Source organism: Macaca thibetana, chromosome 18, assembly GCF_024542745.1.
Source record: "Macaca thibetana thibetana isolate TM-01 chromosome 18, ASM2454274v1, whole genome shotgun sequence".
Lineage (NCBI taxonomy): Eukaryota > Metazoa > Chordata > Mammalia > Primates > Cercopithecidae > Macaca > Macaca thibetana.
Window position 1 is genome coordinate 7,011,143 of NC_065595.1, and position 274,487 is coordinate 7,285,629.

The window sequence follows — 274,487 nt, forward strand, 5'->3', positions numbered from 1 at the left end:
TTCTGCTTGTAATTGTCACAGGATAAAACTTGCCATACTAGTTTAAAACTAATTTTTACATACTTTTAAATATTATCTAAATTGAGTTTAATTCAATTTCTACTTTTTGGAATCAAATTTTCTATCCAAAAAGCATTTTAAAACCAAATCCCAATTCAGAATTTAAATTTTGTGATCTGTGACAATTATGTTAATTTGTCATATGAATAGTCTCTTAAATGACACGAGGTTGTCATTCGTGATACAATGTGGTTAAGTGACACATTTCAGCACAGTATAAATGATTACACCACAAAACTTGTAACAGTTTAGAATATTTGAACAGGTTCAATGAGTTTTACTGATAGCTTTCTTTGGGAGGCTAATGGGTAAAATAGACAAGTGAAGTCAATTTCTGATTTTACAGTTGAAGTACGTCAAGAATTTTTCCCGTTTTATTATTGTGTGACTAAAGAAATGTACCATATGATCCCTCCTCTTCAGAGTTAAAGTCAGGAGGAAAATTATCTTCCCTAAATAACTTATTATGATTCTCCTTCTCATAACTAAAAGTATCTCTCTTTTTTGCCCTGGTTGCCAGGAAACTTAAATCCGTGATATATTTACATATATATAATTTTACCAAACTAGCCTGTATATTATATAACATTTTATAACATGTGTCTATTTACATAGCTATGATAGGAATTGTTTGTGTTTATATTTAATTGATGTGTTTTTATTTGCTATTTCTTGCCACATTTGTGCATAAATTAGTTAAAATATATTTATTTCCTAGGACAAAATAATCTTCATTAACAATAAACCCTATAATCTGAAGTTTCTGTCTTCCTGTTCTCAAAAAAAAAAATGTAAATAAATTACTTGTCTTAGTATTATAGCCTATTCAGTTACAGGCAAACAAACAGACTAACTCTGTAGATGAGAAAACATAATGTGTATACAATATATTGAAATATATTTTGATCATGATTTTTAACAGCACTAGAGAAACTTTTTTGTAAAAAATAAGAATATGAGAGTATTGCCCAAAACCAAGGAGCGAAAATGGGAAAACTATGGTCCCACTCTCAGTGTGATCCTCCAGAGGTCTTCCCAATTCTGCAGTCTAAGTACTATTGATAGCCTTGTTTTTACCAACCTGAATTATAATTTCTGATCTAAAGGATAAGTGGCTAATAAGTAATTAATTCTGAGTTATTATTACATTTCTGGTTTTCATAAACTGCTATTTGATTTCTCACTGGGAAAATAAAATAATTTTAGCCTTAAAGAATGTTAAATGAGATGCATATGAAATAATAAACTGGACAGGAAACATAAGCATGAATCTACTATTTTACTCTGCCAAGGAGTTAGTGCTAAAGGCTCTGAGAGAAGACACTGGGTCTGAACATAGAAATATCAGTTTTACTAGGAAGATCTAGCAGCCAGTGGAGATCTAAATATGCCACCCAGTATAATAAAGTGGTGGCTTCTTGGGTTTTTATTGTCATGGAGTTCACAGGCTGTGCTGACCCTTTTTGTAGTCTGGAATTGCCCCTTTCCCAAGAATGTTTGAGAAACAAATTTGAATAGAGAATTGTCCCAGATGTGGGAAGTCATGGAAATGCTTAGTTATTTTTTATTGCTCAGCCTCAGGGAAAAAGTTTGTTGCTTTCTAGCTACCATCTGGAGGAATCCTTTTGTAAGCCTTTCTGTTTGGCCCATTTAATTTTCTCAGGTGTGTAGTATGGCACCGCTGCCATGGACGGAGTATCAGGTATGATTGCAGCCGTCAGTAGTACCAATTTCCTGTTAGTGGTAGCCTCGGCTGCTCTATCTGCCAGGGCAGTTCCTCTAATAATAGAGATGTCTCCCTTTTGTGTTCCCCTGCAATGACTAACTGCTGTTTCTTTTGGGATTTGGACAATACCTAAAAATGTGGTGATCTCAGAGTGGTGATTTATGGGGGACCCCTTGGCTGTTAGTAGTCCTCTTTCTTACTATATGGCAGCATGAGCATAGAGTACTACGAACCCATATTTAGAATCAGTAAATATATTGACTCTTAAGCCTTTTCTCAGTTGGAGGACCCTAATTGGAGCCATTAATTCCACTTTTTGAGCAGAAGTCTGGGGAGGTAAAGCTTTGGCATCAATAACATCTTGTTAGCCTTGTGTCTTTTGTCTGTAAACCACTTAACAATAGGATTAGGCAGGGGTTCATCTTTAATGTCATGCATGCAAGAGCTCTTCCGTTCCATAGTTTCCACACAGGAGTGGATGAGTTAGGGATGTTTCTTGGGTTGTGGGGTCCAGCAACAGGGTAGTGAGGTTTAAAACTTGACATACTTTAAGGTTAATGTCTGCGAAGCCAACAAAAAGGGTGTGATATTTATGTAACTGGCCCCCTCTTAGCCACTGATGTTCTTTTGCCTCCAGAACCCAACCCCTCATACTTGGCCGGGAGGTCATAACATCTAATTGTTGTCCCAAGGTAAACTTACGAGATTCTTCTACCTATAGAGCAGTGGCAGCCAAAGCTTGCAAGCATGCTGGCCATCTGGCTGCCACCTCATCTGTTTAGAGAAATAAGCCACTGGTCTAGGAATATTCCTGAGTCTTTTTGTTAAAACACCTGTAGCTGTCCCTTGTTTTTAGCCGCGTAGAAGGTGAAAGGTTTTTCTACGTTTGGGAGTCCCAAAGCGGAAGTCATTCTCAGATTTTCTTTTAAGGTCAGCAATACCTATTGGCAGATGTTATCACGATTCAAAGGCTTGTGATCATTCCCTCTTAGAGCTTAATAGGGTGGTTATGCTAGGATTCCAAACCTAGGAATCCAAATTCAACAGAATTCTGCCACTCCCAAGAGGTTCTTCGCTGTTTCTTAGTCTTAGGGGGTCTGGAGTGCCAAGATGGTCTCTTCACTCCTGGGCCAGGATTCTTGTCCCAGAGTGAACATGTATCCCAATTACTTAACATTTTGAACAGAAATTTAGGCCTGTGGGTGGATACACAATACCCTCCTTCTTCCAAAATATGAAGAATCTGAATTGTATTCTTATCAGTGTTTTCCCTAGTGGGACTGGAAATTAATAGGCTATCCACATATTATAGGGGGAATCCATTTGTTAATAGCAGTTCCCTTAATTATTTTGCCAATGCATTCCCAAAGAGATGCATTCCCTAAAACCTTGGGGGAGGACGTTCCAGGTAAAGTGAGATGTAGCATGAGTATCTGGATCAGTCCATTCAAAAGCCAAGATATACTGGGCATCCAGGTGTAAAGATATGCAAAATAAGCATTCTTTAAGTCTAATACGGTGACACAATTAGCATCTTCAGGGACTTGGGTCAGTATTGTCCAAGGTTTAGGAACTATTGGGTAGACTGGGGCTACTCACTCATTAACTGCCCTCAGATCTTGAAACATCTGTATTCCCCATTTGGTTTCTTTACATGCAGGATGGGGGTATTACATGGGGACTGACAAAGTTGTAATAGTCCATACTTTCGAAGCTTCTCTATCTGGGGCTGTATGCTCTGTTGTGCTTCAGGTCTCAAAGGATGTTTTTCCTATGGGTAACCAACACTGGGTTTCAAAGTGACCTGGACTGGGGTAAATTAGCAGCTGTACCAGGAACTTCTGTGTCCCAAACAAAAGGTTCTACTTGAGAAGTAATATGCAATGGAAGAGAGGTCGTGCTTTTTCTGTATCAAATCAATCATTTAGAGCTAGAAGTGTGTCCCTTCTGGTGAGTCTCTCCAAATTGAACTGTGACCTGTAACTGAGAAAGGGGGTCCTTTCCCAGTAAAGGAATAAAGCACTCAGGAATAGCAAGAACCTGTGGGAAAACTTATGGTCCCTAATGGTGCAGCCAATGGGGGTGGGTGAACTTCCTAATTTTTGGCTAGCCATCAATCCCCATTATGGTGCAAGAGTGAGAAGGCATTGGCCCTGAGAAATGGGTCAGAACTGAAAGGGTGGCTCTGTATCCAATAAAAACTCAGTATTTATTTTTTATTTTTTTGACAGAGTCTCGCTCCGTCGCCCTGGCTGGAGTGCAGTGGTACGATCTCAGCTCACTGCAACCTCCACCTCCCAGGTTCAAGTGATTCTCCTGCCTCAGTCTCCCGAGTAGCTGGGACTACAGGCACCTGCCACCAAGCCAGGCTAATTTTTTGGATTTTTAGTAGACACAGAGTTTCACCATGTTAGGCAGGATGGTCTCGATATCCTGACCTTGTGATCTACCTGCCTGGGCAAAAGTGCTGGGATTTCAGGCATGAGCCACTGTGCCCAGCACAACTCAGCATTCTTACCTGCCACATCAAAAGTCACCTGAGGTTCCTTTGTGGAGGTGATAAGGTGTGCTGTGGGAGCCATGGAGGATCTCAGGGCCCATCAGTCCTCTGTTCTCTTGGCCATTATGGGTTTGGGTGGCTCAAGCTCCCTTTGGAGCCTGGGGCAATCCTTTTTCCAATGGCCCTCTGGCTTACAGTAGGCACATTGATTTTAACCCAGGGGCCACAGAGTCAGGGATTCTCATCTGGGCATCCCAGACACTGATCTCTTGACACTCTCTCAATAGTTAACCCTGAGGCAGGAGGGGACTGTCAATTGCAATTTCTGCCTATTTCTTTTGGTTTTCTCTGCCTCCTCTGTGCTGTCCCTATTGTTGTAAACGTCAAAGGTCATGTTTAAGAGCTGAGTCATGGGAAGAGTTTGAGCCAACTCAGCCTTCTGTAGCATTTCTGCCTTCTGTAGCTTCCTCCTAATGTCAGTGGCAGATTGAGTAATAAAATGCATACCCAGGAGAGCTGACCCTTCAGGAGGTCTGGGTCTGCATTAGCATATTTCCTGAGTGCCCCATCAAAATGGCCCTGAAACAGAGTGGCATTTTCGCCCTTCCCCTGAGTTACTTCTCTAAACTTGTCGCAATATACTGGTTTAACTACACACTTTTTCATACCTTCTGTTTAGCAGCTTACAATGTGATTTCTGGATTTGAGATCTTAGGAACCCCTAGGTGTTTCTAGATGTGCTTTGTACTCCCCAGGACTCATCGGCAAACACTTCCCAGGTGATTCCCCACACTCTGCCTTTCCCTCTCTGTTGGAAGGATGTCAACGTGAAGGTGGCCTGGGAAGCTATCTGCTGAGGCTGGCAAAGTTGCCATTAGCAAGATGACCTGTATGAGTGCCTGCGGAAGAAACGATCCCACTCCCTGAATGTCAGTTGTACTTGACACGGTCAAGTAATAAACATCAATGTTCTTAATCTACTGATACTTCAGTTCTCTATTAAAGAAGTTACCATACGCTTTCAGGCAGTACCTCAGTATTAGCAGTGATAGGTAGAAATCAAACTACTCAAATCCTATTTTGTTTGCTTTTTCACACAGGAAAATATTGTTCAAAATGGAAACAGCAGGACCAACATAAAATGGAAGTACATGAGGGTTAAAAGTACAGCCAGATAATACTAAGGCATTATGAACCTTATTAGTACCTAAATCAAGTAAAGACCCTCCCTCCAAAGAAAAGATAGAAAAGCAAAAATTAACAAATATTTGTTAAAAATTACAACAAAAGAGGTTAAGCATAGTTCACTGTTACTTCAAGTTCTAGTAAAATTCTTGAGTCAATTAAAAGAAAATCAATTAAAATGAAGAGGAACCATAAAATATTGCCTGTGAAACGTATTGAAATTATTTTTATTTACTTTTTATTTGGGACAGAGTCTCACTCTGTTGCTTAGGCTAGAGTACAGTGGTGTGATCTTGGCTCACTGCAATCTCTGCCTCCCTGGGTCAAGTGATTTTCCTGCCTCAGCCTCCTGAGTAGTTTGGATTACAGGTGCCCGCCACCATGCCTGGCTAATTTTTGTATTTTTAGTAGAGATAGGGTTTCACCATGTTGGTCAGACTGGTCTTGAACTTCTGACCTCGGGTGATCCACCTGCCTTGGCCTCCCAAAGTGCTGGGATTGCAGGCACGAGCCAACATGCCCAGCTAATTTTATTTACTTTTTAATGACTGATGCTAAACCAGAAGACAAGTAAACACCCTGGTCAAAGTTTACATTACACAAATTAAATGCCTCTGTATAACAATGGAAAATTCCAGCCTGTGGTTCATAATTGTCTTTTGTTCTCCCTACTCCCAGAGATTAACTTCAAGGGCAATCATTTGGTGGGACTTAGAACAACCTATCTCCTAATTCACAAGTCAGATAAAATTGTTGTCTTTCCAGTTTTCCTGAAGTCAACCTGATTACTTGGCACCTGTGTTGTCTTTTGGTAGAGTTCTGCCTTTCATTTCTCTCAGATGGCTATTGGCTCTAAGACGGTAGCATGTTGCCTATTGTCTTAAGCATTCTTTCAGTCAGGGACACTGCCTCAGACTTGTCCCCAGTCACCACTGCATAGTAATATGCTTTGAATCTGTGTCCCCACCCAAATCTCATCTCGAATTGTAATCCACTCATATTGGAGAAGGGTCTGGTGGGAGGTGATTGAATAATGGAGATGGACTTCCCCCTTGCTCTTCTCATAATAGTGAGTGAGTTCTCACAAGATCTGGTGGTCTAAAAGTGTGTGGCACTTCCCCTTTCTCTCTCTCTCTCTCTCTGTCTGCTGCTGCTGCCATGATAAGAAGTGCTTGCTTCCTCTTTGCCTTCCAACATGATTGTAAGTTTCCTGAGTTTTCCCAGTTATGCTTCCTATTAAGCCTGTGTAACTATGAGCCAATAAAATCTCTTCTCTTCATAAATTATCCAGTCTCAGGTAGTTCTTTATAGCAATATAGAAATGGACTAATACAGAAAATTTGTGGCAGGAGTTGGGCACTGCTATAAAGATAGCAGGAAATGTGGAAATGACTTTGGAACTGGGTAATGGGTAGAGGTTGGAACAGTTTGAAGCACTCAAAAGAAGACAGGAAGTTGTGAAAAGTTGGGAACTTCCTAGAGACTTGTACCAAAGTGCTGATAGTGATATGGACAATGGAGTCCAGACTGAGATGATCTCAGATGGAGATGAGAAACTTATTGGGAATTGGAGTAAAGATCACTCTTGCTATGCAAAGAGACTGGCAGCATTTTCCCCCTGCCTTAGAAGTCTGTGGAACTTTGATGATTTATGACATCTGGTGAAATACATTTCTCAGGAACAAAGTGTTCAAGATTTGGCCTGGCTGCTCCTAAGTGCATATAGTTATATGTGTTAACAAAGAGATGGTCTGAAACTGGAAGTTATGTTTAACAGGGAAGCAGAGCATAAAAGCTTGGAAAATTTGAAGCCTGACCATATGGTAGAAGAGAAAAACCCATTTTCTGGGGAGCAATTCAAGCCCACTGCAGAAATTTGCACAAGTAAAGAAAAGCTGAATGTTAATCCCAAAGACGACAGTGAAAATATCTCCAGGGAATGTCAGAGATTATCACAGCAGACCCTCCCATCACAGGTCCAGAGGCCTAGGAGGGGAAAATGGTCTGTGGGCAGGGCCTAAGACCCTGCTGCTCTGTGCAGCCTCAGGACACGGCACCCTGAATCCCAGCCATTCTAGCTCCAGCCGTGGCTAAAAAGGGCCAAGGTACGGCTCAAGCTGTGGCTTCAAAGGGTGCAAGCCCCAAGTCTTGGTGGCTTCCACATGGTGTCGGGCCTGCAGGTATGCAGAAGGCAAGAGTTTTTGAGCCTCCATCTAAATTTCAGAGGATGTATTTGCATCCTCTGAAACTTGAATTTGCAGGCAAAGTCGGCTGCAGCGGTGGAGCCCTCATGGAGCACTTCTGCTTGGGCAGTGCAGAGGGGAAACGTGGGGTTCAATTCCCCACACAGAGTCCTCACTGGGGCACTGCCTAGTGAAGCTAAGAGAAGAGGATCACCATCCTCTAGACCCCAGAATGGTAGATCTACCAACAACTTGCACCGTGTGCCTGGAAAAGCCACAGACACTCAATGCCAGCCCATGAAAGTAGCCATGGGGCAGAGCCACAGGGCTGGAGATGCTCAACACCATGGGAGCCTATCCCATGCATCATGATGCCCTGAATGTGAGACATGGAATCAAAGGAGAATATTTTTGAATTTAAAGATTTACTGTGTACCCTGCTGGATTTGAGACTTGCTTGGGGCCTATGGCTCCTTTGTTTTGGTCAATGTCTCACATGTGGAATGGGAATATTTACCCAATCCCTGTACCCCCATTGTATCTTGGAAGTAACTAACTTGCTTTTGATTTTACAGGCTTATAGGTGGAAGGTACTTCCCTTGTCTCAGATGAGACTTTGGACTTGGACTTTTGGGTTAACCCTGGAGTGAATTAAGACTTGGGGAGACTGTTTGGAAGGCATGGAGAAGGACATGATATTTGGGAGGTGCCAGTGGTGGAATGATATAGTTTGGCCCTGTGTCCCCACCCAAATCTTATCTTGAATTGTAATCCCCACATGTCAGGGAAGAGACCTGGTGGGAGGTGATTGAATAATAGGGGCAGACTTTCTCCATGCTATTCTCATGATAGTGAGTAAGTTCTCATGAGAACTGGTTGTTTGAAAGTGTGTGACACTTCTCCCTTTGCTCACTCTCTCTGCTCTGCTGTCGCCACGGTAAGAAGTGCTTGCTTCCCCTTCACCTTTCTCCATGATTGTAAGTTCCCTGAGGCCATCCAGTTGTGAGTCCTGTTAACCCTGCAGAAAAGTGAGTCAATTAAACCTCTTTTCTTCATAAATTACCCAGTCTCAGGTATTTCCTTAGAGTAGTGTGAAAACGGACTAATTCACATACCTTATTTTTTATTACTGGAGTTTTGCCCTATAATATACACTTTTCTTCCTGGGTTTTTTTCTTTGATGATAGTCTACGAGATCTCATAATTTCTCTATTTCCTTATCAAAGAGGACACTTATCAAAAATTGAAAAGCGTCCCTTTTCTGCATGAGGCAGAGTTTGCCACAGCTTTGGGGTATTTCTCTTGCTCCTATGGATTATTTCTGTACGTCTACCTCAGACCCTCTATCAATTCCTACAAACCTCACTTCCCAGTACCCTCTCAGCTCTTCTGCAAAAAGCTGCTAAACTCAAATTCTTTCCATTTTTTCTGAGTCTTCTCTGTAGCAGATCCCTGAGCCTTTATATTTCTATGCTTTAATCTTGAAATATCATCGATATATGGCTGAGTAATACCAGATAGTGGATATTTCAAGAAAAATATATATTCCCTAAGATTGCTGTTTGATGTGCAAGAGCATCATCCAGATGGGCTCTGTCCTCGGATGTTTATTTTAATATGTTATCATTTACTTCTAGGATGTAAAATGTCAGTTAAACAAATACTTCGATAGTAGAAAACTAGTCGGCTGTCACGTAGAATTGTAGCAAAAGTATTTGTAATGCTTTTTGAAAATGAAAACGAAAGACCAAATAAGAAATAGAAAATGTACTAGGAAAGAAGTGTCTAATCGTATATAGATAGTGTATGTATTTAAGGAAGAAATATGTGCAGGGTTTAAGAAAGTAGACTCTGAAGTAAAATAGACCTGGGATACAGTCAATGAAAAACCGCTATTACCTGTGTGACCTTGGTCAACTATTTATTTTCTAAGACTCAGTTTTCTCTTTTTAAATGACAATGTGAGCAAGATAGGATGCAGAAAGTGTTTAGCATGATACATAACACCAAGTAAACACTCAAGAAATATTAGTTATTATTATAATTATCATCATCGTTATCATTGTGTAGAAGAGGCTGAAATTAAAAGTAGTTCATTTGATAAAAGGAAATAAAACTGGGATTAATACTTAATCACAGCCACAGTACAAACTATGTGACTCAGCAGCTAAAAAGGAAACCAAAGTTAATACTACATTATTGGAAACAAATATAGCTACCTCAAGGTTAGTAAACAACCTGGTTAGGTCATGGTCCAGTGTTTCTCACATTTGAAAATATGTATGACTCACCAGAAGTCTTAGTAGTTCAGATGATTTGATAGGTCTGGGTGAAGTCTGAGATTGTGCATTTCAAAATTTTCGGGATGATACTGCTGCTGGATGTCTTCATTAGCAAGGGCCTAGAAAACATCTTGAGTGTAAGTTTCATGCTAGGCAACACATTTGAAGAATATTTACAAATTAAATATTATTTTATTTTATTTTATTTTTTGACATAATTTTAAAGAAAATGATCAAGAGTAGAAAATTGTTCAAATGACAGGATACATAGTAGAAGGAACAGGACATCACAGCATAGAAGTTAATTTAGCCCCACTAAGTTACATTAAAAGCATTAAAAATAATTTATTAAAGGTTAATTTATTATTATTATTTAAGAAGAGTAGTGTATTTTTCCTTGTCTCCCACATATTAGAGAAATAAGCAACTTACAGGTACCTAAAGATATGATTCTTTTTTTCACGTTAAGTTCCTGGATACAAGTGCAAAATGTTAGGTTTGTTACATAGATATACATATGCCATGGTGGTTTGCTGCACCTATCAACCCATCATCTAGGTTTTTAGCCCCACATGCGTTAGCTAATTGTCCTAATGCTCTCCCTCCCCTCGCCTCTGCCCCTAGCCCTCAACCAACTGGCCTGAGCGTGTATTCCCTGTATCCATGTGTTCTCCTTTCTCAGCTCCCACTTATGAGTGAGAACATGTGGTGTTTGGTTTTCTGTTCCCATGTTAGTTTGCTGAGGAGGATGGCTTTCATCTTCATCCATGCCCTGCAAAGGACATGCTCTCATTCATTTTACAGCTGCATAGTATTCCATGGTGTATATGTACCACATTTTATTTATCCAGTCTATTACTGATGGGCATTTGTGTTGGTTCCATGTCTTTGCTATTGTAAATAGTGCTGCAGTAAACATACATGTGCATGTGTCTTTATAGTGGAATGATTTATATTCTTTGGGTATATACTCAATAATAAGATTGCTGGGTCATATGATATTTCTAGTTCTAGATCCTGGAGGAATCACCACAGTGTCGTCCACAATGGTTGAACTAACTTACATTCCCACCAACAGTGTAAAAGTATTCCTATTTTGCCACATCCACCAGTATCTATTGTTTGTTGACTTTTTAATAATTGCCATTCTGACTGGTGTGAGATGGTATCTCATTGTGGTTTTGATTCACATTTTTCTAGTAATCAGTGGTGTTGAGCTTTATTTCATATGTTTCTTGGCCACATAAATGTCTTATTTAGAAAAGTATCTGTTCATATCCTTGCCCCTTTTTTTGATGAGGCAGTTTTTTTTCTTTTTTAATGAAGTCTTGCTCTGTGGCCAAGGTGGGAGTGCAGTGGCGCAATCTCAGCACACTGCAACCTTCATCTCTCTGATTCAAGCAATTCTCCTGCCTCAGCCTCCCGAGTATCTGAGACTACAGGTGCGTGCCACCATGCCCAGCTAATTTTTGTATTTTTAGTAGAGATGGGCCATGTTGGCCAGTCTGCTCTCAAACTCCTGACCTTGTGATTTGTCACCTTGGCCTCCCAAAGTGCTGGGATTACAGGTGTGAGCCACTGTACCTGACTTTGTTTTATTCTTGTGAATTTGTTTAAGTTCCTTGTAGACTGTGGATATTAGACCTTTGTCAGATGGGTAGATTGCAAAAATTTCTCCCATTCTGTAGTTTGCTGGTTCACTCTGATGATTGTTTCCTTTGCTGTGCAGAAACTCTTTAGTTTAATTACATTCCATTTGTCAATTTTGGTTTCTGTTGCAATTGCTTTTGGCATTTTCATCATGAAGACTTTGCCTCTGTCTATGTCTTGAATGATATTGCCTAGGTTTTCTTCTAGGGTTCTTATGGTTTTGGGTTTTGCATTTAAGTCTCTAATCCATCTTGAGTTAATTTCGGTATAAGGATGGGGTCCAGTTTCAGTTTTCTTCATATGGCTAGCCAGTTTTCCCAGCACCATTTATTAAATAGGGAATCCTTTCCCCATTGCTTGTTTTTGTTAGGGTTGTCAAAGATTAGATGATTGTGGATGTGTGGTGTTATTTCTGATGTCTCTGTTCCGTTCCATTGGTCTATATGTCTGTTTTGGTAGCAGTACCATGTTGTTTTGGTTACTGTCGCATTTTAGTATAATTTTAACTCAGGTAACATGATGCCTTCAGCTTTGTTCTTTTTGCTTATGATTGTCTTGGTTATATGGGCTCTTTTTTTGGATCTATATAAAATTTAAAGTAGTTTTTTTTTTTCTAATTCTGTGAAGAATGTCAATGGTAGTTTTATAGGAATGGCATTGAATCTATAAATTACTTTCACAAAAGTTTCTCACAATATTGATTCTTTCTACCCATAAGGATGGAAAGTTTTTCCATTTGCTTGTGTCCTCTCTTATTTCCTTGAGCAATGATTTGTAGTTCTCCTCGAAGAGGTCCTTCACCTCCTTTGTTGAGTCTATTAAGTATTTTTTTCTCTTTTTAACAATTGTAAATGGGAGTTTATTCATGATTTGGCTCTCTTTTTTACTATTGTTGATGTGTAGGAATGCTGGATAAATTCCTGGACATCTACACCCTGCCAAGACTAAACCAGGAAGAAGTCAAATGCTAGAATAGATCAATAACAAGTTCTGAAATTAGGGAAGTAGTTAATAACCTACCAAACAAACAACAAACAAACAAAAAACCAGGACCAGACACATTCACAGCTGAATTCTACCAGAGATACAAAGAGGAGCTGGTGCCATTACTTCTGAAGAACTATTCCAAACAATTGAAAAGGAGGGACTCCTCCCTAATTCATTTTATGAGGCAAGCATCATCCTGATACCAAAAGTCTATCTCTCTATATATTTATAATATATACTGGAGACTTAGACACTCCACTTTAATACCACTGGACAGATTTTCCATGCAGAAAACCAACAAAGAAACATTGGACGCAATGTGCACTGTAGAAAATATGGACCTAATAGATATTTACAGAATGTAACATCCAATGGCTGCAGGACACACATTCTGCTCCTTAGTATGTGGATCATTCTCAAGGATAACCAAATGTTAGGTCACAAAACAAGTCTTAAAATTCTTTGTAGATACTGAAATTATGAAAAGTATGTTTTCTGATCACAATAGAATAAAGATATCTATAATGAGGAATTTTGGAAACTACAAAAACAATGGAAAGTAAACAATATGTTCCTAAATGACCGGTGGACCAATGAAGAAATTAAGAAGGCAATTTTGAAATTTCTTCAAACAAAAGAAAATGGAAACCTCATATAATAAAACCTATGGGGTAGAGTGAAAGAAGAGTTTATAACAATAAATTCCTGCATCGTAAAAGTAGAAAACCTTCAAATAAACATCTTGATGTATCTTAAATAACTACAAAAGCAAGAGCAAATCAAATTCAAAAACAGTAGAGAAAAAAATAATAATGATCAGAGCAGAAATAAAATTAAAACAAAACAACAAAAAAGATGAGCAAAATGAGAAATTGCTTTCTTAAAAAGATAAAATTGACAAAGATTTAGCCAAACTAAGAAAAAGTAGAAGAAAAAAATAAATAAAATCAGAGTTGATAAAGAAAGCATTACAACTGATGCCACAAAAATTCAAAGGATCATTAGAGGCTACTTTGAGCAACTATATGCCCGTAAATTGAAGAACCTAGTAAAAAACAGATAAATTCCCAGACACACAAAACCCATGAAGTTTGAACCAGGAAGAAATCCAAAACCTAACCATCTTGACCCCTCCAGTACAGCAGGTGTTTGACCTTAAGGGGCCAGAAAACAAATTAATGAGCCTGGCCCTAGGGCCCCAGGGTTCCAGCATGCAGACCAGGAGTGCTGAACTGAGCCTTGGCCCCCAGAGAGCATCCAGAAGCAAAATCAATGGACTGAACCCAACTTCTACTGCAGTTAAACTCTCAATGGCATCAAAGAACACAAAAGTAAAAAGCCTCATTTAAAGGACGATAACTTCAAGGATTAAAGGAATATCAGCCCACAAAGATGAGAAAAAACCAGTGCAAGAATTCTGGCAACTCTAAAAGGCAGTTTCTTTTTAACTATAAATGATCACATCATCTCCCCAGCAATGGTTCTAAACCAGATTGAAATAGCCGAAACAACAAACAGAATTCAGAATCTGGATGGCAAGGAATTTCAAGGAGATACCAGAGAAGGTTGAAACCCAATCCAAGGAAGCCAGTAAAATGATCTTACGTGGAAATACAGCATAGCCATTTTAAGAAACAACAGGAGATCGAAACCATCCTGACCAACATGGTGAAACCCCATCTCTACTAAAAACAAAAAAATTAGCTGAGCATGGTGGCACGTGCATGTAGTCCCAGCTCCTCGGGAGGTTGAGACAGGAGAATAGCTTGAACTGGGGAGGCAGAGGTGACAGTGAGCCAAGATCATGCCACTGCACTCCAGCCTGGTGACAGAGACAAAGACTCGATCAGAAAAAAAAAAAAAGGAAAAGGAAAGAAAGGAAAAGAAAAGAAAAAGAAAGGAAAGAAAAGAAAAGAAAAGAAAAAAGAAAAGACAAGACAAGACCAAGCAGAACTGCAGAACTCCTGGAAATGAAAAGTTCACTCCAGGAATTTTATCATGAAATTGGAAACATTAATAACAGAAAAAACAAGTTGAGGAATGAAGCTCAGAGCTCAAAGACTGCTCCTCAGAATCAACACAGACAAGCAAAAATTTAGAAAAAAAAAAAAATTTAAGAAATGAACAAAGTCTCCAATCGTATCATTGCTGAATTTTTCCAAACATTTAAAGAAAAGCTAATATCAATCCTACTCAAACTATTCAAAAAATAATAATAGAGGGGAAGGGAATATTTCCAGTCTTATTCTGTGAGGCCACTATTACTCAGATACCAAAACTCGACAAAGACACATGAAAAAGAGAGAACTACAGGCTAATATTTCTGATGACCATTGATGAAAAAATCTTCAACAAAATAGTAGCAAACTGAAATCAACAACACATTAGAAAGGTCATTCATCATGACAAAGTGGGATTTATACCAGGGATGCAAAAATGGTTTAATATATACAAATCAATCAATGTGATACATCATATAAACAGAAAGAAAGACAAAAACCATATGGTCCTATGACTTGATGCTGAGAAAGCATTTGATAAAATTCAACATCCCTTCATGATAAGAACCCTCAAAAAATGAGATATAAGGATCACAAGTCTACACAATAAAAGCCATATATAACAGACCCACAGCTAGTATTAATGAATGGAGAAAAACTGATAGCCTTTCCAGTAAAATCTGAAACAAGACAAGTATGCCTGCTTTCACCACTGTTATCCAACATAGTACTGAAAGTCCTACCTAGAGCAATCAGGCAAGAAAGAGAAACAAAGGTCATCTAAATAGGAAGGGAATAAGTCAAATTATCTTCATTTTCAGATGATAGGATCTTACGTGTAGAACAGCCTAAAGACTCCATCCAAAACAGTATTATTACTGATAAATTTAGTAAAGTCGTAGGATACAAAATTAACATACAAAAATTAGTAGTATTTCAATATGTCAACCGTGAACAATATGAAAAAGAAATCAAGAAAGTAATCTCATTTATAATAGTTAAAAATAAAATAAAATGCCTAGGAATAAATTTAATCAATGAATTGAAAGATCCTGACAATGAAAACTATAAAATATTGATGCAAGAAATTGAGGAAAACAGAAAGTAATGGAAAGATATTGCATGTTCATGGATTGGAAGGAGCAATATAGTTAAAATGCCCATATTATCTAAAGAAATCTATAGATTTAATACAACCAGTATCAAAATACCAACGGCGTTCTTCACAGTAATAGAAGAAAATATTTCTAAAATTTATATGAAATCACAAAAGACCCAGAAGAGCAAAAGCTATCCTGAACAAAAATAACAAAACTGGAGTAAACACATTACCTAACTTCAAATTATATGGCAGAGCTATAGTAAACAAAAGCACAGGGTACTTGTGTAAAAGCAGATACATAGACTAATGGGAAAAATAGAAAACCCAGAAGTAAATCTATACATTATAGTTGACTCATTTTCTACACAGGTGCCAAGAACATGCAAGGGAGAAATTACAGTGTCTTCAATAAATGGTACTAGGAAAACTGGACATCCTATCCATATGCAAAAGAATGAAATAAGACCCCTATTTCTCACAATATACAAAAATCAAATCAAATGGGTTAAAGACTTAAATCTGTGGCCTCAAACTACTAAAAAAAACATTGAAGAAACTCTCCAGAACATTGGATTGAGCACAGACATCTTGAATAATATTCTACAAGCACAAGCAACCAAAGCAAAAACGGACAAATGGGATTACATCAAGTTAAAAATTTTCTGCACAGCCAGGGAAACAATCCACAAAATGAAGATACGACCTGTAGAATGGGAGAAAATATTGCAGACTATCTATCTGACAAGGGATTGATAACCAGAATACATAAGGAGCCCAAACTACTCAAAAGGAAAAAAAAAATCTTATAATATGATCAGAAAATGGGCAAAAGATTTGAATAGACATTTTTCAAAAGAAGACATACAAATGGCAAACCAGTATATGAAAAGCTCCTCGACATTGTTGATCATCACAGAAATGCAAATCAAAACTACAATGAGATATCATCTCACCCCAGTTAAAATGGCTTTTATCCAAAATACAGGCAATAACAAATGCTGGCAAGGATACGGAGAACAGGGAACCCTTATACACTGTTGGCGGGAATGTAAATTAATACAATCACTATGGAAAACAGTTTGGAGTTTCCTCAAAACTAAAAACAGAACTAGCATATGATCCAGGATCCCACTGCTAGGTATACACCCAAAAGAAAGGAAATCCATATACTGGAAGAGGTATCTTCACTCTCATGTTTATTGCAGCACTATTCACAGTACCCAGATCTGGAAGTAACCTGTGTGTCCATCAGCAGATGAATGGATAAGGAAAACATGGTACATATACACAATAGAGGTCTATTCAGCAATAAAAAAGAATGAAATAAGTCATTTGAAACAATACAGATGGAACTGGAGGTCATCATGCTAACTGAAATAAGCCAGGGGCAGAAAGAAAAACTTCACATGTCTTCACTTACTGATGGGAACTAAAAATTAAAATGATTGAATTCATTGAGATAGAGAGGAGAGTGATGGTTACCAGAAGCTGGGAAAGGTAATGGTTGGGAAGGTGAAGTGGGATAGTTAAACGGTACAAAAATATAGTTAGAACAAATAAGATTTACTGTGTGCTAGTACAGCCGAGTGACTACAGTCAACAATAATTTATTGTACATTTTAATATAACTAGTATAGTATAATTGGATTATTCATATCACAAAGAAAGGATAAATGCTTGAGGAGATGGATACCGCATATTAGGGATACCCCCCAATAATCACCTTGATGTGATTTTTATGCATTGTATTCCTGTATCAAAATATCTCATGCACCCCATATTTGTTCACCTAGTATGTACCCATAAAAACTTTAAGTCATTTAAGAAATTAGATGAGTTATGTTAAAATGTAAATATTAAATAAGCTGTCAAATTAAGTAGTTCTGCTATAGTTATCTAAAAATAATTGTAAGGTAGCTCTCAAAGGCCTGAGATTAAGAACTGAGGATAAGCAGCATTGACTGGAAGCGAAGTCTAGGTGGTGTAATCCACACGCTAGACTGTATGCTAGCTAGTGTCACTGACTGCTATCGGGTGGTAGTACCCAAAGTGGTGAGAATTAGAAAATTAAGAACTGTAAATGTTCTTTTCGAAATTGAATCTTTCAATTCTGGATTGTATGGAGGCCATAGTAAAAGCCGTCATTTAAGAAAGGTTAGCTATACACCAAAATATGGCCATAATAACTTCCTCCTTATCCAAGTAGGTTGATATTCTGAATTGTTTTGTTTTGCTTTCTGTTTTGATACACAGTTGTGGACAGATTCATATTCTTTTTTTGGCCTTCATCCCTCATTATTCTCAAGTCAGGTGAATCACTGCAGTTTATCTCATCTTTATTTAGTGTCATGAGGTCTGAAATGATAGTTGTGTCAAAAAAAGACGTGTGACTGCACAGGAGGAACTGTGGCTGAAGAACTTAACTGTGAACCCAGATTTATTACAGAGTATATTCTAGGATTCCATGAAAATAGGAATGCACTCTTTAAAAATACGTCAGTGCTCCTTGAATCCGTATGATGGCGGGATTAATGCAGATGGCTCGTGCTGCAGACTGCAAATAGCTTTTTTAAAAGAAACACACACACGTGAACTAATAGAGCCCTCCAGGGTCAGGAAAAGGTGAAAACAGGAAGTTCCCTGAATTCCTCCTTCCAGAGCATCTTTTGAAGTATAAAGACAACGTAGGTAAGTCTTCCTTTCAAATAATGCCCATTTTAGACAAATCTGGAGAGCTCAGGAAAATGAGGTGTAGAACAGCGGAAATAATGTTAACTCTTTCAACTTTTCCTTTTTTGAAAAGAACACAAAACATAGCAGCAATTGTTTGATTGAAATGTACTGTATGTTCTTGAAAGAAAGTAAGTATAAGACCTTTAAGATCAGCATAACTTACCCTTAAATAAGCTGCTGTATGCAGAGTGAAGTCACTAAATATATATTTTCAAAGTATCTATTTATACAACTGCCCTTTCTATTTATTACAGTTTGAAACTGTCACATTCTAAAATGGTATTTATTCTGTTCTAAGAAATTAACATGTACATATCGACTTGAAGCGTGAAAAACAAACACGATGGCTACAAATGCGGAAATGCTTGGTCACTGGTCCTGAGAAGGCTCTGAGAATGGTTTTGCACCTAGAAATAGATCTTATGCTTCTGTCTCAGCATTTCAAAGTTACACTTTCTATCATATAAAGTTGATAAACTTTGAACTGCTATTTCAATGAGCAATTGATCCTTCCCATGTAAGACAAACATAAGAAATCTCTCAGTTTTAAATTTAGATGCAACTCTGTAGTAAGAATGATGAAGACAAAATTTCTCCTTGTATAGAATAATTTAAAGCTGAATTTGTGGAACTAGTCTTCACACCACGTTTTTAAAAGTAAAGTTAGAGTTTTCATTATAGTTTTAGCAAAAAGTCTAAAGGTTTTGCTTCAAATACAAAAATTTTGAAAATTGTAACACAAATAGGTGGATTTTCAGTTGACTCTCTTTGAATGTGATAGATGTGACTATTTTTTTCTGCAATAGGAAGTGTGATGTAGTAAAATCACTTGATTTTTATAACAGTTATTCTCGTGAAGGTTAACAACTGAATTATCCCCTTTCATTTCACAGATTTTTTCAATGTCACTTCTAAGATTTTGTATCTAAATATAATTGAAAAGAAAAAATTATTCAAAGGGAAATGTCAAACACATAATAGGGGAGATAAAAATAAAACCGATTGAAGAAAGAAAATTTTTACATTATTACAAATTTTCTGCAGAATCCTATTCTTTAATCTAAGGTCTTTTATTTAAATTGCTGTGTAATGTGGTCCTGCTTGTAGCCAATTATATGAAGACACATTTTAAACTTCCCCATGAGAACCTATTTACCCAAATTCATCACGATGTAAATGCAATGTATCTAATATTTAACCCTGGAAGAAAAAAATAAAATGCCTTAATAGGAGCAATAAATCAGTGAAATGTAAATAAAGTGTAGACTGACGTAGTAGTAGTGTGCCAATGTTGACTTCTTAGTCATGATGTCGTTTCATGGCATTGTAGGATGTTGTCATTTGAGGAGACTGAATGAGGACTATATTGGAACTCTGTACTATCTTTACAACTTTTCAGTAAGTCTAAAATTATTCCAATATACAATGTTTATTAAAAATCCCAATACTTCAATAATATATTTCTATACCACTGTTGTGGAAATTGCAGTTATTCATGTTGATACACTTTCCTTGATTTTTATAATTTGTAGTATATATAACACTAATTCCAATTAAAATCAATTTGTCATGTTTTATCCAAAAAATTGTTTAAAAATAACGGTTTATATTCTTGTCCTGCTAAATTGTGCCATTTTGGTGATAGAAATGTAGATGAGCTTGCTAGTTATAAGGAGCCATTTTTATACTTTCATTTGTTTAGCAGATAGTATTTTCTATTTAATGTATTTTAGAATATTTTGAATCCACAATACAGCAATCCATTACAAGGTAATAAAGGGGAAAACGTTCTACTGAAAACAGGCTATTCCATATCTCAGATTCTAGAATGAGGATAATCACTTTCGATACATCACAGCTACATAAAGTATCACAAAGATCATTTGACTCACATAATGAAAATAATTTATGGTAGTTTTTCATTTTAGATCAAATATTGCTACCACAGAATGGTATATGTACCACTTCCACCCACCAAACAAATAAAAAATTAGCAATATTTGTCATAGATAATATGCTCTCTTTACCAGATGTTAAATAATTAAATTCATCATATGGATTCTGAATTGATTATAGCCATCATGCTTTAAACCCATTGACTGGCAGGAAATAGATAAAGAGTTAAATGTTCAGTGAATCTGCAGCCAGAACTCTTAAGGGACACATTAACTTTTACTGACTGTATTTCCAAATGTAAAGGATAGCTGCCTGATACTTACTTAAGATCAGGACCGGAAGACATGAGATATGAGCTGAAAGTTTAAGGAACTGGGACATTATTATGAGTATTTAAACTGCCATGCCAAAGAATGGTGATAGCATAGTGAGGTCACCAACAAAAGCAGAAAGAACTTTGGGATGGGAGGGCAAAGACAAAGCTGAGCACAGCTTGAGATCAGTCAGGGCCAGTTCAAAGCAGAGGAGATAAGAAAAACATACCTCTGTCCCCACTGTATAATAAAAACTGGGCCTATTAAATTATTATAATACAGGTCAAATATTCCTTATCTGAAGTGCTTGGACCCAGAAGTGTTTTTGATTTCAATGCTTTTCTTTTTATTTGATTTTGGAATATTTTCCTCTAAATAATGAGATACCTTGGAGGTAGAACACAAATCCAAACATGAAATTCATTTACATTTTAGATATACTTCATACACATAGTATGAAGGTAATTTTGTATAATATATTAGCAATGTAGTGTGTGAAATAAAGTTTGTGTACACTGAGCCACCAGAAAGGAACGTATCACTATCTCAGCCACCTGTGTAGACGTCTGTGGTTGTTCGGCATCACTGTTATTCCTAACTCTGAATTTAGATACTACCGATAAGCAGTCATCTTCTCATACTTATTTACACATAAGTAGTTAACAGTAAAGAATATGTCGTACCTGCCAGGTGTGGGGGCTCATTCCTGTAATCCCAGCACTTTGGGAGGCCAAGGTGGGCAGATCACCTGAGGTAAGGAGTTTAAGACCAGCCTGGCCAATGTGGTGAAACCCTGTCTCTATTAAAAATACAAATTTAGCTGAGCGTGGTGGTGGGCCCCTGCAATCCCAGCTATTCAGGAGGCTGAGGAAGGAGAATCACTTGAACCCGGGAGGTGTAGGTTGCAGTGAGCCGAGATGACACCATTGCACTCCAGCCTAGGTGACAAAGCAAGGCCCCATCTCAAAAAAAAAAAAATACATAAATAAATAAAAAGAAAAAAGTCGTAACATTAAAACAGCGAGAATAATGAGTTCAGGGTAACTTGGCAGCATAGTAGCATCACCGGAACACCAGGATCAGGTGCTAGACAAGAGCAACAACAAACAATGCAGGCTTCCGGTCTCCACCTACAATGCTGTTATAATTAAAAGGCTGCTGTGCATGGTGTTTTTAATTTATTAATTAATTATTGATTGATTTAGGGGAGAAGAAAACTGGGAAGCAGTTGAGGGACCGAGAAGTGGGTCCTCTAGGGATGAGGAGGCGTTCTGCTGGATGGATTTTTGAAATGTTTCTTCCAGTCATCTGCCTCATTGGCAGTGTATTTTGTCTTAGGAGTCTCTCTTCAATTTTATAATCAGACATGATTCCTTGTTCTGTTCCAAATACATTCTTCTGTAGTCCTTCAATACACCTATCGCATATCACGGTGTTGTCTACAGGCACTTTTTCTGCAGCGTTAATGCCATCATCATCATCACTATTATCATACTCTCCTTGATTCAGAACTGTTTGTTAAAGAATTAACAACCTGAGCCTCATTATTGATGTTAACAACTTCTTCAATAGCTGCTTCTTTCAGCTTATAGATGAACTCTGAAGGTATGTTTCTTGCATATGTAAGAAGATAAAGCATTTTTTTTTCCTCACTTGACATCCAGAATTCTTCAGAGTCACCACCTAGTTCACCATCTGCACTGAACACAGTTGCAGGCCAGAGGTTGTGCCAGGCATCCACAACTGTGTCTTCAGTCACTGTGTTCCAAGCATTGACAACAGCATATATAGCATCCTTCATGCTAAACTCCTTTGGGAACCTTCCACACTCACACCTATGCTTACTGCTGCTAGCATGCTGTTCAAGAAAGTGTTTTAATATTTATGGATCTAAGGATACTCTGGTCACATGGCTGAATAATGAAGCCACATTTGGGGAACAGCACCTGGCATAAACATTATTTTTGATGAGCTATTCCGCTGAAGGATGAGCAGAACAGTTGTCAAGGAATAACAAAATCTGGAAATCTGGCAGTCTTCCAGTCCTGCTTCCCTGCAGTAAGCATGAGCCACTGGTATAAAGTGTTTGTAAAACCAATCCTAAAATATTTCTCTGGTGATCCATGCCTTTTTGTTAGCATAACACAGTAATGGACTGGTAAGAAATTCACTTCTTACAGTCAGCAAGGAGGCAAACTTTTGCCTGTCACAGCAAATTTATACACTTATGTGTGCCTGCTGCATTAGCACATTCCCACAGAGTTATTCTGTTTTTGACGTCCTTAATGCTTGTAGCATTTTCTCATCCGCAGTAGCCAGTGTTTGGGACACTAACACCAAAACAAGGATGTTTGATCTACATTATAGACTTGTTCTGGTGTCAGATTTTTTATCAGTGATGACATTGGCAAAGCTGTTAATGATTTTCTCCACTGCTTTGTGAAGAACAGATGCTTTATCACCACAAATCATTAAACATTTAATGCTATGTCATTTCTTAAATTTCAGCAACCATCCTGTTGAATATTCAGTTTCCTTTCATTTTCAGTTCATCGTGATAGATCTTTGCTTGTTTCATGATCAGCAAAGCACTAAGTGGTCTGTGTTCACTTCAATGCTAATGGATCAATTTTTTTTCAATAAATTATCAAGGTCTTCATTTTAACTTTTATGTAGTGTTTTTTTTTTTCTGTTTTTCTTTCACTTCTGTTCATCGGTTTGAACATAGAACTTCAACAGTTTATCCTTCTGTTTCTTCAGGTCCTGTACGGTGGCTGTTCTAACACCATACTCTTCTGTAACTTGTTTCACACACCCTGTTGTCCAGTTTCGCCAACAGTTTGACTCTCCGTGGTATAGATCAACATAAATGCTTCTCCCTTGTTATATCACTGCTCCCCACAGGGATATCTTCAGGCCTCTTTGATATTTTCCACAATATCATTACACTGCAGGGCAGAAAATAGGCAGAAATCCACAGTGAGTATTGTGGCAGGTCTTGGCTTCATGGGGCATCATGGGGAAGCTGCCATCAACCATCCTGCTTGCATATGTGCCAGTATGTGTTGATTGATTGGATGAGGGGCATGAGGGACATAAACTGAGGGTTACAGCCAAGTGTTTATTTGACCAACCGAAAAGGGAATTTCCATTTGCTCTGACGGCAAAGACAAGTGGAGGGGGAGAGCAGGTTTGGGGCTGTCAAATAGGCAATTTGGAAATCAGAGGAGAGGTGTGGGCTGTAAGTTAAATGAGAGAGTAATAGTATGTAAAGCCATGAGTGTTAATCTGGGTACTCTAGCAACAGAGAAGAGTTAAAGATGATGCACTAATACTTTTTATTTCGAAGGTGAGACCCCAGGGCGGCAAAAGGAAGAAAAAAAGTGAGGAGTGAGACAGGGAAAGGTGGGGAGCATTGCCATGAGAAAGCACACAGACAGTGTGTGCCCCATCCTGGGACTCCTGACAGAGAAGAGAGCTTGAGGAAGTACAGACTCTTCTTTGTAAAGCTCATATGGTGGAGAAAGAACATGCAAAGAAAACTCCACAAGAACAGCCAGCCAGAGAAGAGCCAGGAGGAAGTGTTGTCCCATAAGAACGAAGGATACTGTGGCTAGGTCAAGTGCAATGGAGATAAAGAGAATGGGAGGAAAATAAGAAACAATGACAAAGAGCAGAAAGGAACAAAGAGCTTTTCAAAGAAACATTATCACTCTAAGGTAACCCACTGTTTTCCTTCTTAAACAACAACTTTATTTATCAGAAGCATAAATCTTGCTAATTTGCAGTTTATTCAAAGCAGTTTTTTAAAATTATAAGTTGTTTTCTAAATATGTGAATGCTAATTTATGACAAATATGCAAGGACCATTCAAACAGTTGAAGTGCAGTCTATATAACAGTTATAGTCAAGTTTACCTGGGAATCTAAGAAGAAATTGGTTGTTCACAATTGGAATCACCTAACTTCCTAAACTCATGGAAATATTCAATTGTTAAAAGCATACACTGACACAGGAAAATGTATGAAAGACTTTACATGGTAACCATAAAACAATAGTACACAATTAAACTTGGCTTTGAAATATCAGTATATAAGATATCCAGATGTAAAAATAAGTATATAAGAAATTAAATCTTCATCTTCTAATAATCTCAGTTAAAATACAACTGGATTTCTTTTGTGTTTTTGAGCATATTCTGCATTTTAGAATTTAAAATTGATCAGAAATGGACAGTTCTTTTAGACCTGAACCTTCAAAAATCTTTTAGACATGGACCTTCAAAAATCACAGAAAGTTGTGAATTAGTGTGGAGGTGGGAAAGATTCCTAATTAATACATTCATGTCAGCTTGTGTATCTTTTTTCTTTTTGAAATCAACTGAAAGTAGATGCTAAATATAAATACTAATTGATATGCCTCTCTATTAGTTTCTTGAAGCTGCCATAGCAAAGTGCCACAAACTTTTCGGGTTAAAACAATAGAAATTTTTTCTTTCACAGTTCAAGAGCCCAAAAGAGCAAAATCAAGGTATTGGCAGAGCTGATTCCTTCTGGAAGTGCTGAGGGAAAATCTATTCCCTGCCCCGCTCCTAGCTTCAGTGGCTGCTGACGTACCTGGTGTTCCTTAGCTTGGGTCTGCCCTCCTGTCTCTGCCTCATTTTCCTATGGCCTTCCTCTCTGTGTCTCCTTTACTGGCTTCTCTAGGGACATTCGTCGCTGGGTTGAGGGTCCACTCTGCTCCAGGATGATCTCATCTCAAACCTTTAATTACCTCTGCAAAGACCCTTACTTTAAATGAGGTCACATTGTGTGGTTCCCGGTGGATTGGAATCTTGCAGGGGACACTATTCGACCCACTACAGCTCCCATCAATATACATTTCTTAGTTTGTGGTAAATGTTGGTAGCTTCTTTTGCTCCCTTAATAATTGCCTACACTTCTTTCCTAACCCTCCTTGACTAGTGTTATTTATACTTGGGGCTTATTAGGTGGATGGATTTAAAACAATAATATGCCTTTGTGACTCTTATGACCAGGAGAACCCTTAGCAAGTGTATAGTTAGTGAATAGCAATCCATTAGTATGTATAATGTTTTAATTAACACAGCATTTTATTATGAATTTCAGAAGCAATTATTTATTGTACTACTTCTCAATTTTATTAACATAATATTTGATTTGTAGTAAAATAATAGATAAAACAGTGTGCTGTTTATTTTGAGTAATGTATGCAGAATGTGCTGAGTAAATTGAATTGCGATTAGTATGTCCAAGAGCACATTGTACACTTAAACATGAAAGTCTGAAATGGAAAAAGTGTGCACTTGAGTCTAGAATGAAAATCACTTAAAATCAAAATGTAACCTCATTTTAACATTAACAGTAAAATAATGCTAAATTTCATTCTGACCATTGATTATAAGTTTGCTTCTCTGGAATTAGGAACATTCCATCTTACTAAAAGTGTCTTCCACGTTGGAAAAAATTTACAGAATTTGCAGTTTCATAAGTTCACATCAGAAGCAAATGAATGTTTTCTATGTTAAGAAAAATGTCAATTCCTCTTTTTCAGATCAATGTCATAAAAGCTATTAAATACTAATATACTTATATCAGCACAATTCACAATAGCAAAGCTATGGAATCAACCTAAGTGTTCATAAATGGATGATTGGATAAAGAAAATGTATGACATACACACACTGGAATAGTATTCAGCTATAAAGAAGAATGAAATCATGTCTTTTGTAAAAGCAACATGGATGGAAATGGAGACAATTATCTTAATTGAAACAACTCAGAAACAGAAAGTCGAACGTCACATGATCTCACTTATAAGTGGGAGCTAAATAATGTGTACACTTGGACTAGAATGTGGAATGATCAACATTGGCGAATCAGAAGGTGGGAGGGTGGGGGAAGGTAAGGGATGATAAGTGGTGTAATAGATGCAATGTACATTATTAGGGTGATGGTAATGGTTATGCTAAAAGCCCTGACTTCAGCACTACACAATATATCACTGTAACAAAACTGTAATTATATCCATTAAGTTTACACAAATAAGAAAAATACTTGATGTTTCATGTTATTTACTTGGGGGAAATATAGTCTATGATACGTAAATATTCTGAAAGTTTCCATTGATACCCCTTGAAATGTTCAATTCATTCAAAACAATGTAAGCTCAGGTAATTTAATTGGAAGATTGCCCTGTAGGCTACTGAAAGTCCTCCTCTTAAGGGAAGTAGCTATAAGATATGCTTGATACATTTTAAAATATTTAAAATACATTAATTTCACTAATTCTTAGTTTCAGTCAAAATTTGCATTATAATCTTAATAATTAATGTCAATGTCCCATGTACCATATGGTATATTACTATAAACCTAAGGAGATTACTGAATGTAATTATCAATATTTATATAGTGGCATTTTGACAAAAGCTCAGAGAGTTGTAAAGTGGCTATCATGTTTAAAGATAAATAACATAACATAGATTTGACGCATATTATGATAAGACTTATTATTGTTTTTATAAGCCTATACTGTTTCCTTAGATACAGCATGAAGCTCGCAATTACCTCTTTAGCTATAATATGCTAAAGGATAACTATAATACTTCTGACAAAGTAAAACTTTTTATGAATAAACTCTCATATAAGTACAATTTTTTTTTTTTTTAGATCGAGTCTTGGGTTTTTTTTTTTAGATTGACTCTGTCGTGTCACCCAGACTAAAGTGCAGTGACGTGATTTCAGCTCACCGCAACCTCAGCCTCCCGGATTCAAGCCATTCTCCTTCATCAGCCTCCCAGGTAGCTGGGACTACAGACGTATGCCACTACGCCTGGCTAATATTTGTGTATTTTTAGCAGAGTTGGGGTTTCACGATGCTGGTCAGGCTGCTCTCCCTAATAATGCTTCGTGTTTTGGCACTAAATATTGATAATAAATCTTCATGTTCACAGGAGTTCTTATTAAAGCAAACTAAAGGAAAGAAAAAGAAATAAAATAATTTTAGCTTAATTATATCTTATGACAATTATGCAATTTCATTTTTATTTATGTTACTATAAGGCCACCCATTTATTTATTCAAATCAATGCTTGAATATTAGCGTACAATTTGTAGTCTCTTACGTCAACTGAGACCTATTGTGTCTTTAAAAGAGTGAACATTTGACAGAAGTTCTTTGAATGGCGGTCCTTTCTTTCCCTCCTCTCCCACAGCTCAAATCTCTGGGTAGAGTTGAAACGTCCTCCACTCTAGCTTCATCATTTAATTCTACGTTTGTCATGATTAAGTCACTTCACTTTTCCAGTCTTAACTTTCCTCATTGAAAATGCAGGGGAGACAGAGAAAAGTGCTTGACCTCTCCCTAGCAAAGACATGAAAACGAAAAAAAAAAATAGGATGTGGTGAGAAAGAATGAAAATGCATCTACAAAGAATATCTTATGCTTTTCAAAATAATGATCATAGCATATATCAGGTTATTTTAATTAATTCTTCCATTCGAGAGGCATGTATAAAATAGCAAACAAAGGTAAAGAAACATTTTGGTCTAAAAACCAATTGCTGAGAATTTTTATGTTGAACTTTTTCATTCCCATTTTGCAAGTGCAGGTTCAGAATAAGATGAATACATTTGCAGCAATTAAAGGCTTTGTTGAATAACTGAATCAGCCAACTCTTCACAAACCATCTTCTACCTATGCCTGCCAGAAATTTTCTCACTGCTTTAGAGGCTAACGACTAATATACAGCAGTCATGTGTTGCACCGCAAAGCCCTATAAACAGATTCAATGTGATTGTTCTTTAATGAAAAAGAAATATGGTCTCTATATGCTGCTTTCATTCTCTTGGGGTAAAAAGATTTGTTCTCAATTTAAAACCAAATGCTATCATCAATATCCCTTGGAAATTCCACTTAATTAAAATGCTCTAGTCATAAAACCTGCCAAATAAAAACTTGGTTAAGTTTTCCAATTAACAGCATTTAATTAGAATTCTATAATATGGAGGGGATCTGCTTGTGTAACTTATCCTCATCAAAGAGGCTGTAGTTTGGTCAAAATAAAGAGAACACTTAAAACACAATGGATATCAGTAGGATAAAATGTTCTTCTTCCAAACTAATTCCTCATCTGGTTGACATGACAAGAGAGAAAATCTCACACTCATTTAATCTGTATGTCCTGGATGCATTCTCATGGCTCCAGCCTGCTGCAGTCAAATGCCTGCATGGCTGCAGCCACACGGTTATGGCTCAGAACACAGGGCAGCTTGGTTTCTGCATCCTTTTCAAACCCATTACTAGCTCATTCCTGTGGCACCTACCTGAAAAAGGAAAAGTTAAAAGAAATCAAAAATAAAATATTTTCCATGTAAGTCACATAGTGTATGAATTGTACTTCCTTCAGTTCAAAGAGGCAAAAAAAAGACTCTACGAGCAATTAAATAACAAAGTAACAGCACACTGTCTCGTGTTTAAAAAGACATAAAAAGCTTATGCTATTTGGAAAATTATATGATCAAGGTCTGTCATTGCTCTTCTCTTGAATGTCAGGGTAATCATTTTCATGTACGTTGGCAATTCTGATGCCGGAACATTGTCCCCAGGTGAAAGCACACTGCTTTCTGTGCAAATAACACCTGTGAGAAAACATGGAAATGGAATGGCCAAGACATTTCACATTTTTAACCATAAACTAGAATTTATATATTTGCAAACTTTTTATGTTCATAAAAATCTTGATTTTTCTTTAGTGTGAGAGCATTGCTATTTCTTGTTCAAACGAAAGATAATGGGAAGAATAGGATTATATAATGTAGATGTGAAGGCTTCAAGGTTGTGTTTGATCTCACCATGGACAATCAGGTTAATTGGGGAATTTGACAGGAAAAGGAAGCAACCTCACGTCTGGACCTAGGTCAAAGGGAGGACAAGTACAAACTCCTACAGCATAAAAGGTTCACTCCTGTGACTTAATACAAGTTGCTACTTTGACTTTTGAAAATGACAAACATTCTTAGCTCACTGGTCATCCAATAACAAGCCAGGGTCCCTTGGCTGTAGTCACTTTACCCCAATTTAGATCCTTAAAGTTGGTGCTAACTTCTGTCATCCCTACTGCCCCAATGCAGGATAGTTTTGATCCACTATCTTGACTTAACTTAAATATTTACCTATTTGCCTACTTTTAATTTCCTTATATTATTTCTTCAATTGAATTCAATATATTTTAGATTTTTCTATTAAAGTAATACTAATTGCTATATTATAAAATCAGAGCAGAAGTTTATGAATTACTCCAGTCCAACTGGTGACCGTTATAAGTTGGCTTTTTTGGAAGCAGAAACTGAGCTCCAGTGTGATGTGGGAGATATTTATTGCGGATCAACGACTACCAGTGCCAGAGAGAAGATGGTAAACCAGATTGCTCAGAGACAAAAGGCAAAGCACAATGCAAGTTCAACAAGCCTTGGGGCCAGCTGGAGCATAGCCAGCCAGCCAGAGTTGTCCTGTGCAGGCTTGAAATGGCCAAGCCTTTATAACCTGGCTTGATTATTTATTGGATGTGGGCTACACCAGGAGAGGCAGCTCCCTGCTGCTGAGGCAAAATCCTGAATGAGGTATTAGCTGGATATTGTCTGCTGACAGTATCCTCTTTTCTGATGGAACAGGAACTAATATATTTGACAGATCAATGGTAGAATGGCATGTAACTGCGCTGTTTTTACTTGCTCTAGCCATTGGGGTTAATATTTAGCAGGGTCCACAGCAGTGCACTGTCACCCTCCAGGATCCACCATTTCTCTACAGGGAGCAGATGGTCAATTAAACAGAAATATATTGGGGTCCTGAATCATTTAAATCAGGTCAGTAGAGTTATTTTTCTGTAAAGATAAATAAAAGAGTACATATTTTAGGTTCTGGGAACCATATATGGTCTCCGTTATATATTCTTTGTTTGTTGGTTTTTACAGTTCTTTAAAAGTGTAAACATCATTCTTCGCTTATCAGCCACACAATGACAGACCACAGACTCATAGCCATAGTTAGTTTTCCCAGGATTTAGATCCTGAAAGTCAGTGCTGACTTCGGCATCCCTGTGTCCACAATGCAGTATTATTTTATTTGCTCTCTTGGGTGAGAGTGGAGGGGAGTTTCTCAGACTTCTGCTTGGATCATCCTCAATAAAAGCCATTTGTTATCTGGCTCCCACATGCTTCCATTCTAACTGGGGCCATGATTAAGCTTGGGGTCTTCAGATGGCAATGTTGACATGGGCCCCAGATCCAGCACGCCTCACAATACTTGTTATCAGTTTTTTTCCAGTATTAGGGGTTGAATTTTGGTCCTCCACGAAATTAATATGTCAAAGTCCTAACCCCAGCACCGTAGATTTTGACCTTATTTAGAAACAGGGTCATTGCCGATGTAAAAAGTTTAGGTGAGTTCATACTGGCGTAGGGTGGACTGTTAAGCCAATATGACTGTGTATTTATAAAAAGTGGAAACTTGGACACAGTTACACACACCAAGATAACACAATGCGAAGATGAAGGCAGAGATGAGGGTGATGCTTCTGTTACACAAACCAAGGAGTACTAAAGATTGCAATGGCCACCATAAGCAGAAAAGGGCCCTACCATGGATTCTCCTTTGCCGTCCTCAAGAGGAACTGACCCAGACACCTTGATTTCGGGACTTCTGGCCACCAGAACTGTGAGACAATACACTTCTGTGGCTTATTTTTTTTTCTCACCCATGGATTGGGGTGACTTACATTTCTGTGGTTTAAATCATCTAGTTTGTGGTTCTTTGTTACAGCAAACCTTCGCAAATTAATATGCTGAGTACACATTCACCCAAGGAAATGGCTATGACCCCTGGGCAAGGCCTGGGGACTCCTTACCAAGCACACTGACTGTGAGGTGTGGCTCTTTCCCTCTGGGAACATGGCCTCCCCTGCGGTCAGTGGGTTCCAGGTCAGAAAACTGACTCAGATCCAGAAATCAAGCAAAGGGTGTTAACACTTTTGGGCGACTGCCTTCAGAATTTTGATCATATCTCCTTGATTTCTCCTGACTGTACGAGATCAGCGGCCCCCCGCTGGCTGGCTTTCTACCCATGCTGTTTTCAGGGTTGCTGTACTCTATTATCTCCACAACTTTCAGTGGATCAGATTTTTTGGCTACTGCCCTCCCAACCCATTATGGTCATTGTGACGTTCTAATCACCTGGCCTCTATTGTTTTAGCATCCCCTTGTTCCCACTACTATCAGTTTGCCTAATTCTGTAAAGACATTTCTTACCATCTGCCTTGGTGTGAAGAACAGAGCCACAACCAAACATTCAGAGATGCTGGTGCTCTTGCCAGCAGTTCATTCCATGTAATATAGTTATCCTGCAGGCTTTCTGGTGGATCATAACCATCTGCAGCTCTTCCGTATTCACACAGTGTCTGCCCCAGCATTTTAGCTTTTCCATCCCTTCTTCCAATATCCGCTAGGCAATTCTGATGCTTCAACTTTACTTAGTGTCACAGATGCAAGGTACAAAGAGGAGTGGAACTTCATCAGAACTGAAAAGAGGAGAATTAATTAAGTCTACACATATGACTGTATGCTGTCATTCCCAATCTTCATGCACAGAATTTTGCATGCCTTGTGTCTATCTCCTTCCCATTGCCCAGACATGATGAAATTTAAGGTTTCATCCCTGGAGAAATTAAACTCTCTTCTGCAAAAGCAATCCACAGTCTGAAATTTGGTTATTTCTCAGAATATTTGCATTTATCTTGCTTCCAATAATTCTAGAACAAATTTGACAACAGACACGCCTTATAAACGTACCCAGATGTCCTACTCTCTTTTTCTCACCTTAATATTAGAAATATAAAACAAACTATGGGTAAACAAATATATGAGGAAGTTTTCAACTTGGAAGTACACATGGAGATACTTTAGCTAGATGAAGAAAAACTAAAATGTAACAGAGCATTCTCATCACCTTTCATGTAATCTGGAATATTGAGAGCATTTTGAACACTTCTAGAAATTTAAAAATATGCAATTACACAGAATAAAGTCTAATAATATTTTAACCTTAACTCTAAAGTACCTTAACTCTAAATTCTTTAAAAATGTTGTGAGAAAATATTTTTAATTTAAAATTTTATACCTCACCAGATGATCAATGAAATTAATATCCACTAAAGGATTTTCCAGACATGGAAGAACTCAGAAAATTTCTCCCCTTGCAAGCTTTTCCCAGGAAATTATATGATATTGTTCCAGATAAAGAGCAAATTAAACCAAAAAATATTAAATCACATGTATCAATTAGGTCACTTTTAACTCTAAATTACTCTAAACCAAATACAAACTAGCATATGCAGTTCATTATAATCATCAATATCATCATCAAAATGGCATGGAAATTCTTCATGCACTTGTATAGTTTTGTTTTTGTTTTTCGAGATGGACTTTTGTTCTGTTGTCCAGGCTGGAGTACAGAGGCATGATCTTGACTCCCCGCAACCTCCACCTCCCAAGTTCAAGTGACTCTCCTGCCTCAACCTCCCAAGTAGCTGGCATTACAGGTGTCTGCCACCATGCCTGGCTAATTTTTGTATTTTTAGTAGAGATGGGGTTTCACTATGTTGGTCAGGCTGGTCTCAAACTCCTGACCTCAAATGATATGCCGGCCTCGGCCTCCCAAAGTGCTGAGATTATAGATGTGAGCCAGTGTGCCCGGCCTATTTGCACAGTGTTGGTGTTTAGGGGAAATTTGGTCTGAATTTGAAGCAATTCCATCTACAATTGATTCTTTCCATCTTTTGGCTCACTCTCTTCTCATTCACTTCTTGATTCGATTCTGTCTCTTTTAATCTTTCGACTACAAGTGAACGCAACAGACACAACAAAACATCTTCTTAGCCCCGTGTTCATGAAAGGCAAGAGCTTCTTTCCCAAATCAAAACCAAATCAAACAGTAGTCTAAAGTCTGACTTTTTATTTTCCTGTCCAAACCTAGTAACTTAGACAAAAAAAAGAAGGTGAATTAGCTAGAATAAATAATTTTAACTATCCAGATTCCCCTTCTTGTTAGGAGGTTTGGCACAGTTCCATAGAAATTACATTATGTTAAAGTGAGATAAAAGAGTTTGTTGGGGGAAAAAAAAACCCAGCATGGATAGAGCTAGGGAGGAGAAAGCAGCTGGGAGAGCAGCTAATGCCAAATGTGCAGTACACACAAGAAACAGCGAAGACGGGGTCCTTTTCAAAAACAAATAGGTGAATGAAAAGCTCAGGGCGTACAGCCCAGAGGGCAGGTCGATCAGTCCAGAGCTGGGAAATAAAACATTCAGGAGAGAGATTATCAAAAGTAAAAGGTGTCCTTTAGAACACCTGCTACATCAAGCTACTTAAAAAACAATTTTATGAAAAGAGAATATTACAATGAGAAACACAATGTCAGTGTATTAGTCTGTTCTCATGCTGAAAATAAAGGCATAGCCGAGACTGGGTAATTTATAAAGGAAAGAGGTTTAATGGACTTATAGCTCCACATGGCTGGGGAGGTCTTACAATCATGGCAGAAGGCGAAGGGGAAGAAAGACATGTCTTATATGGCAGCAGTCAAGATAATGTGTGCAGGGGAACTCCCCTTTATAAAATCATCAGATCTCATGAGACTTACTATCACCAGAACAGCTGGGGAAAGTCCCTCTGCCGTGATTCAATTACCTCCCACCAGGTGCCAACCAGGACCTGTTGGAATTATGGGAGCTACAATTCGAGATGAGATTTGGGTGGGGACACAGCCAAACCATACCAGTTAGAAACTCTAGTGAAAAGCAAAACTTTTAAGTGAAAGAAATGTAATCATGAGGTAGTATTTGACTTTTCAGTGAACACTATTTACACGATCATATTGTTTTAAATACTAAATATTCATTGCTTGTTTAACTGAATATACTCTCTATCTCACTGAAGGATGAAGCAGGGGAGGCGGTGTGTGGTGAGCAGTAGCTAAATTCTTGTCCTTCATAACAAGAAGCAAATAGGTAGTGTCAAAACTTGAGAAATCAATATACAGTAATCTGTTTAACTTTAAAGGTATGTAACTACCAAAAGAAAACCTAAAGGATGACAAATTCATTGACTCAAAGGGAAAGAAACATAGGGAAAAAGTAGACGGGGATATTTTAAAAGTCTTTCGAGATTAATTTATTTTTTTTTTTTTTTTATTTTTGAGACATGATCTTGTTCTGTCCACTAGACTACAGTGTAGTGATATGGTCATGGTTCACTGTGGTCTTGACCTCCTGGGCTCAGGTGATCCTCCCACCTCAGTCTCCCAAGTAGTTGGGAATACAGTCACATGCCACAACACCAGGCTTTTTTTGTTTTGTAGAGACTGAGGTTTCACCATGTTCTCCAGGCTTGTCTTGAACTCCTGGGCTCAAGTGATCCTCCTGCCTGGGCCTCCCATAGTCCTGTGTTTCTCCTGAACACCCGTATGTGAAGGCCTCAGCCTGTTTGAGTCCTGACTGGCGGGTTCCACCTCCTTCACCTCCTTCTCCTCCACCTGCTGTGCTTCTTCAGACACCTGGTCCCTCTTCCAGCAAGTCTTTGCAACATGCAACCTTCAGCAGTGACTGTATTTATAACAATATTTTTACCATTGAAAATTCTTGAAATGGATGTTTTTTAAAAAGGGAAGGGGATAAGGCTGATGTGACCTCTGGTATTACTAGCTGCAATGAATGTATCTGATGTTTTATTTCTCTAATGCATAACTCACTTTTTTATGGGTTTCATGGGTTAGTTCCTTAAGGCACCTGTGAGTCTGAAGTGTTTTTTTCATTACCAAAGGTTCTATTAATTGAATATTTGAAGAGATAAATATCACTTCTGAGTCTTGTATTTTATCATAATCTCAGTACTCTTCATTCATTTAACCATTAATTCATGCGTGCATCAATACAGTCATTTATTTATTTAATTAAACAAGTGATAAGATTGTGGAAAGGCAACGTGATCTAATATTTAAATATATTAATTCTGCAGCAAGATCACTTTTGTTTGAATCTGCTTCTTGGTATATCAGTCAAACCTCACTGTGCCCAAGTGTTTTCATCTGGAAAATTTGAATAAAATACACATGCCTCACAGGGTTATCACTTTTATATGTTAAGATACGTGAGTTGCTTAGAAGAGTTCATGGTTTCTAATAATTACTAAATGATTTTAATACAAACAAATAAATATATGTTATTCAAAAGAAAGGTACTGTTTTCATTAATGCTGTATGTAGTTATTCCTGTATCATTTACAAGCACAGGAAATAAAAGAAAAATAGAAAAGTGTGACTGCACAAACTGAAAAGCTTCTGTGCAACAAAGGAAACAATCGACAGAGTGGAAAGGCAACCTGTGGATTGGGAGAAAATATTTGCAAACCAAAAATATCTGATAAGGGGCTAATATCTAAAATATATAATTTAGATATTAAATTTGTACAATGCAACAGCAGAAAAAACCTACAAATAACCCAATTAAAAATGGACAGCATGGGAAACACCTGCCCCCATGATTCAATTACCTCCCACAGGGTCCCTCCCACAATAAGTGGGAGTTCAAGATGAAAAGAAAACCATAACATTATTGTTGGAACACAGTTGAAATAGTATAAGATTCACATAATAACAGTTATGAAAGAGAAAGTAAAATCTCTTTCTAGTTTCTGTTTAAGATCAAGGCAGACTTTTCCTAGAAAAATTACAATCATGTCCAGAGCAAACATTGGCAGCAGTTAAAGCATTATCATCATCAATTTTAATATTGTTTGTGCTGAAATTCTAAGCAAAGAAATAAATACCTTAAAAAACTTGGGGTTGAATTAGCACCTACAAAGTGAGCAATTAATGACTACATAGTAACTATCAATGCCTATTTCCACCTCTCTTTAGATATTGATACGGTTTGGGTGTGTCACCACCCATATCTCATCTTGAACTCCCACTTATTGTGGGAGGGACCCTGTGGGAGGTAATTGAATCATGGGGGCAGGTCTTTCCCATGCTGTTCTCATGATAGTGAGTAAGTCTCACGAGATCTGATGGTTTTATAAGGGGGAGTTTCCCTGTACAATCTCTCTTCTCTTTGCCTGCTGCCATCCATGTAAGACATGACTTGCTCCTCCTTGCCTTCCATTATGATTGTGAGACTTCCCCAGCCATGTGGAACTGTAAGTCCATTAAATCTGTTTCTTTTGTAAAGTGCCCAGTCTTGGGTATGTCTTTATCAGCAGCGTGAAAACAGAGTAATACAGATATACAACATCCACTCATACCTTTCATCCTATACATAGATTAAAATACATGTTTACAATAAATGCACTCATCCCACACAAAATACCCATGTTTTCACCCTTTTACTGCTCCAGTTTCAAGTTCGAGATCTCATGGCTGTGTATAGTTTGCTCCATCAAATTCCAAATTATTGGTTATACTTTGCTTTCCTTAAGGGAAACAAGACAAATTATCCATTCTCAACACACCCAGGATGCAACGGCAGGGAAGAATAGGGTAACTAAGTAGAAACTAACATTCATTAAGTGGGAAATGTGCAACACACATGGTAATGACTGGACGCTCACCTACATCAGCTCCTGTCCTAAACAAAGAGAGAAAAACTCCTGGCCAGAGAGGAAATGGATCTGATTTCTCAGCCACTCATCTTGATTCTTCTCCTCTGACTAGGGACTAATTTAGGTAGGAGCATGTGACTCAGTGATTGCCAAGGAAAGGTGAGGAGGAGCTCACCTCTGTGCTGAGAAGCTTATGTCAATACTTTTCCTCACTGACTCAAAACAGACTATGGGGAGAAAGAGAAACGTCTGACACTTTTTGGGGGTTGAAATGCCATGCCTACAACTGCTAAAGACATACATGAACAGATTTCTTTTTATATAAATTACATTTCACTTTCTATCATCACAATTAATATGCTAATTGTAGAACACTTTGAAAGTACACATAGGCAAAAACAAGATTCATAACATAAATTAATCTGAGGATATATCTTCCCAAAAGTCAGGAGTTTTCAGATTAAAAGATGTTGAGGAATTGCATTCTGAAAAAAATTGAGAAAGGCTTTAAAGTCACCACAGGGAAAAGAAATAGGTACTAAGCTTCAGGAATCAGCATGAAATATTAGTAATAATTGAGATCTGGACTACAATGAAAAAGTCAAATTTCTACACAATTATAGTGTAGAATTATATATTTAGTCCAAATATTACTTGAAAGTTGAGTAGATACGTTATTTTTAAAAAGTTATTGAAAATATACCCATCCCTTGCATGTTTAATCAGAAATCTGTTAGACACTTAATTCTGCAATTTAGAATAAAACCAACATATGAATTTATCTATAATTTAATGAAAACAAAAGTTTTTTTTTTTAAGGGCATAGACCAGCACCTTTTGGGACAATTTATCAAGAATTGTATTCACCCACTTAGGATAGATTATTAAGCTATTCTCATCACTTAAAACATCTTCCTGTTTTACTTTGTTATCTTTAACTAACTGTACCCATATGTTTAAAGTGGGGTAGGTATATCTACCAGTTATGGAATTTATAAATTTTTGAAAGTTACAGAAACATGTAATAAAATATCGTGATCCTTGAAAACTGGCATCCCCATAGACTCCCTTCTAAGAAAAGCATTTCCCTGTGCTCTCTACCCTAAGTCTCTCTTGGGATGTGTCATGATCCATTTGTTTTATGTCAAGATGAGTCTAAATGAGAAAAATAATTTGATGAGTTTGACTTCTATTGATTTCATGTTTTATTCTATTGATAAATTTAGTAAGCTTTGTTGTGTGTCAATGGATATGTCTTAGCTTTCTGTATCAAGTGGAGTTTTCTACAACAAAGAACAGCTAAACCGGATTTCATGCTATCTATTTCTCTCTGATGTACTCTTAAGACTTATTTAAAAAGATGACCTGAGAGAGTTGCTAACAAATTCTTACCTCACAGAGTAATCAGGCAACTGGAAATTCTCTCTCCACCTAAGCATGGATGACAATAAATAAACTAACTGACTTCAGAAGCACAGTCAGACTTATGCTGAGTTATACTGAGGATCATAATTGTAAGAAGAATTGATAAATTTCATAAATTCAGATATCCCTAGAACGTATAGCATAGAAAGGCTAATTAAATAACTACTACAGAGGACAAGAGTTGAATGAGTTTTGGTGTTTCTATTAAGGAGATCCCCTTAGGGAAGCACAGTTTTGTATATAATTTGCATTACATAAATGGGAGTTTCACTATAATAAAACCAAAATGATGCAGAAGACATTTTCAAGATGATTCACATTAGTTTATCCAAATAAAACAAAATTCAGTATAAATCAAAGACGTTTTTATTGTTTAAGCAAAGTACAGGCTCATTATATTTTAACAATGATTTTAAAAACTATATTGCATCTTTTATTTGTTTTCTCCAAATTCTGCTTGTAGTGACTTTAATTTTGCATTTGGTATTCCAGAAGAGCAGATTTTCTGTTCATGCACTTCTATCCATGTATATGTAGTTATGAATCCTGAGTCGTATGCCTAAAAGAATATGAGTCAAAAGTATATATTAAGAATACATAATAAAAAATTCTTATTGCAGAGGGTAACAAGAACAATGCATTTTATCTTTAAAGTAATGTAAGCTGGGCATAGTGGTACACACCTGTAGTCTCAGCTATTAGGAAGGCAGAAGCGGTGAGCTATGATCACATCACTACACTCCAGCCTAGGTGAAAGAGTAAGAACATGTTTCTTTTTTTTTAAAGTAATACATAAGTTTTCTAAGTAAAGTTAAAACCTTTATTTCATAAACATGGATAGGACGGTACTTAGTAAATGCTAGACAAATAAGGTATTAAATTCCAACATATGATTATTTACTAGCTCTTTGTCTATCCACATCTATCATCTATCAGTTATTTATCTTTACATCTATATTTTCATTTATTTGATCCTTTTTCCTGTTTTACAGACCTAAATTATCAGAAAACTATACTTTTTTTAAAAAAAGTAATGTTTACTATTAGTATTCCTATTTAAGTTGGCCTTGGTTGTGCAAAACATATTCAGTGACTGTATAAGAAGTGTATTTTTGTACAGCACACGGACTCTACATGAGTTAACCCAACTGTGTAAGTTCATTTTCACACTGCTATAAAGAATACCAGAGACTGGTTAATTTATAAAGAAAAGAGGTTTAATTGACTCAGTTCTGCATGGCTTGGGAGGCCTCAGGAAATGCATAATCATGGCGGAATGTGAAGGGGAAGCAAGGCACGCCTAATATACTAGCAGGAAGGAGACCTCAGGGTAAACTGCCATGCTTAAACCATCAGAACTTGTGAGAACTCCCTCACTATCACGAGAACAGCATCAAGGAAATGGATTCCATGAGCCAATCACCTCCCACCAGGATTCTTCCTCGACATGTGCATGGCGTTTACAATTTGAGCTGAGATTTGAGTGGGGACACAGAGCCAAACCATATCACCAACATTCTCTCATTTCCTTACAAATTTACTCTCTGTTTATTCAATACAGAATTGTATTGAAAAGACATTAAAAAAAATCCTTGATATATGAGCTTTGTTCTTCCCTGGATGACTCTGTCACTTGAAAAATAATTTAGGAGAAATAATAGCAAATAGATATAATAACAAAAGGTAAATATCTACTCACCAAGGTGAGTGTTAGGACCACAGATTTCTATAAATAATGTGTTGGGCATTAGTTTGACCATCACCCAGAATTCTTGAGTCTTCTCTAACATGTACTATAAACTTCTATAGCTGTAATATGTTACAAATATTTTCCCATTTTTAAAGTGGAGACAATTTTCAGATTGTATATAAGGTTTCAAGTGGAATTGCCATGCTGGCTATCTAAATTTTATGAGGAATGCCTCATTGAACTTTGAACATTGTTTTCTGGGGCAAAGGGAGAAAACTGTGTGTGAATGTAATAAACTATGTGTTCAGTGTGAGAAAGTATGACTAGTTATATTTTCTTATTTCTGAACTCAACTTGATAGTAACAGAATTACTATTAATAGCAAAACCTAGATGTAAAGGCAGTTACCAGACTGGGATACAGGGGTGGTGGGGACAAAATATAGGTATCAGTAAGATATTTTTGATGTTGGAGAACTTGCTTGTGACTCAGGATTGAATGTGGCAATGACAAAGTACATAAGCACTAACAATAAACTACTATTAAACTACTGGAAGGTTTCTTTGAAACTTCAAGAAAATAATGGCTCTCAGTGAATCTCCTGGAGATGCTGGTTTTGAAGGCATATAGCACCCACAAGATCCATTCTCAGTTCTGCTAATAATCTTTATTTTTTCCCTAGACAGAAACAGAATTTCCCCAGTGAGGACATGCTGAGACTTGAACCTCGTAATTGGTTTACAATCAATGAAGAGAGGTAAGGTCAGATCTTGAGGACAGCAAGTATATATTATCCTGTATGGCTTTTGCCTTGGGGAGGGGAATTACCGAGTTTGAGAGGAGAGGAGGCTGCTATTCTCTAGCAGGTGTAGATGAGACACTTGTGCTGATCCAAAGGGCTTAGGGGAACCTGAATGTTCAACATTCTCAAGCACAGCCACCCTGGAGTCTCCACCCCAGGTCTTAACGTCCTACTTCTTCCCTATCAGAGTCTGACTTTAATATAGAAACACCAGAGATAAGACATAAACCAGGGCACACTGTTCTATGTTCTATCCCAGTTTTCCACAGGCAAAAGCCTTAGCAATTGTGATGGGATGACATGCCAGGGGCCAGGGCACTGCTGTTCCAATAATCCCCGTTCATAGAATGCCTGCTGTTTACAGGCGGGGATATGTCCACATCCAGCATCCAGGCAGGGAATCTCCATCCTGGGAACACTTTGGGTACCAATTACCTTTTCCAAGAAAAATAAAACAGAAAAACAATGACAAAAACCCCGGGATAAGAATGTAAGTATAGTTATTTCAGAGGTTCTTCCAGAGTATACTAGTAGAGTATCGGGAACTGAGACCAGGACAGGAAGACAGCCATGTAACTCTTTGTTATCAAGCACATCACTACTGCGCAAAACTAGTCCGTCACCCTGCTGGGAACTCTGGAGGCCTGCACTTCATGATGGCACTACGTGATGGGTAAGGGAGACAAAACCCCAGCAGTCATTGTTTGAAGGTTGTTGGCACTTCTCCCTGCGGTGAGGCTGAGCAAAGCGGGCGCCAGCAGCCAGAAGAAGCCCTTAGAAAATGTCTGCAGTTGCAAGTCATTGGAGATCGGGTCAATGGGCCTTGACATAGGCCCAGGAGGGTAATAATGCTGGACACAACACCAGAGTTCAGTGCATTTCATTTTGATTCCAAGGCTATACGAGCTTCTTGAAACTAATGTTATAGTTTTTTCTCTTTTTACAAAATTTTCTGGAACACCTTGCAGGCAAAGTGGATTATCACCTCCTTAGAGGTACAACGTGTCATAAACTTTAGATGTAATATCTTTTTAGATGTAATATTTTTTTTTTTGCCCAGAGACTAATTCATTTGTGTATTCATCCATTCAGTCAGCCTACAATCACTCATTTAGGTATTTATTTTGGTGGAGTGAGAGGTAGTGAGCAGAATCAGCAATTCCATTTATTTATGGTTATGGATATATCAATAAACTCTTTTTTCTTCAGAAATGTTTGCACTCTATAGTTTTTCTAAAAATAATTTTATCCATTTCATCCTGGTTTTCACATTGGTTTACATGCAGGTGCTCATATTCTCTACTCTGTTTTTATCTCTATTTTCTCTGCATTTCATTCTTTGTGTTGTTGGTAAGACTTCTATTTTTTTATTGCTCCTGATCATCTGGATAGAAGTTTATCTGGCTAATTTTTTTTTTCAAATAACTGGAATTTACTTTTAATAAATATTCTGTTAGTCTGATTAATTGATTTCTACTAATTTATGCATTTTTCCTTTTTCTTGAGTTGACTATGTTGTTTTATACCAAGTATTAGGCTGTTCTATTAAAAACTGAAAGTTTTCTTCTAAACATTACTTTATAACACGCCACAGATTTAGACATCTGTTGATCATAGATTTAGATATTTGTTATATGTCATTAAACTACACATAGTAAACTTTCATAATTTCTTATTTGATCTAAGAACCATGTATTAAATAACTATTATTGTTGTAAGCATTGTTTAATTTTCAGACATGTGACATTAAGCTGTACTTCGGATATCAGTTTTTAATATTATATCTCATGGGACATATCTGTATGTTAACTCTTTGAACTTATATTTTTTGCCAATAATATATTTATTTTAAATAAATGTTTTATAGGAGTTTAAAATGTGTTTATTTTTGTTGACTTTAAATTCATACTTGTCTAAAATAAACTTTTATTCATAAGTTCTTAATATCTAATTTTAAAATGTTTTAGTCAGTCAGTTTCTGAGAAGATTGTGTTAAAAATTTCCAACTACAATTATTACTTAACATAATGTTTGTTATTTTTCACTCTAAAAATAATTTGAGGCTAAACTTTAGCCGTGTATGTATTTGGGACAATTATATCAATTTGACTATTTTTTTTCCCTAATAGTGTACAACGAAATTTTTTTCTTATAGTTGTCTTGCTTTGATGCTATTTGCCTAGTATATAACTGTCATCCCAGTATACTTATTTGACTTGGAAATCTTTTCCCAGTCATATATTTTCAATAAACCTATAAATTGTGTTAAATATATCCTTTACACACATGTTCATGAATTTTATTTTAGTTAATATCTAATCAGAAATATTCTCTTCTCACTGAAACCTTTAACCCATACAGTTTTATGATTATTTCTATCATTTTTTCATGTTTTCTGCCACCATACTTTTATTATTTTTAATTTTATTTTGCTTTTGTGCTTCATTTATTATTATTATCATTATTATTACTGGCATATTCCATTGGACAGGTTGTTTTCTTTAGCCAACATGAACATGTAATATTGTTTTATTCTTATAGCAGTTACCTAACTTACATACAGCTATACTAACACTCTTTTCCAATATCTAGTGATATTGAATATCTACCATTTTTATCCAAGCAAGAAAAGAAATTTACAACACATGTCCCTATTTTCTTCCCATCTTACCCCTCATAATATATATCAGTTATTTAGACAATGAATTTTCACAAGACTTTACTCATCTTTACTTCGATATTGCAATATCCTCCTGAAGTCATCATTCTTCTTGCTATAATACATCATCTAAGTATTTTTAAAAATTGAGTATGTTAAAATATCTTTATTTTAAACTTTAAGCAATAGTTTACAGGCATATAAATAAATATTAGGTTAAAAAGTTTTTCTTTAACACTTTGACAGTACAGTTCCATTCACTCCGTGCCCAATGTCATTTTTCCAAGACTGCTGTCAGTCTAATTCTTGCTCTTTCCTGAAATAATCTGTTTTTTGCTATTACCATCTTCTTTCTCTCCATAATCTTTAAGAATTTTTCTCTGTCTTCAATTTTATTAAATGTTATTATCGTGATTCTAGTTGTGTATTTTTTGTTCAAAATAGTCTATTTAGTCCTCTATACCTGTTTTTGTTTTGAGGTCTTATGATATTGTATAATTATATTATGAAATATCATTAAGTTGAAATATTCCTTTTCCTTTTTCGTTATTGCTTTACCCTTCTCACTCTGAGATGGCATTATTACAGAACTATCTCACAGAACGTCCCCACTTATAGCCCTTAGCCTTCTCCAGTTTCCTCCACCAACAACATGAATCTTCTGTATCCTACAGAGATTTTCACATTTTTTTGTATTGGTTATTGAGCTTGGCTTTGACACATATGAATCTTTCTTGACTTAGGTTTCTATCAGCATTGCTATATTAAACTATAAAAGACATACGCTTGGTGATGCAGATAGAGACATAAATATAAATATAGGTGTAGACATAGATATCGAAGTAGGTATAGGTACCTGCATAGCTCTAGGTACACTTAATAGATATGGGTATTAGCCATCTCTAGGCTTGCATGGAACAGCTTCCATATGCTGCTGTTCACAATAACGAGCAGTACTGACAGTGTTAACAAAACATTGAAATATTTATTTATATATGCTGCCACTGTGCTCAGTGCTTTTGATGTCTTCCCATTTAAACTCTTAAATAGTCCTATGTGTTATTAGGACTGTCTTACAGAGGAGAGCGCATAGGCTGAGAAAGTTTAAGTAATTATTATACACCTTGTAATTGATAGACCTGGTATTCAAACAAAATGTTCTTGACTTCAATGCTCTTAACTTCTACACATCATGGTTTAACATTGTAAAAATCATATTAAGGAACTGTCGCTTTTCTAGGAGGTTATTATTATTCAGCTAGGATATTATATTCCCTTTCTACCCACCTGCTCTCTCCTTATACTGCATGTGTGTCTATAAATGTGTGTGATTCCAGTAAGTCTTTGCAATAACTTGATAATCTCTGCTCTCTCTCATTTTCACCTTCTGCATGCCATGGGATTTCTGATCCCTGTGCAGTTCCCTACAATGAATTTGCTTTATTTTTCCCTGATAATTGCCTTTTTTATATATTATTTTCTTTTTGTTTTGGGATCAACCCTCATAGGGCTTATGACATTTGGCAGTGGCCTCGAGGCACTCACGCTCTGGCTAGAAGTGAGTGACTGGTAACATGCAGAAAGAATGAGGGCTTTCCCTTGAACTCAGGTGAAACAATCTAAGCAGTTCCCCCTCCCCCCCATACACACCCCCAATAAGGTAGAAAGTCCTGGATGCTGTCAGTTATGCAGTTATCAAAAAAAGTGGCATTACAGAAATCGCTGCACTTCTTTTGGCCTCATTTTCTTCATTTAAAGAATGATAAGATACAGTAAGATCAAGGATTGCAACTGAAATACATACAGAGGCGGGGCAAGTAAGACCTAACAAATCACAACTATATCCTGTGTCCTATTTAGTAAAAACTGGTGTCTTAAGAATGCTGATAGAGATGCAAAACTTCATATTCATGCAAATGAAATGGAAAGTAGTGTGGATAGTTCCTTTTTTTTTTTTTTTTTTTCCTGAGACGGAGTCTCACTCTGTTGCCCACGCTGCATTATCTCACTGCAACCTCTACCTCCCAGGTTTAAGCGATTTGCCCGCCACAGCCTTCCAAGTAGCTGGGACTACAGGCATGCACCACCACACCCAGCTAATTTTTGTATTTTTAGTAGAGACAGGGTTTTACCATGTTAGCCAGGCTGGTCTTGAACTCCTGACCTCAGGTGATCCACCCACCTCGGCCTCCCAAAGTGCTGGGATTACAGACATGAGCCATTGTGCCTAGCCGGATATTTTCTACATAGTGTCAGGGAGTAGGTGAAGGTGTTGGAAATTGTGGTGAATTAGCGATTGCCTGGGGCTCACACCTGTAATCCCAGCACTTTGGGAAGCCGAGGCAGGTGGATCACCTGAGATCAGGAGTTCAAGACCAGCCTGACCAATATGGTGAAACCCCATTTTTTCTAAAAATACAAAAAGTAGTCAGGTGTGGTGGTGCGTGCCAGCTACTTGGGAGGCTGAGGCAGGAGAATCACTGGAACCCGGGAGGTGGAGGTTGCAGTGAGCCGAGATCATGCTGCTGCACTCCAGCCTGGGTGACAGAGCAAGACTCTGTCTCGAAAAAAAAAAAAAAGAAAAAAGAAAAGATATATATATAGATATATATATATATATATATATATATAGATATATATATATAGATATATATATATATAGATATATATATATATATAGATATATAGATATATATATACCAAAAATTGACTGCACATATCAATTATAAAACTATTTTAGAGAATATTTTAAATAATAATTTACTAAAAAGTAAAAATATATTTTGCCTTAATTTTTGAAAATTATTGTAACTATAACTATTTGGCAAAAATTCTGCTGCTATATATATTACTACTTTCTGAAAATATATTATTTGTAAATTTATCTAATCTAAAACTGAGAACAAAATTATTTTATGTTTCATTTCTTGTCTTGCAAATGTAAATGGAAACATGGTAGGACATTTCCTTGTACCATATTAATTATAACAGAGAATGGACACTCAAAGGAAGAATAGGTAAATCAGGTAGTTAGTATTTTAAAAAAGGAAGATTTTCATTTAACATTTCCCTTTATGCACAAAAGCTTGGTACTCTCCTCAAAATGTATTTAAGTCAGATAAATCCTGGATGTTAAGTCCTACCTTAACATCCAGGTTACTTTCACCAAGCAAATCATGGCTTTTGTTAGTTTCCAAATCCACATAATAAAAAATCATAATAAGATTAAAGTATGTGCTAAACAGTCAAAGCTATTAAGATCATGTGATGCTATTAACTTATATAATTATGAAAAAAGGCTGGGCGCTGTGGTTCACATCTGTAATCTCAGCACTTTGGGAGGCCAAGGGGGGCTGATCACCTGATGGCAGGAGTTTGAGACCAGCATGGCCAACATAGTAAAACCCTGTTTCTACTAAAAACATTAAAAAAATTAGGCAGGCGTGGAGGCACACACCTATAATCCCAGCTACTCTGGAGGCTGAGGCAGGCTTGAACCCAGGGGGCTGAGGCTGCAGTGAGCTGAGATCGTGCCACCTCATTCCAGCCTGAGCAACAGGGCGAGACTTCAAAACACACACACACACAGTATGTCTAACTCATAAGAGACTTTCACATATCTGATTTAGCACACTGAAATAACATTTTGTTTGTACTTATTAATGGTTATTTTGACATGGAATATGTAGATTTACCCTTTAGTTTAGCTTTCTGTTTTCCAAATATGCCGTCCTCCAGGAATGGAAACTTGTTTTTTTCCCTGAAATAGCAGTGAGTGGACTTTGTGGTACAATACTTATAGTACAAAGGTGGCTTCTGTACGGAGCCTTTACACTTTTAATCTTGGGGTATATCTTCATAAATGTTCCTGAAGTTTATATTGATTTATAGAGGATGATCTTATAATCAGTCAAGTGATTATAAAAATTATTTATATACACTGCAAAGTAAACATCACTTCGAAGTAAATATCATACACTGCGAAGTAAATATCAATCAAAATAAAAATAATTTTTTTCTGAAATTTTGATACGGACTGATGGATCATGTATGTGAAAGTGCTATTAAATAACTGGTTAAGGAAGTGCTATGAAAGTTCTTTCCCACAAGAGGCTAATATTCTTGTGCTGTCTAAGAATACAACATATTTGTACTTCTAACAAAACCATATTTTATTTGTCCCTAGTGGTGATCATAAAATGTCCTACTTGGTTTAAATGTAAGATTTCAGAGATTTTGACATGCCTTCTATTTCATGGAGACTTTCTTTTCTTCTTCTTTTTTTTTTTTTTTTTTTTTTTTTTTTGAGACGGAGTCTTGCTCTGTGGCCCAGGCTGGAGTGCAGTGGCGCGATCTTGGTTTACTGTAAGCTCCGCCTCCCGGGTTCACGCCATTCTCCTGCCTCAGCCTCCCGAGTAACTGGGACTACAGGCGCCGCCACCATGCCCGGCAGATTTTTCGTATTTTTTTAGTAGAGACGGGGTTTCACCGTGTTAGCCAGGATGGTCTCGATCTCCTGACTTTGTGATCCACCTGCCTCGGCCTCCCCAAGTGCTGGGATTACAGGCGTGAGCCACTGCGCCCGGCCGGAGACTTTCTATGTGTTAGGATACACCTATGGATTGCTGAAGAGCTTCTTCAATATTGCTTAAAACCAGCTTCATGTAAGAGTATTTCAGATAATTTTCAAAAAACATTCCTATAATTACCAGCAAATTACTTGTTTTTGAGAAACTATATTATAACATATATTTTTAAATACAAAAACCTTTACACTTCATAATCATGTACATAGTTATGTAAAAATCAAAAAATATTATTATAATATGGATGTGTCAGTAGCACTACTATATTTGAGTTATTTTTTGTAGCATCACCTCTTTCACTGATAGACAACTTTTAAGATATGCTAGTACTGGAGCTTAATTAACAAAGGAGCCCTGGTAGACCTGTAGTTTTATTTTTTTCTATAGAGAAGTACACATATGTAGACAAATACTATGTGCATTTGAATTGGAATGGCATGTATCCTACACTAATTCTTTTTAGGATTTTGGAAGTCCTTCTAATCTTTCATTGTTAGGAAGGTGCAAGCTAAAAAATAAAACCAACTTACTAATGACACCTTCTTTGGGTTCAAGTGGCTTTAATTCTGCACCATCTTCTACAGTAGTCACTATTTCAATGTTAACCTTGGGGAACTGCGACAAAGCACCGTCTTCCAGGACGGCGCACTCAACTCACAAAAGCTATCAGTTTATATGCTCTCCCTTTCAAAATAATGACATCTTGTAATTTGACCATATGTGTGCACAACCTTTTCTTGGAGAAACTGAACTTTTCCCATATGTTGGTTTTTCTCAGAAAGAAAAATCTTATGGGTCCCTATTAGGGAGGTAGCATTACTCAGCAAGTGCGGATTCTGGAACTTAAAAATGAGAAGGCAGCTTGCCAAGTAAACAGGATGTCGTGGATGGCGAAGAGTGTGTATGAAGAAAAATGAATGGAATCATCAATAACAGTGCTGCACCTGCAGCCTGGGAGGAGTAGGGTAGTGCAGCAAGGGCCGCAGCATCTGTTTTGGCCCAGTCTCTTGGTTGATTATCAGAGCACCTGAGCCGACCAGGCCTCTTGCCTGTCCTAGGTCCAGAATGTGCACACTCACTCCCTCAGCACTGAGGTTTCAGCAAAATTTCATGCCTCAGCCCCACGCATTGCCCAAGAAAGCACTGGACATTAAAAAGATCAGCGGGAAGCCAGAGGATCCCTTTTGGCCAGGAGAACAGCCTGGGTAACATGGCTAGACCCCCTCTCTAAAAAATATATAAAATAAAATAATTAGCCAGGCATGATGGCCTGTGCATGTAGTCCCAGTTACTTCAGAGGCTGAGGTGGGAAGCTCAGTTGAGCCCAGGAAGTTGAGGCTGCAGCAAGCTGTGATCCAGCCACTGCGCTCCAGCCTTTAATTCAAAAGAAAAAAAAGAAAGAAAATAGAGGCCACTTCAAATACACGCGTGGAGAAAAGGTTAGGACACTTTCAGCTTCCCTATGATTTCCTTCTAATTTCCTGTCTCCTGATAAAAGGACTACCTGTCTAGCAAGGTAGCCACTTCCTTGGCAGGTTACAAAATCTGTGTCCTGGGAAACTGATATGGGCAAAGAGAACAGAAGAGGGTAGGTGAATGAGTGCATTTATCGTAAAACCAAGTTTTTTTTTTTTTTTTGTCTGCCTTCAAACTGTGATTGAGAAATGCAGTAACTCTCTCTAAATAATTTTAAATGTTGCCACTTCGTAGAACTGCGTCATTTTCACGAATAACGCATATTTTGGATGTAAAGAAAGTACTATCCAACCATAAGGAAGATTCCAATATTCAACTGTCAACTCTTGGGACTGGTCCTTTTGCAAGACCCCCACCCTCTCCTCTACAGAGGTGCATTTTCCAGGCATTCTGTCATCTGCATATCCCTCTGTGAAGCGGCCTCACTGATCTTTGAACGCTTTTGCTTCCTTAAGGCTGGAGAATTTCTTCCTCAAGTCCAGGACAAACATTGCCCACCACCTCACCCCGCGCTGGCACAAGCACCTCACGTGGGTCACAGGACTGCCGCGGGACCTTCTGCGTGTTCCCCCTAGATCCTTTTACAAGTAGGTGTGTGAGCGGATACTCCCCAATCTCCCTTTATCCGCTCACCTCTCGCCCTTTGCTCAAGCTTGCAGCTTCCCTCACAGGCCTCCAACTCTGCTGGACTTGGCGTATTCAGAGGCGCGCAGCCTCTGTCCTCTTCCCTCTCTCCCCCATTTCTTCTGTCCCCCCCACCTTCTCTCTTTTCTCCTCTCCCCACTCTCTTCTGTCCCCTCCTTCTCTCTCCTGTCTCTCTTTTCTCTCCCTGCTCTTTTCCCTTTCCTCTCTCTCCTTTCTTTCTCTCTCCCTTCTCCCTCTGTCCTCTCTTCCCCTTTCTCTATCTCTTACTCGGTCCATGTCTTCCCCCTTCTCTCACCTCTCTCTCTTCATGTCTCCATCTCGCTCCACTCCCGGGTTGACCCATGACCCACCTTTCATTAAACGGATGCACAACACACGCGCGCGCGTATATGCGCGCGCACACACAAACACACCAACCCCTCTGCTCACTTTACCCCACCCTGGAAATCGAGGAACCAGCAGCTCGGCGTGGTGGTAGGAGGCCTGGGGGCGCGTATGAGTCTCTGAATCCCTTCCAGACTTGGGGGTCACCTCACCGTCCCTCATCCCAACTTACTGGCAAGAGACCTGCACCCGCTCACAGCCGCTGCGCTAGGCGTGGGCAGGACCGCGACGAGCACCCCACGCCCCGCGCGCACGTGGGCGCCCCAGCAGCAGGTGCCGGGAAGCCGAGGCCGGGCCAGAGCAGGGAGGCAGCGCCCCAGCCTCGAGCGCTCACCGGACTCTTCTCGTGGCCCTTTCTCCTTTTCTCGGCCTTTCGGGGCCACCCTAGTCTTCACAGCTCAGCGTCTGCTACTGACCCCCCGCCCCCCGGCGACCCCGCCATTGCCATTAGCTCTTCCTACCACGGCTTCTTCCCGCCACAGTCCTCAACCCGAGCCCCAGCCGCGGCGCGGGTGTGCGTGACCGGACGGGATGGCCTCCGTAGTCCCGGGGTCCGGCGAGCTCGGCTGTGGTCTGCGTGGGCCGCGTCCGCAGAGGCCGAGGAAGGAGGGCGGGACGGAGCCGGGAAAGGGAGGAGGTGCCGTTGCGGCGCCCAGGGAGGGACACCCCGCACCCCCGCACGCTCCAGCCCTTCCCGGAGCTGCCTGGCGGTTGCAGTTATTTCGTATTCATTGATTCGCATTGTACAAGCCCGGGCTCTTCCGGTGCTGTTTCCTCGCAACTCTTGTCTCTCAGACTTCAACGCGCCGCGCGCGCCTGCAGGGGGAAGTGGCGCGAGGGAACGGGGGTCCGTGTGTGCCTTGGGGTGGTTTTAAACACCTCGAGGTGGGGGGGTTAATTGCAAGAAACACGCGTCTTTGCAGGAGCAATTTGGTGGGGGGCACTCGGCATCAGGCCCGGTACTCAGCCGCGAAACTTTTACCGCCGCCTTTCCCTGGGGCGCGCCCCTGCCGTGTCTCCCAAGCTGAGCGCGGAGTCCGCGGCGAAACCTGCGTCCGGGGGAGAGAAGGAGGGGGGGCGCCCAGTTCCTTTACGCGGAGGGAAAACATGGGGTGGGAGGCACAGAGCCCGCAAGGTCTAACCTTTAAAAAGTGAAACACCAAACCCCACAAGGGATTTTCACACGAAGGCCTCTCCAGCTTCCACGCCTTCCGTCCGGCACGAGGATCCGGCTCGGGATTTGCGGCTGCATCCTCTCTCTGCGCCCTGGCGGGCCGAGCCGCGGATCCCAGCCGGGTCCTCACCCCCTCCCCGCCCCTCCCCCAGATCCGCGCGGTTGGGATGTCCTTGCTGCCGCCGCCGCGGCCCCATTCCGCCGCGCACCAGCCCCGGGGCGCCGGCTGCGCGCAGCGTCGCTATCCCACCCAGACTCCGGGCTTCCAGGAGGGTCTCGGAGCCCCAAGCCATGACTAAGGCGCCCATTTGGTAACTCTGCCCTCTTCCGGCTCCTTCCTCCTCCCTCCCTTCCCCGCCCCCCCTCCCCGCCACCCCGCTCCCCTGCACCGCCCTCCAGCCCGCCTCCCAGACGCCCACCCGCCCGCTCCTCTTTCCGCAAGATCGCAGAGGTGGCGCGCAGCCCGGCGAGCAGATGACGGACCCCTTCCTCCTGCCTTCAATGCCTCAGCGGAAGATCCCCAAGGGCTGGAGCGAGGAGCGCTGCCGCTGGACATCCTCCCGGGGAGGCTGCTCCGACCTGCTGCGCGGCGCGTCTGAGACTGGGGACTGAGCCATCCCTGCCGCCGCCGCCGCCCGCTCCGTCGCTGCCGTCGGTCTGGACTGGCCCCCACCTCACTGCGCCCGCTCCCCGGCACCGGCTCGGGGGCGTCCCGGGGCTCGCCCCGCGCTCGCCGCCTGCCTCGCGCCGCGTCCTCCCGACCCTGCGGCGGCGACGATGCCCGGGAGGAGGGTCCTGACGGCGGCGGCGCGGATGGTGGCGGCCGGCGCCCGGGTGTGATGCGAGCGTCACGGTGGGGATGCTGCTGGCTGCGCGGCGCTGAGGGCCAGCGAGAGCGAGAGCCCGCCCGGGGCGGAGGACGGACTCATCCGGATCTGGCTGCAGCGTGGGCTCCGAGCTCCCCCTTCCTTTTGGTCTCCCTCTCGGGCCCCCTTTATTTCGTTCTTGCTTTGCGTCTTTAACACCTCTCGACCCTGTCCTCCCCCCGCCACTGGAAGTCTTCCCGTCTCTAAATGGAATTAGTGGAGCCCGGAGCCTCTGGTGTAACGCACAGACATGATCCATGGGCGCAGCGTGCTTCACAGTGAGTACCCTGCCCGCCGCGCCCGTGCGCTCCCGGAGCCAGCCCTCCCGCCCCTTTCCAGCGGCCGAACGCGCAGGAAAAGCCTCTGCGCTGCGCTCCGGCGGACCCTGCAGTCCCGCGCGGGTTGGGGCCGACGTAAACTTTCTGTATTGCAGCATCGTGGAACCGGGCGTGGGGGCGGCGCGCGGTCAGCCGTCGCGCGATCCCACAACCTGCCGGGGAGAACGGGCTTTCGGTGCGCAGGAACCCCCCGGGGGTGGAGAATAGCGTGCAGTTCAGGGATGGACACGTGCGGCAGAGATTGGCCCAAGCGAGGGCGCAGGTGGAAAGCGGGAGAGCGCGGACGATACCTAGTGGGGTGAAAGGAGTCTTCCTCTTCCAGGGGCTCCCGGAGCTCGGAGGGCCCCTGTTCGCAGTCCGGGAGGTAGCAGAAGGCACACCTGAAGCCGGCGCTGGAGGGAAGGGCCAGGGTCAGCCTCCACCCCTTTCCGCCCGGAGACCGCTGATGTCGCTTTATGGGTGTGTGGTAACGCGGGCAGTGTAGGGGTGGGAAGGAATGAGAGGAAAATAGTACCACCAGTCATCGAGTAAAAGGCAGTATAAGAAAATGTGTGGTGGAAATTTATCATTACTAAGCAAAGATGAGAGTGTTGATCGCGAGCCACGCAGTTAAGAGAGGGCTTTGCTGATGAGTTAAACACAGTACATGGTCTGTAATGTGATTTCACCGAAACAGGAAGAGCGGAGTAAACAAATACACATCCTGATGCCGAAGTATGTGTCCCTGTGTGTTCTGGGTGTGAGCAGAAGCACGACAAATTAAATTGATTTTTTTCCCCTGTGGAAACACACAGTAACAGCAGCAGCCAGTGCCTTAATTTCAAATGCAAATGAACTGACTAGAGCATAAAGTAACACACAGTTTCTAATATTTTAAATATTAATATCAAGACCTAGATACCTTTCTTATAATAATGTTTAAGTATAAATGTATAAGCCTGTGATGAGCTTTAATTCAGGAAATATTTGTGAATTGTGCTCTCCCCCCAATTCATTTTAAGTGAATATATGAAAACATATACCTTTTATGTCATTGGACAACAAAATGAATAAGAAAAATAAAATAGAAAAATCAAATTATGAAGACTAGCTTACTTACTATTTTGCTAGTGTTTCATCTTGTAAAAATGTTGATTAGATCAAGAATATGGAAGTAAAACAAGTTTAGATTATAACGGCATTGCAGATTCACTGTTAAGTTACAGATCAGAGTCTCTTTGACACTGGAAACCTGACTCAATATAATGCTTTTGAAAATCACCTTTCTCAAATTAATAATCAATTTGTATAGATTGATTTGGTATTAAATCAAGTTAAAGTTAGAAGAGATTAATTTCACAGCTTAGAAAGTGCTGAGGGATGGGGTTACTTGGAGGTTCAGAACATTTTTGTAGGCAACATTCTAGTAATGCTGCTTAATGCCCACAATCCACATTAATCTGTTTCTTGCTTGTTCCCCTCCCCCACAGCCTGTAGGATTTGTCTAAGTATTTATTTTCTAAAATACAGCCACACTGCAGTGTGTCAGGAACAGTCATGGAGCTGTTCTCATCGTTTGCCTCTCCTTTTCCTCCTTTTTACCTTCTGGCCCCTCTCTTCCTTCAGAGATGCTAGCAGAGCCATTCCCTAAGGGCAGTTTAGATACAGTCTGACTCCTGAAGTCCCACTGTACTGTGTGTGACATGAATAAATTGTCATGTTGCCTTTAGAGTGAATGATGTATTTGCCTTAGGAGTTTGGGTCTCATCCATTCTTAACTTGCATTACTTCCTTAAGGGAGTCCCAAGGTTTCCTGATTTGTACATTTCAAATTGGTTTTTGCAAGTTCTGAATCAACTTCTAACAGTTAACAATGATACAGTTAATCAGCTTTGATATTTTGTCGTGAAATTATGTTAAGTTTTTATGGGATTTGATCATTTCAGTGTATTTTAACTCCAATTTTTCTTTTCTGTTTCAGTTGTAGCAAGTTTAATCATCCTCCATTTGTCTGGGGCAACCAAGAAAGGAACAGGTGTGTTTACTTAGAAAAATCTAGTGGAAGACCTCGAATTATTTTGTATTTTCCTATTATCCTTCTACTCTTAATATTCCAGAATATCTGAACCTGCTATAATGTGTATAATTGATTGGTTTGGCTAAGACAACATGTAAAAATTAATTTACTAATGGATATTATAAGAATGTCCTCTCTATTTTTAGTATAATAGAAAAATTGGATGATGGCTCTTTTAAAAACATTTTTTTTTTAAACAGAAAAGCAAACCACCTCAGAAACACAGAAGTCAGTGCAGTGTGGAACTTGGACAAAACATGCAGAGGGAGGTATCTTTACCTCTCCCAACTATCCCAGCAAGTATCCCCCTGACCGGGAATGCATCTACATCATAGAAGGTAAGGGGAGGCAGTGCCAGAGTTAAGAGAGCACTAAGCCAAAACCTGGCCATCTCTCTGCTTTGGATGAAGAATATGCGTATAGGCATTACAAAATTGATTTGGAGATCATGCGCAAAAATATCTCTGAGTGAATCAAATAACTGTAAAATCTGGAATCAGGCTAATTATTGAAATTCTTAGTAATGGGTTATGAACAAGCAAATTCGGTGCAATAAAAACAAATGAACAACTTAAGAGTTTATTTTGCAGTTGGCTTAATTGATTTAGAGTTCTAATGCCATAGAATAGATGCATAGTTGGCACAATATTAACTAATGTGTAAGTTTGAGAAACTAGTATTTTTTTTAGCTCAACAATTAGTAGAATAACCTGCATGTTACATTTTCTTTAATATTATAAAGTACAAAAATCATATTAATGTCAAAGATCAATCTATAATCACATTTTCTAAACACCGGTCTGAAAGATAGTTACCTTATTTATGTTAACAAGTAACATCTCATTTTAAAGTCAAGGTCGGGATTGTAAATTATGACACTTTCTTTCGTGACTTTTTTCCAACATGAAAGATAAAAGGTGTTGGAAAGAGACTCCTCTGTGAACATTTCCCATTTACACTAACCTTGTAAACATCTTTTTTTTTTTTTTTTTTTTGAGACGGAGCGAGAGTCTCCTGATTTCCAGCGATTCTCCTGCCTCAGCCTCCTGAGTAGCTGGGATTACAGGCATACGCCACCATGCCTGGCTAATTTTTGCATTTTTGGCAGAAAGGGTGTTTTACCATGTTGGCCAGGCTGATCTTGAACTCTTGACCTCAAGTGACCTACCCACCTTGGCCTCCCAAAGTGCTGGGATTACAGGTGTGAACCATGGCTCCCTGCCAACACCTCTCTCTGAAGTACAGCTTTTAAAATGTAGAAGCATTTCATCTGGTGATGGACGTTTTCAGTATTCCAACTGTTAGTACCTAATAGCCTAAAACTTGGAAGCACCCCCCTCCACACACACACACACACACACACACACACACACACACACACGCGCACAGGCAAAACTGTCTTAATGTAAAGATATATGCTCTATTATAAATGGGGACACATTCATTTGATAGAGTTTTCAAAGGAGCAGACTTTCTGTTTACCTAATTTTAAGAATCTCTATTTAGAAATGATTATTTTTGTTGGTAATTATTGGGCCAAAGACCTTCCCCCACCCTTAGTACTTGAAGTTGAACTTTCAGGAAATAGAAACCACACTGTAAGAAGGTAAAACAATAAGCTCTGCTATTAAAAGGATAACACTAAAAACCTAAGGTCTGGCAGTGCAAATTCCTTTTACGACTGATAGAAAAGGTACTTGCTACTTGTCTCATAGGACCTAACAATATTCTCTTGGGACTATGTCCGTTTCCCTAAACAATCTGTAGGGGCCCCAGGATTAGCACAAAATAGTTGCAACAGGGAAGCCAAAGAGAAGAAAACCGGGAAGAAGAGATGCTCGCCTTGGTTTCTGAAGAAATTCCAGGGAAGGCATCATTCTCTATATAGAGTAGCGTGTGCGGAAATTCAGAGCTGTGATATGGTTGGGGACCTGCGTGGTGTATCCTAGGGCTTCAGTAGAATCTGAGGAAAATACAGCGGGAGGGTGAAGAGGGAGACAGTCTCAGACAAAGGGGTACCTGGTATTCCTTCTGTCCCCACTGGATAAAATCTTGGACATTGTGTTGGAGACAGTGAGGTAATTTAATACAGTGAAGTAATTTAAGTTGAGGAATAATGTGAGATTTTGATGAAGAAGTAACTGAAGGAAAAGAACATAAACTAAGAAACAATTGGAAAGTCCAAGTAAATCATAGTAAATGCTTATACTAAAGAAGTGGCATCAGTGATGGAGTACATGAAAGAACTGAGAGGTACTTAAGAAACTGGATCGGCCAGATGCGGTGGCTCAGGCCTGTAATCCCAGCACTTTCGGAGAACGACGAGGGCGGGTCACGAGGTCAGGTGACAGGAGACCATCCTGGCCAATATGGTGAAACCCCATCTCTACTTAAAATACCAAAAAAATTAGCCAGGCGTGGTGGCGGCGCCTGTAGTCCCAGCTACTCGGGAGGCTGAGGCAGGAGAATGGCGTGAGCCCGGGAGGCGGAGCTTGCAGTGAGCTGAGATCTGGCCACTGCACTCCAGCCTGGGCGACAGAGCGAGACTCCGTCTCAAAAACAAAAAAAGAAAGAAAAAAAACTGGATCATGAGTGGCTGGATCAAGGGATTACAGAATATGGTATCCTGGGACTGTTCTAATGTTTGTTGCTCGATGACTTGTTAGATAGACGGAATTGCCATCCCAGAAAAAAAATGTAGACGGAAAAAATTGGTTTAAAGGAAAAATAATATGTTTAGTTTGTGCTTGTGGAGATATTCCACAAAAAAATTGGGTACATGTAGCTCTAGCTCAGTGGAGAGATAGATGTGTGCTGAAAATGTATTTGTATATGTCAGAAATATAGATATTGTTGTTGAGGTTGTTAATATGAATAAAATTATCCAAGAGAGTATTTGGAGCACTATTTTTCAACTGCTTTTAAAAATGCAGCTTCCTGGGCCTTTCCCCAGGAATTCTGATTTAATTGACCTTAGATAGAGCCCCAGGCATCATTATATTGTAGTAACATTCCATTGGAATGCCCGTGGCAACCTGATGTCTTCATCTAAAATGAGAGAAAATAAGATGATGTAGAATACATTCTCCAGAAAATAACATGTAAGAGATGGACAGAGTATGGGAAAATAATAGAATGAGTAGGAGAAGCCAGAGAGTTAAGCAGGAGAGTCAGGTGCCCAATGCCACAGCAGCCAGAGCGGACAAGGTCTTGAGAAGCAGGGAGTAGTCAAAGTGCCAGTTGTCACTGCAAAGAAAAATAGGTGAAAAACAGAAATGCATGTGCTACGTGAAGCAGTTAAGAGTCTGTTAGTAACAGTGATGAGCACTCCCATTGGCATAGTGGAGACGGGTGTTTTTTTCTCTTTTAAAGGGGGCCAATTGCACATATTTAATTCTAAAATGAATATTCTGTAGAGAAAGGTAAATTTAAAACAGAAGAGAAAGAGGGATACATAATTAGTCAGATTTCTAGAGGTATGACCGATTGGGATGAAGAATACAGGTGAGGTCTCAGTCACGAACAAGAGGATTCCTTTATGAATGTCAGGTGGCCAAAAATTCCCTCAAAATGGAGGAAATATTCTGTAGATACGTGCACTCTCCAGGTGAAAGTACTCATAGTTCTCAGTGCGTCTGAAGATTCTCAAAGTGGTTGAGACCTCTCTTGAACTAACCTCAGTGTTAGATCAAACATAACTTACAGAAACGTTAAAAGGAAAGGCAGCTGTGAAAAAAATTCTTGAAGGTGAAGCAAATAGAAGTTGAGAGAGTTAGACTTAGATAGCTTCAAATCGTTTCTGTGTGCCATAATCAACTCATTTTTAAATCTATCACAGTAAGTACGTGGCAAACTTAGTTTTAAAAAGTGATTCCACTGCCTTCTAAAATTCAGCTATGTAGGTTTCATTTCCGGGTGTGTGTCATTAACTTCAACATGCTGGACCAAAAGAAAATAAATTGTCCACATATAATGTTGCCTACCAAAAGCCATAATGGCAGAATGTTTCCTGAGGAACATTGAGAGGTTGACTCAGCCACAGAACTTACAAAATAACAAGAATGAAGGTATGGATAAGTGAATTCGTGTTAGATGGCCGTTATTTCTTAGTAGGGGAAATTGGTGAGTGCGTGTTGACAGATGACAGAGTTCTAAGTAAATTAGCTCAGGACTGTCTTCATTGCTCTATCTTTCCCTAGCCATACATTATTTAAATTAACCTACAATCTGAAGTAGTTGTTTCATCATAAAACTTGTTATACTGATTTATTGTGAAATAAACTGGTAGATACATACTACAGGATGATAATGGATGCAAGTGCTATACTTAGTACTGATACGTAGATGGGTCTAACTTTCAGTATTTGCCTTTTTGTTTTAAGGCTAACACTTTAAGCATAAAACTCGGTTAGTCATTTCTTTGGGTACTTTCAAATTTAAAAAAAAAAACAAACACGTCATTGAAACTCCCTCAAATCTGTCATTATCATGGTTACTCATTTGTTGACTTTTTTGATACATTTTAGTGATGGATAAAATATTTTTCTTGCATGAGTTATACATGTCTCTTTTCAATGTGGGAGTCTGAAACTTTTTTAGAAATTAAAGATTATTCATAAAATAATTCATTTTAAAAATGAATTGTCCTTAAACTGTTGATCGTTAATTTTATACCTGGGGAGCATCAGAGTTACATTTTATTCTGTAGGTCTCCAATTTCCAACTTATATCATTGTCTCAATATTAGATAAATTTTTGAAAACCGTACATACCAGAGTTTACTTTTTAGGTCATCATGGATGATGTTCAGTGTATATTTAAGAAGCAGTGGGGTGTGGACAGCCACTATTTGGCATGGTTGCTGACTGTAGAGGGAGCAGGCCCCACTGTGCTAAGTCTTAACTTTCAAGTATCTAGAGGGGCTTAGTGCCTGAAAAGGGCCAAGTAGCAGGGAAGCACTCAGAGGGCTTCAGGCAACAGCTGTGTACTAACCAGGATACATACATGCTGATGTTTCAGCAAACTTTATGGCCATTCTGGAGTATCCTGGCTGAATGTAAGTCTGAGATGCCAGAATTTTGGACTGTTTTGGACATATCAGGGGAAGAATGAAAGAACATTAGCAAAAACATTCATGTGGTGCTGTGTAGAGTTGCCAACCCTGTAAAGCTTTCCCCGACTCTTTAGAGAGCTGTAAAAACATTTATGAATCTACGCTTATTTATAATTCACTCAAAGATGTTTTGTTGGGAAATTTTCGATGACAAGTACTATGCTAAGCGCTGAGAAAGAAGGTGAGTGAGATATGGTTCTTGTCTTTCAAGATCAGATTTAGAGAGGAGGCTTCTTTAAAGTAAGTCTTTCCTGTGTAAAGAGAAGATAATAGTGGGTATGTAGATATTCAAGAATGTAAGAAAATCCATGAAAGTGTGAAGGAGCATACTTTCCTGGAAGACAAGACGTGTTTGAAGTGGTCTGAGCTCAGGCTCTCTGTGAGGGGATAGGGTCCTGGAAGCAGGATATTCTTAACAGATTATGCTTGTCGAATGCATTGATCATGGTCCAGCTGCTGAGGTTTAAACCTGAGAGGGATGTGATCAGGTTTGTGTTGTAGAAAAATTACTCTTAATATCTTTGTACATGCACTTGGATCTGATCTGGACACATGACTGGGATTATTTGAATGATTATATTTAATGTAAGTCTATGCCAAACAATTTCTCAAGTGATTTGTGACCTTAAACCTGAGTATTCCCGGAAATACGAGAAAAGAGACAGAAAAGTGTCCCCTGACCTTCTAGCTCCAAGTTAACAGCCTTTCATAAAAATAGTGTGCTTTGGGAGTCCTGCACAAAACATCAAAATGGTCATCTTGTATCGGAATATTTTATGCAACAACATCGGTTTTAAGGTTCACTCCTTAGACAATTTTTTGAAAATTGTATCCCGTAGAATAGTATCCTATGCTTTCTTTATATTTCCATGCATATCATCCATAAGGTTTGAGAGAAGATGTATAGATAACATCTGAAATAGAATCAGAAAATAGCAACCTGAAGATATAAGAAATGGCCTCCCAGAAACAATCTTTCTTCTTTACAGCTGCTCCAAGACAGTGCATTGAACTTTACTTTGATGAAAAGTACTCTATTGAACCATCTTGGGAGTGCAAATTTGATCATATTGAAGTTCGTGATGGACCTTTTGGCTTTTCTCCAATAATTGGACGTTTCTGTGGACAACAAAATCCACCTGTAATAAAATCCAGTGGAAGATTTCTATGGATTAAATTTTTTGCTGATGGAGAGCTGGAATCTATGGGATTTTCAGCTCGATACAATTTCACACCTGGTAAGTAAGTACTTTAAAAAAAACTGTTTCTTTTTCTTCCTCATTTTTCTGTCTTCATAGTACAAAATCTTTTGTAAGACAACATTATACTTTTTCAAAGAATGTTCCAGTTCTATTTAAAACCAAACCTACAGTGCTTTTTCTTTTCACTACATAAATTCTGAAAGAAAAAGATGTTTTCCTTAAAACAGCCTATACTAGAGGTAAAGAGTAGTGACTCAAGACTCTAAATGGGCATCAGCAACCCCAGCAAATGGATGGGCTTTGTTATGATGGAATGTGTAATTGGAGAGACAGTCTGTGATAAGGAAACTCATTATACATAGGAGCTCAATAAGCTTGAAAAGGCAATTGTCGTATTAGAAAATATATCCACCAAAATGATCTTTGGGGAACCTGAATCAGAAGTTCATTTGTTCTGAAGATTACCATGTTTCAGTTAAATCGATCATACTTTACCAAGTAGTCTACTCTCTTTTCAGAAAAGCAAATTCTTAAGAGTTTTGATGAAAGGAAAACTCAGACCTGTAGCAGCCGAATACTCATTTACAAGGTCTTGCAGAAATTGTGTGCAATTATCAAATTATGCAGTCTATCTCAGTTTTCCTTTTAACTTGCTGGAATTAAAAAGGGGGCTGTGATATTGACTGGCTCACTTAAGAGTTATCATTCATTACAATAAAAATTGGTTATCACATTTTTTCACTGCAAGAGCACTACATGCATTAATTTAAATGGAAAAATGATTCAAACTACATAAAGCCCATTTTTTATTTAATGTTTTTTCATTTTGTATGTATTGTTTTATTTAAGTTAAGCAATAGGATAATTTGAAATATATGTAAAGTTTGTTGAAGTTTGTATTCCATGTTAAAGAAGTAACACCTAAATAGGGCTTTGATACTCAGTTAAAAAACTAAAATTTTAAAAATTATTAATATAAGTTTAATGATGACTTTCATTATGACATTATGGTGTATGTTAAATCAAGTATTAACTGTGGCGTATATATCAGCTTTAAGCATTAGGAATGTTTTTAATAGTGTCACTAAAGGATTGTGGTTTTAATTATGCTTTGCTGATAATGGATTACTCACAGAAATCATGGGTATTTCATGTGTAAAATCGAACTAATCTGAAGTATTCCCAAAAGGTACAAATGTTAGCTTAATTTGTTTGTCAGATTATTAATGCTAGAGTTGTAAATGGAAAGGTAGGTATTTTTTTCTTAACTGATCATTTTGAATATAACCTGTACCTAGAGACAGTGACATATGGCGTGGTATAGGTTTCGTAAGTTGTATTTTCATTTTGGATTTGGTGATCATGAAAATAATGTCTTGGATTTAAAACTGTGGTTTCATGAAGAATGTAGTGTCAACTGTCATGCTTTATCAACATAAGCGATGCTATCCATGTTTCTGGCTCTATTTGAGATGACATAAATGGTGGCACTCAATCTGTTCTTCTAGGTTTTAAAGCCTTTTTGTTCCCTGTGCTTTGTTCTTTGCTTTTTGTTTCTTTAGAGCCACCATACTGCATTTACAGAATGAGATTTCATTGCTGGGAACAACTGAATCAGAATGGAGCTCTTGGAGATTTTTCCATGAAGTAGGACAGGTTAAGGATGGGCTGAGGCTTCTGTTTTTACTCAGATCAACTAGAGCAAAACTTCTGGGGAAACCTACATTTGGAATATGAAGGAAAGCTGGGACCATAAAAAGCAGACTTGGAAAGCTTACATGACAGCAAAAATTGACATTGTGTGACCCAAGGCCATTGCCTGAGTGACGTAACTAACCCTCTTCTAGAAAGAGGCAGTATTAAGGAAGCCAATTACTTATTGAAATAGGAAGCGGGAAGGGATTAGTAATAATTTAGATAGCATTTAGTGAATCTGAAGCCAGGCAGGCTGTAGTTGTCATTTTGGCTGAATTTTTATTGAGTGGTGTCATTCAACTGGTGACCTGGGGAAATTGAAGGCGGAAGAATTTCTCAAGTCAGCTTAATGATTTATGTTATAAAGCATTGCGAGAATTGCCAGGGCTCTGCAGTGGACTGACACTGGAGATGAAATTCCGCCTACCAAGTCATCTTAGATAGAGAGATGATGGTCTCCAGGACAGCTGTGAGGAGCACTGACTTTGAAATCAGATCTGACTTCAGTTCTGGCTTTTCTTTTCTTTGCATCATGTCAACTTTGAACATAGTCCTTTATATTCTCGCTCTCAATATTTTTAACTATAAAATAAAAATAATACCAAGTAACTCATACAATTGTTTGAAAGACAATTACCAAATGCATATTTATGAATTTTTTGAGTGCTTATAAGATCTCAACTATCGAAAGCTGTTGTTTTTATTAGTTTGATCATGTGCTCTTTAAAAACAAAGCATGCTTGGTATACGTTATTGGGAAAACAAGTGTCTCAGACTTAAAAACAATTCCCTGAAGTTTTTAGGTGGGTGCACAAAATTCCTACCTATACTATGTCACTTTTTCCAGTTGATGAAATTTAGTGACTTTAGATGAGCCCAGACTTCCAAGTGGGGGTTGTAGTTATTTCTAATGTCAGTCATAGAAAATGTCAAGGCAGTAACAGCAGCAGAAAGGCCTGGTGGTCTCTATCACTTTAATGAATTTATCACAACCTGCAATCTAGATATAATCTCACAGTCTCAGAAACTTTATATAAACACATTGAGAGTGTACCCATCTCTTAGAAATGAATCACATTTGCCAAGCTAACAGGAATGAATATACATATATACATAATATTTATACATACATATGCATACTAAATACACATATACATTTTCATTAAGAATTCTGAGAATTACACAACCCATTTCTTCCTGCCAGCAAACACACCTGGGTGGGCAGGTTATAATCAAAACATTGCATAGTAGTATGGAATCCAGATATTGAAGTTTAGATGTATAGCATGCATATTTAATAAATATTGAACCAAATGTTTGATAATTCATCTTCCTAAACACAGATTGTTTCTTCCAGTGGTGGTTTAGCCTCCACACTGCCATGGGTTCCAGTGTCCAGTCTCCTGGTTCCATCTTGCCTGACTGGCAAACTAATTTGTGTAGGCTTTTATCTCCAATTCTTTTTCCATTTCCTTTTATCTGAGTCTATGACTTTCTTTTCTACTGAACTTAAAATAATAGCCTTTCAATCCGAAGCTCTTGCTGTTCATAGTAGCTGTGCTTCTAAATTCCCATTTGTACATGGGAACAGCCCAACTGGAGGTCTTGTATGGATATGGAGGATAGGGAGGCAGAGCAAGAAAGAATACCATAGAAATGGGCTTAAAGGAGGCCCTTCTCTTTCTCCTGGCACATTTTGATGAATCCTCACTTTTTGGTTTACTGACTGTTATTTTTAGAGACTGTGTCATTACCCAGGTCCACAGTGCAGCGATGAATCACCTAGGATTCTGGTCTAGCATGCATAAGAAGGATTGTGAGCTTGAGCAATAGTCAAGGAGAAATCAGCTGGTCAAATAATGGGGTCTGCAAAGGACAAGAGTGAGGCTTGTAGAAGGGCCAGGGGGCGCAGAGCCTTGCGAGCACCTCGTGGACGATGCCCTGAAGAGCTCTTCTTTCTGTGTACTGAGCCTCTCCTCTGCAGTATGCTATCCCAGTTCAGAAAGAGAAGTAAGTGCAGAATCACCCAGAATGTTAAAAGTTACACCACGGAATATTTGATAACTCAGACAATTTAATAAAAAATAGAAGACATGTCAAAAGTGTTTATTGTAATAGAATTATATTGTTTTCTCACTTAAAAAGAGCCTTTAAACAAGTTTTAAATCAAGTTTGTTACATAAAATCAAATGACTAGAAAATATGCTGTGTAACAAGCAGTTTGAAACAATAACAGTTACCTCAGATAAGGGGTAGCAGGAAGAGGGGAATGAGGAGGATTTTAGGGGCCAAGGTGGAGTAAAAATGGACTCAACGTTATTGATAATGCTTTAATTTTAAAAGAATAAGATATTTTGGTATTACTTGTATAAATAAATTATTTAACATCAGAAAAGAAAAAAATAGAAAAGACTTGGTAATTCTTAATGAATTTTTAGAAGGGGGAATACCATTTTCCATATTTCATATACTTTTTTACTCAAACTAAGAATGCCTTTTGAGCAGAATATAACACTTCCCTGGAGCCAGCTGCCTTCTTACCTAAATTTTCTTTGCACTTGAAAATATAAGGAAGAAAATGTAACCATATCTACTGTAGTCCTCCTTCCACTGGCATGACCCAGGTGCTGCCATTCAGATGCTCTGCTCCTGGAGAAGGTAGCCCTTCCAGTCTCTTTAATGACAGGTGTCTTTTGTTGGTCTTATAGTTTACCTCCTAGTGGGGAGATGTTCTGTCTTTGATAGACATAGCATGAGATGCTTATGGACTTTTCTTTTTTCGATGATAGTTTTCCCGTACTAGTTTTAAGGAACAGAGTTACACACATCCCACTGGAGAAACTGAAATTAAGGAATAGACCTCAAAGTACCAAATAGATGAGGGTTGAGTTGGGCATTGACATTGAAGTGAGTGTAGGTATTAAATGTATTGAAATTATTACGATACTTTGTACTTAAGTAGCACCTTTCATCTGGGGAGCTCAAAGTGTTCTAGGGACTTTCTGTGCAACTCCTAGCCACCTCTCAAGCTGCGGGCTTGATGGACTTCAAAGGCAAAGGGAGAAATACACTGCACTGCAGTAGTGTTTTAAAAGGATTTCTATGCATATTGAATGAAATATATTATTAAAATATTGTCATGGATTTAATGTTATTTGAAATGTTCGGTGCAATGGTTTTCCTCTTTGGATCAGAAATGTGAATATATGTGTGTTAACCATTTGGAAAGTTTCTGAATTTTCTTAGCTAGATAATCAGAGTTCTGATAAGTGCTCTGGTAAGAAAGAAAAAAAAAATCTGTGTATTATTTATTCAACAACTAAAATTTCATTTGAATTTTGCACAAAAATATGAAAAAATAGAAAGTTTTAGAGGCTAAGATTAAAAGAAGACTTTTTATTTTTTGAGACATCTCGCTCTGTTGCTCAGGCTAGCATGCAGTGGTGTGATCTTGGCTCATTACAACCTCTGCCTCCGGGTTTAAGTGATTCTCTGTGCCTCAGTCTCCCGAGTAGCTGGGATTCAAGGCATGCGCCTCCACATCTGGCTGATTTTTGTATTTTTGGTGGAGATGGGATTTCACCACGTTGGCCAGACTAGTCTTGAACTCCTGGCCTCAAGTGATCCGCCCACCCTAGCCTCCCAAATGCTAGGATTACAGGCGTGAGCCACCAAACCCGGCTAAGAGAAGGACTTTGATTTTTTTTTCCACATAAAAATAAAAGATTGAAAACATTTAGGTCAGTATGTATTGTCTTTTTAACTATGACTTGGTGCAAAAGTACTTGTGGATTTGCCATTACCTTTACCTTTAATGGCAAAACTGCAGTTACTTTTGCACCAACCTAAATGTTATATTTACACTGCTGACACAAAATATTCTCATTTCTGTCCTAGCAGAGGCTCTTAAATGGAAAAGGTAAGGAGCACAATCACATTTATTCTTGAGGCATGTTTTTCAAGAAATGAATTTAAAAACTTCAGAATCACAGCACTGAGAAAATTACCAATGTGTGGCAAGGTGCGGTGGCTGATGCTTGTAATCCAAGCACTTTGGGAGGCTGAGGCCTGTGGATCACCTTAGGTCAGGAGTTCGAGACCAACCTGGCCACCATGGTGAAACCCCGTCTCTACTAAAAATACAAAAAAAATTAGCTAGGTGTGGTGGCAGGCGCCTGTAATCCCAGCTACTGTGGAGACTGAGGTAGGAGAATCACTTGTGTCCAGGAGGTAGAGGTTGCAGTGAGCTGAGATCATGCCACTGCACTCCAGCCTGTGCAATAGAGCAAGACCCTGTCTCAAAAAAAAAAAAAAAAAAAAAAAAGAAAGAAAAAGAAAAAAAGAAAAGAAAAAGAAAATTATCAATATATTGATATTTTTGAATAATCAAGATATTCATGCGAAGGTGATCCCTCCATCTCTCGCTTTTCAGACAGCCCATGACTTGGCTGATCTTATCTGTGTAATAGTGGGCTCAGGAGGAGGGATGAGGAATGAAGAGAGAGACAGAAATCTTGTTTGGTCTAGGTGGGTGTTCAGGAGAAAAGCTGAGAGTGGGAGAGAGAATTTCCAGGATTAGCTCCCATCTGTGCAGAGAATATTGAAAGCAGTGGCAAAGGAAAAGGAAGATTTTTAAGAGGTTTCCCATAGAGAAAGAGTGTCTTCCGGCCTGCGCGGTGGCTCATGCCTATAATCCCGGCACTTTGGGAGGTTGAAGCGGGCAGATCGTTAGGTCAGGAGGTGGAGACCATCCTGGCTAACACAGTAAAACCCTGTCTCTACCAAACAAAAAATTAGCTGGTCGTGGTGGCATGTGCCTGTAGTCCCAACTATTCAGGAGGCTGAGGCAGGAGAATCGCTTGAACCTGGGAGGTGGAGGTTGCAGTGAGCCAAGATCGCACCACTGCACTCCAGCCGGGGCAACAGAGCCAGACTCCGTCTCAAAAACAAACAAACAAACAAACAAACAAAGTGACTTCCTCATCCTGTTTCCTGGAGAGGTGGAGAAGAGTGCTTAGGTGTGTTTATATTTATTTGTTGGCTAATCATGGGACTATGTTTTAAATAGGGTACCTCTGAGATTGGAACACATGGGGTCCCAGATAGATTTCCATTATTGATACATGTTTTCCTTAGATTAAAAAAGACCTTGTAGTTTATTTCCTTCGACCTTTCTACTTAGAAAGCAAGAAACCGGAGGGCTAGAGAAAATGTGTAGCCTGGATTCATGTACTCTATAAATATTAACTTATTGCTTGTGTATCAGTTATATAAGCATGGTGCTGATACACCTTCTACAAAGTGTTGAGATTATAACTTTAATTAAATCACATAGTTCAAGTAATTTTAGTACAGTTATATTAAGAAATTTAATTAAGGGATAATACTATGTCACCCGCGTTTCACCATTCATTAGTGTATGAATTTAAAATTCACCTTTTCCATGTCGTTTGAAATGTTTTTCCACTCGCAATGTCCAAAGAAACAGTGGTTTTTCATCTCTCCTTCTACCTCTATTGTAAAATTCTGCCTTCTCAACCCATCTGAGCCTGAAGTACGTGATTCATTTCCTTTTCTTCTCAAATACGTATTATTACTGACATAGTCTTCTGTGTGTACCATGCTCTCATTAGTTGAAACTTGTGGCTTACATGGTAAATACTTAAGGGGAAAACTTTAGTTTATTTCTCCTAGATCTCCCATGAATTTTCGTGCTCCCTAACACCCAGTTCTCTTTGGCTTTTTCCCGTGATGCCAGTTCCTTTCACTCACCTCCCATCCCATCCCTCTATTCAGGGCTGCTGATCCCAGGAGTACACAGGAAAGACACTTAGTTGAGGCAGAGAAATGAGCTCGTCCCATGAACATTCAGATTCCCCAGAGCAGGGCTCCATCCAGAAGTGGGACTGTTGACCAATCTACAAAAAGTTGTTTGATGCACTGGTAGAGGCCTTGCTTGGGTCAGTCGTAAGATTACCTCTATGTCGAATCCCATCATCAAATAACCAGCACCCACACCCTTCACTAAATTTCCCTAAAGATAAATCGTATCATTTGACAAGAGAAAAACTCAAGAAACCTGACAAAAACAAAACAAAGAAATAATTGATATACTCAGTCTCCAGTTTGAACTCTCATGTGACTCAATGTCTTTAGTTACTGGGCTTCTTGGTAAAATCTTCTGAAATCTCTAACATTTAACTCATTATTATGTATTCAAGAAACATGCTTTTCATTATTATGTATTCAAGAAACATGCTTTTCAAATTCCTAATGCCCTGTATATTTTTCCTAAGAAAACATTGAGAAGTCTATTCTCCTAAACACTTTCATAACATTTTGCAGACAATTTGAGGCATGTATTTATTTAATTATTTGAAAACTAAACCAAGGAATTATAAACAACCCATAGTGTTCTTTGTCTTAACCAAAATATTTTTCCTATTATATTTTATGGTTTGTATGCCATTACAACTACTTAAGTATAACTCATGTTAACATTCTTAAGGTGAATGCACAGAAGACCTTGATTTCTACTAGGTGATATTAGCCACTTAACACTTATTTAACAACTGTTTGTGGATCCACTGTGCTAACACTGTAGAAATATAGTATCTACAAGACCCTAGCTTTCATACAACGAGTTCATAGTCTGTTAAAAACTAGAAGTCATATACAGTAGACAGATAATGTACCCTTCCCCCAAGATGTCTACGTCCTAATTTCTGGAATCTTTGAATACGTCAAGTTCTATGGCAAAGAGACGTGAAGGTGGAAAATTGTATCAATAATGCTAATAAGGTGACTTTAATAGAGGGAGATTATCTTGGATTATCTGGGAGGACCCAGGTCACTGGGTTCCACACTGAGAAAGAGACAAGGCTTTCTCAATGTGGAACGAGGAGGCAGTAGGGTCAGGATCGGGTGATGTGATGTAAGAAAGACTCCAGCTGCTACCGTGGGCTTTCAAGATGGATGAAGGGGCAGCAAGCCAAAGAATGTGGACAGCTTCTAGAACGGAAAAGGTTAGGCAGGACTTTTCCCCTAGAGCCTCCATGAAAAGGAACACAGCCCTGCAAACGCCTTGATGTTTAGGCCAGTGAGACCCATTCAGATTTCTGACATCAGAACCTGAGATAAATTCCTGTTGTTTATTAAGGTTCTAAGTTGTGGTAATTGTTAAAGCAACAAATAAGAAACAAATACTGATTTTATTTCCTAAAAGTGAAGTGCTGCTGTAAAATAAATAAATAAAAACCTTCAAATTTGGAAATAGTTTTGGAATTGGGCAGTTGACAAAAGCTGGAAGAATTTTGAGAAGCATGTTAGAAAAACGTCTATATTACCTTAAAGTTACTGTTAGTAGAAATATGAATGCTACTGACTCTGGCACAAGGATACAGAAGGAAGTGAGAAGCATGGTAGAGAAAACATGCATGTCTTAAAGAATACCTAAATCTTCATAAGCAGACTATTTGTGGAAGTATGAAGTTTATAGGTGTTGATGACGATAGCTCAACAGAAAATGAGATACGTGTTTGGAAACTGATGGAAAGGGTATATCTGTTATGATGAATCAGAAAGCTTAGTAGAATTATATCCTTGAGATATATGGATAACTAAAAAAGCAGAACATTTATGCAATTAACTTGGATATTTAACTTTAAGGAATTTATTGTCAATTACAATCTAAGCCCTCCTTGGATGAGATTGGAAAAGCCTGCCCTAGAGAAAAAACTGAGCTGGACAACTTTTTGCTGATCCCCTCGAAAGATCAAAAGATCAGAGAATTCAGTCTCACAAAAGGCTTTTTGAAATGATTAGGAGTGTGACTCATGAAGCTCTTCAGTCAGTCATTTCAGCAGAAGCCAAAAATAGGATGAGATTATCTAGAAAAAAAATTCTATGAAGAAAATCTTTGGCTAATGGAGTGAATCTGAGGACATACACAGGAGACACACATGGTTCTTGAGAATGTTACATCAGCATAAACATTGCCATCTTGACCTGAAGGAGACAGATAAAGATTGAAATGGAAAAAGGGTGTCAGAACTTTCAAATGCCTACAAGCAAGAAACATGCTGACGTAACTACTCAGCTGCAGGTGCGCTACTGTGTCAGTAGGCTGACTCAGAAGGCAGAACCTCAAGTCCACAGGGTGGAGAGTTAAGCCCCGAAGGTAGAGCTCAAATGGCAGAGTATAATCTCAGCCCTTGAAATCAACTGGAACTTGGCAACTGTATTTCAAAACTGCCTGGAACTGGTGAATTTCTTCCTTTTTTAAATTCTACTTTTTCTTATTTTGAGCAGGAATGTCTGTAGATGTTACTGTTTGCCTGCCCCACCATTGTGTTTTTGGATCAAGTAACGTATTTCTTGAATTTTGTGGTTCAATGATGGAGAGAAATTGTGTCTCAGAGTGGATCACGCCCAGAGCCTCACTCATACCTGATTTTGATGATGTAGATGATGTGATGTGGGTCTTTTGAGCTGATGAAATTTGGGCTTTGAGTTGATGCTGTTGAGACTTTTGGGCAACATGGGTTAATTTATTTCATCTGTGGGGTTGATATGAATCTTGGTGGCCAGATTTAGGATTGGTAGGAAGAAAAACGGCCCATAATGGTGTCTGCATTTTAAGTCTGGAGCCTGTGAATATGTTATGTTACACGGCAAAAGGAAATTAATGTTGCCGTCAAGTTGACTTGATGATAGGGACATTATCCTGGCTTTTCTGGGAGGGCGTGGAATAATATAGGCAGCCTTCAATGTGGAACAAGGAATCAGGAGTGTCAGTGCCAGAACGCACAGTGTGAGAAAAACTCAAATGATCTCCGTTGGTTGGTTTTGAATATGGAAGGGCCCATTAGCCATGGAATGTGGCAAGTCTCTTGCTGCGGAAAAAGGCAATGGAAGCATTCTCCCCTAGGGCCTTAGTAAGGAACACAGGGAACACAGCTCTGCTAAAACTGTGATTTTATTTCAGTGAGATAGATTTCAGCCTTCTTATCTCCAGCACTATATGATAATAAATTTGTATGGTTTAAAGCCATTACATTTCCAGAGTTCATTACAGAAGCAAAATAAAAATAATTACAGCATGCAAGTAAAATTCTTAAACATATAGTAAAATTTGAGGAGTGATACAGAATGTAAATAAACAACGTAAGGTTTTACTGGTGGGATGGATGGAGAACATAATAATTTGGGTCTACCATTCCGAACTTTGAAATTACCTTGGTTCCAAATACACCAAATCCTGAATACACCGTTCTCCCCTCTGGACTTTCCTACACTTAAATTAAAAATCTGTATCTAGATAACTGTATGTGTATATCTTTTTATATAATTTGATTTTATATGAATGCCATTTGTATGCATAAATATGGCTACAACCCCAACAGAATAACTTGCAATCCTTCTCAAAGATGTGCATGGGACAGTGGCATTTTTGTTTGTGGCAATAATAGCTATTTGTAGAACCTGGCACTCTTTAAGGCTCTGCCTCTTCATGGCATATTTGCCTGATGCCTTTGCTTCAAAAGAGCTATGCTGTCTGTTCTCACTTGCTCAGCTGGCTAGCCTCCCACCATTCCACAGCTCTGCTGACTAGCTGGAAATTCTGCTTCAGTGTGTCTTCATGGCATTTTCCCTTTCCAGCTACTTTCAGACACCTCGCTTCCACTCTACTACCCCAAGAATCACAGAGTGATTACAATAAAGCATGACTGTTCACAATCAGCAGGGCATATGCCCACGAAAGAACTATAGTTGACTTTTTTAAAGCAGGAGGATATGTTAGTCATAAATATGTCACTTCTCTTCTATTTTCTATTCATCATACCCAAAATCAGAAGACTGTTCTATTCCCTGGGAAGTTTTCTTCAGAAATTTGCACTTCAAAGCCCCAAGAGTTTTCTGTAAGTAATTCAGAGAGAAATGCACTTTTACAGGGGTGATACAAAAATCAGTGCCACCTTAAAACATTCTCCGACCTCTGTTTTGCTTTCCCATGCAGTCTGAAAGGAATGCGTACTTCCTTTGGCAGATTTGGCGGGCAAACAAAGTAGAATTTGTGGAATGCTCAGTGGCTATCCTGATGAAATAGGAAGGCACAGATGAGGGTTGCCATGGCAATGATAAGTAAGATCTGAAACAGAGAGGATTTCCACGGGCATAAAATGAACTGGCCTTTCAGATATCTGCTGTTGTAAATAATAGGTTAACTGGTGGAAAAATTATTTCTAGCTTTTTTGCATGTGCACATGACTTTCTCCTAATAATTACCGTCAAGTAATATTTGCATCTCAATTTTAAATAAAAAAGATTATTAAAAATAATACAAATATGCTTATTTTCTGTTTAGAAGTGTTTTACCTTTGACATTATTTCAATTTTGTCCATTTTATTCTTTCTTTCACTTACGTAAGCAGGGGCTATGCATTTTTTTCTTTTTTTTTTTGAGATGAAGTCTCATTCTGTTGCCCAGGCTGGAGTGCAGTGGCGTGATCTCGGCTCACTGCAACCTCCTCCTCCCTGGTTCAAACGATTCTCCTGCCTCAGCCTCCCCAGTAGCTGGGACTACAGGAGCACACCACCACGCCCAGCTAATTTTTGTATTTTTTTTTAGTAGAGACGGGGTTTCGCCATATTAGCCAGGCTGGTCTTGAACTCCTGACCTTGTGATCCACCCAGCTTAGCCTCCCAAAGTGCTGGGATTACAGGTGTGAGCCACGGCGCCCGGCCGCGTCTCTTTTATTGACAACTCCTAGGCTGTGGCTGTCCTATGGTCTCCTGCTTGCTCCTTTTCTTGGCTCTTAATCAACGTTGTATCTTTTGACCCACTCAGCCCCAATCTCTCTATTTTTGGTTTGCTCTCACATTTTCTGGAAAAAAGTCCAGATACAATTTCGATCTGAACTATTTATGAGCCTTCAGCATAGGGGACAATGTAGTGATTATATGAATAAACGGGGTATTTAGTTTCCTGTTAAACATGCTGGCACTGACATTCATGTTCATTGTGCTAGACTTTTCAGTCTCTAGCTTGAATCGGAAATAGCTTTCTATTCTAACAACAATGTATATATTCTCTTCTAGACTGCAAAGTAATACGCCATACGGGCCAACTCTTAATTTAAGATAAAAATGGTTATAAAAATGTGATTTGCTCTGTTATTTGCAGTATCCCACATTTAGTGTATGGTTTGGATGAAATATTCTTTTATACCTTGTTCTAGAACAGTTTCTCAATGGTTTTAAGTTATTTTCACTGTAACCTATACTTCCCTAGAAGGGAAAAATATTACTAATCCTTTGGGGCCATACTTCACTATACACACTTCACTAAAAAGAATTTATTTTGAGTTTTGCCATTAAAATATGTTACATGATGCTCTGTTGTTTTGAGACATATTGGCCAGATGCCAAATCATTGTTGTGGTCTATTTGTGTAGGTCTTCGGTTTTTCATATTTGTATAAACTTATATTTTTAGTTTCATATAATATTAAATGTCAGTATCATATACCATTTATTTTTCTGTATTGTATATGTTAAATATACAATAGTTTCATGAAACGTAGTTAAACAATGACTGCACTGTTACGTTGTCTGAGGCGGAATTCTGGCTCAGTCACTTTCTGGCTATGACTTTGAGAAGCAGCAATTGACTTAATCTCTCAGAGCTCCAGATTTCTCGTGGGATCAGCACTTGACAGAGAGCATTATGGATTTTGCTACCTAACGATGCAGTCAGGCTACTGATATTACTTCACAGGTGGTCACATGAGATCACATTGAAGCCTCTGCTTCATCGTTTCATAGATTCATTCAACAACAAGTTGCTGACCCATAATTGGTCATTAAATTATTACCATACACGAAATGTTGAGATGTTAGAATGGTTGAGATGCAGCATCTGCTCTTGAGTTTACAGTGTGTTTATACACAGTTTGGTGAGCACCATGGCATGTGTGTAATGTGGGGTGCACCTGGAGGAGAAGCAGGCAACACTGGATGTCATATAAGACCTGCACTTCAGTGGTGCTTCCCACAGAGCCCTCACCGTGTCCTCAGGATGGATGAGGTGTGTGGCGTGCTCATGTAGCTGCAGCTCCAGCACACCCTTGTGAAATGTGCTGCAACCAAACATTCTTCCTCTGTGTGGACACCAAGCTTCCTGAAAACAAAAAACAAACAATTAAAACTCAACAACTTCAGTTTACATCTTTAAATTTCCAGTGCCGCATCAGTGTTTAGCCACAACTGATGCTTAATGAAATTTACCTGAATGACTACCTAAATGAGTCAATGAATGAATAAATGAATAAAATGAAATAAAACATGTAGAATGAGAGAGATGCCCGATACGAAAAAATCTGTTGATGCATATCTGGTAGTGAAGACCATTTGAAAAGTAGGTGTGTAACTTTGAAAAGAGAGGAGGTTAAGGTAAGACTGAAGTCTGATTCAGATTATGAGCAACTCTGGAAATCATGCCAGTGATTCAAACATAATTTTAGAAAGTGTGGGAAGTATATTAATGTTTTAAATTGAATAGTGATGTTTGAGGCCTCTATTGTAAGAGTGCGATTTATCAGCACGTGGATGATGAATTGAGTAGAGAGACAATAAAGGAACAGAGAAAATAAGACGATTATAATACAATTAAAAATGATGCAAGTAAGAAATTGTTAGAAGTAGTGTTAACAGTAGTGTCTGTGACAATGTCGTGAAAAAAGAAACTTGCTATCAATAAAATTTAGTGAGATTAAGTCTGTGTGTTGAGGAAGAGAAGTAGAAATGACTGTGGCTGCTGTTCTTAGTAATTTGGTGATTGGTTAATGTCATATATTTTGCAGGAAAAATAAAAGAATGAAAAATGTTCTGTTCACTTTTAAAGATGTTTCAAGAGACGGAACAATGAGATACCTTTGTGAGCATGTCAGATATTTAGAACTGAAACAGAGAACAGTGGCCAGGGAAGGTGGAGAGGGGAGCTTATTGGAGAACTAAGTACAAAATTCCAACTAATAAGATATCCACATATTAAAATAGAATATTGCAAAAATCACAAGCATTCTTATACACCAGTAACAGACAAACAGAGAGCCAAATCAGGAATGAACTTCCATTCACAATTGCTTCAAAGAGAATAAAATACCTAGGAATCCAACTTACAAGGGATGTAAAGGACCTCTTCAAGGAGAACAACAAACCACTGCTCAGTGAAATAAAAGAGGACACAAACAAATGGAAGAACATACCATGCTCATGGATAGGAAGAATCAATATCGTGAAAATGGCCATACTGCCCAAGGTAATTTATAGATTCAATGCCATCCCCATCAAGCTACCAATGAGTTTCTTCACAGAATTGGAAAAAACTGCTTTAAAGTTCATATGGAACCAAAAAAGAGCCCGCATCTCCAAGACAATCCTAAGTCAAAAGAACAAAGCTGGAGGCATCACGCTACCTGACTTCAAACTATACTACAAGGGTACAGTAACCAAAACAGCATGGTACTGGTACCAAAACAGACATAGACCAATGGAACAGAACAGAGTCCTCAGAAATAATACCACACATCTACAGCCATCTGATCTTTGACAAACCTGAGAGAAACAAGAAATGGGGAAAGGATTCCCTATTTAATAAATGGTGCTGGGAAAATTGGCTAGCCATAAGTAGAAAGCTGAAACTGGATCCTTTCCTTACTCCTTATACGAAAATTAATTCAAGATGGATTAGAGACTTAAATGTTAGACCTACTACCATAAAAATCCTAGAGGAAAACCTAGGTAGAACCATTCAGGACATAGGCATGGGCAAAGACTTCATGTCTAAAACACCAAAAGCAACGGCAGCAAAAGCCAAAATTGACAAATGGGATCTCATTAAACTAAAGAGCTTCTGCACAGCAAAAGAAACTACCATCAGAGTGAACAGGCAACCTACAGAATGGGAGACAATTTTTGCAATCTACTCATCTGACAAAGGGCTAATATCCAGAACCTACAAAGAACTCAAACAAATTTACAAGAAAAAAACAAACAACCCCATCAAAAAGTGGGCAAAGGATATGAACAGACATTTCTCAAAAGAAGACATTCATACAGCCAACAGACACATGAAAAAATGCTCATCATCACTGGCCATCAGAGAAATGCAAATCAAAACCACAATGAGATACCATCTCACACCAGTTAGAATGGCGATCATTAAAAAGTCAGGAAACAACAGGTGCTGGAGAGGATGTGGAGAAATAGGAGCACTTTTACACTGTTGGTGGGATTGTAAACTAGTTCAACCATTATGGAAAACAGTATGGCGATTCCTCAAGGATCTAGAACTAGATGTACCATATGACCCAGCCATCCCATTACTGGGTGGGTACCCAAAGGATTATAAATTATGCTGCTATAAAGACACATGCACACGTATGTTTATTGCAGCACTATTCACAATAGCAAAGACTTGGAATCAACTCAAATGTCCATCAGTGACAGATTGGATTAAGAAAATGTGGCACATATACACCATGGAATACTATGCAGCCATAAAAAAAGATGAGTTTGTGTCCTTTGTAGGGACGTGGATGCAGCTGGAAACCATCATTCTTAGCAAACTATCACAAGAACAGAAAACCAAACACCGCATGTTCTCACTCATAGGTGGGAACTGAACAATGAGATCACTTGGACTCGGGAAGGGGAACATCACACACCGGGGCCTATCATGGGGAGGGGGGAGGGATTGCATTGGGAGTTATACCTGATGTAAATGACGAGTTGATGGGTGCAGCACACCAACATGGCACAAGTATACATATGTAACAAACCTGCACGTTATGCACATGTACCCTACAACTTAAAGTATAATAATAATAAATAAATTTTAAAAAAAGAAAAAATAATAAATAAAATAAAATAAAATAGAACATTATGTGAGTTCAAGCTAATACTCTTATCTAAGCAAATTAGAACACAATGTCATGTATTTTGGAATTTTACATTTTATTCAGTCCTAGCCTCTTATCTTACAAACAGTATTTTGGAATTTTACGTTTTATTCAGTCCTAGCCTCTCATCTTACAAACAATCTTAGCAAGTTAGCAATTGGCATCAGTTTTTTTGGGGGGGATGGGTAGACTGACCCTAAAAGTATGTTTTATATTTTAACGTAAGGGAAGAGTTTTTCCTTTGTCCCATGCTTGCAACCTTCTCCTACAGAGGGACTTTTTTTTTTTTTCTCTAAATTATGGCAGTAACTACTTTCCCGAGGCTGGTTACCAAAAAAGGAGATTTCTTGGTCTGTGTTGGAAAGGCACAAGGGTACACATGAGCTACACTGCATTTGAAATGACCAAATCTTACAGTAATATTTGGATTAGTAGTTCATTTTTTTTCCTTTATAACTTTGTCATGCTTCCTTTTAGGAATGGCCTCATTTATTTCTACCTACTTTTGAAAATATCATAGTATCTGTATTATCAGGATGATTTCAGATATCCTGCAAGATTTGTGGAAATATATTTGGTTCAGATGTTAAAAAGGAGGGTGGTAGAGAAAAGAGTCACTTTTTTTCTATTCATTATTTCCTTGTCATTTAGACAATATTTGCTTTACTCCTTTATCTGTTGTTTGATTCTGTTAGGATTTACACTAATTGCAATTGCAAGCCATAGCACTGTAAAGTTAGCAATATTAATGAGCATTGACTACAATTTAAATGATTGGCATAAGAATGGGTAAAATATTTTGGAAAGTATTTTTGATACATATATCCTACATATTTACAAAAATAACTTCTTTCTGATCAAAAATGTTTGGTTTTCTTTATTAAATTAAAACACCCTCTCCCAGATTTACCCATAAAATTGTCCAGCAGAATAATATGTGATAAATTAGGCACTCAAAATTAATTCAAATGAAATAATGGTATAATTAGGCAGTGATTTTTGCTTTCTAAAAATCCCATTATAAGAAGTTCATCTTAATAAAAATAATGAATTATTGAGATCTTATTATATGCCAAGTATTGTTCAGAGCACTTGGTATGCATTGTTTCGTTTTATTTTACAGCATACCTATGAGGTATTATTGCCATCTTTATTTGGGATTAAAAGACTTAAAATGTTTAAATGATGGACCCAGATTCATCTCTCTAGCAAAGCTGAGATTTGAACACAGAAGTGCATATTTTCACACATTGAGCTATCCCATTGTCCACAAGTAAATGCCTATTGGCTTCAGGCTTAACTTCTGAAAGACACCGATTTGTTCAATCTTTGTGATTTTATTGGGGGGATTTCAGTTGTTCTCAGTGATTCTAAAATTTATCTTTGCTTTATGCTCTTAACATCTTTGATACAACATTAATAATTGTCCCTATATCATGATTTAAGTCAAAATTTCCCCCTGGATTTAAAAAACCTTAATTATGGTATTATTGACTTCATCATTGGTGGCATCATCATCATTATCATCATCATCACCATCACCATATTAGCCATCAAAAATAATAATATTAGCAATAACAGTGCTTATAAATTATATTCCACGAGTTTATTCGAAACTCATAACAATAATATTCTTTGTTGTCACATATATGTATACATATAATATATAATATTTATGGTAGGCAAATAATTCTCTCAATCCATATGTTGTCAACTAGTGGAAAAAAATGAATAACAGTGTCAAATACTGAGGTAATAAATGACTTCAGCCTTCTTTATTTTGAACATTTCCCCACACAGGCACTACTCTGCATTTTTGTGTACCTTAAAACAATTCATTTAAAAATAATATTAAACTGACAGAAAAGTTGCAAATATGGTGCAGATATCTTCCCTCCCTCTCGGGAAACTTCTGTATACATTTTACTTGTTTGTTTTACTAAGTGGAAAAATAGCATCATTCAGCTTTACCTAGTCATTAAATTTCAGAAAGAGCTAAATGTCTTTTTTCTTAGTCACATTTCCTTGACTATGAATTTCGAAGTGGCACAAGCTCCTGGTGTAGTTGTTGCTGGCAGGTGGCAGAGCATGTGACACAGTAAAACAAACACAGCAGATAAAGGAAAGCAGATTTGGAAAGTAAGATGGATTTTACCGGTGATTGGGCCATTTCAGGCATGCTCCATCAGTGAGAATAAGGTGACTTTTTTTTTTTTTTTTGAGATAGAGTCTCACTCTGTTACCCAGGCTGGAGTGCAGTGGCACAATCTCAGCTCACTGCAACCTCCGCCTTCAGGGCTCAAGCAATTCTCTTGCCTCAGCCTCCTGAGTAGCTGGGACTACAGGTGCCCACCACTACACCCAACTGATTATTGCATTTTTAGTAGAGAGTGGGGGTTTCACCATATTGGCCAGGCTGGTCTCAAATTCCTGACCTCAGGTGATCCACCTGCCTCAGCTGGGGTTGCAGCGCTGGGGTTGCAGACATGAGCCGCCGCACCTGGCCAAAATGGCCTTTCTGAGCTTGATTTCTCATCTGCCAATTGCTTGTTATACTGCTTGATCAAGTTTCTCAAGGATTAAATAAGATTCTGTAAGTGTAACCTGTTCGAAAGGATCCCATGCAGCTTCTTCTCTCGCTGTGGACCTGTTGATAGACTGGTCTCAAAAGCCATTTCATCCTGCCATCTCAGAAAACACAAATATAATAGCAAAGTCATTGATCCAATGCAAATTTTGCTCAAGTTTCTCAAGAACCTGGGTTAGGTAATTACTTCAAATACCAAAAAACACATTTCCTATATATATATATTTTAAACACAGTCTGGCCAGCAGCCTGGCTTCAGCTTCCTCCTCTCCATTCCCCTGAAGACCAAAACAATAGCTGGAAGAAGAGCTATCACCAAAACAGAAACCTGGCAGTTAAATAAACACCTGTTGTTCTTCAGGCTTATACTGCTAATAGGGGCAAAGAAAGAACTCCCTCTTTTGAAAATTACATAGTAGAGCGCCCAAGACTACATGGATTAGTGGCACTCTGCAAACGGTAGTTGACAGCCTTACTTTTAACTATTTGATCCTTGCCATTCCCCTGTTCTGCTTAGTGTGTACTAAGATTTTCTTTACTGTACTATTGTGATCATTTCTAATGTCGGTCACTCTACCTGAATCCCTAAAACAAATACTGACTGGTCTCACTAGGGAATTTACCCTGCTTCACCTTACTTTAAACTTCAGCCACAATCTTTTATCTGAATGGTTGGTTAAGTCTAAGAATACAATTTCCAAGAAGTTCTTTTTTTTTTTTTTTTTTAATCTCTGAATTTCCTGTTGGAGCAAATTCAAATTTCCTGTTGGGTTATATAATGCATATTTTGTGGAAAATTTCTCTAGGCTACTAACAGGCTTTTTAAGATCTTTATAAATCATCCTCAGTAATTGCTCTCCTGTCGCTCATATCGTTGGAAGGATGGTCCTTGAAATGTGAGATACCTGACTGGCAGTCAGCGATTTGTTTGTTGCAATGTTTGTTTGCCTTTAATTAGTGCTCTGATAATGTGGATGATGGCTTCTGATGTAGGTCACGTAACTGCCCGCATGTAGCAAATGGAAAGGAGGAATTGTGGTGAGCCCATGGGAAGCTTCCATTTCTGCACTCTCTCACTTGTCTGCCAGGCTTTCGTTATCCTCAGTTCTCACCTCAGAATCTTATCTGGTGTCTCAATCATGCAGATATTATTCTGAGCTAGTGTCCTCACTGGAGAATGTCCCTGTCAACCAATCCTTACTGATGAGGAATTTTACATAATGAGGACTTTTATTCACTCCAGCTAGGGCAATCTGCATTTTAAATGAGGATTTGCAAAGAGTGAAAACTGTACTGGTTTCGAAGGAATTAAATGTGGAGGATGTACTTCTAGACTATAAGACAAGCTACAGAGAGGCAGAAGCAACTGACCGACATCATCACAGTGTTCTTTAGCTCCTATAGTACATGCATTCATTCACTGGATCTTCATTGAGGACCTACTGTATATTAGGCACTGGAAGCAATGGATACAAAGTCTGCCCCTGTTCTCCAGGAGCAGCAGACAAACAGAAAATACAATTATGGTAAATACAAAGGGCTGTGGTTAAATTTAAGACAAAAAACTTGTAACATGTCTTAAACATGCTTGAAAATTTGGATCACAGGACAAGTTTGCCTCTTCCCATTTTTCTGTTCCTTTCATGTAGATATTACTCTACACTCTATACCTTAGGGAGGGTGTCCGCACCTTTCATGTGACAAGAGTTAAAAGAAATAGGCATTTTACAGGCAAACGAAGAGTTTTACTGAAATATGAGAAAGTTATCTCACCTTCAAAACTCATGTACTGACAGGCCCTGGATCAAGAACTTGTTCATGTGACCTTAGGAGTCCTTTAGCCACTTAGACCTCTGTTTATCGAAGAGGTGCATAGAACTTTCTGTCATCCAAGAGTGTTGCAGCTTCAATATTTTAAGATTATAGAATCGTTCACTATTCCATTAAAACTGCTTTTAGGAACATTTATTCCTTGATTTTTCAAAACAAAATTGTATCGTTTTTCCTGTGTTCCTGTTTTGTAGATGAATCATTCAAATTTTGGAGTAGTTAAGTGGCTTATGCACATTGATACAACTAATATCCAAACCCACTCTTTATAACTTTGAATTGTGCGTTGCTTCTTTTTGCTCATACAGGGATTCAGATTCTTCATTTCATACTCAGTAGAATTTCTCCTTGATACCCAGTTTTTAACAACAGCCCTGGGATAAAAATAAGAATTGATCATTTATTTTAGTGACTTTCTTTTGACATTAAGCGACAGTTTAGATTTACTAAAGGTCATGTGCTTGTGAATGCTTAGTGGTACGGTAGGAAAATAATACAACAGGCAAAATCTTTTTAGATCATTTAGGCTTTATCTCTTTTAGCTTCTAAAACAATCCTGAAAGATGAATAATTATTATGGGTATAGCAGAATTTAATTTTCCCTGTTGCTTCAAAATTTTAATGAAAACTTTACAGTTGAGAGAAATAGGAAAAAATAAAAAATAAAAAACGACTTCCTAAAATTCTAAAGACCACTTTTGGATAAAATTTAAGTGAATGAGTTTGTGCTTCAAATTTTACTTTTAACTTTCCAGCAGCCTTTATTAAATGGAAAAACTGAAATTTACGAAGTCTTAGAGTCAAAGCATTTTTATCCTGGCTAGGGATTCTCTAAGAGAACCAGTAGCACCAAGATGCACTGGAACAATGCAGCAAGAGAGTTCATACCTTAGAGTTTAGAAGCATACAAAGAAAGGGAATGATGCCCACTTCTCACTAGAAAAGTTTCACAGGCTGGAGTCTGGGCGGAGGAGCCTGGGATGGCAGTAGAAGTGTGCAGGAAGCACTAAGTCAAGCCTGTACTACCACCTCTTGGTTTAACAGTAATGCGTAAGTTAAACCATCTTGAAAGAATCTGCCCATCCAGGTGGCGTATCAGGAAGATGAAACCTAGAGGTGTCACAAGACTCATCTTAAGATTATCAAAGAGAATTGGTCAGGAAGGAGTCCAAAGTGCTCACAAAACTATGTCCTCTGAGTGAGAACCGTTATGTAAATACCTGCCACTCACAATGTATTCATCTAAAGACTAGAGTTAACCACAAATATCACCAGCTAAAGGTACAAACTTCTTCTCCTTGGTCTTTAACCTCTTTCTTAGCCAGGGAGTTGCAGAAGATGAGAGGGGTGAGGGAAGCAGGAAGGAGGAGGACAAGCTTGTCTCCTTTATCTTTCCATCCGTCTCTCATGGAGATCTCTGTCATAGGGGATGGTGATGGGGGAGGGACAATGTTTGGTGTGGCTTTTGGCTCTTAGGCAGCTTTACTATCAGAAAGTGAGTCTTAAAAGGTTTTTGTTGGTGGTGGTGGTGGTTTGTTTTTTAGGAATTGAAAACCTATAGGATCCCCCCCAAGCTCTCATTCAAGGACAAGGAAAAGGAAATTCTACATTACCCAAAGCCTATAGTTGTAAATAAAGTAATATTATTATTCTTTGAATACCATAGAGATAAGTTCAGTAAATCATTTACATATAACTATACTCCTATGTTATAAATAAGAACATAGGAGCTTGGGAAAGCTAAGAAAGTTTGACCTCAAATCAGCCACTTTAAAAATTGCAGCCTAAAAATTTCAGTCTTGTGCAATCTGACTGTAAACCGTTGCTGTTAACTTCTGTGCCGTTCTTCCGATGAAAATCAAAACGATCAATTAGGTTTAGTCACAGTTATTGTCACAGTAAGGAAGAATAATACTTTGACTCAGTTTTTATTTTACTGACCAATGCAATGATTACTTATATCCAGACCACTTGGCATTCACTTATTTTTCTTACTGCATTTTCTATGGAAGTTCAATTCAGAATTCAGAGCTATGTACCAGGAATTCCCTAGATGTACCCTGCACATGTTTATGATGTCCAAACTTAAACTCATTGGCCCCAGGTCCCCAAATGAATGCCACATTCTGAAAAATACCCCAAGCACAAGTTTTTTTTCCTGTTTATTGAACAATAGCACAGTATTCTCTTGCGAACAACAGAATATTATTATTCTGTTGAACAATAATACATCTTGATTTATTGAACATTAGCACAATATTTACACAGAAATTCAAGTCCACATCATATGAAACATATTTGACTTTTCCTTCTATCTTCAGTCAATCATGGACTCCTGGGGGATCTGCATTCTAAAACTTCTCATGTGCTTTTCCTTTTCTCCATTCCTACAGGCATTACATTTGTTTTCGTACCCAGTATCTCATCTGGTCAAATTTAATAGCTATCTCCTTTCTTTCAAACATCTTTTGTATTGATGCAGCAGAGTTAGATCAGAGATACAGGAAACAAAAATCTGATTGTATTCATCCCTGGATTAAAATATCTCAGTAGCTTAGTATACCATTTCTTACCATGACAATCAAGGGCTTTAACACTCTGGTCCCTGTCTGTACAACCAGCCTTCCTTCAGTATCCTCCCTCTAAAACAAGTCCTCCATTCATGCAAAACGATTTGCAATATAAATATTCTGTGCTTTGGTTTATGTTTACCCTGCCTGGGATGTCTTTCTTAACTCATTCATTTATTTATACATTTATTAATCAGATAAATATTGTATACTTGTTCTATGTAAGGTTCTACTGTACTGGGTACTGGGAACACGATGAATATCTAGACCAAGAATATCTAGACCAATGTGGACCTCAGTCTTAAGGACCTTAGTTAGAAATGTTAAGTCACGTATTTAAGTCATTAAGGTTACAATAAGTGGGCTAAAGGAGAAGAAGAAAATGTGTAAAGAGAGCATGACAAGTGTACCTGGACTAATTGATGAGATAAGGGTAAGACTTACCTGAAAAAGAGACTTCAAGTCGAGGTTGATAGGTCGATGGAAGTCAACCATGCAGAAGAATGGTGGATCATGGGCTGGCAGAGGAAAGGGGAGCACCCTGGACAGTGGAAACATCCTGTGCAAAAGCTCAGAGGTGAGAAGCAGCAGGGCACGTCTGGGCTGTAAAAGAAGGCGGTGTGTCTAGAGCATGCCCTGTGCTCAAATACAAGTACTGGAAAGTGGCCTACTTGAGAAATTCCTTCTTTTAGGAATTTTCCCTGAATACTGCTCCTTGAGTCCTTCCGTTCCTTTTACCCCTTCCCTCTTCCTCTGTCCAGGCCAAGAGGCTGCCCCGTCTCAGTGTTCTCACTGTAACAGGTATGCATGTTTCTGGTTGCCCTCTCACATCGAGTTGTAATTATCTCTTTACATATTTATTTGTTTTCCTCTCACGACCTTGTGGGATTTCTAAGGAAGTAACCGTAAGTCATATGTGTTTTCCAAACATTCGTTATAATGTTGACATGTGGAAGAATACACATCAAGTGTTATTTTCTTCTCACCCATTTATTTCTCAAGTTACTGCAGTTTTTACGTGCATGTCCCATTTCTTCCTCAAATTGAAGAATATCACTATTTTTGTAAGATTCTGCATTTATCTTTGGAGTAATGGTTCTGCCAACTTTGGGTCCACCAAACAATGAGCTGTAGAAATGCCCATCATTCTTCCTTCTTATTTCACCTCTACATCCTTCAGAAAGGCTTTCTAATTATTCCTTGAATCTGTGTCTTAGCTTTCTACCTCAGCACTAATTCAGGCTTTCCTAATTTCATACCTGGGTTACTAGAATAGAATAAACAGGAGTTTTAACTTGGATTCCTACTTTGGATTTGTCCCTCCTGTATTACCCAAACAGCTATTAAAGTGGACTTCCTGCAGTTCACTTCCCTGATCATATACTGGTCTAATTAGACGACTTTAATTACCTCTTTGCCTCCAGAATAAAAGGCAAACTCCTTAGCAGGATCTACAGAGTGTTTCATGATCTCTCCTTCTCCATCATCCCATCTCTGGATGCCGTGGTGTCCAGAACGTTGATCTAACACCATCTTGAAGCACACATGCTGACCTCCGGGTGCACCATGAGTTGTGCCCTTGAAAATACTGTTTGCTCAATCTTTCTGGAGAAAGCTTGCCACATATTCCGACTTAGTAAATTCGAACTCCTACCTTGAAACTCAGATGAAGGTTTAATCTTCCCCAGGATTCCTTTCCTCACTATTCTTCTATGTGAGCGACTTCTTGTGTTATAATCTTTTTATATATTATATTATATCATTTTATATAATATTATATTAAATTATATTATTTTATGTATTATATTAAAAGATTATAATTATATAATATTTTATATAATTGATTCTTGTATTATAGTCTTTTTATTGTAATAGTCTCCTCCCTCCACAAAATATTGTGAATTATTCAGCTGAGAAGTTTTGCTTTAGTTTCTTATCGCCACTGACTGGGAATTAACATATATTTAACACATTTTGCTCAAACAATCAAACAGTAAAAGCTGAAGATAGCGTATTATTATTCTCCCATTCCGTGAGAAAGCTGAAGATGACCGAAGAACTAAAAATACATTAATGAATCAACTAATTTTAAACATAAATTTCCTGTAGCTCCAACATGACTAGGATCTGAGTAATAGCATTGTGAAATAGATTACTGCATGATTTTCATTGCTTTTATATTATATATAGTAATTAATATTCAGAATAGTTGATTAATGTTTTTAAGTGTCACATAATTTAAAAATGAAATTGGTGTTTGGTCCCAGATATATTTTTCTGTGTTCTTTTAAAATTTCAGTGAGATTTTCTTATACTCCCTTCATTTAATTTATTATCTAGTTTCTAAACCTTTTCCTATTTAATGTCTCTTTTCCTTTTTTCTAAAAAGTAACTGGTTAAACAATAGTTTTGTCATTTATGAAATTTTGTCTGTTAATCTTATTATTGTAGGGATAGTTAATATTATCATTTTAAGGATAGTTAAACCTTATTTTGCAATTTATATATATTTTACAGTACACTAATATATTATGTATACATGTTGTATTTTATTAAAATATTAAAATGCTTTATAAATCAGAAGATTGTTAGAAGCTCTAAATACCAGAGTATTGATTTTTAACAGTCTGCCAAGACAATAATACAAGTAATACAACTAAGCCTTTCTTTAAATAATAAAACAAGTATCTGTAGTGAAAATATATCTGCCTCTTGAAGATTGGGTGTTAAAATGTTGTATTCACTTTGGACTTGCTAATTTTACCATAGGAGTGTTAAAGAGGTAGAAGTCGTAAGTGTGAAAATACATATTTTTAAAAAAGAAATTGAATCGGTTAATGAGATATATAATAATGTTTTGAGTGGGGATGCTGCAACAGCTGTTTAGTGCAGGGACGTTTTGTGTCTTCAGTTGTACACAGTTGTTTTTAAATGAAGATTATTTTAGTAGGCCCCCAAAGAAGGCATTAATTTTTCAGTTTTTGAAAGTCAGCAGATACACGCATGGCAAAAATTCCATGCCGTCAGTGAGTCATATCCTCTTCTGGTTCTCACCCCGTTCCTGAGAACCCGAGATGACAGGAGAGTATGAGCAACGTGGCGGGCCTGTGCTTGGGGTCAGGGATCTCGTGAGAGTCAGGAAAGCATTGAGCATCAGAGAGTTGGTGAGAGACAGTAATGGAGTCAGAATTCGTTTATTAAACCAATTTTCCTTCAGAAGTATTAAGGTGCAAGCATGGTTCAAAATAGGGCAAATTAGAATGAAGAAGACAGAGCTTGTAATTTAGTGGCAAATGCAACCTTAAGGTAGAATAAAACATTTGGGGTCATGATGGAGAAAGTAGGATGACATCAGAGAATACAGCAAAAGAACTTAATGGTCTAGAGGTCAGAGAAAGTCTTCTTGAAATGTGAGCATTCAAGTACAGATCTAAAGTAGGAGGATTTAACCAGGTGAAGTGCTTAAATGTCAGAAATATCTATGACTCAAACAGCTTGGCAGTGAAAAACGGTAAATTCATATTTTGGGAAAGCTATTTTATATGGATGTATCAATATCAGATGCGTCAAAGTTTCCTCCAGTTCTACTGATGATTACAGAGAATTTAAATAACATACATACGTAGTTAAGTTGAGTTCACAAAAGTAATAGGTTAGAGCTGTATGGAGACTACAGTTCGTCTCCTGAATTTATGACCCATTTTTCAATTGAGTGTTGAGAATATGAAGAGCATTAGAGGAGACACTTACATAGCCTTCTAAAAATGTCATGAATTTTGGAAACAGAAGCCTGAATTCTAGACTATATAAATTATGAGACAATTTTTATAAGGTGTATCTGTTCAGAAAACATGATTATGATTAATTTGTGTATAAATCTGTATGTTTATTACACTGCTCTACTATACATGTGAAAATATGCATATAAACCTCAACACTATAAAGTTTGGTACTAAAAGGTGCATTGTAATCAACCACATTTCAGCCTATCCATTAATAGCAGCCTGTATAAATGAGAGCAGCAGGCAGAATAAATTAGGTTAGTCTAGTCACACATCAATCCCTTGGATGACACTAAGAAGCCAGAAAATGTTGTGTAACAGGACTTAGATACATCAACTACCAGATGTTACCTAGAAGCTCAAGAGACAGAGTCCTAAGATCTGCTTATTGCAATGTATGGGTTAACAAAATCTAAAGAGGACTACATGGCTACTTTTTAATTCTTTTGCAGTATTATTCAGAAGTGGTTCCTCCTGAGAGATAAATGTAGGTAAATAAAATCTGAAGTGTTTATATCACCTAGGGGGGAAAATACTTGATTTGCATGAGTGTAATGCACATTTCTCTAATTTCAGACCTGCGATTTACTAACTGTTACAAGTAATAATGTTTTTCCCAAAATATTTTGAGTCATATTAAATTTTTTAAAGTGCTGTTGTGGAATTTTTAAATAAATTTTAGGGTGATTTTTTATTATACTTTTTAAGAATTACAAAGTATTTTGTGTGGCCTCAAATTTTAAGAATTAGGAAATTGGAAAATTAGCAGGAATTTTGAATATATCATCCAATTCATCTATCAATTATTCATTTGCTAATGCGCTAAGCAGTAGAGGTAACAAATAATTGAAAATCAGACTCTGTTTACATCCTACTTAGGGGGATAGGGAGTACCATGTGATTTTGTCATAATAAAGATAAGTACATCACTTTAAGGAAGTAAGGGCCTTTAACTCAAACTATGCTACAATATAGAATCACACTTTCAAGAGACAACACCAACGCTTATATTGAAGCACTTAGAAGAGTTATCTAGGAAGAAGGCATGAAAGGGAACTTCTAAACTCTATGACTACAATACCTAAAGGCAAATATTGGTATTGCTTTTTCACCTGAAAAATTGCAAGGGATTTAGTTTGCGTGAAATAAAAGCTTTGCACAGAAGCATAATGAGGAATATGTTTGGAAAAGTTATACAAGATGTATGTGAGTGTTTTGTATGCTAATCTAATTGAGTTTAGTCTTGAAACAATGAAACCGCCAAAATATTTTACATATGAAAATTATCACATTTGAGACACAGAATCACCATTGGATCACAAGATAAAACGTATATTGGGAGAGAGTGGAACTGTTGATGAGTTGGGAAGCTATAAAAGATGTCCAGGTGAGTTAAAGTACTAGTGGTAGCATTGAATATGCACAGGGAGATACAGCTTCAGAATTATAGAGATGTTAAAATTTGTAACATATGCTGTCTGATTGTCTGAAGGAACAGACAGTGAGTTACATGATTACCTCTTTCATTTGAGGTACCTTTGAGATATGGAAGTGGAGTTAACCCAGTGTCTTTTATCTGACACACCAGACTGTAATTCTATGAAGAAATAGATCATTTTCATTCATTGCTGTGGCTTCAGTTGTTGAATAGGATTTTACATTGTAAGAGGATGTGGTCTGTGGAATCAGATGTGTTAGTCACTAGCGTGGAGGTGGTGGTAGAAATCATGGATGTGGATGGTATTGCTCAGCGAAGAAATATCGAGAAGGATGAAGACAGAACATCTGAGTAGGTGTGCTGGCAAGGGAATAGATGGGCTGTTGTTTGAGGAGCCAGAAATAAATACTGAAATGGCTGGCCAGCAGGGCATAGTGAAATATAAGGTAGTGGGGTTGGGGGGTCTTGAAAACCAAGAGGAAGAGACATATTTAAATCAAAGTCCTTTGTGATGTGTAGAACAGAGCACCTCATCAAGAAGATTTTGCAGGCAGAAGGCGTAATTGATAACCCTATCAAGTACAGTTTGTCCTGTAGTGGTAAATGAAAACTCAACATTCAAGGAAAATAGGGGATAAAAACCGAACAACTGGAACCCATAAGTGTAGCATCATCTTTCGGAAACCTTTTCTGTGAAAGGAATCTTGTGATGGAAGGATTAAGAAAGAAGAGATGGTAAATTTGAGGGAAAATGTCGTCAAAGTGGGGGTGTTTAAAATTCATCTTTTGTTGCTTTATGCAAGACTCAGTTCTACTAGGAATCAGCCTTAAGACAGATTTTCATATGCTTCGTCTGTACCTGGAGAAATCCATCCCCTCCCCACCACATCCTACCTCCATACCAAAGGCTGCTCCTAAAAAATTCTGGCAGTCTTCTGTAATACATCTGTTCATTGAGGAATTGTACGCCAGCCCTCAGACCTTATGATCGTTGTTATTTTTGTCATTTGTACGTGTTTTGTGGACTCCTTGTTTAGATGCCCTGGCCCCTTTCACCGCCCAGCAAAGGTGAGCTCACAAATTTTTTCTGAGAACACATGTGGCGCTAGTGATGTGTCTGAAGTTCTGGCCGCCCTGCCAACCCGTCTCTGGGGTTTGGACGCTGTCCAGGGTTCTGAGTGTGTGGCTGCAGCCTCAAGTGCTTTTGCCAATTTTGTTAGCACCATGCCCACTCCCGCAAGTCGGCACCAAGATAGCACTGCTGTTCCCGTCTCCTGGGAGGGCTGCTTCCTTCCCTGTGCCGCCGCTTCCTCTATGCTGTGGACGGCTTATATGCATGATCCTATGTGATGATAAAGCCATAGGTGTTTTTAGTACTTCCTTCGTATTTCAGCCACATGGGTAGGTGTGGGCGCCTGAATTGGGGCAATCACAGACACACACTATGATCCACTCCAGATCCCTTTATCTTGAACCTTTATTTGTATAATCAAGAGTCTGTGTCTCTTTTCCTGAGTGAAGTTTATTATTTTCCCCCATGGAAACACTGCGAATATATTCAGAAGTGTGCCAACCTGCTTGAGTCAGTTCTAGGGTAATGCAGTTTTGTCTGAAGCCAGAACAAGACATTATTCACACCTATATGTGGTGTGTTGCCTTTAGAGATGCACTGATATGATAGAACAGGAAAGAAAGAGCAGCTCTGTCTCACACACCCAGCTTAGAGCACCAGTGTGAACGGTGTCCTCCCTCCATTTAAGAGGTGCCCCCAAAATATTATTTTGTTACTTAGAGTTTTTATTCTGTTCTTATTATTCCATATTCTTTCAGTTTATTTTTTTGGCAAAAGAGCAGGTAATTAGCTTGTATTCTAAAATTTAAACATGTATTTGGGGTAAACCAAGCATAGAACTATTTTAACAGCTACTGTAGAACCTAATGTGATATACATTTAAATATACATTTGAATTTCACAGTGTTCAGAAAATGCCAGGGGTGTCCAGGTAAAGTTGTTAAGATAGTAAAACTGCTATCATAGCAGTAATGACAATAATGATACATAATACCATAATAAGATTGAATAACTGATTGGAGTATATTAGATATTTTTGTCTGTTTATTCATCCTCAAAACAGTTGAGAATTAACTTCTTAAGTTTCTTTAAGAAAATAAAGATTGAGATTTTGGTTGGTCTATAGATCAGCTTGAGGAAAGTGCATTTTTAATGTTTTGAAACTTAAATTTCATGAACAAGGTAGATGGTATGATTATTCTCTTATTTAGATCTTATCTAGTGCCTTGCGCTACCATTTAATTCTAAGTCTTTAAAAATATCTTCTTCAATCCATTCTTTCTTTGTAATGATTGTGTTTTTCAATTTCTAAGTGAAATTACTTTTGTTTATAATTTATAATGTAAGTTATGTAGTAATAAGAGAATTGTGGCGTGTTTCTTTTTCCCATTTCATTTAGTCACTCGAATGAATGGTCTTTCTTGCATTTGAGACTGTTCAGGGATAATTTTCTTTCTTAAGATTTTCTTTTAGAACAGTTCTCCTGGAGATTAAATTCTCCAGTGTTTGCTTATTGTCTAAATATCTTCATTTCCCCTTCAACTGTAAGAAATAATTTTGCCGACTGACAATTCTAGGTTGACAAGTGTTTTCTCCCAGATCTTAGTAGACATTATTTGACTGTCTGTTGACTTTCGTTTTCACTGTTGAAATATATGCAGTCATCCTGTCATTTCCGTTAATTGACATGGCTTTTCTTTCTGTGGCTTTAAGATTTTATCTTCATCTTCTGTGTGTAGCAATTCCATTGCCATGTGTCTAGGTTTGGATTTCCTTTTGTTTATTTCTTCTGTGGAATATATTATACTTTCTAGAACAGTGACTTCAAATTTTTAATCACTTGTCGAAAATGTAACTAATATTTTTTTAAATATTGCCAATTTTCAATTATAGTTGGAAACATTTTATTGAAAATTTCACTTTGAATTTCTTTGTTTCTGTAGTTTCTTATTGTATCACATTTTTGCAAATGTTTCTTTTTAAAACAGTGCACATATATCTACAGAAAGTATTCTGTGTTTGATGATTGCAAACTCCAAGACTTATTGTATGTTGTTTCTGCTAGCTCTTGTGTGTGATGATGTTGCTTCTCTGTTTTGTGAGCTCCTGATTTGCTTTTTTGTTTTTTGTTTTTTTGTTGTTGTTGTTTTGAGACGCAGTCTTGCTCTGTTGCCCAGACTGGAGTGCAATGGTGCAATCTTGGCTCACTGAAACCTCTGCCTCCGAGTAAAAGTGATTATCCCGTCAGCCTCCCGAGTAGCTAAGATTACAGGCATGCGCCACCACAACTGGCTAATTTATGTATTTTTAGTAGAGACTGGGTTTCGCTGTGTTGGCCTGGCTGGTCTCGAACTCCTGAGCTCAGGTGATCCACCAACCTTGGCCTTCCAAAGTGTTGGGATTACAGGCCTGAGCCACCATGCCTGGCTGCATTTTTAATTTGTTGCTGTTATGTGGACTAATTTTGGAAAATTTTCTCCAAATATGGCTTGTTGTGTTTCTGCAAGTAGCAAAAGATAACATCTGACCAAAACCAGTTCAACATACCTCACAAGTTTTGATGCAGAAAAGAGCCCCAAGCCCAGCTTCCCTTTGGAGTTCTTTTCCGAAGTTCAGAATTCTCACAAAAATGTTGCTGTAGGAGTCATACGTCAGAGCAGCTGTCCCTTTCAACACGCCCAAACAAGGACAATTTCCTGCAATCTTTTTCCTTTTTTTCCTTTTTGATTTTCTTTTTCTCTCTTCTTTCTTTCTTTCTTTCTTTCTTTCTTTCTTTTTCTTTTTCTTTTTTCTTTCTTTCTTTCTTTCTTTCTTTCTTTCTTTCTTTCTTTCTTTCTTTCTTTCTTTCTTTCTTTCTTTCTTTCTTTCTTTCTTTCTTTCTCCTTTCTCTCTCTTTCCCTCCCTCCCTCCCTCCCTCCCTCCCTCCCTCCCTTCCTTCCTTCCTTCTTCCCTCTCTCTCTCTCTCTCTTTTTTTTTTTAGAGTCTCACTTTGGTTGCCCAGGCTGGAGTGCAGTGGCATGATTCCAGCTCACTGCAATCTCAACCTCTGAGTCTCAGCTGATTCTCCCCACTCAGCCTCCCAAGTAGCTGGGACTATAGGCAGACATCACCATGCCCAGCTAATTTTTTTGTATTTTCAGTAGAGAGGAGATTTTGCCATGTTGCCCTGGACAGTTTCTTGCAATCTTGTTTCTAAAATTTTCTCCTGCTTTGGGCCTGGCCCCTTGCTATGGGTCCCAGATACTGTACTGTAGGTCCCTCCAACCCAGGCTACAACCCTGTGGAGGGGCTGCACGTATGGCCATGTGGTTGTTTGGGGCTAGAGGGTCATTCTGCAGCTGCTGAGTGCATGGAAGCCTGGACTGTCAAGAGACTACAGAAGGGGCAACGTGTGTCTTTTGCTTCTCAGATTCATAGTCACTCACGTTGCGAAAAGTCCTCGTTGTTTTTAAGTAATTGTTTTACTGTGAATATATTAAACATGCAGAATAAATATAGGGAATAAACATATAATTTGGCAAACCCGCTACTGAGCCTTTAAAGATATTAGAAGGTTGGTATTAAACCAGGTAACTTACAAATTTGAAAAAAAAAAGAAAAAGAAAAGAAAAAGAAAACATTGAATATGTCTGGACAGTTCTTTGGGGAGCCTTGGGCAGACCCAGGTTGCCCCGATTTCTCACTGTAGTTTTCAAGAATAACTGTAGAAGGCGGTGGGAGTGCAGCATCCTGAGATAAGGGAGACTAGCCAGAACAGCCGGGGCACTGTTCCAGCTCCCCCTAGAAATGGGTTGATCTTCAGCGCTTTAGCTCAGTGTGTTATGCTTCACCCACGATGGATGTACAAGCCCAGGCTCAGTGGCTTCCCAGGGTTCGTCAGCTGTAGCACAATAGGGCCCATTGCAAATAAGATTCTGTTCCTCTCAGGCAGTTTCTTGAGCCGTGGGGGAACACTCACCCCAGGCTTCTGTTGTCCCTTCAGACCTGTGTGTTCCTAATCAACTCTTTTCATGTAACTTGTTGTTTCTGAAACTGTCACCAGCACACAGTGAACCTGCCTCACGGAAACAGAAATACAGTCCATAGTTTCCAAGCCATCAGAGAATTAAAAGGAAATACAGAAATCTTTATCAATCAAATAGAAAGCAACAAAGGGAAAAAAGGAACTGTGAAAAAGAAAAGAGTGGTATAAGAAAAACACAGAAGATGAGGGTGAAAATAACTAACAAATATAAACAGACTAAATCTACCCATTTAAAAAACAGGAGAAAAGAATGACATTGAGGAAAAAATCCCAGCAAGATAGTGCTAATAAGAAACATTTGAAATTAAAACATGCAGACACACATGTAGGAAGGTTGAAACTTTTAAATATCAAAAGATAAGTGTTAAGTAAAAGAAAGCTACTTAAAAGCTAATACCAGACCAATTATAATTTAGGATAAAAATCACTAATAATAATGAAGGGAGTACCTGAGTCATGGTGATAAGAAAATGCTCGAATAAAATAACAAGCTGTAAGTTACCAAAAATGGACCCTTAAAATATATTAATTAAAAACATGTTTAAAACAGGAAACTAGCAAACCACAATAATTGGGGAACACTTTTCATTTCTCTAAGTTTACTCATTGTTTTACACTAATACAAGTTAGTTATATGAAAGACTGCAAAAGGATAATGAATATATTTGATCTAATAAATGTGTTTACAGCTCTGTACTCAATAAAGGAAGTATATATGATATTTAAGAATACACGAATTATATAAGAAATTTCACCATATATGTCACAAAGAAAATTTCAACACTTACTAAAAAAACTAGTGTTTTAAATCACGTTATTTATGAAACAGAATAAATGAAAAGATTTTTTAACATTCTAAGTGATTGAAAACTCAAAATTTCACTTTTAAAGATCACATGGTTACAAGGAGAAAGCAAGATGAACATGACAAAATAGAGTTTTGTGCTAATTCAAGTATTAAAGATTTGTGTAACACAAATTAATGAAATAAAACAAAGAAACTAAAAAATAATAATAAAGGGAAAATATGGTATTTTGAAAAGAATTAACAAATAATGATCCAAAAATAAAGAAGGTAAAAATAAATGATATTAATGAAATTACAATATTTGAGTACAGTTAGATTAGAAAAGGTAAAGGGTTACCAACATTTTTTGCCACTATATTTGAAAAGTTTAAAAAGGCCAATGTTTAGGAACACAGAATTCTCAAAATCACTTCAGAAGAAGTAGAAAATCCGCATCGGCTATCATTTGACAAAGTAGAAATCAGTACTATTTCAGGTGATGCGGAGAGCCCCAGGTTAGGGCTCTGAGACGTGCCATTCTAGTCTTTGAGTTTTCGCTGATTGTTTTTCTTTACGAAGTCACTTCCTTGTCTTCCTCAGGACTAACTCTTGCTCGCCGTATATTATAACATCATATCCTGAATTGCGACAGTTTATCTCCTCTGTTTAGGATTTGTCTTCTTTGTCTATTGTGGTTGACTTATGAGTCCATGGTTGTAGATTTCTTATGTTACTTTACCTTCTACAAGAATAGTTTATAACTTTTCTTGTTCTATAACTCTAAAACCAAGAGAAACTTTTATATTTAACCCCAAATCTCTTTATTTTTTTAATTTTTGTTATTTTTTGTTCATTTGAGACCGAGTCTCACTCTGTCGCCCAGTCTGGAGTGCGGTGCAGTGATCTCGGCTCACTACAGCCTCCACCTCCCAGGTTCAAGCAATTCTGGTGCCTTCGCCTTCTGAGTAGCTGGGACTACGGGCATGCATCACCACGAATGACTAATTTGTTTTTGTATTTTAAGTAGGGACAGGGTTTCGCCATGTTGGCCAGGCTGTTCTTGAACTCCTGACCTTAGGTGATCTGCCCGCCTCTGCCTCCCAAAGTGTTGGGATTACAGGTGTTAGCCACCACGCTGGGCCCCCAAATCTCTTTTATGGCAGTTCAACTTGCTCTTCCTAGTCTCAAGAAATGAAATAAATGTTTGAGAACTATTCTCATGTGATGATAGTCTCAACAGTTAATGAGTATTTCCCAGAACACTTTCTGTTGTTCAAAAGGGACTTTTAATTCTACCGTACTGTGTATGCAGAGCCAGATAATTAGACATTCAATGTGGGATCATAATTCTAAGATAGAAACTCACAAATGTATTACAAGAAGAGACACACAATAATAGAATGCCATGGAAAGGAGACTAGAAATGAAGTTACTTGCAGCCAAATTCCAGCAAAAGATTTGAGTGTAGTAGTTCTTTAGTAATTATTCAATAAGTACCCACTAAATTTAGGTATTCTGAGAGCTGTATTTACTGACATCAAAACAAACCAACAAAAACCTTGCTTATTCTCAAAGTGTGTAACTAGTCTATTAGAAGTTGTGGATGAGTAAACGTTATTACGTTAGTACAAAATGCTGCAACATAGACATGCAGTTGTACAATAAGTCGAGTTCTTGTTCCCAACACTTTTCCACATAGCAGCCAGAGCAATGTTTGAAAAATGCAAGTCAGACCAAGTCACTTCTTTACAAGCCCCTCCAGTGGCTTTTAATTTTGTCCTGTTTGTCTAGGACATTGTGCATCGGGGCTGGCAAGCTTCTCCTCTGTTTAGGGGCAGAGAGTAGGTACTTGAGCTTCTGTGGCCACATGTCTCTGTGGCGACTACTGGACTCCATCTTTGTGGCAGGGAGGCAGAAGTGAGTGCCTGTGGATGTGTTCCAGAGAAACTCGATGGACACAAACGTGAATTTTATATTCGTTTCTCATGTCACCAAATATCCTTCTCTGACTATTTTTAAAAATCTATTGAAAAATATAAAGAATGTTTTTAACTCATTAGATGATGCAGAATGAGGGAGTGGGTGGAATTTTCTGACCCTGGCTCTGTACCACCTGCCCTCCTCCACACCTCCATCCTTTTACCTCCCGTCTTCTCACACTGCCTCGGCCACTCAGGGCTCCCTGATGTCCCTTTGTTGAGTGAGCCTTGAGGTCTTGAAACATTCTCTTCCCTCTACCTGGCAAGCTCTTCCCCTTGTTCTCAGGCTGGTTCTCCCTCTACCCTTAGGTCCCTCACTTGATCTCAGAGGCCTTCTCTGCCCTCTCTGCCTTCCCCTGCTCTGCTCATATAAGAGTTACCTCTTTCACACCTCACCTACCTACTACCTACCTACCACCCAGTGACTCCTTAATTCCAGTTAATTTTCCCAAAGCACTCGTTGCTTATCACTGCATGACATTTTTATACTGTCTCTCACTACCAGACTATTAATGCCATGAGGTTAGGAATTTTTTTGTTTTAAATATTGCATCCTCAGTATCTAGCATACTGTCTGGAATACAGAAAATAGTCAATAAATATTTATTAAGTAATAAAAGGATGGGAAGGACATGAAAGGAGTCAGAAGACTGTGAGATACGTGGGAGGCTTTTTGGATATGTGTACCTTGTAAAAGTAATGTAAGCTCTTAAGAAAAGACATCCAGAGATGCTTGAAGGAAAACGTTAAATCTCCCAAACTCCTTGTACTCCCACTCATTTGAGACATTGTAACAATTTGGTAGGTAAATACGCACACTGTTCTTTGTGCTCAACAGATATAAGTACAATATAAATATACATACACACGTATATGCCTCTCCCCATACTCTCTCTTGTTTTTTGTTTTAGAGAATTTATTGCTATTGCTTCTGCTGTTCTTGTGGGGGAAATATGATTATGGGGACAAACTTAACAATTTATAAACGAGATTACAGAACAGTGTCTACCACAAGTGAAGGCTTCAGCTTTTATTCCTATGACAATCCACTTGTTTTTGAAAACAGCAGCACAATTGACATATGTTTTACAATTACAGCATGCACAAAAGCGCAGAATACAAAAATGTTATTTTCTTTTATATCTAAAATACATTTCTTGACTCTGAGCTCACGGTTTTGCTTGGCAGTAGGAAAGTTAAACTTATGTAGCGAATTCTCTCCTTTTTCAAAATCAGATTTAAGCTTTGGTGAGTTGGATTCTTTGAAACTGCCCCTGCAAATGACTCCCGCTCCCTACTTCGCCTCCCCACGTCCTGCTGGGGGACGGGATGGTGGCTGTGTTCCTGACCTGTCCTCCTTGCTATCTGTTCTTGTCTGACCTGTGGCATGGTGCCGCCCAGTGCCCGCTCTCCCAGGCAGCACGTTGGACAGTCTGCGGCATCCTGGCTTGGGAGCCTGTGTAGAGTCAGTCTTCTCACCCAGGCCACCTGCCTACCTTGTTGGCAGCTGTTCCTCTGAGTCCATCCTTTCCCAGCCCCTCCAGCCTCTGAGACTTGAGCCCTAGTTAAGCACTCAGACAATTTCTGCCATTCTTTCTGTATGTGTGGGTCACACACAAATTCCCCTACAGCTGTGAGGAAAAGTCAGGGCTGATACAAGACCTTCATTCCTCATTGTTCGCAGAAGCCTCCATGACTATGTTGAGTCCCAGGCAACTGTGGCAACAGAGCTGTCTAGGAAAAAATGCCCCTCAAGCATCACACCCCAGAAATGTCAGCTTCTCTGCTCCTCGGTGACCCCACTCCCACTTCCATAGGGCAGTTTTTGAAAATTAACAAAAAACCAAGTATGTAACCCAGTTGAGTGGTGAGGAAGACATGCCATGAATGCCCCAAACTTTACCTGTTATGATTCTTTTATGTTAAATACTAGAAACTGAGATTTTAATAGGTCAGATTATGGCCGTTGGGATAAGATTACCTGTATTCATACTCTAACTTTGCCACCTGCTTGCTGTGTGACCTTTACCAGTATTATCAGTCACCCCAATTTCTCACGTTCTTCCACTCTAAAAACTGAGATGATGGCCACCCTATGCATTGAGTGTTGTTTTGAGATTAATGAGATAATCAGTCAGTGTTACATTTCTGACAGACGGCATGGCGTACTTGCTAAGTAGTACATGATTCTTCTGGAGAGGATTCTTATTTATTTATTTATTTATTTATTTATTTATTGAGACTGAGTTTCACCCTTGTTACACGGGCTAGACTGCAATGGCGCAAGCGATCTCGGCTCACCGCAACCTCCACCTCCTGGGTTCAAGAGATTCTCCTGCCTCAGCCTCTTGAGTAGTTGGATTACAGGCATGTGCCACCACGCCTGGTTAATTTTTTGTTGTTGTTGTTTTTTAGTAGAGAAGAGGTTTCTCCATGTTGGTCAGGCTGGTCTTGAACTCCCGACCTCAGGTGATCCGCCCACCTCGGCCTCCCAATGTGCTGGGATTACAGGCCTGAGCCACTGCACCTGGCCCCGTTTTTTTTGTTTTGTTTTTTTTTGTTTTTTTGTTTTAATATGAGGAAGATAATGCTTAGAAGAAAAAAAACTGTTTCAGGAGACAGAAAACAGGGCTAAGGAGAGGACAGGATGTAATTTGTCAGCCAGGGGAGGCTGTTCGAAGATTAGGAAGCTGAAAGAGCTGTTTCCCAGGCAAGAAATGGGCAGAAGAGGTACGTAGGAGTAGATCATGAAGGCCTTTGTGCCTTCTGTATATTCAGGGTTCTAATTAGGGGATTTTCTATCTGTCTATTTGTCTGTCTGTTTATTCACCCGTCTATCTATCTATCTATCTATCTATCTCCTATCATCAGTCTATCTATCTGTCTATCTGTCTCTGTCTATGTATCTGTCTGTCTATCGATTTATTATGAGGAATTGGTTCACACAATTGCAGAAATTGAAAAGACCCAAGAGTTTCAGTTGACAAGCTGGAGGCCCAGAAGTGTAGCTCCACTCCGAAAATTCCCTACTCAAGACCCAAGAAGAGCCAGTTTTTCAGTTTGAGTCTGAAGGCATGACCAGACCGATATCCTTGCTCAGGCCAGGAGGGAGGAGGAGTCCTCGCTTAGTCATTTTGTTCTATCCAGGTCTTCAGTTGAATGGATGCTGCTCATCCCCATTAGAGAGGGCCACTTGATTCACTGGGCCCACTAACTCTCATGTTAATCTCATCCAGACACATCCAGAGTAATGTCTGGGTACAGGTCCAGCCACCCCCCGGCCAAGTGGCCCCGTCAAGGTGATACCTTTTACCGTCCTGTAAGTTTTCAAAGCTGGAGTAAAGTAGTCTGATGGCTGTTGAACGAACAGCTCCAATAGCAGGGGATTGAATGGGGTGGAGTGGAGAAGGGACGAGTTAGTTGTGTAGTATAGTTATGTAAAAATAACAAAGGAGAATGCGCACGTGTATATTCCGTCATTGATTTTGCTTCCCAATCTGAATGGTTTCCAACAGGTGAATCTCTTTGCTCAATTGCTCTAAATCAGCGTACATTGTAATCATTGGAAACTTTAGAAACATGTGCTTATAAATTTTATCTGCTTACATTTATTGGTGGCCTTACCTAAAAGTAAAAATTATTTATCCTTCTCTCATTGTCTGTATATAAATTAAGTGAACATTAAGGGACTATCCATATGTCCAAAGACCATTTAAAAAATTTTTAGAGTACCTTATGAATTTGAAATTTCTAGTTGTATAGCTTTCATACAAAATATATTCTTCATTTCTTTCTGGTACAAAAGCAAAATAGAAAGAATTCTATCCTTCTGGTGCCAGATGATGAGTGCCATTTACATGTTTGATTTTTCATTGCATGCATCTCTCACCAACAAAATAAATTTTGAAACACATTGCAAATTATTTAATAAAATGAGCTAACAGAAATCAGGTCTTAATATAATGTCCAAATGTAATATCCTGAAATTAGAGTTTCTTTTCCATTCCAAATATAAATTAACATTATTTTATGCATTTAAAAGGTATATATTTTTTCACTTTTGGTAAATTTTACTTAGAACTGTCTCTACATTTAGTGTTTCTTTTTGTGTTTAATATTATTTTTTGGTATTTTTCTCTCACTATGTGGAAATTTTAGAAACAGTTTCCAATAAGAAATTTCAGGAGAAGAATTAAATTACAATTATATTAAAAGTTTTTATGCTATTCAATATTTCAAATCAAAGTTTTTAAAATCCAGATTTCTTTACATATTTTAGTGTTGGCATTATTATAATTAATCAGATGCTTGATGACTAGGGCAAAGCTTGGGAATGTTATGAAGCTATCTCATTTTGAAATAAATCCAGTATCAATATCAAATGTTTTTGAAATCATAGAATTATCTGATTATAAAACACTAATCAGTTCTCAGAATTTCAGCAATTACAGAGCTCTTTAGAAGCCCATCCTTTTTTGTAGCACAAGGAAAGGCAAATATATGTAAAGGTTTGTTATCTATATATATATATACTATTCCAATGAAATGTGGTAGTTTCCTGAATAATTAAGTAGGTGGCAGCACTCCCTTATCCAGAACATGATGCCACAAAACAGTCAGAGGTTGTGGGCTTCCACCTAAACTCAGGTGGAAAGAAGTTTGAGAGAGGGAGAGGGAAAGAGAAAAACAGTAAGACAGTAAGACAGACAGAAGGTGGGAAGGGAGGAGGGATAAAAGGGAAGAAGACATGGACTTAGATTCACCATGGCTTTGTAAGTTAATGTTAGATTAAAAATATAAATGAAAGGACAGCTCTATAGAGCTTCTTATGCAAAAACATTTTCATCTGAAATTTGTGGAAAATATAATTCATTATAAATATGTGTGTTTTAGGTGTAGAATACACACATACACCTAACTATATTTCCATTTTTATATAATTAGCTAATTTTTAATTTTTTGTGTTGTTAAAATTGGAATATTATACATATAATTGCAGTGACTATTGTGAGAGTTTTAAAAGAGCATATTGCTTGCTTCTGTAATTTAATAGATACATGAAAAATATTTATATGAAGTTATAATAAGCATCGTATTTTATGAGATATGTTTTTCCCCAAGAAAGATTACATTTCAAATATTTTTATTATGAAGCCAATCATAACATCTCAATAAGCAGTGGATTTTCTGGGATGAAAATGTCTCATGCTTGACTTTAAAATCTGAAAAAATAAGGTTGCATACAATCTTATTTTCTAAAGAATAGTCGTGAAAATGGTAAAGGGAATATTTTGTTCTAAAAATGAAATCTCATGTGTTAATTTTGAGGAAGAAGCATATGCCAGGCTTCTACACCTTTCCCACTGTGCTAGTGTGACACGAGGTTAGAATACTCCGTAGTGAAATGTCCTCAGCTGCTCCCTGTGCCTTGTAGCATTTTTTAAATGTAGGAAAGCCTGTTGCCGTAGGCAGAATCTGTTGTCTGTGATACTGTCAATATTTTTCTTAATATTTTGAAATTGCAAGAGTAAAGCACACAAGAGAATTTGGAATATTTCCACTTGCAAATGTTATTACTTTAGGATTCTTCTGACAGTGAATAGACAGCATGGTCAGATTCATTTTATTTAGTAGACTTGCAATTTAAAATTATCGCTATGTGTGTAAGTATCCTTGTAGTTTTGTTTTTACTCATTGTATGCATTTTTGATTAATAGTAACTACTGAAAGTCAAGCAGTGCAAAGGTAACAAAAGCTAATCTTATTTAACACCAAAAGAAAAAAAAAGATGGATGATTTCATGTGCAAGATTTTTATCAGCCCGAGTTGCAGTCATCTCAAGGCCCACCTGGATGAGGATCCACTTTCCAGCTCATCCACATGGTTATAGCAGGCTTCAGTGCTCAGTGCCCATTGATCAGAAGCAATATTTCCATTCTACATGGATGTCTTCATTGGGTAGTTTACAGTGTATGAACTGACGTCTTTTAGAGCATGAGCATGTTGGGGTGGGAAGGAAAAAGGTCTGACAGACAGACAGAGACACACAGAGAAAGAACAAGACAGAAGTCACAATTTTTCCAAATCTTGGAAGTGACATCTAAACAGTTTTTTTAGTTTCACTGGAAGTGAAGCACTATTTGTTAGAAACGAGTCACTAGGCCTAGCTCACGCTAAGAGGTGATTAGGCATTAGGTATTAATACTTGGAAGTGGGGAAACTAAGCGCTACCTTCCAGACTCCTTGCTATCGGGCGGTTTCTGTCTCCATATGTAGGTTTTTGAATATCAGCAATTGTTTGGTATTTGTACCGAATCTTTACTTTGTTGGTTTAAAAAAAAACATCTCTAACATTTAGTGCTTACATGGTGACAATGCATTATTATCACATCTCTGTTGGCTGACTAGTTGGTTCTTCTCCATTTGATGACAGCCTGAGCACTGGAATGGCTGTGGGGCCGATGCTCTGACTCCCGTGGTGGGCTGCTGTTCTTGGCCATAGCTGGAAAGTAAGCTGAGGCTGTGGCCTGGGAGACTTAATTCTTTTCCATCTGGCTTCTGCATGTGGTTGATGAAATTTTCTTCACAGTATGTTTGCTGGGCTACAAGAGGCAGCATATCAACAGTGAGTGTTTCAGAAAGTAGCAGCCAGTACTGCCATGTCTCGTGTCAGAGGCTCAGCGTGTTGCTCCATTCTGTTGGTGAAAGAAGTCACAGGGTAAACTCAGGTTCCAAGAGAAAGGAAATAAATTCTACCTCTTGATGGGAAACTGTCCTTCCTATAAAGGGAGAGGAGGAATTGCTGGAGAGCATCTTTGAATATAGACCTATTGGAGGGTGCCCCCTGGCTATAATAATCCATATGCCTCCCACAAGCTGCATGTTCACCCCCTTCCAGGACTCTCACAGGTGTCTTCTCATCACGACATCAGCTTAGTCTTGTAGCCATCGTCCTTACTGGGTCCAAGTGTAAATGGACTCCTTGGCAGCAGCCAGTTGGTGCAGCTAGCCCTTCAATTGTGGTTTTCTGAATGCAGACTTGAGAACTAAAAAGGCAAGTTACGCACCCCCACCCAGCCTGCAATGGGAAGGTGATGGTGATGGGAAGTCACTCCGATCAGGAAGAGTTAAAATAGGCACACAGTGGGGTGGGGACCCACGGTGGTGATTCTAAAATCCATCCAGGCACGGTTGCCTTTCCCTCTGACGCTGGCAGCAGGAAATTCTCCTTGCTGCTGCCTGGAGAGGTTCTCCATTGCCATTGGCGCTTTGCCCTGAGTACTTGGCTCTGCTGTCTGATTCACCCTTCCTCCCTCTCCCCGCTCCCAAATGGCCCCTGTTGCAGGTCAGGAGCTTTCCCAGCCTTCTTCCTGACTGTAGGAAGTGGAACACTAGGGGCTTCTTTTCATTTTGAATGATCTCTGTCCCTTTGAATAAAACCTGGCGTAACAGCCTTTGAAATTTTGTGGTTTTACCAAACAAAAACAAAGCAGTCCACTTCATCAGGCGTTTTCCAGCGTGCTTTGGGATAGCGTTAAGATTCTTCAAGCCTAGTTGAGAAGTTGCATGAATGCTTCTTTTTTACACCTTTTTGCAGTTGTAACAAAGTATTTTACAGCTGTACCTTTGAACTGTTTGATTTGATCTTCCCGTTAAGGCCACACTCAGCTCACTCTCAGCACTCTGAAATTCATCTTGGTCCCCAATTCCAGGCTGGAGAGATAGAGAATTGGAGAGAAACAGAGAGAGGTGAGGAGGGCAGGGGGAGGGAAGCACAGGAGAGAGGGGGAGAGAGGGAGAGAGAAGGGGACAGAGGGAGAGGGAGGGAAGGAGGGAGAGGGAGGAAAGGAGAGAGAGTGAGAGAGAGAGAGAAAGTGAGAGAGATTTGGAAAGTTTCTCTTAATTCTGATTAAAAATTCTTGTTAGGTTGATCTCTGTATGTACCTTACCTCTATCTGTACCTATCTGCACCTAAGAGAAGACATTTGACACTTTGAACATTCTGTTTAGTAATCTCATTAATAAATGGTATAAGTTTATTGTGGATATTTCCTATATTCTACCCAGGCAATAGTGTTGCCAGACTTTCTGCCACTAAATAACACAGCTGCTTGTGTTATATCCAGTAGGATTTTCTTACCTGTTCTTCCAGCCACAATTGATAGTTTTCTCAGGAGTCTTTGAAACGCTACTCAGTCCCAAAGCTATGCCAAAATTCGTTCTGCATATGGTTACAATAACGTCCGCTACTATCAGCAGTGGCCAGGAGTTTTCATTGTTCCACATACACATGAAACTCGGTGTCGTCAATCTTAGGTTCTTTTCTGTTTTGTTGGCTGCTTAATAGGATCACACATTGTTATTTTAATTGCATTTTGTTTATTGTTAATAAGATTAAATGACTTTTATTAAATTTTTTAGCGGCTCAAATTTCTTCTTGTGTGAAACACCTGGCCAGGACTTTTGCCTGTCTTATGTCGTGTTGTCTTTCTATTGTATACTGATTTATGGTAGGTCTGTATATATTCTAGATATTGGTGATTTGAAGGCTGTAAGTGTTGATAAGCTCTTGCAGTGCGTGACTTACTTTTTTACACTCATTATGGTGTCATGTGGAGATTGAAAATTCTTAATTTTAATTTATTACTTTTATTTTTCATATTGTGACTTAATTCATCTTCCCTTATTGAAATCATAAAGTGATTCTTTTTTGTTGTCTTCTAAATACTGTATTTGTTTACTTTTCAGATTTTGATTTTTAGTTTGTGGTGTGAAGCAGACATTGAGTTCCATTCTTTAAACATATGAATGCTTGGTTTTATCAACATGAGTAATTAAAAATAGGTCACCGAGATAGATGCTGGCCAATATAGTAGGTTTTTTGCCTTTTAGCATAGGGATTTAAAACTATAAATATCCCTGTAAGTTCTGCTTTAGCAACATCAAACAAGTTGTTTCTGTAGTATTTTTATAATAATTGTTTTACTAGATAATAATACTTTTAAAGTTTTTTTTCTTTGATAAACTCTGTCCCTATGGTGGTAGCTTTTTATTTCTCTTTGAATTCTGGAAATATTTCATTGATGCAATGATAACATTGTACCTATGTTATTAGGTATATATACATTTAAAATGATTATATGTCTCAGAGAGTTGAACCTTTTGGAGTTCAAAAATAACTCAATTTGTATGTAGTAATGCTTTTTTCCCTGAAGTTTTTCTTTATTCCTATAATTGCCATATCAGATCTCTTTGGATTTGAATTTGCATTATTCTTTTCCTAACACTTTAAGCAATTATGTTTCCCTAAATTACAGATGTTTCTTAGGAGCAACACATTATTAGATTTGTGTCCTAATCCAGTTTTCTGGTCTTTGTTATTTAATATTGTGTTTAGTTCATGTATCTGGGTTTAGATCAGTCCTACATTTTATGCTTTCTATTTGTTCTTCGTTTGTTTTATTTATTTTTTCTTTTTTAGCTTCTACTTTTCTTCTTCTTATGATTTCCTCATGCAGCTTGTCTGCCTTTATTTATTTCTCTAATTAAGTTACTTTTTTTTCCCTGTCCTATTAGTGGTTTACTCAAGAAACTACAACATATACATTCTCTTCTCAAAATCTGTGGTCATTATTCCCTTGGAAAACACAGAATCTTAAGATGTTATCTTTCATTACTAACTCATGATTTATCTGTTATTTTTACCTTACTCTTATTATTGGATTCAGTGAGTGCCCATCTGTTTACCTACACATTTCTTATTCTTTATTCCTTTTTGCATCTAAAATTGGGGACCTAATATCACTTACCTTCTGCTTGAACTGGAGACTTCAGACGTTCCCTTAGTGAAAACAGATTTTTGGCAGATAATTCTAGTTTTCACTTCAGCTTCATTCTTGGATGTTGAAGTCTGGATGAGCATTTTTTTTTTCAGATTGCTGAGTACATCATTCCAGTCTCCTGGATGCCACTGAAATCATGTATCAACCTAATTACAGCTCCTTTCATGAGTGTGTTATGCTTTTTCTCTGGATAGTGTAAAGATTTTTTTTCTTTTTCACAGTTTTGAAAACTCTCAATAATTATCTCTTTAAATATTTCATGCCCTTCATTTTCTCCTCCCTTTCTAGAAACCTGACAAGATTAGTGTCTCACTGTGTCTTCTCTTTTAACTTCTCTTATATTTTCTCACTCTTCATCTCTGTGCAATGCACTAGAGATTTCTTCTGGTATCTTTGAGTGCATCCTTTATAGTCTGTTATTAAATCTGTCTATTGAGTTTTTTATTTCAATTATTGTGATTTTCATTTCTACATTTATTTAGTTATTTTTCAAAAACACTGCGGTTTTTTGATAGTTTCCTGTTCCCTGCAGATATTTTCAGTCTGGTTTGTAATGTCTTAAAACATGATAAACATTGTTCCTTTATGGTCTGTGCATGGTAGTTCTATTATTTGGAATCTTTCGAGATTCACTTCTTCTCTTTGTTTTCACTGTTCGTCCCTCAAGTCTTATGCTCCTGTGATTAACTTTTTGCTGTAAGCAACTCATTTCTTTTGGAAAAATATTTGTGGGAATTGTTTGGGGCCTAGAATGAAGTTATATTTCTGCAGAAAGTAGTTGTATTTATTGCAGCCCATGCATATCCTTGTAATATGCATATCCTTGTCAGTTAAATGTATGGTTTAAGATATTTGAATAATCCAGGTCTTAGGTATTTGAACTGCAGTTCTCCTGTAATGACAAGTGTTGATTGAAACTTCTCATGCACATTGTCATGCCTCACTCTGCTCAACAGCAAGGCATAGTCCCTCTTATTATTTTCCACGGCCCCTTCAGGGGAGAAGGAGCTGGACAATCTCTCATTCATCTCACGTAAGTGGTGGTGGATCTCCCTGTTTCCGCTTCATGGAGAGTGGTTCTCTCATCAGGTTCCCAGCCTCGGTTAGACATCTGAGGTCCTAAAAACAATTATTACAAAAGTACTATATGATCAGTATCTTTTATTTTATTACTTTAAATCCTCAAAAATTGAATTGGTAGTTATACACATTTTACGTGTCATCGGGAATATGTTATGGTGATGAGAGGTAGTTTGTTCTGACAGGGCTGTTGACTCCAAGAGAAAATTTAGGAGATGGATCTTGAATTAATGTTAGGAAATGTATCTAGAATTTCAAGCTTTATGAGTTATTTATAGGAGAAACTGAATATTTCGGAGGAAGTTGGCAGCATCAGAGGTACATTCTAGAGAGACTGGATTGAAAAATGTTAAGACTGAAATTAGGAGGACTAGGTGAAACAAATGATTTGCTCTAAGCATTAATAAAAAAATATACTGGGAATTGAGAATTAAAAAGTAATAAAGGTGAAGACCTAAGAAAGGAATTGACATGATGTTGGTCATTTTGAGGTAGATGCACGGAACTGTTAAGAGTGAAGAAGAAACCAAAAAGTTACTAGAATCTAAAGCCTGGATCACTTAAAAGTAATTGATGACATTGGCCAAAATCATAGGGAGAAAGTGGAAGAAAGATGACAATGTACATTTTGGACTTGTTGGTCCTGAAGTGGTAAATAAATGTTTAGGCGCAAATGCCGAGACAAACTAGCAGTGAAGCTGCTGCCTATTTTGGAGCTTTGTTAGGTGCAGGGTCACAGCTGTGAACAACTGCACAGTCAGACAGACTGCGTTCCAGTACTGACTCTCCACTGACTAAATAATGCCTTTGAGTCACTTTATAATCTTCCATAAACTTCTGTTTCTCCTGCCTTCAATGAGAATAATTGTACTTATTTCATATAGTGTGGTGATTTTACCATTTAAACACCATACAGTGAATCTAGGGAAGTTTTGCCCACAGTTGTTCCTCAATGAAGATGTTAGCATCACACTTACAATTGTGGTTTTAAGGCTGCGGTCACTGTGGGAACCCCAGATCTCTTAATGATATGTGTGCGCTCAGAGCTGCTTGCTTAATTCCCACACACTGTTGAACTAGGAGTCCTCTCCCTGGTACTGAAAGCATGGGTGTAAACGAGAGAGAGCGCCAAGAGAAAGGTCTCCAAGAATCAAAAGAAGGTTTCAGAACCCCAAATCCATGGATTCATTAATGAGTTACCTTTTTGATTTCTTTCTTTCAGACAGGGTCTCACTCTGTCACCCAGGCTGGATTAAGGTGGTGTGATCACAGCTTTCTGCAGCCTCAAACAGTTGGCCTCAAACCATCCTCCTGCCTCAGCTTCCCAAGTAGCTGGGACTACAGGTGCATGCCACCACACCTGGCTCATTTTACTTTGCTTTGTAGAGATGTGGGTCTCAATGTGTTGCTTAGGCTGGTCTCAAACTGCTGACTCAAGAGACCCTCCTTTTCGGGTCTCCCAGAGAGGTGGGATGACAAGCGTGAGCCACCCCATTTGGCCCTACTTTTTGAAATAGTCTGTAAAAATTTGTAATCATTTAATTTGTAGCAGTGTGACTAATTGAAATTACTGAGATCAATGAAAGGTAGTTGGTATTCCAAAACATCCAGAAGAAAGCTCAGTAAAGAAAGAGAACAGTGAGATTATTCGAGCCAGCAGCACAGCTGATGGGAGTTCCTTTTGGAATATGGAAGCTGGAGTTTCTAAGTTGAGGGGAGGCTGTCTGTGGAAAATTGAACCGTAATGACAATAAAGAGAATCGTTGGTAGAATGAGAATGAGGAAATGAGTCATGGGTTTCGCATTACAAAGCAGGTGGTGCCGTTAGGGTGAGTGGGCACAGAGTGAGACACTCAGATCTGGACGTCAGAAAAGTGAGTGCCAAAGACTGTAGGATGGACGGGAAAAGGCATGTAGATGGTGAGGACTGTGAAGCTTGAGGGTGAGGAAGGGCGTGACAAAGAACACTGTGGCGGATATGGAAAGGGAGGGAGGTAGTAGAGCTTTTACAAAGAATAATTGCAAGCTCTTAGTATCTTTCTGATGAAGGGAAAGTGTGAGGAAGTAGTCAAATTTATTTTTTTTTTGCAGTTTCCACCTTAGGTTAATGATAGATCAAAATGAAACGTCTAAAAGCAATAAAGCAGAAGGCATCCCATAAATCTTCCTCTCTAACTAAATAAGATAAACCCATTCTTTCCTTCTAACATAACAGAACCTAAAAAATATGATATTGATTTATGTTGCTGTAGATCATTACTCTGGGAAAGCCTCAGATTATTTTTCTCACCTCTTAATGAAATCACCTTCCATGCTCTTGTTCTTGAATGACAGAAAAATGAGCGAGGAACTACAGATTTAGCAGGTGTCTCATAAACAGCTGTGTCTTAAGCTGAATTCTAGGAGCAGGTGAACCATTTCACAGTGCTTTTATAATGCAGTGCCATTTTCAAAATTACAGATTTTCTAATGCCAGTGGAAAGAAGTGGTATAACACTGTTAAGAATTCTAAGACTTCCATTTTAGCGCTATTTACAGTTTTATTTGATATAGGCTATAAAAGGTCTCCATTCTTACAGTGCTTGAGAGATGATAGGTTTGCATGCCAAATGGATCCTGGCAGTTAGGTCCAGGAATAATCATTCTTCCCATTTCCCAAGACGGAGACCTCAGTTTCTAGAAATAATTTTTCTTTCAGAGGCACAGTGTGATTCCAGACTAGCCACCTGACATGATTACTTCCATTTTCAAGTGGAGCGCCCATTAAAATTACTGGTTTCAGGTGCCCATTCAAACCTAAATTACTGCAATAATTGGGAACACAAGTACAAAGGAGACAAATACAAGAAATAGAGATGGGAAGATTGTGATTTTTTGGTAATCATGTACTTACTCTGTATTTAAAATGGACCAAGATTACTTGATATTGTAGAATGCAAATAAACACTTTAAGCTCTCAGATAGTTGTACACTTCCTGGAGATGACCTCCTAAATTGCAAATGGTGACATTAGACACAATGTTTTTTTAAAAAAATGTTTCATACATATTTAGATTAGCTTGGTTTTACCATTATTTACACTGAAGGTATTATTTTCAAGCTATCCTTTATGTCTACGTAGCATATATTAAGGGAAAGTGGCTATCTTGGCATGTAGCAAGTATCTATCATCACTTTGATATTTGCAATATGCAGAAAAAAACCGTTAGGAAAATTTCTGAGGGTATTTTCCTACTGATCTCAGGCATTTGAAGATATACAGTTAACTTCTCTTTTGTCTCAACATTAAATGGTATCTAATAAAAACAAGTGCAGTGTGCAGAATGGCCAGTGAGACAACAACAGTATATGATTTGTAAATAAATTTTATAGAGCAGTAATCATATTAGAGATATTCTTTGAATTAAGATAATTTTTATTCATGCATCACAAAGAAGTTCAAAATATAAATTGTACGTGTATGGGATAATTTATATTTGCATAACATTTTATACTTTAGCAAATCCATATCCCCTCCATTAACTACTTGATACGTGCAACTACTGCTGCTTTGTACCAAGCCTGGTGGATATTTTTACCCCAGTCTTTTAGAAGCGAGGCAATTAATGCCTTAGAAGGTAGAATTCTGTCAATAAGTGTTAGTTACATTCAGGTTCAGCATATTAATTTTTTCTTATCAGTTGCTCTTTAAGAAATTAAGTGTTTGACATACTTTTTGATTATTTTCATTTGGGTTTTGAGTCTATTTTGTTTAACATAATATTACAAAAGCTTTTTATCATTTATTTATTGCTTGTCTGGCATGCTTTTTTTTTTTTTTTTTTTTTTTGCCTTTTTAATTTCAACCTTTCTACGTCAGTATATACCTTATGTGTGGCTTTTATAAAAAGTGGGTGGCTGAGATTTCTGGATGTGACGAGCAGAGTGATGGCTAGAACTCTAAGAGTCTGATCTTGGTAAAGGGATGAGAATCATGACTTAAAAGGACACATTTGCTTTTACAGAATATGGTAACTTTACCTCTTTTCCAGACTGGCAGAAATTGATGCAGTTCAAACAGCTTCTCCATGATTGACCAAGAGGTGCCTCATGCATGCATCCATGCCAGGCTCCTCACAAGGCACCAGTTGGCATTTTACATTTGCTCTCTTGGTCCCGTGATGGCTCCTCCACTTTCCATGTATCCCACTGCTGCCTGGCATAAAAAATCCAGTGTCCTTGCCAAGGGCACCAACAGAGAACACTGCTAAAGTTTCCAATAAGAGGCTGCTCCAACTCTATTTAGAAGGGTCTAATGTTCATCAAATTCACTGGAAGCACAAAAGGTCTTGTCTTGAAGCTCCATTAGCTTGACTCGTACAGTTTTATTGTGTCCTTAACATATTTATGTGGCTGTAACACACAAGACTTTGTCATGATGCTTAAACGTACATCTTTAAATAATTTTGAGAAAGCATAACTTTTCTTGTAAAATATCTTGCTTCTTGATTTTAATTGACACAATTTATTTAGTTTACAGTGGCATAACTGGGATGGAAGAGGACAACGTGAGATTAATGCCATCTCCTCACCACACACACACTCAAACACACACACACACACACACACACACATCTGCAGTGCCACCACTGCTTCCAACCTGGGTGTATCAGAGACAGCATTTTCCTTCTCTGCAAACTGTGTCACGCTTGTAAGCCTGGGTCCCAAAGACTGCAGTTGGTTATTCCTAGACACTCAAGTAGCTCTTAGGAGAAGTTATGTCTTCTCACCTTTCTGGGCATAAAAGTTCAGCCCTAGTCCAGTATCATCTGCCTTGGCATCAGCTCCAGAACCTTCTGTAGCCTGCAGTTCCTCCCTCCTCCTGATTAATCGCCAGTGCTTTCTGTACTTATCAATAAGCTGGAATTTATATTGGGAAAACAGTGAATGTGCCGTAATTGAGAAAAGAGGATGATGATGGAGGTGTTTTATTTGCTAATAGCACTGGCACCACATTTCTGCCAACAAGAAAAGCCCTATTAAACCAGTCGAGTGAAAAAGATGACTCAGGAGATGGGCTCATGTATTCTTTGTGTCACTTAGGATGAGCAAATAAGGACATTCTGAGAGTATTAAGGGGCAGGGATATTGCTAATAACCAATCAAGAGCTTCCCTGGTTGCCCTTGGACAGAAACAACAGCAACAACAACAACAATAAGAACAACAAAACGTATTCTATGACAGCTAATTCAAATGTGCAAACTCCAGTATTTGGACAATATAGGGGTGTGTGTGTGTGTGTGTGTATTTTGTTTTTGTCTTCATTGTTCTGTTTCTGTCATTTTTGATCTTCTGAAGATTTCTTCACTCTATCCCACACATCTTTCTATGATTATGTTTAGGAAATGCATATTTTCTCTGCAGAACAGTAGTATTGCCTTGTTACTATCTATCAAAAGTAAACATTGTAAAAGCCTACCTAATGTGAACACAAACAAAATCCAGCTTCTGTGTACTCGTGTTTTAAGAGTTATGTTTTCTCAATTTGCTTAAAAATGTGAATATAAGCACTATGAGGAAACTTCCTATTACAGCTAAATAAATAAAATAAGGGAACAAAAAAACTGTACAAGCCATGCACATATTAATAATATTTTAAAGGGCTCAAACATTTTCTTCCTGTAAATCTTGTAAGTTTTGATTTCTTAAATTTATATGAGTAAAATTTATGTTAAACTAGAAAAGAGTCAGGATATATATACTCTGTGCCCACATGAAAGCCATTATAATTGTAGACAAACTCAAAATGAGAAGCTATAATTGCCAACCCCATACTTAGAGAAAACAGTGTACCTTTAAAAGAAGTTTAAAACGTGGTGATATGAATTTTATACTAGAGCAATGCTGCTTCTAGACACGAGGGAATTAAATCAGAGTATTAAAATAATATGATTATGCAAGCTATTTTATACTGTGCTGTTAAGTTTTTTTTTTTTTTTTTTTTTTGCCATTGATTTTTAAAATGGCCCTTAAAGTTTGTTCAAATGATTTGAAAAACTACAAGCACTCTAGTTTTCATCCCTGAGTAAAAGACAAGGAGTCCAACACCTGTTGCAGACATATGGAAGGATGGAAATAAGAATGTCGCCATTGAAGGGTGTGGTTAGTTTCAAATCAAACATTGTTTCAATCAAGATGTATACACAAACATGATGGAACTTTCAGAAGTGAGTAGGAGATGTGGATGCGCGGATTGATTATGGATCTCAGGTCTAAGGAATGGAAGTCAGTCATCTGGGAATTGAATGAGAACAGGAAAGAAGGAGTGGACAGTGGGAAGGAAGGTGAAGGAGGAGTTTGCAGTGTGTTATTAGCTAAGAAGGGACTTGAGCAGATTTACTGTCTGAAAGAATGTAGATAATAGAAGGTAGGTTAAAAAATTGGAGGAAGATAATTGATGTGGTAACTACTATGAGTAGGAGTGATTTAAAAATCCAGAAGAGAGGTGGAAAATTAGATTTAGAAAAATTTTTCAGAACTGGAGGAAGATAATTGATGTGCCAACTACTATGAGTAGGAGTGATTAGAAAATCCATACGTTAGGTGGAGAATTAGATTTAGAGAGAGAAATTGTTCTGAGACAGATGGTAGCTAGGTAGTAATGACAGTAAATCTAGATGAGTTTATAGGTTGAGAGTGGGAAGTTTAATAACTTCCTAGCTCGTGGAGTCTTTGTTGATGGAAATGAGAAAAGTAAACATTGTCCCTGATTGTTTTCTCCTTTACTTCCCATGCCCAATCCATCAGTAAACCTAAAATAAAGTGATTGGTCATTGAATGTTAACTGTAGGGTTTGTAAATTTGATCAACTTGCTTGAACCCAAATATAATCATATGCTTAGAAGAACTAATCACAGAATAACTGGGCTTCAGGGTGAAAAGGACATCATAAGTAATGCCATCTGCCACCCCACCCACGACGAAACATACACGAATACTTGTTTCCTATGGCAGCATTTAGCACTTCTCATCATTAGCTTTCAACACATCGCTCTAATTTATTCCTCTGTAGGACAAATGAAAAAGATTTACTTACATGGATCTTGATCTTTGAAATTTACTTTTGAAACCTTTTAAACATATTTGTGTTTTTAACCATAGCTGCAACATCATACTCAAACATATTTTTCCAATGCAAAAAAATTGTATTTTACCTGTTTTATATATAAAATTGCTTTAGGTTACGTCACTCCCAATTCAAAAGAGAAGTCTTGAAGAACAGCCACATGGAGAGTCCAGACAGGCTCAGTAGACCAGATGACATTCTTAGCATTTACAAGTCTGGAATGAATTCAAATAGAAAATGACAGTATGGGAATCTGGAGGTCCACTGCCTAATTCTGATTTCAAGCCCTACCACTTACAGCTGTATTCTTAGGCTAGTTACTTAATGTCTCTGTGTTGTCTGTTTTCCTCAGCTATGAAACAAGCATAGCACTGTTATGTACCTCATATAATGTTAAGGAAGAAAGGATTTACTATATTTAAAGTAATTAGAATAATATCTAGTACATATTAATTACTGCAGTGGTATTTGCTATTTTCATGGATCTAACTAAATGAAAATAAATTAAGAATTAAAATGAGACAACAGAAAAAACTTAGTCATGTAGATATATCTCAAACTTGTATTCTTACTTTTCATTTGTGTAGACTATTTTAGAACTCTGGGTCTCATAAAAATTTGATTGACTTGTATTTTAGTTTGTATTATAGGAAAATTCTTGAAGATTATAGTGCAGTGCTTAAAAATATAAATTGATTCCAAAGTCAGCATTCTTTTTTGTAGCATAAGTACTAATTTCTATCAAAATACTGGATTTATTTTTCTACGGCCAATTAATAAATGGTTTGCAGTTAAATATTGGCGCTGCATATTAGCTCATTAGATTTGAGGATAATTATGAAAAACACTGTAACACGACTTTAGTTTTTCCACATTTTATTTGTCATTTATTTGATAAAAGTGTAACACAGTCAAGACAATTTAAAAATTCTGATGAGTTATTCAAAGCCAATGCAAATAATAGAGATTGTTAGGTAACTTAGAAAACTAGTATAGATTTTATTTGATACCACTTTCAGTGTGTACTTGTCAGTAAGAGGGAGAACGATAAGGATGAATGACACAATTCAAGATATCTGAGATTGTGGAAATTTGAGGAAAAGTATTGTTCTCTAAGACTATCCTGTTAGGTAGTTGAGCTGTGCATTGAAAATATCACAGTATCAAAGCTGATTTTATAATCAGAAGGTTTGTAAACATAGTTGTGTCACCTGGTCAGGAAATGACATATATTCATGACCAATTCTGGGAATACCACTGTATTCTGTGATATACTTGGCATACATGAGTTGTAAAAACCTAAACAAACAACATTCTTATCTCAGTTAAGGAAAGTAAAACTCAGAAATATGAAATGATTGGTTCAAAGTTCTAGAGTCAGCACTGAAGCTGTTTAGGTCTTAAATCAAAACAAGTTGCATTTTTCTAAAGTTGTCAATTCCCTATTTCTTTCATTTATAAAATGAAGAGGCCTCTGATATGATTCAGTTATAATCTAATCAGTTAACAGTGGTTTCCAGAAAGTTCATCTGCAATGTGGCTAGCAGTATGAAATGTCATTGGATTATGAAATAAATGCATTGTGCAAGCCTGAGCTATTAAATTGTAATTTAGAGTTCTACTGGAAAAAGGTACCCATGATACAAACATGAGATTGGTTGGGCCAGATGTTCTGCAGCTTTTTAGTCTGAAAACTCCTTTCCTCTCCTAAGAATTATTGAAGACCTCAAAGTGCTTGGCTTATTGGCTGTATCATTCAATATTTATTATATTAGCCATTTAAACTGAGAATATTTTAAATAGCTATTTATTAAGTAATGTACAAATTATGCCAATAAACCAATAAAGTGGTAAGATAAATAGCATATCATATTAAAATAAATATGAAGACATTAATGCATACTAAAATATTAATTGGAGGAATGGCATTAATTTATATTTTTTGCAAATCTAGTGTCAGGTTGACTATGCTGGATTATCACCCCTGCTTATGCATTAAAGCTGTTATGAGGTGTTGTTATGGTAGAAGTAGATGAAGAGAACCCAGTCTAACAGAGAGATGTAGTTGGAACAGGAAACAGTATCTTTTTTCTTTTTTTTTTTTTTTTTTTTTTTTTTTGAGATGGTGTTTCGCTCTGGTTGGCCAGGCTTGAGTGCAATGGCATGATCTCAGCTGACTGCAACCTCCGCCTCCTAGGTTCAAGCAGTTGTCCTGTCTCAGCCTCCCGAGTAGCTGGGATTACAGGCATATGCCCCCACACCTAATTTTGTATTTTTAGTAGAGATGAGGTGTCTCCAGTTCGTCAGGCTGGTCTTGAACTCCCAACCTCAGGTGATCTGCCTGCCTTGGCCTCCCAGAATGCTGGAATTAAAGACATGAGCCACTGCTCCCAGCCAGGAAAGAGTGTCTTAATAGGCTTTTCAGATACTGGTGATTATTCTTTTATACTGCACCAAAGCTCAAGTGATAGCTTCTTAAAGATTAGTTGCAACAGGGAATATGCAACTGTGTTAATGAATTTCTTTGTATTCTGTTATATTAACATCTATTAGTGTATTTTCCTCTTAAAAGGGCTCTGTTCCACATGGATGCTTGTTTAACTTTGTGCATTATTTATTTGGCAGTTATTGGATTACTATTATGCAGAACTGCTAAATGTTGACACAAATCAAAAATCACATTTGTTCACATCAACAACAATCTCATTTAAAAAATTCTCTCAGTGCTGGGAAGCTGTCAAGTGCACTGTGGCAAATTCATCTCCTTCCCTTGAAGCTTGAATTTTATCACTGGCAACAAATATTGTCAGTTGTTTTTCTTAAAATCAACAGACTCGTTTTGTTCATTTTCAACAAAATGTCTGCCCAACATCCAAATCTAAATAACTGTAATATGTTTTTCAAGCAAAAATGATGCTCCACGAAAAAAAAATGGGTAGCTCACACAATTTGAATAACTACAAGGTGCTTTTTCTTGAGAAAAACAGGAAACAGTTCAGGCTGCAGCAAAAATACCTTATCCATGCTTAACGATTCCTCTTACAGAATATTAAAACATTTGCTCTAGACTTCAGAATTTAAAACCATTGTTTTTAGTGCTTCATCATGATGATTCTAAGTAAACTTCCTTTTTGTTTTCCTACTGTGCAGTTGCATGACAGTGAATTATGCAGTGAATACTAGCTGCTAAGATTTGGTACCACAGTCCTGATTCACTGCTAAGACACCAGCAGTTTTATCCACCACTGTTTTTGTGCCATCAATGCACATGTCAACCCAGATGTCCTACCATAAACCGCAGGATTTGAAAGTTATCCAAAAATTTGAATATTTCAGCACTACCTCCATTTGTTGTCAAGCATTCACATAAAAGATGATCCTTGATCATTGGCCCATGCTGACATTGGGCAAGTTCAAGCAAAATAAGGAAGCCCAGCAAAGTCTGTATATCCGTTATTTTCTAGACAACAGTGAAGTTCTCCAGACAAGGCATTAACTCTGTCTTCTTGTCTAAGCTGAAACTTTAATCAGCACGTTACTGTATGTTGGGAAGGTGGCAGTGTCTTGGTTTCTTTTACTGACTTTTCATCCAGTAGTCATTCAGCAGTGGCAGGTGTAAATGGCTTTATTAGCCTCCTGTGAGCTTCTTGACCAAGGCCTCACAATAACTGCGAGACATTTCAATGAGTTCACTATGTTGAGTTTGAAAAGTGATATTTGGCTTTTAAAGAACGAACGATGTCTATATTTAAAATACACTTTTTAAAATAATTCTTATTTGTCTCAATGCTTCCATCACATATTCAGAATAAAACCACTCAAAAATGCCTGTTTTTCTAAGTCCTAATAAAGTAAATTATTAACATCTATAAAGTGGATGAAAAGATAGATTTTCTCATATTTTCATTTTTATTTACAGGTTTGTTTGATTTTATTTGGAATAGAGTCTTCCCTTCCATAAGAAACCTGTTTGAAATGTCAGTTTCACCTTTTTTCATAATTTAGAAATAGATGGTGTGACCGTGATGGAGAGAGTGAGTCTTTTAATCTCCCCTTTCTAAGACAAATTTCCATCCTTCACCATAAGAAAAATATGGTATAACTATATTTTATTTAAGAGGAAATATAAGTAAGCCCTGTATTGTTATATCTCTAGATAAAGTTTATTTGTAAAAGGTTTCAAATTAGATAGATAAGTAAATAGATTTACAAAATAAAGCAGCAAACGTACTTAATTCTTGCTGTGCTTCCATGTAACCTTAATAAACATTTTGAAGTTTAAAAATAACATCATATTGGACAAAAATCAGGTTACTGGGATTGTACTAAGAACTGAAAATAACCAGTAAGTGTCCAGTAAAATCACTGAGAACAAACTAAGCTAATCTCTGAAAATGTGCGTTATTTACACCCTAATCTTAGAATATTTGAAAATACAGGCCGGGCGCGGTGGCTCAAGCCTGTAATCCCAGCACTTTGGGAGGCCGAGGCGGGCGGATCACAAGGTCAGGAGATCGAGACCACAGTGAAACCCCGTCTCTACTAAAAATACAAAAAATTAGCCGGGCGCGGTGGCGGGCGCCTGTAGTCCCAGCTACTCGGGAGGCTGAGGCAGGAGAATGGCGGGAACCCGGGAGGCAGAGCTTGCAGTGAGCCGAGATCGCGCCACTGCACTCCAGCCTGGGCGACAGAGCGAGACTCCGTCTCAAAAAAGAAAAAAAAAAAAAAAAAATACAAGCACATACTTCATTAGTCATAGTAGTGTTAACGCCATGTCATGTAATATCTGGAAAACTCTTCCATATATTTTTGAGAAAATGATACTGCAAAAAGACAAATAGAATTTTAGTATTATTATGAAAATAGTGACCTTTGGATCTCAATAACGGAACGCTCCTGAGCTCATAGAATAATAGTTGCAATAACATTTTAAAAACTTTAGTAATTTCACATAATTGAAGTATATTACTTACTGAGGAAACGTCAAATTGGAGTCCAGGAAAGTGCTGTCTGTGCTCCACATACTCACTTATAAAGTGAAGCTGATGGAGTTTCACATTTCCAGTGCATGGAAGAAAGACAGACCCTGTAGGAATATTTTAAAGACGACTGTAAGCACCCAGCCTGTGGGTAAAGTTAACTTTTGTCTGCATTTATTGGCCAAGCTCACTTCCATGGCCACGTACAATTGCAAGGGAGGCTGGAAAACAGAGTCTAGATGTGAGCCTAGAAACAAAAAGGGAGAGGTTTGTTCAACATGAGGCTGCTTTCTAATAGAGTGTCTAATGTGATGTATTTACTGTGAGAACCTGCGGATTGGAAAAGTGTTAAGTGTAAAGTCTTGCAATTACATCAACATATAATAAAATCAAGTTGGGGTAAAGTAACTGTATTATTTATAGGAAGAGACGTGTTAAATTCAGTACTGAGTATGATCACCTAGTATGCCCAAGCACTGTTCTAGGTCCTGGATAGAGAGCGTCAAGAGATACAAAGTCCCTTATAGCACATTTTTAGCACCAGGGACCAGTTTTGTGGAAGACAGTTTTTCCATTTTCTGGGGTAGGGTATGGTTTCCAGATGATTCAAGTGCATTACATTTATTGTGCTCTTTTTCCATTATTATTACATAGTAATATATAATGAAATAATTATACAGCTCACCATAATGTAGAATCATTGGGAGCCCTGAGCCTGTTTTCTGCAACTAGATGGTTCCATCTGGGGGTTATGGGACATAGTGGTATTAGAAGTGTGTTGCTTATGTCCAGTCTACTCCATGATCTTGTTTCAGTTGCTGTCACTGCGGAAAACCTTGCTTCACAAAGATAGGATGTAGGAAATGGGAGGAGGCTTTTCAGTGTGTTCTGTGACAATCTCAGGCTCTTCTGCCTTGACTTTAATCCAGAACGTATGGAGATTTGAAGTTGTCTCAAACACACTTTTAAGGCCACCGTCATTGGCAGTATCAGGCATTTGATCCTCTTCTAGCATGGCTGAAGTCCATTCACCTGGCTTATTTGCAAATGGGTCATGGATCTATTCCTTCCCAGTTCCGGGGACTTTTTTGGTTGGGAAGTAATACTCAAGCTCTTCCGAGAGCAGAGATGGGTGCTCGTGCAGCAGCTGGGAGAAAGAAGGCCCCGACTCCGTGTCTTTCAGAATTTCTGCTGACGTTTGAAAGATGTCAGAAATTCCATTGTTCCCTTGTCACCCCCATAATTCCAGTTTGGCTTTGAATGCAGTCACTTTATCTGCTGACTTGAACACAGTTGTTGTTCTCCCCTGAAGTGACAGATTGAGTTCGTTGAGCAGGTTGAATATGTCACACAAGTAAGCAAGTTTTGCAGCTCAATCTGTGTTACTGAAATGTGTTGCCAGGGATGACTATTTGTCTACAAGAAATCTCTGGAGTGGCTGTCTTAACTAAAAAACCTCTGGCCAGTGATCTACATTGGGAAAGCCATCTCACTTCTGTGTATAAGAGAAGACGTGTGCTCAGCGTCCGTCTCCTCAGAGCTGCACAAACATATGTGAGTTAAGGGCATGTACTTTAATGTGGTTGATAATTTTAATCACATTCTGAAAAATATAAGTACACATGACATTTTTTGTCTAGCAAGCACAGCATTTCTGTGTGGATGACACAGTGCATAGACTCACATTCCCTACCTTTCACTGAGGTAGGGAAACCAGAAAACTGTCCCGTCATGGCAGCCACTCCATTCGTGTGTATCCGGACCCAAAATGACTAATTCAGTTTTCCTAATATATAATCATTCAAAGACTTGAATAGTTCTCCAGCTGTGATGTTTGGCAATAAAAGTGCACATAACATATCCTCATGCACATCCTCCTGCAAATATACCATACGGAAGCAGATACTGTTGCCTCGTTGTCAGTATTGGTAGACTTGTCATCCCAGATTGCATATCACGGTGACTCATTAATCCTAACAATTGTGCATCAGTATCTTCTGCCATTTCATCAGTTCATCTAGTTATGGTGCTAGCTGAAAGGAGCCATCTTTTGAACTGCAGCCTCTCCTAAGAGTTCATGGCAGATGTCCTCAGCAGCAGGCAGGATCAACTCTTCACCAATAATAAAGGGATTCTTAGCTTTAGCAATGAAGCGAGCCACTAAGAATGATGCTCTCAGTGCAGACACATTTGTTGAAGTGATAGTTTTCAACAATTGCTACTGTTCATTATGTTTACGTTTTTTTCTTTTAAAAAACTAATGAAGGGTGCTTGGTCACTATGTGGCAAAGCAGTTTTGAAGGTTTAATGGCTTCCTTGGATAACTGGTCGCCACACATTGTACAGAGAGGTCTTGGAGAATGTGAACCATCTGTTGCAGTGAACCTGTAATTTAAGTAGGACTCTTGGTATTCTCTTTAAGTGCAGCTTTCTTTTTGTTGGCAATCTTAGGGTCTTCTGCGGTCTAATCATTGGGTCTTTAACCCTTTTCAAAGAAGCTCTCTGATGACATTTGTTTTTTAACTCATTTTGGCTAGGCTTAGCTTGTGGGCTTACCAAAACTGTGACAGAGACAAGTGTGCAGTGTGGGAAAGAGGCATGGATGGAAGTATTAAATAAAATAATGTGTGTCATGTGTGTGCCACATGCAGACTAAAATAAGTGGCAGATTTTGACTTAAAGCCTGCCCCCAGATGCAGCTGTACAACTGAAGTACATCAACTCACTTGCTACTATAAAGCCTGCCACCAGATGCTGCTTGTTACTTGCCACTCAGTGATAGGGTTTTGATATGTGTCTGGAAGTGATTGAATTATTATGGTGCAGTCAAACTTCTTTGCTAATGAATTTGCTACTGTTAATTTGTTAATTTGCTAATGTTAATTTGTATTTCCGGCTGCTCCCAGTGCTACCGTCACCACCCCAGATCATCAGGCATTAGATTCTCATAGGGAGCATGCACCCTAGATCCCTCGCACGCACAGTTCACAATAGGGTTGAAACTCCTATGAGAATCTAATGCTGCCGCTGACCTGTCAGGAGGAGGAGCTCAGGTGGTGACATGAGCAATGGGAAGCTGCTGTAAATACAGTTGATGCTTCCTTTGCTATCCTGCCTCTGCTCATCTCCTGCTGTGCGTACCGCAGCCGGATGGGGAACCCTTCCTTACAGAGCTTCTTGATTATGGAGCAGTGGAAGTAGACAGTTAGTAAAAAATTAAACAGACAAATAGTTAAATAATTGTAAATTGTAATAATGTGAGGGAAGCAAAATTAGGGACAGTGCTGTTTTAGAGAGGATTGTCAAGGAAGGCGTTTCTGAGAACATAATATTTGAGCCCAAAACCAAAGAATGAGAAAGATTCAATTCTCCAAAGCCAGGAGAAAGGTATTGCAGAGAGACAAAAGAACAAGTTCCTGGTACAGAGGATAGGAACAGCCTGGGGTGTTTGAGAAACAGGTGAATGTGATCAGAAAGAAGAGAGTGGAACCAGCAGCATGGAGCCAGGGACCAAGGGCAAGAACTTACAGGGCGTTAAGATGCATTATAAAGATTGATGGTCTTACTCTAAGGAAAGTGGAAAATCAGGAGAGTTCCATGTGTAATAGTTTATTTGATTTACATGTGTAATAGTTTATTTAGGTTGCTAAGTAGAGAACAGACTTGAGGGATAGATCCAGAGTAGAAGACTAGTTACCAAGTCCAACTTTGTCGTGCATCTGCCTAATAATTCTTGTCCTCGCCCACAAACAACCTTGGCCAATCAGTCTTTATAATCTTAAGTTGAATTTAGGCTGTTTAAAAAAAAGAGTATTGTTTATTGGGTTGTTTTTGCAGGTCATATGGCCCATCTATTATTGTGATATTAATATAAATGGAATTGCAAAAACAGTTTTTTCTAAAGTTTTGTTTTTTAAACTATCAGTGCTATCACTGTTCATACAAAGACAAAAATAAATTTTCAGTTCCCAGAACTGGCATTTCTCTCAACATTGCCTGGAATGAGTTATAAAAATGACAAATGTTAGCCTTCAAACTAGAAAACAGAGTATCAACTACATTCCACAAAAATTGTAGAAACAGGCACGTAAGGCTGAAATATTCTAATCAAGGAGGAGATAATGAGTGTTAATTATGAATATAATTAAGCATTATTCTTAATAAGAAGGATACAATGAATAACAAAAAGTCTGGATAACAGGTCATCAAGGTTGATGGAAAAATAAGGAAGATACGGGGGACCTTATCAATACCAATGAAACTGCTTGATGGAAACAACCAATTTTAGCAGTGTTATGCAAAACATAGCTTTTATTGCACAGTAGGTGTTAAATACATATTTATTGAAATAATAGCTATATATCTGTTGAGTTAGATGAAGAAACAAATTTCTACCAGGAAGTGTCTTGGTCCAAATGATCTGTGATGTCCTTATTTTTTAAATGGAAATTGCTTACAGTTTCTTTTTTTCCTTTTTTTCTAAAAAGATTTTTTAAATCTGTTTTCAAAACAGCTTTGCAAAGGAATCTGTAACTTGTTTCAAAATTTATTAACACTTTCTAATAGTGTCTGTAATAAAATAAGTCTAAATAGCTCATGCGATCAGATTGTGTAGTATGGCCAATCCAGGCCTTTCAGTTTCAACAGATCAGTTCACATAACTGTTTGACAAAGCAGGAAACAACAACAAAAACAAAACGTTTAATAACGATAACTAAACTAACAATCAGCCTGTAGTTACAGGTTTTGCATGTCCAGGCACACAGACATACAAAGAAATGCACTTAAATACACACATGCATATTAGCACACATAGTCTTAATATCCAGAACTAACCTCTTACAGAAAGAATGCTGCTTTTTATATTGCAGTCCTGAATTGTTGTTGAGCAATGTCTCATCAAATATTTCTAACTCTAAAAGATTTAAACTTAGAGCTGATGCCATGGTAGTATAAGAACAAATACATTTCCCAATCATCTTTTAATTGTATGCCACATTCCTTTAACATATAGTCATCGATGCCTTCACTCACTCATAAGTCAAAGAAACCTCAACTCAAAGTGACAAGGGCTACAAGGGCGTGTATTATTTCAAAAAGCGAAAAGCCCAATTTCAGGTAGTCAGGAAGAATAATAAGTTCAAGAGATCACCATGGTAGTTGTAATTAATAACAATATATCCTGTAATCTACTGTAAAATTGCTAGAATGTAGACTTTAAGTGTTCTCACTATGCAAGAAAATGATAGATACATGAGGTAAGACATGTGAATTATCTTTATTTAGCCATTCGACAATGTACACACATACCAGAACATCACATACCAAAATATCACATTGTACACCATAAATGTAAACAATTTTTACTTGTCAAATGGAAAAAAACAGTATAAATCTTGGAGAAATGCAACTCCAGAATAAGTTACTCTATAAATATATACAATGACTATGCACTTGTAATAATTAAAAATTTAAAATTTTTTAAAAATAGGAATTTATGTGTATCAAATAAGGTAATACAGTGTCTCAGTGACATCATTAATGATTCATGGTTCTACACACTTTCATTGTGCTCATCATCACAATTAGCCTTTTCTTATATTAACACCTTCAACATTGAAAGTTGGCTAATGCGTGATTCCACGACGTCCGATACAAGCATGACTGCAATAAGAGCCAGAACAATGGTATACACCTTGTCTCTATTACGAGGAAGACTTTCTCAGAAGCTTTCTAAAAGGCTCATCTTGATATTTCATTGACTGTATACCTGCCTCAAAATCAGTTCCAGAAATGAGAATGAGACCACCAGTTTGCCTTTTTACCGTTAGAAAACGTCTTAGACTCATGAAACAGCAGGCCTTCCCTGAAATACGTAAATAAGCAGAGGACAGGTGGCTGAGCCTGGGCTTGACTGCGAGGAAGATGAGGAGAGTGGGTGTCAAGTTGACAAACTAGAATACTGAGGAATGCTTTGAAAGTTAGCGTAGTATGAAATGTTGCAGAGAAAGATTTGACGAAAACAGGATTGTTCAGTCAGCCAAAGGAGAGGAGTTCTAGATTTTACATCTTAATTTGTGCTTCAGATATTCTAGTTAAAAACTGTGTTACTACACTTTACAGAATGTTTTGAATCAGCAAAGAGGATAGTATCTAGAACACAGGGAAATTGCCCCAAACCTTGAATTACTGATGGATACCTTTTACAAGAACATCTATTCTCCTGTTATGAAGGATAGATCATATAATTAATTTAATCATTCCACCTATGGAGTTATAGGTAATGAGTAAGATTTTTGTCTGATAATTAGAGGCAGGAGTGGCATTAGAAAAACAAATTTTAATTGTGTTTTTTGTATTGAGAAAAAAACCTTGTAGTAATACTAAATTAACATTTCAGTCCCAACATCATTATGCACTTTTTATTTAATCATTTACTCTCCCCTAATGTGTTTTTAAAGGCAGATTTCTGGATAATTTAATGATGTATAACTTAAAATCAATGTTAAGTAATAAATGTAGAATGGGACTAATTGTCTTTTTCTCAATTTTTAAGATCCTGACTTTAAGGACCTTGGAGCTTTGAAACCATTACCAGGTTGGTAAAATAGATATTTCATATGTGTTCAGAAGACTTTGCTTTCTGCTATGAAATACACTTTTGGTTTATTATTCAAGATCCATTTTTGTGTGTTTGTTTGGCATTTTGTTATTTAGCGTGTGAGTTTGAGATGGGCGGTTCCGAAGGAATTGTGGAGTCTGTACAAATTATGAAGGAAGGCAAAGCTACTGCTAGCGAGGCTGTTGATTGCAAGTGGTACATCCGAGCGCCTCCACGGTCCAAGGTCAGTCTTAAGATGAAACCCACACTTGACAGCTGACGTGAGAAGTGTCTATAACGTGCATTGCTTTGAAACAACTGGACATGTCTAATACATTTCAGAGTGCAGTCATCATAGGTTATGATTTCATTTTGATTTTTGAGATGTAACTTGTCTTCTCTTGACCAATCTAAATTTGATGTCATAAATAGCAGTCTAGAGAGTGAGTTGAATAAATTATTTGATAACCTAGACAAGAGACTTTAAGGTAAGTCAGCCTCTGAAACGCAGATTGAAATGGTATGCAAGAACCATGGTTCTAACTATAATCACACTTATGCTCTTATTGTCAACATCTGCAGTTGGTTGATTTTGTAAACGAAAATTATATCTGTAGAGGTTTTTCTGGGGCCTACAAAATCATTAATATCTGGCATGTAAAACACAAGTGTGGCAAGGGCTGGCAGCAATGGTAACAGGGCCTGGGAGATCCTGTGCCCATTTGAAGGAGACAGGCATGACTTAGCTGCCTGTGAAGCTCTGTGTGGTGCTGTTATGAGAAAATGTGGGTCCAGCATTATCAAGCCCTGCATTGTTTCTCATAACTTGCCAGAAATCTAGGTTTTATGTTAATCACCCTGATTTTTGAGGGTTGGCAATACATTGCAAAAATTAAAAGTGTTACATGTATTAAGCTAAGTCTATTGTGGGTTAGATTTTGACTCAGACCCCAATTTTGGAAACATTTCCATGGAGCAACTATGTTGATTCTGTTTATGGAAACATTTTCCAAAATACAGAGGATGAATCATTTTGTGCCAGCAGGTGTCATAGGACTAAGGTGTTATTTGTTCATTCTCCTGCTTTTGTTTTTATTCCTCAGTTACAAAGTTGTAAGAAAAAATATTGACTTACTAGATTTGTAGTCATTTATTTATTGAGGCTGAAACTGTGTGTTATTTAATTAATTGATTTTGTGACTCAATAAATTCTCAAGCCCTCTGCTGGAGACATGAAAAAGCATGCCAGGCCCTGTTCTCAGGTGTTTCTGTTTAGTTCTTAGACAAATATGTAACAGAATAATCTAAGCAGTAAGGTTAGATCATTGGGGTATTTGTAAGGTATAACAGAGAGAGAGAAAAGACCCCTTACACCAGATAGGGTAAGTCAGTGGTAGACTCGCACAGCTGTCAGTATCCTGGTGAATCTTCATGAGAAGTATTGTGTCCGGTAGAGTGAGAAGGCTGTCCAGGCAGAGGGAATAACATCTATAAAGTCATGGAATCATAAAAGAGAAGAGAGTATGCTTTTTCAGGATTTAATGTAATTGCACGTGACCAAATGAAAGCGTGGATAGGGAGGTGGTATGGATTTTTCAAGCTAAAGTGTTCTCCAGGCCTCTCTAAAGAACTCAGCCTTCATCCTGAGTGCTTCAGTGACATGGAAAAACAAAGCAGAAAAGTGATATGACCGGCTTTGCATGTTAGGAAAATTGGTTTTTCCTGCAACGAAGCACTGCAAGCGGAAGACCAAGTGGGAAGCTGTGGCGGTGATCCCAGTGTTGGAAATTAGGCCACGGTGGTCCAACGTGAGGGAAATGTTAGAGAGAGATAAGATAGAATTTGGTGACTGGATATTTAGGCTGAGGGGAAAAGAAGAGCCACTTTTTTTGTTTGTTTGCTTTTGTTTTTGTTTTGTTTTTGAGACGGAGTCTCATTCTGTCTCCCAGGCTGGAGTGCAGTGGTGCGATCTCGGCTCACTGCCACCTCTACCTCCCACCTCAAGCAATTCTCTTGCTTCAGGAATTACAGGCGTGCACCACCACACCTGGCTAATTTTTTTTTTTGTATGTTTATTAGAGACGGGGTTTCGCCATGTTGACCAGGCTGGTCTCGAACTCTTGATCTTAGGTGATGTGCCTGCCTTGGCCTCCCAAAGTGCTAGGAGTGAGTCACTGCACCCAGCGAAGAACCTCTTTTGAGGGCACTGGTATTTCTTCACTTGATTTTTTCTTGCATATGTCTCTAGGGTTCGCATATAAAATGGAAATGTGGCACCTTTCCCCCAACTTTCGGTTTTTCTGCTTCGTTTTTCCGCATGTCACTGAAGCACTCAGGATGAAGGCTGAGTTCTTTAGAGAGGCCTGGAGAACACTTTAGCTTAAAGAATCGACACCACCTCCCTATCCACACTTTCATTTGGTCACGTGCAATTGCATTAAATCCTGAAAAAGCACACACTCTTCTCTTTTATGATTCTACGACTTTATAGATGTTATTCCCTCTGCCTGGAGAGCCTTCTCACCTTGTCTACCAGACACAATATTTCTCATGAAGATTCACCAGGATACTGACAGCTGTGCGAGTCTACCATTGATTTACCCTGAATGTAAGGAGATTCAGAGATCATGCTCCAGCTTCCAGCTTTGATGCTTGCATTTCTCTTTGCCTCTGAACAAATCTTAGAGAAAGTTAATTGCATTGTGAAGAAAGACAGTTATTTTTCTTCTATTTTTTAAGTCCAAAGCTTTTGCTCACATAAAACCATAAAAACCCACTACCTATATTACCAGAGAGCTAGGTTGCAGCTTATTATGCTTTTTTCATAAGACGTGGATTGACGTGCAAGGGCTATTTGTTTTTCTTAAACTCTACGAATGGAAAATTTTTAAAGACTTTTTAAAAAACAGGATTATATGTGCCCCCAGCTTACTGTCATAACCAGGACGTTTGTCACTATGGTCTTAAGGAGAAGGTTTTCATGACAGTGTAAATGCACACCCTTTTTTTCCAGCTGGTAAATAGACTGTCTTTTGTACAATTCCAGAGCAACAATAACCGATGTACCTGTCTGTTACAGAATGTGGCATTCTGTGACCCAAAGGGAAAGCTGCCTGCAGAGCTGGACAAAGATGGCTCTATTGTAACAGGCTTTCTCTGTTAAATTAAAGGTTAGAGGATGGGAAGTGGCTTTGAATACTGTGGAGAAAAGCAAGGACTGGAGATTACTGCCTATGTGGACTTTCTATTTTTATAGAGTTCCTAGCAGCTTATGAGAATAGACTATCAAAGCGCAAGTTAAACTTGAAATGGCTTGTGGTGAATATTTGAATGACACCTGGTGACTGAACCATATTGCACAAGGAAAGTGCTGAATAGCTTACTTGACTGTATTAAAATGTATACACATTACGACTTTTCCAGCTTTTGACAAACAGAAAATATAATATCTGATGTCTCCTTTACTAAAGAATATTAATCTAGATGGTCCCGTTTAATTAGAATGTGATTAATCTAGATTTCTTAGAATTTGGAAAACCAGAGGCAGAAAGAACCTTGTTACTGACTACGTCATTTAAAAGATGAATAAACTGAGTCAGATAATGAAATTCAATGTGAGTTGACAAAGGAGTGTAGACATACGCCTCTCTGAGCAAATACTATGGCCTCCAATTCAGAATCTGGTCTGGAAAATAGCCACCAGAATGAAATGATGGGAGACCAAATCATGGTAACTATTAATTTCATGAAGCCTGGACCGTATTTATCTCCAGATACCCAGTGCCAAGCACAATGTCTGTGATTCAATTAAAACTCATGGAATAAATAAACTGATTATTTCTTTTTTTAAAAAAGGATATGGTACCAATCTTCAAACATTTGAAGGACTGTCACATGAAACAGGAATAAAACTTAATCTGCAGGAGTAAGACTTTTAAGTACCGCCATTTATTTGAAAGTTTGAAACGAAAGAAATAGCTTTTAATGTAACACAGAGAAGCCTTTTATTTTAATAACAGTCATTGAATGAGATTTCACCAGAGGAATCCAAGCAGAGGCTGGCAGAGATTTTGAATAATAGTTAAAAGTCAAGTAATATTTTGGCACAGATAACATGAAAGTCATCTGAAAACCAAATTTAATGAATCTATGATAAGTGACTTGCCCAAATATTTGGCTAGTTAGCAACAGAGCTGGAGCAAGGTTAACATCTCCCAATTCCTGGCCTAGTTTGCTCTCACAAAACCACATTCTTTGAGGAAATGATCAAGGTTTTTAAAAATTAATTTTAAACTATTTTTAAAATTTATTTTTAATTGACAAATAATGCTTGTTTATATTTATGGGCTATGGTGTGATGTTTCCATCATGGAATGATTAAATCAAGCTAATTAACCAATCTGTCTTCATATTCTTATCATTTGCTAGGACAGGATAAGGGACAGAGTCAAAATATGTATAAAATACATAAATGAAGGTAATTTAATGTTTAATGTTTTTGGATAATAAAACTCTAGCTAATACAGTTTACTCATTATTTCATATTTAAAGTTGACTCTTGTTAACTAATTCAAAAATATTTTCAGTCAAATTAAAATAAAAAATATAAACACTTGACAAATACAGTAAGTATCTTACACTAAAATTGTGATAAAGGTGTTAAAGTTACTTATCTAATGAACATAAATTTCCAGCTCCAGTTCCTGGGATTGTGAATATGATAAATTTGCCTTTGTGATTAAGGTTACCAGTCAGGTGACTTTGGGTTAATCAAAAGGTTGATTATCCAGGTGAGCGTAATCTAACCACACGAGCCCTTTAAAAGTGGAGCAGATTCTTTGGATGTGAATGAAAGGGGAAGTAAGAGAATCAAGGGACTGAGAAATGTGTTCTAGGAGTGAGGGTGACCCCAGTAAGCATTCCTCAAAAAAATAGAGAACTTGGTCCCAGAACTGTGAGAAACTGGATTTTCACCCTCAACTGCCCTCGCCAAAGAACCCAGTACTTCTTACCTATAGAACTATTAATAGTAGATAGTAAATGGGTGTTATTTAAAGCTGCTAAAATTGTGGTGATTTGTTATGGAGCAATAGCATATTAATACAATAAACCAAGTGTAGTAACTGTAATTGATAAAAAGATAGGCATTAAGAGTTCTGAAGACTGAGCCTGCTTTTACCTCCAAAATGTGAGAATAAAATTTGGCAAACAAAGTAAAAATTTTAAATAGGAAGGTAAATACCACAAAAATTGTACAGTTCAAGTTTTTTAAAATAAAATGTCATTTTTATACTCTCATCTTTCGACAGCTACTCAGGTGGACTTTAAGTATTTTGGTACTTGTTCATATATGCCAGAAAATTATTTTTTTTGTTATATCAGGAATTGTTGTGCTGTGCACGTATGTGTGTGTGTGCTTGTGTGTTAATATTTTATAAAGCATTAAGATGTTTTGGTTTCTTATCCAAAAATAAAGGGAGTACTGATGCCCTCCAATTGGAATATTCTGCATAAGTTTATAAACCTGACATGTCTGGGCAATAATAAAACAGAAAATGCAGAAATCCTGGGCTGCATGCTTTGTAGAATATGATTTTATTTATAAAAGTGTCTAGTAGTATTGAAACCATGTACGGCGTTTCTCAGACTGTGACAGATTTAATTTTTACTTATGATGGAGAAAACTGTTCTGGCAAGTCATAAATAATTGCCTCAAATAATGTCTATTTTCTGTATATCATTTTGATATGAGGGGAGGGACCTGGTTGAGCAGTTGGTATTAAATTCTGTTTGTGAATATATTACTTAGTAAATTGTTAGCGAGATTTATTTGCTTTGCATATAAAAAGGGGTTCTGCTTTCCATGTGACTTGAAAAACAGATATTACTAGAAATTATGTATATGTTGTGAAGTTTTCCGTGTCCTGGTCAATAAATTATCTTGTCAGCTCCAACTCTTTATGATTGATTTAAAAGAATGCATCAAAATGATTCACTGAGAAGAGATGATAATCTGTTTTACTAGTGTTATATATTACTCTGTTTATCATTTTCTCTTTTTTTTTCAGTAAGTGACTAACGTACTTTCTGTAGTTTGCTACATTAAATAATTCTTTCTGTTAGCATTATTATGGTACAAGATTTAAGCTAATGAGATAGTCATTCAAATCACAATATACAGAGAGATTTTATATGGCATATGCTAGTGTTAGCATGGGAAAGCGTGATCACTTCCTCTGGCTAATGGAATTTGGCTTTTGTACTGACAGCTCTGGACCCAGTAAAGTATATTCTCTTTTTCTATATGATAAAAAAATCGTTGCTGTCACTAGATCTTAGGTAAGCACTATTGAATGCTTCAGAAGTGATTACCTGGAATCTAGTGACTGCAATGATTCATTTACTCTAATTAGTGTTCTATTTAATAAGAAGGTCCTTTAAATATAGAAGATACTTAGGTAGCAGTGATTGCACTTCATGTACAAATGCAAGACCATCACCTCATACGGAAAATATAGAACTGTCAAATGAAAAAAATATAAGGCTCATATGCAAACTGACTTTCTGACTATAGCAATATTCTTATTAAAATATTTCTATTTTTAAAGAATTTAAAACAGCCATTTATTTTTGAGGGACACATTTATTTTCTATACATTTTATTTATAACTTGATAGTCAACATCTTTTCTAGCTCATTAGGAAACGTGAATAGTTTTGATTTGCTTTCTTATTTGTTTTATTACTCATTTTATTTTAGCTTGTTTTCTTTAAAAATATAACTTTCTTTCTGGGCTCTAAGTCTGTGAGCATTTAAAAACATTACATAAGGCTGCACAGTGTGATGAGTGTCCAACTGTTAGGCAAATCTGACTTCAGTACCAGTCCGTTACTTAAGTGACATTACTGTGTCACTCTGAGAAAGTTACTTAATTTTTGTAAACTTCAGTTCTCTTCATCTTAATAACAAGTATCTATTGTTGAGAGATTTGAAATGATGCATTAGCAGTGTCTTAAGCTATCGTCAATATAACACACAAACTTTCTTTTCCTAACAATGAAATAGTATTTTAAGGTGTGTTTCTACATGACATGCAGTGTTAGAAATTTTAAGTAATTGTTGAAACGCGTTGAGCCACTGAAACATTTCAACTTGAAAACATCAGGTGGTCTAATAGCTTTTTTGTGTTAGCCAAGCAATTATTTAAAGATTTTTCCTCCTGTGGGCTTAGTACTTGGTTTTTATAACTTTGTAAGGCTATTGGGAGAGACGTGTCATTTCGTATTACACTTCAAAGGAGTGGAAAGCACTCTTTATTTACCCTAATCTGTGTTCTCCTGCTTATGACAATGTTTACTTCCAATTATAATTGCATCTTTTTTAAGAGCTGATAAACTTGTTGAATTTATTGCGTAGTATTTTAGAGTATAAGTACATACTTGAATTTTTGTTCCATTTAACCATTTTGTATAATACCTAGATTTTACTTTTTATTTTTACAGTGTTTTCAGTTTCTTTCCTTTTAGTCAGAACGGGGCAATGTGACCTGATGAAAAGAACCTTAAAACCAGAGTTGGAAATTTTAATCTTCTTTAAGGTTTCCACATTAATTCACTTATGGTCCTGAAGCAAGTTATTTTTTTTCTTCTTTGCTTCAGCTTTCTAATAAAGGTCATCTGGAAAAAAAAATCTTTTTTTAAGTCATGTTAACATTTAAAAAACAAACGAGTTAGTATAAACTTGGAAGTCTCACATTTTTAGATGCATATATACCTTCTTAAACTGGATATTTCTGAAATTCTTGAATAATTTTAGAAATGAAATATGTGTTGGGAGGAGAAATCACAGATGGACTGCATGAGTAATATCTGAGTTTTAGATAAAATAAAACAAAGGAATAACCTGGGCATACCGAAAATGAAGGCCTCATTGGGGCATGTGTCTCTTATAAGGCTGTGGCAATGGCCCGTAATTTAAATCAGCATCAAAGTATTTGGAAATTTTAGAATAACTTCCAACTTCAATGCGACAAATTGCTCATATATGAAAATCGTCCTGCCTTGCAAAGCATAATACAACTCAGGTGCTTTCCGCTGTTGTTCCGTTTGATTCATTTGTCCACATTTTTCTGATTTTGTTCTTTCTCATCAAATTGTGTCTGGATTTCCTCATTTAGAACTTCACATTCTATTTTCAGAGTCTTACAAGTCTGTGACATTTTGTCTTATCCTTTTATGTCATAATTTAGATCTATATTATACCTTGTTTTGAGAATGATTGCATATCATTTCCACTGTATATAATAAAATAAGACTACACTATGTCATTATCATTATTTATAATACTTAAATGTCTGTCATATAGGCGCATAATAAATATGAATGCTGAACAAAGGAATTCAATAAAGAAAATGAAACTTCCAGTTAGTTAATCATTCAGAAACATTTCTGGAGTGTTTACTATGTGTAAAATATGTATTAATGCTTAGAATACAAAAATGTATACCACTGCTTCAGCTTTTCGGGAACACAAGTTTATTAGAAGGGACCTGTAACCTAGAACTATGGCTTTAAATATGTTCAAAATCACATAGAGGCTACAGAGGTTATGTCTGCTGTGATTGGGGAGTGGGAGCAGTGAAAACCTTTCCTTGGATGTGCAACTGTTGAACTAACTCTTGACAAATCAGGAAGAGGTTCCTAGACAGAAGATGGAGAATGACAACTTCATGTGAAGCTAATGTCATGTTCATAAAGGGTGTCTTTTTTGAGAATGGTTACAATGTTAGAGATAAGAAGGATGTAAATTTGCTAGTTGATGTTTTTAGACTTTTTAAAAATTATACACAAGTTACAAATTTTAGCTAAAAGACTGTGATTATTAGATTTGTTTGTTAGAAATATAACTTTGGCTAGAGTAAACTAGTTTTATTAGAGTAAACTTTGGGGTTGTAAGGAGAATCTGCATCTTGCAACCATCCAGGCTGGTCAGGAGAGTGTTGAAATATTATAGAAGTGTGAATGGAAATGGAAAACAAGTAGTTTAAAGGGGAAATTGACAGGAACTGGTGCCCTGTTGAGTAAGAACATTGAGGACAAGAGCTACATTTTCACTAATTTAAATAGTGGAATTATAAAATTTGGGCTAGACATACTGGATCTGGAAGAAATTGTCTTATGAGTTTCAGATTTTACAAAATAATAAAAAAATACGTAGAGAGTGATGAAAGAGATAGATGTTTGATTGAATGCCATGTCTTTAGTTTATATCCATGCTAAATTAAGAAAAATGCATTTAAGAGGAAATAGCATGTAGGCATTCATATTAAAATAAAATGTAAAACATTTAGGAGATACCTGTATGAAAGATGTGTCTATTAGGAAACCATTCTAGGTATCCCTTTCACAGTGCATGGGTCTTTTGGCTTTATATAATTTCCATTCTTTGACATTGTATCTTATTGTCATGGTTTAATTGACACACATTTTCAGCACTGGCCCTTATTCTTTTGTTCACCGTGATATCCACAATGCCTTGAAAAGTGTCTGCAACAATCATAGGCGAAACTGTGGATGCCACTGAATCGATGGATGCATGAACAAATTATTTCTTTATAGACGTGTATTTGGTTGAATGAATTCCTTGTGATTTTGCATGCACATTAGTAAAGAGTCAAATAATGCCTGTTGATTGAAAAGCAGTACACCTAAGGCAGCGTAACGTTGTGAAAAGAATTATGGACCAGGAAGTGAGGATGCTCACGTCTAATTTTCAGTTTATACCATCTGAGTCTGAGCTTCTTCATCTGAATATGACAATAAAATGGGCCACTTTATAGAGTTGTTGGAAGTATTACAAAATAACATATAAAGCAAGTTGCACAGTACATTTTACTCATAATTTTTATTTATGTAGCTTAGCTAAACAGCCTCTCTGTATATGCCATGAGTGGTCAGAGACTAGCTTGGCCTTTTTATAAAACATTATACTTCGCCTCAGAAATGAAGCAGTGTATTTATGTCAAATAACTTAATTAAACAAACCAGAGACTGTCTTTCAGTATCATTTCTGTTTTTCTTTGGTATTAATAAAAATCGCATATTTTTTGTACATTTTTGGAAGTAAAAGGAAGCCATGGAACTGAAACACGAATGTATCAGGAATACTTCAAATACATTTTGCTAATCAAAGTAAAACAGTGTGTAAGTATGCAAAACTAATAACTGATTTCCAGTAAGTTATGAGAAGACATAAAGTGAATTTGGGTAAATACACTCAGCTCTAGAAAATGGTGCATTTAAGTAAAGAAAGGATAATAGCATTTGAAAAAAGTATTAAACACAATTTGTTCTTATTGTACATCTTCCTTCTATTCACAAGGGAAAATAGTAAGATTGATTGCAATCAGGATTGTCTTGTGAGACTGAAAAAAAAATTCTGGTACTTACTGATGTACATTCATATTTAGATATGTGGAAATTATTTTATTTTTGTTTTATAGATTTACTTGCGCTTCTTGGACTATGAGATGCAGAATTCAAATGAATGCAAGAGGAATTTTGTGGCTGTATATGATGGAAGCAGTTCCGTGGAGGATTTGAAAGCTAAGTTCTGTAGCACTGTGGCTAATGATGTGATGCTACGCACGGGTCTTGGGGTGATCCGCATGTGGGCAGATGAGGGCAGCCGAAACAGCCGATTTCAGATGCTCTTCACATCCTTTCAAGAACGTAAGATTCTCTGCACTTGACTGTTTTTCCTTCATATATGCCATATGATGCCAGTTTTGTAAGCTGTTAACGGTGTTTTCTTCACACAGTTTGAGCACAGCAGGCTATTTTCTAATACGTCGTTTAAACCACTAACGTCCCCCTTTTTTCATTTTGATCCATGACAGGAAAGAGTTACATATTACATTTTGCTTTCTTATTTCAACATAGGCATCATAGCCTTTCCTAAGACAGTTCACACTATTCAACTGGGAAATGATGAATTTCATTTGTCTTTGGTTTAGCTCTTAGGAAGCCTATGGAACTGATGCAGCAGCTTCTGATGAAGTTTGGGTTTAAATTTTTAAAAACCTGCATAAAAATATTTGGTAGGTTCTTTTTAGTAAGCTTCTCTTGCAGGCCCATTTATTTCAAATATATTTGTGACCTCAGAGTTCCAATTAAAGTAGGTAAGGAGAGAGAATTGCTTGGGTAGATAATAAACGGGAAAAGTTTCAGAAAATATTTAAAACAGCACAATGGGTGCTATCCAGAGTCAAGGGCAAATCAAATAAACTTTAGAAAGTTATGTTCTAATAAATAATGAGTCATACTAACAGATATATTCTGAATATTTGTCAGAAACCCTGAATATTTCATGTGTTACAAATTTATGGAAGTGAAAAAGAATTCTGAGAAATTTAGCTTTAAGAAATAAGTACCTGGTGACATTTAAGAAATAAGTACCTTCTTGAAAAGAAGAACGGACACTTTGAAAAGAACATTCATGTGGCCAACAAGCATATAAAAATGTTCAACATCACTAATTATTAGAGAAACCCAAGTCAAAACCACAGTGAGATACCATCTCACACCAGTCAGAATAGCTGTTATTTTATTTATTTATTTATTTATTTATTATTGTTTTTTGAGATGGAGTTTTGCTCTTGTTGCTCAGGCTGGAGTGCAATGGTGCGATCTCGGCTCACAGCAACCTTCGCCTCCCGAAGCTATTCTCCTGCCTCAGCCTCCGGAGTAGCTGGGATTACAGGCATGCACCACCACGCACAGCTGATTTTGTATTATTGGTAGAGACGGGGTTTCTCCATGTTGGTCAAGCTGGTCTCAAACTCCTGACCTCAGGTGATCCGCCCGCCTCTACCTCCCAAAGTGCTGGGATTAGAGGCATGAGCCACTTTCCTGGCCTCAGAATAGCTGTTATAAAAGTCAAACAGTAACAGATGCTAGTGACGTTGTGGAAAAAAAGGGAACACTTATGCACCGCTGGTGGGAATGTAAACTAGTTCAGCCACTGTGGAAGGCAGTTTGGCAGTTTCTCAGAGAACTTAAAACAGATCCACCATTTGACCCAACAATCCCAATACTGAGTATAAATCGTTCTGTCATAAAGACACATGCATGTGTGTGTTCATCACGGAACTGTCCCCAGACTATTCCCATGACAAAGGCATGGAATCAAATGAGATGCCTATCCATGTTAGACTGCATAAAGAAAATGTGGTAAGCTTCTCTTGCAGGCCCATTTATTTTTAATAGGTTTGTGACCTCAGAGTTCCAGTTAAAGTAGGTAAGGAGAGAGAGTTGCTTGGGTAGATAGTAAATGGGAAAAGTTTCAGAAAATATTTAAAACATAAAATATAAAAACGGATGATATCCAGAGTCAAGGGCAAATCACAGAAACTTTGTATTGCGGAATACTATGTAGCCATAAAAAAGAATGATACCATGTACTTTGCAACAACATGGATGGAGCTGGAGGCCATTGTCCTTAGAAGTCTAATATAGTAACAGAAAAGCAAATACCACATGTTCTCACCTGTAAGTGAGAGCTAAACATTGAGTCCATATGGACAGAAAGAAGGGAACAACAGACTCCAGAACCTACTTGAGGGTGGAAGTTGGGAAAAGGGTGGGGATCATAGTACCCCTATTGGGTACTATGCTTATTACGTGGGTGATGGAATAATTTGTACACCAAACTCCCCTGACACACATTTTACCTGTATAATAAACCTGCACATGTGCACCTGAATCTGAAACAAAAGTTGAAAAAAAGAACTGTAAATGAAAAGAAATAAGCACCTTGTATTTCACAACTATGTATTTTTGTATTATTAGAAAAGGCAATACAATATTTTTGAAATTTCAATGATTTCTCTTATTGTCAGAAGCGGAGCAGCCAATACTGTTTTAAATTCGTAAATGTTAAGTGTGTTAGACAGTTATTTTGTATAACGAATAAATAGTTTGGGCTTTAAATTCCCTTTTAATTACCCAGTTGGGGAATTTTAGGACACCAGAAATACTGAATGTCACTCAGTCTTTCAAGTCTTGACACCATCATGTAGTGTGTCAAACATCTCTCCCAGCTTTATGTCAGATTAAAACAGTATGCTGTGATGTATTTGGTTCAGTAGTTGATTAAAATGTTAGAGGTAGTGCATTTTTATCTCAGCAAAATATTTGAGGAAAATATTTTCATTTTATTGACAAGCATATGTAACTCAGGCTACAAGACAACACCTTTGGTGGCTCACTGCTGATTGATCTACCAAATTCAATGAATTATTCCTTCAGTGAGGGAATTTCAGGGTTCTATACTTATTCAGTATTCTTAGTCTTCAGGAATAACATACCGAGAACTCGTATTTAATTTAAATGATAAAAATATGAAAGGGCAAGCTAATATATTAAATGATATAGTCAAGATTTTCATAAATAACAAAAATCTGTAATTTTTATCCAAAGTATGCCATAAAATATAATAGAGATATATGATAAAAGCATTATATTTCAGAAATCAATAACATAGAGGAACCCTGATGCCCAGGACGCTCCTGTGGTCTTATTTCATTCAAACTTAATGTGAGTCAATACTTTGATTATGGCTGATAAAAATAATCCTATAAACGATATTAGCCTATATTAACATTAGTGGAGAAACAATGCAAAAAAAAAAAAAAAGATTTTAGTCTTTTGGGAAGCTGCACCAATCAAAATGCAAAAGGCACAATCTGTTCTTTCCTGACTATTATTAGTGAGGAGAGTAATCACCTAGAAGAGGCTGACAAAGATGTAATTCCAAATAGGAAGAAACGTTTACTTTAGGATTTGTTATTGTTCAAAATGTGATAACTACCTCAGACCTATATCTCATGGGTCTCAAAAGTAAGATTTATGTTTGAAAGTTACAGAGAAACTTTTGAGTACAATTTAGGGGGAAAAATGTTTGTCGTGTGAGTCGTGATATTCAAAATTTGAAAGAATGCCTATGAAGGACATGAAATATGGTTAGATGGGTGATTGGATCTGAAAATGGATTATTATCTGGCATGAATGGTATAGGGGAGTCATCTATGTAGGAATAGCTTGAAAGACTGGCTAACATCAAAGATCCCTTTCAACTCTGAAAATAGATTAAGTTCTATGAGTCTTTAAAAATCTGCATAGATAAGAAATGGTGAACTGTATATATGGTGCATATATTATTATAAATATGTCTATTTGAGATTATAAAAAATAGAGTTTCAATGCATGTGATTAAATTATGTCTGGAAGTCATTGAAGTGGGCTGACTTTTCAATGACTTGAAAAGACACAGGGTGTTCCTCCTACAGAGGCACCCATCCCAATATGTTCTTTCACAGTGGACAAATAATCACTCTCTTCAAATGATGAGTTTTACAACAGCATTCTCTGTGATCATCTCATAAATGTACAGTAAGTTTCCACTGAAACAGGTTTATCCTTTATGTCATGTTACCATCTGTGTTGGTCTGAATGGTTCTGTGGCACCCCTTCAAAACGTCGTATGTTCAAAATCCAGTTGCCAAGGTAAGGGTATAAGGAAGTGAGGCATTTGAGAGGTGATCAGCTCATAAGTACAGCTCTCGTCATAGGCATTAGTCCTCTAATAATAAAGAGGCCCAGAGAGCAGCCTTGCCCTTTCCACCATGTGAGGACATAGCTAGAAAGTTTCATCTGTGAACCAGGAGATGTATTGTAAACACACCAAATCTGCCAGCACTTTGATCTTGGACTTCCAAGATCATCCAGAACCTTCCAACATCCAGAACAATGAGAAACAAAATCCTGTTTGCTATAAGCCACCTAATTTATTGTAGTTTGCTGTAGTAACCCAAACAGACTAAGATGTTGCCTGTGTATATTTGTCATGATGTTCTACTTTTTACTGCATTGACTAAAATTGTGCAGAATTCTATCATTATTTATACCTAAGATCAAAGTTATCCTGTGATGAAGTACATGGGTATAGAGTGTCTTTATTCATTGAAGTGAAAGTATTCCACGTAAGAGATGAAAACTTCAAAACAATAGAAATTGGACTTCAATCAGTGCTACTACTTGTCAATGGGTGGGCAGGAATCATTCTAAGAGTACTTAAGAGGAAGCAAAGAGACTTTGTTTAGGGAGTTCAAGTTCCTCGATGGTATTGCTTTATTCAATATTAGTGGCTGAGAGAGAATTTTGACTTAACCTTTTTGTAGTGGCTGATGACTTTGGTTCTTGTAGATGGTGATAGTTATACAAACTATTCATATATTTTTCTATATGGCTAATATATACAATTACATTAATGTATGTTAGTGTATATATAATCTAATATATAATTATACTTTTAATATGTAACTATATATGCCTAACATATAATTATACACATCCAATATATGCCTTATATATGTATATATAGTTACATGTATTATCTAACATTTACTCCATTCACACACCCATGCAGTAAAAGTTGGAGGTAGAAAATCAGTGATCTGCCTTCGTCTTATTCAGGTAATAAGAAAGTACCTGGATATTTTTCCTGGTGCCTACACATTTATAAAATAGTATCCCCAGTTCAGTGGTGAAGTGCTTAGAGCGTGCTGGTGCCTGAATGTTATGTCCCTTCAAAACTAAGAGGCTGGAATTTTTAATGTTGTTTACAAGCCATCTAGTCTATGGTATTTTGTTCTAGCAGGCAAGTGGGCATACACAGAAAATTTACACTGATATGTGGGCATGTTGCTGTAACAAATACCTCAAAATATGTGGCAATGGCTTTGGAACTGAGTAATGAGTAGAGGCTGGAGGAGTTTTGAGGTCCTTGCTAGAAAATATTTACGTTGCCATGAACAGACCATTAAGGCTGATCCTGGTCTGGGTTCAGTAGGAGAGGAGGAGAATCTTGTTAGAGAATTCCTAAGTTATTCTGAACAGAATGTTTATAGAAATATAAATAGTAAGGGTCGTTTTGATGAGCTTTCAAATGGAAATGAGGAATATGTTTCTAGACAGTGGAGGAAAGGTCATCCTTATTACAAATTGGCAAAGAATTTGGCAGAATTGTGTTTGTGCTCTCGTGTTTTGTGGAAGGTATTGCTTGTAAGGGATGAAATTGGGTATTTTGCTGAGAAAATGTCTAGGCAAAGTGTTAAAGAACGTTTGGCTCCTGACTGCCTGTCATAAAATCCAAGAAGAAAGAAAAGATTTAGAGATGGAATTACTAATCAAAATAGAAGCAGAAATTAAAGATTTGGAAATTCTCGGTCTATTCATATTGTAAAGAATGAGAAAACATGCTTACAAGGAAACCCCAAAGGTGTGGCCAAGCAGGCGTCTGATAAGATGAGTGTGGATTGACCAACTCGGTGGAAATCAGGACCTATTGCTGAAGTCAGTGGAAGGTTGACACTGAAGGCATATCAGAGATCACTGCGCTTGGCCTCTCAGCTCAGCTCCAGAGGGCCGGTGTCTAGGGGAACAGAGTGAGTTGAAGGAGAAAAACCACTGTCCACCCCTACCTCGTATCTCAAATTATCTCAAACTTTTATCCCGGCGCTTTCTGGCAGCAGTCTTCCTCACTGCACCAAGTGGAGCGTGCACATTTTTATCAGCAAAGTTGTGGGGGCATGGCTGCCTTCACCTACATTTCAAAGGATACTTGGAACCCGGGCAAAGAATCTTTGCAATGGGACGCACTGCAGAGAGCCCTCACTAACAATGGCAAACTGAATCATGGGGTGGGGCCACCCCCGGTCAAGACCTTTAGAGACAAGGACATGTGACTTCAATCTATGAAGGCTGTGTCTGTTCCCAGAAAAGCAGTTGGGTAGACCTCTACCCCAGTGTGTTTAAAGGATAGAACACTAGGATAGAACACTAAGATAAAATTCTTTTTTTTTTTAAGATGGAGTTTTGCTCTTGTTGCCCAGGCTGGAGTGCAGTGGTGCAATTTCAGCTCACTGCAACCTCCCCCTACCGGGTTCAAGCGATTCTCCTGCCTCAGCCTCCCAAGGAGCTGAGATTTCAGGCATGCACCACTACACTAGGCTAATTATTTTGTATTTAGTAGAGACTGGGTTTCACCATGTTGGTCAGCCTGGTTGCCAACTCCAGACCTCAAGTGATCCACATGCCTCGGCCTCCCAAAATGCTGGGATTACAGGCGTGAGCCACTGTGCCTGGCCAAGAAATGATTCCTGAGTCTCAAGGTTATGGGCTTGCTGGGGACCTGCTACTTCTTTCTTATGTCTCCCTTTTGGACTGGGCATGACTGTCCTATGCCTGTCTCATCATGTATTTTGGAAGGTTCATAACACATTTTAATTCATAGATTTACAGCTTAAGAGTGATTTGCCTCAGAATGTATGCCTCACTCGTATCTGCTTTAGATGAGATTTTGGACTTAAGAGTTTTAAATTGACACTGAAACAAGACTTTTAGGGCTATTGGGATAAAATGAATATATTTTGCATGTGAGAAGGTCAGGGATTTTGGGGAAGAAGTTAGGGTTAGGGTTAGTCTGAAGGTGACTTCACCTCCAAATATATATGGTGAGATCTGCATCTACCCAAGGTGATGATATTGGGAGGTTCGACCTTTGTGAAGTGATTACATTATGGAGCAGAGCCCTCGTAAGTGAGATTAGTGCCTTTATAAAAGAGGCCTGAGAGAAAACCTTCACCTCTTCACCTCTTCTGCCAGTGAGAGTCCAAGATAGTTTGTCCATGAGGAAGCAAACCCTCAGCAGACTCCACATCTGATGGTGCCTTAATCATGAACTTTCCAGTCTCCAGAACAGTGAGAAGTAAGTTTCTGTCGGTCATAAGCTGCTCCCTTTATGGCAGTTTTAGAGCATGCTATGGTTTGGTTTCCTTGTCTCCACCAAAACTCCTGTTGAAATTTGATCCCCAGTGTGGTGATATTGAGAGGGGTAGCCTTGTGGGATGTATTTAGGTGATGGGGACATATACCTAACAGCTTGATGTTGTTCTGGTAACCAGTGAGTTCTCACTCGCAAAAGACTGAATCTGTCTTCTCAGGAATGGATTCGTTTCTATGAGTATGGGTTATGAGAGAGCCAGGACGTCCCTCAGGTTTTTCAGCTCTTGTTTGCACATGGCCACTTCCCCCTGGAAACTCTCCACTGTGCTGCAATACAGCATGAAATCCCTCACCCAAAGCCGGGGCCATGTCCTTGAACTTCTCAGCCTGTAGAACTCTGAGCTAAATACGTCTTTTTTTTTTTTTTTTAAATAAACTACCCCAGTATACTTTTATAGCAGCACAAATTGAAACAAGACAGAGCGTATTTGATAATATCCTAATATCTGTGAGAATTTCTTGTGTGGGGACCATAGGATATTTTTAGGGGTTAGAAGAGAATTTAGAGATCAGCTATTTCAATTTTTCACATTTTCTGAATTCAAATAGAAAAAAAGGGTTCATTGAAGTTAATTGACTTTCCCCACACATCCTTAACCCCATGCTTAATGATTTGTTAACAGAACTGAGGCAAGAATTAAAGACCTGACTCCTAATCCCATGATTTTTCTTGTGAATATCTTTGCTACTTTGGAGACACTTCTGAGACAGAACTCGAATATTCTAAAGAGGATGATGATAATGATCATTAAAACATGTAACAGTTACTCTCATATGTCAGCATTGTTTTAAGTGATTACAGACTGAATTTTGATTCTTCTGTCCTATCCACTGCATTTTATGCCTACATACTCTGCTTTCACACTGTAACCATATAGCATGCCACGCTTACATGGCTTTCAAGTATTAGACAAAAGTGTACTATAACGAGGGGTTTCTATTCTGAAATATGCTCATTTGGGTACCATATGAATACATTTTTAGCCATCATAGTTTTACATTTGTATCTGAATAAATTATAGGAAAAGGAAATAATCAGTGTATCAAGGAGGTATGAAATTCTTACTAAAAAATTCATCAGACTTTTACCATGCAAGTGCACATTAGAAGCATTTTATAAAGCCTGTGTTAAATGCCAATATTTCTAACAAAATTAGTCTAACACCAGTAATGGGGAGAGCATAAGGGCACTGAAAAGGGTAAGTATTTACTTGCAACTAGGCTTGAGAAGCACCACCTCTGCAGCTTGCTCCCATAGGCATAATACTGCTGCATCGACTGACTTTGCTCACTCTTCACCTCTGCCTCTTTCAGTTTTGTCAAAGATTGCTGCCCTGATTTATGGCGTCGCAAGGCTGTTGTCTGCCCAGCTAAACTTTTCTTTTCTTTTTTTTTTTGCTTCAGAAAAATCATATACAGACTTTATCCTCTAAAGCAATTTTGAAACCCAGGGACAAGACAAAAAAAAAATCAATATTATCACCGAAAGAGAACTCTCTTCTTGACTAGGTGGTAGCCTTAGTAATAAGCTAAATGGCATTTTTCAGTTGAATCACACAAAATGTGTAGTCTACAATTTACCTGGTGAAGAAGAGCACATGCATGAGTAATCCAAAAAAGAAGACAAAACATTTAAGTATTATCTTTAGCATATATTCTTTAAGAAAGAGTATTTAACATTTAAATGTATTTTGAGGTTAACAGTAAAAACAATTAATTAATCAGTAATTTAGTCTCATAGATGAAGAAGCCACAAATATCAAGAAACATATTTGCAGATTAAGAATTCATCCAATTTGAGATATGCCATACCTTGGATAATTCTTTCATTGATTATTGAAGGTGTGCTGTATTTTACTTTGTGATTTCTTATATTGTTACATTATATATATTCTTATATTTCTTACATTTATATTTACATATAATATAATTTTATATATAATTGTTACATATCATATTTATATATTTATGTTACTATAGTATATACTTATGTAAATATATATTTATATATACATATAATATAATATACAATATATAATATATATTATATGTAATATATTATATATTATATAAATATATGTAATCTATGACTTTTCTTATATTATTTAAGATTTCTTATATTATTACAGCTTTACACCTTGGCATCTTTTTTGAAAATTCATTGACCCTAAAGAATACTGATTTTAAAGTAATTATTGTATTTAGAATAATTTTAATTTTGAATACACTTATAGATAGTTCATAACCAATTGTAAGACTGTATATTTGAATAACTGTCCAATAGGAAAAAATAGAGACCTTAGTGGAATATGTCCATTTAAATAAATCACATGCTAAGTTTTCTGAGCCAATCTTATTCTGTGTTTAGAATATGAATTTGCAGTAACTGGAATGGATGAATGAGTTAAAACTAGTTTTGACTTCTGAAGTTCTGCATTTAGCTGTTCTTCTGCTCTTCTTTACAACTTTTGCAGCGTAAAATATGCATCACTTAACATTTGATTGATGAACAGCATATTTCTGTTAAAAACAAACATATAAAGTAGAGGAGATGGAAAAACAAATTGTCTACATTATGGTTGCATGGAAATTGTTTACAATAATTTGCTAAAATGAGATAATGCATTTAGTTTTATGTTAACTTGTGACAAAAGACTATCAAGTCTAAGCTATAGATTTATTTAGAATAAAGAAATATACATACAGGAACATTTAAGTTCCAAGAACTGAGTTGAAATGTTCTGTGGAAGGCAGATTCTGAGATGAACCAAGACATTCTCACCTTGTATTAGTTTGTTCTTATGCTGCTATGAAGAAATACCCAAGACTGGGTAATTTATAAAGAAAAGAGGTTAAATTGACTCACAGCTCCACATGGCTGGGGAGGCCTCAGAAAACTTACAATCATGGTGGAAGGCACCTCTTCACAGGGCAGCAGGAGAGAGAATGCATGCCAGTAGAGTAAATGTGAGACGCCTATAAAACCATCAGATCTCCTGAGAACTCACTCACTATCGCGAGAACAGTATAGGGGAAACTGACCCCATGATTCATTTACCTCCACCTGTTCCTGCCCTTGACACTTAGGGATTATTAGAATTCAGGGTGAAATTTGGGTAGGGACAGGGAATCATACAATATCACAACTCTTGGTGTAGAATGCTTATATAATCCCGTGCTCTTGAGACAGTCAGAATGTGTGAATAGCCTGGGATATTATTTGGTTATTGACTTACATTCTTTCTCTGTGAAAAGTTATTTTGCAGATATATATAAAGGCTATGAAAGCTTGATTGAGTTTGATTGAATCAAAAGAAAGGAGATTATCTTAGGTGGCCCTGACCTAATCAGGTGAGCTGTCTAAAATTGAAGAACTTGAGAGAAAAATGCCCAAGCTGCCTTGGACAGGTGGTTAGTAGAAATCTGGATTTGGAGGACTACAGATGATGATGACTCAGATGCAAGTGAGGATGAATATGTTATTAAGAACTGGGAGAGGGGGAAATCCCTGTTTTGTAGTAGCAGAAAGCCTAGCACAATTATGTTCTGCAGGTATGTGGCAAGCAGAATTTCTAAGTTACAAATATAGGCTAAATATAGGCTATGTAGCTAAGTAGATTACTGAGCTAAATGTTAAAGGTGTAGGCTAATTTTCTCAGCAGAAATACTGTCAGCTTGGACAGAGAGAGACAGAGAGAGTACCCAGTAAAACAGCTGGAATGCCAAAATTCTAATAGCATGATCAATCTGATAAAACATATATATGTGTGTGTGTATGTGTGTACGTATGATATATATGTGTGTGTATATATACATATATGTGTAATATGTGTGTATGTGTGTATATATACATGTATATATACATATATATATATATGCGCCACTTTCCATGAGAAACAAAGGCTGTCTCAGAGAACAGAACCAAAGGCAACAGAACAGTCAAGAAAAATTTGACTTTACCTTGATGGACTTCAGAATTATTATGGATTCAATACTCCTATTTGTTATCCATTCTTCCTTATTTGAACTAGAATCCTATGCCTCTCCCACCACTGTGTTGGGAATGTTGGAGCCAGACGGCTTGTTTTTAGTTTCATGAACCCATACACGGAGAGAAACCGTACCCCCAGGATCTGCACCAGGTTTAGATGATTTAAACAAGGAGACTCTGGACTTTGAACCAATGAGATTTAGATGAGATTTGAACTTTATGTCATGAGGTCATGGGGGTATATTCTTGGGATCCTTGTAATCACCGTCCCTAATCAGTTCACTTTGAGTTAATTAAAAAGGAAACTATCCTACTGGGTCTGACCTAACTAAGTAAATATCTAATGGTTAGGGATGAAAGAAGTCAGAGATTTTTAACGGTAGTGAACACTCCACCTGGCCATAAAGAAGCAGCCTGCCATATTACACAGAGAACTACGTGGCGGGGAATTTTGAGCAATCTTTAGAATCTGAGAATGTCCTCAGGTTGCCAGTCAGCAAGAAAGTGAGAACCTACTATTCCAGCGTACTGAAACATCCCAACAATCTGAACAAACTTGGAAGAGGCCTCCACATTTTTCATGAGAACCCAATCCAGACAGACTTCTTGATTTTAGCCTTCAGAGACCCTAAGGAAAGAACCCAATTGAGCCCTGCCTGGACTTCTGACATACAGAACTATGAGATCATAAAAAGGTATTGTTTTAAGCTGGTGGGCAAATTTGTGATAATTTGTGACTCAGCAATAGAAAATAATACATAGTATTCCTATTGCGATGATGTGGGCTTTTTTTAATGTAATGGATGATCCAAATATCAATTTTAACATATTACTTAAAAACATTTGTAATAGATTGCTGTTTATTAATATAGTGCTAGTCCTAGTTTTGATAGTTCAGGAGATGTGGCAAGATATACTGTAATTGTAGGAAACAATCACTCCAGCATGAGATTGACACTAAAAGTTGAGGTTCCACTAGCCTAATCATTAATAACTTTTCTTTTTGATACATTTTTATATTCCTGCTTTCATTCTTTTATTCCTTCACTAAACTTTCCAGGCATGGATGGTTCAAAGATGAATATGATGGTTGCTTCTCTGAAGGCACCGCACTTCCACACTAACTCAGATTCAACTCAAGTGTGTGACTCACTTCAGATGTTCATTTATATCTGGTATTCTGTGCCACACTCCCACCACATACTCCCTCATTTATTTTAGTAAATTACCCACGGAAGGTTGTACTCTAAGAAGCCTAATTCTCTTTGTGTGTAGTTTTTCTCTGCAGCGTTTGTTTATGCTAGCTGGATATTTGCTCTACTGACACAGTGATTGATTTTATTTCACTGTTCAGTTTTATTATCTTTTCCTGTCTAGAAAAAGATATAGCCTGCCATCTGCCTCTTGTTCACACAGTTTGCATTCTGCCTTGGATAATGCAAATTCTTAATTTTGTAATAACTAAGTAAAATTGTCATATAATCTCAGTAACTAAATTTAATGGCTCCTAAGGGAAAAAAATATAGATTATAACTCAGTAACACTCTGAGATTATACACCAAAGTATCTTCAAATTAACCAACTTACTCTAATCCTTTTTAACTTCTTTCAGATTTAAATGGGATGACTTTAAATAACTTTGTTAGTTATGGAAAAATGAATTAACACATTTTCTAATTTAGAATTATTTTAAAGAAAGCGAAGAGGGAGTCAAAAATGTAAATCCTCTCACTTAATATTTCACAACAGTGTTTCATTTTTCCTCTAGAATAAGCAAGGCCAAACACCATTTACAAGTTTGGCGTAAATACTAAGATCAAAAGACATTTTATTCACTATATATTTCCCCACGAAAAGAAAATGTTATGTACTGGAGAAAGCAGTGTTACCAATCATACCTTGGGCCAAAGTGTAAATTGAAGTCTTACTATAAATCTTAATGCCACCACCTTGTGAATTGATGTGTATTAAAAAGATTAAGACCACTTTACTAATATAGAAAATATTTATGTATGTATGTCATATAGTAGCATAAATACCAGATCGTACAGATTTAAATATAAACAATGCACAACATATGCTGAAAAAATTGCTGAATGTGTGTCATATATTGGCAGGTCTTCCTAAAATAAAGCACACTATGGATAAAAAAATCACCATATTCAAACATACATAAATTTCAAATATTTATTAATATAGAAACATCATAATCAAAATAAATATGGAAGAGTTGACCTGGAGAATAATTGGTAAGATAAACAACAGGCAGTAGGTACATACTTGTATCTTATAAAAAATAATGATTATATTCAAAAATAAGAAAAAGATAAGCATTCTAATAGAAAATGGGGCCAAAATGTGTATAACTAATTCATAAGAGAAGCATAAATGTCCTGTAAGCATAAGAAGCAAACATGTAAACATATTAGTAAACAAATATATAAATTTAAAATTTAATGAGACATCATTTTCATCTATCAAAATGTTAAAAACATGAAGTCATGTTAGAGATGGAATCTTGAAATAAAAGCATATGCACTGCTTATAGGAAACAAAATGTTTCCTGAAGGACAATTTAGCACTATATGTCAGAATTCCAAAATAGGGAACAAAGATAGAATATCACCTTGGAATCAGAAATATTAACCTCTAGGAATACATACTGCTGATGAGTGCATATTTATAAGCGTGGAAAAATGCTTAAGTAGATTGGTCAAATGGTTCTGGGAATGTCCTCTTTATTAAGATGTGGTAGATTGATACTGACGTACTATGTTAAGAAGCAAGATGTTAGAAGCAAGTAGCGAACACTTGTACATTACATTTATACTCTTGTAACTACATGGGATAAACATTTAATACATGTCATTTATTATATATGTAATACATATATGTAAAAGACAATGGGATTAAGATATTAATGGTTGTATTTGGGTGGTGACATTTTTTGCCTGTATTTTCTAATTTTTCTAAAATATATATGTATTGGTTTGGTAAACACTTTTTTACAAAGCTATTACTTAGTTTTCAGACTAAATAATAACTCTGCTCTGTAATAGAATTTCTCCACCATTTATCTTCTGAGAGACATTCAACTGATGACTGACTGACTGCATGACAGATCCTGATGGTAAACCTGCAATTTTGCAGGATCTTAGAACACCAGATATAGTATTGACCCTTTTCTCCCCTCGATATGAGTGCATACACCCTTGAATTCACTTTAATAACTTAAAGACAGATGATAATTAGAAAAATGCAGCCTTAGATTCATCCCAGGACTAATTATGATACGAGTTGTCAGGGTATCCTGGCTGGAAACCGCCACTCTCCGTCAGCGGTCTCATCTTTACTTTTCTCATCACTGCCCTCTCCTGTCCCTGGTTGCTGTGCTGTGCAGCGACGGCCACTTTGGCAGAAGGCTGGTTAGTCGAAGTCAAATGCCTGAGAAATCTGCTACGTGGTCCAGATGGGCATATTAGTTTCCCATTGCTGCTGTAACCAATTAACGTTTAGAAGCATCAGATAACACAGCTCTATTATCTTACACTTCTGGAGGTCAGATTCCTAAAACAGGTTTTACTAGGCTGAGACCAGGATGTCAGCAAGGCTGCTGCCCAGTAAGAGGCTCCATTGTAAAATACATTTCCTTCCTTTTCCCGTTTCTAGAGCAGGATTTCTTGGCTCCTAGCACTTCTCCTTTGTCAGAGCCACTGGTGTAGCATCTTCATGTGCCTTTACGATTTGCTGTTACATCATCTCTGTTCCTTCAGTCTCTACCTGTCTTTAGTTGTTACTGCATTGGGCTCAACTGGATAATCCAGAATAATTCCTCATTTTGAAATCCTTAATCACACCTGCGAAATCCCTTTTTCCATATAAAGTAACATTCACAGGATGTGGGACTAAGATGTGGACAACTTGGAGAGCCATTATTTATTTGACCGCAATAAGAATTTGTATTTCTGTGGTTTTTTTGCTTATTTATATTAAGCTGATGGAGTCTTTAACTGAAATTCTGAAAGCAGTAATTAAGTTGACTTTAAAACCAAAGGTATACAATATCAACTGATATATCAAAAGATATATCTTAACACAAGTCTGCCTTCACACCTTGCTATTGCGTAAGTATTCTTTTATATAAAGAATTTATTTTTAAATTAAATATTTTATTACTGTAGAAAAACTTAAAAAGTTAATGTATCCTAAAGATATGAATATAACTTTGGGCAAGTATAGATGGGTTTGAAATTTTAAAATAAATGATAAACATTTTTAGAAACAGAATCACAAATTAGCCATTTCAGAAAATTATTTTGCTTTTGGAAAAGATCTGAGATGGAATTACAGTGTGTAAGAGCACGTCTTCAGTGTCCGTCAGTTCTGCCACTTTCTTGTGTGTGATGCCTGGACTTTAATCCTCAGTTTCCTTTCTGTAAAACAGAGAAAATACCACAGGGCAGCTGAAAGTTCTCAGTGTATGTCTGGAAAATAGCAAATGGTCGGCAGAAGGTGACTAGTATTGTATCTGTTAGTGAAGTAACAACGTACTGAAACTTGGGTAGTTAACACTTTCAAATACAGTGAGGCTATTGAGCAAAGGAAAATGAAATAAAATTGTGTAATCTGCCAGAAGCCAACTCTCCTTTCCTCCCTCATTTCTTTCCTTTCCTTTCCTTTCCCTTCCTTCCTCCCTTCCTTCCTTCCTTCCTTCCTTCCTTCCTTCCTCCCTCCCTCCCTCCCTCCTCCCTCCCTCCCTCCCTCCCTTCCTTTCTTACCTCCTCTTACCTCCCTTCCTTCCTGTTTTTTTTAAAGCTTTTGATTGAGTTTGATTGTACCATAAAGAAAACACTGTCAAAAGTATTCTAATATTTGAAATGAATTATTGATGGACTTTTATTACCGATATGGTTACTTAAATCATTGAAAAAGTATTATGTGTATAGACACGTAGTTTGATGAAATACTTAAAATTTAAAGTTAATTTTCTTAAGTAATTTGACTAAAACAAGTATCTTAAATAATTTTGCTTCTTTGCCTATTCAGAAAATACTGCAGAACTTTCATTGAACCAGTTAGAATAATTTTTTTAAATAAAGTGTGTGGGTCTACAAGGAATCACTTGGACAAGAATAAAGGCAGGAAATTTCCTGTAATTTTTAATAGAATCCTTGGAAATAATATATATTAATCTCTCTGATTCTAGCTTTACAACTATTATAGTTTATGTCTGCCCCTGAAAATACACAGCATATGTTTGTTATATGGAAATAGAAAATTATTACTTTTAATTGATAGCCTCTGAACGAGCAGATTTTTAAGTTTGAGTCATGGTGATGTGTTTAGGTATGGTTCTCATCTTCGTTTATTGCAGGCCCCTTTTTTGGGACTTGGCATGTTCAATGAGAGCAAGTATTGTGCCTTTATAAAAGAATAGTGTGTCTAAACTAGCCAACTGCTACTGACATGTATGTATCATGAAAACCAACTCTAGCCCACATGTGCAGGGCCTAATAGTAATCAGCATGCAGACGCCAAAGAAATTTAATGCCTTCCTTATCGTAATTGTAATGCCTAACTACACACATTGAAGAGATCACTGTGAGGCCGAATCAAGGCAGACATAATGGAAGTATAAAAATATTATGTAATAATGTCTAGGGATGATAAAATAATGGATAAATTATGATGTGGTTCACCCCACATAAAAGGAAAGAGTTTGTATATATGGAATGTAAGTTTCCAATGAAGATGTGTTTCTTAATATAATATCTTTCAGAACAGTAAGAATATGTAATTTTAGCACAAAGATTGGGGAGGAATCTCATAAATATGTGTGAGATCGAATTGAAATTTATGAACAGAATTTCTTGTACAAAAACAGATTAATATATGTACATCTTCATAATACTGGATATTTTCAAAGTATAACTTAGTCATATTGGAACAGAGAGTTTTGAAAACAGATATTGATTTTTCAAAATAACTATGAAGATGATAAAGGACATGAAAAAAAGATACACAAATCTATTTCTGGCCTCAAGTCTGGTCACCATTTTTCAAGTAAAATGTCATTTCCTCTAATTGCATAGCCTATGGGCCATTTTAAGTTTCAATGTGGTGACAAGGGAAATTTTTCCATTTGTTTTGGAAAAAAAAAATTGTTTTGTGGGAAGTTCTGATGGCCAAATATATTTTATATATTTTTAATATTTTTGTTTGTGTAATTAACCACAATTAAAAATGATAATTAGTAGCAAGCTACACACACACACACACACACACACACACATATATATATATATATATATATATTTTTTTTTTTTTTTTTTCTTCTGAGACTGAGTCTCACTCTGTCACCCAGGCTGAAGGGCAGTGGCACAATCTCTGCTCACTGCAACCTCCACCTCCTGAGTTCAAGCAATTCTCCCACCTCAGCCTCCTGAGTAGCTGGGATTACAGACATGCACCACCACGCCCAGCTAATTTTTGTTTTTAATCGAGTTGGGATCTCACTGTGTTGGCCAAGCTGGTCTTGAACTCCTGACCTCAAATGACCCACCCACCTCAGCCTCCTGAAGTGCTGGTATTGCAGGTGTTAGCCACTGTGCCCAGCCAAGCCATATATTTTTAATGACATTTTTGAAGGTTTTCAAAATTTGCATCTTCAGTTGATTACTCATAATTGATATCTCTAGTTTTATTTTCTTTCAAGTTTATTTTTTAAAGTTTTGCTGTTATTTAAAAATTAAAATCATTGTCAGACATTAATGAGAAGATGGCATTTAATATTCATTGTGTTGCTTAAATAGTTTTTATTCTGTCCGGGCGCTGTGGCTTACTTCTGTAATCTCAGCACTTTGGGAGGCCAAGGTGGGTGGATCATGAGGCCGGAAGTTCAAGACCAGCCTAAGCAAGATGATGAAACCCCAGCTCTACTGAAAATACAAAAATTAGCCAGGCACAGTGACAGGCGCCTGTCATCCCAGCTACTCAGGAGACGGAGACAGAAGAATTGCTTGAACCCAGGCAGCAGGGTTTGCAGTGAGCTGAGATTGTGCCACTTCACTCCGGCCTGGGTGACAGAGGAGACTTTATCTCCAATTAAAAAAAAAAAGAATTTTTATTCTGATATATAGTCTGTCACCAAGTATTTATGAAGCATCTACAAAGTGGTACATCTGGTTGCCAGACTTTTAAGAGGAAGCAACAAGGCACAGGTGAGTTAACTCAAAGGGATTAGCCCACACCCTAGTATCTATTGTGAGAAAACAAACATGGGTGATGTGGTGGGAAGGATGAGGACGTGGTGACCTGCTAGTTATGGTGGGTGACATCTGAGTGGAGGAAGAATTTTATAAATGTTTAGGGTGAGCAGAGGCTGTGAGAATATAAATCACTTGCTGTGTACTAGGGTACAAGGAGCTTGGACATTAGTCTAGCATTACTGGAAAGTGTTTTGGGGTGTCTTCAACAAAGTGAAATGCGGCCTGATTTACACTTTCAAATGGCCAAGGTCCCCATGGCTTCTGTGTCCCTGAACCCCATGTAAGATTGCTGTCAGTGAATGGGGGCCTGGCTCCTTCACAGCAGTGGAGACCTGAACAAGAGCTTTGTATTGAGACAGAGTCACCCAAGAGATGGCCACTGGCTCAACGGTATCCGGGGGAGAAAGGACCCAAGGATGGTCTTGAGTCTTTAGCCTGAACACCTGAGGGGATGGTCGTGCCGTTTGTCAATGCCAGGAAGGTGTGGGAGGTGAGAATTAAAGGGGAAAATGTGGATAAGAGGAGTAAGGTGATAATCGTTTTGCTTAAGCCCGTCAGCCATATTCTGTTTGGGATGGTAATTACAGTTCCAAATGGAGATGTTAAGTAGGAATTTCAATGTTCAGAGTAAGTCTGGATCTCACATAGTAGTCAGAGGTAGGGGTTAAGCCCCCTCGTTAGTGTGGGCTCTGCATCTGATGAAAATTGCCCAGAGAGACGACAGAGGAAATGAGGGACCTGTGACAGCCTCAGGGGGCTCAGTTACAGGGGTCTGTAAGGCACTAGCATAGTGGCCTGAGAAGGCGGGGGGAAAAATCACCTTGGTTAGCTGAACTGATAAACATTAGTAACAAAAGTAAGTATGCTAGATTTTGCTCTTCAGTGTGAATTCATGACCTAACTATAGAATGTTGATATGTGTCATATTTACATATTCACATTAGTGTTAAGCTTTGCCTCCATCCCTCACGAAACAGAGTAATAGATTCTAGACCATCCCGAGGGTCAGAAGTTTTAATTTTAAAAAGTAAGTTTTAGCAAATCTTCAAGGCTGACAAAAGTTGAACCTGAGAAATAAAGCAAGAAGATGTAAATATACTCTGATATGGTTTGGCTCTGTGTCCCCATCCAAATCTCACCTTGAATGTTAATAAGCCCCACGTGTCAAGGGCTGGACCAGGTGGAGATAATTGAATCATGGAGACAGTTTCCCTCCATGCTGTTCACCTGATAGTTCTCATGAGATCTGGTGGTTTTATAAGGGGCTTCCCCCTTCGCTGATTGTCACTTCTCTCTCCTGCCACCATGTAAGAAGTGCCTGTTTTGCCTTCCAACATGAAGGCATTGTAAGTTTCCTGAGGCCTCCCTAGTCATGTGGAACTGTGAGTCAATTAAACCCTTTTCTTTATAAATTACCTAGTCTTGGGTATTCACAGCAGCCTGAAAACGGACTAATACATACTCCAAGCTGTTTCCTCCCCCAGCTGCTTTTCCACACGTCTGAGCATTTCCATTCAAACTAAAGATCAGGGAATGATGAAGAATTAATAAAGAGCAGAAGTAAAAGACCCAGAGGTGTGACTGTGGCTGTGTGGTGTGAGTGTGTGTTTGAGTGGTATGTGTGTGTCTGTGAGTGGTGTCTGTGTTCGAGTGTGTGTGGTATATGAGTTTGTGTGACTCTGTGTGTGAGAGAGACTGTGGCTATGCCTACACAGGCCAGCATAGAGCTGGGTGAGCTTTAGACAAAGCTCAAAATTAAAGACGTTAAAATAATTTGAGGAAATCAAGCAGCAAGAATGTCTGAAGAGAACAAGATGAGTGGACTGTGGAGGGGAGGTGAAAAGAACCAGACCCTAAGTCCAAGAAACATGGGGTCCAGTGGTGTAATGAGTCTTTAGGGGAATATGATTAAGGATCATTTTGTTTTCCCATTTTTCATGATGTAATATGATGACTTATTTGACGTTGAACAAATTACCAATGATAGTTTTATTAACCATAAAACATGGATAGTTGAAATATCACTGTTTCAAAGAAATCTGCCTGTTTTTATTTCAATTAGTTTTAATATTTCTTGAATAGTATTTAGTGGATTTCTGGATTTCAAAAAGAAAAAAAAACGAAATAAACAATTCTAATAGAATAAGCTTAGTGACTTCTACACTAAAGTAGCTATTATAAATTAAAAACCTTTAAGTTACAAAATTTAAGCAGTGTTTATCCACATGAGATAAACATTAAAATCGGAGGTACATGTATGACTAGACCTTTCACATTAAAAATATGTGTTCTATGCTTCTTTATTAAATACATTATGTAAAACTTCGTTTATTTTGAGTGTTGTGGCTGTATTTTTTCTCCTACATGACTCAAATATGTAAGAGACTTGTTGTCCCCTGCTAAATAATTTGTTTATTTAAAGAATTAGTAATGTATAGGTTTAGGTGTCATTCCTGGTGCTTTCATGGTTTATTTTAGTCATCCCCATGAGGGAGTAAAATGCTCTTTAACTAAAGTCTGATGTAAGTTCGCCACCTTGTGGTAACAATGGGAATAGATGAGGGTTTAAAAAGAAGAGTAATGAAGCAATATAGCAAAGATGTTTAAACTATTTTCCTGATATAAAAATCTGAAAGAGAAAATTGACTTTTTTTGATTAACATTTTGTATTTTTCATGCAAACTTATGATTTTCCAAATATACTTTTTATACATTTTAAGTTTTTTGTTTTGTTTCATTTGCTTTTGTTTTGGTAACTGTGGTAGTTCAAGAACAGGTAACATTCTTTTATCATACACCATATGACAGTATCTGTTATGGTTTTTAAAGATCTATCACATTTAATTCTTACAACTTTATGTAATAGTTATAATTCTCCCCATTATATAGATGTAAACAGAAACTGAAAAAGTTAGTGAATTTGCTCAAGATCACATAACTCACTTTGGAAAATCAGACATATTGACTCCACAGCCTCTGTGCAATACTCTCCTTAAACGCTTTACAATTCCATCTTGTAATGTTTTCATCCATGCCGCTGACACTATACTGCATTCTGTGCATAATTAAATCACTCGGGTAAGTATTGTCTTTATCCCCACTTTACAGATGTGGTAACTGAGCAACTTACAGGTTAATCAGCTCAAAGGCAAAGAGTGTGAAAGAGGCAACCCTGGGAGTCAGAGACCAGGTGGCCAGGCTGCAAGGGACTCTTCTCTAAACCTGCTTTTGCTCAGGGAGGAAGCAATCTGTCCTTAAGGATTATCACTCCTGACAGCCCAAATCACAGCTGGGCCCTCTGTCCTGTTAGCAGGACTCTTCAATCCCAGGCTGATGTGTCTGGAGAAGTTCTCTCTAAGTTTTGTTTAATCTACAGTCTGTTGCACAGCCAAAAATGAATGCTCTGCACAAATGCATAGGTATTGGTGTATGTGGGAGGAGGAAACAGTGAAGAAAGCTTCATTTTGAAGTGTTGCATGTCTCCTTTCTATGTGAATGTTTTACATCAAGAGCAATGATATGCTTATACATATGACATTATTCTGGCTGACTAGAATATTTTACTTCATTAACAGAAATCAGTTTCCATCTTTGGATTGTTAGATCTGAATGATGAAATGATGATGTCAATAAACCCAATAAAGTGAAATCAAATTAGTTGGAAGGTCTCATGTCTAAATACACTTTCAAATAGTTAAGTGACAAAAAGCAATAGCAAATTGTTCCATCTATGTTCATAGTGTTTTAACATCAATATGAAGCTCTATTTGCTATTCTGATAGAAACAAATATAAAGTTGTGTGTCCACTCTTGTGACCCTGGAAATTGTGTGAGGTACTTGGCATTTGGAGTGTTACTTCTTTGGCTGCCGCTTTATTATAAATAAATACTGAGTTTCCTTTAAATCACTAGGGAATAAAGCAGCTGGTTTATAAGAGACAACAGCTTAAATGATGAGTATTGAACCTCGTAAGTAGAATAAGTCTTCTGTAAATTGGTCGAGGAATATGTGCTTTGTCAGAAATAGTAAAAGAAGCAAAGATATGATGCTGAGTTAAATTTCTGAGAATACATGCTGCCTGTAATCACTACATGCTGCATTGGAAGACTATGGCCTTGACTGGAAGACTGTGGCCTTGATCAGAAGACCCTGACCTTGATCAGAAGACCGTGGCCATGATTGGAAGACCATGGCCTTGACTGGAAGACCGTGGCCTTGACTGGAAGACTGTGGCCTTGATTGGAAGACCATGGCCTTGACTGGAAGACCGTGGCCTTGACTGGAAGACTGTGGCCTTGACTGGAAGACGTTGGCCTTGATTGGAAGACCGTGGCCTTGAAGATTAGTTCTCAACCAATAAACACATTTGTTAGAGTCTTCTGCTCTCTGGAATATACTAAGGTATGCAGCCCAGTCAGAGTTAACCTTTTGCTAAGTAATATTAATCAGTTAAAACATCTATTATTTACTACAAGCCTAGTAAACTTAAGCCATTATGAGAGATTAAACATAAACGTTAATTTAAAAAAAAAAAAGCATGGTCACAAGCCTCAAATATATACAAAAAAGATGATAAAATACACTCTTAAAACTTTTAAAAATTACATGTGAAATAGGACTTAAGGAACAGCTAAATTTTCTGATAGATTGGAATAATATTTTAAGACTATAGATCATAGGGTTCTGATGTGATTTGGATGGCAGAGTGGAGAAGGGGTATCTGGGGCAGGTAAACGAAGGGAGTGCTGTGTGGACATGGTGCCGGATGTGTCAGGAGTGTGCTGGGAGCAAGGGGCTACACGTGTTGGTGGACCGAGTGCACACAAGTCTTTGAAAGAGCAATGAGAATGTAGGCTTGATTTGGTCTATTGGTGCTATTGTAGTTCTTAACCAGGAGAGAAATGAGAGTCTTTAATGCATCATTGCATTTACGCATTGCTGAGAGAAATATTCAGCGTCAGTAAGTGCTGGGGTTACAGGCGTGAGCCACCATGCCCAGCCTCTACATTGCTTCTTAACCATATCAGGATTTGCTTACTTGTTTTTATTTTTCATTGCACAGCAATTCTGTAACTATTAGCAAAAGTAAGGAAGAAAATACATGGAGAAATACCTAGGATAACAAAAAAGAAAAGAAAAGAAAAGAAAAAAATACACCACAAACAAAAGGGAGGCTAACTCCCAATTAACTGGCATATTTGCATAATTATTTAATGCATAAAAGCATGTTAAAATGTGATTTATTGACATTCCTGGATTACCTATTGCATTCTCGGTAAAACCACTAATATTTAATAACTGATCCTGGAACATTGAAAGTTTCACAACTACTAAGCAGCAGAAACAAACACAATCCCATTTGGATTATTTGGAATTCAAATTTCAGTGCCCTTAACAACATACTAATGCACTTCACTCGATTACCAGAATGCAATGTTATTTTTATTTGTATGTTTAAATTTTTAAACTAACCCATCCTATTTAATAATTATTATAATAATTTTTCCAACTAATAGGTCAGTAAATATGTAATTTTTAAAGGTATTTCTTACTTGATGGGTATTCTTTCAAAATGTATACTACAATTTGTTAGATAATAAGTATTCTACTCATTTTTACAAAAGCAGTTTGCAGCCATTCTAATATAAAATTTTCCAAAATCTCCTTTATACACTGTGTACAAATTTTGGCAACATTGACTATCTAATTAACAGAACTTACCAATTCTGCAGAAGCCATTATAGTCGGCTACAGAAATTCAAATTTAGTTGCTTACTAAAGAGCAGGTCTTTACAATAATACACTGGATTGTTAAATTTTACATTATGAAAGGTTTATACAGAACAGTACTTAACATATCATTAGCAAAATAAAGTGTTAAGCCTGATACTTTATTTTACAAAATGACTACTACCTATTTTCTACTCTAATTTTCGTTTTCCAAAATTACTGTTACATGCTTTTTACTCTTTAACCGGGAACATGAAGTCAAAATGAACAGAGAGGTAACTGTTTTGGGTTGTGGGAGGAGGTAGGGGATGAAGAACCAGGAAGTATCCCATTGCTTGAATTAGCTATTTCTTTGCCTTGCTTTTGGTTTTCAGAATTTGAGTGGTTTTGTTTTGTTTTGTTTTGTTTTTTAAGGATTTCTGGGAGTATTAAAATATAGTAAGTTGCCTTATGTATATTAAATTGCAAAATATTGTTTTGACAGTTGTGATTAGCGTAGCAAACGTAGTAAAGAAGCTAACTCTAAAACTTACGTAATATGCAGTTTTGAAAGTGAAAAGCTCATTATAACATGACTTCAGTGTCTAAATAGTACTGATCATTAATGTATCTTCATTTATTAATCATTGGAAATTAATGTGTTTTGTGTGCAATAGATTTTGCTAGAATGTCTGTCCTTAAAAGGATTGTAGAGCCTTTATTGAAAAAAGAAACACTAAAATTGCATTTTGTCTGATACGTGGAGTGAATACAAAGGTAAAATCAAAAGTTAGCTTTTAAAAGCACTTTCTGTAAGCAAACATCCACAATGCAATATTACTGTAAAGACTGAGCACACTTAAAATATTCTGTCACTCTAATAATGAAATAAATGTATTTTTCCTCATGTTGAAATCATATCTAACATTTTACATTGCTATATTCAACTCCTGTTTTCTCATCATTATTTAGCCGTATTTTGTACCTGCTTGAAGTTCATATTTTACCTCCCAGTTCCTTCAGTGTGCATTGTAATCTGGAGATAATGATCATTGTATATCGAATCACTAGAATGTATAAAATACGTGCATAGTAAGCTAATTTTATCACCATGTATATTAAATGTAATAATCATAATATATGTTTTGTGTTGTTCAGGATTAATTTGTTCATGATTCTGAATTTCCATGGCATTTTGTTTTTTTCATATTCTTAAGTAATGTTACAGGGTTTGCTTTAGTATATTTTATTCATTAGTACTTGGTAAGTATATATTTTTCAAAATTATTTAAAAATTTCTATTAGGTGTTTTTGCACAGTAAAACTAGATTTATACATTCTTAATTTAGTATAAAGTATAATTTATGCACATGGTAGATGCTTCAGGTTTGCTAAATAAATATGCCTACTTAAAAAAATGTGGATAATGTACTTCATTTTAATGATGGAAAATACCCTATGGCATTTTTATAAGCTGAGCCTCTCTAGAGGATTGCCAGCACTGTTAGTAACACAAGAAATAATTAACATTACGGCACCATTTCTGAACATCTCATGACAGATCATTTATCTCAGTTCGTGGTAAATTATTCTAATCTTTTTATTTTTGGATTTGTAATATGAGTGATTTACCACTGAATATCAGTTATAACTTTCTTCCTTTGTCTTGTTCGTCTTGTTTTTAGCTCCTTGTGAAGGCAATACATTCTTCTGCCATAGTAACATGTGTATTAATAACACTTTGGTCTGCAATGGACTCCAGAACTGTGTGTATCCTTGGGATGAAAATCACTGTAAAGGTAATGATTAGTCCCTGAAATCTGAAAAAATTTCCTCCCTGTGGAGTGGGGTAGAAGTTTATATATATCAGTCAGACAGTCTTTAAAATAAGAGTATATAGTGCCTTTTATGAGCACTGCATGTCTTACAGTCGATTTGTAAGCATTTTTCTTACCCTTTACTCATACCGTGTCCAGATGTTTCGTTATTCATTAGCGCACAGTGGACTATCCTTAGCACTTGAATTCTAATTAAAGACATCACCTCATTAGACCCTGCAGAGCTCTGAAAACGGGAGCTTTCAGGGGAGCACACTACTTTCCTATCATGTGTGATACCGTCTGCTTGTGGCCACACCTGTCATTCATTCTAGTTTGTCTTGATTGGACTTTGTGTACGTACTCAAGAGATAAAATATATTGAACTAGCATTTGTACTTTCAGTTACTTCCAGCTACTTCACTTCAGTTTTGCTACGAAAATGCTTTTCTTCCTTTCCCATGAACATAGCTCCCAATGCCCTTGCCTCCTTCCCTTGTCTATACACAAAGGATTACGGATGTTGCACATTTTAGTTAAGATGAAACGATGAAACTGCCATATAAAGTGTTTTACTGAGATCCAGTATTAAACAATTGACAAAAGAAGATATGCAAATAACTCTTTCATGCTTGAAGTCCAGTATTATCTACGAAATGCCTTCTGTTCATAGAAGTAAAGAAGTAATACCACAGTATTCATTGCTTCATACAGTCAGTAGGAAAGGCGGTTACACTATCAACACTTTTGCTGTTGATTACTTTCCTGTCTACTTTTGAATGGATTAGAAATTTATTTATTTATTTTTTTGATGGAGTCTGGCTCTGTCACCCAGGCTGGAGTGCAGTGGCGTCATCTGGGCTCACTGCAAGCTCTGCCTCCCGGGTTCATGCCATTCTGCTGCCTCAGCCTCCCGAGTAGCTGGGACTACAGGTGCCCGCCACCATGCCCGGCTAATTTTTTGCATTTTTGGTGGAGACACGGTTTCACCGTGTTAGCCAGGATGGTCTCGATCTCCTGACCTCGTGATCCACCCGCCTCAGCCTCCCAAAGTGTTGGGATTACAGGTGTGAGCCACCGCGCCCGGCCAGAAATTTACTTTCTAAGTGATCTTACTGCAGACCTGTTAATAATTCGTAGTCACCATTGGCTTTGTTTGGCCTATGTAAATGTGGTCCCATGTATGTAAGAAATATTTCACATGAGATGGCAATCAACACATGTGAATGGATGTGCATTATGAAAGTCCATATTTATTTTTTTCAGAAAGAAAAATGATTCGTTTAACCTTTAATTCATTCTCTTGTGATAGGAGAAAAACTTTTTGTAATTGCAGTCATTTCTAATTTATGGAGGTTACGCCGATGGCAAGAATGTTGTGTAGCCTAAAGTTTGTCCCATGTGCCCTTGAAAAGAATATCTATTTGCTGTTGTTGAGTGAAATGTTGTATAGATGCCTGTTATGTCTGGTAGGCTTACAGCATTGTTCAAGTCTTCTGTTTGCCTTTGATTTTCTGCTGTGTTTTGTCCATTATTGTAAGTGGGTGTTAAATTCTTCAGCTATCATAGTTGAATTATCTACTTCTCTCTTCAGTTCTGTAAAATTTTCTCTCATGTAATTTGAAGCTTGGTTGCTAACCTCATGTATGTGTGTAATTGTTGTATCTTCCTCATCACCCTTTTATCACTACAAAACAATCTTCTAGAGTTTAGTACAGTTTTTTTGTCTTGAGTTATATTTTGTCTGACATTAGTATAGCCACTACATCTTTCTTATGGTTTGGTTTCCATTCTTCTTTTCCACGTTTTTACTTTCAGTCTGTCTGCATGTTTGAATATAAAGTGTTTCTTTTGTAGACAGTCTATATTTATATCTTATTTTTTATCCAGTCTGAGAATCTTTGCCTTTTCATTGGGTTGTTTAATCCATTCACATTTAGTACTGTCATTGATATAGTTGGACTTCATGTATTCCATTATACTTTTTGTTTCTAAATGTCTCATTTTTTTCTTTTCCTTCTTTTATTGCTTTCTTCTGCTGCATTAAGTTAGTGTATTCTAGTGCAACATTTTAATTATTTTAGAGTTTTTAATGCATTTTTTTCCTTTCTTAGTTGCTTTAGGACTTAAAACATACAACTTAGCTTCCCAGAATGTATTTTAGATTATACTAAATTATAGTGAGACATAGAAACGTTCTTCCTATATTCTCTCTTCCCTTTTCCAATTATATTTGTACATATTACATTTTTAAACGTTCTAATTATATTTGTACATATTACATTTTAAACATTACAAACCCAACAATACATTGCACTAATTATTACTTTATATAACTGTATGTCTTTTAAAGTGGTTGGGAGAAGAAAGGACAGCAAGTATATTAGTGTAACTTTTTATATAATCCTTCTGATGTACTATTTCTGGTTCTCTTCATTTGTTTTTCTAGATATGCGTTACCCTGGTGTCATTTCCTTACCCAATAACATTTTAGCTCCCACCTTTTTTACACTGTATTGTCACCAAATATATTGCATTTATGTAAGTTATAGTTCAGCATTACGATTATATACATAGAACATTGCTTTTTTAAAAAGTTAAGTGAAGACTGCAGAAGAAATATGCCACTCTACTATCCTTTGCAATTATTTACATAATCACTGTTATAGACCTTACTTACTTACCTGTTTATTATCTGTTCAATTTTTTCGTGTGGATTTGAGTTACTGTCTGAACTCACTTGTTTTCAACATGAACTGTCTTCAATATTTATTTTAAGGAAGCTCTTTTATCATTGAATTATCTTCATTTTTGCCGGTCTTACAATGTCTTTCATTTGTGAAGGTAGGTTTGCTGGATGATGGGTTTTTGGTTGACAGGTTTCTGTTGAGGTTTTGTTGTTGTTGTTGTTGTTTGGTTTTGTTTTGTGTTGCTGTTGCTTGCAGCACTGCATGTGTCATCATGTTGCCTTCTGGCCTCCACTGATGATGACTCAGCTGTTAATTTGATGGAGGCTCCTTTCTGTGATGAGGTTTTCTTTCTCTATTGCTTTCAAGATGTTTTATTTTTTTTTAATGTTTTCATAGTCATATGTCTTTGCGTGGATCTCTGCATTTATCCTATTTGAAGTTTGTTGAACTTGGATGTGGGTTTTCTAATTAAGTTTGGGAAGTTTTAACTCCTCTAGGTTTTTTGTTGTTGTTCTTTTTCCTGTTACTTTCCATCTCTCCTTTGTTTCTTATACACCCATTACATTACGTTAGTGTGCTTGTTGATTTGCCACACTTTTTTTTTTCTCCTGAGGCTGTTATTTTTCTGCCTTCTTGTTTTGAAACTCATATTCCTATTGCACTATTCTCATGCCTCTGTCTTTATAAAGTTAGCTGATACTTTCTTTTTCCAGCTGAAGTGTACTGTTGAGGCTTCAGGAAATTATCATGTTAGTAATTGCACTGTTCAATTCCAGACCTTCCCTTTTTGTATGATTTATATGTCTTTATTAATATTCTCTATTTGATGAGCATTGTCCTCATTTTCTTGAGCTTCTTCAATCTTAGTTTGCTTTAGTTCCTCAGACATACTGATTATAGCTGCTTTGAAATCTTTGTCAACTCTGATATCTGGCTCCCCAAAGGGTCCTTTTGTTGCCTGCTTTTTCTTTTTTCCTATATATACGCTTTGCTTTACTGTTTCTTTACATGCCTTACACCATTGTATTGAAAATCACATGTTAGTAGCATCTCTGAATACTAACTTCTTCCTCCCAGGACTTGTAGTTTTCTTGTTTGTTTCTAAATGGAGACTTGGCCAGACCATTTTAGTGAAGCCTCTGATGCTGCCCCACAGAGGCCACTGCCTTGGGCTTCGCACCAGCAGCCTTGGGCAGCATGGTTTTAGCAGGGCTCTCTGTGCCTCTCTCATTTCCTGTTCTCTCTATTTAGCTATCACCTCTGTTTGTATAGCAGCCAGTTGTTAGTCTCCACCGATTGTTGACTGATTGCTCTACTGCTTTCGACAGTGCCCAAGATCATAAACTGTTCAACAGTCTGGTCAATTAAATTTAATTAATTGCAAAGGTAGTCCTTGAGTCTTGCTTTTGTGAGTTGTTATAACCCAGGAGGACTCTCGTTAGCTGTTACTCTCTTAGCTTGTTCTGTTAAACTTATCGATGTCCCAAGGTTCGTGTTATTGCTCTTAAGACACTAACGGTCTCTTAATTGCATACTGCCTCTTAAGTGCATAAAGCGCCAGATATTCCCAGGTGGTCTCCCATCCAAGTATCAACCAGGCCCTCTTAAAACACTAAGAGGCAGTTAGTGTCTTTAGAGCAATAAGACAAACCTTAGAATGTCTAGAAGCCTGTGCATATCACAAAATCTCCATAGTTTTTGAAATTATCGTTAGGCTTGAGTTTCTCCACACACCATTTCAAATAAACTAACTTTATTTAGGGGAAGCTATAATCCTTTCTGTACTTGTAGCCTTGCTCTCTTTCTGGGCACAACTTCTCCACCAGTGCTCTGGATGGGGGCAGGAACAGTGGCGCAGGTTTCTTTATGCACAGAGTACTTGGGTGAGGTTGCTAACATGTGGTGTTGTCAACTTGCCACTCCAGGCAGCTCTCCTGTGTCAGCAAACTTGGGTAAGCATGATCCAGGCTTGGCATTCTCCACTGGAGACACCTTGTGTTGAGCTCCTGACCTCCAAGTTGAGGCTCAGAGGAGGAACCTCGGGAGCCCCAGACATCTCAGCCACTCAGGCCAGAAAAGAAGCATGTCCAACATGGACCTGGTTGAGAAATGCTGGTAGCTTTCCCCTCCTAAGGAGATGCCATAACTCACTTAACTGGGAGCTGCAGGGAGAGGGTGCCCTGCGTTCTTTTCCACACCTCCCTGAGGAGGGCTCGCATCATGGTGAATCAAGAGTGAAGGAAGCAAGTCATGGCTCAAATGCCACAGACTCTCACTGTTCCTAAGGACATTTAGTAGACTGGTTTATATAAATACCTCTCCACTTGATGTACACCGTTAGGACAATTTCTGGAGTTTCATTAAACCAGGCTTTGATTGGTTGAGTTTTTAAAATAATTTTCTAACAGTTGTGATTATTTCGTTTGGGAAAGAGTCCATGCCATCATTCCATGAGTGTGTGTCTTCGGATTGAATTGAATTTTTCTGTGGTATCAGAATATTATTGTTACTTTATAGATAGGGGTGTGTGTGTGTGTGTGTGTGTGTGTGTTTTAAGCTGCGATGCTGGACAATGGGGAGGGGGGCTATTTTTAAGACTGGTCAGTGTGTTTTTTGTGAAAAATGAGACCTTGTATTTATTTTTAAATACTTTCCTAAGCTACAATAGATAGAGAGAGAGAGAGAGTAGTAGAGGATAGAGAGAGTGTGTGTTTGTGTTAGTGTCTGTGTGTGTGTTTGTATTAGTGTCTGTGTGTGTGTATTTTAAGCTGAGATGCTGGGCAATGGGGAGGGAGGGCCATTTTTAAGGCTGCTCAGTAGTTTTCTTGTGAAAAACGAGACCTTGTATTTATTTTTAAATATTTTCCTAAGCTACGATAGATAGATAGATAGATAGATAGATAGATAGATAGATAGATAGATAGATAGATAGTAGAGGATAGAGAGAGTGTGTGTGTGTTTGTGTTAGTGTCTGTGTGTGTGTTTGTATTAGTGTCTGTGTGTGTGTATTTTAAGCTGAGACGCTGGGCAATGGGGAGGGAGGGCTATTTTTAAGGCTGCTCAGTGGTTTTCTTGTGAAAAACGAGACCTTGTATTTATTTTTAAATATTTTCTTAAGCTACTACAAGCCTGTCAAAATTCTGTGCTCAGCCTGCTTTATTTAAGTTTTAATGCACATTTTGACTATAATATTAATTTTTGCCGTGTTGCTTCTCGTTTTGTCCGTTTGTTGTTTTCACTCTCTCCAACCCGTAGAGAAGAGGAAGACCAGCCTGCTGGACCAGCTGACCAACACCAGTGGGACTGTCATTGGCGTGACTTCCTGCATCGTGATCATCCTCATTATCATTTCTGTCATCGTACAGATCAAACAGCCTCGTAAAAAGTATGTCCAAAGGAAATCAGACTTTGACCAGACAGTTTTCCAGGAGGTATTTGAACCTCCTCATTATGAGTTATGCACTCTCAGAGGGACAGGAGCTACAGCTGACTTTGCAGATGTGGCAGATGACTTTGAAAATTACCATAAACTGCGGAGGTCATCTTCCAAATGCATTCATGACCATCACTGTGGATCACAGCTGTCCAGCACTAAAGGCAGCCGCAGTAACCTCAGCACAAGAGATGCTTCTATCTTGACAGAGATGCCCACGCAGCCAGGAAAACCCCTCATCCCACCCATGAACAGAAGAAATATCCTTGTCATGAAACACAACTACTCGCAAGATGCTGCAGATGCCTGTGACATAGATGAAATCGAAGAGGTGCCGACCACCAGTCACAGGCTGTCCAGACACGATAAAGCCGTCCAGCGGTCAGTATCAATAGATTTTTTGATGACAACTATAACCTGAGGACTGAAATACTTCCAGAGTATTGTCTTCTATTTTGTCTTCATATTTCAGTTTCCCTTTAATTAATGATTTAGACCCTAGTTTTCCAATAGTTCCCCTCTTCTTTTTCCTTTTCACTGCTATCCGTATTCCTCCTAAACCTCATACATGTGCAGGATATGTATATGTGTGTGAACACACATGCACACAGAGACCAAAGATACGTTATTTATTTCTAAACATATACACATATTTATTTTATAAAATTATGGCTTTTAATATATAATAGATTTATAATGCAAACTTGCTTCCATGTGACCATTGCTCCCATCAGTATTTATATATTTTGATACGAAATGATATTTGAAAACAATTGCCTTACCAAGATGGCTCACCCATCTTGATGAACAATTTTAATCCTGAAGTAACATATTTTTCAATATAATGTATTTATTTTTGGTAGGAACACAAAAATACTTGTCTTTCACATATTACATAATGTTTATATTAGAAATTGCATAGGATAGTGCAGTGTATTCATCATTTACACTTAAATGTTGTTAGAAACAGTAGAAACATTTGATTTATTTTCCTTTAACTATAAATACAATATTATCTGTGTTGTATTATTAGCCTTAAAATGAGTAAAATTTTTGAGAAAAATACTTAAATTTAGGAAAAATTATTTTAAATTCTGAAATCTTGTCAACTTATACTTCGTTTTGCATGTTTACTAGCATTCCATTTATTTTATACATTGTGACATACTTTCTCCATTCATGATACAGTCTCAAAACCTAAAATACTTTAGTTGGTTTGATATGTTTTGCATGCTGACATAAGTCTATTTCCACAGTTTTCTGAATTTTAAAAATGCTTTTGAGTAAATATTTGTATACATATATTTTTTGTGCAAATAGTACTTTGTTGAATGAAATAGCCGTAACATTCCAGGTTCTGCCTCATTGGGTCTCTAAGCAAACATGAATCTGAATACAACACAACTAGGGTCTAAAAAGAAAATTCAAGGTAAGCAGATGCCCTTGGTTCCTTTTCCTACTTTGTCGTATTCTGTTTTGTTGCAACTGTCTTGTAGTTTTTTAGGGAATGTGCTATTTATCCATTATTTCTTGAGATATGTGTTTCATGACATTTCATGATTAGAAATACAATGGGTTCAGTGTTTATAGGAGAGATGATTCTCAGGATACGTCCCTTTAAAACAAATCTTAGTATTCTTACCATCAAGAATTGTACTAAAATGTAATTTAGAAGGACATCAAATTAATCATCTCAATTTTACATGTTTTAAGGTACAGGTAATAAAATTAATGAACTTTCTCCAAAGAAATACTAGAAAAAACCCAAGGTTTTCAAACTAAGAAAATAGAATATTCAGTCTCAGTGTAGCTGAAGTTAATATTTAAAACTGGTAACTACTTTATGTAATTTGGCAACATTCTACTCAAAATTCATACACTAAATATTTTTGGTACTTACACAATTTATAAACTCTTATTTTTGCATGAATATGTAGCTCATCTCATCAAAATTAGATGTAGCATGCCGTGTCAAATTTTATACTATAAAATTTGAATGCAAAAGGTTTCATTAATCCCAGTTGTCCTTGTGTACATCGATTTTGTCATCGGGTATCACAATGGCTTTAGTTTTTGCTCTTGATTGTCTATATCTATATTAGCCTAATTTGTCTCCAGTTGAATTTGCTTGACAGCTAATCTCTTCTAAACTTCTCAAGCCTATCAACTATTCTTGAACTAGGTGAATGCATTAATAAATTGGTGTATTTGTATGCATTTTTCATTGGGAGAAAATGTTTTAACTGTTTTTTATTTTCAGAGAAGAACTATTTATACAAACATGGGGACTGAAAAGAAAATTCTGTAGTGAATTGTGAAAAGTGGACATATTTCTAAATTCATTCCACTGCCTTTATCCAAACTTAAGAATTACAGACATTTGTTATTCCTTCGGCAAGACATCCCCGCTGCACAATGATATGTTCATTTCGTAATTTGGTTGCTGGCCACCAAGTGCTCCTTAGTTTTTAAATACATTTTGAGATTAACTGGAAACTTGAAGAAGAAATTAGTTCCCGATTAAGACTATCCCAACTTTATTTTTATTGTCAGTTTCACTTTTGTTTCTATGTTGTTTTATGTCTTTGTTATATAATTGTACATTGTGTGATATGTGGAAAAAAACACGAATTCAGATGAACTTTGTGTTACATGTACATTGTTTTCATTATATAGACTGCTTGAGAATAGTGCGTTCCTGAATGATTTTGAACATGCTACAGTGAAAAGTGACAGTGTGGACCATGGAATCACCAGCTAGAGGTTATGGACTATACACACCTATTATTATGTTCTGATTAAATAACAGGAAAAAGTAACAAGTAAAATTACTAGATTGCAATAAAAAATTTCATTTTTTGGTCTTTCCTATATACCCCTGATTTCCTTTTTGTTTTATATCAAAGAAAGTACTGAGTTTCAGAAATCCTTTTTGAAGTCAGGTATTTTACCATTCATACTCTACAGTAGAAATGTTTTTGATTAAGCACTCAGCAATATGACCAAATTGCCAGTTTGAGAAAATACCCTGCATGTCAGTCCTGGATATTTGAGTTGGGAAAATATCCTTTTTGTTAGACACATTGTAAAAAGCATGCATTGTCAAAGACTGTTGTTACTCTTCCATTTCTTTATGTCATATGCTTGCTACTTATGACTTTTTATATAAATATATATAAAATGTATAATAATTTCCTAATTTGAGTTAAGAGAAATGTTTTCTTCCATTAGAGTGATTAAAAAACTGACTTACATAAATACACATTTTATATCAACTCTTTCCACCTTTTAGCATACAGGATGTCCTTCAGTATTGAGGTTTACTTCCCAAAATATTTGGCTTCTGGAAGTTTAGGGGAATATTTTCTTCTTTTAGAATAGGGAACTCTTTTTTAAACTGCTTTAAAATCACAAGCCCTTTTATTAACTAAACTACACCATTATGAATTATTCTTATTCTCAGGCACACATAATACACCTGAAAGCTCAGTGATTATGTGTTTAACATAAAGTAAAATCCCAAAATATATTTTATTGTTATTAAGTTATATACACACTCTGTAAAGTTTGATTTGGTGAGTGGCTTTTTTTAAAATATTCAGTGTGTAATCTGACAAAATAAATTTTTAAAATAAGAGTTACTATCAGTATATATGCTTCCCAACATTTTCAAAACTACTGAATTCTCCAGGTTGAAAGAACACTGTCCTTCCACTAGCAGAGCAGTCTGGCCTAGTAAAATTTGGACTTTGCAATTCAAGCAGGCTTTGCAAACTAAATAGATGAATTACTGTTATACTTCCCTACTAGGAATTCAATGTCATATATGTTAAAAAATAGAAAATAAAATAAAATTTTATAATAGAAAAGTCAGAGAGTTATCATAGCCATTATAAAAACTCTATCTTGAAAAGATGTCAAGCTACAGAATCACTTCAATGAATTTGATAAACTAGGGAATACAGAAAAGGTATTGAACATGACAAATAAAGATTATTTTCCATTGTTATGCTACATAGTTTTATACACATTGCTTATGATAAAATGTACCGTTTTTATTTGGCTTGACTGGTTTATTTTTTACCATGGTTCCTTTTTTGCCCTTTAATTCAAAGTTAATACACCAAAGATTTTTTTAAAGAATTAATCATATTTTCTATTGTTTTCTCTATTTAAAAATCTTCAGAGGACTCCTTTCCCTTTGAATGATAATATCAAAAGTATGATATAACTGTCAAGATGTTTTTATTTGTAACAGCAACAAAAATAGTGAAATAGGTGAACACTTTACTATTAATTTGTTCTGTAACTGTCCGGAATGTCCGTCCCCTCCATTTTCTCCTAAATATACAGAATGCTGATTCCCTGATTAAAAGGTATTTTCACCAGAAATCCACTCGTGGAGACTTAAAAAAAAAAAAAAACACGAAATGAAGTATAATAATAAGAATGGATAGCTCACATATATTTAACACACAGCAGCTTCATGGGAAAACAAATATATTTTAAATGAAGAACAGGCCTCCTCAGTGATAACTCTAAAATTTCTCAACAACGTACAGACACAGACTAATCATAAAAGAAGACAATGACGATGCCTGGGCAGTGTCTGGAGGTCTCCTTTTCTACTGGCATTCACTCTAGATGCTGAAACTTGGGAGTGCAGGGCTCCGGCAGAGCTAGGAGATGTTCTCTGGAGGGCTCTGGTGGTGCTTATTGATCAGTCAGTATGGAGATTTGTCAATATATTAAAAACTATTTAGTAGCTATGTCAGATCTTATCACCTGAATGCAACCTTTGGCCCACATTCTAAAGGTGGTGACACACATAGATAAGGAATGAGATGTTTCAAGACTTTTAAGTCATGTTATTTTAATAAATGATTATATTTTTTGATAAAGTGAATTCAAATATTACCAACCCAAGTGCTTTACTGATTTAAGAAGATGATTTCAAATAATGTATTAAGTTAGCCTCTGTGTTAATTTGATAAAGCTATTGTTTTTCATTTTATTTTTTCAAGTTTTAATTCACTTTTCAAAACCATGGCCGCATATAATCACATGCAATGCGATGAAGCCCCATATTAATTTTTGAACTTCTGTCCAAATGTATTGCAGTTCCCTAATTTCAAGGTTCTAATTGGGAAATATGATTTCTTTTGTATCTGTTTTTATATACATATCAATTTTAAGCATTAGCTTGCAAAATAGACATATGTTGTGTTTGATTTGCCATAACGAACTCGAATTTGATTTTGTAACTAAAATGTGGCTATCCACATAATTGGCGATCAGTGTCTTTGGGCATTTAATGGAGAACAAATCACATTGTGGTGATGCTGGTTTTTCTTTTTCACATTTACTTTTGCTCTAGAAGTATTTCCATGAGTCTGATGACTCCATCAGTTATGATCCTCAGCGTTTAGTAACTTAGACCGTTGGCATAACTTTAATATTCACTTAAGCTTCTGTATCATTGTTTTTCTGTATTTTTCCCTTAGGAATTTAATTCGGGTCTCAAATTTTATAGCTTTAAAAAAAATTCCGTGAATGGGTTTTCCTCAGCCTCAGAATATCATGATAAATTACAACGGCCGGGCGTGGTGGCTCACTCCTGTAATCCCACGACTTTGGGAGGCCGAGGCAGGCGGATCACGAGGTCAGGAGATCCAGGAGAGCGAGACCATCCTGGCTAACATGGTGAAACCCCGTCTCTGCTAAAAAATACAAAAAATTATCCGAGCGTGGTGGGGGGCACCTGTAGTCCCAGGTACTCGGGAGGCTGAGGCAGGAGAATGGCATGAACCCGGGAGGCAGAGCTTGCAGTGAGCCGATTTCGTGCCACTGCACTCCAGCCTGGGCGACAGGGAGACTCCGTCTCAAAAAAACGTAACAACCAAATAAAAATTAAATAAATAAACAAATTACAAGATATGACCCTGGTTCCTATTACCTTGATTAAAGTGATGGCAATTAATTTACTGATGTTTTGTCAGTGAAATAAATAATAACATCTCATGAAATTTGTGTGTCTCTGTGATGAAAATGAGTCATGTCACATTCCCTCTGAAGGGAAGTTAAATAAACAACATTTTTAAAATTCTCTGAATTCTATATAAATATGCTTTGAAAAGTGAGTTAGGGCTTTGTCTAATTGCATTAGGCGAGTTAGCTTCGGTGCCATTTTTCTTTGTGCACTTTTTCCTCCATGGATTCGTTTCTATCTATCGCAGTCTAGCACAAATGACCCAGCCGAGAAATCGTAAAATAGATTCACCAACAAAAGAAACAGGTCTTGAGTTAATTATCAATCTCTATGCATTTAATTAATATTTCCCAAGCCCATCTTAAGGGTGTAATAAAGTAGAAAAATAAAAATATATCGTTAAAATAGCCAGAAATGTTTTTATAAATAATCCTGTTAAATAAATCTGAGGCCCTTTGTTAATTTACAATTATCATGATTCATTTTATTAATAAACTTGTTTGAATTGTACTGCAAATTTATCTAACTGAATTGTATCATCAAAATAAATCAAACAGGGTAATAAAAATAACAGTTATAGGTGAGTGATGTCAGACACTCATAAAAACTCATCATTTTCTTATAGCCTCTGGTTCTGTACTTTCTTGTGTATTATTAAAGAGGTAAATGCTCTCTTCACATGCCTCTAGTTCCTCAGAGGTAGGAAAAATAAACTCCACCTGCTTTGGACTTGTGTATTGGCTTGGGTTGGTTTTCAGAATGTCCTTATTCCTGAAACAGTGTGATCATGTAGTAAAACTACTCCTTTATATCTATAACTCCTGTGCAGCCCACATGTTCTTTTTTGTCCCCACCTTCTGCCATCTTTCCAACCTCTGAGGCATGCTATTTTATAGTGGTTTGCTCTTCGAAAAATTGTTTTTGTGCCCTCTTAATAGTCACAGATACTGACACAAAACTTAAAAATGACCAGAAAACATAATGTATACATTATTTAAAATAAAACATTCTTTTTATATCACATTATCAAATTTGTACTCTTTATTCAGTTTCCCACTAAGTGCGATACCAGTAGAGCCAGGCTGTTTGGAGCTTGCACAGTCTGTCTACCAAGCTTCTTCCTAAGTACTTCGAGGGTGAAATGAAGAAGGCAGTCTAGGAAGGGACACAATTACAGAGCCTTGTAGAAGGCAGGCTGCTCACAGGAGCTGTATAAGGAAAATTAAGGCCAACATTATGTGCTGTGTTGGCCATCTTGGAAAGCTGATTGCATAACCCTGGTTACCTCTTCCATCATCTTCCGTGGAAGATAAAAATTCAAATGTTAATCCAATAGACATGCTATTTTATCATGAAGAAGCTTGTAGCAAAAACCTGAGAATATAGGTATCTTCTTAAGAAGATCAAGAGAGGCTTTGTGAATAGCTGACCACCTAAGCAGGTCTCGAGGGATAGAGACAATGGTCAAATAGTAGTGCAGGGAGAAATTTCCACCTAGAGTAATTTCAGCAGATGTAGCGTCAGAAGATCATTTAATTGAGCTGGTTGGAGCATAGACAGTAGGAGTAATACTAAGTATATTTGACAGAGTAGGTTTGAGTTTGCCTCATGATTTCTGAGTGCATGGAATACTATCCAAAGGAATTTACATTTTATTCAAGGGAGAATATTTTAAGATCTCAGCAGAGTGGGACTTAAGATTTCTACTTTCAGTAGAAGCCTCTGACAGGGGTATGTTTGCTGAATTGAATGGGCGTGAAATGCAGTAGAGTCAAAACTGTAGAAACAAGACATGAGAAAGAGTAACTGGCAGATTGCTAGATATCCAGGAATACTTTTGTCTGGTTTTTTACTTCTATATTGTTTCAAGGTTGTGGTTGACTAGCGAACATACTGAGTGTCACATGACAAAACACCATTTTGAGTGTTTTACATGTAATTTTTTTCCTTGGTCATCTTAGCAATTCTATGACTAATTAATAATAATAATATTTGTTATTTATTGTACAGATGAGGAAACTGAAGAGAGTTTTAGTAACTTTTTAAGATTACACAATAAACAATGATGAATCAAGCTTTGAAGTCAACTTCACCAACCACAAGATCAACCAACATTCTTCACCAATGTGTAATATAACCACGTTAATATTCAACATAGTACGTACTGCTGAAGGAAGTTGATACTTATTCATATTAACCCCATAGTTTTGTGTTTCCTCATCTGTAAACGTATGTATTATAACACCTTCTCTCCACCTTACAGCGTGTGAGGATCAAATGACCATTCATTGGAAGATATTTTTTATATCCTATAATGCATTATAAAAATAAATCATTTTTCCTAAATCTTGTGTAAACTTCATTTTATGATCGACATGGAACAAAAGTATCATCTATAAAGAGCAGCAATGTAGAGTAACCTCCCTCTGAACTTGTGCACAGTAAAAATGACTTTCCCAACCCAGTGACTCTGTCTGGATGATATTTCCTCCAGTGCTATTTTGTTGCATCATCGTATCAAAGTGCTATTGTTCATTATCTGTCATTCAACATTGAATGCCAGAGGTCCTAAGTAACCCCCAAAGCACTCATCATGAAGTATACATAAAAATAGCAACACTGGAAAGCAAATGTTTTATTTCAGTCACAGATAATTGTTTGGCTTAAATTCATGTAATAGCATCCTGGTGGATAAGCAAGGAAGCAGACAGTTGTATAGGTAAATGCAGTTTCATAAGCAACGTTACAATATAAAAAAGTGGTATACTGCAGTGAAAATCAAATTTAGTTTTATTTCATACTATTTATGTGCTCTTTAAAAATCTATTTGAATCCTCTGAGTTTCACTTCTTTCTTTTCTTCTTTCTTTCTCTTTCTTCTTTCTTTCTTTCTTTTTTTTTTCCTCTTTCATTTTTGAGACAGCATCTCACTGTGACGCCCAGGCTGGAGTACAGTGGTAATATCTCGGCTCACTGCAACCTCTGCCTCCTAGGCTCAAGCGATTCTCATGCCTCAGCCTCCCAAGTAGCTGGGATTACAAGTCTGCACCACCACCCCTGGCTAATTTTTGTATTTTTAGTAGAGATGGGATTTTGCCATGTTGCCCAACTCCTAGCCTCAAGTGATTTGCCCACCTCAGCCTCCCAAAATGTCGGGATTACAGGCATGAGCCATGGTGTCTGGCCCTCACCTTCTTCACTTGTAAAATTGAGAAGGCTACACCTAGTGAAGAAGGTTTCTGTTAACATTAGAACTGGGCCAGACATCGTGGCTCACACTTGTAATCCCAGCATGTTGGGAGGCTGAGGCTGGTGGATCATCTGAGATGAGGAGTTCAAGACCAGCCTGGCCAACATAGTGAAACCCCATCACTACCAAAAATACACACAAAAAATTAGCTGGGCATGGTGGCAGGTGCCTGTAATCCCAGCTACTTGGGAGGCAGAGGCAGAAGAATCGCTTGAACCCAGGAGGCTGAGGTTGCAGTGAGCTGAGACTGCACCATTGCACTCCAGCCTGGGCCACGGAGTGAGACTCCGCCTCAGACGAAAACAACAACAACAAAAAACGAAAAGTGCTGACGTGCACACACAGGCAATATGAGATCAGTGGGACCACAGTGGAGGCCATGGCACCTACACTGGTGTTCTAGCAGTTTGCTGTCCGGAGCAGGAAAAATGCCTCATGTGTTACAGTTTTCTGTACCTGTAGCTCAGGCATTCCCAACAAAAAATGATTGCCCTGTCTCAGTGATTCCAGTAGCACTACATAGTTCAGGAACAGACTTCACCTTTCAAAGATACAAAATCAGTGAATATCAGTTTCTGAAGGATTATTAAGACACGACTACATGGGAAAAAACATGTAGGGGCTAGTAAGGTGGGAAGGAACCAGAATCAGACACTGCCTAGTAGCTTTTAGTGTGCCACCATACACTGTAAGAGAGAAGATAATCATACTGGAAGAGGCGCCAACACAGACTATCAGTAATGGGTAATTGAGAATTGCTCATTTCTAGAATATGTGCTCGGAGACAGGCATCAGAACAGACCAAGCTACGTATTCTTCAAAATAACAAGGTGCATTTATATAACTGGTAATCAATATGTGTTGCTACATGAGCGCAAATGAGTGGAAAAATTACATTCGTTAAATTTCTTTATTCCTCACAGAAGCTTATCCCTGACACCAAGGCCTATCCATGTATAAACTATTATAATTATAGAGAAGACCAATTCTTTGTCATGAGAACACATGGACATACAGAGGGGAACCACACAGCACTGGGGCCTCTCCGATGGAAGAGGGTGGGAGGAGGGAGAAGGTCAGGAAAAATGACGAATGCGTGCCAGGCTTAATACCTGGGTGATGAACTAATCTGTAAAACAAACACCCAAGACAACAAACCTGCACATTTACCCTGAACTTAAAAGTTTTTTAAAAAGGAAATAGTGGCCAGAGTTGTAATTCCAGTTGCCTTTTCTCTTCTGTCTACACTCATTCAATATTTTTATAAATGTATATTTTCATTTTCATGAATTGCCATAAGAGGGAAAAAGATGGTATTTCATGGAGATAGTTTAGCCAAAGCCTACGTATAAAGTTATAAAAAAGCTTTGAAATTGCCAAAAGTTTTGTAATTTTAGTTGGTATTCACATTTGCAATAATTTCTTTTCCACTTCTGTAAGTTAATGGATTAGAAGTCTTCAAAGACACGTATTTTCAGTCTTATGAATCTGTATTTTGAAAACGGAATCTGCAAAGCACAATATTAAATCACTATTAATTTAGAAAAACATAGAAGGGACCCATGTAAAAAATTAAGCGGGTTACTCTTGTCATTTTATATTAAAATACAAGCCACAAAATACGTAATTCCTAAAATATGAATATCTCAATTATTTCCTAGGTTTTTTTTTATATTTTCTAGACATATGACAATAACATCTTTAGCTCTCAAAATGAATGTGGTTTTATTGTTCATCAAGTTGGAAAAAATCATTTTTCTAAATATATGTAATCATAAATATAATTCAAAATCAAATTTAAAATATTAATTGAGGCCGGGCGCGGTGGCTCAAGCCTGTAATCCCAGCACTTTGGGAGGCCGAGACGGGTGGATCACGAGGTCAGGAGATCGAGACCATCCTGGCTAACACGGTGAAACCCCATCTCTACTAAAAAATACAAAAAACTAGCCGGGCGAGGTGGCGGGCGCCTGTAGTCCCAGCTACTCCGGAGGCTGAGGCAGGAGAATGGCGTGAACCCGGGAGGCGGAGCTTGCAGTGAGCTGAGATCCGGCCACTGCACTCCAGCCTGGGCGACAGAGCGAGACTCCGTCTCAAAAAAAAAAAAAAAAAAAAAAATATATATATATATATATATATATTAATTGAATAACAAAGGATGTACAAGATTTTTGTTTATTTAAGCACAGAAAAGATGCATTACCAGTAACAGTTTCCTTTCTCATCAGCATTATTACTCTAAGCAATTAATGATACAATTACATTTCCCTAAAATATCTATAATTTGGGAAGCTCCATCAGCTAGAATGCTATTCACAAATTACATATTAACATTATAATATAATTATTATTTTTACTTATACTGTGGTCATACTGTTTCTTAGTCAATAGGTTGTTCAAATCATAGAGACATGCTAATTTTAATGTAAAAGTTTCTGAGAACCCACCTAAGCAGCTTTTTTAGCCATATGCACAATGATAGGTGGTAAGCAAACTCCGAAATAGCAGGGAATTTTAACAGAGAATTGGAAATTGCAATTTTCAAACATCTTTTGCATTCTCACTCAAAATGAAAATGATAATCGATTTATATACATTCTATTCTCATCAGCCTGATAATCTGGCTTTAATCAATTTCAAATATACTTTATTCATAATTTATTTATTTGCTATTTATTTTTATTAAAAATAAAAGAACAATATTTTAAGAAACTCTACCCCAAAATATTATGAATTCATTTAATCTCTAGCACTCTGTATTGTTCCTCCATAAGTTTTTTTTTTTTTATAAATACCATTGAAAACAGCATTTAAATAATGGGGGGAGGGGAAGGAAGTTCAGGATGTTCCCAATTATTTATTAATATCAAAATTGTCTTTAATAATATAACTCTTTATAACTCTAAAATTCCAGTTGTAAAGGCAAAACACATCTTGGGACAATTAAAATTGTTCTTACATCATCGTAACAAAATAAGAATATTGAATTTGTGCTAAACATAGTAGATCCACACATAGAGTTTGGGAAATCACAAGCCATAATCACTAGCTACTGGAGGATAAATAAGAAAAATGTTTCTTGTCTAACTGAAGTTGAATGAAAATTAAACCACTTAATATATAAATCGCTATTGGTTCCAAATATTTTATTAAGAAAACAAAGTTCATCATTGCTTATCTGTATTTCCAACTGGATTTTGTATTACAGCGGACTACTTTGTGATGTGCTTTGCCGCATTTAGGTTACAATAATAATGTTCAACTGAAGATAAGAAAACCTGTCTCTCTTTCTCTCCTTCCCCCACTTCCTCCTTTCCTCATTTATTCCCTTCCTGACTCCCCTTTCCTTTATTTTTAGTCCTTTAAAAGAACAATTGCCTGTGGGTTTTTTTTTTTTTTTTGCTTGCTTTAATTTGCATGGCTATGTCAATTAATTTTTCATATCAAGAAATATTCATGATTTTATCGTATTCCTGACTCTCTACACTGATCCACAGCAGACGCATTTTTGTTTGGCTAATTTGTAACTATTTTGAGTCCTGAGGCGTAAAGATTACTCTTGCCATCTGTTTTCAATGTAACCTTTTCATATGTCTTTAATGATTCAGTGACTTGGTAGGGAGGGAAGATAATCATGGGCTTATTCTGTCATCTGAAAGGTAATTAAAATGACTAACTAAATCATTCATTTTAGCATATATCTTTCCTACCAGAGTACCAGTTCATTGAAAAAAAGTAGAGATCTTTCTCATTTTTATATCTCCAGAATATAGCATCATTCCTGGGATATACTGGATGCACAGTGAATACTTTTCTACTGAATGAAAAAGTATTTCATAATAAAGAATCATTATGGGGCAAATTGAATGTTAAGGTGCTAAGAGAGTCAAAGTGAGTGACTATATATATATGATCCACACTGAGAGCAACTATCAACATGAAATGATTAGAATTTGAGACAGTTAGTGAAGGATGTATTGGGCATAAGGGCTGGTGTGATGAGCATAAAAATGTATAAGAAATGGGAATTAAAACAAACAAAAACCACTGTATATATGGCACAGCCAGGCTTCAAACAGCTGCAAGACCTTTCTAATATATCATTTCATTCTTTCTATTTTTAAAAAATAAAACAGGGAAATATTTCAACTATTCACAATGGAATTAAAGGGAAAAAGAGGTTAGAGATTTGTATTTTCCTCAAAGTTTGTCGAGTAAAATTGAATTTATATTTTTTTCAGATGTCATTACATTTCTTAGTGCAATACTTTGTCAAATCGTAAATTGACAGTTCAATCTCTTTGCAAGTTTGGAAAAAATACATCTAAAAACCATCCAAGAAAATATTTTGAAAACTTATTAAAAACCAACAATGCAATCACAACAAATCCCTTTTAAAATCTAACTCGCTGCCATTGTTTTTTATAGACCATTCTTACTATACCTGACTGTCAGGTAGGTAGCATAGCGTAGAAGCTGGAGCTCTGAAGCAGCTCAGCCACAGCAAATGCAAACAGGTCGTGCATCTGTTAGGAGGACTAGGTGTTCAGCAATAGACACCTCAGATCTGTAATGTCTAGAAGTAAGCATGCATGGTGAAAATGACAAGTTGCTACAAAGTAACCTAAGTTTAACTATGGACAAGAACCTTGGGCGCATATTGGTTTGTTTAATTATATCCTGACTATAATTTTAGAGGAAGGTATTATTACATAGGCAATTTTACAACTAAGTAAACTGAGTGTCAAAGAAGTCTGCTGATTCATTCAGTCCACAGAGTCAACTGGGGATGCAGTCGCTTGGTTTCCTAATGACAAACTCATTTTCCAACAAAAGGATGACTTCATGTACAGAGCACCTGAAATGTGCTTGTGTGTGTTATACATTACCTCATTCAATCAACCACATTATAAAGTGGATAAAAATAGCCCATGATTTTCCAAGGGAATTGAAGCTCAGCGACATTGTATGACTAACTGTAAAATGGATCTTTATGAGTTCCCCAGAACAGCATCAATAGGAGATACATAGATAGATAAGAGAGGAGTTATTAGGGAAACTCACTTACGCAATGATGGAGGCTGGGAAATCCCACGATAGGCTGACTGGAAGCTGGAGAAACGGAAGCCAGTGGCGTGGCTCCATCCAGGACCAAAGGCATGAGGACCGGGGGACCAGATGGTGCACATCTCAACCTCAGGCTGGAGGCCTACGAACTTGAGGTGCCGCTGATACAAATTCCCGAGTCCAAAGAGGCCAGAGAGCCTGGAGTTCTGATGTCCAAGGGCACGAGAAGATTGGTGTCACTGCTCCAGAAGAAAGAGATAATTCGTCCCTCCTCTACCTTTTTGTCCACTCCAGGATTAACGGTAAACATCCACATGGGATGAGGGACGGTCTTCCTTACTCGGTCTACTGATTCAAATGCCAGTCTCTTCTGGACAACTCCTGAAAGACACCCAGAACCAATGCTTTACCAGCTACCTGGGTATTCCATAACCTAGTCAAGTTGACGCCTAAAATTAACCAGCACAGGATGCAAAATCATTTAAATGGGCAAATACATTTATAATACACATGTGTCTTCATCTCTATGAAAATGATTTTCCTGGTTAGTACTCCATTATTTATTGGGCTTCTCTTTATAAGTATTGTGTTGCAGTGCTTTTTTATTTTATTTTATTTTATTTTTTATTTATTTTATTTTATTTTATTTATTTTTTTAAATAAAAAAGCTCTGCCAACACTCTTCTAGGACTGGAAAGTCCTTTCCACAGTTTGACTTCCCTCTCTGGCTATGAGTGAGAGCTTGTCAATGAAAAGAACTCACATAGGATGTGGAAGGAGAATTGGGGTGGAAGTCATCTTTCTCAGAGAGCCTTGGTAACAAGATGCAGCAGCTTCCTAGACACGTCTGCAAACTTCTGTCTTTGTTTGTTTGTTTGTTTTTTTATTTTTTTTTAAGACTCACTCTGTCACCCGGGCTGGAGTGCAGTGGCGCAATCTCAGCTCATTGCAGCCTCTGCCTCCCAGGTTCAAGCAATTCTCCTGCCTCAGCCTCCTGAGTAGCTGGGATTACAGGTGCCCACAACCACACCCAGCTAATTTTTTTTTTTTTTTTTTTTTTAGTAGAGACAGGGTTTCACCGTGTTGGCCAAGCTGGTCTCTCACTCCTGACCTCAGGTGATCCTCCTGCCTTGGCCTCCCAAAGCACTGGGATTACAGGCATGAGCCACCACCTGGCCCCAAACTTCTGGTTTTTAATTGCAGTGACTAGAAGTGGAGGCTCCAGCCTCTCAGAGAGCTCTGGCTTTGTCCTAGTCACAATACTTACTGACCATTTATCTTATCCTTCAGCTGCCACCTTCCAGACCTTTGGTGACCCCTCTCCTCCCATATCTGCAAAAGCCCTAGTTCCTACATTAAATTTCTTATTCTTATAATGCTAAGAAAATTCTGTTTTCCTCACTAAACCAAGACTAACAAAGGTAGTAGATTTGTCCTGTGGTGTAATCCAAACTCTGATATTATCAATATAGGTACAGTGATTCTTTTCTAAAAGAAAGAGAATGGTCACTGGGCAAAACAATATATATATAATATATAATACATATATTATATATATTATAAATGGTAATATGTATTACCATTTATATATTTTATATATTTTAATAACAATTACCATATAACAAATGTTATATGTATTTATATAACAATTACCATATAACAAATGTTATATGTATTTATATAACAATTTACCATTATAAAACATATATATATATGTTTTAATGCATACTTATTACATAGCAATAAGTAAACTTAATTCCACCCAGTTGATTGTGGATAAAAAATAGTAAAAGGCATCAGAGAAATAATTAACATGTACAAAGAAGCCTGTAAAAATAATAAGGTGAATGCTCTAACCAAATTACTTTTACTGGTCAAGTAGTGCTTTTGGGAAACATAATTACATGCATTGGTTTTGATATGAGGTGGATTATACAATCATATGCAAAAGGATTTTTACATTATAAAAATAGAAATAGTAACAATATTTTTTATCAATATATAGGAATGAGTGTAAGGATTTAAATACATTGATGATATTGGCTATATTAATTATTTATTTTGAAAAATCTGTACTCTAAAGTATGTACTTTACTGTTTATTAATATGGCTACTATTTATTGAGTGTATAAAAAGTTTGAGACCACTGAATTTATAAGACGTTATATTTTTTGCAATAGGCATTTGGTGCAAAAATCATAAAAATAACACATTCAGGTAAATACATATTTAAAAAGCCTGGATTTTTTAAAATAATAAATTGCAAAGATAAAATTTTGTCAGGTATTAAGTGACAGCATATAAAACTATATATGTGACAAAAATATAGCTTCTGTGTGCAGACTATACAACCTAAACATATAAAATAATAGTAATGTCACCAACGCAGTTATAACGATGAATGCAAAGGAAGTCCTTTGAAAACAAAACTTGCTATTAAATGCTTTATTCAATTACCATTATAAAATTCAGTCCCATTTATTAGTATTCACTAAATAAAGATTAACAGCTTTCTCTGTATTATGGATATTACTTATTCTTAGTCTATCAATGTCTCTGGCAAATAAAAGAATATTTATGCCTAATACTGCTGGGAATATATTATTGAACAGAATTAATTATCAATGTATGCACAAATACATTATTGGGCTCATGATAATCTGATAAAAACAGTTACATATAACCCTGTGAATGAAATAGTTGTAAATAATGCTTCTCTACATGTGAGTAAATAATGATGTGTGAAATTAAAATACAATGCATTGCGTTTAATGATTTTAATAATAGGATGAAAAATAGTTCTATAATATGGTAAATGTTTAGTGAACCTTTCCTGAAAAATGTCATAAAGAGTGTATCTGGATCCCATTCCCAACTAAAAACGTACAGTGATAAGAAAGCCACTTCTTTCTGCCTCTACAACTGGAAATGCTGAATCTGTTGCAATGCTCACAATGATTGATGATGAATGTCACCAACTCTTCAGGGGAAATCCACCCGATAGTGTTTCCTTTCACATATGTATGAGATGATAAGGCTAAGTTTTAATGTAGAAAACTAAATAATAAAACAATTGCCTCTGTAAAAAAACATTATTGTATTTTTGGGAGTGTTCTGTCTGGGTTAATTTTACAGTTTCTATAAGATCCAGTTTTCCTGCTGATCCTTGTTGCTTAACTTTAATTTTGGCAAAAACTTTATCTGTCACTGATCCTCGGTCAACTCTTATTCGAATGAACAGTAACTGCATTACTAGTTCGGGTGACCCTTGAACAACATGAGTTTGAACCACACGGGCCACTCATAAGCCAAATGTTTTCAACCAAATGCAGATTGAAATGTAGTATTTGCGGGATTGGAAACCATCGTACATGGAGGGCCAACTTCTCATGTAAGTGAGTTCAGCTGGAATGACTGAATATGAACGAATTTTGTTATATGTGGAGGTCCTAGAACCAATCTCCCGCTTAACCCAAGAAATGACTGTATATCTATTGGGTAATGCTTACTCCTCCGGCTCTTCAATCCACCTCCCCACTACTTCAATGTAGGTATGACCACTACGTCATCAAAGTAGGATGACCACTACTTCAATGTACCAACAGATAGTATAAAAATACTTATCCCTCTAGAGTGCAAACTCCATGTAAGGAAGACACTATGTATTGTATGTCTTAATAACCACTCTTGTATAGTGTCTAAAACAGGTCCAGGTACATAGCAGAGTAGTAACATATATTTGATGAATGAATGATATAGATATGTATGATATAGAATGTATTATATAGATAAAAGATTTTGAAAAATCATAATTTATATTTAGTTTTTAGTATCAAGGAGTAAATAGGCATTTCGAATATTCTAAAATGACATCAATGATTATTAACTTTAGCCTTGTGCTTTCAATCACCAAGACTGATAACTTGGCAACGCTAAGATTGGACCCATGAACTCAATGGCTTGTGCAAACAAGCATTGATCCTTACTGTCCTTACATATCAGAGGCTGCAGATCTACGCCTGTGGCTCTCCCTCCACATTCCTCATCTGAATCTAGTCTGAAAGAGGAGCCTTTATTAAAGACACGCCATTCTCATCTGAGAAGGAAAGAGAGTTGGAGGAAATGGCAGTGATGTGTCTGAAACTTCGGCTGGCTCTTGGCTTATATCACATTTGCTCATCTTCCATTGGCCACACAGGTAACACGGCCAAACCCAGAATCAGTGGGGAGGGGTGGAAAATCATCTCATAAAGGAGAAGGGAGCAAATAGTTGAGATGATAATATAAATTGACCTCACCTCTTTATAAAATTGATCCTGTGAAGCAGGTATGTTTTATAAAAATATATCCATTTTAAGTATGGATTTCAAGGACCAGAATTAGTTATTTAAAGTGATTACAAAAATTATAAAATAAGAAAGGTCTTTGCCATTGAACACACTAAATTTGAGATTTTGCAACGAAAATAGTTGTGACTTCTGTAACTTTCATGATATTCTGGCCTTTCTGAATCTTAACGTTAGTATGGGAAAAAATTAAACTAAAATACCTACCTTATAGGACTTTTGTGCAAATTATACAATGATAGAATGTGAAAATAGTTCCCAGGATAGTTTCAGGTTTGCAGTGGAGCATAGACTCTTTCTCTCTCTCATTTTCTCTAAAATAGCTCTCTTTTGGAATAAACATTTTGTTTTATTGCTTTGTTCAGTGACCTTTGGCTTTCTCAGATCTTTTTTATCTTAGCAATTTTAACAAGGAAAAAAAAAAACTTAGCTAACTTATCACCAACTGGATTTGATACCTAATGCTGGAGATTTGTCATCTACCTGTAGGTTTTGAGGCTTCAGGTTACTTTCTGTAACTTCCCTCAGGTAGTATAACCTCCCAACCTAAAGCATTAGATATAATTTAAAGAGTTGTTTTGTTTTCCCCATTTTAACTCTAGAGATCTACCAGGTCACTGTCATTCCTTGAGTCTTTTCCTGTGTCCTTCTTCATAAGAAAAGGGTTGAAAGACTTGCATGAGAGCATAGTTACCAGCAGCAAGAAATCTCAACTTCTCAATTCCATTCTTAAAGAAGAACCTCTCTTTTCTCCCACCCATGGTCTTTCAAAACATCTCACACTAAAGTGACTGTTTGCACTATCTTAGATTTCTCCTGAAATAAATCTAAACTTAAAACATAAACCATAAAATTCACAAATATATGTCATATTGCACATATAAATTTAACCTAGTTTCATGACAATTTGGCACTTTGTGGCACTGCTTCTTAGGCTTTTAGTAAAAAATTGAAATTGTTTATTGGTTTGACATTTGACTTATAGTAGCAGAAAACAAATACAATCATGGTAAACATTTAAAGTGTTTTGGTGTATATAGTTATATGTGTACATATTATATATATAATGAAGTTTTATAATATATTACTTTGATTGTGCCCATGTAAAAGCATTCTCTCTCTCTCTCTTTTTTTTTTTTTTTTTTTTTGAGATGGAGTTTTGCTCTTGTTGCCCAGGCTGGAGTGCAATGGCGCAATCTTGGCTCACCGCAACCTCTGCCTCCCAGGTTCAAGCAATTCTCCCGTCTCAGCCTCCTGAATAGCTGGAATTACAGGCATGTGCCACTACACCCAGCTAATTTTGTATTTTTAGTAGAGATAGGGTTTCTCCATGTTGGTCAGGCTGGTCTCGAACTACCGACCTCAGGTGATCCGCCCACCTTGGCCTCCCAAAGTGCTGGGATTACAGGTGTCAGCCACCGCGTCCAACAGCATTCTCATTTTTATATTTCAAAAATATTTACAGGGTATCCAGTTTATCCTTCAATCATAGCTTCCTACATTAAATAGTTATGAGTGGTTGAGACACCTATGTTGGGATAAAGGAATGTAAATATTAACTTTCATGATCTCATAGGAGCATATTAAATAGATAATTACAGTAGATTCAAGCTGTACTGAAAGATAAATACACTTGTATTTATACCTCATTCTGTAAGTACAAAATGAATATTGCAAAAGCAGAGAATTCTCCTTAAGAAAATCAAGAAGATATTTTCATACATGTCTGCTGTTGGACTAAATTACATGCAGTGTCTTTTCCTAATGTCATTAACACAACTATCTTCTCTATTTAGAAATGGAAAATACAGGCTCAGGTGAGAAGCTGCGTGCACATGATCCCACAGCCTGGAGGTGTCAGAGGCAGAATTCAAGTGCAGTTTACCTGGGTACAAAGCCTGTCCTATTTCCATGACTCTTAAACTGAGAGTCAAAGAAAAAAAATAGAAGATTTTTCCAGGCAAGGAAGCTTACTGAGGGTCTTCCAAGTGGGAAGATGGCTGCTGCTTGTTGTAAAAAGGAATAGGGAATTCTAGATGCTCTGCCTAGGAGGTGACACAGGACAGCGAGTAGAGGCCAGGCTATTTCACTTCAATCATGATGGTCTTGCTTAAGCGATCCTCTTGTAAATTGATATATTCACTAAACATTCACTGCCTCAGTTCAGACTTTGCCATGCACATGGTAGAGAGACAATTGTAAACAAAAGAAGAATTCTTCTCTGACTTTGAGAAGGTTATGGTCTAGAGACTAGTGGAAGAGAAGTCCTCCACTACTCACACAAACCAACGCAAGAGTGTAGAGAGAACACACATTCGGATTCTATGTGTTTGGGTATCTTTGGATTTTGGCTTGAATGTTTTTAAGACATTGAAAATGAGATGTAGATAGGTGGATGTATACAAAGGGTCTCTGGAGCCAGAGGAAAGTTGAGCTGGAAATAGAAATTTGTAATTCATAAGTCACTGCTGAATGCAAAGATTTGGATGTCCCCCCTTTTCAGAGGCCACAGAACAGAGGAGAAGGCCAAAGTGTAGGACTCAGTTTTGAGGAACCATATTTACCAACCAGGTCACTTCTCTCACCTGGCCTCTCAGCTGGGATGCTTAGCTTGTGAGGTGATGGGGAGGGGGCCTCCTTAGGGTTTAGCCTCCAGTCCAGTTTGGCATCCCATGGAGGCAGGTGCAGGAGTAAGCTAGGAGGAGTAAGTAAGTGAGAAGAATGTGAGGTGAATGGAGGGGAATGTGTGGGAGCAGGCTCTTAGAACTAGAGCTCAAATTTGATAATAGTATGACTTTTTCCCCCAGAGCCAAAATGATAAATGAGAAATCAATGAAAAATCAAAAGCCTCAAAAAACAAAAAAAAAACTCACAAATGTATAAATCAATTTCCTCCCTCTCCAAACTATAAAGATGTATAAGCATCTCAACAATACATGGGACATTCAAGTTAAAATTCAAGTGAAACACTATATTGATAGGCTATGTTTAAACACCTCATATTGATTCATGGTAATAATCCTATGTATAAATAAAACATTTCTTTAAAAAAGCAAGAGAATGATACGCCCAAAAGCATGACAGTAGTTACCTTTGGGAGTAAGAGGGCTGTTACTGGAGTCTCAGTAATAGAAATGGTATTATTTCTTCTTTTGAGTGAGTAGATACCTAACCATTTATTTTATTGCAGTTTTACAACTCAAGTATATTATGAATTTGTATTTTAACATTCTACTAAAAATTTTTTTAAATAAAAAACCACTTCTTTCAAAAAAGAATAACAATTTATTAGCAGTTTATGAATTAGAGGAATCATAGAGCCATCTCATTTAAGACAAAGGAATTAAAATGGCCTTGCTTAAAAACACATTTAAAAAATCAATGATTTAAACAAAAATTGTTTTAAATTGTTTAAAGCATGGCTTCATAGACAGGAAACAAAACTTATTTTGGAAATGAAGAAACTCATACGTGGTAAGATACTGTGTGTGAGCTCAAACTCAGGTGTGTACTCCGTCCAAAAATAGGCCCTAATTGGTGATTTTAATATTCTAATTGGAGCAAAATATGTTGTCTTGAATCTGTAAAATGTGAAAAACTGGAACTGAGGCCCCAATATAAAGCTAGGACTATGAATGTACTGATAGGCACCATTATTAGGTTATTAGGATGTTAGGTTAGAAATATTTCACCTACCAGCACACACACAAAAGCAGCCAGTTAGATGGGTTCATCACTTGCCTTTTAGGGCTCTTTAAAAAAAAAAGTCTGCTTTGAAAAATCTAAACCCAAGAATTATGCCATTCACAGGTATGAAATGAAAGTGTGTGATTACTATATAGTGTGAAATCTTAATAGATGTTAACGAAAAACATTTGTCCCAAATGTGTGAAACCCCTTGTTTACAAGGAAGAAGAAAATGCATTACCTCTCAGGAGAACACTTTCATAACAAGGTAAATGGGATGTGCTACTGCAAGTCGGGGAAAAACACCTAGAAAAGAAAGCACAAACAACTGTAAAATCAATGAAACGTTCATTACATAAGGACTGGTGAAGAGACACAATTAATAAAAAAGTAAAGGACATAAGAAAAGAACAATTGGAGAGGAAATTAAAAATAAATGTATAAACAATCAACAGGAATCACAATAAGGCCAAGTAACTTTAAATAATAATAATACATTTAAAAAATATATGTGTTTTGGTTGTGTTAAATATTTTCTGCAGAATACATGTATTAACTGAATAATAGATCTGAAGAAATTTACTAGAATTTGGCTTAGGGAGAAAAGAGGTGGGATGAAAAGGAGAAAGAAATGAGAAAAATATTAAAAAGGAGTAAAAAGACATGAAGGACACAGGAAACTGCCCAAATACTTATATTAAGAGGTAAAGACAGAAAAAATAAATGATGCAGAAACAAAAACATTAGATGATCTAATTGTGGAGAAATTTCTAGAAAATTCATAATGAATAGATTGAAGCAACAGAAAGTTCTATGCAGGATAAGTAAAAATAAATACATATCTAGATATGTTTCAGATTTTCAAAAACAAAAATTTTAAAAGGAGCTAGAGAGAAAAACAAACAAAACAAACACAAAAACAAATTATTTCCAAAAGATAAGCAAGTAAATTGCCAGTAGTAAAGTTTTTATACCCAAAGCCCCCGGAGCCAGGTTCCCTTATCAGTCAGTTATGAGCTGTGTCCCCTTCTAATTTCCATTGAATGAGGGGTAAGCAGTCTCTGTATATTCTTCACTGTGTGATGTGTATTAAATAAGTTAATAAGGTGGGGCCCAGTGGCTCATGCCTGACTCAGATAGGGCTGTTATACTCACAGTGGTGGCTGAATACAAATTAATATCATCAGCAAAGGGAAAAGGCACGCGGGACTGGGAAAGTTGTCAGAATCAAAATGCCTGACAAATAGAGCCAGGGAAGGCCATAAAGGGAGAGTTCACATATACCAATGACGGATGATAAGAACTGTCAGAAAAGAGCCTTGTTCATGATATTGCCAGAGTTGGTTTTCTTGTTCCTTCTCACTTGAGTAGGGGCTATCAGAGAGAAGGTCTAAGGCTGAAGGCTGTTGTTCAGATTCTGTTGTCCCACGGGGTGTTTCTTTGATGTAGTACTCTCCCCCTTTTCCTGTGGATGTGGTTTCCTGAGAGCTGAGCTGTAGTGATTGTTATTTGTTTTATGGGTCTAGCCACCCAGGAAGTCTACCAGGCTCTTGGCTGGCACAGGAGGTTGTCTACATAGAGTCCTGTGATGTGAACCATCTTTGGGTCTCAGATGTGGATACCAGCACCTGTTTCTGTGGAGATGGCAGGGATGTGAAATGGACTCTGTGAGTGTTCTTGGCTTTGGTGGTTTAATATTCTATTTTTGTGTTGATTTTCCTCCTGCCAGGAGGTGGTGCTTTCCGGAGACATCAGCTGTGGTCATATGGAGAAGAGCTGGTGGTGGGTGGGGCCCTAGACTTACCAAGAGTATATGCCCTTTGCCTTCAGCTACCAGGGTGGGTAGGGAAGAACCATCAGATTGGGCAGGGCTAGGCGTGTCTGAGCTCAGACTCTCCTTGGGCAGGTCTTTCTGCAGCTGCTATAGGGGATGGAGGTGAGGTTCCCAGGTCAATGGGGCTGTGAACCTAGGAGGATTATGGCGACCTCTGCTGAGTCATGCAGGTGGTCAGGGAAGTAGGGAAAAGCCGGCAGTCACCGGCCTTTTTGTCCCACACAATCTGAAGAGCTGTTCTCACTCACATCGTGACCCTACCGATAGCACCAAGTCTGTTTCCAGGCAGTGGGCAAGCATAGCTGAGAACTTGCCCCAGGCTACCCGCCTCTCAGCAGCAGGAGAAAGGGGCTTTAGTTCTTCTGCCACCTGTGCAGTCTGCAAGCCAGATTCGTGCCCTCCCCCCAAGTTCTGGACAGGAGGCTTCTTGACCAGTTCAAATTGTTACAAAGTTCAGCTAGAGACTTCCTACTCCAGGTGGTGTTTTTCCCACGCCTCTGGCTGCCCTCCTGAAAAATCCCTGTGATGTCAGGCAGGAATGGCCTGCTTGGGGACCCAGCAAGCTCCCAGGGCCTTTCCCGCTGCTTCCTCTACCCCTGTATTTCTCTCGGCTCTTTAAATTAACTCAGCTCCAGTTAAGGTTGGAATCTTCTCTCACAAACTAGAACTTCAGTTTGCCAGTGGGGGTGTGTGGTCTATTATTTTTCTGTCATAAGTATTCCAAGAATGAGATGGATGTGATGAGGTGTTTATCTCTTTTGGGACCTGGACATTGAAGCAATAGCTGTCAGCAAGAATAGCAGAGTGAATTTAAATTAAACATACTTCTCTAAATTACTAAATTGCTAACTAATGTCAATACTAGTAATAATAATATTCCTTTATTTAAAGGTGATTAGGATATACTAGGCAATAATAAAAATATGTGATTTTCTAAAATCACAAGAGACATGATATAGCAAATAAGCAAAACTTTAATGTGAAAGTCAACCCATTTAAGTCACATTCTTCTAATAAATATTTTTTTCAATTATCTGGGTTATTAACACGATTCGTTTTTAGTTTTCTGTGGGAATTTATTCTTGGAACAAATGGAACAGTGATAGATTCAAAGCATATTTTGAATTTATTTCAGAAAGAAAGGCAGTGATTATGCTTTTAATTAATTTACCTTCTAAACATAGTGCACTTTATTGATCATTTATTATCATATATTTTCAATAATTTTGTATTTCTACTCCATCACTGCTACCCACTGTTCGCCTCTCCAATCCTATGCTCCAGGCACCCCCTTGCTACCTCATCAGGGTTACCACATTTATTGTTGCAAATATTTTCTATGTAAAATTACGTTTATAAGGCATTTTTATACAGTGTACTTTTTGTCCCTTATCAGAAAGAAGTATTTATTGTTTATATACATGTATAGGTATTTGGGGTGATTTAATTGCCAAAATTGAAAACTGTCAGTGAGTGACTCTAATTAATTACCATCAAGGTCTTACTGAGTGAGAATCAAGTCCAGGCGTAAGCCAACATTTCCACATTACTTTTGATTTTAGGCTATTGCCGAGATGTCACTGCCTTCTCAGTCTTCTTTGGGAATGACTGGAAGTGAAGGTGAACATAATTTTGCTTTCTAATGAAAAGAAAATATAACAAATCATCTACATAGCACAATGTGGGGTTGTTTTTGTTTTTGTTTTTTTTCTGAGATGGAGTCTTGCTCTATCGCCAGGCTGGAGTGCAGTGGCGCGATCTCAGCTCACCACAGCCTCTGCTTCCTGGGCTCAAGTGGTTCCCCTAACTGAGCCTCCCAAGTAGCTGGAATTACAGGCATGCGCCATGCTTGGCTAAATTTTTTTGTATTTTAGTAGAGACAGGGTTTCACTATATTGGCCAAGATGGTCTCGATCTCCTGACCTCGTGATCCGCCTGCCTCGGCCTCCCAAAGTGCTAGGATTACAGGCGTGGGCCACCGCACCTGGCCAATGTGGGCATTTTTAAAAGACTATTGAAGAATGTATAATGAAGCTCTTACCGAATGGAGGAGAGTGTGTGCTAACTGAGGTAATCTCAGAGTCATCTATTCCAAACTGCTGGTTTTATAAATAAAAAATTGAAAGCCAGAAAAGTTAAACTACTTCCCCAAAGTCTCTAAATAGATCACAGAATACAATTTCATTCTTCTAATTGTTAGACTGGTGCTGCTTGCATAATTCCCCAAATAGTCTAAAACGTCAGCTGTATCAGGAAAAGCAATATAGATCACAGTGTATCTGCAAAGTCGACTTCAGTTTCAAGATGATATTCTTTAAGGCTATCAAAATCTAAAAGGGGAAAACATTGCCTCTTGATTGAAAAGAAAATACTAGGTCTCTTTAGTCACCATGTTATGGAATGTAATGATTTTTTGAAACATGCCGGAGGTATACAGACTTGGAGAGCCCAGAGGAAAGGGACGGCCATGTTAGCGTTCTAATGTGATGGTTGACACAAATCCCTAGGTATTGCCATTGTCACAGCAGATGAAACACATCCTCTGGCTTGTGGAGATTCTAATTAATGTGGTGGCTGTATGCAAGCCTTCTTCTGGTTATGCCTAACTGGCAGCCTTGGATCCATTTGGGATTTCCTTAATGAGTCTAATACAGAAAACTACCATTTACATTAACTCTATGGTAGGACTAGCATGAGCATTTAGAGGGTTGTTAAAGTTTAGGAGAGTTATCTGCAGCTTTGGGCTCTTCAAAATTAAGAATTGTTTTTTAAAAGAGAAATGATATCCCAGGTTTCGTTTAGAGTCTCCCAGCCTTTAGACTGGTACTAATGTTTCACCATTTTAAGGATAGAATCTCAATTTTGTTCAGAGTGTCAGTGTGTCTCCTTAGGTGTTCACCTGCCCAGCCTGGCACAGACACGTGAACGAGTTCCAGTCAACGACGTGTGAGGAAAAGTCAGCGGAGGGGGGATCCTGGGAATGCCATTGTTTTTGACCTAAAAGAATAGGACTCGCTGGCTCATAATTCTTGCCTTATATTCCTACTTGGACTATAGACATGGGACCTAAAATGGGAGTCATTATTTTGATTTCATAAAAGCAAAGTCCACTGATAAGGATGGCAGAGCAGAGAATCGGACAGAGCCTGAGACGGGACAGCCTCCTGCATCTGTGGACCCCTCTTGGCCATCCAGCATAACTGACTCGGAGTTACTCTGAGTTACACTGAGTTATACTGGGTTAGTTCTGCTGGATGGCCCAGAGGGGTACACGGCTTCGCAGCTCCTCACTGACATTCCAAGATCTAAGTGTATCTAAGGCCTTCCCTGGAATATTTTCGTCTGTTTTGTCAACAAAGCCTTGTTTTATCGGTCGCCTTTGCTTACCCGTGATACCATTTGCCACTGTCGTGAAATTACAGTTGAAAAACTCGAGGCTCTTGTGTTCCCCTCAGTATGCCCAGTCTACCCTCCACAGCGCATTTTTCAGTGAGGGAGATTAAAGAACGACAGAAGATCACAGGAACGGCTTCATGTTATTGCAGCCAACACATGTTCAGAATCACACAACAGAGACGTTTAATTTTGTTTGTTCTTGGGCCCCATGAGATGGTGATTTTCTCATCAATTTTCCCATCAATTTTCCAGACAACAAATAGGGTCCAACCCCCCCCTGGATCTTCTCTCTTCCCCTCATTCTCACTCCTATTCTGACGTAACTGCTCTTTGCAAGCTGCAAAGCAAACGCTTCTCTGTCTCCTGAGGAACAGTTTGACTATTTCTTTTTTGTAACAACAACAACAACAAAATGCCATTGAAACAATATAAAGTCTGGCTTTCTACCTCAACTATGTATTAAGGCCTTTTTGGCTTATTTTGTTTATTTTTAAAATTTTATTATTGTTTTGCTAAGAAGAATATCAGTTACTAAGACATAAATGTTAATTTTAAGTAAAGGAACAATTTATACATATTAATATGTATTTATTTGTAGGAAGCATCTGGCTACATGGGCCTTAGTAATCATATTTGTACTTCAAAGGGCTGCTGCATTCTTTATATATAATGGCTTATAAAATATCAACGGAATCTCAGAAGACTTTGAAGAGTCAGTGAAGCGTTGCACAGTGGGAAAATCAGACAGCCAGAGACCACCATTCGCCTATTGTGCAATCACTTTATAGTGCTGAATCTCATGATTTTGCATCTCCTGAACAGAAATAACACTGTGGCTTTGAAGATTCATGAGACTATACGTTACTGGAGACCACCTGAGATCACAGAGAAATACTGGAAATTATAAATTTATTGTTGATGATGATTTTCTATTGCAAAAGATGACATGTGTTAGTTTATAAATTTGCAGGCTTTATATTTTCTTTTCTTTTCTTTTCTTTTCTTTTCTTTTCTTTTCTTTTTTTCTGAGATAGAGTCTCACTCTGTTGCCCAGACTGGAGTGCAGTGGCACAATCTCGCAACACTGCAACCTCCGCCTCCCGGGTTCAAGTGATTCCCCTGCCTCAGCCTCCCTAGTAGCTGGGATTACAGGCGTGTGCCACTCGCCCAGCTAATTTTTGTATTTTTAGTAGAGACAGTGTTTTGCCATGTTGGCCAGGCTGGTCTCAAACTCCTGACCTCTGGTGATCCACCCGCCTTGGCCTCCCAAAATGCTGGGATTACAGGCGTGAGTCACCACACCTGGCCCTATCGAGTATTAATTCAGCAAATAAGCTTGTTATCCCAGATAGTGGTACATTATGCCATTAACATTATGCCATTAACTAGCGTGTTACTGCATTATCATGACAGCTACAACATAACACAAATGGCAACAATTACTCTTTAACAAATATCCCAAGAGGTGTTTTTATATGGCAAACTCCTCACTATCACCAGCGCCCATCTGTACTTCATGATGACTCACTTTAAGGTACTCCTTTCTTTCTACAAGAGAAATCGGCTGTGAGAGATAACAAATGCAAAGAGGTTGTTAGTGAGTATAGAATACAGCTGATATCATTAATCTAAATTAGCACTCGCCAGTGGTTAGTGAGTATAGAATACAGCTGATGTCATTAATCTAAATTAGCACTCGCCAGTACGCAGACACCAAGCAGAATAAAACCGGGAGGGTTTATTTATGTTTTAGAGTATATACGATCTTGTGGTGTGAATACCTACTAACTGATCCCTCTCGAAGGGCTGAACTTTTGTAGTTTAGTATTAGTGTCAACATTCTATTTGTTTTCCTAAGTAGAGAAATGGATTTGATTTATTTTGTTTAGTTTCAGAAAGAACAGGCAACTAAATTAATAGATAAAATTTGATAAACTTTCCTCAAGCTTGTTAATTTGTGCAAGAAAGAAAACTTGAATTTCATCTTGAAATTTTTATATATTTATTTCATGAGGTAAGTTAACATTTTCCCTTTTTTAAATTATATATTTAAAGTATTCTTAATATAAAATATATTTAGAATATAAAATTATATTAAGAACACTTAATATAAATATGTATTTATAGTTTGTTTTCTTTTCTTTTCTCCATTTGTGCAAGAAAGAAAACTTGAATTTCACTGTGAAATATATTTATTGGATAAGGTAAGTTAACTTTTTCCCTTTTTCAGAGTTATTTTGGCATGAGTTATGAAGTTTTTTTATATTTGAGGGGTGCATATTGTTTTAGGAAACAATTTTGGATTTAAAGTGTTCTTAATATAAACAACATATATCTCCATTATCATATCAGTATTCTCCTCATCATTCAGAATGTGTCTTTCTCATTCCAATAACAATTGCTGAAATGAAATATAGCCAAAAATAGCTTGAAATAGGAAAGCCATTTACTATTTTATAACTTATTTCTTAAAAGGTATAGTTTATGGTGAAATACTATGTGAAAACATATTTCAACATTGTAAAGATTATTACCAACCTTTTATTGAAGAAGGAATTCCTTATGAAAACTTTCCTAAAAATACTTGTATAGTATATAAAATCTATGTTGTATGAAACCATAAATTTAAAAAATACACTGAAAGACTTTATTGATCTCTTTAAAGAATTAGGTATAAGACATTTAATCATAGATCTTAAAAACAGCCGTGTTTTAAAGAGGGTTGAAATTGAAACTAATGTGTTTTTTACTTAAATGTACAATGTGGTGAAATTACTTAATTGTTTTCTAAATAGATACTATTTATTTGGTGCTTATTATATGCAGGAGATTCTGATACTATTTATTTGGTGCTTATTATATGCAGGAGATTCTGATCAACAAGTTACAGGCAAAATTTAACACTCACAACAACCCTATGAAATATTTTTTGCCCGTTGTAAAGATAAGCGTTCTGAGGGTAGAATGATTGCCAACGTTTGCCGAGGGTTATTCAGCTGTGATTAGACCCATATCTGTTAAAAAGCTCGTATTTTAACGACATCGATGCTCCCTGAAATAACCTGATAGTTTTTTTTAATAAGAAACTTTTTTCTGTGCTTCTGACTAATACAATTCTTTATGCTTTTCAAAATGTTTTCTGAAATTTATAGGAAAAGAACATGACATTTTAAAGTACTTCTTGATTAAAATAATGAAATCCTAACAGAGACAGGCCAACGAAAACAGTCAAACTCTGTAAAATACTTGAAGAGATTTATTCTGACCCAAATATAAGTGACCATGGCCCATGACACAGCCCTCAGGAGGTCCTGAAAACATATGCCCAAGGTGGTTGAGGTGCAGCTTGGTTTTATATATCTTAGGGAGGCATGAGACATCAATCAAATACATTTAGGAAATATATTGGTTTGGTCCCGAAAGGTAGGACAACTCAAAGTGGGGACTTCCAGGCTACAGGTAAATTTAAACATTTTCTGTTTGACAGTTGGTTGAGTTTGTCTAGAGACCTGGGATCTGCAGAAAGGAAATGTCTGGGTTAAGATAAGAGGTTGTGAAGACAGACCAAATAGTTTGTAAAATGTTTCTTACTAGACTTAAAGTCTGTGTTGATGTTAATGCTGGAGGGGTATAATGAGACATGACTGACCCCCACTTCCCATCACGGCCTGAACCAGTCTTTCAGGTTATTTAAGAAAGCCCTGGCTGAAGAGGGGTTCCATTCAGATGGTTCTGTGGGCCTTAGAATTTAATTTTTGGTTTACATGAGGTTCTGGCTTTTCTGCCCTAAATCCATGCATATCCATCTGGTTGAACAGAAAATCCCATGATGCAGAGTCTGTGGATTGTAACTCTTCTCTTCTGACTTATAAGCCATTAGTGCCTTTGTGCATATGGGACATGTGGTTTTTATGTCTATTCCAATTGGTGGCTTGGGATTTTTCAGTCTAATAATTTATCACAAACTTAGTCAGCCTAAAATTTAAGCTAGGCTTGAAAACAACTTCCTTAGGAGCCTTTCACTTGAATACTGACTCAAGATCTCTGCCTGGAGATGGAAATTGTAATACTTAGATATACCACAGTAGGATGTTGTAAATGATCAATTATAAAGAGACTGGCGGGGCACAGTGGCTCACACCTGTAATCCCAGTACTTTGGGTGGCTGAGGCGGGTGGATCACTTGAGGTCATGAGTTCAAGACCAGCCTGATCAACATGGTGAAACACCGTCTCTACTAAAAATACAAAAAAAAAAAAAATTAGCCAAGCTTTGTGGCACATTCCTGTAATCCCAGCTACATGGGAGGCTGAAGCAGGAGAACTGCTTGAACCCAGGAGGTGGAGGTTGCAGTGAGCTGGGGTTGTGCCTTTGTACTCTCGCCTGGGCAACAAGACTGAAACTCCATCTCAAAAAAAAAAAAAAAAAAAAAAAAAAAAAGTTAGGCCATTGCACCTAGAGATAATAACTAGGGATCATTTTAACCTCTGCTTTTCATTGCTAGAGGGATGGAGGCAATGAGCTAATGGGTCTGTTTCATTCTAAGCACATGAGATTTAAAGAGTTTGAACATCAGCACTAGAAAGTAACTGTTCATAGAAATCAAGAAGAATAAAACATGTTATAAAACTGTAAAAGTATGGTTGGTTCAAAACAGGCCATTGACTATTGAATATCATTTATTTCTATTATGTCATCATGACCATAGCCCCTACACGATCTTTACCAGATTATTGTCACCCCATGTCTCACGTACTCCTCTTCCATCTTCAGCCAGGAAGGGCTCCTTATGTTACTCAAACAGCAAAACAATTTTTTTAAATTTAATTTAATTTAATTTTTTCACCTGGCCTTCCCCTTCCCACATTACCCTTATAATTGACTCCTGTCTTCAGGGTCCCTCTCAGTTGTTACCCTAACAGAGAAGAATTCCATCATCTCTCTACCTAAATGAGCAGCATTCCATCCTCTTCTGCCCCCGACCATCACTTTTTAGCCCTTTTAATTTCATAGGCAACGAGATCCCTTAGCACATTATATTTGGTTGTTTTTTATCTATCTTAACAATCTATAAAGGTAAGCTCTCTGAGACCACGGAATGTTTTGCTCATTGCTGTATTCTCAACATCAAAATGGTGCTTACCGTATTATAGGTATTTGCTAAATACATGTTGAATAAATAGATAAATAAGTGAAATATATTTCCTCATGACACATCCTTCAGTCTCTATTTCTCAAGTTGCCTATCATTTTGTTATTACATAGAAGAGGTCTTTTGTTTATAGAAAATATATTATAATGTTTGAAGTGATGAGCAACATGTTGAAAACTTTTTCTGAAGTGGTTTGGGGGAAAGACGTTCTTTATGCTGTACTTGCCATTTTTTTATAAGTTAGATTGTTTCAAAAAAAAAACTTCTAAAAATTTGAAAATGTTTCTACATGCTAGAGAAAGTCATTATAGGATATAAGTTATATATCAATGTAGTTAGGTTCTCATCTTTGAAAAGTCAATTTGACTGCTCTGTGGAGAATATATTTGTGGGGTGGGAGAGTGGAAGGATCGTACCACTCCTGGAACCCACTGGAAATAATTGCAATTAGGGTCTGCTCTGGGATGGTGAATTATAAAATGGCAGCCCATCCTCCAAGTTGGCACTGATCTGGGTCACGTTCTCAAAGTAAATGACCATACATAGGGAGTCTCTGGGAAGCAGAGACCAGATAGAAAGCTATAGCAGCTGTCTACAAACTAAGTCATGAAAGACTTAAAAGACGTTGACTTCCGGATATGTTTTTGAGATAGAACGGACAGAATGAGTTGAAAAATTTCATGTGGAGAGTGAGGAAAAGAGAGAATTCAGGAATGACTCACAAGATTTTAACTTTTAACTTGAGCAATAGTTTAGTGACATCACTTATATGGAGAAGGTGCTGAGAATTTGGGGAGCAAAAATCCAGAATTCTCATTTCATTATGAATAGGCAATTTGTTAAATTAAAAATTCTGCAGTCAGTAAGCATGGATTTAATATTCAACTTCACTAGTATTCAAAATATAAGTAAAACATTAAGACAATGTTTATTAATAGCTATCAGATAAAACCTGTTTCTTTCAATTTTGATGTCTTCTATTGATGTTTTGTGTACAGAAACAGCTTCTTTTTAGACTAATGATAAACACATAAATTGGGAATGTCTTTTGGGAGAGAAAATACAGATATAATATGCATCAATAATTTATACTTATTGAAAAAAGAGTTCTACTTTTGTAAAGCTGCCTAAATGAAACTACTAAAGGTGTGAACAAATATTTAGCTGCAGAGATGTTTATCTAATATATATATATGAATACTAAATATCCAATAAATTATTCTAAATATTGAAATCATGGAAAATTAATCTGCAATTAGCAGGTGGAGCTGTTCCTTTGTCCTGGAGTTTCCAGAGTGTTAATGTAAAATCTGGCTCTGAGATCACTACCCCTCACCATATGCCTTCCCCTAACCGAGGATGAGGTACTGAAAGGGAACCACCAAGTGTATTAGTTGCTTTTTTCTTTTTTTTAAGATAGTTATTACCCAATGAAGGATCGCAATGAACGTTAAAGTCGCCTAATAATCTGGGCGGGGAGGGTGAAGAGGGAGATTCCTTCTCTCTACTTCTCCAAGTCAAGTAAACCACACATAGACATGAAAATTTCTGCAAAAACAAACAACAACAACAACAAACCCGAAACAAATGTAGATAGAAGGAATAAGTTCTAGTGTTTGAAAGCACAGCAGGGAAATTATAGTTCAAAATAATTTAGTGTAGATTTCAGAATATCTCAAACCTGAAACAAATTTAGATAAAAGGAATAAATTCTAGTATTTGAAAGTACAGCAGGGAAATTATAGTTCAAAATAATTTAGTGTAGATTTCAGAATATCTAGAAGAGAAGAATTATGATGCACTAACACAAAAGATCAATATTTTAGTTGATGATATCCCAATTAACCTGATGTGATCATTACACTTCGTATAGAAGTATCAAAATATCACATGTACTCCCAAAATATAGGATCTATCAATTAAAAATACAAAAACACAGATTAAACATTCTGCCCCCAGTAAGATGTTTACTGAGCTGCAGGAAATCATTCTTGTCAAGTGACCCACACACTAGAGCTTGCTGTGCAAAGTTAGTCAATATGGATCAAGCAGATCCTACAGAGTTGGTCAATATGGATCAAGTAGATCCTACAGAGTTGGTCAATATGGATCAAGTAGATCCTACAGAGTTGGTCAATATGGATCAAGCAGATCCTACAGAAGGTATTATCTTGAAAGTTCCTAGTGATGGGGTAGGCTGTGGTGTTTTGGGGGAAAAATGTAAAAATGCCACATGAAGAAGATAACTCCCCCAAAAATTAAAAAAGAAGAAGGAAAAAGAAAATAAGTATTTGGGCATCAGTGAAGACAAATTATATTTGCTTTTCAAAAGTTAAATGATCAGGCAAGCAGTTGGCCTTTCACCCTTCAACTTTGTGTGTGTGTGTGGTGGTGGGAGTAAGATGACTCCTCTAACAGACACTTCCAGTCTCACTGGCATAACACTCTCAGTCTTGTGCAGGTCTAAGGGAAGGCACTCCGCTCAAAACATTCATTCATGATCCAAGTTCCTTCCATCTTGTGCTTTGTCCATCTTTTAGGATCTAGAGATCTTTCCTGGATTTTTTGCTTCCAGGTTGGAGGGCCTAGTGGAAGGCAGGCATAACTTCTGCTTGCACCCCGTTGGATGCCCTCAATCACGTGGTCCCATCTGCTTGGCAGGTATCACGTCTACTCCCACTCCACTGGCTGCCTGAGTCACATGGTTGACCTCTATGAGGGCTAGTAAAGCCATCTAGAAAGATGCCATGAAACCCCATCTCTACTAAAAATACAAAAAATTAGCCAGGTGTGGCGGCCGGCACTTGTAGTCCCAGCTACTCGGGAGGCTGAAGCAGGAGAATGGCGTTAACCCAGGAGGCGGAGCTTGCAGTGAGCTGAGATCCGGCCGCTGCACTCCAGCCTGGGCGACAGAGCGAGACTCCGTCTCAAAAAAAAAAAAAAAAAAAAAAAAAAAAAAAAAAAAAAAAGCACATGGGTGTTGGTGAACCACTAAGCAGTCTCTGCCACCACCTTGTCCTCCCCCTCTAGCTGACCCGCTGGGACCTAGAAGACCCAGAATCAGTGTGGGAAGCTAGGGATGAGGAAAGAAACAAAAATAAGGATAATAACAGTTCCTCTTCTTCCTCCGTTGGACATGAGTTTGGAGCAGAGATGAGGGGCAGGTTTTGAACTGAGTGACAGTTGGAATTGTCTATTATAATCGGGCTGAAGTTTAAAAAATAACTGAAAGCACAATAGTTCTAAAATGGCAATTAAATAAAAAGTTAGGGTGTCTTCTTTTAGTGAATAGGGAAAGGAGAGCAGACATTGTGAAGGCAGTGGGTAAAAAACAAAGGTTTCCTCTTTTAAGGCATTAATTCCAAATCAATTAATTAATTTTCTAATTGTTACTTCCATATATTGAAATAGAGTGCTGTCAATAAATGTTATGACACGTTTGTATTTACATGAAAAGATATTCTCGTTGCGTTGTCAGAAAATGAGTTATAGTAGAAGATCATGCTTTTGTTAAATAAGTGTATATAATTTACCTTATATGTGTAACGATTTTCGTGTATATGTGTGTGTGTGTGTGTGTGTGAGAAACTGAATAGGCAAAAAAGGGGGGATATATAAACCAAACGTTAAGACCGGTCGTCTCTGGGTGGTGACCCTTATAGGGATAAAATATTTTCCTTTTTGAAATACGTGAGATTTATATTTTACTTACATGTCATGACTTACAAAAGGAGAGGAAACATAAGGATAATATTATAAATATTATAAATGAATGTAAAATAAACATTAAGAAGTAAAATTATAAAACTGTAATTTATATCTACCTAATATGTCATATTTCTATCTTTTAAGTGTTATCTATAGTTTAAGAATTATTTAGTCTTAATAAATAATAAGTTAAGCCTGGGTACCATGGCTCATACCTGTAATATCAGCACTTTGGGAAGCCAAGACAGGAGGATTGTTTGAGGCCAGAAGGTGGAGGCTAGCCTGGGCAACATAGTGAGACCCTATCTCTACAAAATTTAAAAAAAATAGCCAGGTGTGGTGGTGTGTGCCTGTAGTCCTGGCTACTTGGGAGGCTGAGATGGGAGGATTCCTTAAGCCCAGGAGTTCAAGACTACAGCCATGATCGTGCCACTGCACACCCCCATAGGAAACAGAGCCTGTTTCAAAAGAAAATAATTAATAATAACAATAAGAAGTTAAAAGCAATAACGGTATATACCATTAGATGAATTATTTTTCTGTAAATTTTTTGTCACAGAGCCAATCTCATATCACTTTCATTTTTCATGTTCTCTATTACTATAGCCAATATAAAATAAAAATTGCAAAGCATATTTAATAGCCAATGTTTCTGAGGTTGGAGAAAATAATGCACCTGATATGGTTTGGCTCTGTCCCCACCCAAATCTCATCTTGAATCCCCATATGTCATGGGAGGGACTAGGTGGGAGGAAATTAAATCATTGGGACAGGTCTTTCCTGTGCTCTTCTCATGATAGTGAATAAGTCTCATGAGATCTGATGTTTCTATAAAGGGGAGTTTTCCTGCCCTCTTTGCCTCTCTCTTTGCCTGCCACCATCCACGTAAGACATGACTTGCTTCTCCTTGCCTCCCGCCATGATTGTGAGGCCTCCCCAGCCATGTGGAACTGCAAGTCCATTAAACCTCTCTTTCATCCCAGTCTCAGATATGTCTTTCTCAGCTGTGTGAAAATGGACTAATAGAGCACCTTACAATTTAGTGTGGAAAATTTGCAACATTGGTTGCAGACACCCTTTCCAGCATGTAGGTAGCATTAACATCCTTGTCTTGCAGCAGTAATAACCCACCTAACTTCATCGTCTTGGACAGCTGAGAGGCAGTCAGCTTACCATACACATCAGACACTTCAGTCATTAATTTTCAAGAATCACACATTCCTCAGCAAATGCACACTCCCTAAAGTGGTGTTTCTTCGTGCTCAGTAATACTCTCATAGCTACTCTAAGTATGGCTAGCCATTCACTGGTTTGTTCTTGATATATTCAATATATTTTCTATTTTCCTGGTGGCCTAGTCTGCTTTTGTTTGTGTGCAACTGCCTTGCATATTGCACAAGTTGAGAGATTCTAGTGGATATTTAAGAAAGCTGTATTGGTATTGTGTATTATAACTCAGTCTATAAATACAGTGTGCTATTGTTATTGCAGGTGCTAATTGATTAATTAAGTAATTATTGACTCCCAATGGGCATGGAGAAGTTCTGCCTTTACCACATAAAACACCAACTAACCATAAATAATAGTGTATATAGGGTGTGCTAGACTGTCTAGGCCTTTGAATTTTCCCTAGAATGATACTGTACACTGAAGACATTGTGATATGTCTATATATCTATCAATCTATCATTTATCTATCTGTATTCTTTATTACCAATAAAATCTGGAGCCAGTTTCCCAAGTATATTTACTATTTTATTTTGTTCTTTAAGTACAAGTGTTACTACAATATTTAAGAGAATGAATGATATATCTTAACTTAGTTGAATTACCCACAAAGAAAAATAAGACATTCCTCTGTCTCCCTGATCAGGTTTTAAAAGAAAACTATACTAAACTTTTGGGAAAATGTAATTTTTCCCTGAAACATCAACTTACTATGACCACTCTAGTTTCTGAGAACTTTAATTCTGCCAGCTCTCACAACTGAGCCCTTCTTTCAAAATAATTAAATCAAGAGTCTGTACCTTGATTTATACAATGCCATGCCCCTGAAATATTCAGTGTATATCAAATAGTATTTTGAAGGTGCTCAGGGAAATCACCGTTTGCAAGAACTAAATGATGAACTTTCTTTTAATGTGACTAACAGCTCTCTAAGTTATGTCCTCTCTTGAATTAAAATTGCGTAAAATCTTGAGTTTCCTGTCAGAGTAACTCAAAAGAATCCATGATATTATTATGGAAGCTGGTTGTTTCCAGCCCCCAAATATAGTCAATACAATACTACTGTATTAAAAAAACGATGCTAGTATGCAAATATACTACCTAGTGTATGTGTGTGTGTGTGTATATGTGTGTGTGTATATATATATATATATATTTATTAAAATAAATGATGAAAAGTCACTTAAATGACAAAATTATTTTCAAATGAGGCACCAAATGTTACCCTGGTGCTCCTACATCAATGTTCAGTGTTGCCAGTGCAGTGAGGCCAAGTAAAGCTTCACGAGGCTGTGTTTGAGTCAGCACTTAGGGAGCTGGAGGGTTTCTGCAGGTGAACAGAGAAGGAAAGGGTGATCTGATCAGGGGGATGCACAGAAAGGTGATAAGGTGAAGGCTTTATTCAGGCCACTGTACCTGGAACATGCTGTGCATGGGCCAGACTGGGAAGGGTCTCCACAGCCATGGCAGGGGACTTAGACTTTATGTATAGGCAACTAGAAGGGAGGAAGCATGGTGCCAGAGAAGTAGTAGGAACAGGAGATCAGAGAATCAGGGCTATTATTTAAGAGGATTTTTCTGCAAAATATGTGTAATACTGCTTTGAACTGGATGTGTGGATGTGTCGATGAGCCTGGATGTGTGGGAAACAATTAGAAAGTGCCATGAGAATAACACCAGCTCTGTATTTTCATGCTTAATTGCGTATATATTTTCACATGTTATAAAGTTAAATTCTTGCAGCACTTTACCACTGAGAAAACAGAGGGCCAGAAGTTTTAAAACGCTTGTAAGAGGCCGCAGGGATAGTAATCAACTGTGCTGGGATTAGAATATAGGCCTGAGAATCAGAGCACCGACTTATACTCCGTAGTTTGATTTTTTGCTAGATTATTGTTGTTAAGGTGAGGGCACCCTAAACCCTGTTGAGCACTTCCATTTGTTTAATGGCTGAATTTAGAAACAAAATTGTAAAGAGTTTATTGAAGCTAAAGAGAAGCAGTTCTGAACTACCCTAATTCGCAAGAACTGAGCTGTCCATTAAAAATCCAACATTCTATTGAGCTTCTCTAGTTAGAACTTCATGTGTCTGTGTGCATATGACATACACATGTGTAGATACTATCAATTCTGTAATGCAGTCACAAACTAGTGCACTCCGGCTCACCCTTCCTCAAGCCTGTAATACTGATGGCTCACTTTGTAATAATGAAATAGCCGTGTGTATCATAATGGAGATTCATCCTTTTCAAAATCTTTCTTACATTTATTTTTCATTGTTTTATTTATTAGTTCAAAAATGTTTTTCACCAGTCTAATTTACTATTGTTGGTATAAAAAACAAATTGAGGCAAGGAGTCACTTTTTCTCAATATTATACTTCTTGAATTAGATTGCTAAGGCTGTTGGAATAACATACCACAAACTAGGCACCTTAAAAAATAGCAGAGTTTCAGAGTTCTGGACAAGGGGAGTCCACGACCAAGCTGTCAGCAGGGTGAGTTTCTTCTGAGGGCTGTGAGGGAAGAATCTATCCCTTTGGTAAGGACAACAGTTGTATTGGACTAGGGCCCACTCTAATGATTTTATCTTAACTGCATTATATCTATAAAGACCGTATTTCCAAATACCGGCACATTCTGTGATATTGAAGGTTACAATTTCCACGTGAGTTTTGGGGGATACAATTTAACCCATACCACCTATATTAGTCCATTCTCACACTGCTATAAAGAGATACCTGAGACTGGGTAACTTATGGGGAAAAGAGGTTTACTTGACTCACAGTTCCACAGGCTGTATGGAACGCATGGCTGGGGAGGCCTCAGTAAACTTACAATCATGGCAGAAGACAAAGGGAAGTAGGCGCAATCTTCACATAGCAGCAGGAGAGACAACGAAGGGGGAAGTGCTACACACTTTTAAAGAAGACCTCGTGAGAACTCACTTTCACAAAAACAGCAAGGGGAAAATCTGCCCCCAACATCCCATCACCTCCCACGAGGTCCCTCCCCCAGTGGGAATTACAGTTTGACTCGAGATTTGGGTGGGGACACAGAGCCAAACCATATCATCACCTATTTGCAAATATTGAAATATCAAATATATAGATATTATGTTTTATATTGAATATTGGCAATAATTATAATTGCACAGGTTAAACTTCTTTTGACATGTATGTTCAGCCTGCCTGGGAATTTCTTACCCCTGATCTCTGTCCTATTGAAAGCTCAGCTCAAATGTTTCCTTTGCAGAGAAAACTCTGTTAACCATGTTTCCCAGACTCCATCTAGAGCATCTGTTTTTCACAGCATTTTTACTGCCTGGATTGGCTTGTTTGTTGACGTGCTTTGTATCTCTCACTGTAATAGAACATGAGCACCTTTTCAGTAGGGACATTACCTGTCTGTCCCCTGCTCTGTCTCCAGTAGAAAGGACAGCACCTGGTACATGGTAGGCTCTCAAAAAACTAATTGTTGAATAAATTGACAGATACGTCACATCCAACATGCTAAGTTTTACTCTGGATATGAACAGAGTGCATTAAGAGGGCATCATGAGGTCCTTGCTGTGTGCCACTGGAAAACCCGCATGAATGACATGGGGTTCATGTTCTCCGTGGAGGCTGCATGTTTTTTTTCTTTTTATTACTGTCCGTCATTGCTCTATTCTATCAGATACTTTCTATGCAGTATGTCATTATTTCACATCCGTAGCTCTATAAAAGTAAATTATACCCTGATTTCACAGATTTAGGAATCAGTCATGAAAACAGAAGCACATATAATCAATCTTCTCATTTTAAGGGCTAAGAAACAGACTGTAAGTGGTGAAATAACTTGACTAACAAATTACTGACCATACCAAGTCTACGACTTACATCTCATGGGATTCACAGTATGTGCAGAAAAGAAATGAAACCAAAAAGTTGTTTGTTGAGATTTTAGTGCCTACGTACTTCCTCGTCTCCTTGTCATGCCTACTGAAAACCAAAGGCCCCATGCACATTCTGTCTCCAACACAACAATGCATTTTTCCCATGGACAAGCAGACTCTGCAGGTCTCTATGGTCAGGGACACTAGTGCTCATCTCCTCATGGGCAGATTGACAGCTTCCATGTCTCAGAATGTCATGAACCCATCACAACGCTGGCTTGGGTGTCAACTTTAGAAAGTATGGTCCTGTACATGAAATTTTAAAAAATATCTGAGTTCTGTTTGACAGTAGCAATTTGGGAAGAGGGATAAATAGTCTGATCACAAATAGAAGCAGGTTCTATTATCAGCTCTGCTACTGACTTGCCATGACCTTGAGTAAATCACTTAATTTTGTGATTTCCCCAAGGGCAAAATATTAAGTTTATATTTCAAATTGAAAATATCTGCCTAAACGTGTTAATATATTGTTTGGTTTTCCAATAACTACTTTCCAATAAATGAACTGCCTAAGGTAACAGCTTAGATAATAGTCTCTCATTTTATATTCATGATATACTAATTATTATCGTATTAATGATATACTAATGATATACTAATTATTCTATATGTTGCACTGACTTCTGTCACATAGCTCAAAATCATTCTCCCCTTGCCCCATATTCTCAACTGAATTCAGGTGAGCTTTCGCCTGCACACTGTGGACATAGGTGAGGGAAACAGGGACATTGATTGGCCTCTCTTGTGGTAGGACATGGCACTTGTCCTGTCTACATGGAGCAGCTGGCTGGTGAGAGCCACACATTTTGTTGATTGATCCCACACGTAATTTGAAGTGTGTTTAGACCTGTCAGTAAGCAGTTTTATAACACCTCCCTTACATTTTACATCAACAGCATTAGCTAGAGCTCATGGTGTTCATTTACCATTAGGACTAACAGATGGCATATTATTGTATCTTTTTCTCATATAACAATTTCTAGCTGGATTTTAAGGTACCCATCACACTAACTGACAAATGACAATGGGTCAGGATGGTAATTCACAGCACATCACCACATCAATTTGCCAGAAGTTTGTTTGTATAAGGAAACAACCTCATAACTGTTCCCTCGGATACTACATGCCAAAAAGACACCTATAAATCCTTCTCGACATGTTAACTCAGTGTTTTAAAATGTTTTAAAATGTTTTGCCAGATGTTTAGAAAGTACATCAACAGCCTTTGTTTCTTCTATGAAGTTAAATTGTCCTTATTGTAATCAGAGATAGGGAATTAAATCTCTGTTGTTTCTCTAAAGAATAAATCCTTTAACAAAACAAAGCCATTTCTGACGTTAGATAAATGTAAGTACCTGTTGGGTTATGGCTTAGTTACCTACATTGCCAAACAGAGACTTATCTGTTGAAGGACTTCTCTCAAGTACAGTCATGTTTTGGTGACTTTCCATTTAAAGTCTTTGTGCAAATTTTACATATATATATATATATATATATTTAAAAATGTAAACCGGGATTGTAAACTAGTTCAACCATTATGGAAAACAGTATGGCGATTCCTCAAGGATCTAGAACTAGAAGTACCATATGACCCAGCCATCCCATTACTGGGTATATACCCAAAGGATTATAAATCATGCTGCTATAAAGACACATGCACACGTATGTTTATTGCGGCACTATTCACAATAGCAAAGACTTGGAATCAATCCAAATGTCCATCAGTGACAGACTGGATTAAGAAAATGTGGCACATATACACCATGGAATACTATGCAGCCATAAAAAAGGATGAGTTTGTGTCCTTTGTAGGGACATGGATGCAGCTGGAAACCATCATTGTCAGCAAACTATTGCAAGAACAGAAAACCAAACACCGCATGTTCTCACTCATAGGTGGGAACTGAACAATGAGAACACTTGGACTCGGGAAGGGGAACATCACACACCGGGGCCTATCACGGGGAGGGGGGAGGGGGGAGGGATTGCACTGGGAGTTATATCTGATGTAAATGACGAGTTGATGGGTGCTGACGAGTTGATGGGTGTAGCACACCAACATGGCACAATTATACATATGTAGCAAACCTGCACGTTATGCACATGTACCCTAGAACTTAAAGTATAATAAAAAATAAAAAAAATTTAAAAAATAAAATAAGTTCACTCTATTAAAAAAAAAATGTAAACCACAACATACGCAACACCCAATGGCAATTTTTATTACAAATGACTGAAAAAAAGTAATTTAAAATATTGGATAATCACATTTTTTTAGGTTGGTGCAAAAGTAATTGCAGTGTTGCCATTACTTTCAATGGCAAAAACCACAAGGACAATTACACCAACCTAATAATTGTAAGAAACTGATATTCTATGATACAAATATTGATCCAGCCTTAATTTACTGTTATAAATCTTGGTTTGTTGCCCTTTTTAAAATCTTCTAGGAACCATTCTGTAAATTCATATAAAACTATTTAGTTCAATGAAGTTTTACTTGATTCAATTTTTTCTTTTGTTTCCTTTGAGATACTTTCAAGAGATTATTTAGAAGTATATTGTTTAGTTTCCAAGTGTTTTGAAAATTTTCAGTGATCTTTCTGCTACTGATTTCCAGTTCGAGTCCACTGTGATCAAGGAACATATTCTGTGTAATTTCGGTTGTTTTGAATTTATCAAGGTTTATTTCATGGCCTAGAATTTGGACTATCTTGGTAAGTCTGCCATGAGCACTTAAAAAACGCATAACTTGGCTCTTGTTTGAAATGTTCTGTGATTATTGATTAGAATCTGTTGGTTGGTAGTGTTGCTGAGTTCCTCTATATCCTTGCTGATTTTCTGTCTAGTTGTTTGACTACTTGTAGAGGAAGGGCTATTGAAGTCTCCAGCTATAATGATGAATTTATCTATTTCTCCTTCCATTTCTATCCATTTTTGTTTCACATGTGTTTTGCAGATCTCTAGTTTGGCACTTACACATTTAGGATTGAGGTGACTGCTTCCTGGTGGATCACAATGTGTTGACCATCTTCGTACATGGTATTTTTCTTTGCTTTAAAGTCCACTCTAACTAATTTTAACAAGCTGCTTCTGCTTTCTTTTGATTAACATTTGCATGCTAGATCTTTTCCATCCTTTTATTTTCAACCTATTCATTATATTTGAAGTGAGTTTCTTTTATAAGTGGCTTAAAGTTAGGTTGAGTTTTGTTTTATTTTTGTCCATTCTACAGATCTCTGAGTTTTCATTGGTGTCTTTAGACCCTTTAACTATAATGTAGTTATTGATGTTAGGGTTTAAGTCTGCTATTTTTTAAATTTTATTTTATTTTTTATATTCTGTTCTTCATTCCTTTGCCTCCCTGTGGGTTACTTTAAGTTTTGTTTTAGTTTATTTTTATTTATCTGTAAAGTTTCAAGTGGACTTCCATGATTCCTGGAATCGGTGGATCTCCTGATTTTCTGTCTAGTAGTTCCCTTGTCTCTTTTAGTGATTACTTTAAGATTATATAGACCTCATATTACAGTTTACTGGTGCCAACATTTTACCAGCTTCAGTGAAATGTAGATATTTTACATACTTTTATATAACCTTACCTTTCTCTCTTTATGTCTTAAATTTTTCATTTACCTGCACTGAAACCCAGAACAGTGTTACATTTTTGTTGTACCATCAAGTATAGATAAAACTCGGAGAAGAAAAAAACTATTGTATTTGCCCACATTTTTCCTTATTGTGTTCTTCCTCTCTTTATGATATTCCAAGCTCCTTCCTTTATGTCTTCCGTTCTGTTTAGAGAAATTCCTTTAGCATTCCTTTGAGTAGGTGTGACAGAAACGTAATCTTAAATTTCCTCCATCTGAGAATGCCGTGACTCTCCCTTCATTACTGAGGGATTTTTTTTGCTGAACATAGAATTGAAGATTGATAGTCCTTTTCCTTTAGCACTTTTAAAAAAAGAAAAACAAACAACAACAACAACAACAAAAAAAAAACTCTGTGACACTTCCTCTGGCCTCATGATTTTTGATGAGAAATCCCCTGTCATTAGAACGGTTATTTTCCCAAAAGGTAAGGTATTGTTCCCTGCTTTCTTTTTTTCCTCTATTCAAAGCTTTCATAAATTTGACTATGAGCTATCTTATAGATTTCCTTGGGTTTATACAGTTTTTAGTTTACACCGCTTCTTGAATCCGTATGTTTATGTCTTTCCGCTGAATTTGGGAACTATTTAACCATTAATTTTCCAACTATATTTTCAATCCTGCCTTCTTTCTTCTCTCCATCTAGGATGGAGATGATACATATTTTACATCTTGGGTTGAAATCACACAGGCTCCTGTTGCTCTATGCAATTGTTTTTCATCAACTTCTCTAATTTTTATGTGCTGTGTAATATTTATTCCTCTATCTTCAAGTTTACAGATTATTTTGATTCTCCAATCTACAATTCAGCCCATCCACTGAGTTTTTTGTTCTAGTTTGATTTTACAGTTCTAAATGTGGTCCTCCAATTCTCAATTGGTTCTCTTTTGTATCTTTTATTTCTTTCCTGAGAAATAAATACCTTCTTTATTTGTTTCAAGTGTGCTCACAACATTGAAGCATTTTATTGTGGCCTCTTTAAGCTCCTCATTAGACAATTCTAGTATCTGTGTCTTCTTGGTCTGTGCAATCTGTTGGTTCACTTTTTCTTAAATGAGAAAAATTGTGTGTTTCCTGCTTCATGGCATGACAAGTGGCTTTCAACTGAAACCAGGACATAATATGACCCTCTGGATTGTATTTAGTTTTCTGATTCAGCGGGCTACCTCTCACACTTTTCAGACAGGAGGAGGAGGCAGCACCTTATTACTGTCAGGTGTAGTTGGAGGTCCAGTTCTCCCACTCGGTCTACGTTGACAGGAAAGGAGGGGATAAAGGCTGTTCCTTGCTGTTGGTGGGGTGAGAATTCGGCCCCTCAGTTGGCCTCAACTAACACTGCCCTGGCTTGGAGGAGTAGGGGGGCTTGTACGGCTCCCCAGTCAACCTGCACTGACAGTGAGGGAGGGGGCTTGACTACTGCAGGCAGTTGGCTACTAGTGAATGTCTTGAATCTGTCCTAGCCCCCTCTCCAGCAGGGGTGTCTCATTACTGCTGAGTGGAAATGAAGTCCAGGCTCCCCACATGGTCTGTACTGGCACTGCAGTGTGGGGGGTGTCTTGTTACTGCTCAGCCAGGATGGCACCTTCCTTGCTCCAGTCTAGCAAAGGTAGAAATCTAAGCTCCCTACTCCCTTTGATGGCGGTGGTGGGGATAGGGCCTCATTTGCTCCTGTGCTGTTTGCTGAAGTAGAGAAGGTATTGTTTGATATGTTCCGTTTTCCTATGTTGCACCTTTTCTGATGCTTTAGTTGGAGAAAGCAGGCTTTTGTTGGGACTTATTTTGACTGTGTCCATTGATGTTTCCAGGTTGCTGGCAGAATTCTTCAGTTTCAAGTCTGGGATATATAAAGCCAAAGAAATCCCAAGAACTCATCATTTATTCCTGTCTTGGGTTCCATGTTTGCTACCTGGTCTGTTTCCTTCTGACCACATTTCAGAGTCTTTGTATGTTTACTTTGTATGTAATGTTCAGGGTTTTGTTAGTGCATAGCAGAAGGAAAAGGGGAAAAGTACTTCTACTTCGTGTTGACCACCAGCAGAAGTCTTTTGTATTTTTTTTTAATCTTTAAGGTGTAGTATTCCTATTAATTTATTAGAATTAGTAAGGCCACAATGTCCTATTTATTGACCAATTGAAACAAATCATGAAGTCATTCTTCTCACAGCCAATAGTAGAGAAGGAGTATTAAACCTCTCCAGAACCTGGCATGGTATTGTTGCTAAGTAATAGGTTTTCAAATAATAACAAGAGTTTACAGGGATCACATCACAAAGGAATTGAGTTGACAACAGTTTGCATGTAGAGTAATAACTCGTGTTGCCTGTACAAATTCCCCCACGCTAATATTTTATGAAGTTATATGTGACCGAAGTAAAAATTCAGAAGTATGAACAGAAGATAATACATTTTTGGCCAAGACATTTTTATCATTATTACTATGAATTTTTCTCACCTACCTCTGAAATTATTTCTTATAACTTAAATATCAGCACCAAAGAAAATATCATCTATATATGACCCATTCAATGTTTACAATTTAATTTAACAATTTAAAACATGTTGTTTCATACTTTAAAGCAGATTTGCACAATTTGTTAGGCATAACAATTTTATGTCATTTCCTTTACTGAAGAAAATTGAATATAATTTGGAACAATCAACATTAAAATAAGTACCTGATACGGTTTGGTCGTTTGTTCCCTCCAAATCTCATGTTGAAATGTAATCCCCAGTGTTAGAGGTGGGGTCTGGTCAGAGGTATTGGGGTCAAGGAGGTCAATCCTTCATGAATGTTTTAGTGTCCTCCTCTTGTTAATGAGTGAGTTCCCGCTGTGAGTTCATTTGAGATTCAGTTGTTTAGAAGTGCACGGCACCTCCCCACTGCCCTTGCTCTCTCTTGCCGTGTGATGCACCTGCTCTTGCTTCTCCTTCCACCATGATTATAAGCTTCCTGAGGCCCGCACCAGAAGCCAAACAGATGCAGTTGCCGCACTTGTACAACCCTCACAACCATAAGCCAATAAATCATTTTTCTTTATAAATTACCCAGTCTCAGGTATTTCTTTACCATGTTGCAAGAACAGACTAATATAGTACCCTCAATATTATTATATATTAGGGGGATGTTTGTTTCATGAATAGTAGTTGCACATTTGGCTTTTATGTATTAATGTTCAATACCCATTATCTAGAAGCTTCACTGGTTCTTGTTCCTTTTCATTACTGTGTATAAAGGCATTTCAATAAGCAGAACTGGCAGTTAAAGAAGACTTTCAAAGAAATGTTACCTGACTTATCTAACTTGAAAAGACATATGGTAACTCAAACTATACTTTTTTAATGTTTAAGAATTGAAATAAATTTATGGGGCTTAAATTATGAAATATGACCTTTTTATTTTTATATTTACTTACATTACTTATACTGATATTAACAATATTACTTATATTAATATTGACATAATTTTACTTATATTGGTTCATAAATGTGGCAGTTTAAAAAAAGGGTTATTAAGTTAAAAGTAAATAAATTTAAGTGATTCTCATACAGAACCCATGTATATGTGATGAATACCAATGCTAAAAATGACTCAAATATGCCAACCAGTCATACATTTGGGTTTATGAGTAGACAATTTTTGTAGTGGAAATAGTTTGACTTCGGAGTGATACAGACTCAGTTTTGGGTATCCAGTTTTAGATGTTTGATTTTGGTTTTCTCACTTGACTGCCATCAAATACGTTGCATAGTTTATAAAATGGTGGAGGGGTGGGTTGTGAATTTTTGAGACTTAGGTGGATTATGAATAATCTTTCTTTGAGAAAGAGTATCTCAAAGCATTTTAAAAAGTCTCACACAACATCCAGTGAAAACAAATGTAAACAAACAAACAACAACAACAACAACAAAAATAGTATCTAACAATCTCCTACCTGTTCTCAAAGCACACCTGACCCGATTAAAGGAGGCTCCCAGCTGTAGTCCTACGGCCGCTGCCAGGTGCCTTCTACCGAGCGTAGCACCCTCCAAAGTGAAACTAAGATCTGATAGTCGGAGGCTTGATGCAGGAATGGACAGTGTGGTTTGCATGCATTTCCAGAATCCTGATGGATTTATCCTCTTCCTTTTAAATGAAGTGGAAATAGAGACTGCAAATATCTGAGCATGTGGAACATCGCTTTCCTAAGTTGTTGGTCAGCATCAATATCAGAAAGCTCCTCCAGTGGTTGTAATTGTTAGACTCAGTTTCTAATTTTATTTAAAGTCATGCGTTAACAGTAGAAAATATTTCTCTAATGATGACATAACTTGAAACACAAAACTGAGAGAGTGAAATGTATCACTAAACATCTACAGAAAATTAAAAAAAAAAAAATTGCCTAATGTAGTTTCTAGATTCTTAAGGAAGTATGAGGGTGACATCTGGTGGGGAGAACAGAACATGCCTTGTTATGAATTTTCAGTTTCAGGGCAACAACACAACTCCATTTTCATTGCTCTAACATTTGAAATCATATACCTCAGAGATAAGTATATTTTCATAAAAATGTGTGAACAGCATATGGTCAATTGTCAGGAGAAGGCTAAGTACAATTTAAAAATTAAATCATACAAGTGTTGCTTATCTAAATGATACAAAATAAAAGTGCAGCTAGCATAAACAGCTGATAGCTGAGTAGTTTCCAGAAAATAACTTCTAGGTCTTGCCCCCCCACCAACTGGAACAGCTGTGGTTGGATAATTCCAAGTGATATTTGAGAACCACATAAAATTTACTGTAAGCTCAGCTGCACCAATACAACTAAGCCTTACTTATATAAATAAATGCAACAAGTCCTACTTTATATAAATAAACTTGAAATAATTCATCATGTAGCTGAGCCCGGATATGAGCTGAGGACATTGTGTCAGTTTTACAGATATACAAAATGCAAGGGTATTACAACACATTCAGGGATGCAGATATGACCTTTATTATTTGCTGTCAATCACCTCACTCACAAACATGATTCACATGTACTCTGAACAGTAATATATAGAACTAGAAAAAATTTCATTTGGACAAACGTGGGACAATGTTAATTGATCCTATTTTCTGGAGAGAGATATATATTTATATATGTGTGTGTGTGTGTGTGTGTGTGTGTATATATATATAGAGAGAGAGAGAGAGTTTTATTCTTGTTGCCCAGGCTAGAGTGCAATGACACAATCTCAGCTCACTGCAATCTCCACCTCCTGGGGTTCAAGCGATTCTCCTCCTGCCTCAGCCTCCCAAGTAGCTGGGATTATAGGCATGTACCACCATGCCTGGCTAATTTTTTATTTTTAATAGAGACTGGGGTTTCACCATGTTGGTCAGGCTGGTCTCGAACTCCTGACCTCAGGTGATCCACCAACCTTAGCCTCCCAAAGTGCTGGGATTACAGGTGTGAGTCACCACACCCCACTTATTTTCCAGATTTTTAAAATGAAAATTACATAAATACTGAGTGTAGGTGATAATCTTGGGATGATAAAGCATGTGATTTCCTTATACTCATTGGCCTTACTAAAATATTTTCACTCGTTTTTAAAAGACATTTTAATTTAGATAATTGTAGAATTAAATGTAATGATAAATAATACAGACTGATTTCTATTATATTTTGCTTGGCTTCCCAAATGGTAACATTTTATAAAACTATATATAATATCACAATCAGGATATTGACATTTATGTAATTCAGTAATCATATTCAAAAGTTTTCCAGTTATATGTGTCATCACTTACATTGTGAATTAAGTCCTGCACAATTTTTTCTATGCAGTTTCACATATCCATCATTTTTATTAATTTTTGAGGCCAAACAGAGCCATCATAGAGAACACATATATTGATTTGCCATTTTCAAATATCCGTTAAGCATCAACTTTTTATTCATCTTGACACACAGCAGTATTTTTATTTTTATTTTTATTTTTTGAGATGGAGTCTGGCTCTGTTGCTCAGGCTGGAGTGCAGTGGAGCGATCTCAGCTGACTGCAACATCTGCCCTCAGGGTTCAAGCAATTTTCCTGCCTCAGCCTCCAGAGTAGCTGGAATTACAGGTGCCCGCCACCACACCCGGCTATTTTTTTGTACTTTTAGTAGAGATGGAGTTTCACCATGTTGGCCAGGCTAGTCTCAAACTCCCGACCTCAAGTGATCCACCCACCTCGGCCTCCCAAAGTGCTGGGATTACAGGCATGAGCCACAGTGCCCAGCCTACAAACAGTATGTTTAAAATATGATACTGATTAAGATTTAAAAAAAAAAAAAAAGAATGGTAAAGGAGGCCTTACGCATTTGAAATAGCAGGAAGTCCATGTAGAATTTAATTAATTTAAATAAAATTGATTTCCATCTTTGACAAGTTTACTAGAATGTTTGACGATTAAATGATATGAGTGTTAAGTTCAAAATATGACGGATCTGAGATGTTACTCGCAAGTCAAATAACTGCACTGGGATGAATGGATAGACAGATACGTAGATATATGTTAAAAAATATGAGACCTTTGTATCGAGGAACGCATTTTTTATTTTCTCACAGAGAATCTTGTGTCAGTTTTCCATGGCCCGATTATCTGTGAGACAATGAGAGCAAGATGTCACCTGTGTCTGCCATGGTATTTGTACTACAGAAGAGGAACCCTGAAATTATGACTCTAGGAGGTTTTATAGGATCATTGGCACATCTGCCGCTTCTTGCCTCCAGAGACACAGGGGCAAGAGCTAAAGCAAGAAGGAGACCTTGCTCTGATATATAAACGAATCCTTTCTGGGGAGAGAAAAAGATCTCTATTTTTTTTTTTTCCTTTATCTTCCTAGAACATAAAGAAATGGCTTCAAGGGAAAGATTTTACATCTATTCAGAGAAATGCACTATCTTTAACTTATAAGATATGTTTTCTACTAAGCCATTCTTTTCCTGAGGTTTTTAGTAATCTTTGCTCAGTAAGTCAGAACTTTGCGGAAATGTGAAAATATTTATTGAACATGTTTCCCACAAAGAGGGCACTCGTACCTCTGAGTAGGATAAGTAGCTTGAATCAGGACAATGCTACCTGTGAGAATTGGAAAAGTTGTGCAAGCAGGGGGGATTTAAAAGCATAAAATTCCAGAAGACAGAGAAACTTACAGGGCTGCTATGGTAGTATTAGAGAAATAAGTGAGATTTCAGTGTTTGCAGAGGGATTCAGTGGCACAATTGGACATTTGATAGACTTCAGTCATACAGCTGATCTTTTTCTCAGAAACGCTGACACATTATGAATCATTGATGTGAATTGTGAGGCTAGAGACAGAAGCCAAAACCTCAGAGAAGCAGAGTGAAAATTCTCTTCAGCAAACCATGCTGGGAAAATTGGTTATCTACATACAAACAAATTAGCTTTAACCCTTAACACATGCTATTGCAGGACTTTTCCTTAGTTCAGCTACAGACGGGGTCCTGGTCACAGGGTCATGAAAATGTAGGCTTGCAGACCATTTGAAGAGTGAGGAATGCAGGGTTTTATTGTGTGAAAAGGAAGAAATGGGGAAACAATGACCTTCTGCAAAGCCAGGGTCCCTGCTGGTGCACTTCCTGCTTCGCAGTTTGAATCCCAAGTTCCACACAGGAAGAGGAGGGGCCAGGCTCCTCACCACCGCAAATGGTGCAAACTTCCTGAGGCTCCACTCCAGTGTGCAGGCTGGTGGAGTTTTCCCGAGGACCCCTCCCACCTGGCGGTCTCATTCCTGCCTCTAAAGAAGTCTAACTAACTGCCCTGAGAGTAAGGATAAAGACAAGCCCGATATTTATTTATTTGTTTATTTATTTATTTATTTATTTTTTGAGAGAGGGTCTTGCTCTGTCACCCAGGCTGGAGTGTAGTGGCACGATCTCGGCTCAGCGCAATCTCCGCCTCCCAGATTCAAGTGACTCTCCTACCTCAGCCCCCATAGTAGCTGGGATTACAGGCATGTGCCACCATGCCTGGCTAGCCTGGCTAATTTTTGTATTTTTAGTAGAGACAGAGTTTTGCCATGTTGGCCCGGCTGTTCTCAGACTCCTGACCTCAAGTGATCCACCCACCTTGGCCTCCCAAAGTGATGGGATTACAGGTGTCAGCCACCAAGTGGGCCTGAAGATTGATCCTAACCGCTTTCCACTGACAGGGTATGCTGTTTGGGGGAAACCGAAGTCAGAGCTCCCTCTGAGGCCTAAGGGTTGCCAGCAGAAGGGGCCATCGTCAGAGGCTCTGGTTCCGTCACTGCTTGGAGTTTGGTTACCTGCAGGCAAGAAGAGACAAACAGGGTTATTAGAAAACATGTATCAAAATGAAACAAGGGCAGGGTAAGGTCAGCTCAAAAATTCCAAGGGCTTTTACCAGTTTGCACAGGGAGAGGGAGGCCAAAAGCCCAAATGGTTAAATAAACTTCACCGTTTTGCCAACATGTTGGGCTTCTGGTTCCCTTCCCCCGAGCCTAATCTTAAGCCAACCAGTTTGAGGTTTGGGAAATTAACTTTTCCCAGTTTGGATGATGCATCTGAGGGGAGTCTTCCATAGTACGGAGTCACAATTACCTATCAGCGAAGATAGGACAGAGGAGGAGAAAGGAAAAAAGACGGCATTTTTTCAAAGGAGTCCGAGGAATTGAGGATGCGTTCGAAAGTAGTACGGACTGAAGATGAATGGCTGGCTACCCATCTAGAAAGAGGAGAGCGGTGTCCCTGGTTCCTTTCTCTTCCTAGCAGATCTCGGGGGTATGTGAAGGATAGAGGGGGAGAGATCTTCCTTCCTTGTATCCCCGAGTACTGGCAACCTTGGCAGGTGCCACCATGGGTGTTAAAACAGTCTGCACCCGTGAAGCAAGGAGGGCCTAGAGAGTAGGAATTATTGACTCTCACCCATGTCTCTTTCCCACTTGCTCTCAGTAGTCTTGGATTCCCTAGACCTCATTCATGCCATGGACACTAATGCAACCTTCATCCATGAAACGAGAAGCTCAGTTTAATTGGCAGGAATCAGCCACTGCCACCTGCACTGTGCCTTTTAACTTCTGTTATCATTTGCCTCTGGATCCCTCAGATCCAGTTTTCCTTCGTAGGGCTTTGAGCCAAAGCTTGGAATTGAGTTTGGCACAAAAATGTGTCTTGGGAAGGTTGCATGGACTCATTATCATAAGTCAAATGCTAAGGTAAAACTGTGGAGTTCAGTCCTTCTCCAACAAGTGAGAGAAAAGGACGCCCTGTGTCACACCCAGATAACTGGTGGCTACATAACGCTTGCTAGGATTTGGGTGCACAGTACTTGGCTTTGGTTAGCTTCCTTGGTCTTACTTTCCCAAAAGGAAACCTCTGAGTGATGGGCATCCTACTTATTCCCATCACCTGGCAAGATTTGCAGGATAATTGTTCAAAACTAGAATACTGATCCAGATTTTTTTTTTTCTTTTTTTGAGACGGAGTCTCGCTCTGTTGCCCAGGCTGGAGTGCAATGGTGCGATCTCTGCTCACTGCAAGCTCCACCTCCCGGATCACGCTATTCTCCAGCCTCAGCCTACCAAATAGCTGGGACTACAGGCATCTGCCACCAAGCCCGTCTAATTTTTTATAGTTTTAGTAGAGATGGGGTTTCACCATGTTAGCCAGGATGGTCTCCATCTCCTGACCTCGTGATCCACCCACCTCGGCCTGGCAAAGAGCTGGGATTACAGGCGTGAGCCACAGTGCCTGGCCTTGATTCAGATGTTTACATTACCCATCCCTCTTGGTCTTTCTGAGCTGTGGCTGGAGATTGCTGCTACGTTCACAGGAAAAAAACAGAGTTAGTCTAAAATATAGGCAAAAACTTAAAAACAACTAATGCATTTAGAATTTAATGATAAATGTATGATAAGTTTTGGAACATAATTCCTCTCTCTCCCATCCTTATTTTTGTTAAAAAAAAAAAAAATCATAGGACTGAGTGGTCTGCAAAAAAAAAACTCTAGTCTCATATTTGGTCTGATAATTTGCCAAAAGTGCAGCAAGAATAATCATTTCTACATAGGCCTTTTGGATTGGCTCCGATGGAATTCTGTCCCCCAAGGAATCTCAGATAAGACTTTTTAAAGCTGATCCCAGTAATGAGTTTGCATCCTCAAATATCCGTGAGTTGGGTGATCCTCAACTCTTAAGGTCCCAAGACAAATTTGGAGCTTCTGGGCCTGTTAGAAACTGACATTATTTACTGACCACAGGTCAGGAACCCTCGGCAGGGACTGCATAGTCAAGGGTATGAGGCCAATTTCCCCATTGGGTTTTATTGGCTCTGAAAGTCTAGATTGACTCCTTAAAGGGAAACATACCTTTCCAGTCAAAGTCATGGTAAAATAACCACGTTTTCCAATTGCGTCCTGTTGCAAAAGAAAAATGGATTCTTACTGCACTTATGGAAACCACTATATTGCCATAAGTTAAAAATACAGATAGTTTCCAAACTCTAGAGGAACCAGGCAGAGAGAAACATGTTCCAAATTTTGTTCATAGGAGTATACTATACTCAATTATTAAAGGCTGTAAATATTTCAAAACAAGTTTTGTTGATTCCGAAAAACAAAACAAGGATTAGAAATATTCTGAGCAAAGTTAAAAAAGTTGCTTCAGTTTCTGAGTTCAGTCCATTTAGTTAACTCTTGTTTTGCTTGATATTTGTGAACATTTTACCTCTTCATAAGTCCTGCACATTTTCCTTTATTCCAATATTACAATCTCCAAAATTATCAGAAATCTGTATTTGAGAGCACCTGTCAAAGTTCCATAGCTTATTATAAACCATCTTTTGAAAAGGATTAAAACAAGACAACAATTCTCTGTGAATAGCAAAGTGTCCAGGGTAGTTATGGTTAGAAACACCATTGAAAAAGAAGTTTGGTTATCTCTGTGGTTTACAATAACTTAACACAACAACCTTAATTATGATTGATAGCATACACTTATACATTAGAATTTTAGAAATTCCATATAATTTTGGAACATATAATAGCATTATTCACAAAAATGTAACCTAAACACCATTTTGGCAATCCTATGTACCTAAACATGTCAAATAATCTTGTTTACCTCTCTTTTCTGGACACTCCAGGGGCCCTCTGAAGTATCCAAAAAGCCAAGTGTCAGAAAAGACAATTTTGAAACTGAAATTTGATTTTGTGAAGCCGGATAAATATGTACAAAGTTCAAAGCACTTGATATTATGAAATATAATTCCAGAATACCGTAATTTATTTTGCCAAAATGATGACTCAGAAATTTTAAAGAAGCAAAAACCTTGTATAACCCCTTACAAATTTTGCCAAAGAGCAGATTAGCACCTTAAGAATACCTTCTTGTGCTTTTATTTTAATGTCCAATTTACAGAAAATCCATATAATACATTTTTTTGAATGTAGTCTATGTTCACACACAGAATTTCTTCTGCAAGATTAATTTCCACAATCCTTCCACCACTTGTTTGAACCTTCAGCTTTATCCTATCTAATTTAAAACAATCCTTTAACCCTAGGCAAAAATTGACATTTCCATGCCTTCCTATAATCTTTTACTAAAAAACACATTTTATTGTTCTTACACACCTGGTATGTAAATCTAATTCCAGTAGTCTTAATTACATGTTATAATAGTAACTCTTAGCAACTTTTAACTGTAATGTAAAACCTGATAAGTTGTTTAAGTTTATTTATTATTTATTTATTTATTTATTTATTTATTTATTTAAGACGGCATTTGCTCTTGTTGCCCAGGCTGGAGCACAGTGGTGCGATCTCGGCTCACTGCAACATCCGCCTCTGGGGTTCAAGCAATTTTTCTGCCTCAGCCTCCCATGTAGCTGGCATTACAGGTGTGCACCACCACGCCTGGCTAATTTTATGTTTTTAGATGAGATGGGGTTTCACCATGTTGGTCAGCCTGAAATCTAACTACTGACCTCAAGTGATCCACCCATCTCGGCCTCCCAAAGAGCTGGGATAACAGGGGTGAGCCATCCCACCCGGCGGGTAAATTGATTTAATTGTGTGCTAGGTGTAGCCAAGGTTTGACTTTTTTCAGCATAATTAAGGGTGTGGTTAGTTCCATATGTCCCTAGGCCTTACCAATTGTGAAGCTGGCAAGTCAAATAATTCTCAAAACCCAAAAAGAAGTTTGTAACCTTAAATCACTTAGCCAACCTTGCATCTGACCTGCATAATTTAGTTCACCTATTTACATTTTAATGACATCTGCTTTTTATCAATAATCTTTAAGGCTGTTTTAATTTCTCAAAGATTAAGTCATGTGAACCAAAAGGTACCACAGCTTCTATCTTCCCTTTAAAATTATTTGATCCAAATGCTTGGCTTTCTTTAGGCCAAATTACTTAGAGCTCTTTTTACAGATAACACACACACACACACACACACACACACACACACACACCCCTATACAGACAGGCAGGAGAAAACCCAGTTCCCACAGGATCCTTTTTCACAACTAAAACTTTTAGGAGAATATAAACAGTGATAGTTGGGTTGGGGGCTGGCCTAGTAAAATGTCTTCTAACAGAAAAAAACGAAAACCAAAAAACAAAAAACTTGCTTAAAAGTTAACTGCTGACAGAGTAGAGAAGAGGAAAGAAAGAAGTTTAAAAATGCCTGGGGAAGAAGCTCTTATTCCTATGCAAGTGGTTCCTCCACCAGGGAGACAAGTTGAATTGCTGTGGGTTAGAGTTGGCCTCCCTGGCCCAGGGATGGGGAGACTCTGTGGGCATGTGGCAGAAAATGCCAGCCAGCTGCCTGGGGTGCCTTGTACCATGCGTCCCAGCCCCGGAGGGGAGGGTGGCTGGGAGCCACTGCTCGCCAGTCTCTACCGAGAAAGGAAGGAAAAGGGAAAAGGCCCCGCACCCCGGCAGCAATGGGGTGGGGGCATGGTTTCCCTACCCTCGGAAGACTGAGGATGAAAAGGCTTAGAAAGGACAGTGAGAGGTTTTGAGTCCCCATTTTGTTCACTGCTTCTTGAGCCCCCACATTGTATGCCAAAAAATTTGCAGGACCTTTCCTTAGTTCAGCTAAAGATGGGGTCCTTGTTACACGGCCGTGAAAATTTAGGATTGTAGACAATTTGAAGGGCGAGTAAGGCAGGATTTTATTGGATGGAAAGGAAGCAAAGAGGAAACAGAGACACTCCACAAAGCCAGAGTCACTGCCTCACAGTTTGAATCTCAGGTTCCACACAGGAAGAGGAGGAGCCAGACTCCTCCCGGCTGCAGAGGGCATGAATTTCTGTGGCTTCACCCCAGTGCACACTCCTCCCTGTATGCAGGCCGGTGGGAATTTTGCCAGGAAGACCTTGCCACCCGGCTGTCTCAATGCCATATACAAAATTATCTCAAAAGGAATCAGACTACTAACTGTAAAACCTAACATCATAACACTTCTGAAAAAACACAGAAAGGTTTTATGACCTTAAGCCACAAAAACAATAATAAAAAAAAAGATAAATTAGAGTTAATCCAAAGTAAAACCTTCTAGTTTTTCTTTAAGACAGCATTGTGAAAATGGAAAGACATTCCACAGACATGAAAACAATGCCAAACATATACGTAGGAGGAACTTACCTGTAGTAAATGTAGAGAACTATTTACAACTCAATAATAATGACTACCAATCCAATTTGTTGATTACATTCAAACATTACAGATATGGATTATAAATAAATACATGAAAAAGAAGATGAAAATCATCAGTCATTAGGGAAATTCTACAGAAAGCCACAATAAGATACCATTACATTCCTACCAGAATGGCTTTTTAAAAAATAAGACAATACAAAGTATTGGCATGGCAGTAGAATGACTGAAACTCATATACTCCTGGTGATAATGCATAATGGAATAGCCACCTCAGCAAAGAGTTTGGAAGTTTCTCATAAAGTTAAGTGTACACTTACCACATGTATCAGTTGTCATGCTGCTAGATATTTATTTATACAAGGAAAATGCAAACATATGGAAACAAAACAGGCAAGTTGCAAGTAACCTCTGTATGAGGCAGCAGTATGCTGATACTTCAATAATATCCAATGCAGCCTTAAACTAAACAAATAGAAGACTAGACTCAGGAAGGAGAGTCACACCAACGTTGGTATTGTCCATTCCAGTCATGTCACATCTGGAGCACTTTACCCCATATTGTAAGGCAGGTAGATAAGCTGAGGAATGTTCAAAATGGGAGTGATAGGGCACAGCTAAACCCTGTGCCATACAGAGAATGCAGAAGCATACCGGGCATTTAGCTGAAGGACAGAAAACATGGGGATATAGAATGGCTAACACATAGGTATAGATGCTTATTTTGTGTGTGAATAAGAATAGAAATTGTGGAATATATAGGGTAAATAATTCAAGTTTAAAATAAAGTGTTATCTTAAAACGTTACCCAGAAAAAAGGTTTTTTTCCCCCACTTGCAAGATACCATTTATTCAATAAATGTTTCTTACATGTCTACTATTACATAAAAATTCTTATAGATTAAAGTATGTCACTTCACAATAAGCCCAATTCAGGCTGGTTTTGGGGGCAGATTTGAGACAGGTTTCTGTGTGATCAGTAGAACACAAGTAAATAAAAACGAACATTCACTGAGCTCAAGTGTTTGCTTTTTGCAGGTGCTTTCTAAATGCTCTACATGTATTTAACCAATTAATCCACACACCTCTAACACCAGTGTTTTCCTGCTTCCTTCTGCTTCTATTTTTCCAGCACCCTGCCAGTCTCTCTTTACCTGCTTTAAAAGCAATGATGTTACCCTCAGAAATCCTGAATCTAATTGTGTGCATTTCCCTAGGATGTAAACACCTTTGTGCCTTAAACAAAGCAACATTTTCAAATATTGGATTAGGTATTGAAAAAGTGAGTGGCTTAATGACTAAGTAACAAATTATTTTACAGCTCAAATGGGTTCTAAATATATGGTTTCACAATATTGAATGGGGCCTGTTAAAGAATATTTATTAAGGATATGTAAGATCATGGTTCTCATGTTATTAGAAAATGAATGCATGTCAAACATTTTTTAAAAGTAAATGGTTAAAACTGACTCAAAAGATCATTCAAAGACAAACACATATGTACACAGTCAGAAATGCTGAGAGTAATTGCTAAGTGCTGCCAAATTTGTCAATATTCACAGAGCATAAACTGTAATATTCAGAATATTTCTTCCATGAAGTAGAAATCAATTGAATCTCCACCAGATGAAATTTGCATCTCTATAGACAAAAATCACTGGTATTTACAACCAGTTTTTCTTCAACTTTGAGAGTTATGAAAATAGATAGTTCTACAGGGTCTGCTAATTAACAACCCAAGTTCCATTTTAAAGATACCCAGTTGAAATTGTGCCCATTTAAAGTTATTTACTGACAGTATTTCCCATCCTTGTGCTTGTCAAAAGACCCGGAAATTAGATTTTTTTTTATCACAAACCAAAAAATGTTGGATTTCTTAGGTTTGTTCTAATTATTAATTGCTGTGTAAGAAATTATCCAAAACCTAGTTGATTCAAAAAACACACATTAATTTTGTTACAGTTTCTCAGGCCCAGGGATTTCTCTGGCTCAGGACCCTGAGCTCCCACTCTGCAGCATCAGTCATCTGAAGGCTCTGACTGGGGAAGAATCTGATTTTGTGCTCAGGTATTTGTAGTAGTTACAATTCAGTACTTCAAGGCTTGTTGAACAGAAGACCTCTAGCTACCTGTTGGCTCAAGGTTGCCCACGTTTCCTTGCCATGCTAAAGTGTCTGCTAAGTAACAACTAGAATTCCTTCCTTCCTCTCCAACATGCACCTTGCTTCAGTAAAGTGTGCATTCTAAGAAGGCTGAAGAGAGAGGATCTGCCCCGTAACACAGATGTTGCTAACATCTGCCACCTACTAGTCATCAGAATGACAACTCATGAGCTTTGCCACATTCTATGGGTTAGGAGCAATTGGGAATTCAGCCCACCAGGAGGTAGGCATCCTTAGGGTTCATCTTACTGTCTATCCACCAGAAGGTTAGATTTATACGGGTGCCGCAAGAGTGTTAATTATGCTGGACTCTTTGAGTTTGCTTTGCAAATAAAGAGCCATGCAATACTGAGCGTCTAAAGTCACAGAATTAACTTCGGTGTGGCTATTTTCATAAGGAATCTCACAATGGACTTTTAAAAACCTCTGTTACTTGCTATCCTCAGGGGGAATAATTAAAGCCAAGCCTCTGTCAATTATATTTAACCTGCAGTTCCTATAAATTTGAGTAAATTCCTCTTTTCTTATGGTACCTCCAACTTTTCTAAGTTAACTTCTTAGCCTGGAAGCAAGGACCCGGTCACTATCCTGGGAGAATTTTCCAGCACTGGATTTACATATAAAGTGGAATGTCATATATGATTTAATGAGAACATTTCCAAATGTGACATTCTGAGTAAGGCTTTTGTTGTACAATTGATTTGTTCCAATTATGTCTAGATGTGGATGAGAATAGCTTTTATGGAACCTATGTAAGTAATGATATATCACTATCAAAAATACAGAGACTCAGTAAGTGTTTTTACATTCTGAGGTTTAATGAAATGTTTATTTCAGTTTATAAAAGCAGAATCTAATAAAAGGTTTGATTATTAGAGATAAGAAAAAAGAAAAATGAATTTCTATAAAAAGGGAAAAGGACAACATCAATAATATTGAAAGTAAATAGCTATAAATAAATCTCCGTATCAGCTAATTCTCTGCTGTGTAATTCATTCTTGTTCCACCAAACCTAGGGTCAAATATCTGATTTCATGAAGAATGTTTTCTTCTTAACTAAAAAGACTCCTGGAAATCTTGATTTGGTTCACTGGTCTGGTCCAAATGCTGCCTTGATGTAGTCAGCTCAGAAGCCTGTAACTTCTTTGAGTATCTATGGTTTAAAGCACCAGATACACATTTTCCACGAGGCTGCACTCTTTCTTTATTAAATACACAGAATATGACAAGTAGCCTATAGACGCTTAGGTGAGCATCAGAAAATAGGTAACAACTACTTATATGGCTTTATTTATTTATTTATTTAGAGACAGAGTTACGCTCTGTCACCCAGGCTGGAGTGCAATGGCGTGATCTCGGTTCACTGCAATCTCTGCCTCCAGGGTTCAAATGATTCTCCTACCTCCGCCTTCCAAGCAGCTGGGATTACAGGTGCACGCCACCATGCCCAGCTGATTTTTGTATTTGTGGTAGAGATGGGGTTTCACAATGTTGGCCAGGCTGGTCTTGAATTCCTGACCTCAGGTGATCCACCTGCCTTGGCTTCCAAAAGTGCTGGGATTACAGGCATGAGCCACCGTGCCCAGTCCTTAATGGCTGTATTTTTAATGTATTTCTGTGGCCAGTAAAACTCAAATAGGGTAAAGTAGAATTATCTGCTGAGTGACCATATGTAACTATTTCATAAGAGTTTTTCTCTCTCTTGGGGCAAGAACATGCTCAGGGCCTTCTCATAAAATATACAGTTTCTGAAATCAATTCATGTTGATTACATCTTATCTGAACAAACCTAGCCTAGGGAAAGTGCAGTGTTCCTTCTGATTTGACATTTCTTTACATGTATCTCTTGGACTCATAGAACTAAATAAAAATTATGAAATACATGAAACAAACTTAAATATCTCTAATATTTTTTTTTCCTAACCTGAAACAACAAAACTTAGTGTTTTTCCAGGGATCTTTCGAATTTTCAAAGTTGTTTTTTAGCATTAGAGGTATTTTAGTTTTGACTAAATTTAGTATTCTATTTTGAAAAGGCAAACATCAAAACAGTTGTCAGAGGAGATTGGGACATTCAAAAAGATAGGGTCATGTGTGTCTGAGAGACAACGCTTGGTTACCTATTTATCAAAGTGACAATAAAATAGTTTAAAATAAGCATACCGAGAAAGTAACACAGCTGCAAAAAATCTTAACTCTTTTGCCATCAAGGGCATGACAAAGTCAGCACAAAGCAGATAAAATTTGGGAGATGAGATAGGGAATGTCTGATATCTGGGCAGCTTCTATAGAAGGTATTATCCATAGTTTAAACCAAACTAAATACTCTGTTACCAATATATCATTTTAGCAGAGGGAATACTACATTTTAGCTTTTCATTATTAAAATATTTAGGAGTAAAGGATCCATGAGCTCCCTTTTAAAACTGTCTAGTGAATAAACCCATCAACACTGAGCAAACTCTTAAAAATATTAACACATTCCATTGCTTCTTTTGGGATCCATCATTTGAAGTTATAAAATGAGCTGGATACATTTACTTTCAGCAAATATTCTATGACTTTCTATACCTATTCAAGGTTTGTGTTGTACTCTCTTCTTTCATTTTCTAGACTGACTAGTCAAACAAAAAATTAATCTATCACGTCGCTCCCAGACCTAGAATTCTTTCCTTACTGCTCCTAGTGCAATACTAATTACCTACGTAAACTATACATTTTGACAAAAATACCTAACTTTACAGAGCAAATTGGGAATATGAATTAATAAATGTGTGCCATCTACAAATATTTGTAGAAAATGAGGAAGCCGGCCGGGAGCAGTGGTTCATGCTTGTAATGGCAGCACTTTGGGAAGCCGAGGAGGGCAGATCACTTGAGGTTGGAAGTTCAAGACGAGCCTGACTAACATGGAGAAAACCCTGTCCCTACTAAAAATACAAAAAAATTAGCCGGGCGTGGTGGCGGGTGCCTGTAGTCCCAGCTACTCAGGAGGTTGAGGCAGGAGAATGGTGTGAACCCGGGAGGCGGAGCTTGCGGTGAGCCAAGTTCGTGCCACTGCACTCTGTCTCAAAAAAAAAAAAAAAAAAAAAAGAAAAGTAAAGAAAGAAAGAGAAAGAGAAAGTCTCATGAATACACATGCTTTGGATACTAAAATTAGCAAAAATTAACATGTTCCTTAGCATGTCTCTCTACAGCAATTAAAACTATATCAGCTGTATCAACTAAATACATTGCATCACATATCAACTAAATATGTGCTTAGAAGTCCATGTTTTAATTTCTTAGTTTAGTTGGAAATTATGTAAGTATTTAAGAATTGTTCATTAATTAGCTCCATTTAACATTAGACTAAGGTTTTAGTACCTACAGATATTGGGAAATGTGTTGAAACTGATACAATTCAAAATACAGTTACTGTTAGTATAAAATATTTATGAGAAAAGTGATTCGTTTTAGTTGAACACAAGTTGCATTTGCATAATCTTAAACCTTATATTTTAGTAATATTTTTTCCTTGATCAGTAATTTGTGTTAGATTAGTAAATTCGGATTACTCTCTACATGAGAAAATAAATCCAAGTGAAATACAATGTACGCTTGTACTATCTAGGATACTGATAAGCTAGAAAAGCATATAGCTCGCTTTAAAAATCATAAAATTTTAAAAATAATCTGATTTGTCAAGGCTAATTTTGTGAGATTGAATTTTTAAAATGTGTCTGAGCTAGCAAATTCTTAGATGTTTAATGGCCTCCTTTCTGGAATTTTAGGAATATTAAATTGATATAACCATTTATTTATCACTTCAAATACATTAGAACAGAGCTCCTTTAACTTAAGAGAGTTAAAATCAAATTTGTTAATACTATATAGATACAGGAACACATATTAACTTCACACAATTTCTCACGTGTAGACACATAGACACATAGAGAGTATATAGCTTTAGTCCCAGAACTTCAACTAAAGGTCAAAATAAACACAGAAAGAAAAACGCCAACAAAAATTACCAGTGCTGATGTCAAAAGAGATGTCCTTTCCACTGGGCTCAAAATTCTTATTGATTTGAGCTCAAAATAGCAAATCCACAAACAACAACAAAAATACTAAGAAAGTGGATTCTCTGTTCTCTCTTATTCAAGAGAATAGATTTCACTCATTCATTTTCAGATATCTGAAAGGGTCAAAGAATAAAACCAAATCCCCAGTTGTTGTTGCTACAAAAACAAACAAATAAATACAGAAACAAATTCTTGTTCATGTGCAAACCAGAAACGAGAACACAAAGGCAAAGGAAAGAGTGAACTTGTGAATCTAACAGAGACATGGAGTTCACTCATCAGGCTCATGAGCCCCAAAACCTCTTTAAATTTATTAATCGCCAAGAAAGGTGAGTGGATCTGCAGATGTTCCTCTCTCTAGGCATTCTCAATAGAGTATATTTTGTTAGCATTTCTGTTTTTTAAGGTACCTCTGATTATTTCAAGTCTTCTCATTACATTATCTTTCACCTTCTTCATCCCAGAACAATCTTCAAAATGCAGTCAGAGCAATTAAGAAAAAAAATGAAGATCTGATGCAATTCCTTTCCTTTAGTTTTCCTCGTGCTCTTGGCCTGAAGATGACCAGATTCACCTGCTAACTCAGCAACTAGCAACCTCCTGCACCACTCCATTTTTCTCTCCCTCCTCCTTAATTCTAGTTTATACCCATCCTAGTTAATTTTGTGTATCAACTTGAGTGGATCATGGGATGCTCAGATACCTGGCTAAAGATCATCTCTGAATATGTCTGTGTGGGTGTTTTTGGAAGAGATTGCCACTTGATTTGGTGAACTGGGTAAAGAGATGGCCTTCCCCAGTGTAGGTAGGCATCATCCAATGTGTTGACCTAAATAGAATAAAAAAGGTGAAGGATGGAAGGAGTCATATTTTCTCTCTCTCTCTCTCTCTCTCTCTCTGTCCCTCTTCTCTCTCCCCACTGACTTCTTGAACTCAGACATCCATCTTCTCCTGCTCTCATCACTCCTGTTTCTTAGTCCTTCCCACTCAGATTAGAGTTTATACCATCAGCCCTCCAGCTCTCAGGCTTTCAAACTACACTACCCACTTTCCTGGGTCTCCAGCTTACAGATGGCAGATTGAGGGACCTTGCAGTTTCCATAATTACATGACCCAATGCCATATAGATACAAATAGATAGTAATAGGACATTACTATCTACCTATCTAATATATTGTACACACACGCACGCACACACACACACACACACACACGAGTTGTATTAGGTTTCTAATATGTATAAACCATAATACAAAAGTATTAGGGTTCTCCAGAGAAACAGAAGTAATAGGATATATGTATATAGGATATATATCCTGTCTGTCTATCTATCTATCTATCTATCTATCTATCTATCTATCTATCTATCTATCCATCCATCCATTCATCTATCATATCTCATCAGCTTAGGTAATTAAGGTCAAATATCATCAGCTTAGGCAATTCTTAAGAATAGCTTCCCCTATTTTACCTTTGTACCACAGTTAATATTTAGCTACAGAGCACTTTTCAATGTTTGCCATTATAAATGTATGTGTGGGATTATTTGATTAACCCTCCTACTACCCTATAAATCCCATCGGTGAGGATCATATGTATTTATCTATCATGTTATGCCAGAACCTACTCTGTGGACTGGAATCCAGTGACTTTTCAACATGTTTATAAAGTAAAACAAATGAATATTTTATCAGACATGATCTAAATAGGAGGAGAAATGGGAGAGAGGAAATGTTTGAAGTACAAAGTAGGATTTTTCCAAATTTTATGGCTTACATATACTTCTGTGGCAGGAATATGACCCAAAGAGGCAGAGCGAATGGTGCCAGATGCACAGAATGGGCGTCACAGACATGGCTACTAGGATAGTTTAAGATTGTGATCAGTTACTGTCCGTCTCTTGGTTTCCTCATTTGTATAATCACGATTAGATTGGATCTATATGAGATCTTCAAGTTCCACAGTCAGTAAAATAAGGGCTGTAAGCTTTTAAATGGATTTTTTGCCATTGTATAGCATATAAAAAATGACGGAATCAATGACAATTTGTAGTGGGCAGGATTGGAGAAGTCCTAGAAACTGGTAAACTAGACTGACAAAGCAACAGCAGAAATGGTATAGAGGAAATAGCAAAGGTTATGAAGATATGATAATAATTTTTCATTTAAAGAAAACATAATTGAAAGCAGGTAAGATAGGACAAGGGTTAGGCAAATTGTCCAAAACAGCTTTCATAACTATAAACAAAAGCAAACAACATAATACAAAAAAACAAGATAAAGTATTTAGAAATTCAACTTAAAAACAGTTCTGAATAAGATAGTAGTGCCTGGGAAGTGCTTTATTTTTCCTTTGTTCTAGTGGGATATTTTAGAGCTTAGACAGTAGATTATGGAATAATATTTAAATATTATTGTCTAAGAAGATCCAAATCCATACACGCAAACACGGATGTAATGGTCTGTCTGTTCCTGTACTTTTTGTCTGAAGTAAGTCTGACAACTTCCCTTGGGCCACCAGAACTGTGTATCACCATTTAATTACCATGGGCAGCCTCCAATAAGCAGATATGGTTTCTCAGGGGACTGAGTGGCAATTCCACTTGTACTGTAACTTCAAATTCCTCTCTGCAGTGTAATCTTCTACAATTTCACATGAGATAGGATATACTAATGAGTTAATGTTAGATTTAACACATTCACAAGTCATTTCTGGCCTAGCCTTAAATACAATTGTGAAGCCATTACTTAATCTGTTGTAACATTTGAGCCTGAAGGAAGCTGTCTTCTGTTTTGTCAATACCTTCCCTTCTTCTAGAAGAAAAGGAAACAGTTATTTCAAAGATCAAGAACTTTCAAGGGTGGAAACAATCTTATTGGCATCTAGGGAGAATTTTTCAATATTTTTGCAGAAACTGGGTCACGACTGTCCTCTTTAGTGGATGTCATAGAAAGTAATAAGCTAAAATGTTTGACATTACCTTGTCTGATTGAACGGGACACAGCTAGCTGATGGCTGAAGGTTCTCTGTCCCCTCCAGCTTCATGATTCTGTTAAATTAATCAGAGAGGGGGTATTGTGTGTGAGCCTGGGAGTGATGGACGCTTATGTTTGTGTATGTGTGAATATCTGTAGGAGAGTGTAGGTATTTGTGTATGTGCTTGCTTGTATGTTGCTTTCCCCCTTTTGCAAAGAGTTCTGTGAGAATTCTGTAAGTTAGTCTTGTAAGAGTGCTTTTGCATTTGTCAACTAAGAACCGGGCAATAATCACTGAGCGTGGTGGCTCACACCTGTAATCCCAGCGCTTTGGGAGACTGAGGCAGGTGGATCACCTGAGGTTAGGAGTTCAAGACTAGCCTGGCCAACATGGTGAAACCCTGTCTCTACTAAAAATACAAAAATTAGCCAAGTGTGATGGTGCATGCCTGTGACCCCAGCTACTCGGGAGGCTGAGGCAGAAGAATCGCTTAAGCCCAGGAGGCTGAGAGTGCAGTGAAGTGAGATCTTGCCGTTGCACTCCAGCGTGGGTGACAGAGTGAGACTCTGTCAAAAAAAAAAAAAAAAAAAATCATTTCCAGCTATGACAAAGCAATCAAGGCAGAGTCTTGTCACCTTCCCTTTGAGATATCTTGTCATGTAAATTACTCCCACTATTTGTCCAGTCTTTTTAAAAGCGTAGAAGATAGAGAAGGGATAAAGAATATTGACAACAAAAGAAAGTAAAGTCAAGGACATTTGGCTCTTTTGGTGGTTTCTTTACTTCCTCAGCTTCGAGCGACAGGTGAAACCAAGAATGCAGGCCTCATAGGACCTCAGAGAAAATCAGAGGACAGAGGTGCTGAGAGGAAGAGGAGTAAGAGAGGAGTGGGAGAAGAGGGGAGAGGGGAGGAGGGGAGAAGACGAAGACAGAGAGAGGGAGCGATTGAAGGAGTTAAATAAGGGTGAAGTGTGTCTTCCATCAGACTTTTGCTGATCTCAGTAGTCAGCTAGATAGTACTGTAGGTATCTTCATAGACTTTCTTCTTTTAGCGTCCTGACAGCAGCTAGTTTCCAATTAAATAAAGTTAGCTGTAGGCGATAAGATTTTAACTAACACATACCCGAGTCTTACCCTTAATTGAAATAATTTAGTCCCAAGCCAATTTTGCTCTACCACACTTTAGCTTCTTCAGTAAAACAGAAAACATATTGTATAGCAATAGTCTCTTTCGTGTCTCAGCCAGTCTTCAGCTTGGTCCGGAGTTGACATCCACCTCCTACCTCAAGCAGATCTAGGTGGGGTTCAATAATGTGTGGTCCTAACAAATGTCCACATGCTGCTGATGTTGCAGGTCTGGGAACCACATTTTGTAAACCACTGGTTTAGGTTCCTATAAAAGCAGTTCCCCCACACGCGCTCCACAAGGTAATATTAGAATAGTGCTAAGCAGAGCAGGATTATGCGAAGCAATATACTCAAAGACAATATACATAAATCAAGATGGAATTCGGCCATTTCATAAAATGTTGAACTCTGTCAACCAAACTCTGAAACCGATGCTCTCTCCCTATTCTACAGAATGGTAAGCCACACTTGTGGGGTGTTGTATGCCGGGCATTGTAACAAGCGCTTCATCCAGTTCTCATTTAGCCCTCACAACCACCCTTGAAATGGATAACTATCTCTCACCGGAGAGGCTGAGTTTCAGAGAAGGAAAAGCTGTCCAAAGTCACCCATCAGGTAAATAAATGAGGGACTCAGCATTTGAGCTGAAGTTATAAAACTCTAAAATTAAGATGTGTCTGTTTGTCTGTTAATCAGGTGCCCTTAGGGATCTAAGACAAGTTTACTGAATTGTGCCACATCCAGTTCTTTTCTGTTTTTCGTCAACAATGTCCTCCACACTGACTTTGTCAAATGTCCCAGGTTTTCTGAGCCTTCCAAATCTCCTTAATTCCTTATGATGTAATTCTGCCATTTGAATATTTACTTTTGTTTGCTTTTAGTTTGCTTCCTCTGTTTCTTGTTCCTGTATTATTTCTCTTTTCCAGCCTTTCTGTGTTTCCTTAAATATTTTTAGAATTCTGTCTTGATTTATGTATAGTGTCTTTGAGTATATTGCTTCACATAGTTTCTTAATTAAGTATCACAGTGTATATATGTAGTTTATCCCAGTCTACTAGTATTTATATTTTACTGGTTCAGATGAGCTTTAGACATCTTGTACCCACTTGGTTCCCTTTATCCTCTCCACTTTTAAATGTAATTGTTTTAAATATTTTCTCTGTATACATTGAGTAGCTCATCAGATGATGTAATAATTTTTCTTTCAACCATTGAATATGATTTAAGAAATGAATGAGAATATTCTCTCCCTGTTTGTATTCATTCCAATGCTTTTTTTGGAGGGGGGCAAGATCTCACTCTGTCACCCAGGCTGAAGTGCAATAGCATGATTATGGCTCACTGCTGCTTTGACTTTCCTGGTTCAGGTGATCTTCCCACCTTAGTCTCCTGAGTAGCTAGGACCACAGGCATGCACCACTACACCTGTGTTTTTATTGTTTACTTGTAGAGGCAGGGTCTCCCTATGTTGCCCAGGCTGGTCTCAAACTCCTGGACTCAAGTGATCCTCCTACCGTGGCTACCCAAAGTGCTAAGATTCAGGCATGAGCCACCATGCCTGGCCCTCATTCCAACATATATGTATTTTTTTCTTCTGAAGTTGTAGGCTACTTTATTGTCATTTCCTTTAGGTTTAATACACTTCCTTTAGCCTTCTTTAACATAGGTCTGCTAGTGACAAATTTATTTAATTTTTCTTTATCTGAGAATGCCTTTATTTCCGCTTCAGTCTTGTAGGATATTTTTTTCAGGAATAGAATTAGTGTTTAATAGTTCTTTTCTCACAGAAATTCACAAGTGTGCCATTTCCTCCTGGCCTCCCTGGTTTTAGATGAGAAATCCACTGCCACTGAAATTGGTGTGTCCCTGTGTGTGATATGTTGTTTCCTTCTGGATGTTTTCAAGATTATTTATCTAGCTTTCAGAAATTAATCATGATACATATTCTTGAAGATTTGAGTTTTTCTAGTTGATGTTCTTGCATCTATACACTTGTTTCTTTGGCGAAATTTGAACATTTTTCTGCCGTTATTTTTTCAAACACTTTCTCTGTCTTTTTCTCCTTCTGGGTTTTTGATGAAATGAATATCAATTCATGTGTTATTTTCCCACCTGTCTCTGGAATTGTTCATCTGCTTTTCAGTCTATTTTGTTTTTGTTGTCCAAATTAGGTAAGTTATCTCAATCTCTCACTAAGTTCATTGATTCTATCCTCCATCTGTTGAGCTCATTCTGTGAGATATTTTAGCCATTATATTTTTCAGTTCTATAATTTCCATTTGGTTCTGCTTTATGATTTTTTTCTTTGCAGAGATTTCTTATTTTTTTTATTTGTTTCAATGGAATTTGTAATTGTCTGTTTGAAGCACCTTTATGATGAATGTTTTAAAATCTTTGCTGAATAATTCTAATATCTGCATTATCTTGATGCTGGCATCTATTGATTGTCAATCCAAAATGTGGACATTTTGGATAGCATTTTTATCAGACTCTGGATTCTACTTAATTTTCTTTCTAATCAAGCTCCCTGCCTGTCGAGGTGTGTTTGGAGGCCCAGGTGTGTGTTTCTGCTGTTTCTTGCTGGGCTCTGAAAGCACCACCAGCATATGTGGGATACTGACTCAGTCTGCTTCCATCATGGAGGAAGTGGACGTCCAGCCTTGCCCATGGCCCCACTGACGTTTTTACTTTGAGAGTGGTGCACTGACTTACACCACCTCCTTGCTTCTGAGTGGGATTGCACGCAAGCTCAGCCCCGCATGAGGTGCCCTGACACTGTGGGAGGAGCGGGGAGAAGCAAAGTGCCAACCAGTACCACCCCGATCACCTCATTCTACCTTGTTGGTGCTGGTTGAGTGGGCGCTCAGCTCCCAATCAATCCTCCTAATGTTTGCGGGGGATGTAGCCATGGAACTCTGATGATCCCCGCTTCACACTGGCTTGTCTGTAATCCCTGGGTGGAAGTGGAGGTGGAGCTCTGAGTTGGACCCTGATGACACTATCTTATTATGGGAATCTGAGGACCGCCCGATTCCATGATCTTCCATTGAACATTAGCTAAATACTCAGCCACCAGCATCACTCCAGTGAAGCATTTAGCATGCTGGCCCCCACTCCAGTGGGGCAGGATGGTAGTGTGAGAGTTCAGCCTCCTCCTCACCCCGCTGAAACGTCAAGGACCGAGGTTATGTTTGTTCTGTTGGTGTTTGGCTGAAGTAGGGAGGTATTGCTAATATATATTTGTTTTGTTCTTAGATTGCCCTTTTCCTGGTCCTTTAGCCAGGGAATCACACATTTCTAGGAGTTGTATATGTTTGCCTCTGCTGGCCCTCGTGCGTTTGAGGCTTCTCCAGTGTCCTGTCTGGGATACATGGGAGGTTATTAAGGAAACCCAGAGAACTCAGCCTGTGCCATTCCTCACATCCTCAGGCACCTCAGCAGTTCTTTTCTTCTTTCATAGCCTCCTGTGGTATTGTATTCTGTTCAGGGTTTTTTAATTGTAAGAAGGAGAAACTGGGAGGAACGGACTTAGTCTATTTTATTTTATTTTTTAACGGAGTCTCACTCTGTCCCTCAGGCTGGAGTGCAGTGGTGCAATCTCTGCTCACTGCAACCTCTGCCTCCCGGGTTCATGAGATTCTTCTGCCTCAGCTTCTGGAGTAGCTGGGACTACAGGTGCCTGCCACTACACCCGGCTAATTGTTGTATTTTTAATAGAGATGGGGTTTCGCCATGTTGGCCAGGTTGTTCCCAAATCCCTGACCTCAGGTGATCGGCCCGCCTTAGCCTCCCAAAGTACCAGGATTCAGGTGTGAGCCACCACACCCGGCCGGGATTATTCTATTCTTGCCGAAATGTTTCAATATGCTTTTGAAATAAAAGTGTGCTACAATCTTGCCAATTAAGTAGAAGTTTTAATATGAAAAGTTTAGAATCAACAAGGGAGTAAATAATTTAATAAAAATGATTTATGAAATAGCATGGGCTACTGTAAACGACTCATAAAGCATCATGAATATATTTGCTTTGAAAGCAATTATGAGATCTCTTCAAAAGCTGACAAGGCCCACACCTGTGCTTTGTTGTTTTTGTTCATTTACTGGAAATCCTGTCTTTGAGACAAATCTTTAACTATATCTCCTTTTGAGGCTGAGTGGCTGTCAAACAGAGAAGATACAAGAGTGTCTGATAACGGGTAAAGGAAAACACAAACAAAACACATACACAAAGATTGAAGTCTTCCAGTGCAATAAGAGCACTCTTTTCTCTTGAGAGAATTCCTAATGAATTCTGGGAAGCTAAGAAGGGTCACAGAGTTTTCTATTGGTGAACCTCCAAGCTTTATTGGACGACACAGAGCTGCTGAAAGAGAACACTTCCGGCATGTTGCAGAACTAGAAACACAAATATTGCTCAGGGGTCCTTAGTCACTGCCTTGGATTACCTCCTTGGATGACAATACTGATACTGAACTAATTCAGAAACAGGAGAGCACAGTTCTCACATATTCAAAGACAGATATTACCATAAGTTATTTTGGAACAGGAAAAAAAATAGTCAGAGGTACAACACAATGGCAGCTCCTTTCCCGACTCTGATAGGACTCGATTGGTGTAGAAATATCCTTGGTAGAAGTCGACCACTGGGGAGCAATCCACAGAAGAAAAGCTTCCCAGACAGACACAGAGTCTACAAACACCACCTTGCCGGGGTGTTTCAAGTAAATTTAGGAAGGGAACAATTGGCTACTTGAGTCCGGAATATGTGGTAGAGGTGGGAGGTAGTGCATAGGTGCATGGAGCCCTACGCAGTCCATAACTTGACCTGGAATACCACATTTCTATGAATATGTAGAGTGTTCTGTGTGTGTGTGTGGGTTTGCGTAAAATATACATAATTCCGTCTACATTGAACAGATATTTATTTCATATTGCAAATGTGCAACTAGGTTTGTGAGTAAAGAAGAAGAATAACATTGTGTTACACACAGCCCTTCCTCTAAAGTCATTTTCAGTATAGGCGTATGTGCATATATACGGGATGGAGTGTGTACAAGGCACAGAAAAAGTTATCTATGGGTCAAAATGATCATGTCCATGGTACCACAAGGCTTCATGTCATGTTTGGACCACATGCCTATGAAAGGCAGAATTCTAATGACGCCACCCCCACAAGACCCCCATCCCTGCTTATTCAATCAAACATGAAGCCAGATACTGCTGTGGAGGGACTTCGCAGATGCAATTTAGTTACCAATTATCTGACTTTAAGATAAAGTAATCATACCTGTGGGTTGGCCCAATGTAATCATATGAGCCCTCAAAACCAGGAAAACAGTCACACGCAGCAGGAAAGGGAGGTGGAAGAGAGAGGGAGGCCAAAGAAACCTGCAGAATAGAACCCAGTCCTCCAACACTGACTTGATAGAAGGCCCTGAGCAAGGAATGAGGGCAGCGTCTCCTGGCTTGATAGAAGGCCATGGTGAGGAATGTGGGCAGTGTCTCCAAACTGAGAATGGTGGCCAGTGAACAGTCAGTGAAGAATTAAGAACCTCAGTCGTGCAACCAGAATTTGCAGTGGAAGCAAATTCTGCCAACAAATGGAATGAGACTGAAAAAGATTCACCGTCAACACCTCCAGAAAGGAACATCACCCTCTTAACACCTTCATCTTCGCCTTCTGAAACTCTAAACACAGAACTAGCTGAGCCATTTCATACCCGAGCTTCTGCCCTGTGGAAGTATGAAAAAAAAATGATTTTAAATTGTTACATTTGTGTTAATTCTCTATGGCAACAGTAGAAACTAATACAACAGCCTGCCCCGCGTTGTTTACGAGAATTCCAAACTGTTGTCTATTAATAACTTCTTGTTCCTCCTGCCTCTCCTTGAGCTGTGCAGGTAGGAAGCGGCTCTATTGAAAGTAGACACTTGCAATTTCATTCATAGAGAATTCCCCTGTTAGGTACAAATAACCAGGTTCTCATGTTCCACTGTGCTTGGTCATTGGCTGGAACTGCCCGGGGTAACACCATCCTCTCCTGTCCCCTGGGAGGCTGGGGCAGACCTGGGGGCGGCTGCGGCTGGAGGCTCCCTGCCAAGGCTCGCCTGTTGCTGAGGTGCACTCTTGTAGCAGATGTGAGCAACACACCTCCCGTGTGCCACACAGTCTGCAGTGCAGCCAGAGAGAGGATCCGCCTCCATTTCTACTGATTCGTAAACAGAAGAGGCCAGGAAAGAAGCTTCTGCTATTTCAGCTCCTTTCCACAGTCAGAGGTTTTTTTCCACAAGACTCATCATGTAGATATTCTTAAAGATGATCAATGACCAGGTCAGTCAGTCAGACAAAAATAGTGTCTCTACAACTTTCGTGAAATTCATTTTGGAAAGAATAAAGCGTCTCAAATAACCAGAAGTTTTACTCCAAAAATGGACCAGAAGAAATACGTATTACCGCTGATCCAGAAAAAAGTACTCAGCGTGGATCAAGATTCTGTAAATAGAGAAAAGTATGTTTTCTGTCAAAGACCTCAAAGCCAGACATGAAATTGCAAGTGTCTATTTTCAATAGAATATATAGACACACACACACACACACACGCAATGGAATGTTATTTAGTCTTAAAAATAAGAAATTTTTGCCATTTGCAACAATGCGGTTGAAGTTGGAGGACATTATGCTAAGTGAATTAAGCCAGGTGCAGAAAGCCAAATACTGCATGATCTCGTTTGCATGTGGAATATAAAATAATCAAACTCATAGAAATAGAGAGTGAAAGAGTGGTTACCAGGACCTGGGGTGGGGTGGGAACATGCGGAGATATTGTTTGAAGGATGCGAACTTTAGTCATGTGGGATAAGTAAGTCCTGCAGATCTAATGTACAGCATTGTGACTGAAGTTAACACTGCTGTGTAGAATTCTTGAAATTTGTCAAGAAGGTGACACACACACACGGATAACTATGTGAGGTCATGGATCTAATGATTAGCTTGGTGATTGTTTCACAACCCATTCCAACTCATCAAGTTGTGCCACTTAAATAAATATAAATTTTATTTGCCAATTATACCTCAATAAAGCTGAAAAATAGAAAAAGAGCCTTAAAGAATTACAAACCAAACACACTAGGTGAGGTTCGGGGCATTAGTGGAGAATTAAGGGTCTCCGTCGATGTTGCAAGAAAGCATCCAGGTAGGAGAAATGCATGCGGGCAGCGTCTCCCGGCTTGATAGAAGGCCCTGAGTGAGGAATGTGGGCAGTGTCTCTTGGCTTGATAGAAGGCCCTGAGTGAGGAATGCGGGCAGTGTCTCCTGACTTGCTAGAAGGCCATGAGTGAGGAATGTGGGCAGTGTCTCCTGGTTGATAGAAGGCCATGGCGAGGAATGTGGGCAGCGTCTCCCGGCTTGATAGAAGTCCGTGAATGAGGAATGCAGGCAGCGTCTCCTGGCTTGATAGAAGGCCACGAGCGAGGAATGCGGGCAGTGTCTCCAAACTGAGAATGGTGGCCAGCCAACAGTCAGTGAAGAATTAAGAACCTCAGTCGTGCAACCAGAATTTGCAGTGGAAGCAAATTCTGCCAACAAATGGAATGAGACTGAAAAAGATTCACCGTCAACACCTCCAGAAAGGAACATCACCCTCTTAACACCTTCATCTTCGGTTTCTGAAACTCTAAACACAGAACTCTAAACTCCAAACAAAGATTTTGAGGGAGCTAGAGGGACCCTCAGAGCCCTAACCGGCTGGTTGGATGAGCACAGCCGCAGATGGGAGGAAGGAAGCAGAGTCCAGACAACTACAGTGACAGTGGCCCATCTCCACGAGGGAGAACCCTGGATCCCTGCTACCCTGTTCAGGGAGTCACCGGAAATCACTGAGGTTGGAACATGTAAGAAAGGTGAATTACTTCTGTATCTTAAACTGAAGTGGGCGTTCGACTGTGTAATCCTGTATGTACACACATACATAGCTGACATGACAATTTCTTCAAATATTGAAAAATCCATATAAATTGCCTCCGAAAAAATTTCTTACGATGCTTTCACAGCTCTATTTTGATGGTGGTGTTTTAGTTCTGACCTTGTATTACTCAGAGAAACTTCTAAAGAGACGTGACACTAATTATAAAAATTCACAATTGCCTAACTATGTCGTTTCACTGCCTCTTTGTCTCCCTGCAAACACACTGTGTATTGTGTGCCCCTGAACTTGTCATTGGTGTAATTCTGCACACCAAGCCTTCCACAAGCTCTCTTTCCTGGCTGTGTGTGCTTGTGTTCTTTCGGGGTAATAACCATGACATTCTCAATATTGTCAATCACCATGCATCACTGGCAAACTGAGAAGAATGAGGCCGCATGGGGCCTCGGGTTTGGTTAAAACTTGCCCTGGTGTCTTCATAATGTAGCATGTGAAGTGTGTATTTTTATGCCCTTTCTCTCTGCAAGTGCTTGGGGGGACTTACAAAATCTTCTGCTTGACTGGGTAGGAACCAGCAAAGCAGGATTCCTTGTCTCACCATGTCAGGCTCTTCAGTTCAAAATTTTGAGATGGCCACTGACATATTCCTGCTTTTGTTTTAAGATTTGCCCAAGGTAAAGAAAAGATTTAGCCATCTTCTTCAACTAAAAACATGTAGCTATCAAATTTATTAGAGATTCAGGCAATTATCATTTTTATTAAAATTTGTATAAATATAAGTTGCTTATGACATTCTCAAATAAATTTCAGTTATGGAAACAAAAATATATTCTTGATTCTTTCTACAAAATGACTTCCTGAAAACCTAGAAACTTACTAAAATCCTTTGAAAACTGTGTGCTGGTAATATGTTCAAGAGGCCACCAGAGGGGGCTAATTAATTTCACATGGACCATTATCTCAGAAAAGATTAAGGACAGTTTATAAACCCGGAGGTTATAAAATCTGATTGCTGGATCTCATCCAGTGAACTCACATTTTAAAATGATGTATTGATTTTTATCAAAATGTGATTAAAGCCTTAAAATAAAATTATTTTTGCCAAAGCCTGCCCCTTCTCTTTTTCTGCTTCCAGAAGCAAGACGGTAGAGTAAGGATGGTACAGGTAGAAGGGAAATCACCCAGACATTTGCACATGCAAATAAATGCTTTCAGTTTCCACAGTCCACTCACACTCGCCTCCAGATATTGATCAGAAATAAAATAAAATGCAGCGTTAATTGCAAAACACATCTTGACATCCTGTTTTCAAATCAGATTAAAAATTTATGCTTAGCTTCTAGTTTGTTGATGCATTAACTTCTTGTTATTAGGAAAAATTCTATTAGCAATTGACTTGTCTTTTTGAGGGTAAGTGATTTAAAGAAGACCATTGAGGAGAGATTCTGAACTGTTTGTTTTATGTTCCTCTTTATGCGATCCTATGTTTATTGTTGTGCGGATGAGGGACACCCAGGAATGTGTATTTGTGTATGTATGAGAGGCGACGTCTACTTCCCTAGCTTTGGGGCCTCTGTTCCTGTGTGCATTTATATAGTAGGCATGGTCTTCGGAACGTGAGCTTAGTTTTGGCTTCTCGGAAGAGTTTAAGGCAATAATTATTTAAGAAGTTAACTGGAGTTAATGGAGATGTTCTCATAATGGATTTTCGTTTCACCTAGATTGCTTCTTTTGTTTATTTATTTTGTCTCTTAGATATGGCGATACCAACCCACAGCCTAGTGCTGCTCCCGACTTACTGAATATTCTGTAATTTCTGCTTCTTACGGCTAACTTGTATGTTTACCAAGACGTGGTGTTATTTCTTCAAAGTACCATTTGTAATGACTGAGTTTATTATTTAAATTACATAATATAATCAAATATCATCTAAATAGATCAACTGTGAAGGCAAATCTAGAGGTGGTTGTTTTTATTCCTGTAAAGACTATGTGGAATGGATGTGAAAAACTGGATACGTGTAGGGAAAAAAATCACTGTTTACATAGAAGTAGAAATTTAAAAGATCTTTAAAAAAATGTAAAAATGTTAAATTCTGAATCTGAAATCAGACTGCTTCACAAGTCTTCAGATTCCTGCTCCCGCTAAATTAAATGAAGCCAGAAATCATAAAAGATGACGTAGGGCTGTAATTTACTCATGATAGATGAGATCAAACTTCAAGATCTAAACTCAAACTAGGAGAAGAATTCTGGCTCCATATCAAGAGATTAGCAAATGAATATCAATGTTTGCTTCATTGTCACATCTGATGTTTAACATACGTAAGTATCATTCTTTTTATTTCCCAATATAAATTGCTGTTTTGACTAACTGATCAATTCTCAGGCCCTTTTGGACTAAAAGATCTAAAACCGTTGTCAATTTTATTTACTTCAAATTGCCTAAGAAGTGAATGTCAATAATTAACACAGACAAATGTCTCAAATAAAGCAAGCATTTGTTTGAGAAAACTGAAAAATACATAATGACTCGTGTTAAAAAAAGTCTACTAACAATTCTATTGGAATAGACAATCAGTAGCTTGGTCTAAAATAAATGTGGTGTACTTGTTCTTGTGGGACACACTGACCATCATGTTATCCAAAAGGGACATAACTGAATAATTCATTCCATCAATGACAGTTTTTTTGAACATGCCAAAATATTAACACAAATATAAAAATGCTTCTTCTTATAGAAACCAATGTAAAGTCCTCCCCAGCCAGCCATTTGGGTCTGTGTATTGTACCAACTATGTCCTCCTGCCTTTCCTTGGCCAGCCCCAGACCTGCCCCTCTTCCTGTCATCCTTTAATTTTGCTCAGATAGCAAGTCTTCAGGGTGCTCACCCCTAAGTCACACCAGTCCTCGTCATATTGACTTTATTTAGCCTTTTTGGGCAGTCTCATCATTACCTATAAGTTTACACTTTATTTCCCCAAATTATTATATATGTTTCCATAACATTTTTTCCTGGGTTTGTGAATCCTCATTTTGGACCTTTAAAACAAAGGTATACATTTAATGTTAGTTTTAATTTACAAAACATAATTATATATACATTTATGGGGTACAACACAGTGTTTTGGTCTAGGTATACAAGGGAATGATTAAATCAAGCTAATTAATATGATCATCACCTTGCTTACCTGTCATTTTTTGTAGAGAGACATTTGAAATTCACCCTTAGTTATATTGAAGTATGCAATGCCTTTTTATTGACTATATAGTCACTCTGCTGTGGAATAGATTGCAAAACTTATTCTTCCTGTCTTCCTGAAATGTTTTCTCCGTTGACCAACTCCTAATTCCTACCCTTCCCACCCCACCCTCTAGCCCCGGGTAACCACCATTCTACTCTCTGCTTCTAAGAGCTGGAGCTTGTTAGATTCTGTTCTCCATACAAGTGGGATCATATGGTATTTCTTTTTGTGTGCCTGGCTTATTTCATTTAACATAACAGGACAGAGTTATTGTAAAAAGAATTCTTCCTTCAGACTAACTTAAAAATGGGGGGAAAATCTACATTTACTTTATTTACTGAATCAATTCCGAGTAAACAAAAATCTTATTTTGGCAGTTAGGACTCACCCAATGCAACAGAATCATAAAAATAACATATGAGCAGAGAAACAAGTATTAACAGTGTGTGCCCCCTTGGATAAATTGAGAAGGAGAAGGCAGGTAGGCAGGAAGGGACAAGACTTAGAGGATTTAGGCTTCATTTCTTACCATGTTGAACTCTGGCTATGCTTACACGTATGCCTTGATTTCATGGTTTCTCGAAGTTAGGCAAATCACTGTAGTGTCTACCTCACAGCCTTAATGGGTGGATTGCATGGAATATTACCCAGCAAGTCATTAGGATGGTGCTTGGCACACAGTAATCACTTGCCACATTTGATTGGTAATTATTAATTGTACATGTTAACAAGTGTTTGCTTATCTGTACATATAACTCGTGTTCATAGATGGACATATATAATTTGTTGCTACAAAGATACTGTATCTCAATTTTGGATGAACACAGCCTACCTCAAAACTATTAAACTGTGTGTGTGTCTGCAATCTGTAGTGTGTATATGTGTACATACAAGGGAATGATTAAATCAAGCTAATTAATATGGTCACCACCTTGCTTACCTGTCATTTTTTTTGGAGAGAGACATTTGAAATTCACCCTTAGTTATATTTAAGTAGGCAATGCATTTTTATTGACTATGTGTACATACACATATACACACACAGGTTGCAGACATATACGTATGTACATGCATATACATATATATACACACTACAGACTTCACATACCACATGAACGCCCCACACACGACTTATGTACCACATTTCTGGTTAGAACGTTAATTAAACAAAATACCTTTGTTTTAAAGTTCCAAAATAAGGATTCACACACCCAGGAAAAAAAATCTGGTTAGAACATTAATTACCACAAATTATTATGGGAGGTGCAGCTGTTATAACAAAATACTGTAGATTTGGTATCTTATAAACAACAGAAATGTTTTTCTCACATAGAAATGTGAGAGGCTCAGAAGTCCAAGATCAAGGTGCTGGTAGTCAGTGTGGTGATGGCCTGCTTCGTTGCTATGGATCACAGCTTCTTGCTGTTTCTTCACATGATAGAAAGGTTGAGGGAATTCTCTGGGGTCTTTTTTATAAGGACATTAATCCCATCTTCAGGGCTCTGCACTCATGACCTAATTATTTCTCAAGAGCCCACCTCCAAACATCACATTGGGGACTATGTTTTAACATGCGAGTTAATAGAAGGATGCAAACATTTAGTCCATAGCATTCCACACCTGGCCTCCCAAAACTTATGTCCTTTTTGCATGCCAAATGCACTCATTCAATCTCAACAACCCCAAAATGTTAACTTGTTCCAGCATCAACTCAAAAATCTGAAGTCCAAAGTTTCATCTAAATGTCATCTAAATCAGGTAATGGATAAGGCTCAATGTACAATTAATTCCAAGGATAATTCCTCTCCAGCTATGAGCCTGTGAACCAAAGCAATCGTGTGCTTTCAAAATACAGTGGTGGGACAGGCTTAGGACAGGCACATCCATTTCAAAAGGGAGAAAAGGAAAGAAAGGAGTTACGGGTCTCAAACAAGTCCAAAACCCGGCAGAACAAACAACAATAAACCTTAACACTCATGAATAATCTTTGACTTGATGCTCTGCTCCTTAGGCCCACTGGGGTGGAGGTCCTGCCTTCTGGACAGCCTGCCTGGGGTCCCACCTCCTGGACTCATGTGGTCAGGGGTCTTGCCTTCTCTGGAATCACTGGAATGATGATTCTGCCCCTGCAGCTTTGCTGAGCGTGGGTTGGGCCCCCATGGCTTTGGGGAGCTGCATCCTCACAATTTGGCTTACGGCAGCTCTGTGCCTGGGCCCCACGGCTCTCTGAGGCTGGGATATCAAGCCTACAGTTTTGTCCTTTGAAATCTTGGTGGATGCAGCTGTGCTCCCATGGCTCTGCTGGGGACCAGGGCCCATCAGAGTGGTACCTGGGGTAGCTGAGGAGTGCTGCACAGGAGTCAGGGATTACAGCCTTCTCTGTGAGGCGCAGGTGGTCAGGAGATGCTAAAGTCCCACAGGCACAACTGGCCCTCATTTACGTTCTTCTGTTGTCTTAGACGATGTCTTAAACAATGGAAGAACTGAATGAGGGACCATTGGTACCTGTGTGACTTAGCCTCTGACTTCTGCTGAGGTGGCTGACTAATCTTATCAAACTGTCTGTTGGTCACACCCTCCACCTGAACATCCTTTCTCAGTCTTTACAATATGAATAGGCTGAAAATATACCAAATCTTTTAAGTTCTGCTTCCCTCTCTCCTCACTTTTACTATAGGCGGTCAAGAGAAACTAGCCCACCCATTCAAGGCTTTGCTTAGGTCTTTCCTCAGCCAAATATCCCATTTCATCCTTCACGAGTTCTAGCTTCCACAAAACACTAGGACATGAACAGAGTACAGCCGAGGATATTTAGCCTCTCTCTATTATGCAGGAACATAGTCTTCATTTGCCCCGGATACTTCATCACAGCAGCTTTTCTCATTCATATTTCTAACAGCATTCTGTTCACAACCAGTTAGGTTTTCTTTAAGAAGACTGAGGCTTTCTCTGCAACTCTCTTTTCCTCTTCCGAGTCCTCACTAGAATCACGCTTAGTGGTTTGTTGGCAGCAGTGTAGGACTGTGAGTTTCCAAACTCTTCCAGCCTCTACCCAGTTCCACGGCCACTTCCACATTTGTAGGTATTTGTTATGACACCTTACTTGTCAGTACCAATTCTTATCAATCTGTTTGATTCACTGGAATGGGATATTATAGGCTAGGTGACTTAATAACCACAGACAATTATTTCTCACAATTCTGGATGCTGGGACGGCCAAGATCAAGGTGCTGGCAGATTCAGCTTCTGGTGAGGTCCACTTCTTGGTTCATTGATGGCTCCTGCTTGCTGCATCCTCACATGGTAGACAGAGAGAGGCAGCCTTCTGGGGCCTCTCTCACAAGACACCCACTCAATTATAAAGTCTCTGCCCTCACGACTTAATCACATCTCCAAATCCCACCTTCTAATTCTGTCACATGAGAGATTAGGTTTCAACATCTTTTGGGGAGAACAAACATTCAACCCAAAGCAAGAGGATAGCAGGATCACTCTGCTGCTAGTGCTCTTAGAGAGAAGACTGAATGAGGAACTGTGGGGTTTGGACCAAGTGATTAAGGAGCTGAGTTATGCAGATTGTCTCTCTCAAAGGGAGATTTAAGCGGAGGGTTGGAGTGAGGAATAGCATACTAAGGTGTCTCGTAAGAACAGGTTTTGAATCGGATGCCAAACCAAACTGGATTTCTATCTTAACTTCATCACTATCTCTTTTGTGACTTTGGAGATTGACTTGCCTCTTCTGAGCTTCAGTTTTACAATATATAAAATAAGAAGGAGTGAGATCCCATAGCTACAGAAAAGAAAGAACAACAACAACAAAAAAAAATTAGCTGAGCATGGTGGCTTGTGCCTGTAGTCCCAGCTGTTCAGGGGGCGGATTTAGGAGGATTGCTTGAGCCTGGAAGGTTGAGGCTCTAGTGAGCCATGATCTTGCACTCCAGCCTGGGCAAGAGAGGGAGACCCTGTTTCAAAAAAATAAAATAAAATAAAATAAAATAAAATGAAAGAAAGAGAGAAAGAGAGAGAGAGAGAGAAAAAGAAAGGAAGGAAGGAAGGAAGGAATGAAGGAAGGAAGGAAGGAAGGAAAAAATGGAGAGAATAATAATATATTTTAAAAAAGAATTTTAACATTAAAAAAACTCATATTGTTCCTGTGTCCCTGGCACGTAATAGGTGCTTAATAATTTGCAGGTAGTAGCTGCCTGAAACTTTCCTGGAATCTGGGTCAAAAGGAGCTATGGCAAAACAAAAACAAAAACAAACAAAAAAACCAAAAAACAAAAGTCACCTTTTGTCTCATCCTCTTTGAAACTGCCCTAAATTTCTCGGAAGGGGTGACAAAAATATGTTATACATAAAACAAAGAATTCAAACTAGTCTGCAGGGGGAAGTAAAAGGAAATGCATTGAGGGATGATTGGACAAGCTCATGAATTGACAGCAGAGGGAAAAGACAATGACAGACCTGAGTCCCAGGAAGATCCCGACATCATTCCCAGAGGACTCTTCTTCATACCTCTCCTCTGAATCTCTCCGTGTGATGTTTCTCATTGGGACTGCATTTCTTACACTGTGGAAAACACTACCAATAACTCCTAACGTCTACATCTTAGAGATTCGGCTCCCAGAGAGACTTTACCCATCTCTCCATGTACAAAGTAATGATAGTAGTAGTAATAATAATAATAAAAAACCTCAAGAAAGGTTCCCAATGTCCAGCCTCTGCCAGTGGACCAGGAAGATGTGAATTACGGGTAATATAGCAACTGTTTGACAGCCATGTGAACTGGCAGTAGAGGTGGGGGCTCCTGGCAGAAAAAAAATTGACAATATTCATAATTCTGGAAAGCAATAAAAGCAATATGACTCGAGAGCAGAAGCAGTGACTGATAAAAGCAAACACTGAATACATCATGCCTTAACCTCTCTACTTCACCCACCAGATGCTGATAATAAAGAGCAGCACTGACTTTTGCATTTCGCTACTGGAGAAGAAGACATCTGTGTGAGCCATATAGGTTAAGGATGTAGAAATACTTAATGTATTAGGACAACTATGGAGGAGGAAAATCATTAGTGTATATTGCATAAAGGGTTTATGGTTTAGTGAGGGTTTATTTGCTATGAGTTACCAAAAAAAAAAAAAAAAAAAGAGTAAACCCTTCTATATTTTAAAATACAATATCCCTCACTATAGTCCTAGAATATTTTTTCTTCAGTCTATTGAGAGTATAGAAGAAATCCTCCAAAAATTTCCAATAAATAGCTTTAGATTTGCATAGAAATATATATTGCACAGACCATTGTGCTGAAGCAAACAAGTGTATTCAGTGAGGATACACAATTTAAATGTAAGACTACAATGAACGTAGGACATATGAATCATATGTGCTAGTATCCAGCAAATATCCATCCACATTGCTCTATGCTTGGGAAAAAACTATCAGACAAACCTATTGCATTTCCAATCTATGTTCCTTAAGATGCTCCTGAATGGAGTATTCATTTTCTGAACCCATCAATGGGAGAAAGTGAAATGGATTAGCTACGAATTTCCACATATAGAGGGAATGATCACCTACTACGTAACTAGTGATAAAAGTGGGCAGTCAAGGTGGGAACTTCCCACCAGGGCATGGGGTTGAACTTCAGAAAGAGTAATTTGCTGTGCTCATTTAACAGCAAACTTAGACATTACCTAATATCTGAGCATGCTGGGAAAACATTAACTCACCTTTGGTAGGGCACCCATTACTTCATTACACTTAGTAGAATCCTCACCTCTACATACGGTTTGGTTGTGTCCCCACCCAAATCTCATCTTGAACTCTAGCTCCCATGATTCCCTTCTGTTTTGGAAGTGACCCAGTGGGAGATAATTGAATCATGGGGATGGTTTCCCCCATACTGTTCTTATGGTAGTGAATAAGACTCATGAGAGCTGATGGTTTCATAACAGGCTCCCCCTTACTCTTGCTCTCATTCTCTCTTGCCTACTGCCATGTAAGATGTGCCTTTTGCCTTCCACCATGATTGTGAGGCCTCCCCAGCCCTGTGGAACTGTGAGTCCATTAAACCTTTTTTTCTTTATAAATTACCCAGTCTCGGGTATATCTTTATCAGCAGCATGAAAACGAACTAATACACCACTTTTTCTTCATTTTTTTTTTCTCCTTGAAACCACTCACTACAGTTGCCATCTACACAGTATTAGCCAGAGAGGTTAGCTATGATAACCCTACCTAATGGTTGTATGAAGTTGAGGAAATGTATACTTACATTAGTGGTTTCTTTAAGGTCTTTCAATCAAGTGAGCAAACTATCCTTAAAAAGGAATTATTTTGTGCCTAGCCATGGAATTCAATAAATAGGCCTACAAAAATCAAAGCACCAAAAGTAATCTGCAAAAGAGTTTGTGATTTTCTAAGAACATTTCTGTCACCTGTGGGGAAAACAGCAAGATGAGAGCTAATGTTAATAATATCCCAGAGATAACTGAGGTGGTTTCCTTCTCTTTTAAGACTTGTGTATGGGAAAACAACAACAACAACAACAACAACAAAGATTTCTCTTCTTTCTTCTTAAAGCAGAGGGCATAGTTTTTACTGAGAAAAGACAAAATTCTTCATGGGAGTTAGGGACAAAAAAGAGTTGTTTGTCTATTACTGCTCAGTGGGTTGAGTTTTCTAAAGATAGTTTGGAAGAATTCAGACTTGTGCAGGCTTGAGTGCTAAAAGAATTAAGTTCACAGACTTAATTGTGCTCATGTCACCCCTATTGACCTGCTGGTCAGAGGTACCAGCCAAATATCCTGGCATCTCAATATCAGACACCGCCAGACCCAGTGAGAAAAACAGTGCAGCCACCACTTCCTCAGTTCCTGTCCTTCCACCCCATGGACAGTCAGTATGCTTTCCACTTTTATGTGTCCACTTGATGGGTCACAGGGATCCCAGATATGCAATAAGCATTATTTTGTGTGTTTCCATGTGGGTGTTCATGGGTGGTATTTTTAAATTTTGTTTTGTGTTGCGTAGCACAGCATTGTATTGTGTTGTGTTGTGTTGAATTTTTTTGAGACAGAGTCTCACTGTGTCACCCAGGCTGCAGTGCCGTGGTGCGATCTTGGCTCACTGCAACCTCCGCCTCCTGGGTTCGAGTGATTCTCCTGCCTCAGCCTCCCGAGGAGCTTGGATTACAGGCATGTACTCATGGATGATATTTACATTTAAACGAGTAGATGGAGTAAAGCAGGCTATCCTTCCCAATGTGAGTGGGCCTCATCCAATCAGTTAAAAGTCCAGATAGGACAAAAGTCTGACCCTCTGACAAACAAAAAGGAATTTCTCTTACCTGACTGACAAAAAACTGGTACATCGGTTATTTTCTGTTTTGTGACTGGAACTGATACACATTGGCTCACCTGGGTCTCCAACTTGCCAAATGCAGAGTGTGGGACTTTTCAGCCTCCATAATAAATGTATTTTTCTTTCTTTCTCTGTCTATGGCTTTCTGGTTCTGTTTCTCTAGAGAACTGTACCTAAGAGAGTGAACAAGTGACTCAAGGGACTGCTGTTCTTTTCTCTTCTCTTAGTTGCTTTATTTTAATTTTATATAAATTCCCTGCTTTGATTTAAATTTGTTGACTAGTGAATGAGCAATATAGACACCCTTCTCTTCTCATCAACTGACAAAAGGACTTAATTTTTGCATTGTCTCCGGAATAATAAATTGTCATTATTAGTAGCAAGGATATGCATAACTTATCCTCATCATAGCTTAGCAATAGCTAAATTATTTTGTGTATTTCTTTTCTCTCCTTCCTTCCTTCCTTCCTTCCTTCCTTCCTTCCTTCCTTTTTTTTTAGACGGATTCTCGTTCTGTCACCCAGGCTGGAGTGCAGTGGCGTGATCTCAGCTCACTGCAACCTCTGCCTCCTGGGTTCAAGCGATTCTCCTGCCTCAGCCTCCCAAGTAGCTAAGATCTTAGGATCTGGGACTACAGGCATGAGCCACCACGCCCGGCAAATTTTTTTGTATTTTTAATAGAGATGGGTTTTCACCGTGTTAGCCAGGATGGTCTCAATCTCCTGACATCATGATCCATCCGCCCCGGCTTTCCAAAATGCTGGGATTACAGGCCTGAACCCCCGCGTCCGGCCTATTTTGTGTATTTTTTAAACATAGTAATTCTATTTCAAATTGTTCTGTAGAACACTGTGGTGGGAATAAATGTCCCCCAACAGCTTAAAAGGCAACAGGAGGTGATTCTAGTTCTAGTTAAGGATGACTTTTCATTTTGCTCAAATTATCTCCATGCAGATGGACACGATTTTAGAAAGGAATGTGGGGAAGAGATTGGAGTTGGTGTGGTTACTGAACAGTCGAACAGTTGGAGAGAGGGAGAAAGAAGAAGGTGGTGTCTGCTGAGGGAGGAGAAATCCTAAGGGGGAAAAATTAAAGGGGGTATTTAGGAGAATTTGCCCATCAGTGGATGCTGTAAGTACCTTCTTCTGTGTCTCTAAGTAGGAATTTATAAAATTGAGGTATACTGTGTGTTGCATTTGGATTCAGACTTAATTTTCTCCTAAACATTATTTGAGAGATCTGAGAGCCACAGATAATCTTTAAATGAAGACAGAATCACTTGAACTAAATCCTGAAAATCATTAAAATATAACTGTAAAACAAGATTAGTTCCATTACTAAGAGAGGTAGAGCTGAGTATTGGCGCACCTATATTCCCAGCTACTCCAGAGGCTGAGGTAAGAGGATTCCCTTGTATCCAGGAGTTTGAGGACACTTTGAGCAATATGATATCCATCTGCCAAAAAAAGAAAACAAACAAAAAATAAAATAAGAGAGAACCCTTCACTTCCTGTTTAAAGTGATAATAATTCTACTCATGTCAAGGCCAAGACCTTGGCCTTCTCTGTTAAAAAAAAATCAATTATTGTTTACCATACACTAAAAAATTATATTCAGTCCTTTTATGTATCATCCGTCTTATCATCACATTGGTACTAGTCTCCTGGAAATATTGCCACTAAAACCAGGTGAGGAGTTACTTATTCTTTAATTTTAGGTTTTCAAGTAGAGAACAAACTTTGTCTTTCCAATAAGTTCTTATTTTATTTTTGAAATATATTTCATGAACAGGCTTCTGGCAATTTAGAGACAAAAGTAGAAATACATGCCATCTAGATGCTCAAATTGTGTTAGCATTTTTTGTCTTATGAATTTGTTATCAGTTTGAAGAAGAAAGTGTATATGAAAATAATTTTCAGAAATTGGTTTTATATTTTATTAAAGTACATGATTTCAAAATTATTTTTAAAAGTTTAGAAAAATTTTGTAGAAGTAATACAATACCTACAAATAATCATCAGCCACAAAAGTTATTGAAGATCTCCTAGATTTAGTGAAAAGCATGTATTCAATGTTAATTCAGCCTGACAGCATGTGGTAGTATGTTGCAGAGATACAGCAAGGCAAAGACCATTGAAGACAGTCATTTTGTTCAACAGTAATTGGACATGGGCTTGAAATCGGGTTTCAGTGCAGATACAGAATCATGAGACTGTCAGAGAAGCACTGATAGGTAGGTAGGTATTACTTTCAAAATATACACATAATATTTTAATGATTTTTTGTCTTTATTTTTAAAAGATGAAATTAGCTTCCTTGGAAGTTCCTACTTTTACAATATTGCAAAACATTTTTCACTTTATTATTATTATTATTTGAGAATTCATAGCCTGTTTCAAGTTACTTAGCCACTTTATGACTTAGGTTCAGGTAAGGAAAGTTTTAACTTTTCTGTCATGGCTTCTCTCCCCTCTCAGATTTCTCCCTTTCCCCTTTTCTCTCCTGAGGTGAATCTATGGGCAAGGCTAATCAAGCCTCTAGACATCAGGAGAAGGGCATCCGATATGGTTAGGCTTCGTGTCCCCACCGAAATCTCATCTTGAATTGTAATCCTCATAATCTCCATGTGTCAAGGGAGAGACCAGGTGGAAGTAATTCAATTATGGGGGCGGTTTCCTCCATTCTATTCTTGTGATAGGGAGTTCTCACAAGATCTGGTGGTTTTATAAGGGACTCTTACTCCTTCACTTGGTGCTTTTCCTTCCTGCTGCCTTGTGAGGAAGGTGCCTTGCTTCCTCCTTGCCTTCTGCCGTAATTGTAAGTTTCCTGAGGCTTCCCCAGCCATTCTGAACTGTGAGTCAATTATACATTTTTCCCTTATAAATTACTCAGTCTTGAGCAGTTCTTTACAGCATGATGAAAATGGACTAACATAGCATCTTATTTGAGTCTCTCCAGGTACTTCAATTTGTGATCTCTTGGGACTATTATGCAGGAGCAGCTCATATTCAGACATGGAATTCATGATCAGCATTCACTGAGACTCAGTTACCTCCTACTCTATCCATCCCTGAGTGCTTTGGGCACTGCTCCACAGCCTCAGCTATGGGAAATCCTCATGTTTTACCTGGGTGAACCCCATGGGAGGCACACAGTGACTTTAATTCCTTCTCATCCTGATGCCCAACTGGAGTCATGATCATTAACAGATTATACAGGGTCCTAGAGACAGTGATGCATTTGCTGGAGGAAGATAGGAGTCTTATCTTAACTTCAATGCACAGATGCTAAGCTATGGTTTGTTTAGGATTGTAGGCCACCCTTTGTCACTTAATGTGGAACAGAGTATAGGACCTCCTGATCCGCCTGCCTTGGCCTCCCAAAGTGCTGGGATTACAGCTGTGAGCCACCGTGCCCAGCCAGCTGAACTCATTTTAATCATGACTCCACTCCGGAGAAAACTCACAGCCCTCATGGCCTAATCACCTCTTGAAAGCCCCGCCTCTTAATACTGTTGAATTAGTGATTAAGTTTCCCAACATATGAAATTTTGGGGGATACATTCCACATTCAAACAGTAGCAGGCAGGAAGTTAGGGTTAGATTATACACTGAAGTATCCTAAACAATAACTTATGTTATGAAAATTATACCTTTAGATGCTCTCTCTCTGTACAGTTCTCTCTCTGTACAGTTCTCTCTCTCTCGCTCTCTCTTCCATATACAATTCTCTCTACCCCTCCCAATAGAAGTACAGGTTTTGAATGGCTATCCTCTCTATTATAAATTTTGAAACACATCATTTGAAAGTCAAAGGTTAGTAGCAATAGATTCTTTAGGTAAGTGGCATTTACTTTTCCTTTAAAACAAGGCATATCTCATCCTCAACAGGTGGAGAGAATAAAAACAACAATATACAAGGCAATTTAGAAATTCTGAAAAATAATTCAAAGAATTATTTTTGCCACATAAAAGTCAAGGATTGAAAAGGGAATATCTTGATAGTGACATGAAACCATAGGAAACAAAGAGAAGAAAAAATCAGTTGTGTTTTCATCTTCTTACTCTTCTGAGTTGGAAAAATGAGGCCAACGTGATAAGAACTAGGAAAAATGTAAGTCAAATCGCTCTTGATATTTGTGTTAGTGTGTGTGTGTGTATATATATATAATATATATATCCTGTGGATAGATACACACACACAGTGTATATATATATACACAGTATATATATAGTTTATTCAGTATATATATAGTATATATATAGTTTATATATAAAGGGGAGTTTATTGGGAGAATAAACTTATGTGTGTGTGTGTGTATATATATATATATGTATATAAAGGGGAGTTTATTGGGAGAATAGACTCATATGATCACAAGGTAAAGTCCCACAATAGGCCGCCTGCAAGTTGAAGAGCTAGGAAGCCAGTCCAAGTCCTAAAACCTCAAAAGTAGGGAAGCCAACAGTGCAGCCTTCAGTTTGTGGCTGAAGGCCCAAGAGCCCCTGGGAAACCGCTGGTGTAAGTTCAAAAGCTGAAGAATTTGGAGTCCGATGTTGGAGGGCAGGAAGCATCCAGCATGGGAGAAAGATGGAGGCCAGAAGACTCAGGTAGTCTAGCTTTCCACATTCGTCTGCCTGTTTTTATCCTAGCCACACTGGCAGCTGATTAGATGGTGCCCACCCAGATTGAGGCTGGGTCTGAGTCTCCCAGTTCACTGACTCAAATATTAATCTCCTTTGACAACACCCTCACAGACACACCCAGGAACAATACTTTGCATCCCCCAATCCGATCAAGTTGACACTCAAAGTTAACCATCACAATATTGCAAAATGGTTTTTGTTTGTTTTTACTTTCAAACTAAAGTGTTTTCGAGAAGAGAGGACAGAAGTTTCTCTCTCTAAAAGCAGGAGGCTGAGAGAAACAAAATAAGCCCAGAATTATGGATGCTTCATGGTAGTTTTGAGTTGTTCTGCTTATTCTGTGCTATGGTTTTTAGATCCATGTAAACATAGTCCTTTGGAAGTGAGTATTAATCAGGGGAGATTAAAAAAGGAGGGAGAAAGGGCCCTCACCTGATAGAGAGGGCTCCCATATAAATACTTGGCTTGACTTTCCTTTAAATTTCTTCCTTATGTCATTTTAATTTTCTAAAATTTTGGTGTTTGATTCATAGCATCTTGACAGTTTAGTAGTTCTTCTGCATTTCACACTGTGTAATTCATATTCTTCTAGATATTGGGGGGTGCATATTCTAAAACAAAACAGAGATGCCATCCCTTGAGGATCTTACATTCTTACTCATCATAATAGTAATTATAATTAATGAGTAAATCACACAGTAATTCAGAGGCTGATCAATGTTTTGAAAAAGTCAAATGTAGAGCAAAGAGGATTTGAGGAGAGGGTTGCAATTTTCAAAATTGTAGGGAAAGCAGGCCTTATGAAGTTGTAGAAACTGGAAGGAATTGACCACTGGACACCGGAGGAGTGAGCATTTCATTCAGAGAAACAGAGGATGCTGAGGCCCTAGGGTGGGAATTTTCCTGTAGTTCTCTGTGAATTGCAAGAGTACTGTAGTGTAGGAGCCATGGGTGAGGACTGGAGTAGCCAGCAAGGCCAGAGCCAGGTTATGGACATTCTAATAGTGTATTAGTCCCTTTTCATGCTGCTGATAAAGAATGTACCTGAGACTGAACAATTTACAAAAGAGGTTTAATTGGACTTACAATTCCACATGGCTGGAAAAGTCTCATGGTGGAAGGCAGGGAGGAGCAAGTCATGTCTTACATGGATGGCAGCAGGCAAAGATATAGAGATTGTGCAGGGGAACTCCTCTTTTTAAAACCACCAGATCTCGTGAGACTTATTCAGTATCATGAGAAAAGCACCAGAAAGACTTTGCCACCATGATTCAATTACCTCTCACTGGGTCCCTCCCACAACATGTGGGAATTCAAGATGAGATTTGGGTGGGGACACAGCTAAACCATATCAAATAGCTCCCTGTAAAGAGCATGACTTTTGAATAGAGTCGGAGGCAATGATGTGACATAATGCAATATTTAAAAGGATTATTTTGACTATTATTTTAAGAATAGACAAAAGAGAGCAGAGGAACAGAGCTTCTAGAAGACTTTTGCAGTAATCTAAGCAGGCTATAATACTGGCTTGGAACAGTATACTACTTTGAGTGTAGCAAGAAATTATTGGACTCTGGATACATTTCAAAGAGCCAAAAGGAATTTCTACTTTTTAATGGGCAGAGCAACAATGTTGTCAGGATTTTCTAACCATTTCATTAGATATAAAGTATAAGAGAGTGAGGGCAGTAAAAGAAGCCTCCAAGGACTTTGGCTTGAGCAAATTAAAGCAAGAATTTGACATTAACAAAGTTGAGAAAGCCAATATAGAGCAGGTTTATTGAAACGTGTAGGGGCTAAGTGTGCATATGTTGTACTTGGAATATCTATTAGACATCAAAGGTGATATATCATGTTTTCAGTGGAAATATGAGTCTAGATTTTAGGAGAAGGACTGAGGCTTAAGATGCATTTAAATAAAATCCAGACATATACATGATATAAGCCCATGGGAAGATTGGTTCACCAAGGGAGTCAGTAAGGGTAGAGGAAAGAACCCAAAACTGAATTCTTGACCCTCGATTTTAAAAGATTGGGACAAAGGAGTAGAATCCACAAAAGAGTTTCTAAGAAGGAAAATCAGTGAAGGAGAAGGAAAACCAGAAGAAAACAGTGTCCTAGAAGCAAATCCAGAAAGTATGGCAAGGAGGAAGAAGAAAGCATCTCTGCCTAATATTGCTGATGGGTCACAGACATGAGGATGAAATCTTGCCCTGGAATTAGCAATGCGGGGAGTCACTGGGACTACAGAAAAGGCTAGAGCCCTGTCCAGTTTTTCATGTATAATGCTATGAAATCAAAAACTTACTTTGGTGTTCTCACTTTGGAAAGGACGAGATGCTAATTTATTTCATATGGTGTTAATAAGTCTAGAAATCCCTGATCATCTTTCCAGCTGAGAGATGCATCTTTTTCATCCTTTAGGCTGTTTCCTTAACCAATTTTAGATTAGTTTATTTTGATTGTGGCATAAGAGCATCCTTGATTTCTTCAAATTGTTTGTTTTCCTCTAGTGAGGCAATCTGAGACTATATTCTCAAGGTAGATGGCTCCTTCTTGAATGTTGCCTACACAGAGAGAGAAAGAACAGAAGAAGGATTAGAAGTGAAATAACCTCACTTTAATTCATCATAATATTTTAGTCATAATTATGCATCTACATTTTACAGTATGTTTGCTTTGACTAGGTATTTCTAGAAACGTAGTTTAGTATACCTGGACATGCCAGACAACGTGGCATATCATGGAGGAAAGAATCAGAGCGGCCGAGAGTGGTGGCTCATGCCTGTAATCCCGGCACTTTGGGAGGTGAAGGTGGGCAGATCACCTGAGGTTAGGAGTTCAAGACCAGCCTGGCCAACATGATGAAACCCTGTCTCCACCATAAATACAAAAGTTAGTCGGGCATGGTGGTGCACGTTTGTAATCCCAGCTACTCGGGAGGCTGAGGCAGGAGAATCGTTTCAGCCCAGGAGATGGAGGTTGCAGTGAGCCAAGACTGCACCATTGCACTCCAGCCTGGGCAACAGAGCAAGACTCCATCAAAGAATCAGAGTGCTATAGAACAAACACTGGCATAAAGAGATACTCAGTGGATGATATTAGTAGAAATTTGTGTTGGAAATAATATTAAAATTTCCATTATTGTCCTTTTACTATAAACCTTAGGTAAATAGATAGCCAAAGTAACTGTATTCTACTAGGATCTAACCCAAATCTTAGAGGGTTGAGATTAAACAGTTCCATTGTATTCAGTCATTCAAATGTCATAATTTCATTTGCTAAAGAAATAATCCTGTGGATAGATACTTCCTATCTATGTATATATCTGTAACACCAATCTCTGATAATTTGCTGTTTAGATAATGCATGCACTAACTTATTTCTTACTGTGAATGTTTTCTGGCTTTAGATATAAGTTATCCATGAATTCTAGAAAGAAACAGCAACAAAGAAAGGATAATATAGCCAGAGATGTTCAAAATCATAGAGTATGGATCTAACATCCCGTAATTTCTGACTCCAGCTGGCCTTTGTGCTCAACAGTATCTGTCAAACTGCTGCTGTTTGTGCATCCCTTAAAGTGGGAGATATTCTTCTTTGCTTCTCAATTTGCTTTGCATGCCTTCAGCATGATATGGGTGCTTATGGATTATGCAAACAGCAAGCCTATATTGCCTTAGGAAACACTGTATTAAATGTGCAAAAAAAAATGTGTGTGTGCAGCTTTCAAAACCATTAGGCCTCTGACACTCACATGGTATCTTGTGACTTAGAGCTCACTGCAGGAGCCCTGTGGAGTGACAAAGACAAGACGCTTGTATGAGACTGATTGTCCTGTGCCTCTCTCAGCTTCGTCTCTTAAGTTCATTCCAAGGAAATGTTGATGCCAAATTATCCCAGGATCTAAGGGCCAGAAGAGAAAAACTTTAATTGTTTCCTCAAAGTGAGAAGCCACTTAAATGGCAGAATGAATTCCAAAGTAATTGCTGTTCCTCGGGTTCCCCCTTAAAGTTTATCCAGTGTTGAAAAAATACACAATCCTTGAACTTTAGGTGGAGCATGTGAATCGGAGTCCGGAGTCAAAACAATGCTGTATTCTCTAAGCAACTGTAGGCTCTCTCCCTGGGAAAGCTGAGCTTCAAGTAGAAAAACAGAATTATTTTCATTTTTCACAGTTCATTCCAGTGTGTTTGTGTGGCGCTTTGCGTACTGTGTCATGCTGTTAGGGTAGAAGGAAAAAGATGGTGAGATAGACAGGAGAGGGTCATTTGAAATGTCATCTTCATGTTTGATTCTGAGTGAAATTAAGCCTTCATTTGCTTCACTGAGGTTTCCTGAGAATTTAAAACTAAATCAATGCGATGCATGATTACATGATTAAACTGCTATATGTTCACCAAAGCTCATTGTCATTTTCCAGAAACTTATAAAGAGCCAATGCTCAGCCAGAATTTAATGCAGACTTCAGAAACTTATAGAGAAAAGGAAGCAGTCACTTTATTTTGGTAATTTCTGTGCTCTTTCCCCATCCCTGCTAAGATAACTCTATGCAACCCCGTTTCCCCACCTACCACCTCACACAATTGCAGAAGGCCATGAGGAGAAAGGTGGAGAGAGGGCGGAAAACAAATCCGTATTATTGCCAACAAATTTCATCTGACAAACTTCTTTAAAACCAAAACCATTTTCCTCACCCTATGGGCTGGGTCTCTTAATGTACAACAGGGACAGTAAAGGGCAGTCAACAGAAGGAAGAATAAGAGTGAAAATGGAAGGAAAGGGTAAAGGCGGTCCTTTCTGCTACCCATGCTACAGGAGCTCTTTCTTCCCTGAGACCTTGTTCTAATCGTCATTTCAGAGACCGTGCCCAGAGTCTTTTTGCTAAAACCTTTGGAACCTCTACCTTTACCCATCCTCCTGCAGCCTAGACCAGAGGAGCCTCGACGGGTGATCTATGTAGAAGTTCAGAGAGAATTTGGGAGGCCGAGGTCGGCGGATTACGAGGTCAGGAGATCGAGACCATCCTGCCTAACACGGTGAAACCCCGTCTCTACTAAAAATACAAAAAATTAGCCGGGCGTGGTGGCAGGTGCCTGTAGTCCCAGCTACTCGGGAGGCTGAGGCAGGAGAATGGCGGGAACCCGGGAGGCAGAGCTTGCAGTGAGCCGAGATCGCACCACTGCACTCCAGCCCGGGCGACAGAGCGAGACTCCGTCTAAAAAAAAAAAAAAAAAAAAAAAAAAAAAAAAAAAAAAAAAAAAAAGTTCAGAGAGAAAGTGCAATACAAATTAAAATTATGCTTGTATGTGACTTAGTTTTTAATGCATTGGTGATGTGTGATTCTATATTAATACGTGGGAAAATTAAGTCGAATTTCAAGCCCTTGGTTCATTAGGACCCGCCAGCCTAGGCTATCTCATCATCCAAATCACTAACATCTTTTGTAACTTTTTTGTTCTAATCTGCCGTATATTGAAAAGAACTGCCTCTGTGATTATTATATGAGAACTAAATTTCCAGATCTTTTCATGATTAGTAAAGACCAGTTCTTCTATTTCATTGTTTTCTATTTCTCAGCAGTACTTGACAGTGTTGCTACTTCTCTTTCCTGAGGCTGTTACTTCTTCTTCTTTTTGTTTTCTTGTGACATGGCACTGGCCTGGCATTTTTCCTTGCTCAATGGCTGCACCTCCTGAGTGTCTCTCCCTGATGTATTTCCTCTTCCGACCTCTGCATGCGGTGGAGTCCCAGGGCTCAGAGTCCATCTGTTCTCCTCTCCCCAGGTTAACACATCTTGTCCCTGGCTGTAGAGACCAGCAATGAAGTCCACAGTGCTTTCCAGGACTAGCCTCTCTCCCAAACCCCAGCATTGTATATCGCATAGCACACTGGACATTGCCACTTGGGTGGCTAAAGGGCACCTCAAACTTAAATTGCCCAAAACTGTACTGTAATTTGTTTTATGAACAAATGTTCACAGGTCCTGCTCCCTTATTTTCTGTAGGCAAATCCTTAATATCTTCAGGGAACCCTTCTCTCTATACCCTAGCTAAAAACCACACCTTTGTCACTGTCAAATTTCCTTTATTTACGTTTATTCAGAGACTATATCAGTACCTGCCACATAATATGTGTATCCATCTTTCTATTCATGACGTCTTTTCCTATAAAATATAAGTCCCATGAGGACAGGGGTTATGAGACCATATTCCCCTCTTGACTTCTAGGTCTGGAACAATGCCCACAACATAATTGGGATTGGTAAAATATTTTTGACTGAATGAATAAGTAGAGATATAAAGCAATGAATATATGTAAAAATGAACACATGAATCAATCAATGCAAGTTCTGAGATTATTTTTATCTTACTTATAATAATCATGGTCTTTCTAACTCATATCTATCTACACACACATAACTGTACAGTACTAGTTTGGGGGCACAGAGAATCATATCAAGAGGTGAGATATTTCTACACTTAATATACGCATTCTTGCCGGAGCTTGCTTCACCAGTGAAAATATCTCTCTACATCTTTTTTTCTTTTCTATGACATCTTCTTTTTCATGAAGCATTTCTGATTGTCAGACACGATCATCACTGTCTCAGTATCCAGTACAAAACTTGAATGTTGTACTTATCCCTAAATTACAATGATTTGTCGATATCTTTTATCTCTACAAAGAAAATTTAAGTATTTAAAGATACTTACTTATTTTTGGAAATTATGTTATTTACTTTTATCAGAAAGACTAGCAGAGTGCCTGTTATAAATGTCGAATTAGGCTCATTCTTCCAAGTCCCCGCATCCATAGTCTCCTAGGTGGGGAGGTTCATGCCAAGGATTGTGTAAAATCATACATCAGATTTGGGGAAAGTATTAGCACTTTTCTCAACATTTTGTTCCACCTCATCATTTTTACAATTTCCATTTTGTGTGTAATCTTTCATATATAAATACATCACTACAGTAGTAGATGCATTTCATTCATGCTTCATAAATGCATTTTGTGAGTGGTTGCTTGATCTTTCTTTTCTGATAGGGGTGTGAACATGATCAAAGCGTTTGGAGGCTGTTAGTATAGGTTCTTGCAATGACTATGCACAGGCTTCATTTCACACATGTGAATATGGGATGGGGTCTTAATAAGTTCAATACCCAAACTGCATGAAATTGAGCTGTCTTTGGGGAGTATGACTTAGCCACTCTTCTTCGCCTTTCAAAATGCTTCTCTTTTATTTTCCTGTGTGCCACTTGCTAAGGCCATCAGACACATCCATATGTTTACCCTATGCCTACTCACTGTCAGTAAAGATTTATCTTTCTTGCTCTGTTGCCCCTACGCTAGTGTTCTCTGAATATTGGGACCTACATTTTTTGCTCATGCTCATAGACTCCAGGAACTGTGCTAATATCCTTCTCACTAGAATGTCCAAAGGCCACAGTTCTCCAGGGAGTGAGATCAGTCCTGGGTGCTGTGTGGACATGGGGAGGCTGACCCTGGAGCAGAGACTGCCCAGCCTACATTCTCCATCACCTCCTTAACATCCTCTGGTTGTAAATGCGGGAAGCTTGGATAAGCTAAGGGACTGTGTTCCCCATTCTCTTGCAACTAGATGTGGACGCTTGACTAAGTTTTAGCTAATGTAATTATGTTAAAGCATAGTTTATGACATAAGAAAACACCTATTTAAGAGATGCTAAATCATTTGTGCTGCTTTCTGCCCAATACCTTTCTCATTTCTGGGGCTTGGAAAACAGATAAAACAGCTGGAAATCCAGCAGTCATGTTGTGCTATGAGCTGATCTGCGTGATGGAAACCAGTGTGGTGGTCGTTACACAGAACAATCACAGCCTGCTCCTTAATGACGTAGGGGAGTCTTCATACCAGCCAGGGACTGCTAACCTCTGGATTCATTTACATAGGAGGTAAACATATCTCTTGTGCTTGGCCACTTTATTCTATTTTATTTTTCTATTAAGTGCAGCAGAACTTCAACCTTATAGGTGCTGGCCATCTCCCCTATGTTTTGCGTACTGACTGTAAAAAGGATATACCGCTCTTAAGTATAAAAACATATACCACTCTTAAGTAACTCTTCATAAATCTAGCCCATTCAACTTTTTAATGTGCGTGTGTGTGTTTTTTTTTTTTTTGCAAGCCACCCCACCTGCTTCATCTTATTCACCACATCCCTACCAGAGATACCCAGGTCCACAAAAATGAGAAATAATTAGGGCTCAATTTTTATATTGCTCAGGGACAAAGTCTCTGGGAGCCAGCTCTGATGAAAAAAAAGGGAGAAAAGAAAATAAAAAGAAACATAGAACAACTTACTTTAACTGAATTAAATGGTGTGTGTGTGTGTTTGTGTGTGTGTGTTAAAATTTCCATCTCTAGTTAAAGAAAATGCTAGCAATCAAGAAACTTGAAAAGCAAAGCAAAGCAAACAAACAAAATACATAGTAGTGAGAGTTTTATTAGGTTCTCATTCTTTGGTTTTTGGTGTTGGTTTTGGTTTTTCATTTGGTTGGTTTGGTGCAAGTTTGTGTTGTAGGAGTTCCTCCTCATCAAGTTTCCTAAAGCTTACTGCAGAGTATTAGGCGGTCATTCTGCTATGATGTAACTCTGAGTACAGAGAAATTTCAGATTGTACTTGTTTTCCCCAAAAGGTAATGATAAAATTGAGGAGAGAAACAGATATTTTTAACTTCCACATCAGTGCTCTTTGTGTTAAATTTTACAAAATGTGTATTTTTATTCCATTGCATTATGAAGACTGAACTGGTAAAATGAATCCAGCCAGTGAATGAAGAAAAAACATGTTTTAGGGAAGAAATGGAAGTCCTTCCTTAGACAGTAAACGCCAGAGGGGCTTGAATGGCTGCCCCACCAACAAGCTGGGAAAGCTGCCCTGTTGGAGAGTAGAGAGATGTTCGCACTTCCAATGTGTTAAAGCGAGAGTGGGTTTTATACATTTTTAACAGTGCATCTCTTTAAAATGCTGCAAGATGTAGCCAAAAAGTGGAACCTATCCAGATCCAACAACTGATGAATGAATTTAAAAATGTGGTATATCCATACAATGGTACTTTTCTTTTGCAATAAATTAAATGAAAAACGGATTCATCATACAGTTTAGGTGAACTGTGAAGACATTATGCTGAGAGAAGGATGCAAAGCAAAAGAGAGACTGAATAGGGTGTGATTCCATTGATCCGAAGTGTCCAAGATAGGCAGTCTTTGGAGACCAGGTGGAGGAGCTACAAGGTTGTGTAGGGCTGGGGGTTAGGAAACACGGGGAGTGATAGCCACTAGGTACAGGGTTTCATTATGGAGTAATGAAGATGTTTCAGACTTGGACTGTGATGAAGGTTGCACATTGTGGAGTATACTAAAGAACATGGAATTGTATGTTGTTAAATGGGTGTATTTTATGGTATATGAGTTATTTCTCAATTAAGACATTAAAATTAGGAGAATGTAGACAGGAAATATTTTTAAACATTGCAAGACTAACTTTTTGTAATAAACATTTTTTTTCTTCCCATGTCAACAATGAATTGACTCTAATTTATTGTATGAAGCTTATGTAAGATGACTGTAAGGCAGTGATATTGTTGACCGCATTTAACCATAGATGTTATGCAAACTAGCTAAATGTGTGATCGCAAGATGACATGACAAATCTTTTCTTAAGGAATAACAAGTCCATTTTAAAATAACACATTTATGCTTAATTTGAGGGGTGTCTTTTTAAGGGTTAAGGACCAAAACTCAAGTTAGCCTAAATGTGCATGAGGTAACACAAATAGAAACATATTTATGTAAGCTATGTATGAATTATTCAGTGTTCAGACACCAATCTGATTTTGCATTAAATTACATTGATAGAGGCTACCCGATCCTGACACAAATTAAACATTTGCAGAGTTCAACCCTCTCTTCCTTCCCTGCCCTGAATGTGTATTGGGGAGTGACCTTCGTTATGCACAGACATTCTTTCAATTTTTCCAAAAACTGACAGGTACTAAACTCTGCCTGATGCTATTACTTTAAAGAAAATCAATGAAATATTATTATGTATATTTGTAAGACAGTTTTCTGGTCACTGTGGGGAATACAAACAAGTCAAAATCCCCTACTCTCAAAGACCTTAACTGCTGGTTGGAGAGAGGCTATTGACCAATAAGAAGTTAATAAAACTCTAATCAGGAGACAACCCCTTAGATGACAACCATGTTAATCTATAAGGCAGCTTGATGTTTATTATATTATTTGTTATATAATTTTACCTGAAAATATATAAAAGGGGTTAAGCTTGAGGATTCTGTAAGATAGGAAAACAATCAAATTATTCGCATATATAAAGGCATTGACATTTGCAATTTAGCATGTCTGCTGTTTTTCCTGCTACATCTGTACATTTTTTAAAAAGTCTGTATGGCTTCTACCTAGAACCCAAACAATGGAAACAGCATTTTGGAGAATAATTTCCACTTTTCTTCAACTCTCCAATTCTTCCTGTCATTAGACTCCTTATCATGACATTGATCTCAGAAACAATAATTTATAGGACACTGGTCAGATAGTCTAGCCTAAACTCGGATTTTAGCTCAAACGTCTATTAGCATAGAAGTTCCCACACCAGGGTATCCTATTCTCTCTCTCTCTCTTTTTTTCTCCTTCTGATCATAAACACAAACTTTCTAGTTGTTTCTCCTTGGGTCTCTGCTCACTTGTCCTCTTTTCTTATATCCTTTTTGGGGAGGGGAGTGTCCTCACTTTCTCAAGCCTCCTTCTTTATACAATTACCATTCTTCCCATCAGACCGACCTAGGAGATGCTCCATCTTTTCCTCTCTTCCTCCCTTCTCCCCGTCATAACAATCGATATTCTGTTATATCCATTTTGGTTTCAAAGATTATACAAAATTATCCACACATAAAAATCCTCCCTGATATTTATTGCAACTTTGAACACACACATCAAGTCAATTAGGTGAAGTCTGAGCTTATTAGCCATGTCAAAAATCCTGTAACGTCAAGGTAGCCCGGAAACCCAGTACTGTGAGGAATGAAATGCAAAAAGTCATTGTGATTTATAAATCAATATGGCAGAGCAAACAGGATGAAACCAGGATCATGGATTAAGTCTGGATGGTGTGGCTGGTGTGACCCCTACAGCCTCTGAAAAAGAATCAAAACCTCTCGACTAGGTGCACAATTCTTT

The 274,487-nt window shown here is 37.8% G+C and overlaps 2 protein-coding genes across 7 annotated transcripts; one reads left to right on the forward strand and one right to left on the reverse strand.

The window, feature by feature from the left end:
- Nucleotides 1-22,774: 22,774 nt before the first annotated feature.
- LOC126941377 (uncharacterized) lies at nucleotides 22,775-52,725 on the reverse strand. 5 transcript variants are annotated; one of them, XM_050767906.1, is made up of 3 exons: nucleotides 51,417-52,025; nucleotides 31,946-32,214; nucleotides 22,775-23,566 (listed from the first exon to the last, which is right to left on the reverse strand). In XM_050767906.1, the coding sequence occupies exons 1-2, from the start codon at nucleotides 51,695-51,697 to the stop codon at nucleotides 32,163-32,165; spliced, it is 333 nt and encodes a 110-aa protein (XP_050623863.1). In that variant the 5' UTR covers nucleotides 51,698-52,025; the 3' UTR covers nucleotides 22,775-23,566; nucleotides 31,946-32,162. The 5 variants fall into 5 exon arrangements, 3 of the variants coding, with proteins under 3 accessions (XP_050623863.1, XP_050623864.1, XP_050623862.1); XM_050767907.1 differs by lacking the exon at nucleotides 22,775-23,566 and adding an exon at nucleotides 27,620-28,001; XR_007721278.1 differs by lacking the exons at nucleotides 22,775-23,566; nucleotides 31,946-32,214; nucleotides 51,417-52,025 and adding exons at nucleotides 39,064-39,272; nucleotides 39,397-39,459; nucleotides 52,613-52,725.
- Nucleotides 52,720-179,303, forward strand: NETO1 (neuropilin and tolloid like 1). 2 transcript variants are annotated; one of them, XM_050767900.1, is made up of 11 exons: nucleotides 52,720-53,273; nucleotides 55,294-55,347; nucleotides 55,590-55,727; nucleotides 61,492-61,740; nucleotides 127,994-128,035; nucleotides 128,155-128,282; nucleotides 138,540-138,768; nucleotides 164,596-164,709; nucleotides 170,673-171,231; nucleotides 172,205-172,279; nucleotides 178,850-179,303. In XM_050767900.1, the coding sequence occupies exons 1-10, from the start codon at nucleotides 53,246-53,248 to the stop codon at nucleotides 172,263-172,265; spliced, it is 1,602 nt and encodes a 533-aa protein (XP_050623857.1). In that variant the 5' UTR covers nucleotides 52,720-53,245; the 3' UTR covers nucleotides 172,266-172,279; nucleotides 178,850-179,303. The 2 variants fall into 2 exon arrangements, with proteins under 2 accessions (XP_050623857.1, XP_050623858.1); XM_050767901.1 differs by lacking the exon at nucleotides 52,720-53,273 and adding an exon at nucleotides 53,585-53,792.
- Nucleotides 179,304-274,487: the final 95,184 nt, after the last annotated feature.

Excerpts from the sequence above, each read along its gene's own strand:
- LOC126941377 (XM_050767905.1), bottom strand. The coding sequence starts at position 51,697 with ATGCGAATCAATGAATACGAAATAACTGCAACCGCCAGGCAGCTCCGG. Across the intron at positions 39,460-51,416 it reads TGTGGCGGGAAGAAGCCGTG|GCTGGAGTGTAGTGATGTGA; the intron begins GTAGGAAGAGCT and ends TCTTTCACCTAG.
- NETO1 (XM_050767900.1), top strand. The coding sequence starts at position 53,246 with ATGATCCATGGGCGCAGCGTGCTTCACA. Across the intron at positions 61,741-127,993 it reads TCGATACAATTTCACACCTG|ATCCTGACTTTAAGGACCTT; the intron begins GTAAGTAAGTAC and ends TCAATTTTTAAG. Across the intron at positions 164,710-170,672 it reads GGATGAAAATCACTGTAAAG|AGAAGAGGAAGACCAGCCTG; the intron begins GTAATGATTAGT and ends TCCAACCCGTAG.